Source organism: Chiloscyllium punctatum, chromosome 9 (assembly GCF_047496795.1).
Source record: "Chiloscyllium punctatum isolate Juve2018m chromosome 9, sChiPun1.3, whole genome shotgun sequence".
Taxonomy (NCBI): domain Eukaryota; kingdom Metazoa; phylum Chordata; class Chondrichthyes; order Orectolobiformes; family Hemiscylliidae; genus Chiloscyllium; species Chiloscyllium punctatum.
Genome location: NC_092747.1, coordinates 54,762,572 through 54,989,196, shown reverse-complemented (window position 1 = coordinate 54,989,196; position 226,625 = coordinate 54,762,572). Strand labels below are relative to the sequence as shown.

At 41.3% G+C, this 226,625-nt stretch overlaps 1 protein-coding gene and 1 long non-coding RNA gene across 3 annotated transcripts; one reads left to right on the top strand and one right to left on the bottom strand.

Moving 5' to 3' along the window:
- Nucleotides 1–46,925: 46,925 nt before the first annotated feature.
- On the bottom strand, nt 46,926–146,949 carry st6gal2a (ST6 beta-galactosamide alpha-2,6-sialyltranferase 2a). Of its 2 annotated transcripts, XM_072577564.1 has the most exons (8): nt 146,661–146,949; nt 128,472–128,607; nt 98,754–98,985; nt 93,431–94,423; nt 73,095–73,192; nt 59,995–60,096; nt 57,167–57,341; nt 46,926–49,817 (listed from the first exon to the last, which is right to left on the bottom strand). In XM_072577564.1, exons 4-8 carry the CDS (start codon nt 94,362–94,364, stop codon nt 49,567–49,569), a joined length of 1,560 nt encoding a protein of 519 aa, XP_072433665.1. In that variant the 5' UTR covers nt 94,365–94,423; nt 98,754–98,985; nt 128,472–128,607; nt 146,661–146,949; the 3' UTR covers nt 46,926–49,566. The 2 variants fall into 2 exon arrangements, with proteins under 2 accessions (XP_072433665.1, XP_072433666.1); XM_072577565.1 differs by lacking the exon at nt 128,472–128,607.
- On the top strand, nt 144,949–165,241 carry LOC140481412 (uncharacterized). The gene is made up of 3 exons (XR_011961522.1): nt 144,949–145,063; nt 149,309–149,397; nt 164,000–165,241. It is a non-coding gene; the product is annotated as an uncharacterized lncRNA (long non-coding RNA).
- Nucleotides 165,242–226,625: the final 61,384 nt, after the last annotated feature.

The following is a 226,625-nucleotide window of genomic DNA, read 5'->3' as shown; positions in this document are numbered from 1 at the left end:
TAGGAACTCTCCAACCACAAGGGATGAACTCAGATTTCTCCAGTATCCTCATTCCCAACCCCCCTCCCCCAAGTCCCTCCTCCCTACCTTTTATCTTAGCCTGCTGGACACACTTTCCTCATTCCTGAAGAAGGGCTTATGCCCGAAACATTGATTCTTCTGTTCCTTGGATGCTGCCTGACCTGCTGCGCTTTTCCAGCAACACATTTTCAGCTACGATTCTTTTTTGACAAGCATCCATCAACTTCATTTTTTTAAAACTCCAATGGCACTTTATTCCACCACTTCTGCTGGTAATCTGTACCACAAATTCTCTTATATAGTTGTCTTAACTCTTTTATATTTTTACAATGGTGAGGTTTATAATACTGTTATTTTTCATGGTTATCTATAGTTTTGCGATGACTATATTTGAGGACAGTTGCTTTGAATATAGGGCACATAAAAAGGTGATACGACTTGTACTGGAGTTATATGCATGGGTGGTGTAATTGTTAGAGATCTGAGGAAGACTCATTATGAAGACGGAAGTGCATGTTTTTACCTTTGAAGATAGTCAGCAGAGACTGGATATGCCTTGAATAAACTCAAAGTTGGAGAAAGTTGTATTGTGGCTACATTCCTGAAATAAAACTAAATAATAGCCCAGATCATCAGAGACCAGGCATAAATGAGCCAAGATGCACATCAGAGTCCTGTGGAACTCCCAGTGTGGGAATTGCCCAGCAGATTTGAATGTCTAATGGATAACTCCCCTATTTCCAAATGTTTTGAATGAAACTCCAGGAGAAACTTGTAATGATGACACAGAACTGCAATTATAGAGCACAGTTGGCAGCGTATAGACAAAGTTAGAACATGTGAGAGAAGGTACGTGCTGGAAGACACATCAGAGTGGACACACTGGAGGAAGCACAGAAAACACAAGGACTTGAACACACAAAGAATATGAATTAATTTCCATGCTGCATTATCTCTATAATTCTGGCTCTTACATAATGTATCTGTAAGAATCTGGTACAGCTATGATAATTATGTAAAGGTTTATTAAATAGTGTTTCTTTGAAGTCTAAGCCTGAAGCAGTTCTTGTTTTTTTTCTCCTCTTCCAGTCTGCCTTGAACCCAAACATATATTCACACAATCACAGATTTATTACAGTGCAAAAGGAGGACATATTGTGATATCAAACCACAACAAAAGACCCAGAGCACTCAGTGAAAATATCCAATTCTGAGCTAAATTTGGAGACATCAAACAGTCTCTTATTCATTCTGAGGGAACCTTCAGCTAAGAGCTCTTCATATGGAGGCTGTTTGGCATCTGCTGAAAGTGCTGCTAGACATGGGCTTGCCGGTTTATCTGTTTCTCCTCTGTGTCTTTGTTGTGTTGCTGCAACAGTAATGATAATGCCCACTATGGCTGGATCCATCGGTCACCAAGCAAAGAACCTGTGTGAGGAACATAAAGAATAAAACAGGTCCTTCATAACGTGAGCATTCAGCATTCGCATCACGCACACATAACAATTCACCATACTCCCTCAAACAACGGGATGTGAAGCAATCTGACACAGAATGCCTCAACCTGGAACTTTGGCTTAGGACCTTGTTCTAAGGAATGTGTCAGTAGTCATGTCACGAGTGACAATTGGAGATTGTAAGTGCTGCATGAGCACTGAGACCTTTTCCTCCCAGTTCCACATCACAAAATACATCACTACATACAAGAATAAATTTGTAAATACTTAACAATTCAAGATTGATGGAATCAGTTCTGTGCTTCATGTAACCTTTGAGATCTTGGATTGTGTCTGTGAATTGGGGCCTGCAGATTCCTCTTTCAAGGTTGCCAAGGTCACTTTTGCTTCACAGAGAAGACAGTTTTCAAGCTGTAATGACCAATGATATAGTCAAGATTGCTTGTGACCAGGATTTGCACACCAAACAGTTGTACATTGCATGCATTTCTCATGTGTGATGCTATGAGTACAGATGACCTTGACCTGTGCTGTTTAGGGATTCATTTGCTCACAAGTAAAGCCCATGTGCTCAGGCAGCAAAACAAATGTTTGATTCCATCCACTCCAGTTGTGGTCATAGCCATTTTCCACTTGCAGTGTGCATTTTCAAGTTGATTGAACATGACAGGTAATACAGGTTGCAGTTGATACAATGAGTTGCAGGTATAACCAGTAATCAAGGAAATTCCTTGAACATCAGTATTTATTTGTTCCTTGTGCTCCCTGGATAGCCTAGCAGTACTGATCCTCCATGTTTTCCTACTCCACCTGCAATTATGTTTGCCCACTATTGTGCTGTGTAGTAATCATTCAAGGCCACAACCACCCTTACAGCAATATCCTCCCATTTAGAATCACCCACACCCATTACATGTCAAATATCCGGCTTCACCATTCTTGTCTCCTCGGCATCTGTGGTGGCAGTCTCCAGTTTCCAGCATTGAGTTTCCCAACTTCCCTTTCATAACAGTATCCCATGATAATGTCCCTTGACTTTCATCCAGGTACCCTGCTGGACTGACCATTGCCCACTCCCCTTACTGATGTAGAAGGAAACTTGGAAAGGATGAGTGCCCAGCTCCGTGACTGATCTGTTGCAGCTCTCCAAGTGATATGCCACAAATCCCCTGATAGTTTGCATTTAATGATAGATCTGACTGTGGTCCATTCTTCAAGTGGCAGTGCTACGTTGTGAGCATCAAAGTGGGCACCAAATGAGTGAATGCTAAGAGAATGATGAAGCCTTGAGATGCTCCATGGTCCAATCCATAAGAGAGTGCTTGTCCCTTACAGCAGTATTCGGATGAAATGTGCTGGTGCTCTCCAAATTGCATGCTTGAAATGCAGAGCTATATTGTACATAGATCAGAGACGTGCCACGATAGTGCAGTCAGGCTAGTAAATGTTGGATGCTAAGATCTGTGGAGGGGGTGAATGTGGTTGCTCTCCATGAAACATGCCCTGAGATACTGGTCCTTGGCATTCATGATGGAGGCCAAGAGGAGCAACTGGCAAGCTTAAGTCACAGGTAACTGCTGTGACTTTCATGTTGAAAATATCACTAATTGGTTTCTGTCTGGTGGGTGGGAGAATGGGAAACTCCATATACATGTGACAAGATTAATTGACAATGTGATATTAGTAAATTCTAATGCATGCAAATGTGACTGCTCAAAAACTGAAGGAGTACACATCCAAATGCAACATGACCTGAACAATATCCAGGTATAAACTGAAAAGTGGCATGTAACATTCATTCCACACAAATGGCAGACAATGGCCATAAGAGACAATCTACCACTGCCCCCTTGACATTCAATGGTGTTACCATGACTTAATCCCCAACTACCAGCATCTTGAGAGTTCAAATGACCAGAAACTAAACTGGATTCACCATAAAAATACAATGGCTACAAGAGCAGTTCAGAGTCGAGGAATACTACAGCGAGTAACTCAGTTCCTGACTTCCGAAACCCTGTCCACGATCTACAATGCAGAAGTCAGGAGTGTGATGGAATACTCCCCACTTACCTGGATGGTTGCAGCTCCAGCAACACTCAAGAATCTTGACACCATCTAGAATAAAGCAGCCCATTTGACTGACATAACATCCACATCCTCCGCCAGTAACTCAGTGACAACAGTGCATACCATCTACAAGATGCACAGCAGCAATTCATCAACGATCCTTTGTCAGAACCATGCAAACCCTCAAGCGCTACCTCATAGAAGGACAAGGGCACCAGATACATGGGAAGACCACCACCTGCAAGTTCCTCCCAAGCCACTCCCCATCCTGTTGTTGAAATATACCATCATTCTTCCACTGTCGCACTGTCAAAATCCTGGAACTCCCCGCCCCCACCTCACCAATGGCATTGTGGGTCTGTCTACAGCACATGGCCTGCAGTAGTTCAAAACGGCAGTTTACCATATTGTTCTCAAGGGCAATTAGGGGGAAACAATAAATGTTAGCCAGCCTTTAACACAAGATCCCAAGATTAAATAAAAGCAAAGTCCTCTTGATGCTCACTATTGAGACTCTTTCTCACTGTCTAGGACATGATTTGAAAATGAGACTTCTTGCTCTCAATATCAAGAAGCTCCTTGCTATCACATCTCATGCAATTTTTCCAACTTTTATGCTATGGTCCACTTTGTTCAGTGGTGGGAAAACTCTGTCCAATATTTATTCTGTTGAGTTTATTGAGGTTTACGATTTGATCTTGTTCATTTGATTTATCACTGGATTAATCCAGATTGATTTCACTGGTATACTCCTTAGGGTCTCCACATCCACCTTTTGTTTTGGGGTATATTCCCTTCCCTTTCTCTTTGTCCTTTGTCCTCGGAATGGCTTTCCACTAACCTGTTCCCCCATAGAACATTACTGTTTCTGGGTGGGTGTTCAGCATCTGCTGTATTCTCTTTTGGCTTTTTCAATAAGTGAGGCATCAATTTCTCTTTGCCTTCCTACCTGGTCTCCACTTAACTCCGAAAAGGAGTCGACTAAATTCCTCAGTGATTCACTTCATTTGTTTTAAACTCCATGTGTGACTCTGTGGTCTCTTTTATTTCTGCTGGCCTGGCTTTGACCTTTTTAACTTCTTTGGATTCTGTGTTGTTGTTCTGTTCGCCGAGCTAGGAATTTGTGTTGCAGACGTTTCGTCCCCTGTCTAGGTGACATCCTCAGTGCTTGGGAACCTCCTGTGAAGCGCTTCTGTGATCTTTCCTCCGGGCCGATGACCCAATATATCAACCACTGCAGTGGACAGCTGGAACTAACAACCAGAAGCGGCAGATTCAAACCACTACAAATGCCAGAGGAAAGATCACAGAAGCACTTCACAGGAGGCTCCCAAGCACTGAGGATGTCACCTAGACAGGGGACGAAACGTCTGCAACACAAATTCCTAGCTCGGCGAACAGAACCACAACAACGAGCACCCGAGCTACAAATCTTCTCACAGACTTAGATCTTTGGATTCTATCCTAATTCTTCCTGACATTGTTGATCTGGCTTTGGCCTCTACCATATTCACTAATATTTCTTTCAGATATGGCCAATCTGATCCTGGCCTCTTTAAACTAAGGTGGCATCTCCTTAGCCATTTTAACCCTCAGATGTTCCACAGCTCGTTACACTGCCCCTGACCCTTACTTGGCTTTCAGCAGCCCTTTCTCCAGCCTTCCAACAATTTTGACAATTATTCCTGACCTTTTGTGGGTACAACTTTCCAGTCTGTCAGGTTTTCCACAACAAATATCCATCTCTTACATAGGCAATCTTGGGATCATGCCCACTGTTACTAACCCTATAGCATGATTTCTCTGGTACCAGTATTCTGAGAGGCACTTGATGAACACACTGGAATTTACCTGGGAAGTTTGGGGGTTGGGAGGAGATTGGGAGGTGGTTGGTGGTGTTTTTTAATCATCTCCATTTGCAAATCAGAGTCTCAAAAATTGCTGAGATTCTTTTCTGGCTCCTGTAATTAATTAAATTGTTGGATTTCTGATGGTTAGCTATAAGAGTGAGCTCAGGAGTGCTGGCGATTTTCTTTTGATTAACTCTCAATCTGCTGATTTGTAAATATTAGAAATTCATCCAACATCCTTAGAAGAGCATCTACCAAACCCACAACCACTTCCACCTAGAAGGACAAGGAAAGCAAAAACATGGAAACACCACCACCATCAAGTTCCCCTCCAAGTCACTCTCCACCCTGACTTGGAAATATATAGCCATTTCTTCACTATCTGGATTAGTGGTGCTGGAAGAGCACAGCAGTTCAGGCAGCATCCAAGGAGCAGCGAAATTGACGTTTCGGACAAAAGCCCTTCATCAGGAATAAAGGCAGTGAGCCTGAAGCGTGGTGAGATAAGCTAGAGGAAGGTGGAGGTGGGAGAAAGTAGCATAGAGTACAATGGGTGAGTGGGGGAGGGGATGAAGGTGATAGGTCAGGGAGGAGAGGGTGGAGTGGATATGTGGAAAAGGAGATAGGCAGGTAGGACAAGTCCAGACAAGTCATGGGGACAGTGCTGAGCTGGAAGTTTGGAACTAGGGTGAGGTGGGGGAAGGGGAAATGAGGAAACTGTTGAAGTCCACACTGATGCCCTGGGGTCGAAGTGTTCCGAGGCGGAAGATGAGGCGTTCTTCCTCCAGGCGTCTGGTGGTGAGGGAGCGGTGGTGAAGGAGGCCAGGACCTCCATGTCCTCGGCAGAGTGGGAGGGGGAGTTGAAATGTTGGGCCACAGGGCGGTGTGGTTGATTGATGCAGGTGTCCCAGAGATGTTCCCTAAAGTGCTCTGCTAGGAGACTCCCAGTCTCCCCAATGTAGAGGAGACAGCATCGGGAGCAACGGATACAATAAATGATATTAGTGGATGTGCAAGTAAAACTTTGATGGATGTGGAAGGCTCCTTTAGGGCCTTGGATAGAGGTGAGGGAGGAGGTGTGGGTGCAGGTTTTACAGTTCCTGCGGTGGCAGAGGAAAGTGCCAGGATGGGAGGGTGGGTTGTAGGGGGGTGTGGACCTGACCAGGTAGTCACAGCGGGAATGGTCTTTGCGGAAGGTGGAAAGGGGTGGGGAGGGAAATATATCCCTGGTGGTGGGGTCTTTTTGGAGGTGGCGGAAATGTCGGCGGGTGATTTGGTTTATTCTTCACTATCGCTCAGTCAAAATCCTGGAATTCCCTCCCTAACGGTATTGTGTGTCTACCTACAAAGGGCAGACTGCAGCAATTCAAGGAGGCAGGTCACCACCACCTTCTCAAGGTCAACTAAGGAGGGACAATAAATGCTGACCAGCCAGTGAAATCCACATCCCACAGAATTAATTTTTAAAAATGCTAGTCAGCCTAACATAATTTTCAAGTACTTGCTTGTTAACCTGCTTTGCTTTAGCATTGTTCAGCTCTCTGCTAGCCATATCATTTGATTTTCAAACTTCTCCACCCCCAGGTTTTGAGAACATGTGGGTGAATTTCAAAACTTGGGCCTTGACCCTGAGTTAGGGGAAGCTTCTCATGAGAAGTGTCTTCACTGGATACAGCAGGGTTCTCCCTCTCAGCACAACCTGTTTTTATTGAAATTCTCTTTCTAGCTTTCTCACTTTCTGCTGTTTGCTCTCTTGCCTCTTGCTTTCCTTTTCTCTTTATTATGTCTCTCTTTTTCTGACTCCTGGAATTCTTGCTGAAGATTAAACTGCTCTAGCTGAATCTTTACCAGGGCTAGTCTGTTTCCTGTTCCATGCTTCCTATGTTTCCTGTAATTCAATTTCCAAATTGCTGTAGTCACTAGTTTCTGAATTTCTTGTAGCTTTTAATTGGATTTATATCGCTAAATGTCTATTCACAGTTATGAATTATTCAGTGGGCAATGTCTTTAAATTATTCCAAGTTATTTAATTCTGTCATAAAAACACTCTAAGCTTTGAACATGGACATTTGCATCACTACAGCACACAAAAAAAAGACCTGTACTGACATTTAAAATTATATCTAGGCATTAATTTGGTCTCCACTTCCAATTTTTTCATTAGTCTATGAGTCCAAATCTTGTACAAAAGCCCCCGAATATCACTCATTAAGAAGGGAGAGATTGATTATCCACTTTTCCCAGTTTTCTTTTGAGCACTACAGAGTTCTACATTTTTAAAAGAATGCTGGATTGCCAATTCACAATGTACTTAACTGTATTCAGTTTGCAAGAATTACGCCAGACAAATATTTTTGTGTTAAATATATAAGGGATTGGTTTTATTGTTGAAACCCATCTAGGTAAAATTATTTAAGTATTAAAAATGTACCAATATATCCAATTCCATTAATGCACAAAAAGCAGTACAATTTTCCACAGATATTAAACTTGGCAAAGTATGCAAATGAAAAAGGTAGAAGTCAATAAAGATTCATTGATTGCGTTAGGGTTCTCACTCGGCAGTTGTTTTTTCGGTTTGAGCTCGTAAATTCCCTTTTCTCTTGGAATCACTGTTGGAGAAATTCTAGATTCCTTTGGTAGAAAATCTCTGACTGCTGTGGAGAGTAAAACAGCAGGAGAGGGAGTAAGGGAATAACCACAGCTGTCTTGTACCAATCTCTGGGATGAATCATCTAGACCGATTTGCAGTGAGAAGAGTAAAGGAGAGCATGCCAGGAACAACACTGGGCATATCTAAAAATGAGGTGTCAAGCTGGTGAAGCTGCAATCAATTCTTACTTCAATTCCAAGCAGCATGCAATAGATAGGCTTATGCAATCCCAGGGCCAACAGATCTGACCTAAACTGCTGTCCTGCCACATTCAGTTGTAAATGGTAGTGGACAATTAAACATTTCACTGGACCTGGAGGCTCTACAAACATACCCAATTCTCAATGATGGGGAAACCCAGTACACCAGTGTAAAAGACATGGTTGATGCGTTCACTTTTATCACCAGCAAGGAGTGTTGAGTGGATGATCCATTTAAACTTCCTCCTGAAACCCCCAGCATCATATGCCCATATGTGCCTGTGCATAAAAAGAACTAAAAAAAATTCAACTCATCCAATCATAACACCACCAGTTTAGTCTCAATCATCAGTAAAGAGGTGGAAGGTATCTTTGACAGTGCTATCGAGCAATACTTACTCACCAAAACCTGCTCGCTGATGCTCTGTCAGGCCCACTGATCTCATTACAGCCTTTGACCAAACATAGTCAAAAGACCCGGTTTGAGAGGAACAGTGAGCGCGATTGCCCAATGCTCTGTACCAATCTCAGCTCCTCACGTACTGAAGCAATCCATGTCCAAATTCAGAAAGACGTGGACAGAACTTCTCATTTTGTCTTAGGCATGGGAGAATCTGAGGTAAATATTTGCGTCTCCAGGTGCTACTTGGCCTTGTTCCTCTGTATGGTCCAAATATGTTGTTTTTGGTTGGGCAAGTTCTCATAGACAAATTCACAAACAAATTTGCACTTTATAACTGATTGAATAATTAATTCAAGTGTTGTAAATGTTCCTCCCAGGTTCAACTAAGTCAGCAATATATACAATACTGTTGCAAAATCCTTCAATGCACCTGTTGGTTAATTGTTGAAAAGTTCCTGGTGCATTTATCATTCCAATGTAACTTTAGATTAATAAAAGTCTATCCAAGGTTAGAAAAGCTGATGTTTACACACTTGTATCCATCATTGGAACTTGTTAATCTCTTTAATAGCTAACTTTTCAAACAAACTGTACCTGTCCAAATTTCCCATGACAGTCCTCCAATTGTGGAATCAGATATGTTTTCTCACTATGTTAAGTATGTTGACTTTATGATCATTTGTACATGACCATTATAAGCAGAGCGGCACACTCGGAAGGATTTGAAATATATGGATCCAAAATATTGAACAACCCTAGGAGCACCATATTAAGTGCTCCCAGAGCTGAGGAGCTAGCATAGCTCTCACATCCTCAATTTTGACTAGATTTGAACATGTTCCCCAAAGAAGCTAATATGTCCAACATTGACCTGGAGCTATGAAATGTGTGGCATCCAAAATGAACAGTCAGCAGTGTCAACTGCAAGTTTTGGTCATGTTCTGTCTTGGTCTGCTCCTGAGTATAATGCTGTCAGCTACACAAATACAATTCCACACCTTTTCTGTTAGTCTGAAGATATATTGTAGCAATACATCTTGGTTAGCACACTATCATGTGCTGTTTGTTGTGAGCAGCTTAGACTCTGTCTAAAGTAACCAGATGAATGTCACTGCTTTATACAAGTTTTGAATAGTTCTTGGTATAGTAAATTTAGCACTTATCTCCTCAATGGTTAGGATCTTATGGTGAATATCACTTGAGGGCAAAGTTCAACTAACTTATGCCTAAGAAAATTATGTGATTGCTTTTTTAAAATACATGGGCAAAGGAACTACTCTGATCGATACACTTGGTGGATAAATTAGTTGTGCGTCATCTCATCGACCTTTAAGCTTTTCTTGAATTAGCTGTCCTCCAATTTTAGCTTCTTTGGCATGTAAATAGTAGGAACTGTACCCTGTCTTATATTTAATCTGGCATTTCCTGAGAAGTCACCAATTAGATCAAACCAGTCCAGACAGAGCAATTGCAATTCCCAAAGTGACTGAATGCACCCCATGCTGTAACATTTCATGCCTTTTGGTGCAGTCTTGCAATAATACATTGTAACCATTGTAAAACTTGTCATATTGTATTACAACTGGATCAGTTATGTTGCAAATATACAACAAATGTTGATACCAATTCCAATTTCCCATAGCTCGACTGCAAGCTGATTGTTCCAGTGTGCTTGATTGGCAAGGCAATGCAGGCAGTTAACCCAGCTGTGGTGGGTCATACCACAGTCTCTTGCTTCTTGTCCAATGTCCCTTTTTCAATCAAATCACCCCTCACCCTTCTGAACTTTAGGGAAAACAAGTCTTTACTGGCTGTGGTTGCAGTACAACTCCCCATTAATATGAGGCATCTGCAGAGCACTATTTGTACAATCATTGGCTCCCTGCATGATTGGGAATCTAGTTTTCAATGCTCATTTTTCCTTCTTCTTCTTTGTTACTGAGATGACTCTGAACTTCCTTCTTCTAGCGCATAGTATCCCTCTGAAGCTGTTTTCTATGGGAGTGTGTGAATGGATACAAAAATTAAGCATCACAATAATGATTATAGTTACTGACAATGCGATTCTCACCAGGCTCTGTAGTTTTAGACCAACTGAAGAAGGTGGTGTATTCCATCAGCACCTCCTTGATGAAGCTCCTCTGACACTTCCGGCTCAATAGCAGATTGGACAAGTACACTATGAAGACCCTAAGGAACCTGTTATTGTGAGACCTTGTCTCATCTCCTCAGCCTCCCTTTGCACAGCTTCACTTTTCCACTACCTGTACTCCATGTCCTCACTTGTGCTTCAACCCAACTTGGTTGAAACAATCATCTCCATGAGCAAAAGTGGGCTTTTTGCTGACAGGCCATCAAACTCCTCTGATCAGCTTGGCAAAGTCCAGCAACCTTTCCTTTTTTGAATTCAACAGTTCTTTCAAAGCCCTCCAACACCAAATATAATACTCGCCTCTGTAGCAGCAAAAGAAAGACAAAAGAGAGACCTGGGCTGTGCACATGGATCCTGTGTGTACCACCTGGTGGAGGTATTCACTGACATCTTCAACCTCTCCCTCCGACAAGCTGAAGTTCTCATCTGCTTCAAGAAGACCACCATCATCCTAGTACCAAAGAAAACACATACAACGTACCCTAATGACTACCACCCAGTGGCTCTGACCTCCAAAATCATGACGTGGTTTGAGAGGCTGTTATGGCCCATATCAACTCTAGTCTGCCAGCCTACCTCAATCCCCTGCAATTTGCCTACCAGCGAATCAGGCCCACAGCGGATGCCATTTCCCTGGCCCTACACTCATCCCTGGAACATCTGGATAACAGGGACACCTACATCAGACTCTGACTCATCAACTCCAGCTCCATCTTCAACATCATAATCTCTTCCAACCAATCTCAAAACTCCAAGACTTAGGTCTGGGCTCTGCCCTCTGCACGCAGATCCTCAGCTTCCTGACCCACAGTCCACGATCATAAAAGATAGGTAACTGGACCTCCTCCATGATAACCCCTCCCAAGATGTGTTCTCACCCCCCTACTGTACTCCCTGTACATCCACAACTGTGTAGCCAAACTCTGACTGGACGCCATCTACAAGTTTGCTGATGACACCACTGTGGTAGGACAGATATCAAACAACAATGAGTCATAATACAAATAGGAGATAGAGGGCTTGGTGATCTGGTACGATGATAACAGCATCACTCTGAATGTCAGCAAAACAAAAGAACTGATCATTGACTTCAGGAAGAAAGGAGGGGGTACACCCCCATCTACATGAACAGAGCTGAGGTGGGGAGGGTTGAGGAACGTCAAGTTCTTAAGAGTGATGATAATCAACAATTTGTCCTGGACTTCCCATGTAGATGCAACAGTCAAGCAGAAACAACAACACCTTCCTCAGGTGGCTCTGGAAATTTGGCATGTCCAGAAAGACCTTCACCAACTTTTACAGACGCACCATATAAAACATACTATCTGGTTGCATGATGTCCTGGTACAGCAACTGCACTCCCTAGGACTGTAGGAAAGTACAGAAAGTTGTGTACACAGCCCAGACCATCACAGAGCTAATCTCCCATCCACAGACTCCATTTACATGTCTCGTTACCATGGAAAAGCAGTCAACATTATCGAAGACCCTTCCCACCCCAGTAATGCTCTCCTAAAATCTCTTCTGCCAGATACGGAAACTTGAACACACGCACCAGCAGATTGACGAACAGCTTCCTTCTTGCCGTTATTAGACTGATGAATGGATTCTCTAACTTCAAGTAATGTTGATCTTGTTTATGTTGATCTTGCTTTGTGCACCTCCTGTGCGGTGTAACCTAGTATGCCCCGCTCTGTCTAAGCACCCTTTGAGCTGTATGTCCTTGTTTACTATGATCTGCCTGTACAGCTCACAAAGCAAAACTTTTCACTGTGCTTAGGTATGCATGACTACAATAAATCAAATCAAATGTTACTAGTTGGAACTTTTGCATGTTTAGCAGTGTACCTTTAAGAAGATCTGTGAGATCTAAAACGGAATGTAGTAACTCAAATAAATCTGATCATTTAGCATGTCTCTTGTGCACATATGCAAGTATTTCAATTCCAGTGCCCTGAAAAGGCCCATTGCATCAGCTAATCTGGAAAGGTTTTGACTACTAGTGTTCGAGATTTGTGCTGGTGCCCATGCAGTTGTAATTAATTTTGGAGCCTAGGTATCGACAAGGCTGAAAAAAAAATCCATTAGATATGGAGTCTTTGAATGAAGTCATCATGAACAATGCTCCAAACTTAAACCCAATTCACAAAATCATCTTGGAAGAAACATGTTAAAGTTAGTATTGAGAAATGTTCAAGTGAGATGTGATGAGTATAAGGCTAATTAGTTTGTACTGGTAGAGGATGTGGGCACTGCCAGCAAGGTTAGCAATTGTTGCTCATGAACAGAATGGCTCTCCAGGCCATTTCAGAGGGCAATTAAAGGTCATTCATATTGCTGTGATTCTGGAGTCACATGTAGGTTAGTAGGGCAGTAGATTTTCTTCCCTAAAGAACTCAAATGAACGAGGTGGGTTTTCATGACAATCGTTTCTCGGTTGCCTTTTGACTGACTTTTAAATCCAGATTTTATTGAATTCAAATTTCACAATCTGCCATTCAAACCCATTTACCTAAAACATCTGAGTCATTAGTCCAATGCCAGTTCTATTATGTCACCACAATCTGTCAAGAAGAAAGATGAATATTGAAATAAAATGAGGAAAAACTTGAGATAAGGTGGCAATCAAGCAGTTTCTGTGGAGCCAGAAACAGACTTAACTGAGTTTTCCATTAGAAAATTAAAGCCCACACCCTGGTCTGGAAGCAGCTCCTGATTTTCCACTGTCTGATTTCCAAACAAATGTGAACTTCTAATTGATATTTGAACCAATGAAAAGCTTTCAAGTTTTGATACTTTTAATGTTGTTCCTGCTGAGGTTGGAGGATGCTCTAGTGCTCTTGATTCCCAACGCTCCATTGGTTACTACGCAAATTTAAATACTTTACATAATTGCTGAAATGAACAATTATATACTTTAGTTATATCTGGTTTTTAATTAAAAGAGCCAGCGATGTCAAAAGTATTGACATATTGTGAAAACAGGACTTCTTTGGCAAAGGTGCAAAGCTGATTAACACAGCTTTGAAATAGAAAAGTGTAAACTTTACTCTTCCACATAACCCAACATGTACACACAATCATTTTTTAAAAATAAACTTTCTCTGCAAGGATTAATTCTAGAAAAAAGCCAACATTTCAGGAATCATTATTAGCTCTTGAACGGAGAAAGGATAAGGTGTAAAATGTTGAAAATGGCTTTCAGTTGCCATCCTGGCACATAGAGATTAGGTAACACCAAACACAGGCCGTTGTCACTGGGCTATTTGTAATCGCAGTTCATTCAGGAATCAGCCAGAATTCAGGGACTTTTCAGGAGAACAGTTGCATTAATTTTCTAGGTTTCACACTGGACAGAGAATGAGTTGAATAATTTCTTTCTCTGTCTCAGCAGAGTGTACCCTGGCCATAAACACAGGTATATGATTTCTAATAAACAACCAATCAGCATAAGCCAGCAACTCCCAAATAGTGACTTTAACAAAAAGAAAGTCCCAATGTCCTTTTAGGTATCCTTTAAAGCAAACGTCCAGGTATCCCTTCAGCATTTCTAGTGAACCATAGTTTACTATCCTTCAAACATAAATCATTAAAAAAAAGCTTCTTCATAACACTGTAACAAAGGACTAAAAGCATGATTGACTACTCAGTTTGTAGCCATATTTAATTTTTAACTACAAATCAGAACATTTCCCTTTCTCACTTAGCACAGCCAAAATCACACTTCATGGATATCCTTTACACTGTTCCTTAATCAGATATTCTGATCTCACAGAGCCAGTCTGAGGTAAATGTTAACCCTTGAGTGGTTACTTGTTCTTTCCCAGTCTGGGAACTTTTAATCTCAAAATTGCCTTTTATGATGAGGTTTGACTTCTGAGAGATTCTTTATCCAGCACAATCTTTCAGTCTTATTTCAATCCATCATGACTTTGGGGTTTTCAATTTGGTGTGAGCTCCCACATTCATTCTGAGTGAAGATCCACAGCATTCTACAACTGCTTGCTCTTCCTCTGCCAGATCTTGACAGATCAACTTGTCGATGAGTTTCAGAAATACCCTTAAAAACCCTTTCCTTTCCAAAATCATCTCTGTGGTAACATGACTCAAATGAACCTTTGCATTTAGGTAGAAGTACTCATTAACTGTACTTGAGATTGCAACTTTCTTTTGTTTTGGAAGAACATTGACAGTTTAAAGCATAACTATTTACAACCTGTTGTTTTCACCACTTTTCTGGGACCTTGAAAAGTCAAAGACTCTCTGTTGTTAGCACACAAACTGCTGCCTTATCTCCACGTGTAAATACCCTGCATTTTCTGTCCAGTGAAACAATTTTGGAGCTAATTACTATAGGTGCTGAAATCTGTACTGAAAACAAAAAATGCTGGAAATCACAGTGGGTCAGGCAGCATCTGTGGAGAGAGAGCAAGCAAACGTTTTGAATCAAGATGACTTGAAATGTTAGCTTGCTCTCTCCACGGATGCTGCCTGACCTCCTGGGATTTCTTGCATTTTTTTTGTTTTCAGAAACAATCTGTGATACCTTTATATTCCAAAAGCAAACCACCTCGATTGTTGTCCAGCAGAATAAGTCAAATGACGCATTTAATTTTTAACTTCACTTAGTGACACATTTCCAAAACTTAATTCTGATAGATATAACAGCAAAGGTTGATGACGACCCAGGGCAGGATTTTACCAATAGCATACACTTAAGAGACTGCTACCTGGACTACCATTCAGTTTGTTAATAGCGGCTTGTCTTTCAGAGCTGGTGGCTCTTTCTAACACTTGAGAACTTGTAGCATCAGCAATTGTAGTGGCCTCTGCTGAGATCGCAAGAAGAATGGGAGGGTGTCTCCACGTGCAGATTCCTTTGAAAGCAAGCTTAGTATTATTTTACTGTGACAGAGCTAGACAGGTAGGAAATCAGCAGTGTGAACCCTCTGGCAGCGGTATCAGTTTCGAGAGGAATTTTGGACTTGAAGACAAGAGAATTCTCCCCAAACCTGGAAATATACTGGTACTTGTCATGGTTTGCTTGACGGACTCCCTAAAAGGTGAGGGCCCATATTAACTCTGATAAAATACTGCAGTGATGGTTCAGTAAGTGGCTGTGAATTGGCCTGTGAATGGGTCATCTGACACTGATTAGTGGGTTCTGCATCACTTCCCTTCCTGGGGCTCTTATAGCACAGTGGTTGCATTCCTGTCTTGGGGCTAGGAGATCTGGATTCAAGTCTCACCGTTTCAGAGGTATGTAATATTTTCTTTGAACACACTGGTTGCAAAGTACCTTCCTTCTGCTGAGAATATTTGATGGCACTGGAAGATATCTGATGAATTCCTGATACCTTCTACTATTTTACAAGGTCTTCCAGTCCATTTCCAGGGAGCTGCTAAAACCCATCTGAGCAATTTATATTGATGATTTTCTATCAGGATATTGAACTCCAGTTCTGATCTCATCTATAGCAATTTAGTGACTAGAAACTTACAAGGTGTCATTATAGCTATCAGACAACAGCATTTGTTGCCTGTCCCTACTTGCTCTTGCGAAGGTGGTAGTGAACTACCTTCTTGCACTGCTGCAGTCCACCTGCTGTGGGTTGACCCACAATGCCATTATGGAGGAAATTCCAGGTTTTTGACACAGAAACAATAAAGGAATGGTGATACATTTCCAAGGCAGGATGATGAGTGGCTTGGAGGGGTATTTGAAGGTGGTGGTGTTGTTCCCATATATCTGCTGCCCTTGTCCTTCCAGATGGAAGTGATTGTGGATTTAGAAGGTGCTGTCTGAGGATCTTTGCAGTTCATCTTGTAGATAGTATACACTGCTGCTACTGAGTAGAGGGAGTGGATGCATTGCCAATCTAGCAGGCTGCTTTGTCCTGGATGGTGTCAAGCTTCTTGAGTGTTGTTGGATCTACACTGATCCAAGTACGTGGGGAGTGTTCCAACACGCTCCTGACTTGTGCCTTGTAGATGGTGAACAGCCCTTGGGAGTCAGGAGATGAGTTACGTGCCACAGTATTCTTAGCCTCTGACCTACAATTATGGGGAAGGTTTAAATTTGATGACAAAACAAAAACAATCAATTTATAAAACTACTTATTTTAATATCAGTCAGTTCTGCTACAATGCAGTAGTTCCATTCTTGTGCAATCCTGTATTATAAGAAAATCTTGTCATAGTGGTGCCATTTAATCTAATGGGGCCAGAATCATGTTTTAACCAATACATTCTTTAAAAGTTCACACTATAGAAAGTGTCCCCAGTTTGTCAATCGCATTAAAGTGAATTTTTGTTCATGAAATACATGCTGTAACAGAATGGCCCATATCATTTGGGTGGCTCAGTAGTTAGCACTGCTGCCTCACAGCACCAGGGACCTGGATTTGATTCCAGCCTCAGGCAACTGTCTGTGTGGAGTTTGCGCATTCACCCCCATGTCTGTGTGGGTTCCTTCTGAGTGCTCTGGTTTCCTCCCCACAGTCCAAAGATGTGCAAGTTAGGTGAATTGGCTATGCTAAATTGTCCATAGAGTTAGGTGCATTAGTCGGGGGTAAATATGGGGAATGGGTTTGGGTGGGTTACTCTTCAGAGGGTCGGTGTGGACTAGTTGGGTGGAAGCGTCAGAAGGTGATCTCATAAATTTCCTTCAAGCTTTCAGAACTGAATAGTCTTCAGCTCTTCCCTTTATTGTACATCTCATGGCTGAAAATTTATTAAATTGCAATACTGACCACAGCTGCATAGTACATGTTTCTTAGCCCTCTGATAACATTTTGCACAGAAGCAGCCAACTATCAATTAATTGGTACTGTCTTGACAATGAAGAATGACTCTTCTACCAAACCAGGATTACTACCTATCTGTCTCTTGTAGGAGTGCTGGGCTAATGCTCCCTAGTTTCCTTACAAATATTTCACTTATTAAATTCAGGTAAAGGCTATTGCATCATCCTCTTCTTGACCTTCATCCTTGGTTTTACACTATGTCTTATTAGCTAACCATACTACCACAGTCTATATTTGAAGAGTACAAAATTATAAAGCAGACAATCAATGTGTTGCAGACATAAATCTGCGTCAAAGATTATATTGCTCTGGAACAGTTCATTGCACTGATACTATTTTATACACTGCTATTCAATTGAGAATCATAAGTTTATGTACAGTGTTTAGTTTTCAATCTAAAATATTATTTCCTATAATAGTTACCAAGTTAACAACACCTGTGATAGAAAATCTATACACATAAATGTTTTATAACTGGAAAATGCTATGTAGCTAGTTACCTGTCATAGTTTGTTGAACAAACTGGACCATTCAAAGTGCATTTCAAAAAGAAAAGAACATTTGTATCTGAATAGAATTATATAAATTTGAGATTTCCAATACACAAGACACACATTAAACACTCTTTCTGAAAAAAATTAACAGGCTGACCTTCAAATTTATCTGCATGTTCTATCCCACAAGAACTGAAGAGAGCATTCAACTATTTGTGTGCATTCAGATCGGGGCAAAGCTCCCAGAATTTGCAGAAATGTGATCTGTGCATCAATAGGAATAGAAGAATAAAGTGATCTGTCACTTCATCCTATGGGGATCCTGGTTCTTTGCTTTTATTTTCAAACTAATATGAAAGAACTGGGGTCTAAATCCCTAAAGCTTTATTTCAGGCAAGTCATTTATCAAATGCAGATTTCTGTTTCGAACTGCTCAGATTGAAAGAGCCTAATCTTTAGCATCTGCAGTTAGTATCTTCTGTCAGTCTAGTTATCAAGAGGTTTTTAGTAGCTGACTAATTGATTTAATTCTTTTTTCCTGGTAAAACCTTGGTAATTGCAAAGTTATGATTTTTTTAAGCATCTTATCACATGTAAATTTCTGTAAAGAAATAATTCTATTTAATGTTTTATGAGACACCTGTAGAGTTGGCCAATTGGAACCTGTCTACATGAGGTATGTAAAATTTTGATGAGTGCCTTATTTTCCATAGTGCAACTAATGTTAGAGATTGGCACCTTGTGGTGGGGAATTTTTCCACATGCTGGCTTTAATATCTGCTGCATTCATGCCTAAGTACAGAAAGCAATTACCACAGAGGTTACAGGATTATGGCAAATCACTATGTAGATGCCACAGTTCACAAATTGCACAGTGCACAATTGTAATTTAAACATACATGTTACTCGATATACTTAGCCGAAGAAGCAGAATATCAATTATGAACAAAGCTCCTTTCTTATACCATTGTGTCTCTCTTTCTGTTCCTGCACTTGCATTTGCATTTTGAGGTAATCTAATCGCACAAGTATAATTTGTGGTTCTGTTCATCTGCAATCCTTTCTCCAGGAAATTTTTCAGTTTGCATCAAAGCCATGAGTATCCTTACTGCATGATGGATGTTCTAAACTAAGTTTCATTTGTATCGCACTGCAGTAAAACTTCATAATTAGTGTCATAGTACTGAAGCAGTGACTTTTATCATCAGCTGCTTGGTGTAAGTGAAAGTTGGTGGGTTTTTTTATATTCCTTATGATATGGATATTGCTAAAAAGACTGGAATTTATTGCCCTTGAACTGAATGGCTTATTGGGCCATTTTGTAGCAAGAGTCAACCAGATTGAGGTGCTTGTGGAGTCACATGTAGGCCAGACTAGGCAATGATGACAAATTTCCTTCCCTAAAGGACATTAGTGAGTTAGATTTTTTTATAACAACTGAGAATGGTTACTAATTGACGAATTTTTAATTCCAGGTTTTATTCACAAATTTAATTTCTAAATTTCACCATTTACCTTGGTGGGGTTGGAGTCCATGTGCCCAGAACATTACACTGAGTATTTTGATTACTAGTCAAAAAGTGTGATGCTGGAAAAGCACAGCCAGTCAGGCAGGATCCAAGGAGCAGGAAAGTCAACGTTTCAATTACTTGTTCAGTGACTACAATATTCCCTCATTATTGTTCTATGCTGTAATTCCAATCAACTTTGCATCTTTTTTTTCTCGTTCAGAATCATGAGCTTTGGTTTCTCCTATCATATCTCTACATTCATAGATTGGCAGAGAATTCACAATCAGCTCTACTTAAGGACGATCATTGAATATCCCACACAGTCACTGCTAGAGTAGTGCAAATGACAGTGTATGTAACTATCTGTACCTCCCAAATGTTGTCTGAAGGCACAGAAAACTAATGCTTTCTTACATCCAGAATTCATCCTTTCCATTGGCGATTGTAAAGATATCAAGTTACACCATCATTTCTTCAATGCTTGGCATGAGGTAGTGAGATTTGTTCAAAGTTTTACAGAGATTTTCTGGATTGATGCATGCACTCAGTTTTCCAGGTTTTTTTTCTCTGCTGCCATGTGTTAATCCAGTCTATAGGAGTTGTCACTTTCTTGATGACTCTCCTCCTTTCCAGCTCTTCAATCTTGTCCTTTAGGTTGGACTTGAGGACAGCTGGAACTCTCCTTGGCAAATGCTGAATTGCCATCATCTAGATGGAGATGATATTCACCAGCAAGATACACAAGATCTGTAAAAACATTACAATTTGTTTTGGATCTGTTCAACAGTTAATGGCTTGGTGAATTTCAAAATTCTAAGATCTCTTTTAGAATGTATAAGGCCAGTCTTTAAACTTCTTTCAGCTAAAGTGAGTATAATATGCTTAATGTCTATTGTGGAACTGCAGATCTTCTTTCTTCCCATTGCATTGGGAACTTAGTTTACCCTCTTCAGCATTATTCTGTTGTAAAACATCAACTTTACCTTCAGTAATTTTATTGTGAGCCAATTGCACAGGCCTGTAACACTCATGTAGTTGCACATTCACTTGATGCCCTATTTCTTCAGTCTTCATCCCAACTGTCACAGACCAGTCATCACCTTGAGATTGAACAATGCCGATCTGTTTTATGGTGTGGAGTGATTTGTCAGAAACCCATCTTACATCTCTCCAGTAGCTATCTTCATGGGCTTGCTTTGCTTCTTTCCAGACAAACATGAGTGCAAAATAATTCAGCTTCTTGAATTTTGAGTACTGCTTCCCTCAAGTTGGACATGTTTCCTTCTCTGCTGTATTCTGTCCTTCACTTACATCCTGTTCTTTGGTCTTCATATTTCTACTGGTTCTTTTGAAAATATTTATCTCCTTTTTCTCTGTGTAGTTTTTGTTAGAACTGAACATCCTCTGAGCATAAGACAAAGTCTCATCAGTCTTTTCATTCGTATTTTTAGCTGATGACTGACAACCTCCAGACCTTTTGATCATACTGACAACTTTCTTGAGAGAAAGATTTTCATCTCTCAGCATAGGATCACTTATTCCTCAGGCAAAATCATCTCTGATAATATTCCAGTTGCCTAAATTTGCAAGATTCAGCTGAATGTCTCAGTGCATAGGCAGTCAATATTCTCATTCTTTTCCTGAAATCTGATGTTAAACATAGAAGCATGGAAAATAGGCATAGGAGTATGCCATTTGATCCTTCCAGCCTGCTCCACCATTCAATATGATCATCCAACTCATCAGAACATCTTGCATTTACCTTATCTAGACGTGTTCAAATTTTTTAGGCTTCAGTGAGACACTCCCCTCCACATTCATTTTTCTGATATAGTCCTAATCAATCAAGTCTCTTTTCACAACAGTCCTGCCATCCCAGGAATCAGGCTAGCAAACCTTTTGTGACACTCCCTCATAGTTAGAACATCCTTTCTCAGATGAGAAGACCAAAGATGCATGCAATATTACACGTGGATTGATTGCAGCAAGACATTCCTGCTCCTGTATTTGAATCCTCTTGCTGTGAAGGCCAAATTATCATTTGCCATCCTGACCACCTGCATGACTACTTTCAGCAACTGGCACAGATGACTCCTAGGTTGGGAAAGCAGGAGATGCAACAAGGCCTATCTACCTGTTTTTGCTGCCAAAGTGGAAAACTCCACATTTATCCATATTATACTTCATGTGCCATGCACTTTCCCACTCACTCAACTTATCCAAATGACATTGAAGCATCTCTGTATTTTCCTCACAATTCACCTTCCCAGCAACTTTGTCATCTACAAACTCGGAAATATTACCTTTAGCTCCTTCACCAAAATCTTTAGATATTGTGAAAACCCGTGGTCAAAGCAGTGATTCCTGCAGTACCCTACTCATCACTGCTTGCCACCAGGAAAAAGACCCATTTGTTTCTACTTTGTTTCCTGTCTGCCAACCAGTTCTCTATCCATGTCCTTACACTACCCCCAATCCTATAAACTTTAATTTAGCTATTAATCTCAATCTCAAGTGGGACCATATCGAAAGCCTTCTGAAAGTTGAAGTAAGCCACATCCACTGGTTTTTTCTCCCCCCCCCCCCCCCCCCCCATCAACTCTATTAGGTACTGTTGGGGCAGCCCATGGTCAGAGGTGGCACAATATGGCTGCTTGCTGGCATAAATATAGTGGAGCTTTTTAGTTCCAAATAACAAAATTAACTTGCCTGGTCCAGCATTAAAGTGAGGTCGTAACTTGACACAATGGGGGTTTTGAAGCAATCCAAGGCAACAGATTCTATTTTGAACAAAAACTTACAAATTAACATACAGGAAGCTCTGTACAAACAACAGCTGCAGATGTTTGTTAGAGACCTTCTGAGATGTTTGGGAACAGACAGCCCAAAGTTTGTAGTTTAGTAAAAATTAAAGATTAAGAAATTCTTAAATTGGAAGAATAACAGACAAATTATTAGTTTTAAAAAAAGGACGAGATTATGTCTTGTAAAACCCTAGGAGTTGAGACAAATTCACTGAAAGTGATTTAAGACCATAAGACCATAAGACATAGGAGTGGAAGTAAGGCCATTCGACCCATCGAGTCCACTCCGCCATTCAAACATGGCTGATGCGCATTTCAGCTCCACTTACCAGCATTCTCCCCGTAGCCCTTAATTCCTCTAGACAACAAGAATCTATCAATCTCGGCCTTGAAGACATTTAGCGTCCCGGCTTCCACTGCACTCCGTGGCAATGAATTCCACAGGCCCACCACTCTCTGGCTGAAGAAATGTTTCTGCATTTCTGTTCTGAAATGACCCCCTCTAATTCTAAGGCTGTGTCCACGGGTCCTAGTCTCCTCATCTAACGGAAACAATTTCCTAGCATCCACCTTTTCCAAGCCATGTATTATTTTGTACGTCTCTATTAAGTCTCCCCTTAATCTTCTAAACTCCAACGAATACAATCCCAGTATCCTCAGCCATTCCTCATATGCTAGACCTGTCATTCCAGGGATCATCCGTGTGAATATTTGAGTTTGTCTTATTAATGGAATATATGTCTTACTAGGTTAGAAAGTGAATGTCGAAATATTTAGAGTAGGGTTAGTAAAGTTAATCTTGAACAACAATATGCTATACTGCAGCTGCAAGATAGAAGACCAGTGTTTACCCAACCATGTAAGTTCAGGTAGGATAGAAGCTGTGCTCAACCCGATGGTTAAAGAATTCTAACATGAGGTGCAACCATATGACTTTATATTAGAGCTGATATTATGAATGTTATAGCAATTGGTAGGAAATAGCATATTTTTGCATTAGAGTAGTAGAAAATATAAGATGAGTAACAGAATTTGATAAAGATAGCAATGAGACCTTGAAGATAACCAAGTTTGAGAAGTGTCTGAAAGAGTGTAACCTTTAACACTGGAACGTAAATTAATGTGGGATCCCAAGGCCTAATAATGTCTGGCAAACATTATGAGATCATGGGGAACCTAAAGCTGTCCATCGGGGCATCCATCATTGATCAGGAGTTTCACAGGATTGGATGCGAAGATTAGGTTGGGGGGTAGGGGGGGAAGGAACAATAACATCAATGTTGCATGCAGTCTTTGTAATGCACGTATATAAAAATGTTGTATTCAGCTGAGGAAATTTAGGGTTAAATTGGCTGCTCCAATCTGAGCCGTAATTAAGAGGGCAACTGGATCCCATGTGAAAGCCAGATTTGGAGTAGCTTCTGGTCTCTCCTGCATGTGTGTTAAGAGGTCTGAATAAAGATTGATTGTGTTGCTAAACATAGAACTCAAAACTGCTCTTTATCTCTCCCGAACATAAACCTCAAATGTCCAGTAGATTTGTCAAGCATGATTTCTGTTTCATAAGTTCATTCTGACTCTATCCAATCCTGTCACTGCTTTTCAAGTGCTCTGCTATTAAGTCTTTTATCATGGATTCTAGCATTTTCCACTCTTCTCCTGTCAGGCCAACTAGTCAATTTTTGTTTTCTCTCTGCCTTTAAGTTGTAGGGTTGTATTAACTAATTTCTAATTCACAGGAACAGTTGCAGGCTCTATGGAATCTTGAACCATGACAACCAAATTATCCATTATTTCTAGGGCCACTTCTTTATGTACTCTGGGATGTTGCTTATCAGGCCTTGGGGATTTATGAGACTTTAATATCAAGTTCCCCAACACCATTTCTCTTGTAATGCTGATTTTTTTTTTCAGAATCTCCCTCTCGCTGTACTCTGTATTTCCCAACTCTTTCGTGATGATGTTTGTGTCCTTTTTTTTTTAAGAAAGAACCAAGTTATGTACTTAATTGGTCTGCCCTTTCTCTCTTCCCCATCATAAGTTCCCCTGTTTCTCACTAAGGATCTATATTTGGCTTAATTAATTGTTTTCCTTCCAAATACTTACAGAAGTTTTTACAGTTTGTTCTTTACTCCCTCATATTTTATGCCCCCAACTTAGTCAATCCCTTTAAATTTTTTGCTGAAATCTATACCTGCTCCAATCCTCAGGACTGCTATTGTTTTAGCCAATTTGCATGCCCCTTCATTGAATCTAATATTGTCCCTAACTTCCCTTGTTAGTCACAGTCAGGAACCCTCCCTATTTTGTTTTGTGGCTGACAGGAATGAACAATTGCTGCAGTTCCTCCATGGGAACGTCTAACTTTTCAAATGTTTTCCACTGCCTATTGACCATCATCTTTCTGTAATACAGAGGAATCTCGATTATCCAAAGGATACGGGTGGGGAGTATTTCGTTATGTTAATTGAATTCAGGATAATCGAATGCCGAATAACATAATTTAGCTAAACATCAGGACCTTGTGAACTCTCCAGATAATCCAATATTTGAAAAGTCAAATGCTGGATCATCAAAGTTCCTCTGTATTCCCCATTATAATTTCTTTTACTTATATATTTAAAATTGTTGTCAGTGGGATTGTTGCTGAGAGACTGAGTGCAGTTCTTCAAATGGCTTATTTACCTCTTTTTCTTAAAGGAATCATAGAATCTCTACAGTGTGAATGCAGGCCATTTGGCCTTTCGGGTCCACATTGACCCTATGAAGAGTATCCCACCCATATCCTAACCTTATCCCTATAACTTTACATGACCCATGGCTAATCCACCTAAGTTACCCATCCTGAACACTATGGGCAATTATGCACTGCCAACCCACCTAACCCCTTTAGACTGTGGGAGGAAACTGAACACAAACAATCACCCATGGGTGGAACTGAATCTGTCACAAGTGTTGTGAGGCAGCAGTGCTAGCCACTGAGCCAGTGTGCCACCCCTGACACTCCAATGAGGTGAGTTCAACATGACACGTTGATAAGATATTACAACTTCCAGCAGGTACACAGCTGAGCAGCTTGAGAGCACACAATGCTTCTGAACTTGGGAGTGATATGTGCACAGGGTAATTCCTGACATCAGTAATTCCAAGACTTGTAGCAATAACACATGTAGCTTCTTATTTAAATGAGCCACTGATACAGCAGAGAAGTCAGCAGAGCCTATGTCTTGTAATTTTACTCTTGCAGGAGAAGAAGGCTCATTTCCAGGGAGCTCACTTGCATGAAAGGAATAGTGCCTGAGCTTGTTAACATGATTACGAGGGAGCAGGGAGTGATGGAAATTGCCAGGTTGTTCCTTTAGGAACAAGTAGTGATGAAGCAATCGACACAAGTGGAGGAGAGGATTTAAAAAGTCTTATGATCTGGAGATAAAGGTCTCTGATACATTTCTCTCCATCCTATGCTTGTCAAAATCTCTGCCCCATTAGGAAGCATCACCACTGGAGAGGCTGATATAAACTAGTTCTGATGATTTTTCTTCTTTTGTCTTGGACACTGTGTCTATCAAAGAGGAGAGCACCAGAATCTGTCATCAGAAGCATCTTCAGAATCTGTGATAGCAGTTCCAACATCAGCTTTGGAAACTGTTGGGGGGGACAGCCTTGCAGGTGTAAGCTGCAGTGAAGGGGTCTGTGGCTCTGAGATTCAGAAGGGAAAGGGGGAGAAGAGGAGAGCACTAGTTATAGGGGACTCTCTAGTTAGAGGGACGGACAGGCGGTTCTGTGGACATGGGCGAGACTCTCGGATGGTTTGTTGCCTCCCGGGTGCTCGGGTCCGAGACATCTCGGACCGTGTCTTCAGAATCCTTAAGGGGGAGGGTGTGCAGCCAGAAGTCGTGGTACACATTGGCACCAACGACATAGGTAGGAAGAGGGGTGGGGAGGTCATTCAAGAGCACAAGGAGTTAGGCTGGAAGCTAAAAGCTAGGACAGACAGAGTCGTCATCTCTGGGTTGTTGCCGGTGCCATGTGACAGAGAGGCAAAGAATAGGGAGAGAGTGCAGTTGAACACGTGGCTGCAAGGATGGTGTAGGAGGGAGGGCTTCAGATATTTGGACAATTGGACTGCATTCTGGGGAAGGTGGGACCTGTATAAACAGGACAGGTTGCACCTGAACCAGAAGGGCACCAATATCCTGGGGGGTAGGTTTGCTAGCACTCTTCGGGGGGGTTTAAACTAATTTGGCAGGGGGATGGGATCCGGACTTGTAGTCCAGCAAGTAAGCTAGCTGTGTGTCAGGATGTCCAAGACTGTAGGGAGGCTGTGGAGAAGGTAGCACTGACAGGGACTACTTGCGGACACAGAGATGGGCTCAAGTGCGTATACTTCAATGCAAGGAGTATCAGAAATAAGGTGGGTGAACTTAAGGCGTGGATCAGTACCTGGGACTATGATGTTGTGGCCATCACGGAAACATGGATAGATGAGGGACAGGAATGGCTGTTGGAGGTTCCTGGTTACAGATGTTTCAGTAAGATTAGGGAGGGTGGTAAAAAAGGAGGGGGGGTGGCATTGCTAATTAGGAATGGTATAACGGCTGCAGAAAGGAAGTTTGAGGGGGATCTGCCTCTGGAGGTAGTATGGGCTGAAGCAAGAAATAGGAAAGGTGCAGTCACCCTGTTGGGTGTTTATTATAGGCCCCCCAATAGCAGCAGAGATGTGGAGAAACAGATTGGGAAACAGATTTTGGAAAGGTGCAGAAGCCACAGGGTCGTAGTCATGGGCGACTTCAACTTCCCAAATATTGATTGGAAGCTCTTTAGATCAAGTAGATTGGATGGGGCGGTGTTTGTGCAGTGTGTCCAGGAAGCTTTTCTAACGCAGTATGTAGATTGTCCAATCAGAGGGGAGGCCATATTGGATTTGGTACTCGGTAATGAACCGGGACAAGTGGTGGGCTTGTTAGTGGGTGAACATTTTGGTGATGGTGACCACAATTCTGTGACTTTCACCTTGGTTATGGAGAGAGATAGGTGCGCACAACAAGGAAGTTTTTACAATTGGGGGAAGGGAAATTACGATGCTGTAAGACAGGATTTGAGGAGCATAAGTTGGGAGCATAGGCTGTCAGGGAAGGATGTGGTGGAAATGTGGAACTTTTTCAAGGAGCAGATACGACGTGTCCTTGATATGTATGTACCGATCAGGCAGGAAAGAAATGGTCGTGTGAGGGAGCCTTGGTTGACGAGGGAGGTTGAATGTCTAGTAAAGAGGAAGAAGGAGGCTTACATAAGGTTGAGGAAACAAGGTTCAGACAGAGCAGTGGAGGGATACAGGATAGCCAGAAGGGACCTGAAGAAAGGGATTAGGAGAGCTAAGAGAGGGCATGAAAAATCCTTGGCGGATAGGATCAAGGATAACCCCAAGGCATTTTATGCGTATGTGAGAAACCTGAGAATGACGAGAACGAGGGTAGGTCCGATCAAGGACAGTTGTGGGAGATTGTGTATTGAGTCGGAAGAGATAGGAGAGGTCTTGAACAAGTACTTCTCTTCAGTATTTACGAACGAGAGGGACCGTATTGTTGAAGAGGAGAGTGTGAAACGGACTGATAAGCTAGAAGAGATACCTGTTAGGAAGGAAGATGTGTTGGACATTTTGAACAACTTGAGGATAGACAAGTCCCCCGGGCCTGACGGGATATATCCTAGGATTATGTGGGAAGCAAGAGAGGAAATTGCAGTACCGTTGGCAATGATCTTCTCGTCTTCACTGGCAACGGGGGTGGTACCAGGGGACTGGAGAGTAGCGAATGTTGTGCCCCTGTTCAAAAAAGGGAATAGGGATAACCCCGGGAATTACAGGCTAGTTAGTCTTACTTCTGTGGTAGGCAAAGTAATGGAAAGGGTACTGAGAGATAGGATTTGCGAGTATCTGGAAAGACACTGCTTGATTAGGGACAGCCAGCACGGATTTGTGAAGAGTAGGTCTTGCCTTACAAGTCTTATTGAATTCTTCGAGGAGGTGACCAAGCATGTGGATGAGGGTAGAGCAGTGGATGTAGTGTACATGGATTTTAGTAAGGCATTTGATAAGGTTCCCCATGGTAGGCTTATGCGGAAAGTCAGGAGGCATGGGATAGAGGGAAATTTGGCCAATTGGATAGAAAACTGGCTAACCGGTCGAAGTCAGAGAGTGGTGGTAGATGGTAAATATTCAGCATGGAGCCCAGTTACAAGTGGAGTTCCGCAGGGATCAGTTCTGGGTCCTCTGCTGTTTGTAATTTTTATTAATGACTTAGATGAGGGAGTCGAAGGGTGGGTCAGTAAATTTGCAGATGATACAAAGATAGGTGGAGTTGTGGACAGTGAGGAGGGCTGTTGTCGGCCGCAGAGGGACTTAGATATGATGCAGAGCTGGGCTGAGGAGTGGCAGATGGAGTTCAACCCTGCCAAGTGTGAGGTTGTCCATTTTGGAAGAACAAATAAGAATGCGGAATACAGGGGTAATGGTAGGGTTCTTGGTCAGGTGGAGGAACAGAGGGATCTTGGGGTCTATGTACATAGATCTTTGAAGGTTGCCACTCAGGTGGATAGAGTTTGTAAGAAGGCCTATGGAGTATTTCGTTCATTAGCAGAGGGATTGAATTCAAGAGTCGTGAAGTGATGTTGCAGCTGTACAGGACTTTGGTTAGGCCACATTTGGAGTACTGTGTGCAGTTCTGGTCGCCTCACTTTAGGAAAGATGTGGAAGCTTTGGAGAGGGTGCAGAGAAGATTTACCAGGATGTTGCCTGGAATGGAGAGTAGGTCGTACGAGGATAGGTTGAGAGTTCTCGGCCTTTTCTCGTTGGAACGGCGAAGGATGAGGGGTGACTTGATAGAGGTTTATAAGATGATCAGAGGAATAGATAGAGTAGACAGTCAGAAACTTTTTCCCCGGGTACAACAGAGTGTTACAAGGGGACATAAATTTAAGGTGAAGGGTGGAAGGTATAGGGGAGATGTCAGGGGTGGGTTCTTTACCCAGAGAGTGGTGGGGGCATGGAATGCGCTGCCCGTGGGAGTGGTAGAGTCAGATTCATTGGCGACCTTTAAGCGGCATTTGGATAGGTACATGGATGGGTGCTTAATCTAGGATAGAAGTTCGGCACAACATCGTGGGCCGAAGGGCCTGTTCTGTGCTGTATTGTTCTATGTTCTATGTTCTATCACTTCAATCCTCCACCATTGCAGATATACTCCCATCAATGGCTCCTCACTTATGCTTACACAGGGTGGCACTCTGTGAAAAACAACATTAAGATGAGTGAGGTTGAGGTAGAAATGGAAAGACTGCTCCCCCCCCCCCCTCCTCCACTTTGAGGTTGGAGGATAAACATAGACCTGCAGATCTGGTTGCAGATGCAGAACCTTGAGACCCTTAATAAAGGAAGCTATATTTACACCAGCAACAACATTCTAAATGGCATAACTTTGCATTGAAGTCCAGTGTTACCAAAGCTAAAGTTTCTTTCACTCTAGGTCAATACTGTCTTAACGGGACAATTTTGGTGTTGAATTGTGCACCTCAATTCTTTCCATGAGGCCCCACAATCTTCAAACAGACTCAGAGTTTGATTTTGCTTCTGCATTGACTTAACAATAATCAATAGAGGATCTTTATGATGTATTCAATGGAGGAATTCAAAATGTTTCTTTTAATGAATCCCACTCTAGTAACGCAATCACAAAATTTGACTTTTTTATTTGCTCCTATTATCATTGTTTGTTATGTACACTTCCAATACTTCCAATACTTTTTGCTACTCATGCTGTGATCAGTTTCTCTCTAAAATTTGAAACATAGGCTGGAAGCATAGTTTCTGATTTGTGGTTTATAAATTTCTCTTTCATCAACTACATAGTCCTCTCACCTCATATCTATATATCAATTCAAAAAGATTGAATCCTATCAATATACTAATTAAAATAGTAATGAGATTTCCTCTGTCCCATCATTAGGACATTCCTGACAATAGGCTCTAAATATAGACTTTAATCTCTGATGCCATCTTTATATGGGCCCATCCATTCCATTGCGCCCACCCTAAACTCCCCACAGCCTTGTCCGTGTTCTTCCTCCAGCCCTATCAATTCCCATTTCACTGTCACGTCTGTTCTGGGCACATGCATGGTGCCACCTTTTGCATATGATACAATAAGGTTCAGGGCCAAGAATTGTGTGTGCATGCTGCAAAGTCAGCGTGTATACAGTTATCCTACTGTTCCTGTGTCATTAACCACTGTTTAAAAATATGTGGAAATCAGGTACGCAGAAAATGAACAAAATATCTTGGACTGACGGAATTAAAATTACAATTTGAACATTCCTGTATCTTTTATTATTTTAAACTATAAATAAACATGAACACCACATAATAATTAGAAATGTGTAATTCTATACACCAAATTTATATTGTGTAGCATACAGTTAATTCTAATTATTTACCAGCCTATTAAAACCTTTTGATATTAACTTGTAATTCCAGTATCATGGTGAAAAATGTTTTAGTAATGTAATTCAAAATATAGAAACCGTGGAATCTAACTACAGGATTCATGTTATCAGAGTTTAAAATGTAAAAATGACAGCAGATGGTAATAATGGTGAGAGTTTCTTACATTTGTACCATGTTGCCTTAGTTTGCCATTTTTGTGCAGCATTGCCCTAATTATTTTAAATAGGTCAATGCCTCTTCCAAAATGAGTGACCTCCGCCTCTATCCATAGACACCAAGAGCAGTCTTGCATACTGAGTACTACTGTGATATTTTTTTGAAGTAAACATGCAAAGATTGAATTGCAATATGTGCAGTTTTTATGTAAACACAGAACATAAGTTTTGCCTTGGTATAACTTGTTTCCTGTGCTAGCATTTGGGGCAAAGTTGACTGCTGAATACAAGGCCTTTCGGCTAAGCCCAAAAGCGAAAACAAAGCTTTCAGCCTCAAGGATTCACCAGATGTTTGGGGGAATTTAAGGTGCCATATATGTTTTTATGTCTCCCTGTCTCCCTCTAGAGCTATGAAAGAAACTGGGATAACTGGAATTCCACCCATCTTGGAGAAATTTCCTGAGCATGAAAGAAGCATCTGCCTCTTTCTCCTGTTTTTTTTTTGTAATCTGAATATTGTCCAGACCAATGGGAGAAAAACGTTACCTTCCTATCTCCTGTCCTTTTCTTCTCACTGATATCTTCCTGTTAATGGAATTTTTGTAGTGTCCTTTGACTAGATCTAAAAGAACAACAGCACCTACATCCCCTGGTAAAAAGTTTGTATGACACCTGTTTCCCCCACCTCAGCCAAAACATATGCAGGAGAGCTTGCTTGATCAGAATGTTCTCCAATTCAGAAGGATCTAGGACTGGGAAATGAAGTGTCTATGTGAGAACATTTGTCTGAAGGATCATCATATTGTAAAGTATTGATCAGTACTGGAGAAGGGCAAGGAACAATCCAAGGTAGAACTTTGAATTGAATCTCTTTCAATTTAAGTGTTATTGAAGGGCACTAGCCAACGTAAACACAAACTAAAGTTTGACAGGCAAAACTGAACTGACAATCTGTGACCTTTAATGAAGAGATTTCAGGTGCAGGCTAAGTATATGTGAGCAAAAGAGAGGGGCACAGGAATCAAAGCAAGGGCTCCTTGGATGTTAGGAGACAAAAAGGATATATTTAATGAAGGTAGTTTATGATGCATATCCTCTGAATTCTTCAAGGGACAACTAGGCCACATAAATTGAGGGGGAAATGGGTGGCACAATGGCTGTGGTTAGCACTGCTCCTCATGGTGCCAGGGACCCGGGTTCAATTCCAGCCTCTGGCGACAGACTGTGTGGAGCTTGTACATTCTCCCTGTGCCTGTGTGGATTTACTCTAGCTACTCCGTTACCTCCCACAATCCAGATATGCAAGTTGGATGGATTAGCTGTAGTATCTAAGGATGTGTAGGTTAGGTGGGTTAACTCTGGGAAATGTAGGAATAGGGTATTGGGGTGCGTCTAGGTTGGCTGCTCTTTAGAGTGTCAGTGTGGATGCAATTGGCTGAATGGCCTGCTTCCACACTGTAGGGATTCTATGGATTTAAAAAAAGAGTATATGAGAATAAGGCAATGAGAGTACTGCATCCCATTCTGGTCACCACACTAGGAAGGTTCTGAAGGTCCTGGAGATAGTGCAGAGTAGATTTCCCATCTTGGCAAATGAGAGAATTTTACCTACGAAGTTACACCAGAGAACTTTGTTCTCCTTGGAGCAAAGCAGATTGATGGGAGACATGATAATGGTGTATTAGATAATGCCAGGTTCAGACAAGGTATTATCTAATGGTATAAAGACCAGTGGACATGGATTTAAGATCTTGGACAGGAGTAACATGAAGAATGTGAGAATCAATGTTTTTACAGGGTGAATAGCAAAGATGTGGAATTTGTTGCCTATAAGGTTAATAGAAATTGAGGGAAATAGCATGCAGAGCTACGGAGCTGGCAAAATAAGACTGTCTAGATTGCTATTCTGAAAACCAGCATGGACTTGATGAGTCATCCTTCTGTTCAATCTTGACTCTGGATTGTTATTCTTACTTTTTAGACATATTTATCGATTGTTTTCATTTTAGATTTTGTTGTTTTAAATCTTCCTGTACACGTAGCTCTGCATCAAAAGCTGTGGTATGATTCTTGTAAACATCACCTTTACTACCTGCTGCATTTTCTGAATCAAATATCACACTTCTGATTTTTGCAGCAAACACCCTGCATCATGAAACATTATGCCTTCTGAATCAGTATGGATAGTGCTATTGCTATTTAACAATAAATCTTCTTCTTTTGAGGTGTAGTCTCTGTTGTGTCACTATGCTTACCCAGCTATGACCAGAGTTGTAGAATAACTAAGTGTACGAAGCATGCCAATATTTATTGGAAAGCATGGTTGGCAGTTGTTGTTACCCTGTTTCTCTGAACTGTGCCCCTGCTGCTTGACTGGAATGCCAATGGCCCTGAACAGACAGGAATTGCTTGCTCTGCTTACTGGAAAGCCTATACCAGCAACAGAATGTCCTCTTCATCTTCTGTCTTGTTCTACCCATCCTTGCCATGCTATCCTGCTATTGATGGATCTCTTGATACTCAGGATAAAATAACTAACCTGCTTATCTTTACGGTCAAACTTTGAGGGTAGCTTGTTTTGGAACAAAGGAGCAGAAGGCCTCCAAAGAAAAAGGAGAAAAATCCTGAACTTTGTTATTGATTATTGACTAGCTGTTAATTGTTTCCTAATGTGTGATTTGTTTATATAATCCCAGATCTTCTGGAAGGATCTGATTTTGTTCCGATGAAAATTCTCTTTAGATCTTCAGCCAGCAGCGAACACAACTTATTGCAGAGAAGGAATAAATTAAATCATAGTGTGCAGATAACACCTAAAAAATAGGTGGGAAGGCATGTGGTGAGGATGACATAAAAACTGGGCAACCACTTAGTAGCTGGAATATATTGTGGGAAAATGTGAGGTTATGTACTTTATAAGAAGAATAGAGGAGTTGAATATTGTTTAAATGGAGAAAGACTGCAGAAGGCTACAGCACAGAAGAATCTGAGTCCTAGTGCAAATACCACAAAAACTAGCTTATTTCAGGAGGTAAGAGAAAATACAAATGGAATTACAGCCTTTATCTCAAAGGGAATGGAGTATAAAGACAAGAAGATCTAGTTAAAACTCTATAAGGCGCTAGTCAGACCACAATTGGAAAACTGAACAGTTTCTGTCCCCCTTATCTAAAGAAAGATTGGCATTTGAGGCAGCCTGGGGCAGTTTCACTTTGTTGATCCTGGGTATGAAGGGATTTTCTTATGAGTAGAGGTTGAATATATTGGGCTTGGGAACTCACTGGAGTTTAGAAGAATGGTGACTTTTTTTGAATCTTGTACCATTCTTAGGGGACTTAACAGGATAGATGTTGATTCACTTGTGGGAAAGACCAGGACCAGGGAACATAACCTCAGGGTAACAGTCACCCATTTAAGGCAGAGATGAGAAGGAATTTCCTCTCTAAGGATAGTGAATCTGTGGAATCTTCACTCCAGGGGGCTGTAGAAGCTGGGTTGTTAAGTATATTCAAATCTGAGGTTCTTAATCTGTGAGGAATCAAGAGCTATGGGAGAAGCCAGGAAAGTGGATCTTAGTATTTTCAGATAACCCATGACCTCAATGTACAGCAGAGCAGACTCCATGGACCGTAATCAATCTCCCATCTTTTCTGTCATCAAAATTGTCTCCTAATTTACTTTTCCATTAAATATTGTCCTCATGGCTTTTAGATTGCCCCTTTCTCATTTAATTCTGGATTCACCACATTCCTGAGTATGTGAAGTCTTTTAAAATTTGTTTTGTGGCCCTTCAATTTCCTTTACTGTAGCCACACCTCATGGTATTCACTGGCCACAATGCTCAATATGAGCTGCAAGTATTTTTCTAACTTTTTTAAGCTGTTGTAGCCTGTAAGTGTACTGTTTTTGTAATGTTGTTTGTTTGCCTACCAGGAATTCTAACTTTAATCACAAAGATTCCGATGTCCATTTGCTCACCAACTGAACCTCGACATGGGACTTCTGCCACAGATCACTGCCACCCAATGCAACCTGTAACTGGCCATGTGTGGCTCACATTCCAGCTCTATGGAGTTTTCAACTTACTGCTGTATGTCCCTCATAAGGTCTAAAATACATTTTATCATCCAGTTTTGATTCTGCTTTGTAAAATCTTCCCATGGGTTTCTCATTTTTATCTGTCAGTTTGTGCAAGCAGTCTTCTTAAAGCTGCAATTCCACACTTTTGCATGTGCATCATGTGGTGTTTAGCTGTAAGATGGAGTAATGACAAGGCAAATTTTGGGTGACCATTGGCACCATGTTATATAGTGACTTCTCTCCACAGCTCAGCATGGTGTAAGATCCATCATGCAGGTATGTTGCCACCATTCTCTAGGGCTCTAGAGGTCACATAGGCCCTTTGTGGTTGAGGAAATCCTTTTGATGGCCTAATCAGGAAAACCACTTCTTCAAACCAGATGTAGTTTATTGCAATGATAACAGCTAATTACAAGTTACAGAAGTATAACAGTAATTATTACTAAGACAACGAGGGAGACTTCAATGCTCTGTCTTGGTCCTTTAAGATCTAAAGCTGTTCTCTCACTTGAGCCCATAAGACATCAGATTTGGTAATGCTTTGCACTCCTCAGAATTAAGCTTTTTCAGATCATTATACCCTTCTGCAACAGCACTGGGGAGAAAGAATACAAATTATTCTTAAAATACTTTTGGCTGGGATGAATAATGTAGATGACCACTCATTGAAAACCTTGAAGAATATTGATTTGGAGAGGCCAGTGTTGGACTGGGGTGTACAAAGTTAAAAATCTCAACACCTACTTATAGTCCAACAGATTTAATTGGAAGCACTAGCTTTCGGAGTGCTGCTGCTTCATCAACCACCTGATGAAGGAGCAGTGCTCCGAAAGCTAGTGCTTCCAATTAAATCTGTTGGACTATAACCTGATGTTGTGATACACAATGAAATGATTAAAAGTTAGCCTTCAATGATTTAAGTACTCATCTGTTAAGTTAACTGCTACTGAAATGCCTCAGTCAATAAAATCTTGATTTTACTGAATTCAATTCCATTATTGAGTGTTATAATTTATTATTTATTCCTTATTTATCTTACACAGATTAATGAACAGCCTGATTCTGTTCTACACAATTGCTATCTACATGAGTGAAGAAGAGTATGTTCAAGGTAAAATACAATTCACACCTATTGTTTTAAAAAAAACAATTACTTTCAAAACGACCACCTTGCGACTGCTTCAATTTTTGCTCCTGAGGGACTCCTGCATTTGCTGTCTAATCATGGACAATGATGAAGCAGTAAACCAAATTTCTATAACTTACCATTGATAAATCAATCCAAACTGATCCTGGAAAATAAACCTTATTAAGACAATGCCATTCACTGCTATCTACATAAACACGTAAATTCATTTGGTTTAGGTCTTCTGCAATTTCCCACAGTTGTAGCTCAAACTTTGAGAGCACTATTAATATAAATGTTAATATGATAATTAATATGAAGATTTTGAAAACTAATGAAAACATTATTGCAAGTGTAATATAACCAAAGTTTAATATAAAGTTAATAATGCTTCCCTGCATGTGTTGTATTCTTGAGTCTTCATGGACTTATCAACTCTTGTGCTTAAGTAACTAACCTATCCCTTTTGTCCTCCAATATGGTTAGTTGCCTACTTTCCAAGGAATAAGTAGCCTCCCTATTCATCTACCCCAAATGAATCATCTCAAATTTTATTAGCTTAATCACAAGATGTAGCAGCAGTAGACAATTCAACCCATTGAGTCTGCTCCATCACTTCAATAAGACCTTGGCTGGTCTGATATAGGCAAAATACTAAGTTGCTGGAAATCTGAAACAAACACAGAACAGTCGAGAAACTGAACATATCTGGTGGCAGCTCTGGAGAAAAAGAGTTAACATTTCATGTCTGGTATGATTCAGTTGAGAAATACCTCCCCCACAGTACTCCCTACACCACAGTAGCTGCTGTCATGATTGCACACTGTAGACTGGACTTCTTGTTTGTATGGAGATCTGACATTTGCAGGATTTCTGAAATAGCTGTCAGTCACCTACAGCAGGAATAACAATCACAAATGGATGCCCGGGAGCAGCACTTTGGGATGTGAGGTCTGGACCACAGGATATTTGTTCCGAATAGTGACACATAAGTAATACTGTTAAATGTAAAACAAAATTGTTTATTCATTTGAAATATGAAGTATTTTCACATAAAATGAGGAGTAAGTGGTTATGAAGAGCAGACAGGAAAGTGAATTTTATTGAATACTTAAAGTGCCCAATGACCTACTCCTAAATTCACATGAGATGATATAAGATATGCAAATGAAGGAAACTCAGTTGATGTAGTTTATATGGGTTTTTGCAAAGCTTTTGACAAGCTACCGCATGGGAAACGACAGGGAAGCACAAGGAATTCAGGAAAAGTTGGAGAGATGGATCAGAAGCAGGCTTAGTAAAAGAACACAAAATGTAGTAGAAGGCTGTTCAAATGATTGGAGGATGGTGTTCAGCAGTTTGTCACAAGGATCAGTATTGAGACCTTACTGTTTGTTACATACATAACCAATGTACTGAAAATGTGGGGGGGAGTATGAAGCACATTTTTCAAATATGTAAGACACATGCAGGAAATTGGGATTAGCGTGTCTTTAGTGGTAGTTATTGTTGGTGCAGACTCAATGGGTCAAAGGCCCTTTTCTGCATTCTATGACTGACAGGATTTATAAAGTCATACTATGTTCTAAAGAGTCACACATCTGAACTAAATACAATAACTAGATAATAGTACTCTATTGAATCAACTCTAGCTGCTGACATTTTACACATTGCATAAAAGAAAAACTAAGACTGTATCCAGGAATTTATTGAAGTACAGAATTGTCATTCAGTCCTTTCCTGACTCCTTTGATAAGAGAAAGTGAGGACTGCAGATGCTGGAGATCATTCCTGAAGAAGGGCTCATGCCCAAACCATCGATTCTCCTGCTCCTTGGATGCTGCCTGACCTGCTGCGCTTTTCCAGCAACACATTTTCAGCTCTGACTCCTTTGATAGCCAGTCTAACCTTTTATTTAAGGCATACCGCCTTTATTCCAAATAGATAGCTCACCCATCCTGAAGATATCACTCCAAAGCAATCACTAACAATTTTCCTGAACAAAGAATCAATTGTGACTAAAATTGCTCTCAGTATTTTCAGCTTTGTTCAGGCTATCTGCTGCAGTTTTTAAATTGCCCTTTCTTCTGGGATGTTATTACCTTTTGTATTGTTGGGCAGAGTGCTTCATTCTTTTGCAAACCTTAATCTATTCTGAACCTCTATTTCCTTTTGTTTTAGTACAGCTTTTGTCTCTCTGTCTTTATAACATTATTCCTGTTTGTACTATCTCAGCTTGAATCCTTATGAGGCATGGTTTAGTGTAGTTTTATCACCTATCCATTATGATTCATTTACTGAATCTAATACTCTCTGATACAGAAATTAATGCTGATGAGTATTTCTTTCTAAATCAAAGACACTTAAGAGATAGAAATTTGGCTCAGTAACTCTTGTGCTGATTTGTTTCCAAAATACAATCTGTACCCAATGGCCTCCATTCAGCTGTCTGCAGTTTCTGCTATTTTAATATGGGCAAAGCAAGAGGTTTTATTTAATCATGCTCAAAGCATGTTTAATCCATAAACATATGCAGACAAGGATGCCTCAAACCTGCTATTGTTTCCTCTTGCAACTTTGGTCACCTCCCCACCAAGGTAGATTGCCTTCAAGATTACCAACACTAAACAGCACAGTATTTTGAAAAGCTAATTGCTGCCCCTAATGATTTGCCCCTCATTCCAAGAACTCTGTTACTCATGACTTTAACCACTAGAGCTCTTTGAATGAATCCCATTGTTAGTTCCAATCTCTTAGCTCCTTCCAACTACTCCCAAACGTCCTTCAGATCATCATGAAATTGATCCCTCACCCTGACTGGCATACAATTGCACTCAGTGACCTTGCCCTTCCTTCTCCCCAAGATCATCTCCCAAACTTTCCAACCAGACACTGAGGCCTAAACATTCCTCTAGACAGCCCTGATCTTACCCAATCATTACACTGAAAATTACCATGTGAACCTGTGCCGCAACCTGCTGCTTTGCTACTTACATGATGGTGATCCAAGGCTGAAACTCTGAGACCTCCACATTTGAGCATATGCTGCTGGTACTTGGTGGGAAAGATGGCCAAAAATGGACGTTACAAGATATCTGGGCCTAGCTCTCAAGGGCCATCTGCTTTAAGATAATAAATAAAGACATTTCTCATCTATCTTTATCCCTCTTTTGCATCTGTCCCTAATTTGTTGGAAGGGTTTTAGTTGCTTGGTTGATTAACTCAGGCATTTTGTAGCAATATTTCAATTGCACAAGTTGTACTAGAATTATGTAATATATATTTACATACAAAGCTTTAAATCACAGAACAGTAAGTCAGTCCTGCATACCCTTTGAAGCAAAACTGGATTCATAAGTCTTTGTAATAATGTTTTGTTGCACTTAAATAAGCTGGTGGTGAAAGAATTAAAATGTCTTACATTATTTATAAATACTGTAACAGCTTGTGGATGGATTGTAGAGATTCTATACTATGTATTTTCAATTTTTATGTGAATAGGTTAGCAAGATCAAAAGGACCGCTACCCGTCAAAGGGAATTGTGTGCTTGTTATGGTGATTGCTACAGTGATCTGCTTTTTGTTTTGCTGAATGCTGTTTAGGGTTTTGTCACTAATTGCAATTAGTGACATCTAATCTTGATAGCTCCAGAAGCCAGTATACTGCCAGCCATTCTAGCAAAATGCAGCACTGTCTACAATCATATTATGTACATCCTCATGAATAAGCAGGTAAGCCTGGAATAAAGTTTGTTCAGTGTTTAGTTCTTGACAAAGCATGATGTTCTTAAATAAGCATACAATTAAAGTTAGCGCAATTTTATCATCTTGTAGCTTCATGAGTTATATTCTTACTAGATTTGTCACTTGGAAATTGTGAACTGTTGTGGCCTTAGCACTGATCCTTGTGGTACGTTACCGGTAACAGCCTGTCATCCTGAGAATGACCTGTTCATTCCTACTGTCTGCTTTCTGTCTATAAATGAGTTCTCATTTACAGACAATGATATTACGCACAATCCCTAGTGCCTTGATTTTGCTTACAAATCTCATGTTGTGCCTGATCAAAAACCTGCTGATACCCAAATACTCTATATTAATTGGTTCTCCTTTACTTATGCTATAAGTAATGTCCTCAAAACTCCAATATATTTGTCAAACATATTTTTCTTTTCTTTGATCTATGTTGACTGTCCAATTTTGCCATCATTTTCTAACAGTCCTTAATAATTTATTTTCACTTTTCATTGTGGCTGATGCCAACTAACAGGTCAGTAGTTCTCCATTCTTCCTCTTCCTAAGTAGTAGGTTTTTATTTGCTACTTTCCTGTCTGCAGGAATCTTTCCAGATTTGATGAAATTTTAAAAGATAAATGCCAATGCATCTTTTAAATCTACAGCCACATCCTGCAACTCCAGCCACCACTGGGATGTAGCTCACTTGATACAAGAGATTTATCAACTATGAATCAAGTTACCTTTTCAAATATTATCTCTTTACTACTACAAATTCCTTTCAGTTCTTGAATTTCACAAGTCACTTGGTTGTATAGAATTTCTGGGAGCTTCCTACTTCCCCCCCCCCCCCCCCCCCTTAGCTTTACCATTTCCTTTGTTCAGATTTAAGACTGCAGTTTTAGAATTAACTGCATCCGATTCATTTTTAATGAGAAGTTCTATCATATTTTGGTTACTATTTCCTAATAGCTCCTTTACAGCAAGGTTAATAATCAGTCCTTTCTCATTCCATAATACTAGATCTAAAATACCCCAATCCATAGTTCTTCAATATACTACTTCAGAAGGGATGTGCAGGCTAAATGAATTAGCCATGTTAAATGTAAGATCACAGGGACAGGGTAGGGGGAGGGATAGGTCAATATTGATCAAAGCTGTCTTGTACATGTTGTTAGAGAGTGACAAGTGCTCTGTGCACATAGCCCTGGTGTTCCAGTTATTCAGTTAGAGTTGGCATTTTCTCTTGGTGTTTTTGTTCATTTTATCTTGTATGACTGATTCAGCCCACTTGTTGAGCAGAGACTGTAAACTCCAACACCCGGTGTGACAGAGGTACCCTGGTAGGTCAGCACTTTTAAAACTGAATGGCTACCTGACTTGAGCTGGGTGATGGCTGACCAATGGGATACAGATACAGATGCCTCTCCCAGCATGAGAGAGCCACAACAACAAAGAATTTGCACTTAGCATTCATAACCACTGCCTTCTGTGTTGCATTGATACTCTTAGCATGGGGACAAGCCTGGACTAAATGTTTGGAGTTTTTGGACTGCCCAAATATCCACATCTCCCTCTCAATGTTCCTGGTTAAGTCTAAAGGAATGCAAAGCAGTATGTTTGTCACTGGCTTGGTTGCAGGAGTTGCCATAAAAATGACATTTAAACATCAGGTTGACTTTAGGATCCATTCTGTTGGAAATATCATCAAATGTGAAAACCCATGCTGTTTTCTGATATTAGGGAAGAATAGTTGTCAGTCTAGTCTGCTGTGGCCTCAATCCGACTTCAGACCCACAGCAAGTGATTGGATTTTTAAAAAAATGTAAACTGTCCTCTGAAACAGCATAACAACCTTCAACAGTTGAAGGGAAATTAGGAATGAGCAACAGTGACATTTACTACTTGTGAAAGAATAAAGAAAATAAAATCATGGCAGTGGAGCTATTTGCCCATGGCTGGGAGTTTGGGTCAGGAGTGTCAGGGTATGTTCAGATACTACACACTGCACACCTAGTGGCCAAATCTGCTCTGGGTTCTTCTGAAGCTTTAGCCTGGGCCTGAGGGACCCAGATTGAGTGAGTGTCACTACAAGAGAGCATAGGTAAAGGTAGATTGAAAATATTAGGATTGTTCTCTTTGGAGAGAAAAATGCTGAGAGGAGATCTGGGAGGGTTTGATAGAGTAGATTGGGAGAAACTGTTCTTACTCATAAAAGGGACAGTGATCTATAGAAGTGTGGAAAACATTTTTTCATTCAGTGAGTAGTTATGGAATGCATTTTCTGGAAATGTGATGGAGGCATTAAAGAGGACATTGGATGATTATTTGTATACAAGTAACTTGCAACAGCATAAAGAAAAGCCAAGTGTTTGGCATTTGGCAATGCTCCTTTAATGAGTCAGTGTGGGCATGTTTGACCAACTGGCCTCCTTTGTGCCATTGCCCTTGTGTAATTGTGATTTCGATTAGTACACCGTTAAAGATCCAGTTACACCTCCCACTCAACAAAGTGTAACTTTTTCAAGTTTTTTTTCAAATGTCTTTGAGGGCAAATGGGTGTCATTGGCAAAGCCAGCATTTAGCCAAGAGTTAAACGTAAACTCAATTGTTGAGAATCTGTCCTCCCATTTATACATACCAGTTAAGGATGTCAGATTTCATTCCTTAAAGATCAATTAATGCACAAAATCCAACTCTTTTGGTCACTATAATTGATGATGATTTCACAGTCAGCTTTACTGAGCCTGATCTTTATTTATTGAACTTAAGTTCCAGACGCTGCTATTATGGTTTAATATTTAGGCTAACTGTATAGAAGTGGACAGTCTCATCTATTCATTCTTTTCCACTGACTATAGTCAAGCTCTCTTAGAATTGCAATGTAGACAGAAGTGTGAACTCACTGACACAAATTGTTTTCTGTGTAATTGTGTACATACACCAACTCCGGAAATTGCTATCGGTTTCAATGGAGTAACATTGGCAAAATTTGACACTCTCTCTGTCAGTCCCGTTGCAAATTCCTTGCATCTTGTTGAAAAGACTAGTGTTGAACTTTTAAAATATTATAGTAAATTCCCTGCCCTTGCTGCCCTGGTGCTAATCCGTTTTGCCCAGCAATTTTTTTCTCTTTTACTATCTCAGAACACATGATTATGTACTTTCAAATTATTCCAAGTTATTGCATTAACCTCTGGCTTTTAAAATATATTCAATAGACAGTTGGATAAGGATAAAAATGTTTATTTACAACAAGTTATATTCAGTATGTTATACATATAAAATATATAAAATCAAAATCTAAAAAAAAATCAATGTTTATAGATAAGCATGGCTCCAGTTTGCTAATCGCTAATTCAGTGGAATGCAAGCTCATAAAAAGCTGGAAAAACAATTCAATAAATTAAACAGTTTGTGAAAATTTCAGATGGTTGGAAAATGTTAGTCTGTTTTTGCACCAAACATAATTATTACATCAATTATTTAAAAACGTCTGTGGTTTAAATTTTTTCTTTGTACAATTCACAATGCAAAACATTTAAATAGTAATAAGATCTTTAAGAAAATCCTCAGAAGTTACTATATGTTGAGCTGAGTGGATCATGGAAAATTTGAATTTTAAATAAAGTTACATAGAATACTTCTGTGTTTGAGTATTTTTTTTCTCAGTTCCATATCAGCATCTGTATGAGTGTATTGCTGCAATTACATCAATTAACTCTTTTAACCCACAGGTTTTTCTTAAAATGGATGAGTCAGTCCAGAACTGTCATCACTGTCATCACTGTCACAATTGGAAGATTGTATGGTGTAATGTTAAACAGTCTGTATATTCTCAAACAAATAAATTCATATTAAGTTAACATTTGAATACTGGCCATCTGATGGCAGAATCTCAAACTTTATATTTTAATTGATGTCATAAGATTTCAAGTATACCTACTTAGAAAGGGAATATCTGAAATTACCTTTGATAGTTTAAATTTGCACAGTACAAATATTAACTGGTTAAGTTCAAAATGATGGCTGAAAAGTGTGCTGGAAAAGCGCAGCAGGTCAGGCAGCATCCAAGGAGCAGGAGAATCGACGTTTCTGGCATAAGCCCTTCTTCAGGAATGAAGAAGGGCTTATGCCCGAAATGTCAATTCTCCTGCTCCTTGGATGCTGCCTGACCTGCTGCGCTTTTCCAGCAACACTTTTTTTTTCAGCTCTGATCTCCAGCATCTGCAGCCCTCACTTTCTTCTAAAGTTCAAAATGATGTTCATGACTGCTCTCATTTTGTAATTAAGGGGTTTCATAGTGTAAGCAAGTTCTCTTGCAAGTAATATATTATTTTTCTTACTGCTGATATTTCAAAATGAAAATCTATTGGTTGGCAAGCTGTAAACATCTGGTGCTGTAGTTTCTTTAATGAAATTTAGTAATATGCTCATTTGACACTTACTGTTGACATTGCCAGTGAGCAAATGCTTATTGGTTTCATAGGTAATTCCTCTGTCACTTATTTAGCTTAAAATATGGGAGTTCAAAACTAGGGGGCATAATTTTAAGGTGAGAGCAGAAAGATTTAAACAGGACATGAGGGGGTAACTTTTTTATTCAGTGGTTAGTATGTGGAATGAACTGCCAGAGGAAGTGGTGGATGCAGGTACAGTTACAATGTTTGTTTATAAGACATTTGGAGGTATATGGGCCAAATGCAAACAGTTGGGACTAGTTTAGTTTGGGGAACATGGTAGGTGTGGACTAATTTTACTGAAGGGCCTGTTTCCATGCTGTGTGATTCTATGATTTAAATGATTTCATATGCATGTATTAAGATTATATCCACTAATTTTGCCAGTAGTCATGTTTTATCCATTAATTTTATAAAAGAGAATAAAATGAATGCCTTGCAGAAAATAGCAGCTGTAATGAAGAAGAGATATCTTGAAATAACAGTCATAGAGCAAGTCAGAAAGCAAAGGCATCCTTTGGTCAAACAGTAATGTAAATGCATAAATAAGCATTTCTATCAGCACAGTAACAGAAGACATATTACTAAGAATAATAACATCTTCATAGCATATGCACAGTCTGATTTTCAGATAGCCTTGGAGGTTTTTTTTCACAAGTTCACTGTAGGCATAACTGTCAGGCTTGTTTTTTTACTCTAGTGAATAGTAGTTAAGAACAACTCTTCAGCAATTACAATGCAATTTCTGAGAATGAACCATAAGATAAAATTGTGGGTTTTTTGTAGTACGATTGGTTACAATTATACTCCTATGGCTAATACCACTGTGACCAATTCTGGCATGAATTTTCATAAAGATTGAGAGTATGTGATTTCACCAACATGGTGATGAAAACCTGATTCTGGAAATCTTGCCCTCAAATCCTGCATCACCATTTTCACTGTGGTATATACAACATGACTTGTTGGTTTTACACTTTCTAGGCAAAGTTGTAAAGCTGTCAGTTATTAGGAGAGGTATGATATCATTTGATAGGTACAAAAGATAGAGCAATAAAGTGTCCTTTAGGAGAGATCAAGTCTCTTGGTGGCTAACAATAGACAGGAATATGTATAAAAAGTGGAAACGCTCCTTGGAACTATCAAGCTATCTAGGGAACTGTCAAATTAATTGAATCTGTCAAGCTGGCAAATTAAATCCAACTTTTTTGGATAAAAAGCTGCCTGCAGTGTAAACAATTTTTTGTTCTGTTGACATAAGCTTGATGGCCACTATTAAAAATTTGTGCTGCATGACTGATCTCTCAACCTTCCATCACAGTGGGTTTACTGTCAGTTCAGTTTGATTGGCAGCTCCAAGTGCTTATAAAGTATTTTTATTTTTCTTATGAAGGTTGCTATTGAATCAACTTAGTTGCAGTAAATAGGATTGAATCAGAATTTCTTTTAATAGTGAATTTATAAATAAAACCTGATTTTCTAAATATCAGCATGGATCCTGATGTATGTCTGTGGTGATACAGGGTGAGTTGGCACAGATTGTAATTCAGAAGCTGGTGGGAGGGAGGCATGAGTTGGCACTGCTAGGTTAGTAGGGATGAGGTGTTCCTTTTAAGGCAATTGGGATCCTGATGAACGTATGTAAATCCACCTGACACATGCAAAGTATATAAATTATACTTGAACAAAGCCTGAATAGGTAAATCTCTGCAGCTTTTCAAACAGCTGAAAGTAGGACTGCATCTATTCTGACCCTGTGTAGACCTTTTAATCAAAGGACAGTCATTGATGGTAAATGAAGGTAGCAACATTCAGCTGCTTGAGCTTTCTCTCCTGCCTGTTGGTTTTTATGGACAATGCAACTAACTGGTGGTCTGTATATGCAGCTTAGGAGGCAGCTTACCCATCAAGTGTGTGCTTTGTAGTCAGACATTAGTTAGAGTACCTTTACTCAGACTGAAACAATTCGGTTTTCCAGCGCCCTCTTTGGGCCATGTAGCCTGCTGCTCCAATAACCCCCTTAAGCAGCTGCAAGGAAGCTGCTTCCATTTAGGTAGTGACCTTCCAAGGCCAGGCTCTACAAAATGCCTGGTACTCTGTAAACTGGCCTGTAAGGCCTTTATGTAAACAAATTGGCTTCCTGCCTCCTTGGAATATGCAGTTTCTCTGCAACTGGTTCTCCTGTTGGGAAAAGACTTTGGCAATGAGTCTTCACAAGGAGCTGTTGTCACCTGACTCCCCTCTATTTTGCCAGCAGGAGAAAGTGAGGACTGCAGATGCTGGAGATCAGAGCTGAAAATGTGTTGCTGGAAAAGCACAGCAGGTCAGGTAGCATCAAAGGAACAGGAGAATCGACGTTTCGGGCATAAGCCCTTCTTCAGGACCCCTTTCCTGAAGAAGGGCTTATGCCCGAAACGTCGCTTTTCCTGTTCCTTGGATGCTGCCTGACCTGCTGCACTTTTCCAGCAACACATTTTCAGCTCTATTTTGCCAGCCCCTTGTTTCATAGCCCATAACCCATGGTCTGAAAAAAATTCTTATGGAACCTGAAAGAACATTGTGCCTCCACAAAAATTATATTTTAACCTTCCCATTTTTTGCTTTTCTCTGCATTGGACTCCAGGTTAACCTAAATTACATCTGGCTGTATCCCAAGACTGACACAGTTGTAATCTTTCCATGCTATGTGCATGTTTTAATTCGAATAACTTATCTTAATTGTTTAATAAAAATATATTCTCAAAACAGATTTCAAATGATAAACCAGGTTCCACATTATGCAGGCATAAATGGTGTCCCATATAAACTAACATTTCTGGGCAAAATTTCAAATGACAGCACATTGTATCTGTCATGATATAACAGCATGCACGTTCCATGGATAATGCCAAAACTTTGACTGTGATGTGAAAAGGAACATTTACAGACAGATTAGAAATTTGCTTTGGTGGCTTATCTTGACCCCTTTTATGTTCAAGCCAAAGGTAAGTTCCAATCATTATATTTAATGTCCAAAGTGTAACCTGGCATAAAAAAAAATATTTGATTACAAACCAAGTTCCGAAGAGATGAAATGGATCTTTACCAGTAGTGTGGAATGAGCTCATGGTGAATCAGCAGCCCAGTTTACCTGGTGTCCAATTTCTTTTCCAATTCATTAGTGAGGAAGTAGGAATACGGTAACTTTTAATCCCCAGAAGCAACTAATTTATCCAGTAAAAGTTAGTTTTTCAACTAATCTTGTGCTAAAGGTATATCCTATAATGCAATAGAATCTTTTTTGTTGTCATGGTATTAAGTTATTAATTATTAAATATTTAGACCTTAATTCTGAAACCAAATAACAAATGGCTCCTTTAAGGATGTTTTTGGCTATATATTTCCATTTTATGCTACACCACTGATGGAGGGCAGAGGGAATACTCACATTTAATGGCATTTTAGTTACATCAGAGGGCAGAGGTAAGTTTTCGATCCTTGTTTATCAAGCTATTTGACTGTACACTATATATCTCAAAACCTAATGGACAGACTTCATAATCATTTATTGCACAGCCAGGGTATGGTTAGTGAAAGAACTGATTTGATTTTTAGCAACGAGGTTGTTCTGAATTCAAATCCTGGAAATTTTTGAATGATCTCTAACTTTATACAATAGAGTGTGATGAATTTTTTTGAATGATATAGGTTGATTTATTTAGAATGCTGTTGGTTGTTTTTGAATGTTGTGGCTTGTCTCAATTGTGGTGGAATTTATAACCACTGTCAAAATATAAACAGGGTTTTCCGATCAGGGTATTGGATGCAGATTCACCTAAAGCTGCTTCAGTGAGACAAAGACTTAATAATTAGATTTTATCAGCTTTGTGATTGCAGAGCATCAACTAGGATATATGTAAGACTTAAAGGTTCATAATTGCAATATGTTGAGGAAACATTTTGCACCTCTTTAGTAAAGTGGTCAACGTTTCCTACAAAACTTCCTATAGGTCTGCTGAGGCATCTATAGTGACACTTCTTAGAATATAAAGACGATCAGACAGAAAGTCAGTTATTAATTCACCAGTTTCTCATTTCACTGAAGAAATGTTTGCCTTCCACTGGAATCCCAGAAGCCCCAACCTACACCAGCCCACCATGGAACATAGCTGAGGATTGTAATTTGAGTGGCTGTTATAGGTTTGAATAACATCCCCTAATGGTGAGGTATTCAGAACTCCAACTCACTTATGTTTGGCAAGGGACTTTGGCTTGATGTGCTGTAGGTTTTAATGAGCTGCAGCAACAGTAAAAAGTTACATTCAGAGTAACAAGGAGATTTAAGTTCACACAGTAAATTATTCAAAACATTGGCACTCAAGAGGAAATAATGAAATTTAGTAAAGCCATGGTACTTAAAAATTCAACAATATTGGTTCCATACATTTACTGGCACGATATTTAAATATTCCTCTGCATATTTTTTATATTTTTACATTTATATTGGTGTTTTGTTTTAATGTTAACTAGGTTTCTATTTAGACTATCAAAACTAAACTGTTATCAGCTGAGCAGAAATGTGAATAAATCACAAACAACTCAGCCACATATTTTACTAAATTCTATGTTCCTGTCATTTATAGTGAACTTGGAGTCATATGTTTGCCAAAAGAGACTGCTACTCGCTGCAAAGTAATCCACAAAGCAAAACTTAACTTCTGATGGTCATTGCCACTGAGCTTAAATAAGAAATGTAATTGCTGACAATATAACTTAAGCAGTGTTACAGCAAAACTAACCACCATTTTTATTAAAGCATACAGGCCCTATTCAAACAACTGTTAGTATTGGCACAGGAGGAAATGGAAGTTCTTTATAAATTTGTGGTCTTAATCTGAAATTTGACTTTACTTGCTTAAGAATAATGTGTTGCAATATACGTGAGGTACAAAAGCTCCATGATGATGCAGTAGGACTGTTTTGTAGTTAATGTCTCATTAACTTGCCTTTACCCTGAAATTGGTCCTAACTTGTCATTTCAAGTATCTTTCAGTCTTTGCCATACTATCACATTCTGTATTGCAGTACTTAGCCAGCAGCACAAAGTTCATTATTCTCCAGAACATTTCATGGTACCAAAGCCAGGCAGAATAACCTTTCCTTTTGTATATAAGTCTGCTTCCATTCCTTTATTCATGCGTTGTACCAAAAGTTTCTCATAAAGCAAAGGGTGGTAGGCACCCAAGGTACAGGCAGCATCATAGTATCGCTCATGGTAGTGACAGAGATCTGTCTGTCTGATGGAAGGGATATACTCGTAGATATTGACATTGTCACACAACGACATCATGATAAGGATTCCTGGAAAACATTTATCAAGCCCATCAGAAAAACATTGAAAATTACATTTTGATTACACAGTCAACCTAAATATTAAATTCAGGACAAAATGTCAACTCTTCCTTTAAACACTCAGTGACCATTCCTAATAGCATTTTAAGCATTTAAGCCTGATTATTCCCATCACTCATAAAGAAAACTTCCCCAGTAATGTCATGATCTGTGACTATCATTCATGCTCTTACAACCAGACAGCACATTTTATTGAAAATATCTAAAATGTTTCCAATACAATTTCTTTGAGTAACTAAAGTAACTAAGGATTTAAATACATAAATATTCCACAGCAGCATATTTATTTTACATATTATCTCATGAATTTTCAGTGCGTTCACTAAAGTTTTAATTATAATCCTAAGTGCTTCTCGGAAGCCTAGGCCTCATTTTGGATATTTTAGCCTACAATGGCTGTGTTTTAATGCCAGCTCTGAACATATACAGATTTTAGACAAAAGTCCAGCTTATACAAGAGTTTGTATGATACAAGAAAGAAACAAATTTTTCATTTCTTTTTATTTCGCATGTTATTGCCCTCAAGTTGATATGTTACTTTATATGATGCAATAATGACTTTCCCTGACACTTTAAAGATGCTGATGGAGTCTCTGACACAAGTGACTGAAGTTTCAATTTAGAAGTGAGATATTACAATGATGTTAATCCTCCCTTACCACATGACCCTCCTATTAAACCCACTGGGGAGAGAGACTGACAGAGTATATCACTGTCCCATATCTATTCCAGAGGACCAGGAGCTGGTTCTTAGTTTTGGAATCAGACCCTTGATACTGGGAGAGTTTTCAGGTGTCAATCCCTCATTACACCTTTGTCAGATCTTTGTAGGGATAGCCAGTTTGAGGATTGAAAGCATGTTTCCTTTACAATTAAGGCTGGTAGACTGTCTCCTAAGGCAGGGAAGGCAATAAAAGGTCTTCCACCAACCATAAATGAACTATTCATTTTCTGTAAAGTGGGAGCACCATTAATTACTTTCTGAAGATTACTCTGTAAAGATAAATTTTCAACTTTGAAAAGGCCATAACTGCCAGGCAATCCTCATGGAGGGGCAATTCCTCCACTGACTGATTCAGATTCTGCAGATGTGGCCTAACCACTGAGGTTTGGGCTGTGGTATCTAGCAGGATGGAGTATTTCCTCTGCCTTCAAGAAAGCACAGCATTCCTTAGTTGTTTGGTTCTCAAGAGTTGAAAGACTTTTTTTATTGCAAGTATTATCGTTAGCCCTTTCCAAATGTGTACAACATAATTTGTGATATATTTGTCCAATGTATGATTATGGAATTGCATATCAGGGTATCTCAGGATTTTCAGATCTGTTAAATGATGATAATACAGCTGTAACACTGATTTATACTATCATTGATTTTTTTGTTTATAGATTATTGCAATTTTGTATTTGTTTCTTCTCCCTTTCTAATTTTACATTTGTCTTCTCAATCTTCTCTGCTGTAAACCCAACTCAGCATCCACTACTTCAAGCCTACACTGATCCAATAACACTACTATTCAAAAAAAAAGTCTTAAGATCTGGACACACTGAATAAATGGTAGACTGCTGAACCTTTTAATAGAAAATAAGAATTATATAAATCCTTTCCACATAGAAGAAATTTGGAAGCACAGTGATTCTTATAGCAATATAGCATTTTAGAATCATTTTATATTTCTCAATACAGTAGGATTGCTGTACTCTTATCTTAAAATTCAGGATCTTATAAATATAACTTATTTTGTAAGTCAGCTTGCAGTTTTAAAGTAGAAATATTACATCTATTAACTTTCCCAAGTTGATTTATTGGGAGAGTAAGATTTACTTGTTTGGTTTATCAGTGAATCATAATTATTAGCAACTTATAGTTCCAATGTTAGTTTTTGATAATTTATAAGATTACTATATGGGAGCAAACATTTCTAAAGATATGTCCTCATAAAAGCATTGTGCAAAGAGAAATTTTTTTAAAAGTTCAGTTCTTCTGTGAAGACTATACCTTTTAAATATATCATATAACGTATTTACTGTCATCAATTTTCGAGTCAATCTTTGAGTTTTGAGAACTTTTATCACCAGTGATTACCAGCTGAACATTCAACTGATGTCATTTCATTGGAAAGAACCAATGTGGGCTGTGAGTTGCAATTTAATGCAGGGCAAACATGGTGCATGACATGGAATAATGTGAAGGTACCTCCACAACCTGACAGAATTGTCAGTCAGCACCAGCGGCAGATTCCTAATGAAGACTAGCAAAACAGTGTATAGTACATGTTTTCATCTGTGTTAAAGAAATGCTGCATTGTCAGGAATAAGGATCAATCATTTAATTAATATTGGGTGGTAGTCAATAATGGCAGTCAATTTTCCACCAAAATAACTTCTAAGCAATTGAAGTTTATCCCAGTGTCTAGAGTAAATTGGGACTTCAGATGGAGGTGGAGTCAGTACTTTTTTTAAACTATCAACAATCTCTGACTGGACCACGTAGGCTGGTTATAACTGTATAAGTCCAACTGTAGTGAATGCTAATCTTTCTCATTGATTTGAGATAATTGAACATAACTACTTTGTGATGTCATTAGTGTGTGTGTGTGTGTGTGTTGTATAACATAACAAGAAAAGCTTTGATTAGTATTGTGACTTATTTGTCAGGAGTTTTTTCCACAAAGAACTGTTTATGGAATACAGTTATGTAATGAATTGACGTTAATGAATATATTTCGTAAATACCACAGACAAACATTACCAAGGAGTAAATAGAATTACTGTTTCAGAATGTGTTCATTTACCACTTATCTTATTATATACTTCTCTAAAATGTTTGTACTCCATTTTAAGTCTTGAGGTTATATTTCACCTTAAAATCCTGAAATTATTTTGTAATCTAATGCAATTTGTGAAGTTAAAATCTACAAGAATTGTTAATTTTTTTGTAAAGTTATTATTTCCTTTCTACTGTGTATACTATTTTGTTGTCAGGTTTTTGAAGATAAATGGGTATCCAGAGTTCCAAAACAAATCTACATTTATTCTACTGTAACAACCTGGACTTTGTTGTTAAAAGAAAAAGTGAGAATCAAATTAGTTTGCATATCTTGAAGAATATCTTTGACAGTAATTAAAATTTAAAGGAATGAATCCTCCCATGTAAAAGTAAATTTTCATTCCAGGGAAGTTCATGATAATTCAAGCCACTGAAAATTCATTCACATTGGCAGTTTTCCAATCATCTGGAACTTTTCCATTGTAATACCCTTTTTCAAAAAGAGAAGGAGGTAAAAAAGGGCAACTATAGGTCAGTTAGTTTAACACCCATCATCGGGAAATGTTGAAGTTTTTTTCTAAAGGGTGTAATAGTAGAGCACTTAGAAATACATTAAATAGTCAAACAGTCAGCATATCTTTACAAAGGGGAAATCATACCATGTACAAGTTCATAAAATTCTGAGGTGAAGCAGGATAAATAAAGGGAAGCCAGTAGACTTCATATATTTGGATTTGTAAAAGGTGCCAATAAGATAGAATGTATAAGGCTACTTAAGATAAGAGTCCATGGTGTTAGGTGCAGTATACCAGCATGAATAGAAGATTGGCCAATAGCAAACAAAGATGCATTTTCAGGATGGCGACCTGTAATTAACTGAGAGCCAGAAGGCCAACAGGGAGGAATGATAGAGACTAAAAATCAGGAAAACCATTAGGAGCAGATACTCTTTTAATCGTGAAGTCTTATGGTCATGAACAAAGTAGAAAAGAAGTGAATAAAAGATGCCAAACAGCAATAATTACAAAGTTGGAGTGAATTTGGGCTGCACAAAGAGGTACCACATAGGGGGCATCTAGCTCATCAATAGATAGATAATGTATAGAAAAGGTGGATTTATTAGGCTAAAGTTAGTTACACAACGTTTTCAAGAAAAACCGTGGAATAAAAATATGCAAATATATTCACTAATAGCAGGAAAAGCAATTTTGAAAATGATCTTTTCTTTGTTAGCAACAAATGCTTAGGAGTGTAAATCAATTAATATTAAAGCTGCATTTGCTCAGAGACCTCTGCGGTGACCAAAACTGTATGCAATACTCCAAATGTGGCTGCACCAGAGTTTTGTCCGTTTAGGGATACCATCATAGTATTATACACTTTGAATCCAAAATATGTAACATTATTTGTTCATATCTCTGTACATTATAGATACTCCTTATCACTGACTTCACAATCAAAGAACTTTGCAAAGATTGATTTTTTTTCCTCTTCATTCTGTTAACATGCATTGTAATTTTAAAATCTCCATTTTAATTTCCTTTTTATTTCCCCATCTCAATGGAAATTGCTCCAGTATCTCCAGTTTCTCTATGTAATGAGGTTCCCTTCCCTGGCACCATCTGGTAAATTGATATTCCACTATGTCTGCAATATTGGGCTGAATCTTACCATATTTTGGCAAAGTGTCATTTTTTTTCAAGTCTCATGGAGGGTTTCTCTTGAGTTTTCTTGCATTGTCGTTCTGAAGTCACCTCACTGCCAACTATGTTTCTCTCATCTGAGGCACACTGAATCTACCAGTTGCTGTTGCTGGAAGAATTTGCTTTTGATTGGGTATCCCAGTGCTTGCTCCAGGTGCCCCTTCCTCACCAGGAGATAGGGCAGTCAGTGCCAGTTTGAGAAACCAAATGTAGTCATCCTAGAAATCTCCATTTATGACACTTCAGAGGTGGCAGGTCTTCTATCTCTAACCTGCCTGCTACACTTCTCCCTCCAAGGAGAATGTAGCTTCCTCTGGGCAGGATGCACCCAGCATGTCTGACCCCTCCAGATACAAAGGCCCTGGGGTCATTCGACCAAAATTCCAAGGTCATTGTGCTCCTACACAGGCTGGGCTCCAACCACACCAGCTGCGGGCACTGGGGCAATCCTGAAATGTAGTAGAAAAGAAGCAACTCCTTGAGGGCACATTGGCACAGTATTGCTTCTGTAAATATATGTTCACCTTATCCCTATCAACTCTTGGTATGTGGCCAGGCAGTAAGCTTAAAGATACTGAAACAGTTTGTCCTTACTCCTGGATAATATTCCATGGACCAAGGTGTGTAAAGTCCTTGTGTGGGCAATGGATGACTTGTAGTTTTGCTGCAACCTCAGCAACCAAGCTCGCTCTTTTTTCAGGCTGCGATTGCTATTGCTATTGACTTACAAACATTAGTGTTCAGCCTTTAACCAGCATGAAGTGGTCTGGAATTCAATTAACCAAAAGAAATACTTCCTGCCCATGTCCTTTGGATAATTGAGATTCCTCTGTACTTAAAGGTCATAGAGTTTGCTGAGCTCAGCTTCACTGTATGGGGGTTTCCCTGCTGGTGTTTCCCTTTTTTAAAAGTCCTACAAAGCTATAATTTTCTGACCTGTCCCTTCTAGATGGCAGCACTTATCCTACCCACTCCAGGTGTGATCACAGCCATTTTCATTTCTATTGTACACATGTGATTTGCTGGACAATGGAAGGTAACAACAACTGTTCCTTAGATGGTGTGCTCCAGTCTTCATTTTGTGTGTAGGTGAAGCCCCAAATGCAAGTATCTCCTGACCTGTAGCCCTCTCTGTTAACCTTATGGGAGTTGCACCTCCACAAGACCCCATCCAACCATCTATTGGAGTTTGCATCTGCATATCTAGGTGAATGTGCCTCTGTCTGCTACCAGAAACCAGGGTGTCACTCATCACTGACACTCCTCCCATGCCCCTTTATCCACTCATGTTCTGTTGTCTGCTGCCCCTGACTTAATTATTAAGATCTTCTCTGCATCTCAGCATTCTGCCTCTATTCTCCCACTATTATTTTCCTTTCTTCCCTTCCACAACACTGGACCCCTGATAATCCCTCCTGCTTGATGTTGAGTAGGTTAGACCCCCTGTACTGATTGTGAACCAATTTCTTGAACAACTTAACCAGTCAGCCCGGAATATTGAATGAACAGACCTTTGACTGATATCTGTATATTCAAGTGCTCAGGGTCAGGAGGTCTGTATCCTTACAATCCAGGCATTGGACCATGGTCAGTGCTGCAGGTTCAATGCAACCAATCAGAGTTAGTAGTAAGTCAGTTGTGAAGGTGCACAGAAATCTGTGAGGAGTCTAGTCATTCATTAGTCAAGTTGATTGGAGTGGGTGGGGTGAACTGATATTTCCACATTTTGGGTTCTAGCAAGTCTGGCTTAGCAGTAAAGAGAAGCTAAAGCTACAACCCTGACTGCTCCGGAAACTAGTCTGAGAATGAGTTCCAGTACATTCGGTCAAGAATACAACTTAGTTTCACAGTTATTAGGAGCATAAAGTCTGCTAAAATCTTCTCGGGTATTTCTTAAGTAACTGTTCTTTAGAGAGCCAAAGTACTTTTGGATTGTTGTGACAATGCTAGGAGCAATATTCCCTTTGGACAAGGATTGCAAATCTATGTTAAAAGTTGTTAGACGCATGGGCCCAGAAACACTTTTTGTTAACCGTTGCAAACAACCTGCAATAAAGACATAAAATACAGGTGTATTATTGGGGTCCTTGCACCTTCCATGTTGCAATTTGTTTCAGGACATTTGCTGATTTGAGAGAGTGTTAGCAGTAGTACACTTGTTGAGAGACCATTTGCACAAATAGGACATTTGCAAGAAGCTAGCAACTGCAGAGGGCATTGTTAGTGAATGGATATTTCTCATAGACTGAAGGGATGTCATAAAAAATATTGGTTGTAATATATTAGTATTAGGCTTGGTTAGCCACTAAAGCATTGGATGAAGGATTGCCATAGGAATCCACCATTGGAGTGGATTAGCATGAACTGATTACTAGAAGTGAAATAATTTACCTTCAGAGTGAATAGAAAATCTATAATCAATTTAGCTGTTGAGGAATCATTCAGGCAGCTAAAATCTAGCATATAGGAGTCATTAGTACAGCCATAGTAATTTTAGGACTAGAAATGCTCAAGAGATCAGGTTCAGGCAAGTTAGAGAAATCCGCAGAAGATCCAGCATCCATGGGAAAGACAGACCAACTTCTTGATGAATGAAATGTTAAGTAGCAATGCTGATTGTCTAATCAATCTCATCAATTTGCATTCTAGATCAATGATTGTTATTTTTATCAATATGGTTATTCTTCAACATTTTTCTTTACTTAGGGATTTGGGCACTATACAAAACCCCAATGCCAGCATATAAAGAAACAAATAAAGCTCCTATTTATGCTTTGTGGTACAGTTCTGCGATATGAATCACTGAGAAAGAGAATAGACAGACTTACCAATGAAGCCAGAGGAGGGAGGGTTTGGCTGTATGGTTTCCTGAGTGTTTTCCTGAATTACATCCCAAAGCTGCCAGACAAACTTTGGATGAAGAATGTAGAAGAGCTGGTCAGGATTCTTTCTTCTATATCGCAAATAGGGCAGGAACAGGTTGTAATCTGGTTTCTTGTACCACTGCAAAAGAGCGTGTGCATTAAAAGAGGATCAAAATGTTCAGTTTCAATACTTTAGCATAACAGTCTTGTTTCTTTCTGACATTGTTTCTCCTAATTCTTATCATTTTCAAAAGCAATTACTTTAAGTAAATCTAGAATTCAGAAAAATTCCAGCTATTTCTATTGGTCTTGTGGACCAAATGTGATTAGATGGTCAAGTATCAGCTAATTGTGATGCTGCTTATGTTAATTGTCAAAAGTAAGTACATATATTTAAGATAGTTCAGTAAAATCAACAAATATTTATACCTGTCCTATGCATCTGTTACTCACTTTTGCATAATAATACCAAAAGCAGATGAGTTTAAAGTGGTGACAATTCTTCATATTCACATTAACGTCAGAAGAAAAGAAGTCAACTTGATTTCTATTTAGAGACTCAAACTATTTATCAAAAGACACAGTTTACCACTCTGTGAGAGAACACAACTGTTACGTTGTCCATTTATGTTAAGCTATTCTCCATCAACATACCTTCCTGTTGGGGACTGGGAGAAGAGGAAGATATGGGTGGCTAGGAGGGTGATAGCAGAGGTGGGATCAGAACTTCTGATGAAGTGTCACTGGACTCAAAACATAATTCTGTTCTCTTCCCACAGATGCTGCCAGACCTGCTGAGTTTCTCCAGCAACTTCTGTTTTTATTTCAGATCTCCAGCATCTGCTGTTCTTTGTTTCGTTACAGGATAAAAGAGATATTGCTGTAATTGTTTATTTATAAGGTTTTGATGAGACCACACCTGGAATACTGTCTACAGCTTTGGTAGTGGTTGAGCAAATATTCAGTAGATAGCTTCCTAGTATGAAATGGTTGTCTGACAATGAGCGGATGAGTAAATTGGCCCTGTGCTCACTGGAAATGTGAAGAATAGTTCTACGCCTATTGTGGAGGCCAATTGGAATTTCTTATTTGGCTGCCTCCAGGTGACCCACCAGCAGCCGAGCAGATTCTAGATCCTTCTCAGCTGCCTGATCAGTTGCTGCTGACATCCATCCGGTGGACAGGGTTCTAACTCCTCAGGAGGGGACTGCATTGTTCTTTCCTTTTTCAATTAACAAGTTTAAAAAGTCAGACAGAGGTTGCCTGAAAATGGCAGCTCTGTCTTTCACTATTGCCTGAGCTATAGGCTCCATCTCTTTTTGGAGGTGGAGAATGTTCTGTTGGCGCACCAGTTCTGGGAGTCCAGTGGCAATACCTCCTTGCCTATTGAGTCCACCCTCTGGACACTAATTGATTTAGGGAAAACCACTGCTGTAAGGCTGTTCCACACTCACCTGTAGGTTTTTGGCTCATAGTTGACCCCAACACTTGACTACTTTGGACAGTAGTCAATTTAAGAACCCCATCATCAATGTCCCCCATCCAAAACTAACCAGGAAAACTATGGACTAAAGGGAGGATCTTGCTGTAACAATATGATGATTGTTATAGTTACCTACAGTTGAGGGAGAGAAGCTATTAAAAGTTGCACATGGAGCATAGTATTACAAGAGTGCCACTGAAATTGTGTGAATTTGAGAACTGTGACAGTAAGAAATGGCAACCCTGATGTAATGATCTGTTTAGGGGCCAGTAAAGTTTATGTTTACAGTGTGTGAAATCTCAGGTATTTACAAAGAGAATAAAGCCACAAAATTCCATGTTTCCAACAAACAAAATAAACATAATTATAGAAACTTAAGAAAAGTAATACAATCTACTAAACATACATCTTTACTCTAGAAAATAAAGATAGATACTTTCTATACATCTCAGCACCTCAAAGATTAATGTAATCAATGGCCAGTTACATTTGTTTTGGTTGAAATATAAAAGGCAGAGCAGACACAGTAATCTTCCACCTTTGACTTTTTCTTACCTTCAGGCAGTTGCTACAGTACAAATTGAATGCCTTCACGTCGACCATAAGTGTTAAGATTTGGCAGGTGGTTCTTACAACAACATGTTCTTCCTGCTGCTAACCTTCCCCATTTAACCAGGCTGAGAAATGGCACTGACACACATGGCTTGTTCACACCAATGACTGGGTTCTTTTGTTGACTATTCCCAGAGTGGAATGTGAACCTGGAGCCTTCTGTGTCCGAGACAGGAGGGTGATTCACTAAGCCACCATAACATTTGAGCTCTCTGAAGAAAGCACAGAGCTCATTTTTAAAGTAATGCTGCAGGATCTTTTACCTCCATTGGACCAGATAGACAATTGCAGCTTAGCAAAGTGAGGAAAACGTCACACTTTGAAACATCATTGAAATGAAGAAGGGAGGCAGATATTTCAGGCTAATATCCTGGGCATTTTAGGCAGTCTGATCAATGTGATTCAAGAACCACAGAAATGAGGCATATTCTTAACAGCACACTGAAATGACCATGCATTTCTAAGGCGTTTATGAATGAGCAGCTAACATTGGTCTTTCCAAAGATGCCTTTATCTTATGAAGCATCAACCTAGATTATAAAATCAAGTCCTGGATTGGGATTTAGAACTGTTAATTAACTAATACAAAAATAAAAGTGCTACCGCTTAGCCACACTAATCCCTTTACTTCATTGTGCCTTTCTGGACAAGCAGTGTTCACAAGAATAGCAGAAACATTTCCATCAGTTGTTCTTACCTTAAGGAGGTTTACTGAGTATGGTGCAGGATCCCAGGCCACCAAAACCACATTCTTAAATAGTATGTTATTATTAAATTTGTGCTCTGGGTTAACAAGAATCTGCAAATTATGATGGAAACAAAATATTACTTAAAAAAAGCAGTGAATGAAATTACAAATTACCGAAAGGTATTGCACAGGGAGTTTAAAGGTGGAAAATTATTTCCAAAAGGAACTTAAATATTCAGGAAGCTGTGGAACAGCAATAATGCATACATTGCATTTTAAGAATGGCTGTGATTAGACAAATTATTCATGATCATAGGTAAGGTTGATAGCAAAATGCATCTATTCATTCACAACTTAACTAGAGTGTTCATAAAGCTATTAGAATACTGATAACAGGCATTTTTTGATAGCCATTTAATACGTGTGCTAGCCATAAAGTAATGGTTTTCAATTTATTAAAATATGTCCGCAATTCTTAAATAGGAATAATTTCAGTATTAGTTACTGAATGAAAATAGACTTGCCATTAGAAAAGAATACATTTATCCTTCTCACTTTCTATGTACATTTGTAATTCCTCTGACGTTGTGCATCAGTTTCAGAATTTCTAGTTTGTGAGTTCCAGCCGCCTCCTCTTTACCAGGGATGTGCAATCCCTTTACACATTCATCCACCATCAAGATGGTCTCAGGTCTCTTTGCTTCTTCATAGAAAAAAGGCCTGAGCCATCCCCATCTACCACCACCCTCATCCATCTGGCCGAGCTCATCTTCACTCTGAACAACTTCTTTTTTAACTTCTCTTACTTTCTTGAGGTCCAAGGGGTGGCCATGAGTACTCTCATGGGGCTCAGTTACACCTGCTTCTTTGTGGGATACATGGAACATTCCTTGTTCCACTCCTACTCCAGGCTCCTCCAACAACTCTTTTTCCAGTATAGCAATGACATAATCCATGCAACCTCCCTCTCTCGTCCTGAATTAGAAAAATTAATCAATTTCACTTCCAATTACTATCCTGCTCTCATCTTCACCTGGTCAATTTCTTACTCCTCCCTTCCCTTCTGTGAGGTCTCGGTTTCCATTTCTGGGGAGAGGCTGGCCACTAACATCCACAACAAATGCCACTGGCTCTCAGTTATCTTGCCGATGAATCCTCACATCCTGTTTCCTGTAAAGACTCTATTCTATTCTCTCAGTTCCTCCATCTTTGTCACATCTGTCCTGATGGTGCCATCTTCAAGGGAGCCTCCAAAATGTCCACCCTCTTCCTCAACCGAGGATTCTCCAGCACGATGGTTGACAGGCCCTCAGTCGGGTCCGACCCATCTTCTGCACTTTGGCCCTCACTCCCTCTCTTCCCTCTGACAACCGTCTTCACCTATCATCCCATCAGCATCCACATCCAGAGGATCGTTAGCCACCATTTCTGCCACCTCCAGTGGGATGTCACCACCAGGCATATATTTCACTCCCCTCCATTGTCAGTCTTCTGCAGGGACACCTTGCTCTACTCCTTCACTCCCAACATTCCCCCACAATCACAGAAAGTGCAATACCTGCCTGTTACTTCCTCCCACCTCACTAACGAAGGGCCAAAACATACCTGCCAGGCTAAACTGTGCTTTACCTGCACTTCACATAAACTAGTCGACTGTATTCGTTGCTCACAATGTAGTCTCTTCTACATTGGGGAAACAAAATACAGGCTTGATGACCACTTTGCAGAACACCTTCATTCTGTCTGCAAAAAAGACCCTGAGCCTCCAGTTGCCTGTCACTTCAACAAACCACCGTGTTCCCTGGCCAATTTCTCTGTCTCTGCCTTGCTGCAGTGCTCCATCCAGGCTCTGCGCAAGCTGAAAGAACAACACCTCATTTTCTGCTTGAGAACCCTGCAGACTTATAGAGTCGTAGAGATGTACAGCATGGAAACAGACCCTTCTGTCTAACCCGTCCATGCTGACCAGATATCCCAACCTAATCTAGTCCCACCTGCCAGCACCCGGCCCATATCCCTCCAAACCCTTCCTATTCATATACCCATCCAAATGCCTCTTAAATGTTGCAATTGTACCAGCCTCCATCACATCCTCTGGCAGCTCATTCCATACACGTACCACCCTCTGCGTGAAAATGTTGCCCCTTAGGTCTCTTTTATGTCTTTCCCCTCTCATCCTAAACCTATGCCCTCTAGTTCTGGACTCCCCGACCCCAGGGAAAGGACTTTGTCTATTTATCCTATCCATGCCCCTCATAATTTTGTAAACCTCTATAATCTCCCCTCAGTCTCCGACGCTCCAGGGAAAACAGCCCCAGCCTGTTCAGCCTCTCCCTGTAGCTCAGATCCTCCAACCCTGACAACATCCTTGTAAATCTTTTCTGAACCCTTTCAAGTTTCACAACATCTTTCCGATAGGAAGGAGGCCAGAATTGCAAGCAATATTCCAACAGTGGCCGAACCAAAGTCCTGTACAGCCGCAACATGACCTCCTAACTCCTGTACTCAATACTCTGACCAATAAAGGAAAGCATATCAAATGCTTTCACTATCCTATCTACTTGTGACTCCACTTTCAAGGAACTATGAACCTGCACTCCAAGGTCTCTTTGTTCAGCAACACTCCCTAGGACCTTACCATTAAGTGTATAAGTCCTGCTAAGATTTGCTTTCCCAAAATGCAGCACCTTGCATTTATCCGAATTAAACTCCATCTGCCACCTCTCAGCCCATTGGCCCATCTGTTCCAGATCTTGTTGTAATCTGAGGTAACCCTCTTTGCTGTCTACTACATCTCCAATATTGGTGTCATCTGCAAACTTACTAACTGTACCTATTATGCTCGCATCCAAATCATTTATGTAAATGACAAAAAGTAGAGGGCCTAGCACCGATCCTTGTGTCACTCCACTGGTCACAGGCCTCCAGTCTGGACAACAACCCTCCACCACCATCACCCTCTGTCTTCTACCTTTGAGCCAGTTCTGTATCCAAATGGCTAGTTCTCCCTGTATTCTATGAGATCAAACCTTGCTAATCAGTCTCCCATGGAGATCCAATATCGAGTTCAAACATTTTTGGGCTTCAGCACAGTATCAACTGTACAAAGCTGCCATTCTTGGTGTCATCTTGGGTACCAAAGTACCTAGGTACAAAATCTTTGGTTCAAAGTTGAAAAGTATAGAAACAAAGTTAAAGATGAAACTTTACAGCATTCTTAGTATAAAGTAGAAAAATAAAGAAATGAAGTTAAAAGTTCAACATTACAGCCTTTCTTAAGTGCTTAGCCATGCTGGACTCACACTCCCGACAAGGATGCAATCTCCTCTGCTTTGACCTGGTCTCCCCGCATTGGTGCTTCACCGGGAGTCCTCGTGCTGCCAGTTCTCACTGACACATAGATAAGGAGATCTCTCTCAATATCGCATTGGCCTCACTCTTCCCGTATTGGGCTCGATCTCTGATCCAGGCCTCAAGTTGCTGGCATACTCTGGACAATGGTGAAGCTGCAATGCCATCGCTACTGCTGCCTCCAGAGGGAGCACTCTCCAGAAAAAGACTTCAATTAGCATCCAGAGGTATTTATTGTCCCAGGCTGACCTTTACCTAGTACTTTGTCTGTCCAACTGTTTTTCTCTCTCTTTGGACTCTATCTCCACCTTTTGTTTACTTCCCCATCATCCTAACTTCTGCAGAAATACCAACCTTTTCCAAGCTACAATTTGTTCTGAAGAAAGGTCACTGGACCTGAAACATTAATGCTACTTTCTCTCCATAGATGCTGCCAGACCTGTTGAGCTTCTCCAGCAATTTGTTTCTTATGTCCATCATCCGCAGTTCTTTTGTATTACATTATCTCCATCTCAAGATTTTAAATGAATTTCTACTCTGGGCAGGTTAAACGACAAAGAGCATTTCCTGATAACATGTAATAACCAACATTTTTTTAAAAAGGAAGTTCCCTCTAGACAAGCTACAATAATTCTTGGCAATCAAAGCAATTTATGAGGGAGCTCACGTACAAAGAGAGTCTAAAAACATGGAAACTCAAACTCAAATTCTAAAAAAACATAATAAATAAGAGCAGGGTTACTGATTAGAATCTTGCAATTCAATTCCACTTTCCCAATGTTATAAACGAATAAAGGAATATTGATTGGGGTGCAAAGAGATAATATCACTTAACTAGCCATTGAGAGGTTTAAGCTCCTGGCCTGGAGGGACCAATTTGAATCTCACCATGGTAGTTGATGGAATTTACATTCAATTCAAAATTCTATAATTAAACTATTAGTCGAATGATAATCAAGAAAGCAGGGTCAATTGTCATAAGCAGCCATTGATTGATTAAAGGTCTTTAGTGAAGGAAATCTGCACCCTTTACATGTTCTGCCATATGTAACAAACGAGACCCACAAATTTAGTTGACTCTCAAAAGCCTTCTGAAACGGCCTAGCAAGCCATACAGTTGTATCCAATCTGTATGAATTTGAAGAAAAAGAATCAAACTCATTGTACTGCCTAGCATGGGTGTAGGCGCCAGAAATTATAACAGTAAAAGTAACTAACTCAGCTAATGTTCTAGGTTCAAATCATACCATGGCAGATGGAGGAATTTGAATTTTAAAAAAATATGGAATTAAGAATCAACTGATGATCGTAAAGCCATAGTCGATTGTCAGAAAAAAGCCATCTGGCACATTAATGTCCTTCAGGAAAGGAAATCTGTCATCTTTACCTCATCTGGCCTACACATGACATCAAATCCATAGCAATGTGGTTGACTCTTAACTGCCCTCTGAAATGGCCACTCACTTATATCAATCACTAAGCAGTCGCAGCAAAGAAATAAAACTGGACGGACCACCTGGCATTGACCTGGCCATCAGAAAAGACAATGGCAGAAACAGCCCAGTGGACCCTGCAAAGTCTTTCTGACTGACATCTGCGGATTTGTGCCAAAATTGGGAGACCTGTCTCAGACTAGTCAAGCAACAGCCTGACATAGTCATACTTTTGGGATCATCACCATCACCATCCTTGGACACTTGCTGTCCCAACGGCAGGATAGATGCAGCAGAGGTGATGGCACAGTGGTATCTAGTCAAGGGGAAACTGCCATGGGAGCCCTCAACATTGACTCTGGACCTCATGGAGTCTCATGGCTTCAGGTTAAACAATAGCAAGGAAACCTGCTGATTGCCACATACCGTTCTCCTTCAGTGAATAAGTCAGTACTACTCCATCTTGAACAATACTTGAAGGAAGCACTGAGTGTTCTGAGTGTGCAAAATGTACTCAGAGGTAGGAGATTTCACCACCTACCACCAAGAGTGGTTCGGCAGCAGTACTACTGATTGAGCTGGTCGGGTCCTAAAGACCATAGCTGTTATGGGACTGATTCTGCGGCAGTTCATGAGGGAACTGAAAAGAGGGAAAAATGTACTTCACTTCAACCTTACCAATCTGCCAGCTGAAGATGCATCTGTCCATGATAGTATCAGTAAGAGCAACCACTTCACAGTCCTTGTGGAGATCAGGTCCCGCCTACACATTGAGCACACCCTCTATCATGTTGAGTGGCACTATCATTGTGCTAAATGGGACAGACTTTGAACAAACGTATCAACTCAAGACTGGGCATCCACGAGAAGCTGTGGGCCATTGACAGCAGCAGAATTATACTCCAGCACAAACTGTAACCTCATGGCCCAGCATAGGGCCGATTTCCCTAGAGAGTCAGAGGCTGAGGCGTGACCTTACAGCGGTTTATAAAATCATGAGTGGCATGGATAGGGTAAATAGAGAAGGTCTTTTCACTGGAGTGGGCATGTCCAGAACTAGAGGGCATAGAATTAGGTGAGAGGGAAAAAATTTGAAAAGGAACTATGGGACAACATTTTCATGCAAAGGGTGGTGCATATATGGAATGAGCTGCCAGAGGAAGTGGTGGAGGCTGGTACAATTACAACATTTATAAGGCATCTGTACGGGTATATGAATAGGAAGGCTTTAGACAGACATGGATCAAGTGCTGGCAAATGGTTAGGATATCTGATCGACATGGACAAGTTGGACTGAAGGGTCTGTTTCTGGGCTGTATATCTCCATGACTCTTTATCCCCCATACAACCATTACCATCAAGCCATGGGATCAATCTAGGTTCGACGGAAAGTGCAGGAGGGAATGCTAGGAGCAGCACCAGACTTACCTAAAAATGAGGTGTCAACTTGGAGAAACTACCAAAAAGGACTACTTACGCACCAAACAGCATAAAGCAGCAAGTGAGAGACAGAACTAAGCAGTCCCATAACCAATAGATCAGATCTAAACTCTGCAGCCCTTCCACATCCAGTCGTGAATGTGGTGGATGATTAAACAACTTACTGGAGGAGGAGGTCCCACAAATATCTTCATCCCCAAAGATGGAAGAGCCCATCACTTCAGTACAAAAGAGAAGGCTGAAGTATTTGCAGCAAGTCTTCAGTCAGAAGTGCCAAGTGGATGATTCAATTCAGCCCCTTCCAGTAGTCCCCAGCATTACAGATACCTGTCTTCAGCCAGTTCATTTCACTCCACAAGATATTGAGAAACAGTTAGTGCAAATGGTATGGGCCCTGACAACATTCTGGCAACTGGAGACATGTGCTCCCAAACTTACTGCCTACCTGCCAGCACAAAGTAAAGCAGTAGAAGCCCAACCTGACAAATTACAGCCCCATCAGTCTACTCTTGATCATCAATAAAGTGATGGAAGTTGTCATCAACAGTGCTATCAAGCAGCACCTGCTCAACAATAACTTGCTCAGCGACACCCAGTTTGGGCTTCTCCAGGCTCACTCAGTTTCTGACCTCAATCTAGTCTCCACATGGACAAAAAAGCATCCACTCCCTCCACCATCAATGCTCAGTAGCAGCAGTGTGTACTATCCACAAGATGCACCGCAGAAATTCACCAACGATCTGCACCTTCCAAACCCAAGACCACTTCCATCTCAAAGGATAAGGGCAACAGATATATGGGAACATCACCACCTGCAAGATCTCCTCCAGGCCACTCACCATCCTGACTTGAAAATATATCACTGTCCCTTCACTGTTGCTGGGTAAAAATCCTGGAATTCCCTCCTTAACATCTTAGCCTCCTCCAGATGTCCCCAGTATGATATATGCTCGTGTTCAGCCAATTCAGTCCACTCCAGATTATTTAAGAACCCATTATGTAATGCTTCTTCAAAATGGTGTTCAACATAGAGAAGTACTGAGTCTTTACGTGAGGTGGCAAGTGGGGGTACCACAGAAAACATGTTGTAATATCTAGAATAAATACAGAATGATGATGAACGAGTCTGAGACTTTGGTTAAGTGGTATGTTTCCTGTGAATATGACTGCACCAGGCTTTTTTGCAGCAGAGAGCAGTGGGAGTTGGGCGGAAGTGAGGTCAGAGCATAGAGGCTGTTGGGAAAGTCAGTGACTGCTATTTAAATATTTACCTCAAAGCCAGCAGTCTTTTTTGCAGCAGAGAATGGCAGGAACTGGGCAGAAGTAAGATCAGAGCACAGAGGCTGTTGGGAAGGTTAGTGAGTGGTATTTAAGTAGAAGTGTTCTGGACAGGCTCTTCAGCGAGGTCATTACACCGAGCATACCAGAAGAGAGAAGGGAGATGACGGTGAGGAAGGAAGAGATCATTCAAGTAAAAGAGACCCTGGGTGAAGTACCTCTTGTGAACAGGTTGACTTCCTTGGAAACTGTCGTGACAGACGACACTGCCAGTCTGAGAGGCAGACAGGTCTGCTAATCGAAAATTGGTGTGGAGGTAGAGCCGAGGAGTCAGACATCATGCAGAGCCGTGGTAGTAGGGCTCTCCATAGTGAGAGGGACAGAAAGCGGTTTCTGCGGCAACCGGAGGGATTTAAGGATGGTGTGTTGCCTTCCTGGTGCCAGGATCCAGGATGTTGCCGACAGAGTGTAGGGAATTCTCAAGGGCGAAGGTGAAGAGCGAGAGGTGGTGGTGCATGTCAGCACAAGTGACATCGGGAAGAAGAGGGACATTCTACAGTGGGACTTCAGAGAACTTGGAAGAAGTCTAAAAAGCAGGACTACCAGGTTGGTTATTTCCAGTTTGCTTCCAGTTCCTTTGGTTGGAGAGGGCAGGAACAGAGAGGTTTTGCTGTAAGGATAAGTTATACAAGAGGGATGGGCTGCGCCTCAATAGGTGGGGGACCAGCATTCTGGCAGGCAGGTTTGCCACTGCAACACAGATGTGTTTAAACTAAGTAGTGGGGTGAGGGGACAAACTGGAAATTTAAGAAGGAAGTTAAAGGGAAAGTGAGAATAAGAGAAGTTAAAAAAGACAACAGAACAAAGGAGCAGAAAACATAAGAAGGGATCATACAGTATGGTCAAGTGAAGTAGAGATTGATAGGAAGGGTGAGGGGAGTAACAAATTAAAAATATTATATGAATGCACAAAGCATAAGAAATAAGGAGGATGAGCTTGAGGCTCAGTTGGAAATTGGCAGGTACGATGCTGTGGGGATAACTGACATGTGGTTTCAAGTGGATAGGGCCTGGGAAATGAATATTTAAGGCTATACATGCTATTGAAAGGACAGACTGATGGGCAGAGGGGGTGGGGTGGCACTGTTTGTGAGGATTGATATTCAGTTCCTTGAAAGCTGTATCCATACTGACTTTACATCTCTTGATTCTAAGGGTAGAAATACCCTAATGGGAGCTTTCTACAGGCCCCCAAACAGTAGTCTGGATGTAGGGTATAAGTTGAATAAGGAGTTGAAATTGGCCTGTTACAAGGGTATTACTACAGTTGTTATAGGGGATTTCAACTTGCAGGTAGACTAGGAGAATTAGGATGGTACTGGACCCCAAGAAAGGGAGTTTTTGGAGTACCTCCAAGATGGATTCTTAGAACAGCTTGTACTGGAGCCTACCATGGAGAAGACAATTCTGAATCTGGTGTTGTGCAACGAACCGGATTTGATCAGGGACCTTGAAGTAAAGGAACCATTAGGAGGTAATAATATGATAATATGAAATAATATGATAAGTTTTAATCTGCAATTTGAGAGGGAGAATCGGAAGTATCAGTATTGCAGTTGAACAAAGGGAACTTTGGAGCTCTGAGGGAGCAGCTGGCCAAAGTTCAATGGTTCAAACCCTAGCAGGGATGTCAGTTGAACACCAATGGCAGGTATATCTGGATATAATGCAGAAGGTGCAGGATCAGTTCATTCCAAAGAGGAAGAAAGATCCTAAGGGGAGGCAGGGGCGGCCGTGGCTGATGAGGGAAGTTAAGGACTGTATAAAGATAAAAGAGAAGAAGTATAACATAGCAAAAATGAGCGGGAAGCCAGAGGACTGGGAAACTTTTAAAGAGCAACAGAGGATAACTAAAAAGGTAACACACGGAGAAAAAATGAGGTACAAAGGCAAACTGGCCAAAAATAGAAAGGAGGATAGTAAAGAAAAAAAATGGTTAACTCTAAAATAGGGCCCTTGAAGGCAGAAACTGGTGAATTTATTATGGGGAATAAGGAAATGGCAGAAGAGTTTAATAGGTACTTTGCTCGTGTCTTCCCATGTGAAGACAGATCCAATCTCCCAGATGTAATTGTGGTTGAAGGACCTTGGGTAATGGATGAACTGAAGGGAATTTATATTAGGCAGGAAATGGTGTTGGACAGACTGATAGGTCTGAAAGCTGATAAGTCCCCGAGACATCCCAGGGTACTTAAGGAGGTGGCTTTAGAAATCGTGGACGCATTGGTAATCATTTTCCAATGTTCTATAGATTCAGAATCAGTTCTTGCGGATTGGAGGGTGGCTAATGTTGTCCCACTTTTCAAAAAGGAGGGAGAGAGAAAACAGGGAATTATAGACCGGTTAGCCTGACGTCGGTGGTGGGAAAGATGCTAGATTATTAACGGTGAAATTATGAGTCATTTGGATAGAAGTAACAGATAGGTCAGAGTCAGCATGGATTTACGAAGGGGAAGTCATGCTTGACTAATCTTCTGGAATATTTTGAGGATGTAACTATGAAGATGGACAAGGGAGAGCCAATGGATGTAGTGTACCTGGACTTTCAGAAAACCTTTGGTAAAGTCCCACATAGGAGATTAGTGAACAAAATTATGGGACATGATATTGGGGACAAAATACTGTCTTGGATTGAAAATTGGATGGCTGACTGGAAGCAAAGAGTAGTGATAAATGGGTCCTTTCACAATGACAGGTGGTGACCAGTAGGGTACCATAAGGTTCAGTGCTGGGACGCAGCTGTTTATAATGTACATTAATGATATAGATGAAGGTATTAAAAGTAATATTAGCAAATTTGCTGATGACACAAAGCTAGGTGGCAGGGTGAAATGTGAGGAGGATTTATGAGAATACAGGGTGACTTGGGCAGGTTAGGTGAGTGGACAGATACATGGCAGATAAAGAACAAAGAACAAAGAAAATTTACAGCTCAGGAACAGGCCCTTCTGCCCTCCAAGCTTGAGTTGATCCAAATCCACTGTCTAAACCTGTTGCCCAATTTCTAAACATCTGTATCCCTCTGCTCCCCACCTACTCATGCATCTGTCCAGATGCACCTGACATGAATCTACCGTGTCTGCCTCTATTACCTCTGCTGGCAATGTGTTCCAGGCACTTACCACCCTCTGTGTAAAGTACTTGCTGCGTATATCCCCCTTAAACTTTTCACCTCTTATCTTGAACGCATGACCTCTTGTTATTGAATCCCTCACCCTGGGAAAACGGTTATCTCCATCTACCCTGTCTATACTCCTCATGATTTTGTAGACCTCAATCAGGTCTCCCCTCAATCTCTCTTTTTCTCATGAAAACAATCCTAATCTACTCAACCTCTCTTAATAACCTTCCATACCAGGCAACATCCTCATAAACCTTCTCTGCATCCTCTCCAAAGTGTCCACATCCTTTTGGTAATGTGGCGACCAGTTCTGTACACAGTATTCTAAATGCAGCCGAACCAAAGTCTTGTACAATTTTAACATGACCTGCCAGCTCTTATGCTCAATACCCCATCCGATGAAGGTAAGCATACCAGTATGCCTTCCTTTCCACTCTAACCACCTGTGCAGCCACCTTAAGGGACAGTAGACCTGAATTCCCAGATCTCTCTGCTCATCAACTTTTCCAGGGCCCTTCCGTTTACAGTATAGTTTGCTCTAGAATTAAACTTCCCAAACTGCATCACTTCACATTTGCCTGGACTGAACCCTATCTGCCACTTCTCTGCCCAACTCTCCAATCTGTCTATATTCTCCTGTATTCTTTGACAGTCCCCTATGCTTTCTGCTACTCCACCAATCTTTGTGTCATCTGCAAATGTACTGATCAGACCAACAATGCCATCTTCCAGATCATTTATGTAAATTACAAACAACAGTGGCCTCAGCACTGATCCCTGTGGAACACCATTGGTCACCTTTCTCCATTTCAAGAAACTCCCTTCAACTACTCTCTGTCTCCTGTTGCTCAACCAGTTCTTTATTCACTTAGCTAGAACACCCTGCACACCATGTAACTTCACTTTCTCCATTAGTTTACCATGGGGAACCTGATCAAACACCTGACTAAAGTCCATGTATATGACATCTACAGCAGTTCCTTCATCTATCAACTTGGTCACTTCCTCAAAGAACTCTATTCAGTGGTAAGGCACGATCTTCCCCCGCACAAAACCATGTTACCTATCACTGATAAGCCCATTCTTTTCTAAATATAAATAGATTTTATCCCTCAATTTTCCCACCACTGACGTCAGGCTCACTGGTCTGTAGTTACCTGGAATATCCCTACTACCCTTTTTGTACAGGGGGACAACATGAACAACCCTCCAGTCATCTGGCTCCTTACCTCAGATGCAGTTTAATGTGGACAAGTGTGTGGTTATCCACTTTGGTGGCAAGAATAGGAAGGCAGATTGCTACCTAAATGGAGTCAAGTTAGGTAAAGGGGCAGTACAATGAGATCTAGGTGTTCTTGTACATCAGTCAATGAAAGCAAGCATGCAGGTACAACAGGCAGTGAGGATAGCTAATTGCATGCTGGCCTTCATAACAAGAGAAGTTGAGTATAGGAGCAAATAGGTCCTTCTGCAAATGTACTGGGCCCTGGTGAGATCGCACCTGGAGTATTGTGTGCAGTTTTGGTCTCCAAGTTTGAGGAAGAACAGTCTGGCTATTGAGGAAGTGCAGTGTAGGTTCAGGAGGTTAATTCCCGGAATGGTGGGACTAACATATGTTGAAAGATTGGAGCAACTGGGCTTGTATACACTTGAGTTTAGAAGGATGAGATTATTACAGGATTGGACACTCTGGAGGCAGGAAGCATGTTTCCACTGGTAAGTGAGTCCAGAACCAGAGGACACAGTTTAAAAATAACGGGTAGGTCATTTAGAACAGATTTGAGGAGAAACTTCTTCACCCAGAGAGTGGTGGTTATATGGAATGCTCTGCCCCAGAAGGCAGTGGAGGCCAAGTCTCTGGATACTTTCAAGAAAGATATGGAAAGAGCTCTTAAAGATAGTGGAATCAAGGGTTATGGGGATAAGGCAAGAACAGGATACTTATTGCGGATGATCTGCCATGATCATAATGAATGGTGTTGCTGGCTCGAAGGGCTGAATGCCTTACTCCTGCACCCATTGTCTATTTCTATTGCTTGATTGGTCTGTAGAACACCTCTCTGAGTTTTGGCACAAATCCTCAGACTGTTGTGTGGAGTACTTTTTGCATTGTACTAGAGTTGTATCTTTGTCCAAGTTTGAATCTAATGCTCATTGGGATTGCCGATTCTTTTCACTCCCTAATACTTTGTCATATGGATTAAACAAATTAAGAGCTTGCTAGCTCTTTCATGAGGCAGTTAAGAATCAAACATATATTGAGGGTCTGGAGTCACATGTAGGTCAGACCTGGTGAGGATTACAAATTTGCTTCCATTAGTGAACTGTTAACTAAGGGAAACTATCCCATTTGCAAAAAAAAGTACATAAAATAACTCAAGTAACAATACATACGAGTAAGTATGTGATGATACACATTTACTCACTTGTGAATTAATAACACGGATTGTAGTTTTACTTCCAACATCCTTCTCGTAACCTTGTGTAGGGGCTGCATTAAATCTCAGCACTGCATCATGGGAATCTGAAAGAGAGAAACATGTCAATGATTATCACATTTTGTTTTAAGCAATTCAAGCAAGTGGAATTGTGATATCCCATTTTAAACATCTGTACCCTCAGACTGTATAATATGGGAGCTTTTATGCTTTCATAATATTGAGTTCATGGAACTATGACAGATGGACTAGCAGATTGAATTGGGATAACTATTCGCAGACACTTGCAGGCTTGCTTGGAACCTTTAGAAGGGTAGGTGAGGGAACTCAACTGCATCAGAGCAAACTTTCAGTTTCCCGATATTGGAGAAAAGTTTTGCCATATGTTCTCAGAACTCTTCTGTCTGGTCAGTTGAACCTCAATTGCATTATTGATTGGGTCAGCAAACCTGCTCAATCAAGGCAACACACTGGTGAGGGGAGAATCACAGTGATAGCAGCAAGAGGGACATGGAGGTCTGGCATATTTAGTATTGAGAACACAACGGGGTAATAAGAAATGACCAAGTTTAGGGTAGACTACGGCTGTGTATGGGGATGTGTTTGGAAGTGGTCTTAGGAGGAAGAGCAAGCATATAACAAAGATTGTGAAAAGGCCAATATTCATAGGGGGAAATTTAGGAAATACAGAGGGAATACCGGAGGAAGAGAACAGGCCTCTCGAAATGAGTGGAAAGTGTGTTATAAAGGAGAAGGATCAAAGATGAACAAATCAAATATAAATCTACCAATTACCATCTCTCCTAAATTGTTCTACAATAGAAAACATCTTCGAGAATATGAATTATACATGGGATGGATCCAAAATTTGTTTGCACATGTTCCTGTACAACACAAACACACCCAGCTGAGGGAATTGGAACAGATACTGGAAAATACTACGATTTTGAGTGCTCAGTTAAGACTTTTGCACTGAATAGAAGCACTCACTGCAAAGTAAAATAACCTCTTTCAAATCCTAACACTAGCAACTCAGCATGTTCTGTGATTCATCTACCTCTGTGAAAGGTGCCCCAGAGTAGTGAGGGTGCTGTGTGCAATATTCTACATTCAGCCATGGAGGAACATTCACGGATCCATGTTAAGGACATGGGGATGAAACTGTTATGCAGCTGTAGTTTGCAATGATGCGAGGCCATATCACAGGGGATAGTGAAGGTTCCACCAACAGTCAGTTTGAGCTAATGCATGAAAAACAATGTAAAGATCAAAGCTACAAAGACCTTCCATGTGATAACATCAAGAGTTGGAAAATCTGTCATGGGACAAGGAGGATGTAGAGGTGGCTGTAGAGTCACCCAATACCAGAGCTGCCTGGTTATGGATGAAAGGAATATTGACTGTGTCCATACCCCAAATGGAAAACAAACACTTCACTGCTGACCTTTTCTCCGCAAATCAGTACTTGCCTGCCAATGTGACCAACTTAACTCAGCAGCTTTACTAACATTGCGAGGTAAGCAGGAAAGAAAAAGAAGGAAGGCCCAGCATCAACAAAAGTGAAAAGACAAGACTTAGGCCTGCAGCTGTGGACAAGGTGCCTGAAGAGCAGAACCAGGATCACACAAGCTATAAAGAGAAGGTTCACCAAAGGAGTTGCATTGATCTACAAATGAATTTAAAAGCCGTTCTGGAGATGTCTTCACAAGCCTAGCAAAACCATTACTTATACCCGCACCTCTTGCTGACAGATTGCAGGTCATTTGGGGGGAAACTAAATATCAACGACGCTGAAAATCACAGCAGCATAGAACATGCTTGCTGCCAGTGCTTTTTAAACCTCATTTAGGGACATGTGCCATATTGTGCACCCCATTACAATCAAGAGTTCTCCAATGTCCTTTACAGCAAGGCAGTACCTCTTGTGCTGTTAAATATGGACTCAGAGAGCCAAGGTGCCCAAATTGTCAGATTTGCAGCCATCACTGAGTTCACTCATACAAGCGGCATCAAATTGTACAAATACAGATCTCAACCGTGGCTTCATTCAGACAGGTTCCTGAGCAGAAAGGGATATCACTCCTTGTATGGCCAGCTAGCTTTAATCACAAGAAACAATTCCTAAATGTGTTCGCCCAATATCCAGGAAACTGTCACAACACTCACATTCTGTATATATTCCAGGTTCCTTGAATAATTGCGTCCTTGCATCAAAAATGTTTTCAAGCAACAAGTGATGGGGGCAGGTTCACCTGTGGCACTCAAGTGGACAACATGATTGTTTTCATTTAAACAATGTGTGAGAGTACAGGCAAAAGGCAGGAGACTGGCTTTAAGTCATTATATTTATTTGGAGATTTGGGCCAAATAGCCTCCTTCTGCACTGTAACATTTCTGTGATCTCCAGGGCTGTCTCAAGAGCGACAAGGGGTACCTCCAGAAGACCTGGTTAATGACCCCAGAATGCAGGACATCGACTGAAGGTCGTGCACCCAAGGTGACTTCAATATTGTTTAATGGTTAATTTCCTATTGGTGGTACCACAGCAGCCATTGCTGAAATTGCCACTGACTACTTTGTCTCCAATGACTTTGATGGATGTCCTCTGGTGGTCCAGGACAGAGTTCTCCAGCCTGCTTAGAGGTCACTGCTTCGGTGTGGTCCCATCGTCCAGAGCCTGACCTGATGGAAATAACTGCAAAATCCTTACAGGGATAGGCAGGGTCGATGCAGAGATGATGTTTCCTCTGGTTGAAGAGTCTAAGATCGGAGGCCACAATTTAAAAATAAGGGGATGCCACTTAGGTCTGAGAGGAGGATAAATTATGTCATATACAAAGTTGTGAACCTTTGGAATTCTCTACCACAGTAGGTTGTGGAGGTTCAGTCTTTGAGTATGTTCCAGGTCAGGATTGACAGATTTCCAATTACCTGTGATGGAGTAAAAAGCATAGAAGTTTTCAATCAACCATGATTGCATTGAACAGCACGGCAAACTTGACGGACTGAATGACCTTCTTATGTTCTTAAGTATTTGCGCCGTTGAAAGAGCAAAGGTAGTGTACACTGGAGTAGGTCAGAAGTTACTCGACATCAGGTTATAGTCCAACAGGTTTATTTGAAATCACAAGCTTTTGGGGCACTGTTCCTTTGTCATACTCTGGAGTATGCTGAGATGATAATTCCTTGGTGTCTGTCTATCACTCCTGCTCCCTGGCAGTGTGCAATAGCACTTCCCTTTCCCCTTGAGGAGAAGGGGCAGTTGGAGGTGCTTAAGGAATTAAGGCCTTCAGCCCTATTTTGTCTACCCAATAAATGAATAAAAGTCTCTGTGTATGTTCTCATAGTGAAGAAGGGTAAATGAGCTGATGCTTTGTGAACTGTCAAGTGTTGAGGCTCCTTATAAGTTTAAGTGTGAGTTCTGTCAGAAGTGTGAGAGAGGCAGAATTTTTGGGATACAGCAGTGTGTACCATCAACAAAATGCACTGCAGAAATTCACCAAAAATCCTCAGACAACATCTTCTAAACCCACAACCGCTTCCATCCTGAAGGACAAGGGCAGTAGATACATGGAAACACCTACCTCCAGGCTACTCACCATCCTGACTTGCAAATATATCGCAGTTCCTTCACTGTCGCTGGGTTAGAATCTTTGAATTCCCTCCCTAACAACATTGTGGGTTGATTTACAGCACGTGGTCTGCAGTGGCTTATGAAGGCATTTGACCACCACTTTCTCAAGGGCAACTAGGGACAGGCAATAAAAATACTGTCCAACCAGTAATGCCAAGGCCCTACAAATGATTTTAAAAACATGTAATGCTACAGTGGCAGTTGCAGTAAAGGGATATATATATTGATTCTATGATGCATCTGATGGAGTTGCCTTGCACTCATCTAGTGTGTGACAGTCCTCTGTGTGATAACCTTATTAAGCCAACTCACACGGGAGCATGAAGCATTGAGTAGGCAGCAGGACATATCCTGGTGGAGCACAGCAGAACATTCCTCCTGTTATGGCAGTGGAACCATGAGTGCTAACCTCCTCTGGCTGCTCTGTTCATGCCACCTTTTGTCATTTGGGATGGCCTACTGTTCCCATCCCTAGGGAAAAAAGCTGTCTTGCTCTCTTGAATAGCTTCAGGAGAAGGAGCCATCACTAAAGTGCGGTGCTTCTTTATACCTAGTCTCTGACACCTCCATGGCTGGGTGAGGGTGATGAGGAGAGGTTGAGTGATGCTCTTAGGCTATGGAGCAAAGAGTGTTGTTTGGGTGCCTTTTAAATGTGGCACTCAGAATTTGGAACCCCTAAGATCTGGGATTTAGGTGTTGTGGGAGTGGGGAAGTGGGGTAGGAGGGAATTTCCTATCTGACTGCCCATAAAGTTTACAGTTCCTCATACGTGCATACGTAATAAATTGCGAGTGACAATCATGTGACAAACCCTGACCCATTCCCAAGTTGAAGAACCTCCTGCTTTTCAGCCCAGTTGTTGCATTGAGACATAAAGAAACGGCATTCCATCTCAGTCAGAGTAAAATGTTTCCATTTCTTAGAATGCTCACTAACTAGAGCTAAGGAATGTTTATACCATTTATTGAATTCTCTGCCAAATTATAATAAGATTTTCCTTTTTAAAAAAATCTGCATATACATGATTTACTTCTTAGATACTTTAAAGGAATTCCATACTGTAATTTTAAATTGCAACGGAGCTTCTTGTAACGATGTCACTTTATGTGTGAAGCATTATACTGCCAAATAATGATCAAAAATCATCCACAATTCATTTTTTCTGTCCACCTTTGCCAATGAATAGTACACACATATTAATTTTTGTGGCCAATATTTTTGATTTTTCAGGGAGTATAATGGAACATTTACAGAATTGCACCAGTTTCTAGCAAACCAGAAAATGTGATTGGTATTAATAAAAAAATGTGTGTCAGCTGATAAACAATGAGTGATTAAATCCATGGTTAGTTTCTGCATCGCACATTTGAGTGGACATTTGAATTAGACAGTCTGCTAATCTTATTGGTGTCTGATCTAATACTGTACAACAGCACAGCTTGGATTGCAGCAGAATTTCAAATCCACTCAATTAATTGATGTGGACGGCAAGTCCTTTCCAACTAAAGTGGTGTATTATGTGAAATATACACCGTGTCTGTAGATGTACATTATTGATGAGTGCTGTTGAGCAATTATTGTATACCAAATAGTGATATAAACATTTGTGGCCACAAGATGGCAGAGTAGATTTTATTTTGAGAGTTGTTTAATGTGTTCCTTCCAGTGGTGTACGCCAACTTCTGTGTTACATTTTACTCATAAAACTGGCGACACTGAATAAGACTTGAGGCTTTTACTGAATTGCATTAAACATTCTCACCCAGAAATGGATGGAGAAAAATACTGTCACAAGGACAGCTATAACTTTAAAAAATACTCTAAATTTTGTGCAGGGACAGAGAGGCCTGGGTGCATATGTCATTGAAGGTGGAGAGATCAGTCAGTAAAGAAAACAGTATTCTAGGCTTTATTACTGGGGGCATAGAGTACAAGTACAAGAAAGTTATGGTAAAAGATATAACTTTGATCTCACCTGAAGTACTGTGTACATTTCAGTGCACTTGAATGCATTGGAGACAGTGCCAAAGAGGTTATAAGAAAAGGTGCAGGAATGAGAAACTTCATTTCTGAAGATAGGCTGGAGAAATTTGGCTCTTTCCTTAGAGAGGAGAAGGCGAAGAGGAGATTTAACAGAAGTGTTGGTCCCTTTATCGAAGGAAAGATATATTGGTATTGGAGGCAGTACAGAGAAGGTTCATGAGATTGATCCTGGGGTATGAAAGGATTTCCTTATGAAGAGAAGTTACATAGGTTGGGCCTATACTCATTAGAGTTCAGGAGAAGGAGAGGAGGACTTATTGAAACATGGAGGAAGAAATGGTGCAGCAGTAATGTAACTGGACTAGCAATCCAGAACTACAGGCCAATGATATATAGCCATAGAGTCATGCAGCATAGAAACAGACCCTTTGGTCCAACCATAACATAATCCCAACTAAACTGGTTCCATCTGCTTGCTCCTGGCCCATATCCCTCCAAACCTTTCCTATTCACTTATCCATTCAAATGTCTTTTAAACGTTGTGACTGTACCCAGATCTAGTACTTTCTCTTCGAGTTCATCCCACACTCAAAACTCTCTCTGTGTAAAGAAATTGTCATGTCTTTTTTAAATCGCTCTCCTCTCACCTTAAAAGTGTACCCCTCTACTCCAGAAATTCCCTATCTTAGGGAAAAGACAACTACCATTAACCTTATCTGTACTTCTCATTACTTTATAAACTTCTATCAGGTCACCTCTCAATCTCCTATATTCCAGTGAAAAAATTCCCAGCCTTTTTTTAATAACTCAAACCTTCCATACCCGGCAACATCCTGGAAAATCTCTTCTGAACCCTCTCCAGCTTGGTAATATCCTTCCTATAACTGGGCGACCAAAACTAGACACAGTTTTACTGAAGAGGCCTCACCAATGTCCTGTACAACCTCAACATAATGGATAGGTTTGAATCCCTCTTTTGCAGATGGTGACAGTTGAATTTACCTAGCCAGTGATGCCCAACTTTTGTGAACCTACATGAAGGCAAAAAAAACATAAGGATTCCTAGGGCAGTTAACAGAGTAGAGGCTGTTTCGCTTTGTGGGATTGTCAAGGACTAGAGGGCATAATCTCAGAGTAATGGGTCACATTTTAAGATAGAGATGAAGAGGATTTCTCTCTTTCAGAGGATAGTGAATCACTGAAATTCTTTATCAAATGGTTGTTGAGGCTGGATTTTTTAGTATATTCAGAGCTGAGATTGATAGTTTTTAAATCAGTAAGAAAATCAAAGGTTAGAGGTTAAAAGCAGAAAGGTGGAGTTGAGGATTATCAGATCAGCCATGATATCATCGAATGATGGATTGGATTTGATGGGCCAAATGGCTACTTCTGCTCCTACATCTGATGGTCTCAGGTACTCAAAATCGTGAGGCTTCTGGACAGAGTTGATAAGGAGAAACCTGTAAAAGCATTGGGAATGAAAAGCCTAGATTTCAAGTAATTTGCGAAACAAAACAAGTGCAATCTGAGAAGATACTGGTCCCACACAGTCAGTAGTTTGGGTCCAGAATGCACTGCCTGGAAGTAATGTGGGAGCAGATTCAATCAAGGCATTTAAAAGGATGTGAAGTAATGATTTGAACAGAAGCAATGTGTGGGGTTATAGGGAAAAGGCAGGAGAATGGCACTCAGTCATAATGCTCATTCAGAGAGCTGGTGGAGACTGGTCGAGCCAGAGTATCCTGCCAGTCTATAAAAATTCTGTGATTTTGGTATAAAAATCTTCTGTCAATTATTTGGCTCAAAGTTGCTATTGCAAGGTCATAAAAAGCTTTGCTTCACTTCAGGCTTCAGTCAAGAATGCATTGAGGGTTTCACACAAAAGTGTTTTCAAATTCAAATCATATTTTCAGCCTTGTTTACAGCCCCCTGTTGTTTCCCAATAAAAACTCAGCATGGTGTTGGACTGTTACAAATGCTTTTATTTCATACTGTTCTCCCAAAGATATAATTCCCGTATGACAAATGGAAGTGAAATCAAATTTTTGTTATATGCTTCACACCATCAGCGGGCTCCTCTCATAATCAGTTTCTAATATGCATGTACAAGATACAACACTCCCACAGAGTGATTGAAATGGTAGAAATTGACCAAGTTTATAATAAACAACTTAAAATAAAGCTTCCTTGCTTTTCAAGGGCAGGGTGGTCGTGTGTTGGGAGAAATTTCCCCAAATGTTTATAACTTGGGTTGCATTGTCAGCATATTTATATCCAGTTGCCCAAACTATTATACAAAGTCCAATGAAAAAATAGATTCGGAAAATGTTCCAAATATGTGTTAGTTTATCAAGAGACCCAATTGATACGTAACGTAGCCAAGCTTGTGCAATGAGCTCTGTAATTCCAAACTTAGTAACCTAGGAGTGAAACTCACCTGATCTTTGCTAACAGCACAATATGTGCTCACAGTGAATTGACTGCCAACTTAAGTCATGGCTGGAAGCACTGTTATGCAGCCAAGAGGCAGGGGAACATATGGATAGCACATCCAACTGGTCACACAGCAGATTAGAATCATACTGACAGACAGGCAATGGGTAAGAACTAGGCAGTCTAAGAAAACCAGACAGATAATGCAAAAGAACCTCTTGTCTTTCATGCTTACTAATTAGAATTCCATTTTGGAAACTGGTGAGGGTAATGGGTCTTCAGGGGAGTACAGCCAGAGCCTAGGCTATGACAGCATGGATAACTCAGCTGTACAGTAGAAGGGGAAGAATGAACGAAGAATTCCAACTTCAAAGATCATTCTGTGGTGGTAAACTTGATTCCCGGATGATGGGTTGCCTCACTTGGTGGCAGGATGAAGGATGGCATGGAACGGCTGCAGGACATTCTTCTATGGAGGTGGACCAGCCAGACATCGTGGCCATGTTAGTACCAATAACATGGGATGAAAGAGGGATGAGGTCCTGACGATAGATCTAGGGGTTTAGGAAGGAAATTAAGAAGTAGGACCTCAAGAGCAGTCATCACAGGTTTACTGCCACTGGCTTTAAACTAGATTGCCGAGGAATAGCAATCCAAGGAGTACTGTGAATTAGAAGGAAGCAAAGTTGGAAACAGGAAATCCAAAAGATGCTGAGGAGAGATAAGACAGAAGAAATAAGGACAAGCATTGAGTATGCTTTGAAAGTAGATTGATGTCACAAAGAAATGTTAAGAGCTCACTACCTGAATGCAGGGGAGACATTGTAAAGGCACAGACAGAGATGCATCAGTCTGCTCCAATTGCTATTGTTGAAATCTGGCAGAATGGTCACCAGGGAAAGTGTTGGAGTAATGGTAATGTCATAAACTTGGTAATCCAGAACCTCACACTAATAATCTGAGGACAGGGGTTCATAAACTGCCATGATAGATGGTGAAATTTGAATTCAATGCAAAATATCTGATATAAAAAGCTAGTCTCTTGGCAACCAGTCATAGTCAGAGAGTCATACAGCATAGAAACAGACCCTTTGATCCACCAGTCCATGCCAATCGTAATCCCAAACTAAACTAGTCCCACTTGCCCTCCAAACCTTTCCTATTCATGTAGTTACCCAAATGTCTTTGAAATGTTGTAACTGTGCCCACATCCATCACTTCCTTAGAATGTCCATTCCACACATGAACCAGCCTCTGTGTAAAACATTGGCCCCCACACCAGACCTGATCTGCCTCTACACCCACCTATGCACTCACTCTCCCAGAAACAGGACCCAACCCCATTACCTCTAATGCCATATCAACACCCATCCTACAATCCCACCCAACCAGATACCCTCCATCCTTGTCACCTGGCCCAGTTTTTGCCACTCTACCCTGAATAATGAAACACTTACCTGACTCTCTTGCCATCTTTCACCATATGGCACCCTGCCCCCTAGCACTCAACTTATCTGGTACATTGACATCCTATTTCTGGTAATAGGGGAGGTGAATCTAAAACAGGGGAAGGCGGGGTGCTGTTTGGTCTTGAGTGGGGTTAGGAGGATGGTTGGATCCAGTGTGGGGGAGGTGGGGGTTTTGGGTATCAAATGGGGATAAGAGGGTGGTTGGATCCAGACCAGGGGAAGGATAAGACTGGAGGACGATAGGTTCAAAAGCGAATGGGGGAATCAGCTGCTGGAGGGTTTGTCTGGTCCCTGGCCTAAAAGATCCAGTGATGGTGGTCAAGTCCTGGCTGAGATGGAGGAGGTCAGAGTCTTGCAGAAGGTGGGAAGGAGATGTAAGGGGTGTAGGACTGGTGTAGATATTTGCAATGTAAGTTTTCGATTAGTTTAGTAGTTAGTCAGGAGCTAGACAAGTTATCCAAGATTGTATCTTTTCCTGAGTGACTATAATTTCAGCAGGACTGTCAGAACATCTCAGTTTTAGTTGATAGTTTTGGACGGTTCCAGACCTAGAGGAATTGCCCAGGAGAATCTTCAACTTCCTGAATAACTCTTTTTTTGAATTCTGCTCCGATGGGAATTTCACAGGGGCCCCATGTGTAACTCCCATTTACAATTCAGAGATCACCATCAGGACTTCTGAAAAACAGGGCATTGTTCTTCAGTGCAAACACTTAAGTGTAAAGAAGATAGGCACAGTGAAGAATTCAAAATGTATGACTAGGAGTAGACCATTCAGCCATTGAGCCTGCCCTGCTATTCAATATAACCATGGCTGATTGGGTGGAACAGATCAATACTCAATCAGATGTAATAGGGTTGGACTCGGGTTAAACATTTGTCACATTTTCTTCCTCTAACCTGAGATTCTCCCTTACTAATATACTGATCTCATCCATTAATATCACAGCAACCCCATCTCTTTTTACTTTTTGTCCATCCTTCTTCAACATTAAATATCCTTGAAAGTTCAGTTCCCGGTCCTTTTTTTTATTCTTTCATGGGATGTGGGACCTGGAGGAGGCAGTGGTAGACTGGGTCCAGAGTGAAACAAGGGAAAGCATGTCTCCGGGGCATGAAATGTGTTTGAGTTCAGAGCAAAAACTGTATGCAGTAGTCCAGATAGAGTTTACACAATGTTCTGCACAATTGTAGCAAGTTCCTCAACTTGTTTCCACCATTCCCCTTTAATAAATACTGACATTCCAATTACTTTCCTAATTACAATGTTGGCCTAGAATGATAACAGTAACAAATGCATGGGAACACCATCACCTGAAAGTTCCTCTTCATGCCACACAGCATCCTGACTTAGAATTAAATTGCCATTTCTTTACTGTCACTTGATCACAATCATGGAACTCATCTGCTAACAGAAGTGCAAAACAACACCACATGGACTGTAGTGATTCAAAAAGGCAGCTCTCCACAATCTCCCCAAGGGTAAGTAGGAATGAACATTAACTGCTGACCCAGCCAGTGATACCCACATCAATGAAAGAACATTAAAAAGAAATGCATGCTAACATTTTGTGATTAATGTATAAGGACTCTCAAATCCCTCTGTGCTGAAGCGTTTTGCAGTGTCCCTCATTTAAATAAAATTCTGCTTTCCTATTCTTGTCAAAGTGGACACCAGCAGAGTTCGGACCCGAACAGGACAAACAGTACAGACTACAGATTCAAAAACACCAGCAACAGTTCTCCTTCAAGATCCTCCGCTCCACACTTGCAGCAATGCGCCGGCACCTAACCTCTCTACAGTCAGCCCTGCCTCAGCTGAGGGCCACACTCTCTCAGAATTGCAAAGGACCCACTCTGTACTACATCGTCAGGAGAATTCATACTCTCAACAAACAGTATTTCAATTCCATCTCAAACATCAAAAACTGTAAGGACAACAAACTCTTATCCATCCACCTCCATAACGTGCGCTCCTCAAACATCCCAGAAGATTCCCTTGGCCTGGGAAACGCCATTAGCCATGCGGCTGGCGCAGCTATCACCCCCACGCTGAGTGATGATGTCACTTCCGCCCCCATCATGGCCACTCCCACAGCCACTTCCAGCCCTCACATCATCGCTGATGCCACATGCTCAGTGACTTCCGCCACCCCTACTGCCATGATCACCACCACTTCCGCCCCCACCAGTGCCACTCACCTGCATTCTGCTGACACGCCCCCCACAGACCCCACTGTCACTATCCCCACCCCCCAGAAGCCCGAGGGGAACATTACCCCTGCTCATGCTTCCACCCCCATTCCCCCCACCATCACACCCACTCCAGGTACTGGCTCCGACCCCACTCCCAGCTCCACACCCACACCAGATCCCAGCTCCCGGCCCTGCCGAGTTTTCACCATCCCTCCAGACCTCCCACTCGCTGAGTACGAACGATCAGTCCTCACCAAAGGACTCACCTTCATCCCCCTCTGTTCACGCATCAATAACTTTAATACACGCCATGATGTTGAACAATTCTTCCGTCGCCTCCGCCTCCGAGCTTACTTTCACAATCAGGACTCCCGCCCACCTTCCGAGGACCCCTTCGCCCACCTCCAACACACTGCATCCACCTGGACACCCCGCGCTGGCCTATTACCTGCCCTCGACCTCTTCATTTCCAACTGCCGCCAGGACATTAACCGCCTCAACCTGTCGACCCCCCTCCCCCACTCCAACCTCTCACCCTCACAATGCGCAGCCCTCCAATCCCTCTGCTCTAATCCCAACCTCACCATTAAGCCAGCGGATAAAGGGGGCGCAGTGGTAGTCTGGCGCACTGACCTCTACACCGCTGAAGCCAAATACCAACTCGAGGACACCTCTTCCTACTGCCCCCTCGACCATGACCCCACCCCCCATCACCAAACCATCATCTCCCAGACCATACAGAACCTCATCACCTCAGGAGATATCCCACCCACAGCTTCCAACCTCATAGTCCGGGAACCCCGCACTGCCCGGTTCTACCTCCATCCCAAGATCCACAAGCCTGACCACCCTGGCCGACCCATTGTCTCAGCATGCTCCTGCCGCACTGAACTTATCTCTACCTACCTCGACACTGTCCTATCCCCCCTAGTCCAGAAACTCCCCACATACGTTCGAGACACCACCCACGCCCTCCACCTCCTCCAAGACTTCCGTTTCCCCAGCCCCCAACGCCTCATCTTCACCATGGATATCCAATCCCTCTACACCTCCATCTGCCATGACCAGGGTCTCCAAGCCCTCCGTTTTTTCCTCTCCAGACGTCCCCAACAGTACCCTTCCACTGACACTCTCATTCGTTTGGCCGAACTGGTCCTCACCCTTAACAATTTCTCCTTTGAATCCTCCCACTTCCTCCAGACCAAAGGGGTAGCCATGGGCACACATATGGGCCCCAGCTATGCCTGTCTCTTTGTTGGCTATGTAGAACAGTTGATCTTCCGTAATTACACCGGCACCACTCCCCCACCTCTTCCTCCGCTACGTTGATGACTGCATTGGCGCCACCTCGTGCTCCCGCGAGGAGGTTGAGCAATTCATCAACTTCACCAACACATTCCACCCTGACCTTAAATTTACCTGGACCATCTCTGACCCCTCGCTCCCCTTCCTGGACCTCTCCATCTCCATTAGTGACGACCGACTTGACACTGACGTTTTTTACAAACCCACCGACTCCCACAGCTACCTAGAATACACCTCTTCCCATCCTATCTCTTGCAAAAATGCCATCCCGTATTCCCAATTTCTCTGCCTCCGCCGGATCTGCTCCCAGGAGGACCAGTTCCACCACAGAACACACCAGATGGCCTCCTTCTTTAGGGACCGTAATTTCCCTTCCCACGTAGTTAAAGATGCCCTCCAATGCATCTCGTCCACATCCCGCACCTCCGCCCTCAGACCCCACCCCTCCAATCGTAACAAGGACAAAACGCCCCTGGTGCTCACCTTCCACCCTACAAACCTTTGCATAAACCAAATCATCCGCCGACATTTCTGCCACCTCCAAAAAGACCCCACCACCAGGGATATATTTCCCTCCCCACCCCTTTCTGCCTTCTGCAAAGACCGTTCCCTCCGTGACTACCTGGTCAGGTCCACACCCCCCCTACGACCCACCCTCCCATTCTGGCACTTTCCCCTGCCACCGCAGGAGCTGTAAAACCTGTGCCCACACCTCCTCCGTCACGTCTATCCGAGGCCCTAAAGGAGCCTTCCACATCCATCAAAGTTTTACCTGCACATCCACTAATATCATTTATTGTATCCGTTGCTCCCGATGTGGTCTCCTCTACATTGGGGAGACTGGGCGCCTCCTAGCAGAGCGCTTTAGGGAACATCTCTGAGACACCCGCACCAATCAACCAAACCGCCCCGTGGCCCAACATTTCAACTCCCCCTCCCACTCTGCCGAGGACATGGAGGTCCTGGGCCTCCTTCACCGCCGCTCCCTCACCACCAGATGCCTGGAGGAAGAACGCCTCATCTTCCGCCTTGGAAAACTTCAACCCCAGGGCATCAAGGTGGACTTCAACAGTTTCCTCATTTCCCTTTGCCCCACCTCATCCTAGTTTCAAACTTCCAGCTCAGCACTGTCTCCTTGACTTGCCCGACCTGCCTATCTCCTTTTCCACCTATCCACTCCAACCTCTCCCCCTTGTCCTATCACCTTCATCTCCTCCCCCACTCACCCATTGTACTCTATGCTACTCTCTCCCCACCCCCACTGTCCTCTAGCTTATCTCTCCACGCTTCAGGCTCACTGCCTTTATTCCTGATGAAGGGCTTTTGCTCGAAACGTCGATTTCGCTGCTTGTTGGATGCTGCCTGAACTGCTGTGCTCTTCCAGCACCACTAATCCAGTATTTGCTTTCCAGCATCTGCAGTTATTGTTTTTAACTCACATTATACCCAATCTGCTAATTCTCTGCTCACTCTCTCAGTCTACCAAACCTCTTTGCAGGGTTTTTTTTGTATCTTCCTCACAAATTGCTTCCAACCATCTTTGTATTATCAGCAAACCTAAGTACAATTGCAATATCTATAGACCATAAATATTTGAGATTGCAGCACTGATCCCTGAGACACTCCACTAGTTAGAGCTTTCCAGCCTGAAATTATGCATCTTTCCCAACTCTGCTTGCTCTTATTCAAGCCTCTAATCATTCTAATATAACACCCCATCCCCATGAATTCTTGTGTAATAATCTTTTATAGGGCATTTTATCAAATTTCTTTTGGATATCTAGCTATACTGCATCTATTAGTTTCCCCCATTTCTACCCTGTTCATATTATCTTAAAAGAATTCTAAACTTTCAAATATGATTTCCTTTTCATGAAACCAGATTGATTCTGTCTGAAACCAGGCTGATATAGTCATATTCAATAGTTCACCTTTTGTAGTCTAATTATCTATGCCATTAACTATTTTGACTACTTTGTGTACCTGACACCACATTTAAGCATTTTGTTTTCATTGATGGCTATACATTTTTGAGCGTCCACAATTCCTCGTTTTCATTTCTGAAGATAATACTTTGATTTATGTTTTTCTGGTCCAAAATGAATGATCTCACACTTGTTTTCAATAAAATCCATTTCCCACACTTTCATCTCTACAATTAATTTATAAATAACAGTAATTTTATGATTATCTCCATTATTTAAAATGTGATCACTTTTTAAATTATAAAGTAATGGATTCCTTCATAGTTTAAAACAATATGGACAATAGGAAGCAACATCTGCTTTCAAATGCTAACTTGAAGAATGTTTGAGATACATTTTATGATCAGGGACGTCCATCCTATTGGCAGCTGTAAAATGGGTGAGATTGGTCAGGAAATGAATGGACAACATTTGCAAGAGAGTTCTGACCATGTAGCACTCTGTCTAATTATTCAGTTGAATTTTATATTGGAGTCAGAAGTACTAATTTATATGGAATTAATCATTATCATGTAGTCTTCCACGGGAAGGAATATTGAGAGACGGTGTGTAATAGCAGTTGATTCATTGCCATTGGTTCTATCACATGGAAGTATCGAATTCGCCGAGGCCTGTCAACTAGTGTGGACCCATCAAGCACTGTGAAGAGGTTTTGACCTTTCTGAAGTGTCATTTACGAATGAGAGTGCTTCTTTCAATATAGTTAAATCTGTAATATAGAAATGTGATGAATAAATCTATGGATTGAACCATATAGAGATCTGAACGATGTGGGCTTTGGTGAGATGTGTGACAGAATTGGCCGACAGTTACAATGAGGTTCTCCTGACTTTGACAGAAACTTGTGTCATCTGCTAAGTATTCCAGAAGCAGTGTACAACATTCTTGCTAGGCAGCAGCAGGAAGCCGATTGCTGGAAATTAACATTTACTAAACACCATATTTACAGCCCAACTCACCTCATTAACATTCAGTGTCCTATTTTACCAAACACCCCAAACAAGCTTGAATTCAAGAAAGTCCCCCTAGCAGATTGAGCTCACCACTTACTTCAAACGACCTGCATGTCGGAAACTGGACACCGACATCTCAGAAAACGCTCCGTCGGTACCAGCCACATGCATTCCACATCCATGGACACTACCATCCAACATGTACCTGTTACTAAGAACCCTCATGGCATGGCTTTGATCCATTTACAGGATGCATACTTGGTGCTGCACTGGCAACTATCATAACAATGCTGCGGCAAGGACACTGTGCTCTCAGGGACACACATCCAGCTGATGGGCCAGGCTGCACCTGTGGACTCTTCACTTGTTTTCATATGCTCACTCACTATGAGCCGACCTGGATGTCCCTTTCTTGCATTGCCTTGCCTTACCTTACCTGTTTGCAGTTGGCCACCATAGCCAGAGATTCCAGGCTTATGCTACTGCTTCCTTGCTCCACCATTTAGCACAGGGAGAGGAAGCTGGTCATTATGTCAGCAGATGTCACTCACATCAAGGTGTTTCAAGCCTTTATCAGGGGTTTATGGCACAGTAAGCTATAATGTCCAGATCTTGCATGGTCAGGGTCAGGACTCTGACCTCATTAGCAAGAGAGGTGTTGTATGACAGGCAGCATATAACCCATCTTGACTCTTTCTGCTCTATTGTAGGCTGTTTTCCTCAGGGAATGAGAGGGGGAGGGCAGGTCCTTCCAGAGATGAAAGTGATTGGAGTGGCATGGTGGCACAGTGGTTAGCACTGCTGCCTCACAGCGCCAGAGACCTGGGTTCAATTCCCGCCTCAAGCGTCTGACTGTGTGGAGTTTGCACATTCTCCCTGTGTCTGCGTGGGTTTCCTCCGGGTGCTCCGGTTTCCTCCCACAGTCCAAAAATGTGCCGGTTAGGTGAATTAGCCATGCTAAATTGCCCGTAGTGTTAGGTGACGGGGTAAATGTAGGGTCTGGGTGGGTTGCGCTTTGGCGGGTTGGTGTGGACTTGTTGGTCCTGTTTCCACAATGTAAGTAATCTAATCTATTATTGTTGGTACAGGTGGGAAGATGTCCTGAGTGAATGAGTAAGCAGGACAGAGGGCATGCAAGATTAATGGTGTTGGGGTTGAGATGGATGCGAGTGAGTGGGCAATAGCAGGCAACTGTAACAATAGTAGAGTATGGCACTGGATATAACACCACAGGGAGAGTGATTGTGAGATATCAGAGAAAAGATGGTGGCAAAGTGGAGAAGGACAATCTTCTTCTTACATCTCTGGGTATTCCTCCAGATGGATTAGGCTGCTTTTAACCAGCTGACAATTTGGACCAGCCTGGCAATGTCTTGTGTCATGGCCTCCACTGCTGGCCCTAGAGCAGAAAGAAGGACTGTGTTGGCACCACCCCATTCAGCACTACCTATTGTACCCTGGCCAGGAAACAAAGCATTGTTTTTCCCCCATTTGCAATGTCTGAGGCAAATGTCAGAAACTGTGCAGGGCAGCTCTGGCCTGGTGGTACTTGAGTGCATGCACCACATGCTCTTAAAGATGGCATAGGTGCAAGTGCCATTGTCAAAGATGTCAATTGTAAACACACTGCTTAATGCTATTAACTGGGCTGGCATTGTCAGCAGTTCATAGTGTGTTTAGTAATTAGATTTTTACATTAACATGAGAGATTAAAAAAAGGATTGAGGAGTAGTTGGTAAACTTTAAAAGCAGAATAAAGTAGTGGTTGTTGAATTTCCTAGCTTCAAAGACATCTCAAATCAACAGGAGAAATACAGGCAGGAAAACTGCTCCTAAATTACAAAAAGCCTGAAAGAGACTATACAGGTGGTTTAACAGGGGAAAACTTCTGTGACAACAGTTCTGTGGAATTCATCACACATAATAAGTAAATTGCTTTGATATAAATGGCAGGTCACATGTTTTTAAGAACAGAAGAGTCCTTCTCAACCTCCTCACTACTATTTATCCTGAAACAAATTTCACTGAAAAAGCTTGTTAAGTGATCTTTTGCACATTGCTATTTGTGGACAATTAATATATTCAGAATGACTGTTAGGTTTTGTATTATAAATGAATGGACAACATTTGCAAGAGAGTTCTGACCATGTAGCACTCTGTCTAATTATTCAGTTGAATTTTATATTGGAGTCAGAAGTACTAATTTATATGGAATTAATCACTATCATGTAGTCTTCCACGGGAAGGAATATTGTAATAGAAGTTGATTCAACAACAATTTGAAATGATTTGGGATGTTCTGAAGCCATACAAAACTTGTTGTAAATGTATGCAATTTTGTTTTGCTTACTGAATCCTGTAATCTAATATTATATTCATTATATAATGTATTCCAAATATTTTTTCTGTCCATAGTTGACACTATTTGTTTCCCTGGGTAAAAACAATGACTGCAGATGCTGAAAATCAAATCATCTCTCCATGCTTCAGACTCACTGCCTTTATTCCTGATGAAGGGCTTTTGCCCGAAACGTTGATTTCGCTGCTCGTTGGATGCTGCCTGAACTGCTGTGCTCTTCCAGCACCACTAATCCACTATTTGTTTCCCTGATCAGCCTTTGCTCATGTACATGGCAATTATAACCAAATACAGTAAAATGTTTGTAAACAGCACAGCAATTATTTTAAAACTTCTCTTTTGTTTCCAGTCATGTTTGTAGTTGCGAGTTGAATAAAAGTGGATGGAACATTGATGGGAGGTCGTGAGCAGGAGGGGAATAATCAGCATGGAAATGCATTTTTACAGCACAACAGTGAAACTGGTTGGGATACACATGTTACATTCCCACTGAATAACTATAAATGTAGAAATCTGAAACATAAGCACATTGTTCAAACATAAAACCATTCTGAAAACTATTTTTAGTGTAGATTTATTTGCATTCCCTTTTTTCTCCAGGATGACCATTTACTAGCACTGCAGAATTATCATTTACTAGCACTGTAGCTGGAAATGTTACTCTGACCAGCTAGCACAGGGTGTGCATTCTGGTTTCCTATATAATTGATATGTTGAAATGTTTTTTTCCATGAAGCTAAAAAAGAAATCAGTCTGTATTAGACTGTTTCTTGCCACTGCCCCACCTCAGACCCGTGAGCTGTCTGCATACATAGAAATCAAACAGCTCTCAAATTTACATACTTCCACAAAATTTCAACCCACATCAAACAACCACATGGAAATTAGAAAACTTTTGGGTTCAGTTTGATAGGGACCTGTTCAGGACCTTACAATGGTTCATAGGAAAGAGAGATTATTCAGAGCAGTTTGGAAATAAATTACCTCAGGGAAAGAGTTAGATGTGAAATTTCCAGAACAGGAATATTTGGTTAGAAACCTGCTTATTATTAAAGGATTGGGAAAGTCTGAGATCTCTATTGTGAGAATATTCCAGATAAAAGACCTTGCATCTCACAGGCTCGAAACTGTGAAGAAACAATTAAGTTAAAACCTATAGATTTGACAGAAACGGCATTTCTGTGGCTTTTGAATAACTATAAAGTGATGATGTTAGGGAGTAGATGGAATTTTGATTTGGTGTGTGCTTTGAAATCTATTAAACTGTTATGTTTAGATAGCTTAGTTTGCTTTATTTTATTTTAATTCCTCTTATGTAATAAACTTCTTTTATTCGTAAAACCAAATTTGCAGCCTCATGTACTTAATGTTTCGGCAGCCACATTAAATTAAATATGATCCCAGATTCTATTCTGGGATCTGACTTATCCAGTGGTAATCTTTGGACTATAACAATATTCCCATCAGGTTTAGGGTAGGACTTGATTTTGTGAATCAGAAATGTTGCATATGGTGTTTGTGACTAAGGAACAAGGGTATACCACATTTGATCCATAGGATTGTCATAGTTAAATCAGCACTGCAAATGTTCCTGAGGATTGTCCCCGGGAAGAAAATAAATGATAGAGCCATGGTTTCTCTTCTGGATGGCAGGATGCCCACTGGATTGGATTGCATTGACTGTGGTGACCTCAATTGGAAGCAAGTAGAATGGTTGCTTGGTGATACACTGGAAAATTATTACATAAGGAATTTACTCTGGCATGACTCACTACATTCCAGAGAACAGAAATTATAAAAATGCAATGTTGAGCGACAAACCTTGTTCCCGTAAGAAGCACACAGATGCAACCATTATATTATATAATGACCACTTCAGTGAGTAAAAACAACCTTCCAGAAATTTCTTTCACTTGAGAATTGTTTGATTGCTCATTATACATCTGCAAACTGAAATTTTCAGCCAATAAAAAGTTTCACTTCAAATGACAAAAATTCTGTTCCTACCTATTTCTTCGCCAAGGGAGGAATTCAATATTGAACCAGCAGATGTGACTACAGCACAATTTCTGTAGGCCTGTGTGTTAGTCCTGATCTTGTTCAGTGGTATTTTAGGAAAATGCTTTTTCCATCTAGCTGTAGAAAATGGAGCCTCCTTCCCGTCGAGGGTTCTTACTTTGATTTTGTCTTTGAGTTCACAGAGAAGCTCTTCTCCAATCATCCTTTCCATGCCACTTTTCCTTTGAAACTGGACACCATGTCTGTTTTCATTCATATAGTCTTTCATAGCTTTCCGTAAACGAGGATTCAGCATCCCAGATGAAACATTTCCTCTCCACAGATTGGCAAGCACTGAACTGGATTTTGAAAACTCCAAGTCCTCTAGCTCTAAGGAATCTAGATTTTCAAGAAATGGGTCTACTTCATAGTTTTGGTTTTGCTTATTTTTTGATATCCTTTTGTGAGGTTTAGATTTAGTGTCTTGAATAATTGTTTCCTCGTACATATTGCCATCTTTAGCAATTTTAACTAGCGTATTTATTAGCTTGTGTTGAATGTGCTGCTCGGTGCCAATCTTCATCTTCTTCACTCTTATCTTGACTTGAAGTTCACCATTATCTTCCACTTGGCTCCATTTTAGATTTCCATCATTCAAAGAATCTAAATGCAATGAATGCACAGAATCTTCATCATTTTCAAAGAAAAGGCTATTTTCTCTTTGACTTGCTGAGACCTTTGGATTTGGGAAAGCTCCCATAAAGACTCTCTGTTTACCCTGTACGGGGAAGAGCCTTCTTGTCTCAGTGAATGTGAAAGAGCTGGCTGGACGCTCATCTGTTTTGGAGTCTGTGAAATATGTAAACAGCAGCAAGAAGACGAGTGCCCATGCCAGTATCCCAATCAGTACTAGCTGCTTCCACTGCTTGGTCTTGGCTTTCATTGTCCAAGCTGCACCAAACTCCTCTTGGATTCAGCACAGCTGGAGTGTGAAAAAGCCAGCTAAAAAACAATAAAATAAAGGACAGATTTGATTAACAGATTTGCATTACAGTGAGAAATGTCAAAAAAAAGTTAGCAAAATCAAAAGACCTTATTTTAAAGAAGGAATCTCTGGTCACACCATTTTTTTAAAAAAAGGACACTGCCACCATTTCTCAGAACAGGAGCAAAATAGCGGAGTGTCTTTATTGTTACAATGACATCACAAAAAAGGGGCAAAAGATGTCACAACACAATGACGCATTGGCACAAATTCCTTTATCTGAGTCAAGTGCTTGCCAAAGTCTTTACCATATATTTGGTACATTTTAAAAAGTACGATTAACCAATTTTTTTCATATAATACCTTTGTGGGATGGGGAAACATTATCTTGCTCTGTGGAACTTTTGGCAATATGCATGTGAGCATGGATAATTAACAATGATACATTCATTGGCATTTAGGACGTTAGCATGGTATTCAAAAGGCATCTCCACATCTCAGTTCTACACTGAAGTGTCACCCTAAAATTTATGCTCAAGTCTTGAGTGGGGTTTGACCCATAGCTTCCAACACAGAGACTGACACGGTTGATAAAAGAAAAATCAAAAACAAAATATCTTTAAGAAACAAGCTGAACTTAAGATATTTGACAACTATCAGTAAAATAAGAATTATCAAAAGCAGAAAGTTTCCTTCACAAAGAGGACACTAATAAAAGGCATCATTCACTTCATAGTGATTAATGGCTTCATACAACACTTTTGAAAATAATACAAATAAATTAAAACCAGGGTCCATCCTTTTTTTTATATAGTACACAGAAGTTACATGGAATTTACAGCACATGCCATTTGACCCAAATAATCCATGCTGGTATTTATGCTACTTATCCTCTTTCTATGCTTCTTCATCGAATTGTCGGCATGACTTTCTTTTCTATTTTCCTCTCATAAATGCCATTTTGCTCAACCACTTGCTATGGTAGCAAGCTCCACATTCCAACTAATACCTGGGTAGACATTTCTTTAAACATTCTTTGGTTGATTTCTTGCTGACATCCTCACATTGCCTTTTGTTTTGCTCATCCTCAATAGTGGGAATGCTTCCTTTCTGCCTGTGCCATCAAAACATTTTGTAATTGTAAAGACCCCTATCAGCCTTATCTTTTCAAGAGAAAAGAAATCTGATGTGTTTACCCTCTCCTGTTTGGCATAACCTATGTTTTTGATATGATTCTTCTAGATTTTTATTGCATCCTATCTTATGCTTATATATCACTTTTTTATGTAGCAATCTGAACTGCAAACAACATTCTAAGTGTGCTCTGACCAAGATTTGGTACAAGTTGAGCATAAGCTCTCTATTTTTGAATTCTACCCCTCTCAAATTAAACCCTCGTGCTCTCTCGGTGTGTGTATTTTTTAGGATACCTTGCTAACCTGCATCGCTATTTTATGTGATTTGTGAATTTATACTCCCTTTATCTTATCAGGAATTCCTCAGAGTCTTCATGAACTGCTCCGACACTGCAGAACCGAATACCTGGTCATCAGAAAGTCTGGACCATAATTTCTAATCTAATCTTCCAATAAAATGTCCATCAGATGCATCTGTTTGGTAAATACTGAAGCAAATAATTCTTTAACATTTCAACTATTTTGTCATCATTGCCAAGGATTTTATCCTTTGCATCCCAGAGTGATTCTATATCCATTTCAACATCTTTTTTTAAAATTTATGTACCTATAAAGTATGCAGCACTGTTTTATGCTCCTTGACAATTTAAATGCTTGTCTTTATCTTCTCTCCTATTCTTAATGCATTCTCTATTGTTATACTCACCTCTGGCGTTCATACGCTTAGTCTTTTTTTTATCATGCCTTCAATTATTATTAGGTTTAAAACACTACCCACACCAGGAGTTGCACAAGGAAGACAAGACTCATAGTAATGTCTGTTATCCATAGCTTGCTTTTCCTCAAACAGGTTAATCAGTCTGAAGCAAGAAGCTATAGCTTGAGGGGTTTCAGTCAACATCAAGCATGCTGACTTGAAGGATCACCCACCCTTGCTGTCTTCCATTAGCATGTTGGTAGGATTGGCAGGTTAACAATTAACCTGCTTGGCCATGTTATGACCTGGGAGAAAATGAGGACTGCAGATGCTGGAGATCAGAGCTGAAAAATGTGTTGCTGGAAAAGCGCAGCAGGTCTGGCAGCATCCAAGGAGCAGGAGAATCGACGTTTCGGGGATAATCCCTTCTTCAGGCTTATGTCCGAAACCTCGATTCTCCTGCTCCTTGGATGCTGCCTGATCTGCTGCGCTTTTCCAGCAACACATTTTTCAGCATGTTTTGAGCTGACCTGGTGTGACCAACAAATCCTAATGAGGGATTCAAATACAGGACCTTTGGATATGCAATGTATTATGTTTTTATGCATTCACAATGTTTAAGTGTATAATTTGTTCTTGTTTATCAGTGAAATATCTTTTTCCTCAGCTTTATTGAACACGGTAGCAATGGCTGCTGCTTTGGCTACTGTGAAGACTTCACCAAGACTTCTCTTCAGTGAGAATGGGATGTGGTTTGCAAGAAGGAATTTTGGGGGAGGGAGGAATTGTGACAAAGGCTCCTCACACTTTCGCAAATTCTGTTCCTCACCTGACAATGTAGGACACATTATCCTCTACGAACAGGCTTTGCTGGCAACTTTTAAGACGCTCAGATTTGTGTGACTCCATTAATCCCTGACCTACCTTTAACAATCTTGATGGCTCATGCGACAGGGATGGCATGTTTATTCGCTTTGGAGATTGGCACATTGCTTCTTCCCTGGGTCTGATTACCATACTTCCTACTGTAACCAGTGTTTCAGGTTGATCATCTTCACACTGAACCATAACAATAACTCGGCTTCTGTCTCCACAGATGCTGCCTGACCTACTTTATCATGTTGATGGCCTTCTAATTCATTACCTGAAGGAATATTATATTATGGTTATGGTTGACTCCATAGCCATCTAATTTAACTTCTCATATCTACGCTGGTTCATATTAGTAAATTCAATTGTGAATCAAGTCTGATAAATGTGATGACTTTGAGTACTAACTCTGTTTCTTCCTCAGATGCTGTTGGATTTTCTGAGTATTGCTAGAATTGTATTTTACTTTTCTTTCAAGTTTCAAAATTGTAGTATGTTGTTTCTTTGCCAGGTTTCTTTCATATTGGTTTAGGAAGGAGTTGCGTAGACACCAGGAGAGCTCCATTAGATTAGATTAGATTAGATTACTTACAGTGTGGAAACAGGCCCTTCGGCCCAACAAGTCCACACCGCCCCGCCGAAGCGTAACCCACCCATACCCCTACATCTACATCTACCCCTTACCTAACACTACGGGCAATTTAGCATGGCCAATTCACCTGACCTGCACATCTTTGGACTGTGGGAGGAAACCGGAGCACCCGGAGGAAACCCACGCAGACACGGGGAGAACGTGCAAACTCCACACAGTTAGTCGCCTGAGGCGGGAATTGAACCCGGGTCTCCGGCGCTGCGAGGCAGCAGTGCTAACCACTGCTTATCCCTTTTTGTACTCCTTAGGGTTAATTCATTTTGGTGTGCTGCAAAATCTCTCTTTCTTGTTGATTTACCTAATTATTTTTTTCTCCTTCTCCTTTCCACTATTCAGGGTGTGTAAACTACCCCTATTAATTTGATTGATCTTGCATTATCTTATATCGCTGGCTATATCGATTCTACTTCAGCCTTACTGATAGTTACGCATTTATTTTCTAATGTCATTACAATAACTTTAATGAGCACAGTTATTTCACATCCATCTTTCTATCCTTTCCAAATGTGTTATGCTCTGCAGTGTGTTATTTCCATCCTGATTTTTCTGTAGCTATGCCTCAGTAATGTCAACTATATATGAATCATCAAAATGAATGATTGCCTCCAGTCATCCATGTTTTATTACAGAATTGTGTATTGCTTTACAGTTTAAATTATTAATAGAAGCAATTCTTCTCACTTTATCTTAGCCATCTTTTTGTATTCCTGTTCTAAAACGCTATTTATTTCTTGACCGTCTATGCCCTCCCTTAACTTAGTATGCCATAAAAATCTTTCCGCTTTTATTTATAATTAATTTATTTCCATTCTTGTAGCTTTGCTATAACTTACTAATTTTAAATAATTGCCATTTCCCTTTGTACCCTTTCTGCTATCACACAGGTTCCATTCTACTTCAGGTGGAGTCTATTCAGGTTCAGTCTAATGAAATCTGCTTTTAAAAAAAAGTCACAAGACATTTTTACATTAATATCTTTAAGAATGATTTACCTATATTTTAAGCCACAACTGGCTCTTCTGGGGATGAAGTCATGCTAGCCTTGAAGAGGTGAAAGGTGAGCGCAGTTGCTAGTGGAGGAAGGTCTCAATTCTACGTCTATATGAACACCAATAACTCAAGAACATCGAAGAGTCCAGAGGAAGTGAGAGCAGGAAGCCATCTGCTGGTTAGGATCCCTTGCAGTGTCAGCTCTGAGATAGGTGCAAGACATTCTGCAGAAAACTGGAAGAAAGGAAGTTACATCATTCAAAATGAACAGTATCTGGACTCCTGATTCCCGAGTTAGTCATTAATTAGTCAGAATCAGTTATTACTGCCTAAGAAGGTCTCCCAAAAGGTTTCCAATTATGCGGAATATTCCAAGTTCTTGGCTGAGAAACTTTACCATCCATCTTTTCTTATGGCAAAGTTTAGATCCCATATATATGTAAAGGGATGCAAAACAGAGTGCAGTAACTCAATGAATCAATCTGATGTTTACCACTGACTGGGCACGACATAACTCAGAATGCTAATATAATTTCTTGTGATACAACTTTCTGTCCTCTTAAATTTATTGCTGGAAGGCAGTTTATGCTGACTCTTATTACAAGTGCAAATGATTTGTAAAAACTGCAATCCATTTACGTTTAGTTGACTCTTTTCATTTGGCACAGTCTGGTTCTGCTTCCCAATAGTTAACTTGTTTTAAGAACAAGAGGAAAAGAGTAACAGTGAATTCATGCATCTGCACAGGGAAGGATATCGAAAGCAGCCTGGGATTTCAAATCTCAATCACAATAAATACCTAAAAGGGACAGAGTGAATACAAACCCACACTGTCCTGTTCCTCATAAGACAACACATCTGTTTCAAGTATTAATCTAAAAAAAACCTTCTTCAAGCTGCTTCCAATGCAATATGCTTCCTACTCCAGATGTGATCTCATCAATGCCCTTATAGTTGAAACATAACCTCATGACTTTTTAATTCAATCCCCCTTGCAATAAGTGGCTGCATTCAATGAGCTTTCCTAATTACTTCCTGTACTTGAATACAAAACTTTTGCAATTCATGCGGTAAGAAAATTAGATTCCTCTGCATTTCAGAGCTTTGTAATCTCTCACCATTTAGACAATATGTTTCTTTTTTATCCTTCCTGCCAAAATGGACATGTTTTCATTTTCCAATGTTTTGTTTTAATAATACAAAGGATATGGGCATCACATAGTCTTTGTGTGCAGAAGCACTGTGCTCAGCATTGCAACTGGTCAGAACACTTAACAAGTGTTCAAAGAAAAGGGGATAAATATATAATATAATTTTATGTGCTAAAAATGGTTAAATACTTCAGTAAAGTCATCCAATGTCATGCCTAGAAGTGCTGAAAACATATAATCGTACATAGTTCATGCATTGGTGCTAATTTTTCAACATTCCCTATATTTGGTGAAGATTCCTTTAAACTGGAAAATACTAAACATATCTCCTTTATTCCATAAAAATGAGGGAGACAGAAAACAGTAAACTACGGACAAGTCAGCTTAACATTTGTCACAGGGAAGATAGACTCATAGATTCATAGCACGGAAACAGACCGTTCAGTCCAACTTGTCCATGCCGACCAGTTATCCTAAACTAATCTACAGTGAAGAAACAGGCAATTTGGCCCAATAAGTCCACACCGACCCTCCAAAGGGTAACCCACCCAATCCCATTCTCCTACCCTATATTTACCCCTGACTAATGCACCTAACACTATAGGCAATTTATCATGACCAACTCACCTGACCTATGGGAGGAAACCAAAGCACCCAGAGGAAGCCCATGCAGACACGGGGAGAATGTGCAAACTCCACACAGACAGTTGCTCGAGGTGGGAACTTGGGTCCCTGGCACTGTGAGGCAACAGTGCTAACCACTGATCCACCGTGCTGCCTCCAATCTAGTGCCATTTGCCAGCACTTGACCCATATCCCTCTAAACCCTTCCTATTCATACCTATACAGATGCCTTTTAAATGCTATAATTGTACCAGCCTCCACCACTTCCTCTGGCAGCTCATTCCAAACATGCACCACCCTCTGTGTGAAAACATTGCCCCTTAGGTCCCTTTTTATATCTTTCCCCTCTCACCCTAAACCTATGCCCTCTAGTTCTGGACTCCCCCACCTTAGGGAAAGGACCTTGGCTATTTACCATATCCATGCCCCTTATAATTTCATAAACCTCTATAATGTCATCCCCTCAGCGTCTGATGTTCCATGGAAAATAGCCTCAGCCTGTTCAGCCTCTCCCTATTGCTCAAATCCTCCAACCCTGGCAACATCTTTGTAAATCTTTTCCGGACTCTTTCAAGTTTCACAACATCCTTCTGATAGGAAGGAGACCAGAATTGAATGCAATATTCCAACAGTGGCCTAACCAATGTCCTGTGCAGCCGTAACATGACCTCCTAACTCCTATCCTCAATTCTCTGACCAATAAAGGAATGTATATCAAATGCCTTCTTTAACTATCCTATCCACCTGTGACTCCACTTTCAAGGAACTATGAACCTGCACTCCAAGGTCTCTTTGTTCAGCAACACTCCCTAGGACCTTACAATTAAGTCCTGCTCTGTTTGCTTTTCCAAAATGCAGCACCTCACACTTATTTAAATTAAACTCCACCTGCCCTCTTAGAAACTAATTGTTAAAGGCATTTCTAAAAGGAGACAACAAAGTGCAATCCATCCATAAACATTCACCGCTCCAACACCAATATTCAGTAGCAGCGATGTGTACCATCTATCAGATGCACAAGATTTACCAAAGCTCCTTTGATTGTACCTTCCTAATCTTGACCACTACAATCTGGAAGGAAAAGGGCAGCAGGCACATAGCAACACCACCACCTGCAAGTTCCTTTCCAAGCTACTCACCACTCTGACTTGGAAATATATCATTGTTCCTTTAGTGTTACTGGGTCAAATTCTGGAACTCACTCCCTAATAGCATTGTGGGTGTACCTATATCAAATGGATGTGGATTAAGAAGGTAGCTCACCACCACTTTCTCAAGGTCAACCAGGAATGGGTGATGAATTCTGGTTCATCTGATGATGCCCATATCTCTGAATGAACACAAAAATATTCCCCCAGCCTGACATAATTACATATTGATTGTCAAAGAAATGCATTGCAGTGTGTCGCTCATGATGTCTGTTGGGATAGATGATGGGAAAATAGCACACACCGTCTTTGTCTAGTATTAGCTGCTCTAATTTGTCTGGCAAGATTAATGGTTGCTTCCTTCAGTGAGTGATAATGAATGGGTTAGTGAAATGGCAAGTGAAGCCATGAGTGTTTTAAATGAGAGTGTAGCCCAGATAGTGAGTGGCTGAGATGGATAGCTGAGTAAATGGCTGGGTGGATAATTGGATGAGATGGGTAGGTGGCTGAATGGCTAAGTCAGTGAGTGTGTAGGTGGATGGTGTTAGTAACTGGGTAATCCATTAAATAGTAAGTCCATGGTGGGATTGGTGTGGGAGCAGTTGTGGAAGGATCATAATCAGATCTAATGGGTCATGTCAGTCAGGTAGTTGAGGTGTATTTAGGTTGTCATGACAACTGAGCAGGTCAGGTCCAGTTGTGGCTGTAGTGAGTTGGTCTGAGAGTTAATAGAGTCTGGTCCAAAAGCTTAAACAGAAGATATGCATGACATTGCACGGATAAGTACCTGAAAAAAATGACCATAACCTTGTCAGCTACAATAAATTCTAGCCAATATATTCTCCCCAACCACCTCTCACACCTTAGTCTTGCACTTCCAAATTCTAGTAATCTCTAGCAGCTGCTAATCTCAGAGTTATCTACTTGTTTTTTTTAAATTTCATGCAAAAAAAATCCTTTTCTGGTTTGTTTCATATTTAGGAAAAAAATCTAAGTGGGAAAGGTCAGTTATCATAAATAATGTTATGTCCTTTCAAACAAATGAATTAAAATGTTCCTGTTTACAAAAACACATACCGCTTTTAAACAGAAAACATAATGCGATATTTGACTAATGAAAGGTTGATACTTATGCAAAACACTGCGAACAAATGGGAGTTAAATATGACCCCCATTTAAACTTGATTTACTGAACAAAATGTTAAGTGTATTTCATTCTTCATAATCATCCTAATTAGTGTGTTTGTCAATTTGCACTATCCTATTAAGGTGTGTTTAGTCTCGAGATTATCAAGATTGGTTATTGACAGTGCTAACACACCACACTAAGTTGTAAATATGAATGCATGTATTTCTGCTGTATTTCAAGCAACCTTTTTATTTACAATAAAAGCACTAGCTGGTTCTGTCACTGCTTCCTTCCCACAAAATACTTCGCTTAGTTTCTTTTTTAGAAAAATGGCAGAGTCCAGAGTTAGAATTTAAGTTAGCAGTTTCAGTCTGGCAAGCTATAGTACAGCCACAGGATAATTCATGCCTATGACATTTGTTTTACTTTTCTCTTGAAATATCTTGCTTTGTACTTAGATACCTCATTAAAGGAGGGGTGGAGGGGTGGGGGGTTGGCTGAATTCAGAGGATTGCCAAATGATACTAAAATCAACCAGGAATCTCTAACAATTATGGACACTCACAGACACCTCCTCCTACTGCCCCCTCGACCACGACCTCACCTCCCATCATCAAACCATCATCTCTCAGACTATTCATAACCTCATCAACTCAGAGGATCTCCCATCCACAGCCTACAACCTCGTAGTCCAGGAATGCTACATTGTCTGATCAACCTCTTATCCAAAATTCACAAACCTGACTGCCCTACCGAACATATCTCCTCATACCTTGACACCGTCCGGTCCCCCTTGGTCCAGGATCTCCCCACATACATTCGGGACACCACCCATGACCTCCACCTCATCCATGACTTTCATTTTCCCCAGCCCCCACCATCTCATCCTCACCATGGGCATCCAGTCCCTGTACACGTCCATCTGCCGTGGTGAAGGCCTCCAAGCTCTCTGCTTCTTCCTCTCCCGCTGACCCAACCAGTACCCTTCCACCGATACACTTAATCGTTTGTTGGAGCTGGTCCTCACCCTCAACAATTTCTCCTTCGAATCCTTCCACTTCCTTCAGACCAAAGCAATGCCCATGGTCACCCGCTTGGGCCTCTACTATGCGTCCTCTTCATCGGATACATGGAACAGTCCACCTTTCACAGGTACATAGGCACCAACCCCCACTTTTTCTTCCACTACAATGATGATTGTATTGGCGCAACCTCATGCTCCCATGAAGAGGTTGAACAGTTCATCAACTTCACGAACACTTTCCATCCTGATCTCAGGTTCACCTGGACTATCTCAGACACCTCCCTCCCTGCCGCCATCTCTGGCAACTGACCCAATACACACATTACTTCAAACTCATCGATTCCCACAGCTACCTGTACTACACCTCCTCCCACCCAACCCCCCTCCCCATAAAAATGCTATCCCTCACTTCCAATTCCTCTGCTTCCGCTAAAACTGCTCCCAGGAGGAGCAATTCCACTCCAGAACATTCCAGATGGCCTCCTGTTTCAAGAACCACAATTTCCCCTCCCCATGTGGTCAACAATGCCCTCCAGTGCATCTCCTCCACTTCCCGCACCTCCACCCCTCCAACCGCAACAAGGATAGAACCCCTCTGGTCCTCAACTTCTACCCCACCAATCTCCAGATACAGCGCATCATCCTCCGCCATTTCTGCTATTTACAATCAGACCGCACCACCAGAGATATATTTCCCACCCCCTCCCTATCAGCATTCTGCATCGGCCATTCCCTCTGCAACTTCCTCGTTAGGTCCACATCCTTCGCCAACCCACCCTTCACTCCTGGCACCTTCCTTTGCCACAGCAAGAGGTGTAAAATCTACACCCGCACCTCCCCCTCACCTCCATCCAAGGTCCCAAAGGATCCTTCCACAGCCGGCAGAGATTTTCCTGCACATCCAAACACCTCATCTACTGTCTTTGTTGCTCTCAATGTGGTCTCCTCTACACTGGGGAGATAGGACGCCAACTTGCGGATCGTTTCAGGGAACACCTCTGGGACACATGAACCAAACAACCCCACCACCGTGTAGCTGACCGCTTCAACTTCCCCTCCCACTCTGCCAAGGTCATGCAAGTACTGAGCCTCCTCCACCACCAAATCCCAGCTACCCGTTGCCTGGAAGAAGAATGCCTCATCTTCTGCCTTGGGACCCTCCGACCACATGGTATCAACATCTCTGGGTGTTGTTTCCTCCAGTTTCCTCATCTCCTCTTCCCCCATCTCATCCCAGATCCAACTCTCCAACTCGGCACCACCCTCTCGAACTGACCTACCTGTCCATCTTCCTTCCCACCTATCCACTCCACCCTCCTCTCTGACCTGTCACCCTCTCCCCCCACCTGCATCTACCGATCACTTTCCCATCTTCTACTATCTTCTATCTTCTACTTACCATCCCCACCCCTTCAGCCCTCAACTCACCTCTCAGCAGCACCTACCCCACCACTCCCCAAACACACACACATTCCTGATGAAGGGCTTTTGCCTGAAATGTTGACTGTCCTGCTCCTCGGATGTTGCCTGACCTGCTGTGCTTTTTCAGCATCACACTTCTTGACTGCGACCTCTAGCATCTGCAGTCCTCATTCTGTCCTGCTCTAACAATCATTTCATTTCATTTGTTTCCATAATACTATTAAGTTCAGGTTTTTAGAAAAATGCTTGTATTTTTCTTTTGAAGGCAATCCACTTGTTTGTTTAGCTGAATGTTCAGACACATGTTAAGAAATGATCACCATGTTTAGAAGTCTCCAAACCAAACCACCAAAGTAATTTCCACTTGTATAATGCAGGCTACATAAATATATCTGAAGGCAGTGTCCACTTACATACACTATCAAAAGTTGTACATAGGTTAGCAAGAGCTATACATGAAAGATTTATAATGTGCAGAAGAATATCCTGCATTTGATATATCTAAAACTGCAGGTTCTTCACACAGACTATTGTGTGTTGATGCTGTCACTTTTAAAAAGGTTATTTTTGTCCTGGGTTTTTTTGAAGAGAGTTTGTAAACCAGAGGTGCCGAAGGGTTTTGTCCTGAATCAAATGTCTTTTTTTACAACAGAAGGTGAGTGGCCAGTTCTCTCAGTTCAGGGTTTTCTAGTCGTTTTTAGCTGTAGCAGTCAGAAGATGTGTGAGTACCAGAAGGATTACAAGCTTCAGTAAATGATTCCTGACTGACTTTCTCTGAAATCTCTCTGGATGTAGTTTCCTCTTGCCTCTGACAATCTGTGCTTGAATTTGCCTTTTTGCGCTTATGGAATGTTACTGTTTTGGACAGTTAATGAGTTAAGTTGCTGTATTGGGTCAGTTAAGTTTTCCAATAGTAGGTTATTCTAAATTCTGTTTTCCTTGTGTCGTGTTTCAGCTTTAGGGTTTAAATAAATTCTGTTTTGCTTAAAGCTATGTGGTTTGACCAATGCTTCACAGCTGGAACACTCACTTCATATCTGCCTTTAAAATAAGGATCAGTTAGGGTCTAGGCTACCTTAAAATATTTTGAGGGGATCTGCCCTGATCCATAACAGCTGTAGCCATTGTATTGCTTGTGAATTTTAAATGACTGCAAACACTGCAGAAATGTCTTTTCCTTGTTTATTTGCGACACTAAGGTCGGTGGAGTTGTGGATAGTGACAAAGGATGTTGTAGGTTACAGAGAGACATAGATAAGCTGCAGAGCTGGGCTGAGAGGTGGCAAATGGAATTTAATGCGGACAAGTGTGAGGTGATTCACTTTGTTCGGAGTAACCGGAATGCAAAGTACTGGGCTAATGGTAAGATTCTTGGTAGTTTGGATGAGCAGAGAGATCTCAGTGTCCATGTATACAGATCCTTGAAAGTTGCCACCCAGGTTGAAAGGGTTGTTAAGAATGCTTAGTGTTTTAACTTTTATTAATAGAGGGATCGAGTTCCAGAACCATGAGGTTATGCTGCAGCTGTACAAAACTCTGGTGCGGCTGCACTTGGAGTGTTGTGTACAGTTCTGGTCACCGCATTATAAGAAGGATGTGGAAGCTTTGGAAAAGGTGCAGAGGAGATTTACTGCGTGGTATGGAGGGAAGGTCTTACGAGGAAAGGCTGAGGGACTTGAGGCTGTTTTCGTAAGAGAGAAGGTTGAGAGGTGACTTAATAGAGACATATAAGATAATCAGAGGGTTAGATAGGGTCGATAGGGAGAGCCTTTTTTCTAAGTATGGTGAAGGCGAGCATGAGGGGGCATAGCTTTAAATTGAGGGGTGATAGATATAGGACAGATGTCAGAGGTAGTTTCTTTACTCAGAATAGTAAGGGTGTGGAATGCTTTGCCTGCAACGGTAGTAGATTCGCCAACTTTAAGTACATTTAAGTATTCATTGGACAAGCATATGGACGTACATGGAATAGTGTAGGTTAGATGGGCTTCAGTTAGTATGACAGGTCAGCGCAACATCGAGGGCCAAAGCGTCTATACTGCACTGTAATGTTCTATGTTCTATAAACCCAGGGAATCTCAGACTGTAAATTTAGAAATTCTCAGACCCCTCATAGGCTACAAAATAGCACTCTTTTATTGTTATCAAGCCGGTTGAGAGATTAATAGACAATAAATCTAGATTATCAATCAGAGATGACCTCGAATGTGCTAATAAATGACGTCTAATTCTTAGTGAAGAGGCAGCATAATATATACCCTTAATATGCGTAATCATATCATTTTTCTTCAATTCCCACTGTATAATGTTTCTAGTTTTAATTAGGTTCTCATGAGGTATTTAATACATTAATGTTGTTTCACACATAAAATAAGCAATACTGTTAATGTGGTATTATTTGTGTCACTGAGATAATACCTATGTTACAATCAGTATTACGTTATAGTGACTAACTGGGAAACAGACAGATACTTCATTATGCCAAGTTTCATGCATTCCTTATTCCATTCTTATGGTCACTGTGACTGCAGTAGCCATTTTAAACTTATAAGACAACTTATTATTGCAAGATGGAGATTTAAAATGGCTGCTTTTAATTGTTGGTTCCCCTATACTTCATTGAAACCTTAATGACAAACCCACATTTCTAGGTACCAATGACCAGAAAGGCAACCCAAAGATCAATTGTGCTTTGGCATACTTAACATTTGCCAAATTTGCCACAGAGTTTGAATTCAATTTTCACCTCTGATCAATAGGCAAGCTACCTTGGAGTGAACTCAATTCTAAGGGGATAGCATTTCACCTCTTCCTCACCAAACAGAATAGCACATCCCAGCTAGGCAACAATGGGTATCATAAACTCAAGTTACCCACATAACATAGAAAGTACTGCTGAAAAAGTGACAGTGTGCTACCAGTTGCAATATGGACATTCTAAAGATCCCATCAAATGTTGATACTGCTCAACAACTCCACTACATTCAACTATACCCAATAATTTTGCAATCACTTAACTGATCCAAAGATAATTTAGAGCAGATAAAATTGATTTCAGAAGCATCTTAAAAAAGAGAAAAGATGTGAGACAGAATTATAGGGTGGAAATTCCAGTGCTTTAGACCTAGACAATGCAAGGCGTGGCTATATTGGTTGGAAGATGATTAGACAATTAGGAGGGATACAAAACGGTCAAGTCTGGTGATAGCAAATGCATACATGAGAGTTTCTGTAGTAGATAAGCAGAGATAATCACTGAGCCAGGTGAACTATATAGATGTGGAAGTACATAGCCTTAGTGATTCAACAGAGTTTTAAAACTTTATTTATGGGATATGACAAAAGCTGGTCAGCATTTCTTGCCTTTGCCTCAATGTCTTTCAGAAGGTGGTAATGAGTAGCTTTTTTGAACTGCTGCAGTTCCAGTGTTGTTCAGGAGGGAGTTATAGGATTTTGACCAAGAAACCACAAAAAAAAGTGATATAGTTCCAAATCAAATGGCATTTAGCACGGAGCTTGGCAGGTTGCTGCAGTGTCTCTTGAACATGGTCCACACAATGGCTACTGAACATCTATGGTGGAGAGAGAGTGGGTATTTGGGAATGTGATGGGAATCAAGAGGACTGTTTTATCCTAGATGGTATCAAACTTCTTCAGTGGTGTTGGAACTGTTCATCCAGACAAATGGGGAGTATTCCATCATCCTCCTGAGCTGTGCCTTGTAGATGGTGGGCAGGCTTTGGGGAAATCAGGAGGTGAGTTACTCACTGCAGAATTCATAACCTTTAGCCTGTTCTTGTAGTTACAAAATTGATATGACTAATCAAATTCAGTTTCTCGTCAATGGTAACTGACAGGATGTTGACAATGGGGGCTTCAATGATGTTAATGTCAATGGTAATGCCTCCAAATTCTGTTGCATTTGAAAATGGACTGCTTCAATATCTGGGAGTCACAAATGGTACTGTACGTTGTGCAATCATCAAAAATCCCTAGACTTAAGGTAATGATGGAGCGAAGGTCATTGACGGAGTAGCTGAAGATATTTGGTCCTGTGAAGCTACCCTGTGGAACTCTTGCAGACACGTCCTTGATCCGAGATGATTGATCTCCAATTTGATCCATTGGTTGTGAAATGTCTATCACTTGTTGCTTATGTTCTTTGGCACGCATGTAGTTCTATTCTGAGACTTCACCAGGTTGACACCTCATTTTTAGATATGCCTGGTGCTTCTCCTGGCATGTCCTCCTGCACTCTCCATTGAACCAGGATTGATTGTCTGGTTTGGTGAGAAAGTGAGGACTGCAGATGCTGGAGATCAGAGCTGAAAATGTATAGCTGGAAAAGCGCAGCAGGTCAGGCAGCATCCAAGGAGCAGGAGAATCAACGTTTCGGGCATGAGCCCTTCTTCAGGAATGAGGAAAGGGTGTCCAGCAGGCTAAGATAAAAGGTAGGGAGGAGGGACTTGGGGGAGGGGCGTTGGAAATGCGATAGGTGGAAGGAGGTCAAGGTGAGGGTGATAGGCCGGAGTGGGGGTGGGGGCGGAGAGGTCAGGAAGAAGATTGCAGGTTAGGAAGGCGGTGCTGAGTTCGAGGGATTTGACTGAGACAAGGTGGGAGGAGGGGAAATGAGGAAACTGGAGAAATCTGAGTTCATCCGTTGTGGTTGGAGAGTTCCTAGGCGGAAGATGAGGTGCTCTTCCTCCAACCGTCACACCCGATGTGGCCTCCTCTATATTGGGGAGACAGGCCGCCTACTTGCGGAACGTTTCAGAGAACACCTCTGGGACACCCGGACCAACCAACCCAACCACCCCGTGGCTCAACACTTCAACTCCTCCTCCCACTCCACCAAGGACATGCAGGTCCTTGGACTCCTCCATCGCCAGACCATAGCAACACGACGGTTGGAGGAAGAGCGCCTCATCTTCCGCCTAGGAACCCTCCAACCACAAGGGATGAACTCAGATTTCTCCAGTTTCCTCATTTCCCCTCCCCCCCACCTTGTCTCAGTCAAATCCCTCAAACTCAGCACCGCCTTCCTAACCTGCAATCTTCTTCCTGACCTCTCCGCCCCACCCCCACTCCGGCCTATCACCCTCACCTTGACCTCCTTCCACCTATCACATTTCCAACGCCCCTCCCCCAAGTCCCTCCTCCCTACCTTTTATCTTAGCCTGCTGGACACACTTTCCTCATTCCTGAAGAAGGGCTCATGCCCGAAACGTCGATTGTCCTGCTCCTTGGATGCTGCCTGACCTGCTGCGCTTTTTCAGCAACACATTTTTGTGTCTGGTTTGGTGGTAATGGTTGTGTGGGGATATGCCAGGCCATGAGGTTTTAAATTGTTTTGGAGTACAATTATTCTGCTGTTGATGGGCCATACTATTTCATGGATGCCCAATGTTTTTATGCCACAAAACTTGAATGGACTTTGTTGACCCCCTGAGCTACCTCTCTTAGAATTGATTTGTGTTGCTTTGGGACTTCAACTTCACTCACTTAAATAGATTTCTCTAGAGTCAAGTCTTCTTTGGACTGCAATAATTCTGACAATGACTCATCAGCAGATCCTGCAATAATTCTTTTTGTATGAATTCTGATTTTATATCATCCCCAATCTATAGTGATTGTTAATTAAACATTATGGATTTCTCATTGATGCCGAACTCTTTTATTGAATCTTGCTCTTTCAAGAGGTTTAAGTAATTCTCAAAGAATTTCAATAATTCTCAAAGGCTTTCAGTAACTCTTCAAAAATATTTGTGGCTTCTTTTACCCCTTGGTGAGCGATAACACCACTATCTATACTTCAAATTGTGTCTAGTCATGCATTTATGTCTTCAGTTTCTAACCTATTAGCTCATTTAGATATTATTCTGTATTTAAGAATTACTTTCTCTAAGATGTCCAATTCTGTATTCTATTTGGCCCAATACTGAAAATAAGTCTGATGCCATGTTGTCCAAATGCAAAGTATATTTTGCTAAAATACTTTTTTTTTGCAGTAACAGTAGTTCTGTTGCTCTAAAATTCAGTCATAGGATATAGGCATTGCTAGATAGGTTAGCTTTTATTGCCTATTCCTAATTACGCTTAAGAGGCTGTTGGTGAGGTACCTTCTTGAATTGCTGTGGTGTTAGTATATTTCTAATGCTGATAGGGAGGGAATTCCAGGACGTTGATCCCGTGACAATTAAGTGATCGTGATATTCCAGATCAAGACAATGGGTAGCTTCGAGAGGAACATGCAGGTGGTGGTTATCTCATCCTTATCCTTATAGGTGAATGTTTTGCAGGACGAGGAGGTGATATCGAAGGAGCCTCAGTGAGTTTCTGCTGTGCATCTTGTAGATAATACCCATTGCTGCTGTTATGCATTAGTGATGGATGCAATGAATGTTGAAGATAGTGGATATGGTGTTAATCAAACAGGCTTTTTTGTCCAGGATGGTGCAGAGTGTTGTTGGAGTTGCACTCATTCAGGCAAACCGGGTGTATTCCACCACACCCCTGACTTGTACGTTGCAATTGGTGAACAAGCCTTGGGGAATCAGGAAGCATGTTGCCTTGGACCTGCTATCATAGCCACTGTGGTTAAATGGTTGGTCTGGTCAGTTCCTAGTCAATGGTAATCCCCAGGAAGCTGATGGTAGGGGATTCAGTGATGGTAATGCCATTGAATGCCAAGGGTTGATATTTGGATTTTCTTTTGTTTGAGATGGTCATTCTATGGCATTTGTGTGACACCAATATTGCTTTCCACTTACCTGCCAAGCCTGAATGTGTCCAGATCTTGCTGCATTTGGGCACAGAATGCTGGTTTTCTGCTGTGTGGTAGGTATTTTCTGTTTTGCAGCTAATTGGAAGATTTTGATATATTTTTCAGCTCCACAGTATGAATCCCACATTCACAGTTTTATTAAATGATTCCCACTTTGATCAACAGTTTTACTGAATAACTCCCATTGCTTCTGGTTTGAATAAATTATTCCTGCCTTTACTGTGGTTTTTATTATGGATGACTGCCTTTTCTGCAGTCTGACTAAAGTCTCCCAAATGTTCTGTCCCTTTTAGATGAGATTTCCTTTGGCTTTTAATCTGCATAACATTGTGGAGGCAGCAATTAAAGCGACAATGTCCCCAAGTCAATGACCTCCGGTTGATATTCTTTTCCCGGTCCTTTACTTCCATTACTGTAGCTATGCTGCATGGTGCCCAGTTGTTCTGGTAATGTGCTTCTTTTGAGCTCTAAATAATTTTATTGTCTTCTCACTTTTTCAGCTCGGATTGCAGCACATTTCTGAATGTGTCACCAGGGATTTTAAGCCTTATTCTCAGAGCTTCTGATGACAGTTCGCTAGCTGCTCAATTTTGACTCGTGTTCACTCCCACAGACCACAGTCTTGTGCTGCAGCCTATATTTCTTTTGGCACTACTAATTCTCTTTCTCCAAGGAGTGGCTAACTCCCCTGTGTCTCTTTACAGGTCTGAAATGCTTTTACTTTATCATTCCACGTTGAGGACTGACATGAGAGGTTTTTCTATAGGATGCTTAAATGATCAGCTCTTTCCTACTGCTGACTGTGCTGGATGAGCAGGCAATTTAAAGCTGAGTGTGAAGATTTCACATCCCTGCTCACCACATGGTGTAGGAGCACCAAAATCAAATCCACAACGCTCCCTCCCATGTCGTACAGGGTGCCAGTTCACCACACTGACTGGACCGCTACTCCTGATGAAGGTTGCTGGCACCATCCTCTTTAAGTGTTGGAAACTTCAGGGCCTACTTGGTCTAGTGTGCTATAGCATTAAAACTGCCCGGTCTAACAAGAAGAGTCTCTTATAGTTAACAAGACTTAATTTATGTATGTTAGCTATTAGTTGCTGGTCATATAGATATAATAGATGTTGTTCAGAGAATTTGGAGAGGACCAGATGCTAGGTCTCACTCCTTTGAGATCCTAAGTTGTTCTGCCCACACCTCCATACGGCACTATCATAATGGGTAATCTGATGGTAGTCCTCACTTTTTTTTATTTATTCGTTCACAGGATGTGGGCATCATCAATGAAGCCAGCATTTATTGCCCGTCCCTAATTGCCCCAAGGGCAGTTAAGAGACAACCACATTGTTGCGCATTTGGAGCTACATATGGGCCAGACAACAGATTCATTCCCAAAAGAACATTACTGAACCAGATGGGTTTTTTGAACAATGGTGCCATGATCATCATGAGACTCTTAATTCCACATTTATGTTGAATTCAAATTCTACCATGTGCCATGGCAGAACTTGAACCCAGGTCCACAGAACACTACCTAGATCTCTGTATAGTAGTCTAATGATAATATCATTAATTGCATTTCTCCAGGATACATTTTACTGGATTTTTTATTAAAGCGAAAATGAGGTACATTTGTCATTTTTTCCTTCATTAACATTCTCAACATCATTGTTCAAAAATATAGTGCTACCTTTCTCAGTGTGAAGGGAAGACTGTGACAGTACATTTCAAGACTTCTTTGATTTGGTGCACTTTGACTCCTGGGCAAACAGAAACTGGCACTGGAGTTCAAAACCATTATTTCCTTTAGGGTACAGCTATGCTCAGGTGCTATCGCTGACTCTGTTTAACTTTCAAGAATTTTCTTACTATGCTCCATCTTCTACTTCCCCACAAGCAGGAAGCCTGCCTTTGATGTGTTGATCTGTGTTTCATTCCCCCTTCCATTTTAGTTTTTAGCGCCTTCTTCCTCTGGCTCCAATCAGGCGTTAGTTGTTCCTCACCTAAGTCTATAACTTTGATGTACTTTCTCTGTCTGCCACTAGCACTTAACCTATTTGCTGTTTCTTTTCATTCATGGGATGTGATGTTACTGGCCAACATTTGTTGTTCATCCCTAAATGCCCTCAAAATAATTGACTTGCTTAGCCATTTCAGAGGGCAGTTAAGAGTCAGTGGCATTGTTATGGGTCTGGAGTCACATGGAGGCCGGACTGAATACAGACAGCAGACTTCCTTCCCCAAAAGAATATTAGTGAGTCAGAATGATTTTCAACAATAATCCATAATGGTTACTATAGTAATAATTACAGAGAACAGTTTTATATTTAAGCATAATTAAATGAATTTGAATTATGCCATGTGCTACATTTAAAAAACTTTCCCCAGAGTGTGTGCTGTGGATTATTAGTCCAGCGACATTATCACCATGTCACTTTCCCCATGTCATTCACCGAGTTAACTTAGACCTTGTCTGCATATGACCTTGTCTGTTGCTGTGTGACACAGTGGAAGGCTGACTACTAAACGTCTGTATTCCTGTCTGTATTGCTAAATTCCTGATGAAGGGCTTTTGCCCAAAACGTCGATTTTACTGCTCCTCAGATGCTGCCTGAACTGCTGTGCTCTTCCAGCACCACTAATCCAGATACTAAAAGTCTTAACTTCCATGTCTTTTCATTAACTCTGTTGTTATTTCAAGTATCCACAATTTTAGTGGAAATTAATACATTGTAATTATGCTGCCGGTAGAACCAGTGGAATTGCTATAGCACCAATATTAACAGATCATTGTGTTTAAAGTATGAAAATCTGGCAAATCAACTATCAGTTTTAAACATGGAGCCACAGTCACTTAACCAATTTAGAGGCCTTTGGTAATGAGCTGAAGGGGAGTACAAATTCCACCTCACAGCTGGCAATTTTAAATTTAATAAACAAATCAATCCTGAACAGAAACTGTAATCAGTAATGACCTGGATGTTATTGTAAAATCCCTCTGGTCACTAATGCTTTTGAGGAAAATAAATCTACCATCATAACTTGGTCCGGTCAATATGTGACTTAGTATCACAGCAATGTGCTGACTCCTCTGAAATGGCTTTATATTTCCTTAATTAATAACTAGTCATAAGTAATATATGTTAAACCTGGATTTTCATCTAGGAGGAAGGAGTTGCGAGTTGGGCCATTTGCCAGCATCATTCTGTTTCCTGATTGCAGGCCTCACTCACATGACTTTCACACCAGGTGATGCGAGTAAGCTGAAGTCTGGATCACCGCCTCCTGAAGGAAGGCCAATTAGCATGGAGTTGGGTGAATGCCAGGATAGGCAAGTTCAAAAGTCTGTCTCAGCTCCACGGGACATCAGCCCAGCTCTACACATGAGTATTCTAGCTGTCATCCCTCATCCACCATATTTCCTGTCCCTGCACATACCCACATATCCTCTTAAAACCATTCACCAAGTACCAGTATGGACAGAATGCATGAACCCTATAATGAAGTAGGGAAATCTTTGCTATGATCATGAAATGTTCAAATTAAACAGCCCTTCAAGCACCACTTGAACTCATTTACTGACTTCCCAAAGACTGTTCACTATCTAGAAGGTACAAGTAAACAGTGTGATGGAATACTAGCCCACTTGTTCTGGATGGGTGCAGCTCCAATGACACTCATGAAGCTTGATACCATCCAGGACAAAGCAGCCTGCTTGAATGGCACCACATCCACAACAATCCACTCCCTCCTTCACCAATGTAACAGTGTGTATTATCTACACAACTGATAATAGTTGTACAATAGATAATAAATGCACAATAGAAATTCATTTAGACAGCATCTTCCAAACCCATGAAAACTACTATCCAGAAGGTCAAGGCAGAAAATACATAGGAGTGCCACCAGCTGCAAGTTCCCCTCCAAACCACTCACAAACCTGACTTGGAGATATGTTGCCATACCTTCACTGTCATTGGGTCAAAATTCTGGAATTACCTCACTAATGCATTGTAGATTGCACATGGACTGCAGTGGCTGAAAAAGGCAGCTCACTATCACCTTCTCATCAGCATGTGCAATAAATGCCAGCCCAGTTATCAACATCCACATCAAAAGATTGAATTTTAAAAGAACTTTAATCCCCCTAGGAGCTCATAAAACTGTCAAAATAAATAAACAGTCATTCAAAGACCTTCTCAACAGTATAATCCTCATTGAAGCTCAATCTAAACTGAGTAAAAGTCACTTTGACAGCTGTATGAAGAATCACTGTTGAGTTGAGATAATCTTTGATATTTAATGGAACCGACAGGATGACTTTCCTAACTAGGGCATGGTGTTTTGTCTTCCAGCTGAAGATTATCCCGAGGCTTTTCTATGACAGATAAGATATGTATCTAGCTTTACAGATAAGAATTACATCATTTATAATAGAATTAGCTACCTGTATTATTATGCAAGTTTGGTACAACCTTTGAAACAATCGTCACATAAACATGAAACAGGATAGCCAAAACAAATATGTGTAATATTTGTTGAGTTAATACATAAATTTCAGACCAGACAAGCAGTGTACCTTTGAAACAGTTCATGACATCATGATATATGGCAATCTACAATAAAGGTACCTCTTGCCTTTATTCAGGTCTCACTGCAATGGAATCAGTGTGTGTTGAGACATTGAGTGATAGTCATACAGCATGGAAACAGATCATTTGGTCCAATCCGTCCATTGCTGAACTTAAGCCTAAACTAAGCTAGTCCCACCTGCCTGTATTTAATGTACAGTAATACCAGTAAGCACATATTCCAGGCTGTGTGAAAGTCTGAGATATAATGTGTAAATGGTTAGTGTTGTTAACAAACCTCAAGACATCTCTCTCAGCAAGAACTCTGGTTCTGTGGTATATGTCCCATGATCTAACATAAAGGACAGCCTCAGGCCATGTCATCAGTGGCATGTTTGATTCAAAAAACTAGGTCAATGTCTTTTCTATTGAATTTATACTTTCAAATCAAATGATTCAATTTCTTCATTTATTGTCATTAAGATCTAAATCAAAGCAACAAGCATCACAACTCTGGCTATTGAAAAATTGCAAGCATTGCAGCCTTCTTCAACAGATATTTTCGTCAACCTTTTCACACAGAAGAGGAGCTGCTGAAGGTCTTAAAATGCATAAAGGTAGATAAATCCCAAGGACCTGATCAAGCGTTTCCCAGAATGTTGTGGGAAATTAGTGAAGAGTTTGCTGGGCCTTTTGCTGAGATATTTGTATAATCGATAGCCATGAGTAAGGTGCCAGAAGTCTGGAGGTTGGCTAATGTGGTGCCATTATTTAAGAAAGGCTATGAGAAAAAAAAAGGGAACTATGAACAAGTGAGCCCTATGTTAGTAATGGGTAATTTGTTGGAGGAAATCCTGAGAGAGAGAATGTACATGCATTTGGAAAGGCAAGGACTCATTAGGGATAGTGAACATGGCTTTGTACATGGGAAATCATATCTTAGTTTTTTGAAGAGGTGACAAAGAAGATTGATGAAGGCAAAGCAGTAGACATTGTCTATATGGACTTCAGCAAAGTATTCGACAAGGTTCTGCATGGTAGATTGATTCGTAAGATTAGATCACATGGGATCTGGGGGAGCTAGCCAATTGGATATAAAATTGGCTTGAAGGTAGGAGACAGAGGTGGTGGTGGAGGGTAGCTTTTCAGACTGGAGGCCTGTGACCAGTGGTGTGCCACAAGGCTCGGTGCTGGGTCCACTGCTTTTCATCATTTATATAAATGATTTGAATGTGAACATAGGAGGTATGGTTAGTAAATTGGAAGCTGACACCAATAGGTGATGTAGTGGACAGAGAATAAGATTATCTCAGAGTACAACGAGACCTTGATCAGATGGGCTAATTGGCTGAGGATTGATAATGGAGCTTAATTTAGATAAAAGTGAGGTGATGTATTTTAGTAAGGCAAATCAGCGCAAGACTTATACACTTAATGATGGGGCCTTGTGGAGTGTTGCTAAACAAAGAGACATAGTGATGCAGCTGCATAGTTCCATAAAAGTGGAATTGCAAGTGGACAGGCAGTGAAGAAGGCGTTTGGTTCGCCTGCCTTCATTAGACAGAAATTTGAGTGCAGGAAATGCAATGTCATATTCAGAATGTACAGGCCATTGCTGAGGCTGATCTTGGAATATTGTCTACAATTCTGGCTGCCCTTCTATAAGAAAGATATTAATAAACTTGAGAGGATGCAGAAAAGATTTACAAGGATGTTGCCAGGACTGGACCGGTTTGAGCTATAGGGAGCTATTACTGAATAGACTGGGACTTTTTCCCTGGAATATTGGAGAGTGAGGGGTAACCTTATAGAGGTTTATAAAATTATGAGGGGGATGGATAGAATAAGTAGACAAGGTCTTTTTCCTAGGATGGGGCATAACCCAAAACTAGAAGACATAGGTTTAAAGTGAGAGGGGAAAGATTTAAAAAGGATCTGAGGGGTAACGTTTTCACAGAGAGGTTGATGCGTGTATGGAACAAGCTGCCAGAGAAAGTGGTGTACAATAACAAGAGGAATTGAGTATAGAAGCAAAGAGATTCTTCTGCAGCTGTACAGGGCCCTGGTGAGACTGCATCTGGAATATTGTGTGCAGTTTTGGTCTCCAAATTTGAGGAAAGACATTCTGGCTATTGAGGGAGTGCAGCGTAGGTTCACGAGGTCAATTCCCGGAATGGCGGGACTATCTTACATTGAAAGATTAGAGTGACTGGGCTTGTATACCCTTGAGTTTAGAAGGCTGAGAGGGGATCTGATTGAGACGTATAAGATTATTAAAGGATTGGACACTCTGGAGGCAGGAAGCATGTTTCTGCTGATGGGTGAGTCCCGAACCAGAGGACACAGTTTAAAAATAAGGGGTAGGCCATTTAGAATAGAATTGAGGAGAAACTTCTTCACCCAGAGAGTGGTGGGTGTGTGGAATGCTCTGCCCCAGAAGGCTGTGGAGGCCAAGTCTCTGGATACTTTCAAGAAAGAGTTGGTAGAGCTCTTAAGGATAGTGGAGTCAAGGGTTATGGGGATAAGGCAGGAACAGGATACTGATTGAGGATGATCAGCCATGATCATAGTGAATGGTGGTGCTGGCTCGAAGGGCAGAATGGCCTACTCCTGCACCTATTGTCTATTGTTTATTACATTTAGCAGGCAACTGGAAGGCTATATGAACAGGAGGGGTTTAAAGCAATATGGACTGGGCGGCACGGTGGCACAGTGGTTAGCACTGCTGCCTCACAGCGCCTGAGACCCGGGTTCAATTCCCGCCTCAGGCGACTGACTGTGTGGAGTTTGCACATTCTCCCCGTGTCTGCGTGGGTTTCCTCCGGGTGCTCCGGTTTCCTCCCACAATCCAAAGATGTGTAGGTCAGGTGAATTGGCCATGCTAAATTGCCCGTAGTGTTAGGTAATGGGTAAATGTAGGGGTATGGGTGGGTTGCGCTTCGGCAGGTCGTTGTGGACTTGTTGGGCTGAAGGGCCTGTTTCCGCACTAATATGGGCCAAATGCTGGCAAATGGAACTAGGTCAGATTAGGATGTCTGGTTGGCATGGATGAATTGGACTGAAGGGTCTGTTTCAGTGCTGTATGACTTTATGACTCTATGACATGTCATGGCACACCTTTGAAGCCTGTGGGACTTGAATCCACAGATTGTGAATGCTACTATTGCACCACAAGACCCTATGGACTTATTCCAGAGAGGTTGCAAGGAAAAAAACCAGCAATTGCAGAGTAATCAGTTTAGCTTCAGTGATGGGGAAGCACCTGGGGAGAATTTTAGCATAGATTTAGTAGAAAAATTGGTTAAAAGTCAGTTGATTGAGCAGAATTGGTACAAAATTCTAAAGAGGAAATCCTGTTTAACTAATTTGCTGGAGAACTTAATTGAAGTAACAGAAGTGGGCGGCACGGTGGCACAGTGGTTAGCACTGCTGCCTCACAGCGCCAGAGACCCGGGTTCAATTCCCGCCTCAGGCGACTCTCTGTGTGGAGTTTGCACATTCTCCCTGTGTCTGCGTGGGTTTCCTCCGGGTGCTCCGGTTTCCTCCCACAGTCCAAAGATGTGCAGGTCAGGTGAATTGGCCATGCTAAATTGCCCGTAGTGTTAGGTAAGGGGTAGATGTAGATGTAGGGGTATGGGTGGGTTGCGCTTCGGCGGGGCGGTGTGGACTTGTTGGGCCGAAGGGCCTGTTTCCACACTGTAAGTAATCTAATCTAAAAGTTCAGTGAGGGTACTGCTGTAGATATGGTGTACATGGACTTACAGAAGTTGATTGATATAATGCCACACAATAACCTTGTCAGGAAAATTACAGATCATGGAATAAAAGGGACAATAGCAATAGCAATTTTTGAGTGGGAGCAGCGGCCGCGTAAAAGCGAACCCGGGAGACTACAGCTAAGGTAAGACAGTTTGTTTTAAAATTACTTACCTGTAGCGGGCAGCGGTGTTTTTTTTCTCTCTCTCTTCACAGAAAGAGCGGGAGCAGCAGAGGAAGTGACGGCAAGCAGAGGGGCAGCCGGGAAGGAGAACAGTGAGTATAAATACTCACCCTTTAACACCAATGGTCATTTGAGTGGGAGCAGTGGCCGAGTAAAAGCGAACCTGGGAGACTTTTCACCGCAGAGAGCGGCACGAGCTGGGCGGAAGTGAGGTTGGAGCGCAGAGCTGGTCGGGAAGGTAAGTGATTAGTATTTGAGTGGGTGTGTTCTAGACCCAAGGCCCTACTTCGTAGGGCCTCCCTCCCACCCTCCTCCTCTAACCTAACTTTAAAGTCCACAGGTAAGCGACTCAGTGTTATTGACTCAGTGTTCTTGTTTTGGAGACAAAGTGTACAGTCATGGCAGCGCAGGCGGTGGAATATTCCTCCTGCAGGATGTGTGAGGTAGGGGTGACCACCTATACTCCTGCCGACTTCGTCTGCAGGAAATGCAGTCAGATCCTGCTCCTCACCGAACGAGTTAGGGAACTGGAACTGGAGTTGGATGAACTGAGGATTATTCGAGAGGCTGAGAGGGTGATTGATAGAAGCTACAGGGACATAGTTACGCCGGAGAACAGAGGTAGCTGGGTAACAGTTAGAGGTGGGAAGGGGAAGAAGCAGGCAGTGCAGGGTTCCCCTGTGGTCGTTCCCCTAAATAATAAGTATACAGCTTTGGAAACTGTTGGGGGGGACAGCTGCAATGAAGGGGTCTGTGGCGTGAGGTCTGGCTCTGAGACTCAGAAGGGAAAGGAGGAGAGAAGGAGAGCGCTAATTATAGGAGACTCTCTAGTTAGAGGGACGGACAGGCGGTTCTGTGGACATGGGCGAGACTCTTGGATGGTTTGTTGCCTCCCGGGTGCCAGGGTCCGAGACGTCTCGGACCGTGTCTTCAGAATCCTTAAAGGGGAGGGTGTGCAGCCAGAAGTCGTGGTACACATTGGCACCAACGACATAGGTAGGAAGAGGGGTAGGGAGGTCATTCAAGAGCTCGGAGAGTTAGGCTGGAAGCTAAAAGCTAGGACAGACAGAGTCGTCATCTCTGGGTTGTTGCCAGTGCCACGTGACAGTGAGGCAAGGAATAGGGAGAGAGTGCAGTTGAACACGTGGCTGCAAGGATGGTGTAGGAGGGAGGGCTTCAGGTATTTGGACAATTGGACTGCATTCTGGGGAAGGTGGGACCTGTATAAACAGGACGGGTTGCACCTGAACCAGAAGGGCACCAATATCCTGGGGGGTAGGTTTACTAGCACTCTTCGGGGGGGTTTAAACTAATTTGGCAGGGGGATGGGATCCGGACTTGTAGTCCAGCAAGTAAGCTAGCTGTGTGTCAGGATGTGCAAGACTGTAGGGAGGCTGTGGAGAAGGTAGCACTGACAGGGAATACTTGCGGACACAGAGATGGGCTCAAGTGCGTATACTTCAATGCAAGGAGTATCAGAAATAAGGTGGGTGAACTTAAGGCATGGATCGGTACCTGGGACTATGATGTTGTGGCCATCACGGAAACGTGGATAGATGAGGGACAGGAATGGCTGTTGGAGGTTCCTGGTTACAGATGTTTCAGTAAGATTAGGGAGGGTGGTAAAAAAGGAGGGGGGTTGGCATTGCTAATTAGAAATGGTATAACGGCTGCAGAAAGGAAGTTTGAGGGGGATCTGCCTTTGGAGGTAGTATGGGCTGAAGTCAGAAATAGGAAAGGAGCAGTCACCTTGTTGGGTGTTTACTATAGGCCCCCCAATAGCAGCAGAGATGTGGAGAAACAGATTGGGAAACAGATTTTGGAAAGGTGCAGAAGCCACAGGGTCGTAGTCATGGGCGACTTCAACTTCCCAAATATTGATTGGAAGCTCTTTAGATCAAGTAGATTGGACGGGGCGGTGTTTGCACAGTGTGTCCAGGAAGCTTTTCTAACTCAGTATGTAGATTGTTCAACCAGAGGGGAGGCCATATTGGATTTGGTACTCGGTAATGAACAAGTGATGGGCTTGTTAGTGGGTGAACATTTTGGTGATGGTGACCACAATTCTGTGACTTTCACCTTGGTCATGGAGAGAGCTAGGTGCGCACAGCAAGGTAGATTTTACAATTGGGGGAAGGGAAATTACGATGCTGTAAGACAGGATTTGAGGAGCATAAGTTGGGAGCATAGGCTGTCAGGGAAGGATGTGGTGGAAATGTGGAACTTTTTCAAGGAGCAGATACGACGTGTCCTTGATATGTATGTACCTATCAGGTGGGAAAGAAATGGTCGTGTGAGGGAGCCTTGGTTGACGAGGGAGGTTGAATGTCTAGTAAAGAGGAAGAAGGAGGCTTACATAAGGTTGAGGAAACAGGGTTCAGACAGAGCAGTGGAGGGATACAGGATAGGCAGAAGGGACCTGAAGAAAGGGATTAGGAGAGCTAAGAGAGGGCATGAAAAATCCTTGGCGGATAGGATCAAGGATAACCCCAAGGCATTTTATGCGTATGTGAGAAACCTGAGAATGACAAGAACGAGGGTAGGTCCGATCAAGGACAGTAGTGGGAGATTGTGTATTGAGTCGGAAGAGATAGGAGAGGTCTTGAACAAGTACTTCTCTTCAGTATTTACGAACGAGAGGGACCGTATTGTTGAAGAGGAGAGTGTGAAACGGACTGGTAAGCTAGAAGAGATACTTGTTAGGAAGGAAGATGTGTTGGACATTTTGAACAACTTGAGGATAGACAAGTCCCCCGGGCCTGACGGGATATATCCTAGGATTATGTGGGAAGCAAGAGAGGAAATTGCAGTACCGTGGCAATGATCTTCTCATCTTCACTGTCAACGGGGGTGGTACCAGGGGACTGGAGAGTAGCGAATGTTGTGCCCCTGTTCAAAAAAGGGAATAGGGATAACCCCGGGAATTACAGGCCAGTTAGTCTTACTTCTGTGGTAGGCAAAGTAATGGAAAGGGTACTGAGGGATAGGATTTATGAGTATCTGGAAAGACATTGCTTGATTAGGGACAGCCAGCACGGATTTGTGAAGGGTAGGTCTTGCCTTACAAGTCTTATTGAATTCTTCGAGGAGGTGACCAAGCATGTGGATGAGGGTAGAGCAGTGGATGTAGTGTACATGGATTTTAGTAAGGCATTTGATAAGGTTCCCCATGGTAGGTTTATGCGGAAAGTCAGGAGGCATGGGATAGAGGGAAATTTGGCCAATTGGATAGAAAATTGGCTAACCGGTCGAAGTCAGAGAGTGGTGGTAGATGGTAAATATTCAGCCTGGAGCCCAGTTACAAGTGGAGTTTCGCAGGGATCAGTTCTGGGTCCTCTGCTGTTTGTAATTTTTATTAATGACTTGGATGAGGGAGTCGAAGGGTGGATCAGTAAATTTGCAGATGATACGAAGAAAGGTGGAGTTGTGGACAGTGAGGAGGGCATTTGTCGTTTGCAAAGGGACTTAGATATGATGCAGAGCTGGGCTGAGGAATGGCAGATGGAGTTCAACCCTGCCAAGTGTGAGGTTGTCCATTTTGGAAGAACAAATAAGAATGCGGAATACAGAGTTAATGGTAGGGTTCTTAGTCAGATGGAGGAACAGAGGGATCTTGGGGTCTATGTACATAGATCTTTGAAAGTTGCCACTCAGGTGGATAGAGTTTGTAAGAAGGCCTATGGTGTATTATCGTTCATTAGCAGAGGGATTGAATTCAAGAGTCGTGAAGTGATGTTGCAGCTGTACAGGACTTTGGTTAGGCCACATTTGGAGTACTGTGTGCAGTTCTGGTCGCCTCACTTTAGGAAAGATGTGGAAGCTTTGGAGAGGGTGCAGAGAAGATTTACCAGGATGTTGCCTGGAATGGAGAATAGGTCGTACGAGGATAGGTTGAGAGTTCTCGGCCTTTTCTCGTTGGAACGGCGAAGGATGAGGGGTGACTTGATAGAGGTTTATAAGATGATCAGGGGAATAGATAGAGTAGACAGTCAGAAACTTTTTCCCCAGGTACAACAGAGTGTTACAAGGGGACATAAATTTAAGGTGAAGGGTGGAAGGTATAGGGGAGATGTCAGGGGTGGGTTCTTTACCCAGAGAGTGGTGGGGGCATGGAATGCACTGCCCGTGGGAGTGTTGGAGTCAGAATCATTGGCGATTTTTAAGCGGCATTTGGATATGGATGGGTGCTTAATCTAGGATAGAAGTTCGGCACAACATCGTGGGCCGAAGGGCCTGTTCTGTGCTGTATTGTTCTATGTTCTATGTTCTATGTGGATTTAAACTTGGCTTAGTGATAGGAAACAGAGAACAGTGAATATTTTTGATATAGTTTGTAATAGAGTTCTCCATGGGTCATTATTGAGACCCTTGTTTTTCCTAATAAATATTAATAATCTAGATCTCAGTGTGCAGGGGGTAATTTCAAAGTTTGCAGATGATTTGAGACTTGAAGGAATTGTAAACAGTGTGAAGCTCCCAAAAGAATGTCAACATGTTGGTAGAGTGGATGGTTAGATGGTAGATGAGGTTCAATGCAGAAAAGTGTGAGGGGATGCAGTTTGGTCAGAAGAATGCTGAAAGACAATATAAAATAGGATGTACAGTTCTAAAGTAGATGCAGGAGCCAAGGGACCGGGTTGCACATGTACACAGAAGATGGCAAGACAGGTTAGTTAATAAAGCAACAAACAGTGTTCTTGCTTTTATGAATAATGGCATAAAATAAAAAAGTGGCAAGTAAGTGATGCTGAACTTGTATAAGATACTTGTTAGATTTCAGTTGGAGAATTGTACACAGTTCGGGGTGCCACACTGTAGAAAGGATACGAATGCAATGAAGAGAGTGCAGAAATAATTTCAGTGAATAGTTCCAGGGATGAGAAATTTCAGTTATGAGGGTAGATTGAAGAAGTTGGAACTGCTCTCCTTGGAAAGGAGAAAACTGAGAGGAAGTCTAACAGAGGTTTTCAAAATCATGAGTGGGCTGGATAAAGTAGATAGAGAGAAACTACACCCGCCTGAGAGGGCACAGATTTAAAGCAATTTGCAAAAAAAACCAAATTCAAGATGACAAAAGAACTTTTCGAACACATTGAATATTTAGGGTATGGAATGCATGCGTGGATGTACAATTTAAGGTAGGTTCAGTGAGGCATCCACTAGGGCATTGGATAGAAATAAAGTACAAGGGTCTGGGGAAAAGCAGAAGATTGATAGTAGTTACATTGTTCAGTTGAAGAGCCAGAGCAGATACGATGGGCCAAACGGCCTCCATCTGTTCTGTAACACTTTAGTGATTCTGTGGAAAAGAGACTATCAACTTCATTTTCTATCGAAGTTTATCTGATGCATGATAGTCAGGTGGCAATGGAAAAGATTATTTTCAGAGATACATTTAACAATGCTTAAACACCATTATCTGCAGAGGGACTAAAACTGAAATGAATGTTCAACTATCACTTAATTAACCATACAAGTGAAGTGCTTTCAACATTTGATCAACATTCCTTTGAATATTCCTTTTTACCTATTAAAAGAAATTTAATGACCAAGCTCTTCATTGAAAATATCATCTATATATACATATATATTTATATACACACACATATATATATTTGTTTGGGCTTTATATCATAAGGATATAAGAAAAAAATCCCGAGAGCCAAATCTGAAGGTCACATTTGATACTGACAATACGGTCTGCCTAGTTGTGAAAGACCATGGATTTATTTTTGAATCTGATTTATAGGTTCCAAAAAGGCAGCTGCTTAAATACAGACATTTTTTGTAATGGGCAAGTGCAAGACAACTTGGGAGCTGTCTATTCTCTTTCTCCTGTCACAGCTTGCATTGTTGCAGACCAACTGTCTAACTATCCAAAGTTGCTTGCATTTGTCAGCTGAAGGAAAATAAAAAGTGTTGAATCGGTGGAGAACTGTACAGATGGCCTGGGAAGAGGGTTTACACCCAGCAATAAATACCAAGACTAGGGCTGGGTGCCAGGGGAGTCAGGGAGCCCTAGGGATCTATGTGGTAAATGGAGAATTGGACATTGTTCAGACTATGCAGTGACAGCTGATCCAGGGTGATCTGTTGCACTCTCTGGCCATCCAGTATTTTTCCACATCCGCCTGTGTTATTGCCGCTGTTGTTACTCTTGGTCAGTCATTCATTGAAAATGGCATTCACAAAATGATGATGTAAATTATACACTGAAGCACGTGAGGCTGCACTCCCTGCTTTCCTGGTGAAGCTGTGTCTCAACCTCAAAGAGGGAAGTAAGTCCAACCCAGTGTGAACACTGCTTCAAAAGGCATTTGTAAGTACCATACTGTTTTATTGAACGTATGCAGTCCATATGCTTTAGGTAAATCCACAATGCTATTAGGGAGAGAGTTCTAGGACTTTGACCCAGTGACACTGAAGGGAAAGCGAGGGTAACGAGGGGCTTGGATGGAAACTGGTATGTGATGTTGTTCCAATGTATCTACTGCCCTTCTCCTTCTAGACAGAAGTGATCGTGAGTTTGGAAGGTCAAAGAAGCTTTGGTAAATTTCTGCAGTGCCTTGATGGTGGCCATCTAGTGGCTTGAAGTCTAGAGGATTTTGGCTTGCAGAGCTACTTCTGTGTACATGCACCCTCAGTAACCTCACCTACTGGAGACACTGGGGTCATTTTCTGAGGAGAGGGGCAATAGCGGCTGTTACTCGATACCTCCCAAGTCAGATTGTTATACAGGAACCATGACAGAACTCACCATTTGGGTGGAACCCTTAACCATTTGCTCAACATTGCACATAGGAGAAAGTGAGGACTGCAGATGCTGGAGATCAGAGCTGAAAATGTGTTGCTGGAAAAGCACAGCAGGTCAAGCAGCATCCAAGGAGCAGGAGAATCGACATTTCGGGCATGAGCCCTTCCTGAAGAAGGGCTCATGCCCGAAATGTCGATTCTCCTGCTCCTTGGATGCTGCCTGACCTGCTGCGCTTTTCCAGCAACACATTTTCAGCTCAACATTGCGAATAGACTCACATCTCTGTTAGAGATTCCCCTACCTGCCTATAAACATCCAGGAGGTTTTGTGTCTCCTTTTTAAAACTGGCCTATAGTTCTTAGAGAAAAGAACATGTCAACAGCATGGAACCTAGCATGGGCCCGGTCCCTGGCAATCTTCCAGTTGTTAGGGACAATGGCTATTGCATCTTCCATCAAATTGGCTTAGACATGTTCACCAGATTGTGACCCTGAGCCTAACCATTTAAGCATTCCCGTTGAAGTGACCATTTCTGCGTGGTGATGGGTGAGATGCAATAATGTGATGGTGCATCCTCTGAGTGTTCTCTGTCCTCATCCTCAGAGCTGGATTTTGGGCTGCTGCACAAAATGGGCTGAGGAGTCTCCTGATTATGAGGACGGTAATGGAGAATACAAAGAGTTAGCTTGAGGCAATGCACAATCTTAGTGCAGTCTCACAAGTGCCTCCTGTATGCCCAGGGTAGGAACATCTTCACTCTTTACGCTGTGATACACAACTGGGTGTCCACCCTATTCTCCAGCATTTGCTCCTCTGCAGGGGTCATGCAGAGGTCAGAGATACTGCCACCAATCATCAAGAGCTCCCTGAATGTTATGTGCTCTCTTTTTCTGGAGGTAGTCAGAAGAATTGAGTATCGTCTCAATAGACAGCAAATCCCTTTAAGAACATGTAGGTCTATGACATCAAGAGTCATTTTTCTAATGAGTGTTCCATTCATGCATTCTCTGGCAATTAGTACTACTTTCACAGCATGAACTGCTCCCACATGTTCAATCCATATATTTCATTAGGTGCTGAGGTCAGGAATCCTTATGTCTGTGTGGTATAATTACATTATTTGATGCTATCATGAGTGCCACTTTGCGGTGACTACACCATTCCCGTTACCTTGGAGATTCAGGAGAATGTTGGCAGCTTTGTAGTATTGGACCCAGTTTTGCTTTTTGACACCACACTGCTCACTTCTGCTGCAATCGCTGTCCAGGCTTCCAGGGTGATGTGGGAGGATCTCCTGCTGCCATCACTGAAAAACAAGATCTCATGTTGTTCTCATGAATCCTGGAGAGTGAGCTAAAAGGAAACATTGTAAACTGTGGGGCCACTCGTTCTCTGCACTGACTTTTGAATTGACTGACAACCAGTCATCAGGATCAACAGATGGGACGGGGGTGGCAGCAACTTCAGGGATTAAAGTCTGGCAGGTGGGGAGGAGGTGGAAAGAGCTACAGTTCAAATTATTCCTCTTAGCTAGGCAGGATGACGATTTGAATTGCTTGAAGTTGTTGTTTGTTCAGGTGCCACTTTGACTTCATGACTTCTTGTTCCCTCTGCTACACCACTGGCTGGGTCCAAACTCAAGGTGGCTACTTGATTGGCTACCACATGTTTGGTTGGCTAACCGTGTGCAATCTTCAAATCTAAGTCCTGCTCTTTTCTGAACCCACTGTCAGGAGACTCACCATTGCAACAGAATTCCACCCTGTGACTCAACAATGGTGTTGGGTTGGGGGGAAGAGAATCATTTACAATTGCATAAATTATGTGCATTGCCAATGTGAACTGGCACTTCATGAGAGAGAAGATAATGTTTATACTGCGCAAATCTGAACAAATTAAGCTATAATTACACCTAACTACAAAGATGCGCAAGTACTTCTTTGAAACTGGTGTTTTCATTTAATTAGCACATAAGGCCAACTTACATTATCGCTTTCAATGCACAACTACTTTGGTTTTCTCTATAAATTTCTATTTCTTGCCCTTAAATCTATCTTACACCAGCTAACAACAGGAGGGCTACATTGAATATTTGAGTATGTTTTTGAAATAACCTCAATAAGTGGGGCATGATAATTGCATTGAATATTTCAATTGAAATGCTTCCGTTTGACATTTAGCATGGAGAGAAAGCAGGAACAAATGTTGACTTAACTGTGTTATTTTCTTTCTTTAAGATGTTTCTCACAAACAAAATTATCGACAAGTGTTCTGAGGCATTTGGCTTCATACTGTGGTGAAATGCTTCTTGGAATATTGCATGAGAGAAAAGGAAGAGGTAAATGGAATCCTTAACCTACCTGCAAAGCCATTTGGATTAGATTTGTTGTGACATGAATGGTATTGGTTGAACTGGAATGACTAAGACAGGAGAAATTATAATGGGGAACATAAAAATTGCATTGATATTAAATAGTATATCTCCCTGACATAAAAACACACATGTCAGAAATAATGGCAAAGAAAAGGTCCAATCAAAATGAAAGACTTTTGGACAATCCTTATTCAACAAAAAATACAACAAACAAATGGAATTGAAAGTGATAAATGACTTGATACATTCTGTTGTTCTAAATTAGTGGTTGTGGAGGTATTAAATGCATTAGATTGCAACCTTACAAAACTCCTTAAGTTCTGATTGGTTCCGGTGGACTGGAACATAGAAAAGTCACACTGTTATTAAGGAAAGAAGAGGAAGTGAAAACAGAAAACTATAAGCCAGTGAGCTGACATCAGTCATTAGGAAATTGTAGAAGTCCATTGTAAGGCAAGTATAACAGGTGAGTTAGAAAATCATTACATGTTTACGCAGAGTCAACATGTTTTTAAGAAAGAAAAATGCAGTTGGACAGATTTATTAAGGTTTTTCAAGGATGTAACTAAAATTGAACTGTTGGATGAAGTACATTATAATTTTTCCACACAGTGTTCATTAAGATGCAACAAAATAGCTTGTTCACAAGGACACATAGGTTGCAGGTAACCTATTAGCATTGAACATAATTTATACAGCAGAAAATGGACCATCGGAATAAACAGGTCAATTTCAGATTGAAACCAATGGGGAGCCACATGAATCAGTGCTGGGACCTCAGCTGACTGCAGGCTACATTAATAGCTCAGATAAAGTGAGTGAGTGTAATGCATCCAAGTTTCTTGATAACACACGGAAAGCTGTAGTGCCAGTCAAGCAGGCTGCTTTGTCCTGGATGGTGTCAAGAGTCTTAGGTGCTATTGGATCTGCACTCTCCAAGTAAATGGGAAGTATTTGATCATACTTCTCATTTGTGCCTTGTAGATTTTGGATGGGTGGTCTCATGCTTGCAATGGCTAGTCCATTTCAGTTTCTGGTCAGGGACAACTCCTAAGACTGTTGATGATGGGAGAAGGGTGATGGTTAGCTTTGTTCTTGGTGAAGATGGTCACTGCATAACTCTGTGTGGCATGAGTGTAACTTGCCACTTGTCAGCCCAAACCTAGATATTACCATGGTTTTGCTGGATTTGAAAATGGACTGTTCATTGACTGTCAAGTGATGACTGGTGTTAACTTTTGCGGATTCATCAGCAAACATCCTCATTTCTGATCTGATAATTACAGTCCTGGGACTCTTCCCTGAGGAACTCCTGCAGAGATGGTCTGGAGTTGAGATGGTTGACCTCCAACAACCACAACCATCTTCCAATGGGCCAGCTAAGATTCTAGCCATCAGAAAGCTCTCCACTGACTCCCAGTGATTCAAGTTTTGTTAGGGTTCCTTGATGGCATATTTGGTCAACTGTGGCCTTGATATCAAGGCCAGTCACCATCACCTCATCTCTGGAATTCAGCTCTTTCATCCATTTAGAATCAAAATCATAATGAGGTCAGGAGCTGCATTGGCCTCACAGAATAAGTACTGAAAGTCAGTGAGCAGATCATTGCCAAGGAAATGTTGTTGGATAGCACTGTTGATGGCATCTTCAATCACTTTAATGATGATCCAGCATAGACCCATGGATCAGTAATTGGCCAGTTTTGGATTTGTCTTGCTTTTTGTGTACAAAACATACCTAGGCAATTTTCCACATCATTGACTAGATGGCAGTATTGTAACTGTACTGCAACAGCTTGGATGAGGCACAGTTAATTCTGGAGCAGAAGTTTTCAGTCCAGTTGTTGGATTGCTCTCCGGGCCCATAACCTTTGTAGTATCAGGTGTCTCCAGCTGTGTCTCGTTATCACTTGGAGTAAATTGAACTTGCTGATTTAACTGCTTCATCAATGGCCTTCCTTCCATCATAAAGTCTGAAGTGGGAATGTTCACTGATGATATGGAACATTCACTGATGATTGCATAGTTGCTCATGTTTGACTTCTCAGCCACTGAAGCACTCTATGCCCAACAGCAGTAAGGTCTGGACAGCATCCAAGCTTACGCTGATAAGTAGCAAGCAACATTTGTGCCACACAGTACCAAGCAAACACCATTTCCAACAAGACAGAATTTAATCAGTGACCCTTTATGTTCAATGGCATTACAGTTGCTGAATTCTCACTGTCAACATTGACTAGAAACTGAACTGGGCCAGCCAGATAAACACAGTGGCTACAACAGGAGGTCAGAGGCAATGGATTCTATGGTAAATAACCCATCTCCTTCTGTCCAATGCCAATCATCTACAATGCACAAGTTAGGAGTGTGCTGGAATACTCTCTACTTATCTGGATGAGTGCAGTTGCAACAACACACAAGAGACCCAACACCATCCAGGATAAAGGAGGCTGCCTGTTTAGCATCCTATCCACTAATTTCAATATTCACTTCCTTCCCCACTGATTCACAGTGGCAACGGTGTGTATTGTTGGCAAGATGCACTGCAGTAATTAATTAAACTTCCTTTGACAACAGCTTCCAAGATCCATGATCTCCACAACATAGGAGGACAAGGGTGGCAGATGCATGGAAATACCACCACTACAAGTTCCCTTTCAAACTGGACAACCACTGCAGCTTAGAACTATATTGTCATGCCTTTATTGTCACTGATTCACAACTTTGGAATGCCCTGGTTAAAAGTATCTGCAACCCAAGGAGTACAATGGTCGAGGAGATAGCAATTCAGGATCAGCAATAGGTACTGGCTTGTCCAGTGACACCCATATTCCATGAATGAACAAAGTCTCCTCAATTCTTAAAAATTCATCCAGGCTTTCTAATCCTTCCTTATCTTCCCTCCCTTTCATTGTGATCTTCATCAATTATACAACCATCAGAAATACTGATATTCTTCATCATTGAGCATCTGTATTGTTAATTATTCCATCACTGGCAGCCTTGCCTTCACCTGCTAAGGCCCCAAGCTCTGAAATTCCCTTCCTAAACTTTTCCACTTTGCTACCTCTCTATCCATCCTTCAGACATTCATTAAAACCTATGCTTTTGACCAAATCTTTTTGTCACTTGTCATAATATCTATTTATGTGGCTCAGTATCGACTTTTGTTTGACAAACTCTTATCTTGAGATGCTTTACTTTCTTAAAGGTGCTACATAAATACAATCTGTTGTGAATGGGACAACAATCAAGGATATTGAAGCAGTCAATGTTGCTCAACACTAAAGAGTAGGGGCCTCAGTTTACTATCTCATCCAGAAGATGGCTCGTATGTATTGCAGTATTCTTTCAGAATTATACTATACTGCACTGAATTTGAAACATAGCCTCTGGCTTGCATTTCTGTCTTACAGGCAGGTATTGGATGTTGGGAAATTTCCCAGCAGCTTCAGAGACAAGGACCCAAATCATGTACTTTTCAATTCAAGGAGGTGAGGGTTGGTAGGCTCAGGCTTGGTGTCCATGAGTGCAGTGTAGAGGTGACCATATAAACAAATGTGTGCCAAGATGGCATGATCAGTTCTCTGGAATTTCATTCTAATAGTGCAGAAAAAATATTTGGTCCTCTAAGACTTAATCTCATGCTTTCTCATCCTTCTCCCTGTATCCCATCTATGCCAACAGTGCCAACTCATTTCAATCTCTAGCCATTTCCACTCCCAATGGCCCCTTGTACTCTCCATGCCAACTCATGCCTGTCTATTCATCTCCATGGGCTTTTATAGCTACATGTCAACTTAGTGCCAAATCATGATTCCTTACACCATCCTATGGCCTTCCATGGCAACTCTAGCATTCATCATGGCCATACTTTAGGAACCATTCTGAGATTAAGTATATTAAATTTTGATTTATCTATTACTTCAATTTTTAAAGATAGTACTATATTTCATTAAAGCTCATTCAATACATTTAAATATCTCAAGTTTTGAAGCCTTAAGTAAAACAAGCATTTGTATTCACAACTGCACATCAAAGCCATCTGATCCTTTAATAATCTCTTGGAGCTGTTAATCAAATTGGAAACCAAAGCCTGTGACAATGAGAAATTGTGGAGGCAATCAAAAGCTAATAATACTCTTGTGATAATTATTCAGGTGCATGAACAAACATACATAGAAACTATAGGCAGAGATATTTTTCAACTCGCAGGGACAATAGCGAGAAAGACTTTTTTTGAAACATTTAAAGGGCAAAGGACTTAAATAACTTTATATTTGGCATTTCTAAATGCCTTATACCCTCCTCAAGAACATGTACTTCTCATCCATTGAGTTGTGAAAAGTACTCTACTGGTTTAGGCCAATTATGGAGTGAAAATTGTGTATGCTTGTTAGAAACACAGATTGTAGGAGTAGGAGTAGGCCATCTGCCCTGTTGAGCCTACTCTGTCATTCAATATGTTCATGGTTGATCATTCAACTCGGTACCCTATTCCCACTTTCACTCTATTTCCTTTGATCCCTTTAAATGTCTGAACTAAATCTACATCTTTCTTGAAAGTCTTCAATAGAGTCATAGAGATGTACAGGATGGAAACAGACCCTTCGGTCCAACACATCCATGCCGACCAGATATCCCAGCACCAGGCCCATATCCCTCTAAATCCTTCCTACTCATATACCCATCCAGATGCCTTTCAACTGTTGCAATTGTACTAGCCTCCACTACTTCCTCTGGCAGCTCATTCCATGCACGTACCACACTCTGTGTGAAAGAGTTGCCCCTTAGGTCTCTTTTAAATCTTTCCCCTCTCACCCTAAACCTAAATCTTTTCTGAACCCTTTCAAGTTTCACAGCATCTTTCTGATAGGAAGGAGACCAGAATTGCACGCAATATTCCAACAGTGGCCTAACCAATGAAGTGTTCAGCCGCAACATGACCTTCCAACTCCTGTACTCAGTACTCTGACCAATAAAGCATACCAAATGCCTTCTTCACTAATCTATCCACTTGTGACTTGAGGTGGCACGGTTGCTCAGTGGTTAGCACTCTGCCTCACAGTGCCAGGGGCCCAGGTTTGATTCCCATCTCGGGTGACTGTTTGTGTAGAGTTTGCACATTCTCCCTATGTCTGTGTGGGTTTTCTCCGGGTGCTCAGGTTTCCTCCCACAATCCAAAGATATGCTGATCAGGTGAATTGGCTATGTTAACTTGCCCACAGTGTTAGGTGCATTAGTCTGGGTGGGTTACTCTCCGGAGAGTTGGTGTGGTCTTGTTGGGCCGAAGGGTCTGTTTCTATACTGGAAGTAATCTAATCTAATTCATTTTCAAGAAGCTATGAACCTGCACTCCAAGGTCTCTTTGTTCAGCAACACTCCCTAGGACCTTACCATTAAGTGTAAAAATCCTGCCAAAATTAGCTTTCCCAAAATGCAGCACCTCGCATTTACCTGAATTAAACTCCATCTGCCACTTTTCAGCCCATTGGCCCATCTGGTCCAGATCCTGTTGTAATCTGAGGTAATCTTCTTTGCTATCTACTACACCTCCAATTTTAGTGTCATCTGCAAACTTACTAACTGTACGTCTTATGCTGACATCCAAATCATTTATATTAATGACGAAAAGTAGCGGACTGAGCACCCATCCTTGTGGCACTCCACTGGTCACAGGCCTCCAGTCTGAAAAACAACCTTCCACCACTACCCTCTGTCTTCTACCTTTGAGCCAGTTCTGTATCCAAATGGCTAGTTCTCCATGTATTCCGTGAGATCTAACCTTGCTAACCAGTCTCCCATGGCAAATCTTGTCAAACACCTTACTGAAGTCCATATAGATCACGTCCACCACTCTGCCCTCATCAATCCTCTTTGTTACATCTTCAAAAACTCAGTCAAGTTTGTGAGACATGATTTCCCACATATAAAGCCATGTTGACTATCCCTAATCAGTCCTTGCTTTTCCAAATATATGCACATCTTGTCTCTTAGGATTCCCTCCAACAACTTGCCCACCAACATCAGGCTCACTGGGCTATAGATCCCTGGCTTGTCCTTACCACCCTTCTTAAACCACGGCACCATGTTAGCCAACCTCCAGTCTTCCGGCACCTCACCTGTGACGATCGATGATACAAATATCTCAGCAAGAGGCCCAGCAATCACTTCCCTCGCTTCCCACAGAGTTCTGGGGTTCACCTGATCAAGTCCTGGGGATCTATCTACTTTTATGTGTTTCAAGACATCCAGCACTTACTCCTCTGTAATATGGGCACTTTTCAAGATGTCACCATCTATTTCCGCACATTCTATATCTTCCATTTTGTTTTCCACAGTAAGTACTGATGCAGAGTACTTACTTAGCACCTCCCCTATCTCCTGCAGCTCCACACAAAGGCCACCTTGCTGATCTTTGAGTGGTCCTATTCTCTCCCTAGTTACCCTTTTATCCTTAATGTATTTGTAAAAACCCTTTGGATTCTCCTTACCTCTATTTGCCAAAGCTATCTCATGTCCGCTTTTTGCCCTCCTGATTTCCCTCTAAAGTATACTCCTACTGCCTTTATACTCTTTGAAGGATTTATGCAATCTATCTTGTCTATACCTGACATATGCTTCCTTCTTTTTCTTAATCAACCCCTCAATTTCTTTAGTCATCCAGCATTCCCTACACCTACCAGCCTTTCCTTTCACCATAACAGGAATATACTGTCTCTGGACTCTCGTTATCTCATTTCTGAAGGCATTCCATTTTCCAACCGTCCCTTTGCCTGAAAACATCTGCCCCCAATCAGCTTTTGGTAGTTCTTACCTAATACCATCAAAATTAGCCTTCCTCCAATTTAGAACTTCAACTTTTAAATCTGGTCTATCTTTTTCCATCACTATTTTAAAACTAATAGAATTATGGTCGCTGATCCCAAAGTGCTGCCCCACTGACACCTCAGTCACCTGCCCTGCCTTATTTCCCAAGAATAGATCAAGTTTGCACCTTCTCTAGTAGGTACATCCACATACTGAATCAGAACATTTTCTTGGACACACTTAACTAATTCCTCTCCATCTACACCCTTAACACTATGGCAGTCCCAGTCTGTGCTTGGAAAGTTAAAATCCCCTAACATAACCACCCTATTATTCTTACAGATAACTGAGATCTCCTGACAAATTTATTTCTCAATTTCCCTCTGAGTATTAGGGGGTCTATAATACAATCCCAGTAAGGTGATCATCCCTTTCTTATTTCTCAGTTCCACTCAAATAACTTCCCTGGATATATTTCCAGGAATATCCTCTTTCAGTACAGCTGTAATGCTATCCCTTATCAAAAACACCACTCCCCATCCTTACTTGCCTCCCTTTCCTGTAGCATTTGTATCCTGGAACATTAAGCTGCCAGTCCTGTGCATCCCTGAGCCACATTTCTATAATTGCTGTGATATCCCAGTCCCATGTCCCTAACCATGTCCTGAGTTCATCTGTCTTCCCTGTTAGGCCTCTTGCATTAAAATAGATGCTGTTTAATTTACCAGTCTTAGCTTGTTCTCTGCTTTGTCCCTGCCTGCACTGACTCTTTGACTCACTTCTTTTCTCAACTGTACCAGTCTCAGACTGATCTCTTTCCTCACTATCACCCTGGGTCCCACACCCCCATCTTAATAGTTTAAATCCTCCCGAGCAGCTCTAGCAAATCTCCCTGCCAGTTTCCTTCCAATTCAGGTGCAATCTTTCTTGTACAGGTCACTTCTATCCCAGAAGAAATTCCAATAATCCAAAATGTGAATCCTTCTCCCATACACCAGCTCCTCAGCCATGCATTCATCTGCTCTATCCTCCTATTCCTACCCTCACTAGCTCACAGCACTGAGTAATCCAGATATTATTACTCTCAAGGATCTCCTTTCTAAATTACTGCCTAATTCTCCCTCCAGGATCTCGTCCTTTTCCCTTCTTCTGTCATTGGTTCCAATGTGTACAATCACCTCCTGCTGGTCCCTCTCCCCTTTGAGAACATTCTGCACCTTCTCTGAGACATCCTTGATCCTGGCACCAGGGAAGCAAACACGACTCTGATATTTTGCACCTGGCCACAGAAACATCTGTCTAGACTAGAGAGAGTCCCCTAACACAATTGATCTCTTGGAACCCGACGTAACCCTCATTGCATTAGAGCCAGTCTCGATACCAGAAACTTGTTCCAATCCCCAGAGAATCCATCACATTTTCCAAAACAGCATACTTGTTTGAAATGGAGATAGCCACAGAGTACTCCTTCACTCCCTACCTACCTCGCTTACCTTTCCTGTAGTTAACCCATTTATGTGACTGTATCTGCAACTTTTCTCCCTTCCGAAAATTGCCATCCATCACATCCCCTAAATTCCTCATTGCCTCTAACTGTCTCTCCAGCTGATCCATTCAATCTGATAGGATTTGCAACCAATGGCATTTATTGCAGATATACTCCTCAGTGACATGTAAGCTCTCCATGAACTCATATCTGACAAGAAGAGCATATCGCTCTTCTAAAGGTCATTTTTGCTTTTTTCAATGTACAGACCCAGAAAATAGCACTGTCTTATTCCTCTGTAAAACACGGCTCTAGGCTAACTTAATACTTATGGCTTATATGTTTAAGTTTAATCAAGAGACATATCTCAATAAAAGATTTAATCAAAAAGGAATCCACTCTATTCACTACTGTAGATTTACTGTGAGGCTACACTTAAAAATCTTCACTTATCTGTCTCAGTGCTGTGACCTCTTCCGAACAGGTTCGTCCAAGATTAGTTGTGAATTTCACTGTTTGTTAATTTTCCCAGATGCACTCTAACGTCCAACAATACATGAGTTCAAACAGCAAAGGCATTAACTGCGCAGGTTCACTGCTGTGTCATTTAGCAGTGTGGGTTTCTTTCTCTCTCGCCATGTGCTGCCTTTGTCTGTTCCTCTCTCTTTTAAAAGTGCCACTTAGATTAGATTCAGTACAGTGTGGCAACAGGCCCTTTGGCCCATCCAGTCCACACCGACCCTCTGAAGAGTAACCCACCCACACCCATTTCCCTCTGACTAATGCACCTAACACTATGGACAACTGAGCATGGCCAATTTGCCTAACCTGAACATGTTTGGACTGACGGAGGAAGCCCACGCAGACAAGGGGAGAATGTGCAAACTCCACACAGACAGTCACCCAAGGCTTGAATCGAACCTGGGATCCTGGTGCTGTGAGGCAGCAGTGCTAACCATTGTGCCATTGTGCCACCCAAAGTTCAAAACAATGCAACAGCACATAAAACAGTAATTGCTGCTCCTAGGATTCGAGGAAATCACCTCCAAAACCCAGATATTTCAAAAAAGGAGCAGCCTGTTACAGCCAGAAATATTTCCTGTCTTCCATCTTGGATACCCAGAATCCTTGTTTTGGCCTCAGCTTTCCTGTGACTGAGAATTCCACAAGTTCACCAATCTCTAGGTGAAGAAATTTCTCCTCATCTCAGTCCTAAAAGACCTACTCTTTATTCTTTGACAGTAACCCCTTGTTCTACATTCCCCAGCCATTGAGAGCATTTTTTCTGCATTTACCCTCCCTAATCCTGTTAGAGTTTTATTAGTTTCTATGAGGTGCCCCTCTTTCTTCTAAACTCCATAATAAAGAAAGTCCTAACCTGTCCTGTCTCTTTTTGTAAGTCAATCCTGCCATCCCAGGAATGGTAACCTGCATTTGCATTCTCACCATAGCCAGAATATCCTTCCTTTGACAAGGAGACCACAAACGCACACAATACTCCAGGTGTGGTCTCACCAAGGCCTGGTGAAATTGCAGCAAGACTTCCTTGCTCCTGTACTTGAATTCTCTCAATATCAACATACCATTTGCCTTCTTCACAAACTGCATAATCTATATGCATGTCCTATGCGCTCAATTTAAATGACTCAATTGAGTTCACTTTTCCCTTATGTGTACTTCATGCCCGACGACCTTTGCCCGATTTATGACATTCAACGCTATGGTAAGTGAGGGTGGGGCTCTAACAATTCATTCCTATATGCTCAAGACTAAAGTTGGTTACATTCTCAACCTGAATCTTTCTGACTGAGGGGCAATTGTTCTACAGCCTAGTGTAGAATTGTTTAGCACTGATGGTCCCATTTTCTGGATTAGTGTTGCTGGAAGAGCACGGCAGTTCAGGCAGCATCCAAGTAGCTTCGAAATCGACGTTTCGGGCAAAAGCCCTTCATCAGGAATAAAGGCAGTGAGCCTGAAGCGTGGAGAGATAAGCTAGAGGAGGGTGGGGGTGGGGAGAAAGTAGCATAGAGTACAATGGGTGAGTGGGGGAGGGGATGAAGGTGATAGGTCAAGGAGGAGAGGGTGGAGTGGATAGGTGGAAAAGGAGATAGGCAGGTAGGACAAGTCTGGACAAGTCATGGGGACAGTTACTGAGCTGGAAGTTTGGAACTAGGGTGAGGTGGGGGAAGGGGAAATGAGGAAACTGTTGAAGTCCACATTGATGCCCTGGGGTTGAAGTGTTCCAAGGCGGAAGATGAGGCGTTCTTCCTCCAGGCGTCTGGTGGTGAGGAAGCAGCGGTGAAGGAGGCCCAGGACCTCCATGTCCTCGGCAGAGTGGGAGGGGGAGTTGAAATGTTGGGCCACGGGGCGGTGTGGTTGATTGGTGCGGGTGTCCCGGAGATGTTCCCTAAAGCGATCTGCTAGGCGGCGCCCAGTCTCCCCAATGTAGAGGAGACCACATCGGGAGCAACGGATACAATAAATGATATTAGTGGATGTGCAAGTAAAACTTTGATGGATGTGGAAGGCTCCTTTAGGGCCTTGGATAGAGGTGAGGGAAGAGGTGTGGGCGCAGGTTTTACAGTTCCTGCGGTGGCAAGGGAAAGTGCCAGGATTGGAGGGTGGGTTGTTTGGGGGCGTGGACCTGACCAGGTAGTCGCGGAGGGAACGGTCTTTGCGGAAGGCGGAAAGGGGTGGGGAGGGAAATATATCCCTGGTAGTGGGGTCTGTTTGGAGGTGGCGGAAATGTCGGCGGATGATTTGGTTTATGCGAAGGTTGGTAGGGTGGAAGGTGAGCACCAGGGGCATTCTGTCCTTGTTACAGTTGGAGGTGGGTTCGGAGGGTGGAGGTGCGGGATGTAGACGAGATGCGAAGGGAAATTGCGGTCTCTAAAGAAGGAGGCCATCTGGTGTGTTCTGTGATGGAACTGGTCCTCCTGGAAGCAGATCGGGCAGAGGTGGAAGAATTGGGAATATGGGATGGCATTTTTGCAAGAGATAGGGTGGGAACAGGTGTAATCCAGGTAGCTGTGGGAGTCAGTGGATTTGTTAAAAATGTCAGTGTCAAGTTGGTCATCATTAATGGAGATGGCGAGGTCCAGGAAGGGGAGGTAGGTGTCAGAGATGGTCCAGGTAAATTTAAGGTCAGGGTGGAATGTGTTGGTGAAGTTGATCAACCTCCTCGCGGGAGCACGAGGTGGCACCAATGCAGTCATCAATGTAGGGGAGGAAGAGGTGGGGAGTGGTGCCGATGTAATTATGGAAGATCAACTGCTCTACGTAGCCAACAAAGAGACAGGCATAGCTGGGGCTCATACGTGTGCCCATGGCTACCCCTTTGGTCTGGAGGAAGTGGGAGGATTCAAAGGAGAAATTGTAAAGGGTGAGGACCAGTTCGGCCAAACGAATGACAGTGTCGGTGGAAGGGTACTGTCTGGAGAGGAAAAAAACGGAGGGTTTGGAGGCCCTGGTCATGGCGGATGGAGATGTAGAGGGATCGGATATCCATGGTGAAGATGAGGCATTGGGGGCCAGGGAAACGGAAGTCTTGGAGGAGGTGGAGGGCGTGGGTGGTGTCTCGAATTTATGTGGGGAGTTCCTGGACTAGGGGGGATAGGACAGTGTTGAGGAGATAGAGATGAGTTCAGTGGGGCAGCAGCATGCTGAGACAATGGGTCGGCCAGGGTGGTCAGGCTTGTGGATCTTGGGAAGGAGGTAGAACCGGGCAGTGCGGGGTTCCCGGACTATGAGGTTGGAAGCTGTGGGTGGGAGATCTCCTGAGGTGATGAGGTTCTGTATGGTCTGGGAGATGATGGTTTGGTGATGGGGGGTGGGGTCATGATCGAGGGGGCAGTCCTCAAGTTGACGTTTGGCTTCAGCGGTGTAGAGGTCAGTGCGCCAGACTACCACGGCGCCCTCTTTATCCGCTGGCTTGTTGGTGAGGTTGGGATTGGAGCAGAGGGATTGGAGGGCTGCGTGTTGTCAGGGTGAGAGGTTGGGGTGGAGGAGGGAGGTCGACAGGTTGAGGCGGTTAATGTCCCGGTGGCAGTTGGAAATGAAGAGGTCGAGGGCAGGCAATAGGCCAGCGCGGGGTGTCCAGGTGGATGCAGTGTGTTGGAGGTGGGCGAAGGGGTCCTCGGAAGGTGGGCGGGAGTCCTGATTGTGAAAGTAAGCTCGGAGGCGGAGGCGACGGAAGAATTGTTCGACCTCTTCATTTCCAACTGCCGCCGGGACATTAACCGCCTCAACCTGTCTACCTCCCTCCCCCACTCCAACCTCTCACCCTCACAAAGCGCAGCCCTCCAATCCCTCTGCACCAATCCCAACCTCACCATCAAGCCAGCGGAATAAGGGGGCACAGTGGTAGTCTGGCGCACTGACCTCTACACCGCTGAAGCCAAACGTCAACTCGAGGACACCTCTTCCTACTGCCCCCTCGACCATGACCCCACCCCCCATCACCAAACCATCATCTCCCAGACCATACAGAACCTCATCACCTCAGGAGATCTCCCACCCACTGCTTCCAACCTCATAGTCCGGGAACCGCGCACTGCCCGGTTCTACTTCCTTCCCAAGATCCACAAGCCTGACCACCCTGGCCGACCCATTGTCTCAGCATGCTCCTGCCCCACTGAACTCATCTCTACCTACCTCGACACTGTCCTATCCCCCCTAGTCCAGGAACTCCCCACATACGTTCGAGACACCACCCACGCCCTCCACCTCCTACAAGACTTCCGTTTCCCTGGCCCCCAATGCCTCATCTTCACCATGGATATCCAATCCCTCTACACCTCCATCCGCCATGACCAGGGCCTCCAAGCCCTCCGTTTTTTTCCTCTCCAGACGTCCCCAACAGTACCCTTCCACTGACACTCTCATTCGTTTGACCGAACTGGTCCTCACCCTTAACAATTTCTCCTTTGAATCCTCCCACTTCCTCCAGACCAAAGGGGTAGCCACGGGCACACATATGGGCCCCAGCTATGCCTGTCTCTTTGTTGGCTACGTAGAGCAGTTGATCTTCCATAATTACATCGGCACCACTCCCCACCTCTTCCTCCCCTACATTGATGACTGCATTGGCGCCACCTCGTGCTCCCGCGAGGAGGTTGATCAACTTCACCAACACATTCCACCCTGACCTTAAATTTACCTGGACCATCTCTGACACCTCCCTCCCCTTCCTGGACCTCGCCATCTCCATTAATGATGACCGACTTGACACTGACATTTTTTACAAACCCACCGACTCCCACAGCTACCTGGATTACACCTCTTCCCACCCTACCTCTTGCAAAAATGCCATCCCGTATTCCCAATTCCTCCGCCTCTGCCAGATCTGCTCACAGGAGGACCTGTTCCACCACAGAACACACCAGATGGCCTCCTTCTTTAGAGACCGCAATTTCCCTTCCCACGTGGTTAAAGATGCCCTCCAACGCATCTCGTCTACATCCCGCACCTCCAACCTCCGACCCCACCCCTCCAACTGTAACAAGGACAGAACGCCCCTGGTGCTCACCTTCCACCCTACAAACCTTCACATAAACCAAATCATCCGCCGACATTTCCGCCACCTCCAAACAAACCCTACTACCAGGGATTTATTTCCCTCCCCACCCCTTCCGACTTCCGCAAAGACTGTTCCCTCCGCGACTACCTGGTCAGGTCCACGCCCCCAAACAACCCACCCTCCAATCCTTGCACTTTCCCTTGCCACCACAGGAACTGTAAAACCTGCACCCACACCTCCTCCCTCACCTCTATCCAAGGCCCTAAAGGAGCCTTCCACATCCATCAAAGTTTTACTTGCACATCCACTAATATCATTTATTGTATCCGTTGCTCCCGGTGCGGTCTCCTCTACATTGGGGAGACTGGGCGCCTCCTAGCAGATCGCTTTAGGGAACATCTCCGGGACACCCGCACCAATCAACCACACCGCCCCGTGGCCCAACATTTCAACTCCCCCTCCCACTCTGCCGAGGACATGGAGGTCCTGGGCCTCCTTCACCGCCGCTCCCTCACCACCAGACGCCTGGAGGAAGAACGCCTCATCTTCCGCCTTGGAACACTTCAACCCCAGGGCATCAATGTGGACTTCAACAGTTTCCTCATTTCCCCTTCCCCCACCTCACCCTAGTTCTAAACTTCCAGCTCAGTAACTGTCCCCATGACTTGTCCAGACTTGTCCTACCTGCCTATCTCCTTTTCCACCTATCCACTCCACCCTCTCCTCCTTGACCTATCACCTTCATCCCCTCCCCCACTCACCCATTGTACTCTATGCTACTTTCTCCCCACCCCCACTCTCCTCTAGCTTATCTCTCCATGCTTCAGGCTCACTGCCTTTATTCCTGATGAAGGGTTTTTCCCGAAACGTTGATTTCGAAGCTACTTGGATGCTGCCTGAACTGCTGTGCTCTTCCAGCACCACTAATCTAGAATCTGGGTTCCAGCATCTGCAGTCATTGTTTTTACCTCACTGATGGTCCAATGTCAAGCAACCTGTTAACACTCATTACTCAAGCTCAGAGAAGAGCAATGGCACAGTAGAATTACCACCTGACTGCTTTTGAAATTGGATAATTTATATTTGGACAAAATCTACTAAGCTGTAAATCAAACTGGAAACAGATTTTGAAAGGGAATAGTTATGTTTTCCACTTTATTCAGTTTATCATGTGGAGATATCAATAATTCTTATGAGCTTTCACCGATTATAAGGAAAACATCCAAACTCAAGCTATGTTCAAATCTTCATTCTGTCGTTATCCTACCCCTTAGTTTTGTCCTGGACAAATATTCATGAAGTATTTGAGGATTGGAAACCTATGAGCAGCTATAGAAGGTAATGGCTCAGGAAGGGTTAATATTGGAGACTATATTTAGTCCAATCCTTCTAATGATGTCACACAATCCTGGGTGGAGAATCGAAAGGAGCAGCCCTCGATCTCAATGGGATCAGCCATCTCATCTCTGGGGTTCTGAAGAAGAGTGCAGTTGGACTCAAAACATTAACTCTGTCTGACCACAGATGCTGCGAGACTTGCTGAGTTTCTGCATTGCATTCTCTTTTTATTTCAGGTACCTAGCATCCACTTTATTTTGCTTTTATTTTAGTGTCTCTATAATTATGCCGAATTAACCAATGCAATTTGTTCTGATTGTTGTCATGCAATAAAGTACACCTTGTTGTTGAGAGAAGTGCTTCTCCTTATTATGACTCACAGGTGGTTAATCCTCTACTACTTTTAACTAAGTAAGTGTTTAGAGTCATAGAGATGTACAGGACAGAAATAGACCCTTCCGTCAACATGTCCATGCTGACCAGATATCCCAACCCAATCTAGTCCCACCTGCTAGTACCTGGCCCATATCCCTCCAAACCCTTCCTATTCATATACCCATCCAGATGTCTTTTAAATGTTGCAATTGTATCAGCCTCCACCACTTCCTCTGGCAGCTCATTCCATACACGTACGGCCCTCTACGCGAAAAAGTTGCCCCTTAGTTCTCATTTGAATTTTTCCCCTCTCACCCTAAACCTATGCCCTCTAGTTCTGGACTCCCCCAGCCCAGGGAAAAAACCTTGTCTATTTGCCCTATCCATGCCCCTCATGATGTTATAAACCTCTATAAGGTCACCTCTCAGCCTCTGACGGTCCAGGGGAAACAGCCCTAGCCTATTCAACCTCTCTCTATAACTCAAATCCTCCAACCCTGGCAACATCCTTGTAAATCTTTTCTGAACCACTTCAAGTTTCACAACATCTTTTCAAGAGAAAGGAGATGAGAACTGCACGCAATATTCTAACAGTGGCCTCACCAATGTCCTGTACAACCACAGCATGACTTCCCAACTCCTATACTCAATACTTTAGACACAGTATAGAAAAGAGAATTGGTAGCAGCCTTTTACCCAACCAAAAGGTGCCAGTGGTTAGTTCCACAAATATATGTCATGAATAATATCACACAGCGTTCAGGAGAGAAGAAAGGGAAAAAGGCTCCCTTATATTGAATGTAATTCTGAATAGTCTTCTAAATTACTCAAGAGCTAACATTTGACATTTTAATTAAAGGATGCAACATGTTTCAAAGATTTTCTTTTCAATGAACTATCCTTGGGATGATATCGTACCTGGAGAGTAGGCATCAGTATAACTCCATGTCCCCAAAATGTGGCAGACAGCAAGGTGCATAAATTATTTTCCTTCTGAACCTCCTCTGAACAGAAAGCTAGAACTGATTGCTTACAGAATATTAGCCATAAGGGGAAGCGCTATAACTCACAATAGGTCAGTATGGTAAAAGTCCTGCTGCACAGAACGCTGCTGAGAGTACAACCGATTCAATGTAAAAGAATTCAGCATTCAGAAAATATTGTAAAGGCTAGATCTAAAGTGCATTGTCCAACTGTACAAAACCAACCAGCCATTTGCTGGTAAAAATCAATGATCTGTTTAGTGTGTTATAGGCTGAAATATCTTTAAAGTGGATATCCCATATTTACTGAGCTTTAGTTCTGCATCTGTTATTATTCAAAAAAAAACCTGTAGCCAAAGAATGCACCAGTTTCAATCCTTGAAAGGGATTTGAACGTCCTGGTCAACATGCAGTTATAGACAGAGCACAACACAGATTTTTCACTCAGATACAATAGAGAGACTATTGAACTTACCTGCAAGTAACAAACACCACAGTCTTAATGTTTCAGAGATTGAACTGGACTTGATATTTTCCAGCACGCGTAAGCCACACAAGCAGGGAAAGTATGCCCTTTGGAATACTACCAGCACTATTCACTGCCTTGCTTGTCATTTCTTTGTTCTCTTTACACTTGCCTTAGCAGCAACCATGCTGTTAGTGGGTGGGGATTTGCCTGCATTCAACTTCCTGTTATCAGCTTTAAATAATAGCTCACTCACACCCTTCTTTCATAAAACAGATGCCAGGGAAGTACAAAATGCATATACCATAAAAATACCAGCCTTCTCAGAGGCGTATGGTAAATGTCTCCAGGCTGTCTGCACAAGCAAGCATTTCAAAATGACGAACAAGCACTGATTGACATTTCAGTGTTTTATTCTCTCCCACTATTTTACAGCTTCAGTCTGTTAATGAGCTGGAGTCGGATCCTTCAAGGGAAGCTAAGCATAGCAGACAATTGTTTCTTTACTATTTAATTCACATAGGTGGATAAAATTGCAGCAGAATGTCACCAATATCAGCGATTTTTAGGCCTTTTTCATATGCAGTATACTGAAGCTGAAGCTGTTCTAAAGGTGTCCTTGAATAAGGTTGGAGATAGTGTTATATCTATATTAAACACAATGATAGTTTAATGAGGAAACAAAGAAACTGCAGGTGCTGGAAATTTGAACTAACACCAGAAAATGTTGAAAACATCTGGTAAAACAAAATAAATAAGTTAACATTTCAGATGTGAACAACATCAAATTGTTATTTTAACCATTTATTTTCAAACAGTGCTGTGTATGTAATTTGATACCTTCAATTATATACTTTAAGTTTACTGCTGGTACAGTTATATTTCTGTCACATTCTTAAACTTTACAATGCTACTCAGTCCTATCCTACTGTATTCGCATCACCCAATTTCTACTTCATTGTCTCTGGCCTCTTATTTGTCACCTCCATTTACCCTGCTGTTGCGCCCACTTTAACCAAATAACATCACAAATAATCCACTCATTATTAGTATTCATGAAGTCTTGCTCCATGAAAATTCACTGTCACATCACTTCATTGGTTGTAACGTGTTTTGGGATCTCCTGAGCTTGGAAAGGTGCCACGTAAATGCAAATCTTTCCTTTCTTCGAAATAATCTTCCCTCAAACTGCAGTGTTACTCCTGGTCTTGCAAGACCCTTCTTAGGAACTACCCTTTTGAATAAACATTTGATTACTACTTTCAACACTCCATCGAAATAAATAGCATCTCCAGTGAATTCGCTCAGTATTGTACTGGAATATAGCTTAGATTTATGTACTCAAGTCACTCGAGTGGGTCTTGATCCGAAATACATTAGATTCAGATGTGAGAGTGCTACCACACCTGACACCACATATCAAGTTAAAGGTTTGGTCCTATATTGCAGGACATTACAAAAGGTATTAAAAGGTACAAAATAAGATGCTGTAAATCAAGAAACAGTAACTGAGAAATGCCACAGTTGGGTTTTAAAAGCCTGTAGATTGTAGTAAAACAGTATATAAAGTGATATTACCCTGGCACAGATAGAGCCAAATAATTCACACACAAGGACAGCTAGCTGCTGTACAGACAACTTGTACTTCCCTTCTTGCACACAGCCCTTTATTAAACCAAACAAGTGGCTTATATCCAGTAAGATATATGTGCAAATTTAGCATCTGTATGTTTTTGTCATGTCTATTAACATATGAATTATACTTCAGCAATGATTTTTAATTGCTGACAATGTGAAGATGTTTTCCAGGACATGAAATTGCATAAAACAAAATGAACAGAAAACCAACAATTGTCACTGAGATCACTGTATTATCACTATTTTACTCTTATTTTTCTCCGGAGTGCATTGCCTGAATGTGATGGAGGCAGGTTTAATTGATATACTCAAAACGGAATTAGATGGTTATTTGAAAAGGAACAGTTGGCAGGTTATGGAGCAAAGACAAGACAATGGCACTAAGTCTAATGTTCATTTGAGAGAGTAGCACAGGCACAATGGGCTGAATAGTTTCCTTCTGTACTGTGCTGACTTTTTGATTTTGCAAAGCTTTTAATCAGAGAACTGGGAGTTTAGTTCAACTGGAGAATTGAAGCAAAGATAAATTGTCGTCTCAATGGTATATAAATAGGTTTTGTCTCATTTACATGTTTGTATATTTATTCACAACGTCAGGTTCACATTTACATGTGCTGGGAGAATCTAAAGAAATGGGAACCATTCAACAGGAAGAGCAGAATAGGAGGAGACAAATTATTTCAGCATGTGAAACCACCTCTAGTCTAACTTGAAGAATCCCTTGTATGTAATAAGATACAGTTTATTGCACATTAGCAACATGTTAAAGGTTACAATAATGAGATAGATTTTATTACAGAGTTTCAGGACAGCCAGAGATTTGGGTTCATTCCTCCAAGATTCTAACCTATTCTGCCAACAAGGTTGAATGATATCATCAGAATGGATATTAATCATTTTAGACCCATTTCCAATAGCCCCCACTAATTTGTTTTCCATTATTGATATTATATTTCTGTGTATTTCATTATATTTACCATTAACCATCCACCCTCTCATCTCTGACTTTGAATCATCAGGTCATCGGGAAGTTTAATTACTCTTCTGGAAGGCATTCTTTTCAGACTTGGAAGGCTGATAGTTTGCTGCATGAAAGACCGATGTCTTTGTAAATCTTCCTCATAGTCTGAGGACTGTAAATCCTTTTAAACTGTATACCTGTAATCTTTTGCTTCCTTCACAGAGAACATTTTGCTGCTGAAACAAGCAATTTCTTCGTTGCAGTGTCTTGAATCATTGAATGTTGGTTGTCCCTTCTGGATAATGGCTTCTATAGAGTTATACGCACTGGATTTTCAATCTGTCTCAGTGGATTTTTATTTACAATCCACCTGGACATTTGTACTGAGCATTGCACCTTTAACATCAACTTGTTGATAGTTTGGGCATTCTTCTTTATCCAGGTGATTATATTGTTAGTGGGACCAATATGTTCATTTCCTCGGCTCTGCTGTTTGTCAGCTACTTTTGCCTAGCCATGATCTCTGTAACAGTTGCTGAGAATTATTCCTAGGAATATAAGGAAGTTGAATATTCTATGTGAACTTGCCTCTTCCAAGTATTTCAGCAGCTAATATTAGATTTGAATTTGTCGTAGTCATGTATTCACCAAGCTGTGTTACACTTCGAGTTATATCAGATATAGTTTCGCCAATTTGCTCAATTGGATATGCTGTTGACTGGCTGTCTCAATACTTGTTTTTCCTTGCAAACCTTGCTGATTACTATAGACTGAGCACTGTTCAGTTGATAGCAGTGGAAAACATTTGTGCCAATACAGTACAGTCACAGGTTCCTATCTCATTCACAACATGAAACATATTTCTTATGCCAACATAACTATTCTCAAAGGATTCTGTGTCTTTTTTCAAGTTCTGTAATGAGTCTAGCAAGCTGTATGAAATCTTTTACTGCCCGTCCCCTGATTAATTGTTCCTGAAACAGCTGCTCCTTGGTTTTAGCTCCTTTTGCCATTTAAAGAAGATTGAGGTCAAGGCATGCTTGCCTACTGAAGAATAAGAATTGTTGATTATCAGGATGGATAGGTTTTCTCTTATTTTGTATCCTCTACATTGGAGAGTTGCTTGTATCATACCTTTAATCTTAAGTGTTATACCTTTGAGACGCATTGCAAGCTGATGGTTCTTGTATCATGATTCATTATTTGAAAAGATAGTGACTATCGATATAAGTATCAGCTTGCCAAAATTTCCACCTGGGATACTTCAGATTTTTCTTCTCTAGTTGAGTTGTCTATCTTGTTAAACTCTTTGTGTGGATAGCGAGTTGATTTCTTGCTTTTCTAAAATTGTATGCCACATCTGTACATTTTCTGAAAGTGTGACAAATAAGGCATTCACTTTTAATGGCTGGGCACTGTCTGTGCCTGTCAGGTTTCTTTCCTCCATAGTACTATCAAGATGTTGTCATGTGTGGTCTTACTTACTATACTAGTTTCTTGTGTCTATCATTTGCAGTTTTGTATTTTAGGAACTCCGTAGTCTCTGATCTCCTGTGCAGAAGGTTGAAGCTCACCTCTTAATATTAATCTGTATTGCTTCTGGACTTCTGTCTCATTCATAAGTTGAATGGCTTTCACAAGGGTCTGGTATTGTTTAGACTGTAATAAATCTGACAGATACTCAACAGCAATTCTTACAACAATTCTGTCTCTTATGAATTCTAATTTGAAGACACCACAGTGACAGAAATTGAATCACTAATCTTTAGAAATCAATAATCAAATCACTTTTGGGTTCTCCTGAATGCTGAACTGTTTTATTAAATCTTGTTCTTTCAAGAATATTATTAATTTTGAGGTTAAGGTAATTATTGAAAGCTTTCAGGTCTTCCTTAGTTTTTTTATTGCTTCTCTCATTCTCTGATAAGCTATTATGTCATTAGACAGATGTGTATTTACTTGCAGATTCTGACTCCACATCTAATTTGGTAAGTATTCTGGATCTTAAATCATTGTTTTCTCCAAGATGTCCAGTTTTAGTGTTAAATTTTCACCAATTTTGAAATTAAGTCTTTTGAACAAAATTATTTCTGATGCTACGTCTTCCAAATGGTATGGCACATTTTGCTTGCTAAACATACCTTTATTGATTCTGCTAAATGGCAAAGCAAGCTTTAGGCACCAAATGGCCTACTCCTGTTCCTATTTCTATTGGTATTATAATTCACATTAATAGTAGTTCTCCTGCCCTGTGCTGGAGCACTGGAGTGCTTTCTAGCTAAAATGGAGGGGCCACACCTTTTCACAGCTAAACTGGATGATTGCTACCTTTTACAGTGAATATGGAAGATTCTTGCTCTTCATGGATAAAATGGAGAATTCTCAACCTTTTTCTGTAGTTTCGCTCTAAAACCCTGCTTTTGGTGGCTTTCAAATATAATTCATTCTTGATCCTGGCAGCTTAAATAAATGATTCCTACCTTTATCGTGGCTCATCTGAAGGATCGCCTGCCTTTTTTTTGCAGCCTGAATAAAGTGTCTCAAGCTTTCTATCCCTTGTTTGACAAGGTTCACTTAGGATTTTAATTTGTCTGACATTATCACTTTAAAGCTACAGACTCTGTGATGCTCTTTGCCTGTGGTCTCAGATTACACTTTCTTTTATAGTACTTTACTTCCACTTCTGGATTCATGCCCCATAGTGCCCACCTGCAATGATTGCGATGCTCAGTCTAAGTTGTAAGTCAGGAGGTAAAAACAATGACTGCAGATGCTGGAAACCAGATTCTGGATTAGTGGTGCTGGAAGAGCACAGCAGTTCAGGCAGCATCCAAGGAGCTTCGAAATCGACGTTTCGGGCAAAAGCCCTTCATCATATAACTTCTCGCTTCTCCAGCCTGAATCACTGCACCATCTTAAAGTTTCCCCAGTCCATCAGGGATCTTAATCTTTATTCGCAGAGCATCATTGCTGTGCTCTGACCGGACTACCCCAACAGGCTCTCCCACTCATGAGTCCAGGCATTGTCTGCTTTGGAATTACTACTTGATTTCTCCAGGGAGTTAGTAACTCTCCTGTTGAAGTGGACCTGTGGAGTTTTTACACTGGAGTTTTTTTCCTTGCTGAGTATATCATGAGGATTTCTTCTGTAGGATTCATAAATCTTCTGGTCTTCCTCACTGCCGTCTGTGCTTTATGAGCAGGTGACTTTAATTCACAGTTTGCCATGGCTTGTATGAACAGTAAAGTCGAATCTGCACCACTGCCTACCATGCTGTCTGGGTGTAACAGCTCACAGTGATATCTTCTGAGATGCTGCTCATGGTGAAGATAGTTTCCTTTATCCTTTTTTAGTGTAGGAAACAAGAGGGCTTGCTTGGTTTAGTGTAGTAGAGGAAAACCACTTCTGGTGTAATTGTACTTGTCTTGTAGTTATGATATAATAGCTGCAGTCAGTCACCCACAATGCCATTAGGGAGTGATTGTTTGGTTTCTGACCCAATATCACTGAAGACATGCTGTTATATTTCTAAATCAGGATGGTCAGTGGATCAGGATGAAACTTGTAAGTGCTCATATTTATTTGCTGTCCTTGTCCTCCTCGTTTGTCATGGTCATGGGTTTGGATGGTGCTTAATAAGGGGATTTAGTGAATTTCTACAATGCATCTTTTGTTGATAGTACAGACTGCTGCTACTGATGGCCAGTGGTGGAGGATGTGGATGTGGTGCCAATCAAGTAGAGTGCTTGCAGGTTCATAGCTCCTTGAAAGTGGAGTAACAGGTAGTGAGGATAATGAAGAAGGCGTTTGCTATGCTTTCCTTTATTGGTCAGAGTATTGAGTATAGGAGTTGGGAGGTCATGTTGTGGCTGTACAGGACTGTTGAAATATTGCGTGCAGTTCTGCTCTCCTTCCTATAGGAAAGATGTTGTGAAATTTGAAAGAGTTCAGAAAAGATTTACAAGGATGTTGCCAGGGTTGGAGGATTTGAGCTATAGGGAGAGGTTGAATAGACTAGGGCTGTTTTCCCTGGAGCGTCGGAGGCTGAGGTTTACAACATCATGAGGGGCATGGATAGGGCAAATAGACAAGGTCTTTTCCCTGGGGTGGGGGAATCCAGAACTAGAGGGCATAAGTTTAGGGTGAGAGGGGAAAGATTCAAAAGAGAACTAATGGGTAACTTTTTAACGTAGAGTGTGGTACATGTATGGAATGAGCTGCCAGACGAAGTGGTGGAGGCTGGTACAATTGCAACATTTAAGAGGCATCTGGATGGGTATATGATAGGAAGGGTTTGGAGAGATATGGGCCAGGTGCTGCCAGGTGGGACTAGATTGTGTTGGGATATCTGGTCGGCATGGACGAGTTGGTCCGAAGGGTCTGTTTCCGTGCTGTCCATCTCTATGACTCAATGACTCTATATTGTTAGCAACCAGCTATGAGGACTTTGAGGAGGATCAGATCCTAAACTGTTCTATGCACAAGTCCATTACATCATAGTGGGAGGTGTTTATGGTACTCATCACTATTAACTCTTTCAGACCCAGATACAAGAGAATGTGACGCTGCATGTTCCTTCATGACACCATTCTGTGGCCATCCAGCAGAACAGTTCATCACATATTACACCTGTATTATAAGTCCTGCTGCTACAATCTGGCTTGAGAATTGGTGACTTTGTACTGACTTTCAAGTTAGACAAATCGACACTTTCATCCATAAACTTGAGCTTCAGCACATTGATTTGTATTCACAACTCAAGCCTGGTGGGTTCTGCCAGGTTGATTTTTCTCTTCCTTCTACACAAAGTACATCCATATAAGCATTGCTACTGTTAGAGCTGGGGGAGGGGGTAAAATATCAATAGGATAATTGGCAGAAAGGCTCATGGAAACCAAACTGGCAATGGAGAGAATGAAGAAGACAAATTAATCTCAGAAAATCAATGTAGAATTAGCCTTAAAGCTGTAATTGTTTCTTTTTCAACATACACTTTAAATGAGTTCCTATCTGCAGCTGGCTGTTTGTCACCCCTGGATAGCTGTTAAATATGAGCAAGTTTCGGAAATCGAACAACACTGTGTAATGACTAGACACACACCTGGAATAGATTTCCATCACATTATAAAGTTTATTCCCATTTCTAACTGGGCCTCTATTCAGCCACTGGAAGTGGATGTGATGTGCAAAAGAGGAGCAACATTGGCAGATCTCAGCACATTGTTTCCAGCATGTTACCTCTTAAGAAGAGAAGCATGTACTGTGTAATTGACATAAAAATAGATCCCATGTTCAAATGCACTTTTAGTGTATCATATTGATGAGCTTAAAGCATCTTTTGCCTGTTGGTTACTTGTGATATAGTGATCCCATGTCATTTTAAATGGACGATATTTTCTTTTTCAACTTGTATAACTATCTTAAATGCATTTCCTTGTCTTTTGCTGCTCTACCTTTGGAGCGGAAATTATTTCAGTCTATACGTAGCAAGTGATTTGACTTTCCAAAGTTCTGATTCTGACCTTAGCTTGCAAGCGATCTCAGATCTAGCAATATAATAAGCATTCTATCTTAAGTGTTTACTAACCTCCAGGCCACAAACTCGCTGTGCTGGATTACAAAATCTAAAATCCTACAGAGTCTTTGCATCATATGTGATCAAACCATCTATGACCACCATTGGGAATGTGTCTGTTTTAACATTTCTTGCTTCAGGTTGTTCAACTTGCAGGATATTGAAACCACCCTTTATTAAAGCAAGGAGATATAGATGAATAGAGTCAAGATTAGAGTGGAGCTGGAAAAGCACAGCAGGTCAGGCAGCATCCGAGGAACAGGAAAATCGACGTTTTGGGCAAAAGCCCTTCATCGGGACTCCTGCTCCTCGGATGCTGCCTGCCCTTCTGTGCTTTTGCAGCACCACACTAATCTTGACTCTGATCTAACAGTATCTGCAGAACCCACTTCTGTCTAGTTGATTTTAACCTTACTGCGAGATTCCTGATGAAAGGCTTTTGCCCGAAATGTTGATTTTCCTGCTCTTCAGATACTGCCTGACATGCTGTGCTTTTCCAGCACCATTCTAATATTGACTCTGATCTCCAACATCTGCAGTACCCACTTCTGCCTAAATAAAGTTGAATGAATATAGATGGAACAGAGTGATGGCCAACTTATTCCAAGTTATTAGCCACCATCAGGTGCTTTGAGATTGAACTGTTATTTTATTGGAACAACTACTTTGCATTGCTAGACAAACTCAATGCAAAGGTGAGCAGGTGGATAGGCCTATTTGAATTGAGTTTACCCAATCCAGTTAAAACAATCGCTTTGGGGCCAGTTTAAAAACAGCTGATCCTGGTTCCTGAGCAGTTGGCTATGCCTAGCTGAAAACAGTTTGCATTGGTTGCTGGGTACCAGATGGAAGCAGTTCTTCCCAATTACCAGGCAGGTAGCTTTAACCAACCTACTCAGAAGTGTCAAGACACATGTCTGGAGCAAGTGGGACTTTGGCCTGGGCCTGCTGGCTCAAAGGTAGGCACACTACCTCTACAACAGCTTCTGTAATCAAGATGGTTTTGATTCCTTGACCTCTGGATAGGGGTCCAGCATTCTCCTGCTGTACCCAGTTACCAGGTTGATATTTTCTCAATGACTTGTTCAGAGATGTTATGACACTTCTCCGGATCAGGTAGAAGTTGAATCAAGGCTTCCTGATTCAGGCACTGGGACACTAGCATTGCTCCACAGAGCCCTTCAATTACCAAATACCATCTATATGATCGGATACCATCCTTGGATAGAAATCTGCAAGTGATTTGTATTTATTTATGTTCTGGATTTGAACCCATGTTCCCAGATTAATAGCTAGGGCCTCTAGTTTACTAGTCCAGTGACATTATCATTATAATACCATCCCCACCCCACTCCAAATACCAGGTATTTGAATTTTCACAGTCAAAAAAAGCTGATATTAGTTGCTTGCCAGTCTGTCAGCTATAGTTATCACTGGCTGAAGAAACAGTGATCACCAATTGTTTATTGTAGTTCCCAGTTGACCCCAATTTATATAAATAGAATTTAGTGAACATACCTCATACAAATTAAGCCCTTGAGCATGATAGTGTCCACAGTTTTAGATTAGATTAGATTAGATTACTTACAGTGTGGAAATAGGCCCAACAAGTCCACACCGCCCCGCCGAAGCGCAACCCACCCAGACCCATTCCCCTGCATTTACCCCTTTTACCTAACACTATGGGCAATTTAGCATGGCCAATTCACCTGACCTGCACATCTTTGGTGCTGTGGGAGGAAACCGGAGCACCCGGAGGAAACCCACGCAGACAGGGGGAGAACATGCAAACTCCACACAGTCAGTCGCCTGAGTCGGGAATTGAACCCAGGTCTCTGGCGCTGTGAGGCAGCAGTGCTAACCACTGTGCCACCGAGCCGCCCATAGTTGTGAAAAGCTAGTGAAAAGATACACTATCTGTAGCTCTAAATTCAAACTTTTATGTAGAAAACACATTTAAAGAAACATTGCAAAATCCAAATAAATAAACACTTCCTTCCAAATAGGTCCAAGAAAATTAATGCTTCTTGTTAATGTCATGTATCTTCGTGGAGATATAATTTTACGGCATCTATTGTCACAGTTTTCACAAAAAGCCAGGGATGTGGAGGGCACAGACAAAATCTACTGGTTGGTAGAGAAGAAAGGAGGAGAAAGTGAGGACTGCAGATGCTGGAGATCAGAGTCAAAAAGTGTGGTGCTGGAAAAGCACAGCCAGTCAGGCAGCATCCAAGAAGCAGGAGAGTTGACGTTTCAAGCATATGTTCTTCATCAGGAATGGCAGAGAAGAAAGTAACAATCAAAGGTTTCAACTGAATTTGTCCAGCAAAACAAAAATAAATCCAGAAATATTACAGTACAGTATCAAATCGAACCTGTTTCCTCAGTTAACTCTTGGTATTTTTTCAAAACTTCAGTGAAGCAATGAAAATTGAGTTCCTTGAGATTACATACCTCGAGAAATGTGTGGGCTGTGTATTGTTGCCTGAGGTTTGAGCTCTCCCTCCCTCTTACCCTTCCTCTCTCCCTCTTACCATCTCTCCCTCTCCCTCTCTCTCAGCCAGACTGCACATGGCTTCATGCTGACTTTAACTAACTGCCTCAATGGCCAATCAGCTTTCAGCTTCATGGAACAGCAGTCAATTAGTATACAGTAGGGGAAGGATCTCCAATTTTGAACTTGGGGCATGGTTAGGAACAGGCACCAAAATAACAGTCAATCAACCAGGTTCTTCTGAGATACTCAAAAGGGTATATTTTTGGATGGAAATAATGTGCAAGGACACAGGAAAAAGCAGAAGATTGACAGAAAGGATGAGCTGAATGGTTTCCTTCTATGCCTTAACACTTCTGTGATTCTGATTGGTAACCACTTTCTGGTGTGGTTACCACTGAGGTCAAGACAGCCTTGGCCATCAGGGCCACGTTTGTTTCACCACAGAAAGTAAAATCAAACCAACTTTTTAAACTTGGCCTGAACCACCATGTCTAGGCCACTTTCCAGCCCAGAGTATCTCTTCCCCTCCCCACCAGTCTCCATGTCTTTGCCTGACTCAGCAATTTCCTCCTCACACCCTCCCTGACTCCCTCAGTCCTACCTGTGCTCCCTCAGCTCCTGGTTTACCCCTGTTCTCCCTCTGCTCTTGGCCTGCTGCTTTGGTTCTCTGCCCATTCCTATGGCTCCTAGCCCACTCTCCAGCTCACTCCCCTCTTGGCCCATTCTCCCACTTCTGCCTAAACCTTCCCACACTCCTTTGGCTCTCAGCCCATACCCTGAGCTCTCCTTGCACCTAGATTCTCACTCACAGTTCCTCCCCCAATCTCCCCGTTCTTAACCTGCTCACCCAGCTCTTTTTTTCCCTCCCACTTACCTAGCTCTGCTGCCGTCACTCTCTGTCCTCTCCCTCCCTCCACCCAGCATTTTCTTCACTTTCCCAGCACTGTCTCCACTTTCCTTCTGTTCCTCCATCTCTACCTCACTTTCTCAGCTCTTCACTCACTATGTCAGGTACTCAAACCTTCTCGCACTTCCTCAGAGAACATTCCTGTCAGCTGCCTCTACCCATCACCATCCCACCACCTCCCCCCCAACCCCTATATCTTGTCCCCCTGCCAGTAGCTCCATTTTGGTGTTGCTAGGCCTCAGACTCTGCTGTCCTTCCCTCTGCCTCCTGCCCATCCTGTTGGGGAGGAAAGGTGAGTAAGTGAGGGCAGAGGTGTGAAAATGGGTGAGTGAGGATGACTGAGAGTGAATGCATAGGAGAGGGTAAATAAGAAAGGGAAGGTGAGTGAGAGTTCAAGGGCAAATGAATGAAGGTGGATGAGTGAGTAAAGAATTGAGACTGAGTGAGTAAGTGAGGGTGGGTGAGTGAGTGAATGAAGGTGGGTAAGTGAATGAGGGTGAGAGTGAGTGAGGCTGTAAGTGAAAGTGGGTGTGAGTGAGAGTGAATGAGGGTGAGAGTGAGTGAGGCTGTAAGTGAAAGTGGGTGTGGGTGAGAGTGAATGAGGGTGAGAGTGAGTGAGGCTGTAAGTGAAAGTGGGTGTGGGTGAGAGTGAATGAGGGTGAGAGTGAGTGAGGCTGTAAGTGAAAGTGGGTGTGGGTGAGAGTGATTGAGGGTGAGAGTGAGTGAGGCTGTAAGTGAAAGTGGGTGTGGGTGAGAGTGAATGAGGGTGAGAGTGAGTGAGGCTGTAAATGAAAGTGGGTGTGGGTGAGAGTGAATGAGGGTGAGAGTGAGTGAGGCTGTAAGTGAAAGTGGGTGTGGGTGAGAGTGAATGAGGGTGAGAGTGAGTGAGGCTGTAAGTGAAAGTGGGTGTGGGTGAGAGTGAATGAGGGTGAGAGTGAGTGAGGCTGTAAGTGAAAGTGGGTGTGGGTGAGAGTGAATGAGGGTGAGAGTGAGTGAGGCTGTAAGTGAAAGTGGGTGTGGGTGAGAGTGATTGAGGGTGAGAGTGAGTGAGGCTGTAAGTGAAAGTGGGTGTGGGTGAGAGTGAATGAGGGTGAGAGTGAGTGAGGCTGTAAGTGAAAGTGGGTGTGGGTGAGAGTGAATGAGGGTGAGAGTGAGTGAGGCTGTAAGTGAAAGTGGGTGTGGGTGAGAGTGAGTGAGGGTGAGAGTGAGTGAGGCTGTAAGTGAAAGTGGGTGTGGGTGAGAGTGAATGAGGGTGAGAGTGAGTGAGGCTGTAAGTGAAAGTGGGTGTGGGTGAGAGTGAATGAGGGTGAGAGTGAGTGAGGCTGTAAGTGAAAGTGGGTGAGAGTGAATGAGGGTGAGAGGTGGTGATGGTGAGAGTGGGTAATGCTGAAAGTGGGTGAGGGCGAGAGTGAGTGAGGGTGAGAGTGGATAATGGTGAGAGTAGGTTAGGGTGGGTGCCCAGGAGCAGTTGGCTCATCCAGAAAATGTCATCCTCAGGGTCATCTTTGTGCTCTCTCTTGTCCATGGTCAACATTTAGCTCTGTGATCTCCTGACCCTCCTCCTAATTTTCCTCCTTATCTTCCTCGACATTGATCTTGTCCTGATTCTCTTTAATCTCTATCTCTCAGTAACACAGATCGTGTGAATTCAAGGAGCAGTGTAGGTTGCTGGCCAACTGCTTTCCCACTCTGGTTGCCTTTTTTTAAGGAGCCTATGTCAAAGTGGAAATAGGGAGACATAATTGATAGGAAAGGCTACAGGAAATACCAAGATTAATCAGTTTGGAAGAAAGGGCACAGAACTAGAAAATGTTAACTCTGTTCTCTGTCCATAGATGCTGCCAGACCTGCTGAGTTTCTCCAGGGGTTTCAGTTTCTGTATGTTGACAGGACAAGCATTGTTAATGTTGATGTTGAATTCGCTCCACCCATTCTGCTAATGTAACAATTTTTGAGTAGAAAATTAGGCAAACATACACAAGGTCTGATTAGAGATAGTTTTCTCTGACAACTGTTGGTTCTAATTATGCCAAACTGAATAATATTAATTTCACCTCTGGTTTCAAGTGCCATCTGCCCAGAAGGTGTGTGATAAAATAGCTGTACAGGTTGATTGGAAAAAAAACAGAAAGGGGGATCGGTCTCAGTGAGCTACTCCAACATAAAGCCAACAGTAGTTCCTACCAATATGACAGGCATCTTGCACCAAGTGGCATGACTATTGGTTGACTCAGCCACATAGCTCCCGATTATTTCCTGGGTCTTTGTATGGGCCAGCAGGTGGAAATTCTCCATGGATTACTAGTGATGTTGTCTGTGCCACCTTGTTTTGTGCAAAAGGAAGAAGTGGAACGACCAAAATGCTTGCACCTCAAATATATTTTCATTTTAGTAGTTATTATCTTTCCAGCCCATGTAACATTGCATGCTAAAAACGAGTCCCATTCTCTCTACATAGAACAAAGAACAAAGAAAATCACAGCACAGGAACAGGCCCTTCGGCCCTCCAAGCCTGCGCTGATCCAGATCCTCTGTCTAAACCTGTCGCCTATTTTCTTAGCATCTGTGTCCCTCTGCTCCCTGCCCATTCTGTCTAGATACATCTTAAATGATACTATTGTGCCCACCTCTACCACCTCCACTGGCAATGTGTTCCAGGCAGCCTGTATGTAAAGAACTTTCCATGCATATCTCCCTTAAACTTTCCCCTTTCACTTTGAATTCATGACCCCTAGTAATTGAGTTCCCCACTCTGAGAAAAAGCTTCTTGCTATGCACCCTGTCTATACCTCTCATTATTTTGTAGACCTCAATCAGAACCCCCTCAACCTCTGTCTTTCTAATGAAAATAATCATAATCTACTCAACCTCTCTCCATAGCTAGCGCCCTCCATGCCAGGCAACATCCTGGGGACCCTCCTCTGCAACCTCTCCAAAGCATCCACATCCTTTTGATAATGTGGTCACCAGGACTGCACGCAGTATTCCAAATGTGATCAAACCAAAGTCCTGTACAACTGTAACATGACCTGCCTACTCTTGTACTCAATACCCCATCCGATGAAGGAAAGCGAGCCATATGCCTTCTTGACCAGTCTATTGACCTGCATTGCCACCTTCAGTGTACAATGAACCTGAACACTCAGATCTCTTTGTACATCAATTTTCCCCAGGGCTTTTTCATTTACCATATAGTTTGCTCTTGAGTTGGATCTTCAAAAATGCATCCCTCCACATTTGCCAGGATTGAACTTCATCTGCCATTTCTCTGTCCAACTCTCAAATCTATCAATATTCTGCTGCATTCGCTGACAGTCCCCTTCACTATCTGCTACCCCATCAATATGAGTGTCATCTGCAAACTTGCTAATCAGACCACCTGTAACTTCCTCCAGATCATTTATATAAAATACAAACAGCAGTGGTCCCAACACTGATCCCAGTGGATCACCACTGGTCACAGTTCTCCATTTTGAGAAACTCCCTTCCACTACTACTGTCCGTCTCCTGCTGCCCAGCCAGTTCTCTATCCACCTAGCTAATACACCCTGGACTCCATGCAACTTCAATTTCTCCATTAGCCTACCATGGGGAACCTTATCAAATGCCTTGCTGAAGTCCATGTGTATGACCTCTACAGCCCTTTCCTCATCAATCAACTTTAGACGTAAGATTGGCAAGTGCCCAATGCTGACAAAATTCACAGACTCAGATTAACGGCTCTCCTCTTTTTCCTTCCTCTGATACACCCTGAAACACTGTGACTTACATTTATTCTCATTACAATGCCCAAATGTCACGTTTACATTGAATAGATGTCTCCAATCATAGCATCAGAATCCCAAATGTGAACCTATTAATGAACCAAATCAATCTGGTTAATTCTTACGGAAAATAAACTCAGCAGCAGAATGCTCATTGCATTATCCATAGTGAACATTATATCATGCAGCACTGTACCTGCACATTTGGGTGCCATTCAATGTCTTTCTTACAAATAGGTGAATGGGTGCGAATGTTACTATCAGCACTCCTGTACTGTCTACTTCCACACTCATAGGTTGGCATAGTGGCACAGAGGGTGGCATAGTGGCTCTGAGGGTGATGCAGTGGCACAGTGGTTAGCACTGCTGCCTCACAATATCAGGGATCAGGGTTCGATTCCAGCATCTGGTGACTGTCTGTGTGGAGTTTGCACATTCTCCCTGTGTCTGCATGGGTTTCCGCCAGGTGCTCCAGTTTCCTCCCAGAATCCAAAGTGTAGTGATTATAACAAAGTCAGCTAGGTGGAACTCATAAAAATATGAGTTCCCTGACTGGGGCTGTTAATCTGGTCCAAACAGGGAACAGTGGCTGACAGATTAAAAGAGGTGTGTCAGGTAATTTAGATAGAAAGAGTCTCTACTGAGAGAATATGAGAAGCTCAGGGCTCAAAATAAAAGCAGAACCGAAAAGGTAATAATCTTTGGATTCAAGCAAATTGGCACAGGATCAACAAGGTTAAAGAGATAAATGGCCATTGTTGATCACCATAAAAACTGAAATTTTGTTGCAATTGAAATGCACTTTGAAGTTTTCTGCCATCTCATCTGTAGTCAGTGAAATCATCTGATCTATCTCAGAGTAGTAAGAATAGTAGTCTACAGTGACAAGATGATCAGTTCCTACAAGGGTGAAGAGGTCTACACCCAGGATACATGGGTATGGAATGAACTGCAGGAGGAAATGGTGGAGGCTAGTACAATTACAACATTTAAAAAGGCATCTGGATGGGTATATGAATAGGAAGGGTTTAGAGGGATATAGGCCAAATGGTGGCAAATGGAACTAAACTAACTTAGGATATCTGGTCGGCATAGGCAGGTTGGACTGAAGGGTCTGTTTCCATGTTGACTGACTCTATGGCTCTACCTATGACTCTAAACATTCTGCATTTTATAGACAATTTAGTAAAATAAGTGGCTAAACATCCATTTGCCAACAAGTTACAGAATTTTATTCCCACAGTTTCTAAATATCCATCACTTCTTAAATCAGATTGCTGAAGTTTCACTAATTAGATCAGCTTAGAATAAATGGCCACCACAGATGAGTTAGACTGATCGGTCTGTTTCCGTGCTGTATAACTCAATGACTCCATGACTGTTGGGGACGTCATGTGCCATTAATAGTTAGCTAGCTTGCTTAGCAGGTACTATATGTAATGGCTGATTTGGTCCTTGATTTTATTGCCTTCCTCTGACTCGAATCAATTTTTCCATGGATGTGTTATGGTTAGCATCTTTCCTCAAAGTGCCTTTGAGATAATAACTCCATTTCCTTTGTAAACATGCCATCTTGTACTGTCACTTTACCCCTCTATGCCCAATACACTCATGTGAAGAGGCTTTTTCATGCTTTCAGGGTCACCTGGCATTGCTACTTTTTACAACTCTTGGAGATTTATCTGTTGGTTAATTTAATTGATTGGACCAAAGTGCCTGTCTGTTGGATGCAATGTCTCTGCTGACTTGATGACTTCTCTGGGATTTTGAGCTGCTGCTTCTTGTTAGATCTGAAATTATTAATACTCTGCATCCTTCAAAGGGAGTACTGCTCCCAACCACATGCAGCAATGTACATCTGTTTCCTTGGCTCATATGTCATGTCCAGATATCTCCATAAACAGAGTAACATTCTTTGTAACTTTGCAAAAGAGAATAACTGCTTGAGAATGCTTTGAATTGACATGCAGTCTGACTTGTTTGTTGCTTTGTCTCTTCCAAGTAGGCATTCATAAGAAGTTTCATCATCAAAGATAACAGCTGTGCACTTTTCCTGGCTCTGAACATAGTGTTGTTCCATTTGTGTTACCACTCTGGATGCTCCAAGTCCTGGCTTGCTGGTATGACATTGCAGAGTGACATCATCAATTATATCACTGTATTTCTGCACTGATGTCGTTTGTTGGTTGATTTTTGTGAATGTAGTTTCTTGCTCTGGGCCCCAATAGGATGCAACAATTCTGGAAGGCAGCTTCCCACCACCTACTCATGGATGGGGAATACATGTCAGCCCAGCCAGTGATGCCCACATCCTGCAAGGAATAAAAATGACAAAAAAGTGCAGGTTGTTTGGATACAATGAGGACTTTGTTATCAACAGCTGAATGGACTTGTTATTTGATATGATCCACCAGCCTGGCATCACACTGGCACTGAGATTCATTTACAACATTACTTATTTATGTAATTTGCAGAATTACTTTTTATCTTAGCGACAACATCCTATCACTGGTGAACACAGCTCATGTTGCTACTGCAGTGTAGCAGTGTGAAACAGTTAGCATTACCTGCTGCTCAAATGTTTGCAATACGTTGCCCTTCAAGGGTATTTTGAGGTAAACTTAGCTATACTGCATTAGGGCATTTTGTGTGTTTGTGTATATATATATATATAAATCCCAGAAAGGTGTCTTTGGTGGAAATATGTGAAAATGAAACTTAATATATTAGTAAACAGGGTCTCATTATTAGCAGAGATAAAGAAGATGTACATGTTCTGCGTCTGTTTCAACTCAATCTTATAGAACCACTGCTGGTATAGGGCAGGCAAGAGGGGACTGACGGTTGGTGGGGAGAGTTTGTTCCTAGGAAACAAAGGTATTTTGGCTGGAAATTTACAACCCCCATGGGCATGTTGGCATTGACCACCATGATGTTGATATGCTATTTCTAAAGTGCTCTGTATGCCAAGTTAAAGCTACAGTTATTTAGTGCATTTTGTGACCTAAGGGCATTCCAAAGGGTTTTGCAATAAATGATACACTTTTGAATTGCAATCACCATTGAAATGTGACAGCATCTTTTCACTTGTTCATTTTTTCACAATCAACCAGTCACCTTTCTGGAATTTCTGTACGATTTTGAGTTCCTCTGCTCTGCTCCTGCAAATATTGAACCTGAATGTTTCATGTCGACATTGTTACAGCTCTCTGTACTAACATTCATTGTTATCATAGTCTAAGGAATTTCTGACACAATATTTGTCCTATTGGATTAAATAAAGGATATAATAATAATAGATGTGATGAATTCAGTCTTTTGTTGTCACCTAACCACCAATATTCACTGCCTGAGACCAGGCATGAAAACTAGGCACTTTGGCAAGGTAATAACTTTCACCATGTGTGAAGCCTTTCCTAGTAAATCAGCACCTTTTTGAAATAGGGAAGGAAACTGGAAGAAATGTTTGGATTAGGATTGCACCTCAGGGGGTCTACTTTGTTGTTGTACAGAATTGACTTCACATTGAGTTCAGATAAACCACGACCTTTCTATTCCCTGAGACAAAGTAAGCAATTTACTTACAGTTTATCAAAAATGTTTTTTTCTGAATGTACTGACTCCCACAATTATGCAGCCTTGCTGAATGATTTTATCAGATAGATTCCATGAATGGAATGTTGCCCAATTCAAATAACTAATCATATTTGGTTCACTGTAAGATCAAATATGCAGTGTTGAAAGCAGTGAGCATAGCAACAATAATATTGCTTGAACAACTCCTATGCTCCAAATTATTTGTTAATATAGTACTGTCTATTTAAAGGGTATTATGGACCTCAAAAGACAGCTGGAAAATTCAATTTTTATAAAACGCTGATTTATATTCCTATTTTGCAGTAATTTGTTTTCTCTTGCTTAAGATTCACTAAAGGACATGGTTCTTTGTAAGTCTGGCTTCTATTTAATTCAGTTTATACAATTACCAGAAAAGCCATGTAATTAAAGGAGTTTCTGTGCAATTGTAAACCTTTTAAATGCTTAATACGCACTGATGCCTGGGGCTGTGCTTACAGCTGTTTCTTGTGACATGCTTTGTGTGACTAAGGCTGAAGAGAATTTGATCCTAGTGTTAAATTGCCTTTAATGGAGTTCTGGTATAGCCAGAACTCAGCATAAAGTTTACTAACAGCTTTACTTGATTGAGCAGCTTTAACTAATCCAACAACTTTTCTCTGGGATTAAAACAGTTCCACATTGGAAACACTAATGCTCCAATAAATACAAAAAAACCTAATGAATCAGGGCAGCTCGAGGGATTTTACTATAATTAGTTTAAAATTAACCTGAGTAACTTGCCATAAAACTATATTTAAATATGCACAATTGATAAGGTATACAAACAACATTCAATGATAAGACTTTCCCATTCAAAATTATATTCTCACTTGTAAAACAAAACCTACAGAATTTTTAGAACCCATACAGTGCACTGATCCTCTTAAAGAGATCCCATTCAGAGCCAGCCCCCTACCCTGTCCCTGTAACTCTGCAATTACCACAGCTAATTCACTTAGCCTGCATATCCCTGGTCACTATAGACAACTTCGCATGGCCAATCCACATAACCTGCACATCTTTGGACTGTGGGGGGAAACCAGAACACCTGACAGAAACCTATACAGACACTAGGAGAATGTGCAAAATCCACACAGACAGTCAGCCGAGGCAGGAATCAAACCGGGTCTCTGGCACTGTGAAGTAGCAGTGCTAACCAATGAGACACCATGCCACCCAGAATTGCATTCATTCTGTTCTTTGCTTAAAGACAAGTCCAACTCACAACACCACAAACTCCAACATAGACAAAGCAAGAAGTTAATATGCAAATCCAACCAGCCTATAATGGGATCAAACTGACCTGCCGCTAATGTGAACCTGTTGTTCTATACAAAGAAAGTGAAGTAATGTTTGTACTTAACAGCTTTACTTTTTTACCATTTTGAAATATTAGCCAAAACGAGAAATTTGGTAATTTAGTTAAATCCTAAATGCAGCACTGCTGATGATGCAACACACCTTACGTTTGTTTTCACATTCAATTTTAGATGCTAAAAATTCTCCACACTTGAGGTGTTGCTGATTCACACACAACAGCTCATCAGGAGTGTGAATTAATTTACAGCAATGTCTATTTTGATTAGAATCTTTCAGGTCCGAGTATTCCTGCAGACGAGGAATGTCTTCACCTTGAAGGTCAGACTGTGTTGAATTTGTTAATTAGAGTAGAACTACATTTGGAACATTGCAGTTGATTTAATTTGCACTGAAAAATCAGCCAGACATCCCATTGTGATCATGAGTCAGTATGGAGAAACGTTGGACAAAGATATGATTACAAACAAATATAGAAAATGCTGCAATTCAGCACAACAGTTGGTAACTGTGGAGAAAACAGACATTGGTGCTTTATTTGCAAGTCTTTTTTTTTCATTCAGATTTCCAGCCTGTGCAGTATTTTGTTTTTTTACAAGAATAGATTAGGTCTCAATGACTGGTAGAAGCTTAACACAACATAAACTGAAACTTTCAGCAGATGGGTAAAGGAATAAAACTGAGGGGCGAAATACATAGTTGAATAATAAAATAAGATTCAATAGTAGGGAAATAGCCCACTGGTGCCCCATTGAAAAGGCAGTGAGTAACTGAATCATTCACAGCTGGAAGTGAGCTGAGGTGAAAGAAAGAATTACTACAATGGGCCCTAACGACCATAGTTGAGAGGAGGGGCAGTCTGCTCAGGTTTCTGCTGCTGTACAGTACATATGTGTGGCTTTGAGTGAGAAGAGGAAAAGAGTTTGCTTAATTGTAGACCTCCACATGATTCAATACCTTTCCAAATCCCATGTTAAAAATCACACAACACCAGGTTATAGTCCAACAAGTTTATTTGGAAGCACTAACTTTCGGAGCACTGCTCCTTCATCAGGTGGTTGTGGAGAATAAGATTGTAAGACAGAATTTACAGCAAAAAGCTTCTGTGTCTTACGATCTTATTCTCAACAATTACCTGATAAAGGAGCAGCACTCTGAAAGCTAGTGCTTCCAAATAAACCTATTGGATTATAACCTGGTGTTGTGTGATTATTAACTTTGTACACCCCAGTCCAACATTGGCGTCTCCAAATCATTTCCAAATCCCTACTGTCTTAAATCTTACATTAGTGTTGTCCATAGGCCCCTGAAGAATTGCTTCACTGTAGGACAAATTATAAATTGGGACAAAATGGAGGTATGTAAGCAGAACACTGCAATTATCATGGGTGATTTTAGTCTGCCTGATGACTGGACAAATCAAATGGGCAAGAATAACAGTGAGAGGTGGGGCAGTGGAAAGAGAAAATACTACCCTAAAAAATAAATTGACAAAATGTTGTGAGGAATTAGGGGTGACATGGACAAAGGCATTTCCAATTGTGCTAATGTATATGAGATCTAGGAGGAGAGGAAGAGCTAATCTTAGCCCGTTTGAGATTTTGTTTGGTAGACCGTCCAACACAGGAATTAGCCCAAGACCTAAGGTAAGACAGATAACAGGCCACTGTGAGGATGAGATGTTGTGTTACTGTATAAAACTCTCCGCACTTTTGTTTCAAATACAGAATCAAGTGAAAGCAGCACTACCCCAACCAGCAGAAGGAAAGCTGCATGATCTAGAACTGGGAGATAATGGTGAAAGACTTCAGGAGGAAAAACTGGAAGGCGAAGAGGTGGCCGGGACCATTTCAAGTGCTCCTTACCACGCAGACAGCTGTTAAAATCACCGATTTTTAGTTATCTGGCTCTGTATTTTTTTTTAAAAATCTGGCTTTTTTTTTGGTTGTTGTCCTTGTTGTCATAAAATGACAAAAAGGGGGGAAATGTAATGGAAATTTTATATTTACAGTGAAATTCTACATTTACTGTGAAATTTGAAAGAGAATGCTCTTCTAAAATTTAATGCTGTGCTGAGCTTTGTAAACAATAAGGTTTGCAGCCAGCTTGTCTCGGTTTGAATTTTGTAAACATTCAACTTGAACTTGCGACAGTCGAACTCAGCGAAAGCTGAAGAACTGTTATGTCCAAGACCAGGGGATGAGAGAATAACAACTTGAGTTTTCCCAGTATTTGCCCTTTAGAGCATGATAAGAAACAGTATCAGGTAAGTATCTGAACAATGCTCAGGTACCCCTTACATTGAGACATCAAGCTGAATGTACTGGATTAGTGGTGCTGGAAGAGCACAGCAGTTCAGGCAGCATCCAACGAGCAGCGAAATCGACGTTTTGGGCAAAAGCCCTTCATCAGAAATAAAACTGATGAAGGGCTTTTGCCCGAAACGTCGATTTCCCTGCTCGTTGGATGCTGCCTGAACTGCTGTGCTCTTCCAGCACCACTAATCCAGTATTTGCTTTCCAGCATCTGCAGTCATTGTTTTTACCTCATCGAGCTGAATGTACTGGGTCAATTCTGTAGAATTTAAATAAAGCTCCTTTCTTTGCTTTTGCTAACAGTTGAGTCAAGTCGATTTAATTTCCATGACAGCAACTTGGGTCTCAAACCAGTGTCCTCAACTTAAGCAACAGCAGTTACAGAGGCATGACGAAAGCGTTGACTAGAGCAGGCTGAGAAAGTAGCCCAAGTGGAAAGTCAGTGGATAAGCAGTGGTAAACAATTAAGCAGATATTTTATAATGCTTAGCAAAAGTTTATTCCAGTCATAAAGGACTCAATAAGAAGGATGGCCGACTTATGTTTAACATAGGTGGTCAAGAAGAGTATTGAATAAAATATTAAGATGTACAAGGTGGCAAAAACTAATGGAAGGCCAGAGGATTCAGATATTTTTTAGGAACCAGCAGAAAATAGCTAATAAAGACTCTAATTGTGAAGCAAATTGGCAAGAAATATAAAAATAAACAAAATAAAAGCAAGAGTTTCTACAGGTCGGCAAAAAGAAAGAGATTAAAGTAAATGTGGGATCCTTAGAATGATTCAACCGAGGAAATGGTAAACTATTTAATCCAGTATTTTGCATTGGGCTTCTTGAAAATCCCAAAGATATCAAATAAACAAGGTGCTCATGGGAGGAAAGATCTTGTAACAATCTTTATCACTTGGGAAAAAACCCTTGACAAACCAATGGGATGAGAGGCAGTCAAGTCATCAAGATCTGATGTGCTGCATCCAGGGGTTTGAAAAGAAGTGGCTGCAAAGATAGTGGAGGCATTGTTCGAAATATTCCAGAACTCACTGGATTTGGGTAAGGTTCCAGAGAATGGAAAACCATTATTGTGACACCTCTGTTCCAGAAGGGAGGGGGACAGAAAAATAGAGATCAGTTACTCTAATATCTAATACATGATAGGCTCTATTTCAGGGAAAAAATAGCAGGATATTTAGAAACACTTAACACAATCAGAGTGAAAGGGAAATCATGCTTGACAAATTTGCTGGAGTTTATTGAGCTGATAAAGGAGAACTGGTAGATATAATGCATTTGGATTTCCAGAAGTCATTTGATAATGTGCCATATAAAATGTTATTGCACATGTTTGGAGTTTATGGATTGAAGGCTGGTGACTCACTGAAGGTAGAAAGTCAGTATTAATGGGCCTTTTTCAGGTTGTGAAGAATTACCTGGTTGAGGGCCTCAGGAATCAATCCTTGGGCCTCAATTATTGACTGAAAATGTGTTGCTGGAAAAGCGCAGCAGGTCAGGCAGCATCCAAGGAGCAGGAGAATCGATGTTTCAGACATGAGCCCTTCTTCAGGAATGGCTCATGCCCAAAACGTCGATTCTCCTGCTCCTTGGATGCTGCCTGACCTGCTGCGCTTTTCCAGCAACACATTTTCAGCTCTGATCTCCAGCATCTGCAGTCCTCACTTTCTCCTCAATTATTTACTGTCTATATTAAAGCTTGGAGGAAGGGACAGAGTGTAATGTATCCAAATATGCAGATGATACAAAAACAGATTGGAGGGCAAGTTGCAATGAGGTCATAGGAATCATCAGGAAGTTATAGATAGGTTGAGCGAGTGGGCAAAACTTAGCAGATAGAGTTTAATGGTGGAAAGTGAGATCATGCACATTGGTAGAAAGAATCAAAAGGAAGACTTATTTAAATGTAACAAGACTTCATTAAAGGGCAGCACGGGTGGACCTCTGTGTTTTTTGCATGATATACAAAGTGCTGGCATGTAGGTATAGTTGGTAATTAAGAAGATAAATGGAACTTTGGACATTTTTGCTCAGATTGGAGTTAAGGATGTGTTGTTACAACTGAACAGGTTATTGTTGAGCTGTGTCTGGAGTACTGTATATTGGTTTGTTCCAGGTCTTTAAGAAAGGATGTATTGACGTTGGAGGTAGTTCAAAAGAGTTTCACTGGGCTGATTTCTGGGATGAAGAAGTAAGTTGATTTATCAATGGCTAAAAAGGTTAGACCTTTATTCATGATGGCGCAGAGGTTAACACTGCTCCTCACAGCACCAGGGACTTAGGTTTGATTTCAACCTTGGGTAACAGTCTGTGTGGAGCTTGCATGCTCTCCCAGTGTCTGCGTTTGATTTCTCCGGGTGCTCCAATTTCCTCTCACAGTCCAAAGATGTGCCGGTTGGGTGGACTGGCCATTCTAAAATTGCACATCATGTCCAGGGATGTGCAGGCTAGGTGGATTAGCCATGGGAAATGTAAGGTTACAGGTATGGTTTATCTGGATGGGATGCTTTTCAGAGGGTTGGTATAGACTCAATGGGCCAAATAGCCTGCTTACACACTGCAGGGATTCTTTGAATTCCATGAAGAATGAGGGATGATCTTATTGAACAATATAAGATTCTGAAGGGGTTTGAAGGGGTAGTTGCTCTAACAATGTTGCCATTAGTGGGGGAACTTTGAAATACAGGACATAATAATGGATAAGGGACATTCGTTTACAACTGTGATATAAATGAACGTTCTCTTAGGATAGTGAATGTTTGAAATTTCTTAACCTCATAAAATTGTGGAAGCTAGATTACAGAATGTATTTATAGATATGATAGATTTTTGAAATACTAGAGAAGGCATGAAAGAGAAGTTGAGCCCTGGGCAGATTAGCCATGACCTTATAAAATGGTGAGGTAGGCTTGAGGGGCTGAATAAGCGCAGCAGGTCAGGCAGCATCCAAGGAGCAGGAGAATCGACGTTTTGGCCATGAGCCCTTCAGCTCTGATCTCCAGCATCTGCAGTCCTCACTTTCTCCTTGAGGGGCTGAATGGCCATTTCATGCTCTTATTTCCGATGGTAAGTAGGATATTAGTGGGCAGTTATATATCATAGCAGGATTCAATAGCCATCAGAACAACAATGGAGAAAAGTTTGTAGGGAAAATGAACTACAGTATTGAGACAATTTTCAGATAAAAATGATTTGAAACTTTTGAATAAAGATGGTTTACACACCAATTGCAATAAAATTCCTGCCTTCCAGCATTTTACTCAAGCATTTATAAGTGGAATTATGAAGTTGCTGAAAATGCAAGATGACAAGATATCATGGTTTATTTTAAGATAACCCATTTCCGAAAAAAAGCAAACTATTAATTTGCTGCACAAAGGATGGTCCTCCAAGTTGAGGTGGAGAAGATTTCTTTTCTATCTTGGGTCAGAATGATTAGGATAGGTTTAAACAAAGAGGCAAGTGGTGTTGAGGCAAGGTTATTTTAAAAAATGTTCTGATGCCTATTGCCTCTTAGTTTCCAAAAATTCCTAAAACGAATTAATGTTTCTGCCTTTATATCCATTCCTTGCTTCCCATTCCTACCCTAAAAATGTTTAAGACATTCATGCAGTAAAGCATCTGGAGACATTTTTAAGATGAAAAACTCAACGAGAGTATAAATTATTTATTGCTGCACATAAAAGTAATGAAAACAAATGTCTGGGGTCTTGAGGGAAGGAGCAGTTGGGCTGTATGTACAATAATGTCTCAGGTTTTAATGACCATTCTGTGATGAATTGCTAGTGGTGCAGTGATGCCACTTTAAATGGTCTCAGGAAAGGGAAGATTGGATAGGAAGTGTACTTAAGTTCAAAAACATTTCTCTTAATGCAGCTGAATTCAGGGAATGACCAGCTTCTCCTCAGCTATCATTCCTATTATGGTTAATTAGTCTGCTGGCACTTGCCTAGTTGAGCCATCACGTGAAGCCATTTGGTTGAAATATTAAAAGACTTTTAGGGCTAATGGAACCTAATCCCAGCACGAAGTCAACGTTAAAGACCGGGATAAAACAGCTGCAAAAAGAAAGAAAATAATACAGCCATTGTTCACAGCATCATTATAAACTTAGACGGTTTCAGTAAGATTAGAAGTTAGTGTCTTATGACAGAACATAACTTAGATTCAAAATGTCAACTAAAATCTATTAAAGCACAATGTGCATTGTCTGCTCATCAGTGAATAAATCATTTGGAAACATGACCTACACCACACACTGGAGCAAAAAGGGAAATTAAACATGGAAAATAGGAGGAGGTGTAGGCCATTCAGCCCTACGAGCCTCAAACACCATTCATAAAGATCATGGCTGATCATCCAAAACAATAGCTCCTTCCTGCTTTTTATCCTATTTTTTTGATCCCTTTAGACCCAAGTGCTATATCCACTCGTTCTTGAAATCATACAATATTTTAACCTTGACTGCTGTCTGTGCTGGCAAATTACAGACTCACTATTCTCTCGATTAAGAAATTTCTCCTCATTTCAGTCCTAAAAGGTCTACCCTACATCCTTAGACTGTGACCGTTGATTCTGGACTCCCCAGCCAGTGGGAACATCATTTCTGCATCTGCCCTATCATTTCCTGTTAGACATTTACTGGTTTCTATGAGATTCCCCCTCATCCTTCTGGACTCCAGTGAATATGATCCTAATTGTTTCAATCTCTCTTCACATGTCAATCCTGCCATCCCAGGAATCAGTTTGGCAAACCTTTATTGCACATCCTTGTTAGCAAGAACATGCTTCTTCAGATAAGGAGACCAAAACTGCATACAATAATTCTGGTGTAGTCTCATCATGACCCTGTACATATCCAGCAAGATATACTGTACTTGAATCCTCTCACTATGAAGGACAACATACCACTTGCTTTCTTTACCAACTGCTGCACCTCCGTGCTTACCTTCAGTGACTGGTATTTGAAGACACCAGTCTCATTGCACAGTCCCCTCTCTCAATTTATAGCCATGAGCAAACATTTAAATTTAAATCTGTAAATGGATGAAAGGGAGCTCCTTCATTATTCTTCCTGACAAAACCATGGGGACTTCTGCAAAATATTCATAGAATCTTTACAGTGCGGAAACAGGCTCAATAAGTCCACACTGACCCTCCAAACATTAACCCACCCAAACACATTCCCCTGACTAATGCACCTAACCCTACACACTATAGGCAATTTAGCATGGGCCAATTCACCTAAACTGCACATTTTTGGACTGTGGGAGGAAACCCACAGAAACACAGGGGAATGTGTAAACTCCACACAGACTGAGGCTAGAATTGAATCCAGGTGCCTGGTGCTGTGAGGCAACAGTACTAACCATTGAGCCACCGTGCCACTCAGAAACCTGAGCAGGGCAGGCCACTCAGTTTTAGTCAATCTTCATGCGCCCATGAGTGTGAGTTAGTATTGGAAGTTTGCCTCTGCACAGACCCATGATTAACTGCCAGGCATATCCACCACATGCTTCATCTGTATTTACTGTCTGTCATTTCATTTCATCTATTCATTTTGTACTATTCGCACCACAGTGTTGCGACTTCTTTACCATATTCCAGGGTTCACACTTGAAACAGAAAAAGAGCTATGATGCTCAGAAACTTGTGTAACAGCAGTCCACTGAACAAATCTAGATTGCTGTTAAGTTTTTCATCTTTTAGAATGGATTGCAGGTTTTGGTTCATTAATATGTCAGATGAACCCACATATCTTAGTTTTCCAGTAAATCCATACTGGACAAGGGCATCACCACATCACCAGGCTTTCTGATGGGCACCTCACATGAATATCAAACATGCACAACGTATGATGCTTTATGATTTTCATCATCTCCAGCTCTTATCCCACACACAGCCATTCTTCAATCAGAACACTCTGACTCAAAACATCCCCATACTGCATGCGTTTTGCAAGTGTCATACAGTGACAATTGCAACTTTAGGGATTCACACCTTGATCTATTTTTATCAGTGCAGGTAAATTGCTTTAAGTAGCCTTGCTAAAGTCACTTAATATGTTAGAGGGAGGTATACAATCGCTGGCAGTACACAGACGTAGGGACAGAGTGCCAGAAATCAGGGTGCTCACAACATTTAAAAAGCAGTATGGAGAGCTGACAGAGACACCAATGGAATATTGGCAGAAGGGGAAATTTGATACTTGGAGCTATCTCATCAAAAAACTGCTCTCAACCACACATCAAGCACCTAATTCTTAACAAAACCTTAGGCAAGGATGGTACCTCGTGGCATGGACAAATATTTATTTTTATCTCTGCTACCTCCAATCTCATTAGCAATCCAGAGCCAGATTAGGAACACACCAGTCCTCAGGATCATCCTTAATTCAACAGAACACATCCCTGAGATAGAACAGCCAGGATCCTCCAAGGAACAACTATCAATGCATTCTCACTTTCCACCAGTACAGACAATTCCTTTAGCGTATCAAGTATCTTGAATAGGGTCAGCATCACAATCTGGTGAGCAAAACACTGACTTGGGCCTGATGTTCAAGGTTAACAAAATAGTTGAAGTCTCTGCTCCTCACAGAAATATTGGAGAACAGTACAGACAATGACCCTCTTGACTTGGCCATTAATGAGGTGATGGAGGTCCAGAGACAAAAAATGGAATGTCTGGCAGAGGTGCAGACTGGAGCAAAGGGCAGTGGAATCTAACCAAGGTCTGTCAATTGTCCTACCTTTGGCATTTAAATACACAGCTACCTCCAAGGACGAGGTAGCCACTGTGGAGAGCCTGATTCAGCAGAACAGTCAGTATCTGCACTTGGACATTGACTCTATTGCTAAACCCATGGATGCATTAATTCAAAAGCTCAGTGAGAGAAGGCCTACGGACTTTGACTTCACTCCAGATGGCCATTTTTGCTCAGTATGTGGGACGTGCCATTATGCACTAACAGGGAGGAGGAGTGACAGTCATACACCAATGATCCCTCAAAGCTTTGCAGAGGTGCCCTGTTGTACTACCTCCTCTCTCTCTCTCTCTCTCCTCCCCCCCCCCCCACCACAAGTAGCTTAATGACACTATCAGCCCTGGCCAAGGAGGTTTCACTTATACTTATGTAGCAGATCACCAGTGGGCTGTTGAACTTTATGGATTAGTGGTGCTGGAAGAGCACAGCAGTTCAGGCAGTATCCAAGGAGCTTCGAAATCGACTTTTCGTGGCCCAACATTTCAACTCCCCCTCCCACTCTGCCAAGGACATGGAGGTCCTGGGCCTCCTTCACCGCTGCTCCCTCACTACCAGACGCCTGGAGGAAGAATGCCTCATCTTCCACCTCGGAACACTTCAACCCCAGGGCATCAATGTGGACTTCAACAGTTTCCTCATTTCCCCTTCCCCCACCGCACCCTCATTCTAAAATTCCAGCTCAGCACTGTCCCCATGACTTGTCTGGACTTGTCCTATCTGCCTATCTCCTTTTCCACCTATCCACTCCACCCTCTCCTCCCTGACCTATCACCTTCATCCCCTCCCCCACTCACCCATTGTACTCTATGCTACTTTCTCCCCACCCCCACCCCCCTCTAGCTTATCTCTCCACGCTTCAGGCTCACTGCCTTTATTCCTGATGAAGGGCTTTTGCCCGAAACATCGATTTCGAAGCTCCTTGGATGCTGCCTGAACTGCTGTGCTATTCCAGCACCACTAATCCAGAATCTGGTTTCCAGCATCTGCAGTCATTGTTTTTACCTTGTTGAACTTTATGCCCCATGCCACCTTAGGGCAGCTACAAAAGTCTCTGTGCCAAGGCTGGCAAAGCAGTCTTCAGGCTTCCACTGGCTCAATTGTTACTGCCAAGGTAGCACCAAGATATAATGGTTGTGAGAAAGATGAAAACAGCTTGAAGTAACTTCAGATGCATGGCTGTTAACCTTCAGTAAAGCACAGAAATATAAATAAATGCATTATAATTTTCTAAATTCCTTGTGTGTTCTCTTGATTCTTCTGATGGTTTTCCATTCTCTTCTTGAGATAGGATGATGGTGCTGGACATTCAGCCCCATTGTTGTGAGGAATACTGATGCTTTCATGCACATGTCTCATCCAGGAGGAGAAAACTCACTGGGAAAGTGGTTTTAGCCTTCATGGTTGTGTTGCATGAATCAATCAGCATGGTATAGGTCCTCTACTACTCTGTGATAAATGAAAGTCCTTTACAAACAAAGGTTTTCATTTTGGCTCCCAAATATGCTCCAGCCATCAAAATGAACAGAGCTTTATTAGAGCAAAGGGACCAAAAGAAATACAATGCATGACAAACAAAGCAATGTAATGCTTCCTGTTATAAAACAAGTATTCCCTTGATGAGGGTAAGGGTTATGCTTCACAACTAGCAATTATTTTTGAGTGTCTGCAGATGTTTATGGAAAGTCATTGGTCCTGAAATTGAAGCTCTGTTCGTTTTCACAGGCCTGTCTACCTTGACTTCCAATTGCAAAGGTTTCCCCAGCATCTGTAGTATCAGTGTTGGCTCCCTCAGATTTCTGACAGATTGTCCTTCTTCCTTATGTGAAGAGATAGCTGTCTGGTCTGTCTCACCCTCCTCACCTCATTGTTGAGCTTAGTTGTGCAGTGCAGCAAACAATTATTATTCTGGAGACTATGTCAGGCAAATACGGGAATGCTCCTCCTGAATTTGGCATGATGGCGAATACACTTGCCAACATTTTTAGGTGCACCATCAAGAGCATTCTGTCTGGATATACCACTACCTGGTATGGCAACTGTACCATTCAAGATCGGAGATGGTTACAGAGAGTGGTGAACTCGACCCGGACAATCACAAAGGCCAACCTCCCATCCATAGAATCCATCTATCAGGTCTACTGTCAAGAAAAGGCCGCCAGCATTTTCAAAGATCCATCCCACCCTGGCAATGTTTTTCTACAACCTCTACCATCAGGGAGAAGGTACAGAAGCCTGAACACACGCACCAGCTGGTTTCGAAACAGTTTCTACTCTACTATTGTTAGAATACTGAATGGACTCACAAACTCTTAACAATTGCCTGTTTTTGTTTTTGCCACTTTCTTTATAGATATTTTTATAGGAAATTTAACATTTTTACAAGTTTACAAAAGTAAAAAAAACTATCATGTACAAACATTGATATACAATTAAATCTTAAATAAATAATAACCAAAATTTAACAAAAGAAAAATACCGAGAGAAAAAAAACAAAACTCAACTAACTACTAATCTAACCTACAACTAATCAGAGTGTATAATTAAGTCTCTTACATTATTCAAATAAGAGAAAGAGAAAAAAAAATGGATAACACAGAAATTGGGTAGTGAGATACATGCTCGGAATGTGTTAACATCAAATGTAACAAAACCCGGTATTCGTGCGGGATTCCTCTCCCAAGGGGCCCCGGACCAGCCAGGTTCGCAATCTCAATTAAATAAAAGCCCTTGTTAGGATAGCCGAAATATCTGTATTTATATAATTCAAGAAGGGCTGCCATATTTTATGAAATAATTCGGTCTTTCGGTGCACCATATTTGCAAGGAAGTCAAGGGGAATACATTCCATAATTAATCTGTGCCAATTTGAAAGTCCAGGGGGGCCCTCAGCCACCTGGTTTACCAAAATATTTTTCCTTGCACAGAAAGAGAGAATAGAAAATAATCTCTTCCCGTACATATCCAGGGAGGGTAAGTTCGAAAAGCCCAAGAGGAGAGATACAGGGTCCACTTTAATTTCCGTTCTTAAAATTTCTGTCAGGGTACTTGTTTTTGCCACTGTTTACCTATTATTTACTTACCTATGCTACTTAACTCTGTGATCTGCCTGTGTTGTTCACAAGACAAAGCTTTCCACTGTGCCTCGGTACAAACGACAATAAATTCAATTCAATTCAATTCAATTCAATTCAACCATCCAGGAAAAGCAAGTGCATCTCCAGAAGACCCATTGTCTGTTCAATGATGGCTCTAGAAGATACGTGGATAGTTTTGTAGTGCTGTTCAGTATCTATGTATGGATTTCAAACTAGGGTACTAACCTTGCCTTTTGAGGTACCCCTGTCACCCACAAATCAGCTCTAGAGATGATTCAGGGAGGAAAACATTCACAGACTTTAAAACAAAACACAAATTGCTGGAAAGGCTAAGCACATCTGGCAACATTTGTGAAGAGAAATCAGAGTTAGCCTATTGGGTTCAGTGACCCTTCCTCAGAATTGAAGATAGCTAGGAAAAGTTGTTTTTTCATGTAGAAGATATTTTGGTGGGGAGTGGTGGAGGGGGGAGGGGGTGGTAAGGAGTAAGTGCTAGGTGGAGATAGAACCCATATTGTCCTCTGAGCAATTATATATGGGAAATAAATGCAACCTGGTTAGTGATGACCTGCATTCCATGAATGAATAAAAAAAATGAACTTTCTGCTCTGGTTTGAGAGTTCACAATGCTTCTACTCTGTGTCTGGAATTGTACCATCCCTTTTGTGATGTTTCCCCACTTGTTTTATCTTCTCGTGGTCTTGAACTTGTCTTGCAGATATATTTCAAAACTGGTACATCTATTTAACCTCCTTCCCATTCACAATTCAGCTAGCGAGTACCCGTTGGTGAATGGTGCTACTCTGCAACTGTGTGTGGCTACCTCCCAATCTAGGTTCTTAAGCATCGGCGACTTTATGATCCTACGTGCCCTCTCTACTTCTCCGTTTGACAGAGGATGAATTAGAGAATCTGTCACCTGGCCATACAGGCCTCTAAAGCGAACTTTCGGTAATCCTCATTCACAATTTGGGGTCCGTTGTCTGATATTTGTTCTTCGAAGAAACCATGTATCGAGATGATTCTTTCTAGAGTCTCACCATTGGGTCTGCTGTCGATGATTGAAATTTTGCCACTTCAATCCATCTTGGATAATAATCTATCGTGACTATTTACATCTGTCCTTTCAAACCGAACAAATCAGTTGGTAGGTGAAAGTGAGGACTGCAGATGTTGTAGATGAGGGTTGAGAGTGTGGTGCTGGAAAAGCACAGCAGGTCAGGCAGGATCTGAGGAAGAGGAAAATCGACGTTTCGGGCAAAAGCCTTAATCAGTTGGTAGTCTATCCCATGGCCTTTCTGGAAATCTTAAAAAATTGTTGTCTCTGTAGACACTTGGCTATGTCTCGTCCACATGTGGTACATTAGAATATACCTTTCAGAAAGTTTGCCCACCACACTGATTGTCACAGACTTGATGTCATCCTCGAATGGCTGTCAAACTTTTTCATCTCAGCCACATTAGTAAAAACATTCAATGGCTGCGCAGTTTTATAGATGAGCCTAGACCCCCTCAAAATATTTTCAAAAGGTAGTATAGACCCTAACGTTTTCTTATTTTAAAGACAGATGTGAAGTGGATATTCCAGCTGTGATGCAGCTGGTCAAACCACTCGACTTTAAGCAAAACAGAATTTATTTAAACACTACACTTGAAATACAAGCAAACAAAAGTGGAATTTAGAATAACATGACTATTGGAAAACTTAACTGACTCGATATGGCAACCTAACAAAGGAACTGTTCCAATCCAGTAACATTCCATAAACCCACCCCTTAGCAAAAAGATAAATTGAAACACAGGCAGAAGGGGACAACTTCCAAAGAAATTTCGGAGAGCAAGGTCAGTCAGGAATCTTCACTGAAGCTTGCAGCCTTGCTCCGGACTTCAGTATCTTGTGACTGCTTTCGCTAAACCAAACCGGAAAAAATCTGAAATGGGAAAATTAGCCACTCTCCTGCCATTGTTAAACTAGACCCTTTGGTACCTTTGCCTTTACAACCTCTCTTGAAAATAGCCAAGGACAAAATAACCTTTGAGGAGAAAGTGAGGACTGCAGATGCTGGAGATCAGAGCTGAAAATGTGTTGCTGGAAAAGCGCAGCAGGTCAGGCAGCATCCAAGAAGCAGGAGAATCAATGTTTCGGGCATGAGCCTGAAGAAGGGCTCATGCCCGAAACGTCAATTCTCCTGCTCCTTGGATGCTGTCTAACCTGTTGCGCTTTTCCAGCAACACATTTTCAGCACAAAATAACCTTTGTAAAGTGACAGCATCGTCACTACACCAATAGATCTTCCACCTTTGCAGATAAATTTGTCTAACCTTTGTGCATATGACTGAATGGGTCATGCACCTGCTATTGAATGGTCACCTACTCAAAGAGGTTGCAGCAGATCCAGTCACAAGCTTATCTTTGAACATTTCCATGGACTGTGTGAACCAAACTGGAGTCAGTCATCTATTTTCCTTGTTTTGTTCTACATCTTTTGACATGTCCTTTCCTTTAGCTTCTTCTGTGACATTCATGTCTTGGCCAAGCATTTTGATAACTGTGAATAATGTTTCATTTATTTTCTCTTATCAGATTTTTGAACTGCATGAGTTCTCTGATTTTGTCTTTTTTATATATTCATTTGTGGGACACAGGCGTCACTGGCTGTGCCAGTATTTATTGTCTGTGCTAAGTTGCCCTTGGTGGTGAACTGCATTCCTGAACTACTGCAGTCCATGTACTGTAGATATGCTCTTAGGGTGGAAATTTCAGGGTTTTGACTTAGTAACAGAGAAAGACCAGTGAGATATTTTTGTATCAGGATGGTGAGTGGCTTGGAGGAAAACCTGCAGATGGTGGTGTTCCCATTTATCTGCTGTCCTTGTCCTTCTTTATGGACATATTTGTAGAATTGGAAGGTGCTGACAGAGGACCTTTGGTAAATTTCCGCAGTGCATCTTGTAGATAGTACATACTGCTGCTACTGAGTGTCAGTGGTGGAGTGACTGACTGTTTGCAGATATGATGCCAATCAAGTGGGCTTCTTTGTCCTGGATGGTGTCAAGCTTCTTGAGTGTTGTTGAATCTACACTCATCCAGGCAAACGGGAAGCATTGTATCACACTACTGACATGTACCATGTAAATAGACAATAGACGGGCTTTGGGGAGACAGGAGGTAATTTACTTGCCGCAGTTTTCCTAGCCTCTGACCTGCACTTGTAGCCACTGTGTTTATAGGACAAGTCCAGTTCAGTTTCTGATCAATGGCAACTCTCAGAATGTTGATAGTGAGGGATTCAGTGATGGCAATGCTTTTGAATGTAAAGGGGTGGTAGTCAGATTGTTTCTAGTTGGAGATGGTCATTACCTGACATTTTGTGGCATGAATGTGACTTGCCACTTGTCAGCCCAAGTCTGGATATTGTCCAGATCCTATTGCATTCGAACATGGACAGCTTCAGTATCTGAGGAGTTGTAAGTAGTAATAAACATTTTGTAATCATTGGTTAACATCCTCACTTCTGACCTTATGATGGAGGTAAGGTTATTGGTGAAGCAGCTGAAGATGATTGGGCCCAGGACATTACCCTGAGGAACTCCTGCAGAGATGTCCTGGAGCTGAGCTGACTGCCCTCCGACAACTACAACTATCTTCCAACATGAAAGGTATGACTTTACCATTTGTTAGTTGCCCTCCAATTCTCATTTGGCTGGATTTTATTCAAGATGGATGGATTCATGTGGCAAAATTTCACTTAACCACATCAGACTCTGTGGTGAGACACTGCTGATTCTAAAGCATACTCCAGAACAGTTGTCAGAATCACTGACTAGTTGCCAGTAAAGTGTGGTTTATTCCCATAGAACAAGACTCCACTTCTTCGCAAAGAATATGATTTTACTTCTCTGCTTGATCCATGGCTGCACTTGGGAATGCATCGACCATTAGTTATGCCTTGCCTATAACATAGATTAGTTCATTCTCGTATTCATCAGGCTGAGTCTGCACCTCTGTACGTTTAGAGGCATTTTTGACATCTGCCAGAATTATGTCTTAATTGTAGTCAGCAATTTTGACTCGAAGGGTATCTGCTAGAACCCAGAAATACTTGCATCCAGTTTTGTGAAAGACCTGCTTGTTGTCAAATTCACCAAACTATTGTTGACAGATGAAATGGGCGGTATCCTCACATAAGTTTAGCTCTCTTTTTGCCTTGGAAATAGTTATCAGGCCTGAGCACCACTGTGCTGTTCTGTCACTGACTAAATATCCTTGCCTTCAACCATGTTGTTTTAATTGAGGTTTAACATTTTCCATCAGAGGGTGAGGAATTTTCCTTGGTGTATAAAAAAAGTGGCTTAGTATCTTCTTAAGGAGTAATGTGATACTTCTGCATCAGCTTGTTTTAAGATTTCAAGACCTTTGGAAATTCTTACTGGAATTAATTTCCCATTTTCATTCTGGAATATTGAGAGATCATATCTTTCCCTGAGATACCTAGCAGAATGAATGCATTTCTACTCGACAATGAAGCATACTGATTCTTTACTGCTTAGAGTACTTCACTGATATCTCAACCTTTGTCACTATGTTTTGTGGGATTAGTCCATGCACCTAAAGGTCTGTACTGCCTTGCCCCTGGAGCTTTATGTTTGCCAGTTTAACTTATACAGATATCAACCATAGCAAGCTGTCTGTCAATATTGTAACAGCTCCTCCTTTAACTTCTGTTTCAAGCCCTTATTCCATCAGGTTGATGGTCCAGAGTCTGTGCTGCCTATCATTGACCTCAACACGAATGTTGTCTTCATATTTTGACCTTCAATTTTAATTCTTTGAACATTTTTCTTGCTGTATGAGTCCTATTTCTCTGGAAATGTTCCTTTTCAAGACTTTTCCTTTGTTTTGAAGTGATGAGTGTGCTGCTAACTTCCTGTGTTTCTTCAAACTCCCAGTTGGCTACACCTATGGCATTCAGAAGTCTAATAATGGCAGGGAACAAGATGTTCTTAAATCTATTTGTATGTGTATACAAACTTTGGGTCTTTGATTATGTTGGTTGCTTTCCTGAGGCAGCAGGAAGTATAGATGGAGTCAATGGATGGAAGGCAGGTTTGCGTGATGGTCTGGACTGTGTTCACAACTCTCTGGAGATTCTTGCAGTCTTGGGAAGAGCAGTTGCCAAACCACACTGTGATGCATCCAGATAGAAAGGTTTCTATGGTGCACCTATAAAAATTGGTAAGAGTATTTGAGGACATGCCAAATTTTCTTAGCCTTCTGAGGAAGTAGCGATATTGTTGTGGTTTCTTAAACAACATTTCAACATGGGTAGACCTGGACAGCTTGTTGGTGATCATCACCCCAAGGAACTTAATAGTCACAACCATCTCTACCTCAACATTATTGATTCAGATAGAGGCATGCCCTCCATTCTGCATCCTGAAGTCAATGACCAGCTCCTTCATTTTGCTGATGTTGATGGAGAGATTGTTGCCTTTACACCATGTCATTAGACACTCTTTTCTGTATTCAGTCTCATTGTTGTTTGAAATCTGCCCTCCAATGGTGGTGTTGCCAGCAAACTTGTAAATGGAGTTGAGGCGGTGTTTGGTCACACAATCATGAGTGTATAAAAAGTACAGTAGGGGGCTGAGTACACTGCCTTGCGAGACATCAGTGTTGAGGATTGTGTTGGAGGATTTTTTGTCATCTATTCTTCCCTATTGCCGATACTTATGGATTCATAGGAATGAATTTTTTTGTCATATCCCATGTTTGTCGTTGGGGAAATATATTCGAATGCATTGTGGAGCACTGATGCAGTAGAAAAAAATTGAAAAATCAAGATCTCAAGCTTATGAAAACTGGAGCATAATTAACTGACTTGAATCAGAAGGTAATAATATTCATTTCTGTAAGAGCTGAATACTGATAACTTTTACAGCTGCATCACAATAAGATCATTAAACCATGTAATTAGTTATTTGATGTTATTAAACATGCGGGAATAGTGCAAATCATTAATGCTACATTCTGGAGCTGAATCTGTAACAGTGGGTCATGGGTTGTATCTGAATTTGAAAGCTTTAATAGAACCATTGAGACCAGGTCTTCTCTTAGTTCACATCTGGTCTAAGCGGTTGTGTAATAGACCTGTATTATTATAGATTTGAAGTCCATGAAGCTCTGTTTCAACAATTTGCAAATGCCAAGAATTAAATAAAACACCAGAATTGTTTGATTGTTGGGGAAAGGCAATAAATAAAAATGGGTGTTACAAATGTCAATCTCTCGTACTCCATGTTAATCAGCCTTTGTAAAATTTACCTATTTCAAATATATCCATTTATTCCATTGCTATCTTGCTCGATGTTGTTTGAAATTGAGGTAATTTTATATCCATTTAGCAGAAACTGTAAAGCAACACCATTTCCGGAGGATGTTTTGTAAATATTCTGTGCAACAAAATACACATGAATAATAAAATCAGGGGACAAAAATGAAAAGATCCTTATAAACAATAAAGGAAATAAACTCTCCTCTTGAATGTTTTTATATTTTTGGTGATTATTTCATCCTCCCCATTTACATGGTTTACAGTTTCTTTTTTCATGTTCTGGATACTGATATTTAAGGTTCAGAGGAAAGAAAGCAATATGAGGAATATATGTCCTAACTAAATCACCAGGCAGGAAATAAATTAGCAAGCAATAGCTGACAAGATGTATGTGGTGATTCATAAAGCTACCAACTCTATAAGGCAAACAACTGTACTCTGCTTTTACTACAGTCATGAAGTTGCAGAGCATGGAAACAAACCTTTTGGGTCCAACTCCTTCACACTGATCAGCTATCCTATATTAATCTAGTCCTATTTACCAACATTTGGCCCTTATTCTTCTAAACACTTGCTATTCATATACCCATTCAGATGTATTTTAAATATTGGAATTGTCCCAGCCTCCACCACCTCCTCTGCCAGCTCATTCCATACGCGCACTACTCTCAGAAAGAAAAGGTTATCCCTTAGGTCCCTTTTATATCTTTCTCCTCTCACCTTAAACCTATGTCCTCTAGCATTGGTCTCCCTTATCCTGTGGAAAAGACCTTGCTTATTTACCCTATCCATGCCCCTCATGATTTTATAAACCTCTAGGGCTTGGACTTGATGACAGACCTGACTCATGCTGTTGGCTCAAGTGTCACCCCGTTCTTTAGCTTTTTACCTTATTGCGAGTAGCTAAGGAAGGATGGAAAAATACAGTCTCCCAATTTCTAGAGCTCTAAACAAAATTCCAGAATTATTGCTTCTGAGATGAGAAGTATGAATTTAATTGTGGCAGATAGCCTGGCTAAAATTCCTGCAAAAGAAAACAAAGAATCCAATTGATGACGAGAATTGCAAACTGGAGTTCAAGTAGAATCCCATACAAGCAATATCAAAAGTTGATATGGCCAATGTCACTTTCTGCTGAAGATAAAGCATTACTGAGAATCTATTCAATGTCCTCAATCTGTCAATAATATGAGTTTTGCCATGAAAAGACTAGATTGATTAGTTATGGCTATCGTCAAACTTGCAAACAAGGAGAAAGTCAACTTCAGTAATGGTTGCAGTCTCTCCTGCAGATGGAGTAGAGGTATTAGAGATGTATGGCTGTGAGAAGAGGGCAAAGGAGAAGCTCTGTCAATGGAAGGGTGTTATGGATGTAGTCAGGGGTAGGGAGAGAAATCATGGACCCCTGTGCTGCTCCTCATTTGGATGCCCAGCCCTGCCCGGACCCACTCCCAACACGAGAGCAGCGCACCCCCTAGAGCCCTGGGCCGCTAACGCACGCCTGTTCAAATCACTGGTTGCGGTCCTTCTAAGGGTGCAACTTAATATGGAGGTAGTGCTCAGGCAGCAGAGTGGGGAAACAGTATATATAGACTGAAGGATGAAGAAGAAGATGTAGCAAGGAGAAATGCAGCACGTTTTCACTCAGGATGAACTGTTGGTGAGCAAATTCTGAGATTTTGCTAATAGGTCATCCCAAAATGACAATTGGTTCAAACTTCTCCCTCTTTCCATCACTCTCCTATGGATCATCACAGCATCCTCTTGGCCAAAGTCCTGAAACAGCCATTTCCTAAAAGTTTATCCAACAACATTCCCAAATACACATGCAGGTGTCCCCAACTTATAAACACTCATACTTACAAACACAATCTCATACAAAGCTGTAATTTTGAAGATCTGACATACCAGCATATTCTATACTTATAAATGGCTGCTTTCCATTGTCCTGCTGTGTGTTCAATTGAGTACGAATTGGCTTGTGAATGGACTCCAGAATGCAACCTATTCAGAACCTAGGGACTGCATGTACAAAGCTGAACTATTCTTCAGTCAGCATTTTCTTCGCGCCTAATTTATTATTGGCCTAGCACTTCTCCAGTGGCTGCAGCATGACTGTTGCAACTAACTCTGTCATAGTTATTCTCAAGCTACAGGAAATCATCTCCCTTAGAGGGCTCAATGATACAGCTTTACTCGGTCCCCCACATACTCTGCTCAGTTCCATTCTATCAAGTGCCACCCTGACTTCCAACAGAATGGGAGGAATGTCAGTGGTATTATGTTATTGTGTGTTTGGGCTGTCCTCGCTGAATTGCTGAATGTATGTGGAAGCAGTAAAGAGTGGGCAGGAGGAGGGGTGAGATCGAAGGCCTTGATGTTGGGTGAAGTGGAGTATTTCAAAAACAGGCCGAGTACTGATAGTGATTGTTGATGGGTACGACAGAGCCATGTTGTAATAAGCAATGTGAGATATTGGTGATTCAATGGGTAAGAAATAACTCGGGAAGGTGCAATTACTAACCTTGACTACTAGTCTCATATTATTGAAATTTTTGTGGCACCACAGTCAGGCCTTTGTAGAATTTCTAGGAATTGATTGCCCTGGTAAACTCCTCATCTTGGGCATTCCATTTTTTTCTTCCCTTCTTGGGCCATCCCTTGAGGGCCTATATTTTCCAGTGGGAATATTGCATCCTTCCTCTTGTACTAATACAGCACACCAACAAATCTGGGGCAACTCTCTTCAGCCTGTTGCTCTATTCTTTGGGTTTTTCCTTCTTCCAGGACAATCAACTTCCACAGAGTGATAAAAACTTCCCATCAAGAACAATGTCTTCTTTTACGGTTTTTCCTCTTTCTTATGTTTTTAACTGTTGTAGTAACAACACTATTTATGATTCCTCTTCTATAAAGGTTTCTAATGAAAAACAAGATCACTATATAAATAACTTCAACAACTCCCTACAAGCTGGAAGTCCAGTAGAACTACAGTGACCAAGCTAGTGTGAAAGATTTCTCTTTAGTCTTCCATTGATCTCACAAGTGAGCTAAATACTAATGATTCAAGAACATGTGATGCTTAAAATATGATTGAGGGCAAAAAAGATTATTATTTTCCAGCAGACATCACAATATTACGAACAACTAAACAGGAGGAGAATATGACATGCTGATGCCCAGTCAGGTTAGCTGTTTCCAGAAGTTATCCCCCAGGCTGTTATTTTTGACTATCAGAATATTCCACAGATTAAGAGTTGGTTGCACTACAAATTTTTTTGCAATTCATTATTTACTGTCAAAAACAACAATTACTATGTCAATATAAATGTTCATTAAAAAACGATTAGCACTAGCTTAATCTCTGTTCCTCAGGAGTGATATATGAAAAGATTTGCCACAGTCTCTGTTGACAGCAAAACACAGCTGAACCATTTAAATATGCACCACAAATAAATAATGCTATTTCAATGGTCCCTTTGTCTTTCAAAATGACAAAAATGACAACATTTAAATCAAGATAAAGATGATTGCCTCACTATTTAACCTAGACTACGTGTCAATTTTTCCTTGGGATTTCCTGCCTTCCAGCCTGAAGGTTATAATTGCCAATATTTGTGGTCCTTGCTAGTAATTGCTGAAGGATTTTCTTGGCTATTTCCAAATAATTTTGAAATTGTTTTTACCAGTACCAAAAATAGACAGGAATGCATCTGCCTTCACGTTTGTCTGTTGCTTTTGGGATAGCAGCAGGGCTTGTAAATCCCATTCTACGGTTATAAAGGGAGAAATCAAAATGCCAAGATAAGAAAGAAAGGGAGATTGAAAATCAGGATAAGAAGAGAGTGTAAGATGCATGTTATTGTACAGTATTGTTTTTGGTCTGAGTTTACTTTTGAACATATCGATCGCCAGCAACAACAGATATATGGAGGCTTCGGAACAACAAAACATTCCAGCATTTCGCACAAACATTAAAAAACACTGAGCGGCATAAGACATTATTAGAGTGGATAGCAAATACATGGTCAAAGGACCATTGTAAATAACGAGACTTAGGAAGTTGATTGGCAGAATATTATAGTCGAAAAGTGTGGCGCTGGAAAAGCACAGCAGGTCAGACAGCATCCAAGGAGCAGGAGAATCAATGTTTTGGGCATAAGCCCTTCACCCTGATGACAAGGTGCAGGGCACAATCAGATATCAATGCAGCAAGGCCCATCTCAACACTGAGATCATCTCAATATCATTTCCTTTTCGTTTCATAACCTACATGGCAAGATTCCAGCTAGGCAACAGCGAGATGCCAGTTGATGAGAATTGACATTCATTGAATGTCTTCTTAATGCCATACCTACTTCAATAATATTCAGCCTCCCATCTTACCAAGCTCACCAAACAATACAAGGAAACTGGAATGAGCACCTGCTGGATTCAGGTTGTGGCTTACTCCAAAAAACCTCAGGTCAGAAACTGGGCACCAACACCTTGGCACCAGCCACAAGCACCCCATGTCCACAGACTTTTGCCTCTGACTTGTACCACCCTCTAAGAACCCTCATGGCACACCTCCAGTCTGCTTATGGGATGCTTCAGCACATTAGTGCTACACACTGGGCTGTCCCAGCAACGTTCCTTGTAATGCTGCAGCGAGGACACCATATGTTCAGGTACACGCACCCAGCTTATGGACTGGACCAGGCTGCATCTCCAGGCTCTTTGCTCACTCACTTTGAAGCTGCCTGGATGTTCACAGTGTCCCTGTCTTATATTGACTTGCCTTGACGCTTTACACTTCACAACCCCGCCTCGACCAGCGATACCAGGCTCATATTACAGATGTCCTGTTGTGCCATTGAGTGCAGACATAAAGCCAGGAAGCATGTTGTAAGTGTCACCAGACCTCAGTCAAGGGGAAATAGCCTTTGCTTAGGAGTTCCCAGCCCAGTAAGTAAAGGACAGCCTCCAATATCAGTTCAGATCCTGCTTGGAGTGATGAGAGTCAGGATACTCACAACAGGTGAATAGTTGAATGATAGGCAGCTCCCTGCCTGTCTTGACTCTTTCTGGCTATTCTCCTGGAATGAGAGAGAGAGAGAGAGAGAGAGAGAGAGGGATACAGGTATTGTAGGTGATGAAAGCGGATGACAAAGCTATTACTGTTGGTGCAGGTTGGGAATTGACCTAAATAAGTGAGTAGACAGTGCGGAGGGCATGCAGGATTATTGGTGTTGCAGGACTAGAGAGCGAGTAGGGAAGATGTTGCAAATAATAGTGAGAGTGACAGAGTGTACGCCTTGGTGAGAGGTGGGTACAGTAACAAAAATAGAATGATTGTCAGGTATCGGAGACAAGATGATGGAACATACCCTCGCAAAATATAGAAAGACATTGATCCGCTTCTGATAGTGCTAAGCATTCCTCCAGATGGCTGAGATTGTTTTGACCAGGATGGCAAGATTGGCATGGTCTGGTATTGTGGTTTCACAGCTGGTCCTGAGGGAAGAGGAAGTATCTCATCCAGCAGCACTCTGCCTACAAACCCTGGCATCAATTTCCCCCTACTACCCTGCCCAGAACTAAAGTCAGCAACCAACAGTGCTTGTCTGGTTGTACATGGGGATTTTAAAGATGGTTTAATTGCAAGGGATGCCAGTGAATTTTGACTTTAGTGGCATGTAAATTTCAGGATCAATATAGATTAAGATGGGGCCATATTTATATGTAAGACTGCATTGGATCATGGTCGGTGATTAATGTGGCGGTTTGGTAACAGACAGTGAGAGAACTCATTAGTGATGGCAGCGACAAACTCTCCGAAGCCTTGATGCAACAGAATTACAACTCTTAGGTCTTGGGCAGCTGAAGGCACAGTAATAGTGAAAAAATTTAAAATTGGAGGGAGTTCAAGAAGCCACAATTCAATGATTGCAGATAGCTCAAAAGGGGTTGGAGGAGATTACAGAGGAAGATTACAGGAGATTACTCATTGAGGGAGGAGAGGCCATGCAAGAATTTGAAAACAAGGATGAGAGTTGGGAGGGGTAGCAAACAATGAAGATGCAACAAATTGACTGTAACAGGACAAAGGTAAGCTAGTAGATTAAGCAGAAAGGGCCATATGGAACTTATTACAGAGAAATTTGAAGTGATGCAGTTTGGTAGAGGGATAGGGAAAAGAAAATATCGATCAGTTTCAGTGTGTTTAGATAGATCTTTGAAGGTGGCAGGACATTTGAGAGCAAGGTTAGCAAAACATATGGTTTCTTCATCTTCAGAAGTAACGGTACTGATTAGAAAAGCATGGAAGTTAAGCTCAAACTTAAAAATGCTCTGGTTAGAACTCAATTAGACTAATGGCTCAGAAATTCTGGTCAGGTTGGAAATAGCTTTCCACCCCTGATCAAATTTTAAAAAATACCTGCTTACTTTTGGATGATGTCTGTACTGGAGTGTCCTGAACAGAAACCTCCTGTCACAAACCTGACTAAGAACCCTCAAACCTAGCAGCTGCCAAGAGAATTGTTGAAACCATACTGCTGTACCAGCAAGGATTGAGGTATTCTGAGGTTCAAATGTCCAGCAGCCACTTTGAAGACTACTGTGATAGAGTAAGTATGTAAGTGTGGGCAAAGTGTGGGATCAGGGTGGACGAGAGTAGGGGACAGATAGCTGAGCTGGGTAAGGTGAAAGTGTGTGAGGTGGATAGGGTACCAGGTGGGTAAGGGAGCAGGGTGCCAGGTGAATGAGGAGGTTAGGTAGCAGCTGGTTAGGATAATAAGGAAGTGGATAAGTACTTACAATAGATCAGAAAAGGGCGTCAGTCACACCAGGTTGGAAGTGGTGTCTGGTCAGTTTGGAGAGGCAGGGAGCTGTGAACTGACAGTGTTTCAAGTCGAGGGTCATCAGGAAGGTGGTAGAGTGTGTTTGAGAGAAGGTGTGCTTCAGATCTGGGAAGGTGTCAATTGTGAGTCAGATTCAGAATAAATGTTAGCCAGGAGTTACAGCAGTGTTTTTAATCCTCTAACCTTTCCTGGGTGACTATTCATTTGAAGTGTGTCAGAAACTTTAGGACAGCATAGTGGCTTCATGATTAGCACTGCTGCCAGCACTCAGCACCAGAGACTTGAGTTCAATTCCAGTCTTGGGTGACTGTCTGTGTGGGGTTTGCAAGTTCTCCCTGTGTCAGTGTGAGTTTCCGCCGGGTGCTCCTGTTTCCTCCCACAGTCCAAAGGTGGCCATGCTAAATTGCCCCGTAGTTTCAAGAGAGTGTAGGCTAGGTGGGTGAGCCATGTGAAATGTAGGGTTATGGGGAATAGGGGCATCTGGGTCTGGATGGGAGGGTTGGTGCAGACTCAGTGGGCTCTAGTATCTGCACTGCAGGGATTCTATGACTTTCAAGGGATTTTTCAGAGGGCCCCAGATGCTGGGGAATTGCCATTGGAATCTTTGACTCCAATTCCTGGACAATTCCCTCTGGGTCAGCCATACTGGGATTTTTGCTGGTCCTGATATGTAACTCAGCTTACACTGCTCCATCAACCATCTGGTCATCAGAATGTCAACTCAATGGAGAACATGCAGGGGGTTTGATTCCAGGCAGAAAGGATTTAAACTACAAGGTAAAATTGGAGAAGTTGAAATTGTTCTGTTTGGAGCAAAAGGAGGTTGAATTGTGATTTGATAGAGATATGAAAAATTATGACACATTGAGATAAGGTAGACATGGACAAAACTGTGCCTTTGCTGCTGGGATTGGGTCTAGGGGACAGGGGCTTAATGAGTTTAAACAAGGAAGACATTTTAATCTATTGATAATAACCTATTACTAGCTGCTTGAGAATGTTGGAAATGAAGACAATCAAAGATTATATAGGCACTTGAGAGAAATAAACTCACAGACTTTGGCAATAGAACGGGGGAATGGAGCTGACTGGTTTGCTTAACAGAAAATTTCCCTCTAAATTGTACAGTTGCACAGCCTCTGGGAGTTTCCATGCATGCCGATCAGTTACCAATGCATCAAAATCCACATGTTGGAAACCATGACCATACATGAACTTCAGAGACCTGGGTAGAGGGAAAAATATCAGGTGAGTGTTTTTCTGCAGAGTGCTGCACTGAGTGTATGCATGTCCTCTTTTGGTGCCATAGTGAGTACAATTACGGCTCCTGCCTCAATTCTATACCTTGATTTCTTATATTTGCCCAACTTGACTCAATAGCACCTCCCCGATGTCTAGTTTAGAGTCCTCTCTACTTTACCAGTTATATTGCTCACAAGAACACCAGCCCTAGTACGTTTTATGTGCAGACTACCCCAAGAACTGAAATCCACTTTTCCTACACCAATCTTTGAGCGTGCACTCACATCTCCAGTCTTATTGATCCAATGCCAATATGCACATGTTTATGTAGTAATCCAAAGATTATTGCCTTCAAATTTCTGCTTTTGATTTAGCAACCATTCATGCTCCCTCAACAGAACTGCTTTCCAAGTTACATCTACCTTGTTGGTACCGATAACCACTAGATCATCCCCCCCCCACCATAATTCCTTATCCAGGCTCAAGTAGATATCCGGAACCTTGGTACAAGGCAGACAAAACAACCCAAGTAGTGCTAAACCGCTCAATAAATAATCGAAAACTGCAGTTGCATTTACTCTTACTCCATCCCCTTTAATGGCTTCCTGTACCATGGTATCATGGTCAGTTAGCCCATCCATCCTGTTGTCTTCACTCTCATCCAAACAAGCTGAAAAACCCTGAATAATAACAGAAAGTGCATGAGAAATTCAGCAAGTCTAGTAGCATCTGTGAAGAAAAGTTTAGGGCTGAATCTTCCTCATTTCTGGCTAAGTCTGAGTTGGATCAGACAATTTCTGCAGGGATTGTGAGGCCTAATGGATTTACTTGCTATATCTTACAAAACTCAGCTCATTAACTACCTACCTGCTTCTATGACAATCATTCATGTCCAATTCTGGTCCCATCGCTGTGTTCAGAACAATTCACCACTCAGTGAATGTCTATGGAAAGACCAGCACCTCTTGCACCTGTACCAAGGATTCGATCATTGACAGAATCTGATGTTGGTGAAGGGGAAGAGAGTCCCACAATTTTCCAATAGGGACAGAAGGGTGATGGTCTTAGGGCTAATACAGAGTGGAGGTATCATCTCCTGAGTGTGATGAAACTGAATTTTTTATATATGCATGTTAATATAATTTCGCACAAGTTTGGATTCTTGGAACTCTAAATTAAACCTATTAGTTAATCTGTGCATTTGGAATTAACATTCAGCTTTTAGAAATTACAAACCCATAATTCCAAGTAGGAGGAAGTTACCCAGCATTCCTAGGGAATTACCCAGTAGTCTTAGGTGGAGAACTTTCCAGACCCTTACTTTCATTTTTGAGGCAGTGCCTGGATGCTATTCGAGAGAGAAGCATGTATCCAGATCTGAAGTGCTGAGAAATCTTTCAATTTGCGAAACAGCATTCCTAAGAAAAGGAGTTTAACATAATAAAAATATCTTAGAATAAGACGTTATTATTAATCCCAGGCTAGAGTGTTAGGTATAGTCGATAGTAAGGAAGTGAAGTTGAGATTTTGAAGTTTTTTAAGAGAAGAAAAGCAAATGAAGCTGAGTAAGGGATAGTGTTGAACTGGAACGAGAGCATAATAACCATAATTAAGAGAGAGTTATCTACATTCTGGCAGATAAGTTGAAATTTTAATTTATTCAAACCCATCAAATTATTACGCAAAATAAATGAGTCTCTCTCTCTCTTTTCTCTTCCTCTTAAAAATAATGAGGTGGATGTGCCAGTGTTGGACTGGAATGGATAAAGTTAAAAATCACACAATACCAGGGTATAGCCCAACAGGTTTATTTGGAAGTACCAGCTTTCAGAACACTGCTCTGGGTCTTGCTAGAAGTGTAGCAGAAGATGTTCTTAGAAATGTAACTGTATGTTATAAGGTATTCTGATACCTGGGGAGTGTTGCTGAACAAAGAGACAGTGGAGTGCAGGTTCATAGTTCCTTGAAAGTGGATAATGAAAAAGGCTTTTGGTATTCTTTCCTTTACTGGTCATTGCATTGAGTAGAGGAGTTGGTCTTATTGTGGCTGTACAGACATTAGTTAGGCCACTTTTGGAATAATGCATGCAGTTCTGCTCTCCCTGCTATAGGAAGGATGTTGTATAACTTGAAAGGTTCAGGAAAGATTTACAAGGATGTTACCAGGGTTGGAGTGTTTGAACTAAAGGGAGAGGCTGAATAGGCTGGGGCTGTTTTCCCTGGAGCATGGAAGGCTGAGGGGTGACCTTATAGAGGTTTATAAAATCACAAGGGGCATGAATAGGATAAATAGACAAGGTCTTTTCCCCAGGGAGTCCAAAACTAGAGGGCACAGGTTTAAGGTGAGAGGAGAAGTATTATAAAGGGACCTAAGGGGCAACCTTTTCATGCAGAGGGTGGCACGTGTATGGAGTGAGCTGCTAGAGAAAGTGGTGGAGGCTGGGACAGTTACAACATTTTTTCTTTAAAAGGCATCTGGATGGATATATGAATAGGAAGGGTTTAGAGTGATATGGACCAAATTCTGGCAAATGGGACTAGATTCTGGTAGGCATGGGCAAGTTGGACTAAAGGCTCTGTTTCCTTGTTACTTATCTCTATGAGTTGAAATAAAACGATGTTGTTTCTGTTCAGTTTATAAAGAATACTTGAGTTACTTGATACTGTGAGCTTGAATATATTTTAATTTGTGTTGTAAGGGAATGGTGATTTTTTTTCTTCTTTATTTTCATTTCTGTTGCTCATGAACTTTGTTTTATTGTTAACAGCCATACCACACACTTTCATCACACTCAATCTTTCATACATTATAGCAGAAGACAGCCAATTACAGGGGCCATACAGGTAAAGGGTAAATATAGAAAATAGGAGCAAGAGTAGGCCATTTGGCCCTTCAGCCTTTCAAGATCTCTGCCATTCAATATTACTGTGGCTAATTATTCGACTCAACATCCTGTTTCTACTTTCTCCCCTTAACACTCTGATACCTTTAGCCCGACAAACTACATCTGAATATCTTCAATGTTTGATCCCAACCATTTTCCCTGCCTATGGCAGAGATTTCCGGGCTCCCCAGTCTCTGGGGAAAGAAATTTCTCCTCATCTCTGTCCTAAATGGCCTACTTCCACCCAAATACTAATACCAAAGAAGCTTCCAAATGTTCACATGATATGCAAAAATATCAACAAAGTCCAAAAGCTAACTGCAACATTACAACTTGTGGACCCCAGTCAGAAAGTTCATGTCATCAACATGCATGGAGGCCATCAGTAAAGCTGAACCCTTTACCTCAATTCAAATGATATATCCAAGAATGAATGGATAACTTAGAGTACGTGACAAATTAACACTGACGCTAATGCAAATATCCCTGTAAGTACTCAGGACTCAGATGGGCTCAAGAAATTGGCACAGCCTTGGGCGGTCCACACATGATAAGCTAACTACTTACAATGGGTCCTGTATATGATGCATTGGCATTATTCATCTTAAATGCCAAATGATGTCTTGGGTTGGACACCGGTAAATGTTTACATCACTGTTTACAGCTAAGCACAGCCAGATGTGTCAGCTGATGGCCAGAAGCAACAGATCAAAAAGGTCTTCACCAAAGGGTGGCCTGAATGGATCCCGAGCTACTGGTTTATTCTGGCCATTCACCGGTGGTCCAAGACTCTCCAAGAACTTAATTTCCAAAGACAAATAAATGATAATTCCACAAGCTCTATGTCCATGCTGGATAAATACATATAGGTAAATAGATGCAGAATAAACTCACAGCTTGATACTTGAATCTATCTGCCCACCAACAGTAAGGACATAAATCAACTAAATAAGTCATGTCAAATATGTCAATTTCATCAACTCAACAATTTAAAGAAGCTCTCCTTCCATAAAGGATTCCTTCTGAGTTGTGATGCAAGAGTATGACTGATATTTTCAGCACAATTTTATTCTGATGGCTGACTTTTTCAGTAAATTTATTTTTGTTCAACAAATTAAATTTGCCACAAGTGAAATTGCAGTTGTTAACACATTGACCACCACATGCAGTGCCTCTCAGCAAATTGTGCCTGACAGCAGCCCATAATACACTCATGTACTCCTCCAAGACACATGCAGGAAATAGGACGCTCAACATGTTTGTCCTTTCGACCCTCAGTCAAACTGTCGCACTGTTTGCAGCAAAATCCTTGAAAATTAAATGTAAAGAGACCTGCCAAGATTTTTAGATATATCTATGTTGCAGTTACATGCTAATCCTCTAGGCAATGGTTTACCATCACTAGCTCTCATATTAGGGAGATCCATCCAGAATTTCTTCTCTCCCACAATTCACTACATAACCAGATGTGCAAGATGCATTGTTGGAAAGAAATGAGAAAATGATACAAGAGCATGATCAATGCGATTTCGGCGGTTCTCCCAATTTGTTGGTGCAGGTGGGGGATAACTGGTGTCCTGAGTGAGTGTGTGGGCCACGGAGGGTTATTGGTCTTCATGGGAAGTGTATGTAGTCAAAGAGTTAGAGTGAGTGTGAGGTAGCAAAGTGAAGGTGGTGGCGTTTACCCTTGCAGAGTGCAAAAGGTCATTTGCTTTCTAGTGGCACTGACAGGTGTTCCTCCAGAGCATTGAAACAGCACTGGCCAAATAGCAACCTTGAACTGGTTGCACGGTTTTCTGTTCTGGTCCTGGGGGAAGAGGACAGCTCTCCTCTGCACTACCTTGTCTTCCAGGACCTTGTGGATCCTGCAGACAAAGTGGGGTGCCAGTTTCCCTCATGTCTGGGACATGTTCAGGGCAGCTCCAGACGGATAGCATTCATGGTGTGCACAGTTGGGGTTGAAAAGTATTCCAGTACCAGGAATTCCTGGAAGTACGCACAGTGGCGAGTAGTCCTGCCTGTGATGAATGGGAGAATACAATGAATAGATACCATAGGGGCATGGTATGTGGTTAATGAGGGTGAGTTTAGGATGATCACACCAGAAATCTAGCTAGGTCTTGTAGAGGGAAAACCATCCTTGAAACTTGCAAAAAATTGGCACTTAGCTATTTTTTGTTAAAATTCAGCATAATGTGTTTTACTTGCATGTACATGTTATCGAAAAATGAATACTGTTGCACATAAGCAATTGTCGATTAATTAAGTGAAACATCTTATGTTCTTATCATCTCAATATGTTGAATGGCATCATATTTTTTCTGTGTCTTCTTCTCTTATATTGAAAGGTTGGAGAAGCACACCTTTCGGATCACCAAAGCAAAGTACTTAGGAATGTAAATACTTCTGCATTATTTTACGCATTTCATTTCTGTTCTAGATGTTTTTCATAGAGTGAAGGCAAGAACTATTTTAAAGCATAAGTAAATGGCAGGCTGAACTTAGAAGAAAATTTATGGCATAATATTTCTGGGGACAATGTGTAATAGTTACTTGTGTGTGCAAGGAGACTGGACATGGCTGGAAGTACTGCTAACTTTGTTTTAACTGGCATTTTATGAACTGGCACTCTGGATAAACTGGAAAAAATTATACCTGAAGTTTATTGCATTATCATGGAGTCAGGTAGTCAGTTGAGGGTGCAAATGAAAAGGCTCTCTACCGGTAAGGTTTATTTCAGGGAAAGTTGCATTATTGTTTAAATATAAATGAAATATGACAGTGACATGTATATCCCGAGGATTTCCTTTCTAGTACATTGATTATTTGGACCTCAGAATATTTGATCAACCAGTACACTCTTGGTGCTGGTTAATAAAATGTTTGCAGTCGTTATCTATATTGTTTGTCAGATTGTTTTCCGACTAATTATGCTATCTGCATTATTTCTTCCTCATGTTCCTCTTAATTTTAAACTATGAATTCTTTTTGTTCTGCTGCTTAATTACTTCTTACATAGAGAGGTAACTAAACACATTAATGATTGATTATGAGTAGATTGGATACCTTTCTGGGTTATAGGCCTGAGTAGTCCACATAGTTAGATCTCTGCATGGTGGCACAGTGGTTAGCACTGCTGTCTCACAGCGCCAGAGACTCGGGTTCAATTCCCGCCTCAGGCGACTGACTGTGAGGAGTTTGCACGTTCTCCCTATGTCTGCGTGGGTTTCATCCCACAGTCCAAAGATGTGCAGGTCAGGTGAATTGCCTGTAGTGTTAGGTAAGGGGTAAATGTAGGGGTATGGGTGGCTTGCGCTTCGGCAGGGCGGTGTGGACTTGTTGGGCCGAGGGGTCTGTTTCCACACTGTAAGTAATCTAATCTAATCTAAAAAAACCTGAGCGTCTTAGAGAGAAGCCATGTAGAGTTAATAGTTTCCATATTTCTTCGTTCTTCGTCACTCCTCTTCTGAGATTATTTGATATATTTTGTTTGGTATGTTTATGAAGGAGTGTTTGTAGTGGCTTTTTTTAAATTTCCTCATATATACATATATTGTTCAATAATATTCTACTGATATGTTAAAATATACCATGAGTCCTCAGCAGGTTTGTCTAACAATAAAATACTAGGAAAATGCCATATATAATAATCAATATATGACTCCAGTCTCAATATAGGTATTTGGCTATGAACTACCAAGGAATTCACATTTAAAAGAATCCCTACAAAAATAAACAATGACAAAAATTTTGGAGAGGGCTATCAGCAATGAATCATATATCTAATCAAAAAGTAATCAGTCTATCTAACTTTGCAAATTCCATCTCACTACTATCTAGTATTCTCAAATTATTTCAAGATAGTTCAGTATTTTTTATATCCATTTTCTCAAGCTAACTCACAAATTTACAGATTTCTAAAAATCTTCATTTCAATTCTTTTTCCATACTTATTTCAATCCTCACTGCAGCATCTGCACCAATTTTTATAACCTTGCTTTAAAGTCATTGCAGATTCACCTTTCCATAAACCAACTAACCATATCAAGTATCTCGTCAGCACAGAAGTCCACCTGCCTAGCACTTCAGTTCTTTTTGACTTATATCAGCTTCTAATTCCCCAACATTACAAATTTAAAATCCTAATGCTTGATATTAAATTATTTCAAGTCCTAACAGCAATGCACTCTAGTTGCATAAACTCCCCCAAGTATTTTGCTTCTCTGATAATTGTAAGCATGCCACCATTGGCAGCTGGGCCTACAGCCATGAAAATCCTACTTCTGAAATTTCCTTCACAAAATAATCCTTTCCATCTTTCTCACTTTTAAAATCTGCTGAAAGTCCTTTTCTCCAAGCAAACTCGTGGTTAGCCCTTCAAATGCGTTCTACCGTAGCTTCTGAATCATGTAGGCCTATTAGTGAAAAGTTTGGGGATAAACCTTACTTTAAAATATATGTTCTTCATTGCATTTCTGGACAGAATGACTGATTGTCCATAAAAAAGCATATTGTATTTTGGAAAGTAGTTTACTGGGTGAAAAATATTCAGGTGCTTAAATATGAAAGGTGCCATATACATTTAAGTATCATTTAGTTTTATTGGTTGACATTAGAAAATCTCAAATGAATACATTATTGTGTGCAATATTAGTCCAGCAAGACAGAATAACTAATCAAGTCTCTAATTACTTGCCATGTGATGGCTTAAATCATCAAGTTCCTCAATATTACATGAAGATGAATTGCACCTAATGGAGGCTGGCACGCAATATGAGTTTAAATGCAATAATCACAAGAATGTCTTATATGTTTCAGTAACAGATCTAAAAATATGTTCACAGTTGGGATGACACTGTTGTAGAGATAGTAAACTAAACAAGCATTGAAATAAATAAGTAAAGTGTTGGCTTTAGAACATTAAACCATTCCAAAGTAAGCAGGAAATTATTCCTGATGCCTCTATTTGAATAAAATGCAATTAAATTAAATAAAGTTATTAACAGTTAGTACTCTTAAAAACATGGTCTGCCTAATATTGCTATGAAACTGTTACATACAGTTCCAGTTCTACACTGGGATTGGACTCTTTAAGAGTAAAGGTTCAGTATGCGATACTCCAGGCAATTGTCTCGGTTCCTCTCAGTGCACTATTAATGGCACCCCAACCTAGTTATGCAAATAGCATATTTAGATGCAAATCTCTTCCTAAACTCTCAAAATGATTTTTTTGACACTATTGTACTCACAATGACGTTGCAGATGAAATATGAGGACAGGAGGGTACTTTATGAGGCCTGCAAAAGTGGGAGAGGTGGCGGATGGAGTGACTAATTTAGGCAGGAACTGAAACTGGATTCCTACTGGCAGGGTGAGATACAGTAGTGTGGTAGTGACAGATCAAGTCTGAATGTGAATAATGGAAGAAGTTGAAAACCTCACCAGTTTAGTTCTACAGGTGAAATTCATGGTCACATATATTGTCATGTCACCATCTGCTTTCTTCTCACAGTTTAATTGCTGGACTACCTATGGGTCTCATTCATTCAATTGCCACAACGCTCTGTTGTGCAGTCTAAGTTCAGAATTGGGTGTGGAAGAGAACGCCTTTTTTGCTTGGGGTTGGATTGGCTTTTCTTATTCGATTATGTGGTTAACAACAAATGAACAAGAAACATGATGACTTTTGTGGTAAATGTGGGCAGAAGGTTAATGTGGGCAGAAGGTTAATGCCCCTGCCATTAGATTAAGAAATCAAAGATCCTTGTGCTATATTTAAAGGGCACCAGACAGACATTCAATGGCTGCAAGCCAAGAGCAAGTGACAGGTGATGACCATCTTCAACAGACGTAAATCTAACCATTGCCCCCTAGCATTCAAAGCTAGTATCATCACTGAATTGAAACTGACTAGACTAACCATGTGCTTAAATCCTGTGTAGACCAGCTGGCAGAGGGGTGTGCTGACATCTTTAACCTCTCCTTGCTACAATCTGTAAGTCCCCACCTGCTTCAAAGAAGGCCACAATCATTCCAGTACCAAAGAAAACACATGTAACGTGACTCAACGACTACCACCCAACGGCTCTGACCTCCATAATCATGAAGTGCTTTGAGAGGCTGATCATGGCCCACATCAACTCTAGCTCCCTGCCTGCCTCGATTCCCTGCAGTTTGCTGACCGATCTAAGAGGCCCACAACAGATGCCATTTCTCTGGCCCCACACTCATCCCTGGAACATCTGAATAAAAGGACACCTATATCAGACTATATCTGCCTTCAAAGCCATAAGCCCTACCAGAGTAATCTCAAAACTATGCCCTCTGCAACTGGATCCTCAGTTTCCTGACCCACGGATCGCAATCTGTGAAGATAGATAACTGCATCTTCTCCACAATAACACTCAACACTGACACCCCGCAAGAATGCATTCTCAGCTCCCCACTGTACTCAGTGCACACTCATGACTGTGTGACAAGATTCTGTGTGAACACCATCTATTAGTTTGCTGATGACCTTCATATGGTAGGATGGATACCTAACAATGATGTGTTAGAATACAGTAAGGAAATAGAGTGCTTGGTGCAATGGTGCAATGATAACAATATCCCTCTCAATGTTGGCAAAACAAAAGAGCTGATCATTGATTTCAGGAAGAAAGGAGGAGGACGTGTCCCCATCTACATCAATGGAGCTGAGGTTGAGAAGGTGGAGAGCGTCAAGTTCCAAGGAGTGGCAATAGCCAACAACCTGTCCTAGACTTCCCACATAGATGTGACAGTCAAGAAGGCACAACAAAACCTTTTCTTTCTCAGGCAGCTTAGGAACTTCAGCATGTGCGTAAAGATCCTCACCAACTTTCACAGATGTACAACAGAAAGGATCCTATCTGGTGCATAATGGCCAGGTACGGTAACTGCCCTGCCCAGGACTGTAAAGAATTACTGAAAGTTGTGTGCATAGCCCAGACTACGATGGAAACCAACCTCCCATCCATGGATTCCATTTACACATCTCATTGCTGCGGAACGGCTGCTAACATCATCAAAGACCCGCAGATCCTGGTAATGCTCTCTTCCAACCTCTTCCATCAGGCAGAAGGTACAGAAGCTTGAACACACGCACCAACACATTCAAGAACAGTTTCTTCCCTGCTGATATTAGACTGCTGAATGGACCTTTCTAACTTCAAATAATGTTGACCTTGTTTTGTGCATCTCTGGTGCACTGTAAACTTGTATACCTTGCCCTGTCTAAGCATTCAATGATGTGTATGTCCTTGTTTGCTGTGATCAGCCTGTACTGCTCGCACAACAAAACTTTTCGCTGTACTTAGGTAAATCAAATAAATATTGTGACTACAAAAGCAGCTCAAAGGCTAGGAAGCTTATAGGAAAAGCGCAGCAGGTCAGGCAGCATCCGAGGAGCAGGAAAATCGATGTTTCTGGCAAAAGCCGTTCATCAGGATTAAGGCCTCAGTTGATTTTCCTGCTTCTCAGATGCTACCTGACCTGCTGTGCTTTTCCTGCACCTCTCTAATCTCCAGCATCTGTAGTACCGCCTCCGCCTAGTAATCTTATAGCAGATAATTCAATTCTTGACTCCACAAAACCTGCCCACAATCCATAAATCACAGGTCAGGGAAGAGATGGAATGCTTCCCATTTCCCTGGATTAGTGCAGCTGCAACAATACTCAAGAAGCTCAACATCATCCAGGACAAAACAGCCCTACTGATTAGCGCCACATCCACAAGTATTCCCTCCCTCAAACACTAACGCTCAGTAGCATCAGTTTATGCTCTCTACAAGATACATTGCATGACTTCATGAAGTATCCTTAGACAGCACTTTCCAAACCTATGATCACTACCACCTAGAAGATCGGGGCAGCTGATACACGGGAACACACAGCCTTCAAATTCCTCTCCAAGCCACTTACCTTCCTGACTTTGAAATATGTCATTATTCCTTCACTGTCAATGCTTTAAAGTCCTGGAATTTGCCCTAATAGCATTGTGGGGTTTCCTACACAAAATAGGCTGCAGTAATTCAAGAAGACAGCTCACACCACCTTCTCAAGGACAACTAGGGCTGGACAATAAACGTTTAATATCATTTAGGTCATTTGTCTGTCAACAAGGTGTTTAACAAGCAGTAATTCGACTTAATTAGAATTCGCTGCTGCCCAGTGAGAAACACACCATGCCATTCGCAAAAACCATAACACAAGGAACAAGTTGCTGTTGACGTAAAGATTGGCCATGCCAGACTTGTCACTGAATACGGCCATTTATCACACCATAGCCCATGTCACTCAGAGCCCTATAAGATTCTGTCTTATGTCACAATCTATTTGAAGGCATTAAATCACAGTTTACATTGGGATTTTCCATTGGAAATGTATTATATTAAAGTTATATATTAACTTCATATTGGAAATGGGAAAGCAATTTTTCGAGCTTAGAAGAAATGGATTTTTAACCTCACAGTGTTTTTAAAGGTCCAGCTTATTTGATTCCTATTCAGTGACCAGGACAAATGAACAGAAACTTCCTCCATTTGAATATTAAGAAGACTGAATCAAATATTTTTGGACCCTGCTGCAAACTCCACTTCATAGCTACTGACTACATCGCTCTCCCCTGCAACAGCTTAAGTTTAAACCAGCCTGTTTGCAACCCAAAATGAGCTTCTTACCTCAGGTTTAGGCCATCACAAATGTAACATGTTTGCACCTCCATAGCATTGCCCATCTGCATCCCTGTCTCAGCTTATTTAATGCTGGAACCTCATTCACTGCTTTGTTAACTTTAGGCTTAACTATCAGATTCCTGTCTGATCTCTCACATTTCACTCTCTTTAAACTTGAGGTGCAGAAAAAGGAGCTTGAACTCATTTAAACTTACCAAGAAGTGGAGAAGTCAACTACCTTAAAGAGATAGGAGCCCAGCTATTGGCAGTCACACAGCACAATCAATCTTTAGAGAATGAGAAACAAAGGGCTATAGTAGCTTGTTAGAAATCACCCTTCTGTGGGAAGAAAGCAGAGTTAATGCATTGAGTTTGGTGGCTGTTCTGTTGAAGACAGATTGGACCTGAAATGTTTCCTTCCCACTGATCCTGCCAGACCTCCAGAGTTTCGCCAGCAATTTCTGCTTTTGTTTCAGATCCCCAGCATTTGCAGTTCTTTGTTTTATGTTATTCATCTGAAACTTTGCCCTTGTATTGATGTGCAGCAAGTCTTGTTGCCTTAGCACTCCTGCGTTCGCTACCTTACGCTGGCTCCTACCAAAGGAGCATCTCGACTTTATATTCTCAACTTTGTTTCTGAATACTTATATTCACTTACCATTGTCTTTCTCTGTAAGCTCCTCCATTGCCAAAACAATTTGATGAGAATTTGTCAGAACTAGGATCTAATGATCAGTCACAGATCTGCATTGTTATTTTTCCTCAGATGTTAGCTAACCCGCTAAGAATATCCTTCCTATTTCAGGTTTCTAGAATCCACAGTATTTTGCTTTCGAAAAAAGCCTTGCTTGCAATTAATGAAGGTATCATTTTTTTCAGGTTTTGTCGTAACTATTTTATGTAGAAATTTATAATTGGACATAAAATACTTATTATTAACAAATAGAAAGTAACACAGAGTCTCATAGTGAAAGTGAAAAGTGACATAACAAATTTTTTTGTTTCAAATGAATTACTGTGAGTTGACAAGTATGGTTTTGATGGAAGTGGATATGTTTTGTCAAAGTTTTTCATCTTCTACACATGGAGACATTTCATAGGAATACCAATTGTAGGTTTGTTTTATAGTGCATGAGAGGAAAATGCTGATTGGTTGGCAAGTGGACTCTGACTGGTAGAGGTGTTGCTATACACAATGTACCCATTAATGCTAATTGACAGTTGCATTACCATAGACAATGGACCTATTAATGCCAATTGATAGTTAACTGCCTTTACCAATTAGAGTCCAGTTGAATCAATTAGTACTCTCTACTCATGCAGTATAAATATTGGTTTTCTTTTTGAATGGTATTCTTGCAAAATGTCCTGATGTGAGCAAGTCATAAATCTTAAACAAAATATGTCTTTTTTTCAGCAATATTCAAGTTCTGTACCACCAAATGATTATAAGCATAATATGATGTGAAATGAAAGATGGCACAGGGAAATAGGGAAACAGCATGGTTGTGGGAGTAATTAGATTGCTGTCTCTAAGAGCCAGCCCAGGCATGCTAATGTGATTGGTTTCCATCTCTGCTGTAGAAATTTATAATTCACAACAGTCAATTGTGACAGTAACTGAGATGAATGACTACAAATCTATTTTAATGTTATTAATTGATGTAGGTCGGGGATATGTACCTTTGACATATCCCCTAAAATACAGCACTGCAACAATGTTGCTTTCCTTCATTACTGCGATAGTGGCTTAGATTATGGAGTTTAAATCTACAAAATCCTGACTAAGAGCACGTGTGTGTGTGTGTATTTGAATATAGAGGAGAGGATTAAGAAAGTTACTTATGTAGAGTACAGGTTTCATTTATTTTATATCTTTACTTCTAGAATAACTACTGAACATGTGGGAAATGTGGCATGGTGACATCAGATCACATGGCCTGAAGCCTTTGTCTATGAAACAGCAACAATGTGTCCACACAAAGAATGCCTGTTTAATTTTAAAATAGATACAGTGTGAATGTATCAATTCTTTTGAGTCTTGACCAATCTAAGATTCTGGAACTGTCTTGGAACAGTTTGATTTTGTGCAGAAAAAGGAGCTTGAACTCATTTAAACTTACCAAGAAGTGGAGAAGTCAACTACCTTAAAGAGATAGGAGCCCAGCTATTGGCAGTCACACAGCACAATCAATCTTTAGAGAATGAGAAACAAAGGGCTATAGTAGCTTGTTAGAAATCTTGTACAGAGTTAAGCCAGTGTTCTTATAGAATCAATACAAAAACATTCAGAGATCGAAGGGCACTGGAAAATTGCATCTGACGGCACTATTCCATTGCGATCAATGCTCCAGGACCTTGCAGAAGAAAGAGAGACACTTTGGAAGAGAGAACAAATATCTTCATAAAATGTAACACAAAGTTATCCTGGAGAAACAAGACTTTGTTGGGAGTGGCTTCACCTGCAAAAGAAGGTTGGTCTTTTGGATAAAATGATTAGAAACACACAAGGAAGTGATCCAACTGGTCATCCAGCCTGTAGGCCACAGTGCCATATAGAAATTCCTTATTGATCTAATCCAAAAATGGCCTTCCTCATTTACGATGATGTACTTTTATTCTCAGGTAGAATAGAAATGATTTGATGACAATGAAGTAGTCATCCCACAAAACAAATGACCATCTTCCAAACAATCACAGGGAGCCCATTCTCCAAGAGTGCAGCTGGAGATTCCTGCCCCAAGTTAAACAGATTTGTTGGTGGAGACTGGGAGAAAACAACCATTCATGTTTATGCCCAAATATTAATGCTTAAATGGGGTGTTTTAAAAAGAAATTCTGACTATTTGCCATGAGGTGACGTAAGGTTAACTATACTTTCCTCCCCGTAAAGCCATTAACTTTGTACAAAAATACATATATTAGAAATGAAGACAAGTTGCAAAGAAATGGGCCCATATCTATAACCTGGAGAAACTTGTCCTTTCTTATCAGACCATACAAATGAATACATTAATAAAGTTTCTAAAATTTCATGATGGACTATATATTCCGAGAGTCTAGAGAAGGAAATCCTGCGGATTGCTGATTTCACTATCTCTCTGGCCGAATGAAATCATTGCTATGGTGATTTATACCAAAAGTGCATGATTGAGATTTTTTTAAGCTCTCATGGCCTGGAAAATTATATTCATTACAATCCTCGCAATGAATCAAATGCCCCATTTATGTGAGGCAAACCTGATTTTGGCAATTTAGAAGTATACCCTCAGTGAATCTGACTGTAATACCCATCATGTGGGATTTGTTCATCTTCAGCTTGCAGTTTTATCTAACACTAAACTTGGATTTTCTCTTTCGAGGTTCTGTCTGATCTACTGTTTATTTGCAACAATGTTGTTTTGTTGCAGAAGTTCATGATTCCAGTTTTTTGCCTTCTCTGTGAATTTGCTATTTGCTGGCAATGTGCACACTCTAAGAAAGAAAGAAGGAAAGATTTGAATTTGATTTCAATTGCATCTTTCATATTCTTGGATGCTACAAAGGGTTTCAAAGTCACTTGGTTTTAACGCAATTATTATTGTCATACAGATAAACACAAGAAAATGAGGACTGCAGATGCTGGAGTCAAAAAGTATGGTGCTGGAAAAGCACAGCAGGTCAGGCAGCATCTGAGGAGCAGGAGAATCGATGTTTTGGACATAACGTCTTCATCATGAACATGGGGCAGGGGGAAAGGGGCTGAGAGATAAATAGGGGGTTAGAGGGGTTGGGGCTGGGGAGATAACAAAGTAGAAACAACCAATGTTCAATATACAGGAAGCCAGTGGGTACCCTTACCATTTTTAACAAGCCACTGTGCTCCAGGACATAGTTCTGGCATTCTGAAGCTGTCTTACCTGATCAAAGATGGAGTCTGATCACATCAAGCAAGGGGAAGGTGTCACCACAATTCTCTGACAGTGACTTGGAGGTCTTAGAATGAATGGATTGCCTCATAGTTGAAAAGCCAGACAATCTCAGCTTGTATCCTTGGAGATGTGAAGAGCCAGAGGTAACTTATTGAAGCCTACAAGATCCTACTGAGACTTGACCAGGTGGATGTTGAAAAGATGTTTCCTATTGCAGGGGAATCTAGAACTAGGGATCATAGTTTAAAAATAAGCTGACACCCATTTAAGACAGAGGTGCGGAAACATTTCTTTCCTTGGAGTGTTGTGAAATTTTGAAATTCTCTTTCTCAAAAGGCAATGGATACAGAATCTTTCAATATTTTTACGGCAGAGTAAATTATATTCTTGATTACCAAGGGGTGAGATATTGTCAGTGGTATGCAGCAATGTGGAGTTGAGGTTAAAATCAGGACAACCGTGATCTTATTGAATGGTTGCACAGGTTTGAATGGCCTACTGTTGTTTCTTGTTCACGTCATTGTATGTTAAGGGAAAGGTGCAAAGGAAATGAGTCCTGTTTCCAGAAGACTAGCAGGGGAGGCAATGCCACTCAAGTCTACCCAAGTCAGTGCTCTCTCAACCATGCAGAGGAATGGCCAGTAGTGCCCAGCATGGCCAATAACCTTCCCTGCTTCAAGCAGTTAGCAGAGCAATTTAAATGCACCATCAAACTCACAACCTGTTTCTTAATCCCCTCCATTTGTACATTCACAATGGTAAGCATCATGAACAGCCTTATTTTTCTTTCAGTACACATTGCTTTCCAATATGAAAGTGCTGACTTGATTATGACATAGCTTTTTCTTACTCATACTGCTTCTCAGTTGGAAAGAAAGCAAAATCCACACTAGTTGGTTATATATTTGTATTCCTAATACAGTTTACCCTTCAAAGTTATTATTGCTGAGTTAGCAATGTCAGCAGTCTAGATAATGGGCTGGATCAAGCAAGCCTAGCTTGAATTAGCTCTGCTTATTCATGGTAACAACATTGCATCTGCAATACTTTTACTTTATTCTTCAGGGATTCAGGAGCTTTTGGGAATAAAGGAATTTAAATGATGATGAAAAGAATATTGTCTTGTATAATAAAATCTCTGACATTATATAAATGTGGTACTTCCTAGTTTTATTTAGATAATCTGCATTCATGCCAATCTGTAAGACTTTGCTCTTTTGACCTGTGAACATATTAGCTTTTCCTACCTAAGCAAAATGTAGGATGATGCTCAAATTACTATAGGGACAACGTTAGCCCAACCTACCTGGTGGAAATTGAGTGTACGAGAGGCTAAAGTAGGTCAGGTGGCTTACCGGTCAGTATTGCAACTAGATTCCAATATCATCAATTTTAGCTTTTTAGCAGAAAAGCCAAATACTTGAAGCAGATGTGATCATATTAAATGTACAGTGCAGTTATTAAGCCCTGGCTGCAATTTTTAATTGTGACCCTAGCAGATGAAACAATGAAAATTTAGCTCAAGACATACAAGGAGCTATTAGGGCCTATCTGAGAATCACTTCCTTTGTGCAATAGTCCATCATTCAAATCATCACCACTGGTTAGTTCCCTGAGGACACCTAGTTGGTAGTTGCAGCATGTCACTCTGGTATAAATTTTAACTAAAGCTTAATATCAATTGGGTGTGGGGCACAGTTCTGATATAAGTCGCATTCTCTGTGCCCTGCTCTAGCTGGTAAGTCATAGTCATAAAGTCATACAGCATGGAAACAGGCCTTTTGTCTAACTAGTCCATACCGACTATGTTCCCAAGCTAAACTGATTTCACCTGCCTGCATTTGGCCCATCTCCTTCCTAACCTTTACTATTCATGTACTTATTCAAATGTTTTAATCATTGTAATTGTACCTGCATCCACCACTTTCTCTGGCAGTTCATTCCACACATGAGCCACTCTCTGGGTAAAAGGTTGCCCCTCATGTCCTTTTTAAATCTTTCTCCTCTCACCTTAAAAATATGCTCCCTAGTTTTGAATTCCTCTACAAAAGGACCTTGGCTATTCACCTTATCTTATCTGTGCCTTATCTTATCACCTTATCGATGCCCCTCATGATTTTATAAACCTCTCAACACCCCTCAATCTCCTACGCTCTAGTAAGAAAAGTCCCAGCCCATCCAGTCTATTTTTATAACTTAAGCTCCATGAAATGTCTGTGGATTTTCTTTTATAGGTTAGCCTTGTGACTTATAAACATAGCGAGCGATTCCTCCTGGAATATTTTATAGCAACTGAGATACTTCATTTAATTCTTTGGTTATGGAAAAGGTTGTGAACAATAGGTTTGGCACTGACTTTTCAGGTATTTTGGGATTTTAAAAAAAGTGTATCTGAATAAGTTTAAGAAAAAAAATTCTGAGGGACTAAGTAGTTGAAAAGTCAATGATTTAGTATTGATGCTGTTTCCAAACAAATAATGAGCAATTTATTGGTCTGATTTCATAACTAGCCTGAAATTTGAACAATGAAAATTTCAATTAAGGAACCAAGTGGAAGTAGTTAAAGGAATAGGAATTAGCTCATTGTTGCATTGTCTCTTTAGCTTATGACCACCTTCACTATTCACCTAAACATTGGGCAATAGACACTGATTTTGCCTGCAATTACCCTACCCATGAAGAAAATCTAACATGAGCATTTCTTGTACAACTACATATTGAAACATTCTCCTCATCCCTGTATAATTACAGATAGTTTTGAATCATAATCTCACAACCTAACTTGTACTTTAAAAAATGCACTTAATCCTCATTGTAAACTGTTTGGGATACTATCCATTCATGAAATCAGCTAAGATAAATATATACTGAATTTTCATTGTCATTATATCACTGACCTATCTTTGTTGCCCACTTCAGAAGCACACATACATTTTAACATTGTTTCAAATAAATGTGTTTAATAAGATGCTAGAAATGTGGATTTTATATTTTGTTTGAATTGTGTTTTAGACCATAAGACCATAAGACATAGGAGTGGAAGCAAGGCCATTCGGCCCATCAACTCCAGTCCGCCATTTTATCATAGCTGATGGGTGTTTCAATTCCACTTACCTGCACTCTCCCCATAGCCCTTAATTCCTTGCGATTTATTCTGAATATGGATATTACATGCATTAAATAAAATGTGAAAGTATGTTAACTCTCTTCACACACAAGCCAGATACATCACATTGACTTGTTAGACATAGTTTGTTTCTCATGTGCAGCCCACTCACTGGCTAATGATAATGTGAAAAGAAAACCCAAACGTGCAAATCAGTGCATAGCCTCCCCATCAACACCTCCCCATGAACAAGAACTCTCCATTAACAACACCTCCCCATCAACAACAGCTTTCCATGAACAACAATGCCCTATCAGCAATATCTCCCCATTACAAAAACTCCCCATTAATAATACCTCCCCATTAACAACATCTCCCCATGAACAATAACTCCTCATCAACAAAACCTCCCCATCAACAACTTCCCATCAACAATACCTCTCCATGAACAATAACTCCCCATCAACAATACCTCCCCATTAACAATAGCTCCTCATGAACAACACCTCCCCATCAATAACAACTCCCCATCAAGTTGTACCCCCGATGATGTCAAATGGAAAGTGCTAAAGCTTAAGTGGTGTTCAGAGAAAGTTTGATACCTAGGTGTGTGAACATACTCTAGCACCCATAAATCAAACACCCAGCTCTGGGCAAATGAGCCACTGCCCTGTAGAAATCTCACGATTTGAAGACTAGAGAAGTGGGAGCTTTCTGCCTTGCAAGACAATCGTTGTGCTGTGGTGGTCAACCCTGTGTTAAGCATTGTCTGGTGTCGTGCCCAAGTCCTACTCCGACATAACAATCTCTACCATGTTTACTGCAGAAAAAGACTATGGATTGAGAAAATTTCCTTATCTCTATTTTCTCTGAAACATCAGAGCTTTCTATTTCTGCCTCTTCTGATACACATCCATCTGTTAACCTCTAGAGTTCACAGCCATCAGTGCTTGTTATAGACTCAGAGAGATCCACAGCATAGAAAAAAGCCCTTTAGCACATCACATCCACTCCAGTCAAAAACAGCCACTTAACTATTCCAATCCCAGTTTTCAGTCCTTAGCCTATACTCTTGTATGCTTTGGCATTGCAAGTACTGATCTAAATACTTCTTAAATGTTATGCAAGTTTCTGTCTCCACCAACTCTATAGGCAGTGAGCTCCAGATTCCTCACATTCCCTTGAAACTTACTGTACCTTACCTTAAATCCCACTGTCAATGTCAATGCCTGCCATTTTCATTTCTCATTTTGCAGACATTCTTGTAGTGGAGGTATGGGATGTCAATGAAGTCATGGCACAGTAGGCAATTCACCTACAGAATATCTTTTATTTGGTATCTCTATGACTTCTGGATTCTGTCTCTTTGGGGGGACTTTGCAAGAATTGAGCGAAAACTGAAAACCCAGCTGGCTTTGAAGACGACCAGAGAAAACAAGACTACTAAATTGGACATCTTCTCAGGTTACTGTCCTGCACTGCAGCAAATGCTGTGCTATGATACTGCTGCTGAGGGAAGCAATTCCAATAGTAGGATGCACATAGTGGGAAGTGCAAGCACTGATTGTGGAGCCAAAGGAGTGGAGGGTTTTCAAAAGGCCCAGCATGGTGAATGGAGAACACCTGACAGGTTATGTTATGAAGGGGCTTTTAGTCTCTGGAGCAACTTTGCAATAATGTCATGGATGCACAAGAGTTCAGGTATGGCGACGGCGTCAGCGGTGAGGAGGTGAGCCCAGTATAGCCCAGTACCGTGGCTGCAGTGGCGGAGACGGATTTGGGCCCAGGATGAGATCCAGCTGCATTGGTGAGTTCCAGCATAGGCTCAGATGTTTGGCAGCGTTTGTGGAAGTGAGATGGCACCTGAGAGTGGTGACTCTTGGTCCAGCCGCCACTCCAGGCCCATGGCTGAGCACTTAACAAGAAGGACTGTAAAGTTGAACTTTATTTCTTTATTTTTTGTGCCTTTACATTCTATGTCTTGGTTTATTTTTCTGTGTTATAAGTTGGTGCCGGAGAACGGTGACACCACACAACACTTTTCACAGTTTTTTGTAACAAAATACACATGACAATAAATAAATAAGTCAATTAAATTACACAGTGTGCTTGGAGTCAGATTGATGGACAGATAAATTGGGGTTGAATTAGATTAACAGAAAACGCAAATGCAGATGATAGTTTTCTAATGATTTAACAGTAATTTTAGAGTCCAATATACCATAAATTACCATGTATAGTTGTATTTCGTGTTAAATTCAATAAACAGAGTTCTGAAGACATCTAAGTCAGATGACAGTCCTTGACCTTGCTTCTCTTTGTCAGTCTGTCTTGAACTCAAATTCTTAGGTCTAGTCATAAAAAAAACTTCATAAAAGAGATTCTACAGTTGGAAAAGATTAAAGTTTTAAAAGGGAACAATGTCACGGTTGAAGCTGAAAACAAGGATGTTAAATTTAGTATTAAATCTAGGTCATCAAACAGGTGAGATGGTAATCAATAGAGTTTTAGTTAAATTCAACTTAAAGGAAGGTGAAAGTTAGGAAACTGGCTGGAAGATGGAATCTGGAGATAACAAAAATATTGATTCTTTCAACAAATGTGCACACAGGGTGTAAAAGGCCAATGGAAGTTGATGTGGGTGATGGTGATGTTATGGAGCTACAAATTCAACATTTTTCCTGTGCAGCCTGGTCAATGCTTGATCTTAAAATGTTCCATTTGAACATCTAGATTATTTTTCATTCCCCGTCTTCAATTTTATTGTCATCTGTTGGAAACAGAGGGAAGGTCAGACTTTCAGACAAAATTGGTGTGAGCTATTTATCATTATGAAGTCAGGCCAATAAATTGTTTATTATTTTATGTGTGGAAACATTAATTCATTGACATTTCAAACACTAATACCTCAGAATGTTTCTCCTAAACTTATTGAAATACTCTTTGTTTTAAAATCCAAAAATATCTGAAAAGTGTAGCATGGTAAAATGGCCAAGAAATCGTGGAATATGACAAATTACACTAATGAATGAGATATTATTATTCAAAAGAGGTCTATGTACAATGGAATTTGGATCACTCCATGCTTCATTTACTGTTTAATCTCTTGTTACCAACTGTGCTATAAAATTCCAAATTCTACTATTTTTTTTATTGCCATAGTCATAATGTGTATTTCAAATTTGACCATGTGCTCACTTTCTGATAAAACATTAGAAAATTATATTGATCTCATTTGTAACCTTGAGAAAAGTAAGGTAACTGATTGCTGCCATTATGTTAAATACTTTTGATTATGGATGGAATGGATTATAAATAAATATTAATTTCTATAAATATACAATGGTAGATATAAAGTTATAAATTAAACTTTAAATAAATTGAAAGGACCACATTAGGTTCAATGCCATTGTGAGATAAATACATCTTCGACTTAAGGAAAAAATGATAATGTCAAATCATCTACAATTTTGTAGTGTGACCAATGGTCCTTTCAATTGATTTAGACTTTAACATAATGGCAGCAACTAGTCATATTACTTTTCTCAAGGTTACAAATGACACCAAATCATTTTCTGACATTTAATCAATGAGTGAGAGTATAATCAAATTTGGAAGACACGTTATAACTATAGCATCTTAGAAGATTCAATGGAAGTTTTAATACTAAAAATGCCTCATCAAAATGTTGTTTAGATAATTTTAAACTAGGTGAAAGTGAGGACTGCAGATGCTGGAGATCAGAGCTGAAAAATGTGTTGCTGGAAAAGCGCAGCAGGTCAGGCAGCATCCAAGGAGCAGGAGAATTGACGTTTTGGGCATAAGCCCTTCTTCAGGAACCATAGATAATTTTAAATACAATCCATTTCAAAATTTGGATAATTAGCATCTATGTTTTGTCTCTACAGATGGTATCTTGCCTCTACATGCATTTCTGGTGCTTGCTGCACTGGTGCTATTGAGATGAAAACATTACTGAAAGTGTAGGGACTGTCTCTGCAGCAGGGATCAGGATCCCAACATTGCCCCCTTCTGTCTCCAATAACTACAGCAACACAGAGGGTGGAATCTTCCCAGGCCCTGAATGGTGTGGGCTTTGGTGAAAATTTTGGGAGAATCACATGATATATCGAGTGAAGTCTTTTGTGATATCGAGGTCATGTAATAACATTTTTTAGCAGAGTTCTGTAGTTTCCCATTAGGCAGCAGCGAGATGGCTATTAATGGGGACTCTTGCTTGTTATCAACTAAGTGTAAACTCTGCCTCATTAACATGCAGCTTCTTCTTGTACCATCTGCTGCAAATATTCCCGACATGGAACTCTGTGCGGGTACCTAGTGACTTCAGCTCACTGCATGCTGCCCAAGTCTCCATCTTGGACACCTGGCACCAACATTTCAGGACATGGTCCAGGGTAGCATGCCATTGGATGTTGGCAGAGCCATCACCGACACACTAATAAATTGCTTCTGCAATGAAGTGCTGCACATTGGAACCTACCATCAACCAGCATTGAAATGCTGCTGCAACAGCACTTTGTGACCCAGGTCACACACTGAACAGGCAGCCCCTCACGGCTGCTTAGTTGCTTGCTTAACACTCATTCACTTTGGGCCTACCTGCATGCTTGTCTTGCCATTTCGCTCGTTGGCCCTCAATTGGAGCTACCAGGCTCACGGTATTTCTGTCTTGCCATACTGCTTAGTGCAGACACAAATCAAGGAAGTTTGTCATGGTTGTCAGCAGTACTCAGTCATGTCTCTAGATTCTGCCTTCAGTCATGGGATCCTGGCATAAGTCAAGAGCAGCATCTGTTACCAGTTGGATGGGTTAGGACGTGGTCAGTCAGATACTTGGGGTGGTTACATCAGGATCATCTCCCTGTAAGGACTGAATGAAAGGTGGATGAACATTGATGAGGATGTGTGTGTGTGTGTTGGAGAGAGTGGGGACAGTGTATAAGGGGAAGATGTTGAATGCAATAGTAAGACTGATAAGACATGATTCTTGGTGGGTGGTGGTGCAGCATGGTGATTGATAGAGTGTGTGAGGTAGCAGAGAGAAGATGGTGGTATGGGTGGCAGCTTTGGACTAGGCTGACAAAGTCTAATGTCATGACCTCCTCTGTGGCCCTGGACAAAGAAGCAAGCCTTTCTTTGCGCCATCCATGCGCCTGTCCATGAAGTGGGGCACCAAATTCCCCTTCTCATTCAGGTCGAGGAGTGTCTTTACTCTGATGTCATTCAATCATCCTGTTATGTTACACAGTACCGAGTCAAATATAATCTACCTTCTAGATAGTTCCAAACGTGCTGCTCAAAGTAAATATCTTAAAGCAATTTTTTGAGTTGTTTATCCAGGCTACCCTTGCCAATCTGATTTTTCCTGTTTTTACGTAAATTAAAATCACAAATAATTATTACTGTTTCTTTATCAAAAGCAGCTAATGTGCTTCCTCTTACATTGTGGTTACTGGTATTTACCCTGTCGACTACTCCTGCTAGTGACTCCTTTTCCCCACTATTCCTCAACTTCACTCAAAATGATTCTGGTATCCTGATCTCCTAAACAAAAATTATCTCTAACTGTTGTACCAATGTCATCCTTGATTAACAGTGCTACCTCTCCACTAGCTTTCTGTTCTTCTTAAATGCCATATACTCCTAAATATTCAGGGTCCAATCCTGGTCATCATCTAGTCATATCTTTACAGTAGCTATCAAATCATATGTATTACTTTAAATATGCTATGAATTATTTTACCATATTATGGATGCTACATATGATTAGATTCCCTACAGTGTGGAAACAGGCCTCTCAGCCCAACCAGTCCATACTGACCCTCTGAAGAGTAACCCACCCAGATCCATTTCCCTCTGACTAATGCACCTAGCACTATGGGCAATTTAGTATGGCCAATTCACCTCACCTGCACATCTTTGGACTGTGGGAGGAAACCGGAGCACCCGGAGGAAATCCACGCAGACACGGGGAGAATGTGCAAACTCCACACGGACAGTCGCCTGAGGCTAGAATTGAATCTGGGACCCTGGTGCTGTGAGGCAGCACTGCCAACCACTGAGCCACCGCGCCACACTAAATATCAAATATATTCATAAAAAGAGCCTTTAATTTTGTCTTTTTGCTATCTTTGTATCATTGAGTCTTGCCTGTTGGTATATTTTCGGTTTATTCTCTCTGTCTCTTCGGAATATTCTTTGACGTTATTTCCCATAGTAATGGTGCACTCCTGTCTGACTGTTGACTTACTGAATCTACCCAATCTTGATCACTTCCCCTCACCTCTACTATTTAGTTTAAATCTTCCTTATTTCCCTTCTTGTATGGTTTGCTAGAACACTGTTTCTAATATTATTCAAGTACATACTGCCCGAATGGTACAGCCCTTCCATTCTCTACTGATATCACTGCCCCAAGAACCAGAATGCACTTCTCCGATACCAGTCTATTTTGAACCACATTCATTTGACTGCTCTTATATGACCTTACCAATTAACAATGGCTGAGGTAATAACCTACAGATTATTGCCTTTGGAGCTCACTCTTCAATTCACTCCCAGGTCCTCATTCTGTCTAAGCATGACCTCTTTCTTGGTCCTACCCTTGCTATTTGTGCCTATGTACATGAAAGCAATTGCATCCTCCCTCACCTAGTCCAAGTTCCTTTCCAGCCCTGAGCAGATGTCCTGAACCATAACTTTCTGGACTTGCACTAATGATTACACAGCAATGTCTATCCCTCTCATATCATCATCTTCTTCCACTACATTCCTTTTTGCTCCCTCTAAAGTGGAGGATTTTTGTATCTCAATGCCATGTCAATTAGCTCATCCATGCTGCAGCCTTCTCTCTCATCCAAACAAGTCAAAGGAACCTCAAATTATTCGACAGTTGCAAAGGCTGAGGATTTTCATTCCTGCCCTCAGGTGCCTTACCTTCCTCACTACAGTTACATTCTCCTTTCCCTGATCATTGACCGAATCAGGAAATCTATCCAAAAAGGTATGGCCACCCCGTGGTACAAATGACACCATTCCTTGAAGTGTCTGGTGTTCGGCCTCCACTCATAAACTTTGAACTGGAGTTATTGAGGTGTATATACTTTAAGCAACTGTGTTTTTCCCATAACAGACTGGACAAATTCCTCACATGCTGCACTCACAACATTTCTGTCAGATCTCTCACTTCTCACAACACCACTAAGTCACACATATACTTGCACACACACTCAATGACAATAAACAGTCCACGACAATACAGTGAAAAGGTTTGATGTTTATATGCAGTGATAGTAAGCGACACTAACTCAAACACAGACATAACATCATAATTATCTCTAGATGGCATAACCTTGGTTTAAGTTTTACATTGAAAACATTTAATGTTTAGTAGACACGTATATTTAATATAGTGTTTATTGCATTTACTTTAATTTGACTATTGCTAAAAATATTTTCAGGGTATATTGAACCAATTATCACAGAACTTTTCAACCTAGGGCCAAACCAAATGGTTGCCTTTAGTAAGAAAATTATAAGCACAGGATTTTTATTTAGAAACCTGCAAAACAATGCTCATTGCAACCTTGGCACTGTATCTCTAGAATACTTCTTGATAGGAGTACTGTCAAAAATCATAATATTGACACCTAAGTGAGTTTCAGAAACAAATATACCTTAATGTTTGATTATCTACAAAAACAATTTATAGTCAAGACATTTGCAGCTTTCTCACGCTAAATAAATGAGGCTGCTTCTCAAAGCCCAGCAGGAAATTTCACACTTGATAATGAACAAAAACATCATTCCCATTGACCTTGAAATCCAAAAGAGAAGCCATTCATACCTTTCATCACTCTCAACCCCTGAAGCCTTTCTGTTGAAAATTGACTCTGTCATACAGAATGTGTGAAAGCTAAGCGATAGAGAATAATAGGGATAAACTGCTACTATTTCATGATGCACATTCAAGCAGGTCAAACCACAAGCCAAAAGAAGATTAAATGGGATTTGAAGCAAGACTGAATTTGTCTCTAATCTCTATTTCTCAAAGAATCAGACCGCAATATTTAAAAGGATGGCCTTTTCTGCCCTGTTCCAAATCCATCTCGAAAAAAGGTTTCTTTGCAATAACTACTTGTTCATTGTTGGTTTATGAAAAAAAGAGTTTAAGAAAATTAGGTTTACGTATTAATATAGAAGCCACAGTGCATTAGTTTGGAATGCAGTTGACACTGAGTTAACATTTTCTACATGTGGTAACATGTACAGTGAAGTTCAATCTAATTTAGTTACCTTTTCTGATAAAGTTTTCAACTGTCTAAGAAAAATGGCTATAATGAAATAACATGTATTAATATGATTACAAGCAAAGGGCCAGATTTTCCAAGGAGTGGCAATCTTAGGCCTTTACTTATAATAGAAGGGAGCTCCACAATTCTGAGAGGAGATTCTGGTCAGAGATCTCTCAGAAATGCAAAGCTTAGCTAGCACTCTGATAGTTCTATCCTATGAAAGAACTTTCAGAGGAAGGCAAATCATGCCTCCTTTTCAAAGCAGTTAGCTTCAATGTTCTGAAATGTAAAGGTCCTGACAGCTACTGAGAATTCATAAGTACGTAAGGTAAATGTGATGTTCAGGTGCTGGGAGGTTAGGGTGCTATATAGTTCTGGTGCTGGCAGTAGGGTTTCGACTGGGAAGGCTGCCAGCTGGAGAATGGATAGGTGTCAGGAGTAAGATGTAAGATGTGTAAGGGATAGGGTTCCAGGTTAGCTGAATAGAGTTTCTGATTTACAGCATCCACAGTTCTTTCAACTTTTATTTAGTTGGATAGGGTGCTAGGTTACCAAGTAAGTAAAGTGCCAGCTGGGCAAGGGATTGTGTTCAAGAGGCAGGATGCTAAATGGGTGGAGGTAAGGTGCCAAGTGAATAGTGCATCAGGTAAGTAGTGTACCAGTTGTGTAGGTTGCCAGCTTGAGAGGGGGTACAGTGCCAGTTAAGTCAGGTGTTAGCTGGTAGAGGTTAGGATGCCAAGTAAGAAGGGTGTCAGCTGGGTAGTAGGGTGACTGCTGAATTGGGGCAGTGTGTTGGATGGGTAGGATGACAAGTAGGACATGGGTAGGGTGCCAGCTGGATAGAGTACCCAGGTGAAAGGTGGCAAGGTGATGCAGAGATTTGGGTATATCAATGTGGGTGGAAGAAATCAGGTCCATTGTGGAGGGGTGGGAAAGTTGAGTCTGGTGGTTTTAAGTTTGGCAATAAGGAAGGAGAAGGTGAGTATCAGGTCTTGGGGCAGTTTTGGGTCTTGTGAGGATGTTGAGTCCTGGGATGGGGGATTAGTTAGTTATTCAGGAGTTAGCCTACTTAATTAACAACTCTTCATCGGTAGCCATTTTATTTACTTTCACCAGAAACCTCCAAAGTTTCCAACTTATATGGCTTAGAAGAATTGCTTAATGGAAAATTCAACATCTCAGGCAAGAGTCCATTACAATGGGGATTCCACATAGAGAATCTTAATTTCCATTTTTAATTCATCATTTGAATTGCACATGTAAGGAGCAACACAATTGAAAATATCAGACAAGATATTTTGTTTTATACCGTATTAAATAAAAAAAAACAAATATGTGCCATGATTACATCTAGCCTATTTAATACATTTCCACTACAAAATCATAAACATTTTCAGTCATTAGTATCTTCCTTTACATTTACACCCCTCACTCCAGTCAACACCTGTCATCTGCATAGTTTCCTTAATTGTGTAACATCACTCAATAGAGATTGTTGGACTGACCTATAAATATTCATCAAGTGATTGAATTTCAGGTTTGAGCTAAATTTTAACGCATGCAATGCTTTATGTCTTAACCCACTTGCGGAACTCATTTTTCCCCAAATGGTAAATGGAAGTTCCTTCAAATTAGCTGGGAACAGAGTTACTCCTATAAGTTATTATCTTTAAATCTTTCATTTGAATATCACCCAACATCACCTGAAACAAGTTATTTATGTCACATGTTTAATGCAGTACAATACCCAAGACATGCCATTTAGATCTACATTTAAGTTAATCATAAATATGACACCATTTACAAATACTAGTGTTTACACGATAGAGAATCCATAACATATGTTTGCTTTACTCATATAGATGTTCTGAGAATCATTGTATTTCAGTAGCTACCTGTCACAGCATTTGTCTGAGTATACTGCCCAGCAGGCAGGAAGAGAATACAGTAATCCAAAATTGTTTAAAACCTATTTAGCATATTAAAATTCTTTTTAAAATAGATTCATACCAAATGTTAAAATGGATGACATCAGAACACTATAAGCAAATTGATGGCCTCCAGAAATTTAATGCATTTGCCAGAATAAAACTGAGCTTTTCACACCCTTAAATCTGATATGTTGTAACCAGCCAAGCCAACACAAAAGACTAGGAGATAAGATGTTCATCTCGAGCAGTTCTGAACAAAGGAGACTATGAAAGCCCATTGTGGCCTGAACTAGTGCAGGTGATTCTCACTTAACTCAGCATATGGAGGTGGACGAAGAGCGTGCTCTCATCCAACACATGAACCCCATGATAATGGCTTGAAAGGTAGCTCAAGTATGTCAAGATCTCACATGGAAACAAACAAAATTTTGCTCATATTTTTCAGTATTTCCATTCCAGATACTTGACCAATTTAATTGAGCTGCTATACCGACATTGCTAAAGTTGTGAAGAAGGAGGGGGAGAAGGAGAACAAATGTCTAATATCAACAGAGCCACAAGGCACAGTGGCTGCAGCTGAGCACTAGCAAGTGGTGCATGAAGAGGGGAGCTAGGGTCTTCAGCATCATTGAACATTGTGGCAAAAGACTGTCTTCTGAAGGCCTTACAGTTCCCTCCAGATTAGTGAAAGATAATTTCGGAGATACCTTCACTATGACTTGGGATCGCCTAGGACATAACTACCAAGACTAGCCTGATGTCTCCATATTTACGTATTCTATGTACGTATGTCACTCTGGATTAAATACCAAGGCTGATTATGTTTTCCTTCAATACCCCAAACATAGTGAAATTGTGAAATTGCTACTGAGGCCCAGAACATGAAGCAATGCTCAGACTTGCCTGGTTTGACTCAGTATCACACATTGTGACACAATGAGCCATTGGGAAGCTGATTAGCTAAATTCAATATGTCAGAGAATGAAACCAAGTGAATTTTTACTCCTATATTTAAAAGTCATTGCTTACATGACAGTAAGTCAATATAAAAGTAATCAGGTGTTTTAGCCAATCAAACTATGGGAAATCAAATTTAAAATATGATTTTGTTTTACACTAGCTCAGAAAATCTATTTGCTGTAAAGAAACTATGCCAGCTTTGAGTTCGAAGTAATTAAGATACATAAGTGCTGATGAGTTTGTATTTCCCAGCTCTTTTTCTTAATTCAACAATAAACGATTGGGGAGAAAAATCAGTTAATGTTTTGGGTCTAGTGATCCTTCTTCAGAACTCCGAGACTTAGAAACCCTAGCTTACATGACAGAAAGTCAATATAAAAGTAAACAGTTGTTTTAGCCAATCAACCCATAGGAAATGAAATCAAGGGTAACTGGATCTTAAACATTAGCTCTGATTTCTCTCCACAGACGCTTCCAGACCTGCTGAGGTTTTCTTGCAATTTTTGTTTTTGTTTCTGATTTCCAGCATCTACACTTCTTTTGAGCTTTTAATAAACTATTAGAGACCCCTTCACATACCAATAAAGTGTTCAGCTCAATCTAACTTGTAATGTTTGTGCTAGCAGCTGAAGTGTTGCATTGATTTCAGATTTGTATCAAATCTGAATATCCGTCACTAAGAACACGTACAGCAAAATCTGTATCTGAATTGTGCCACGAGTTTACCCAATCAAGATCATAAAGCTGAATTTTCCCATTTTCAGTTAAAAGATTTTGTCAAGTGAGATACATGGTGTCTGAACTGCTAGAGATTGGAGTCACTTTTCTCTCACAAGTTACTGCCCTTCATCTTATTAACCAGCCTCTTCGGTGCATTTCTTGGTGAATCATGTAGCAACATTCACATCGATAATGCCACATTTACCACATCACTGCAGATACTGTGAGACAGCAACTGGCCCTCATGTTGTGGCCCTTGACTGCTATCATTATGAACATGGCCCAAGGGAAGGAATATTGTCTGCCCATTTCACAGATGGAGATCTGGAGGTGATGCGGAAAGATCAGTGAGGCCTGGGGACTTCGTAACCTGGAAGGAAGGGATTGGATGCATCACAGGAAAGACAAAGCTTTGTGTAATAGATCAAAGGTCAGTGCTGTTTGATCACATGGAGAATTTTCCAAGCAGGCAAATTGGACCCAAACTCTTCAACACCATAGTCCTCACCTGGGTTCAGCTGCAGGGACAGTTGACTTCAAAATGTTGAATATCATTATAGCCTCTTTTTAACATTTAAAGTACCAAGTCAACTCCTTGGATTTTAACATTTTGAAACCCCTCCACCCACTGTAAACCCACCTTTTGGTGTTTAGAATCACCCTTTTGGGTCAGAAAGTAGTCTTGTTAACATTATGATATTCTATCGCTTTCTTCCATTTCATTTCTCTCCCCATGGCCATTTAAGTGGTTTTGCAGGAGAGGGGGTAGGGGAGGGTGTCATATACAGCATAGAAACAAATCCTTTGGCCCACCGTGTCTATGCCAACCAACAAATACTAAACTACTTTAATCCTATTTACTTGCACTTGATCCATACCCTACCATGTCCTATCATTGTAAGTGCTCATTCAACTGCTTTTTAAATGTTGCGAGAGCTCCTGCCTTCACCACTTATGAACTTTTCCATGATAATGATTCTGTTTTACTCATTTCATATATTTGCTAACATATTTCATCCTTCAATTCCTTTCTACTATTTGGTGGTCGACATATTATGACTGCTCTCAGGCAGTCCTTTAATCTGTATGGATTGTAATGGTTCTGGATGACATGCTTTGAGTTTCTATGAGGGAAATATTTGTTCATTTTAAAGCAACTAAAATAATCAGAAGAAAACCTCATATATTTTTATTTTACAATCAAATAAACCTTGCGCTGGAAAACAAAATAAGTCACAGCACTTTTGGTTTAAGCCCTCCAGTAATCATAGATTTTATTTTTTATCAGATGAAAGTTGTTATTAATCTGGACGCACAAATACAATAGTCAGAGCTCCTACTGATGTCAGTTGTGTGCTAGCCTTATTGCGCCAGTCTGTCAGCAAAAAGAACTCAAAGGCACAACGGTTCAGTGTCCCTGTAAAATGCAACTTAATAATCCAGAAATGCTTGTGACGAACGAATATTGTATTCAAGTCTTGTGCATTTATAAAGGCTGAAGCAAGTTGTTGTAAACAAAGACCAGACTAGATAAATTGATGTCAAGCCTCTTACTATAAACTAAGTTATTGCCAACATTTAAAGCACTTAAGCTTAGTCAATGGGCTGTTTTTTTTAAGGACGTGGAACACACAATACTGAAGGTAGATTTCAATGGGTCTGAATACTGTCCATTCAGTAGAACAATGATGATGGGGAATTTTAAGTTTGTAGCTGGCAATTGGAGTATCAAGCATGCACTCCACGATTTTCATCCCAACATATCATTTCCTGTTTGGATAAAATAGTTCGAAATTAGCTTCATGCACCTAATTACCTAAGCTTTAAATTATGTGCATTCATTTCGGAGCCATCATTGGTGAACCTGCAAAACCTTCTGTGCCTGTTTCAGCTGAGCAGCAGCAGCAACAGAAGGCTGGATTACCTCAGCCAGTCTGCACTGGTTAGATTCTATGAAAATGGGCAGACAGATTACAGGGAGTTATTAAAGGGACGTCTGAGCCCCAACATCCTTTGCAATGAAGTTGAATGTTAATAGACAATAGACAATAGGTGCAGGAGTAGGCCATTCTGGCCTTCGAGCCTGCACCACCATTCAATATGATCATGGCTGATCATCCTTAATCAGTATCCTGTTCCTGCCTTATCTCCATAACCCTTGATTCCACTATCCTTGAGAGCTCTATCCAACTCTTTCTTAAATAAATCCAGAGTCTGGGCCTCCACTGCCCTCTGGGGCAGAGCATTCCACACAGCCACCACTCTCTGGGTGAAGAAGTTTCTCCTCATCTCTGTCCTAAATGGTCTACCCCATATTTTTAAGCTGTGTCCTCTGGTTCTGCACTCACCCATCAGCGGAAACATGTTTCCTGCCTCCAGAGTGTCCAATCCTTTAATACCCTCACAGAGAGCACTATTGACATGCGCAACAGAACTACCATATTTCATTGATAAATAATTTAGGCTCCTGTATCTTTTTCTTATGTAAGGTTCGTCAATAATGTTTCCACTTGCTCGTGGCATAGGCTAGCTGCCAGGCGACTCCCCTGCAAATGCCTCCCACCTTC

What these genes read in the sequence shown, in the direction of transcription:
- st6gal2a (XM_072577564.1), bottom strand. Translation starts at nt 94,364, where the DNA reads ATGAAAGCCAAGACCAAGCAGTGGAAGCAGCTAGTACTGATTGGGATA. An exon ending in CTCCCTTGGCGAAGAAATAG is followed by an intron (nt 73,193 to 93,430) that starts GTAGGAACAGAA and finishes TCTCTCTTTCAG; the next exon opens with ATTCCCATGATGCAGTGCTG. An exon ending in ACTCAGTAAACCTCCTTAAG is followed by an intron (nt 57,342 to 59,994) that starts GTAAGAACAACT and finishes GCTCTTTTGCAG; the next exon opens with TGGTACAAGAAACCAGATTA.